This window comes from Nansenia antarctica (genome assembly GCF_963989245.1).
Source record: "Nansenia antarctica genome assembly, chromosome: 16".
Taxonomy (NCBI): Eukaryota; Metazoa; Chordata; class Actinopteri; order Argentiniformes; family Microstomatidae; genus Nansenia; species Nansenia antarctica.
In genome coordinates, this window is record NC_137686.1 from 1,200,357 (window position 1) to 1,468,212 (window position 267,856).

A 267,856-nucleotide genomic window follows, 5' to 3' on the forward strand; every position below is an offset into this window, starting at 1 on the left:
ATACCACGTACTTTATTAACCATCCAGTTCCACCATTCATTCCACTCTGCCCGCTTTCCCACTGCGCATGCTCTGCCCTGTATCCCCAACTCATTCCCATTGGTCTACAGCATAAGCGTCACACCATATATTAACATAACACCACATCTCCCCTTTCTAGAGACAAAGGGTAGACTGCCTTTGCCTCGTCAGACCTTAGAGGATTATTCTGCCTCTTTTGTTGTAAAGGTCTGTCCCTGTGTAAATCCTGAACATACGTTACTATAGCGGTTTGATCCATAAATCTCAAAACTAACAGGGCTACTAAAAGTGCTCAAACTAGACCCCATCCAACGTAACATGGAATAACTTTTCCTTAAATACAACAGTAACATTACCCATATACTCCTTTTTTTTTTTTTTTTTTTTTTTTAGGGTAAACACTTATACAAACACTTGTCCACATTTCTCAGTTACATGTCAAACCTCCTAGGTTTAACCACTGCTCTCCCCCCCCTTGTTCTGAGCGTGGGAGTCTCTGCAGGTGGGGCCTGTGTTCCGACTGCAGGTGACATGGGAGCCTGCCCAGGGGTCGGGTCTGGGGCCGGCTCCGGGGCTTGTTGCTGCGGCGGGGAGCCCCTGTCTTGTGTAGGTGTGTTTAGGGGTATCAGATGCTGTCGGTTGCGTCTCACCACCCCCTGGGGCAGGCCCACCAGGTAGGACCTCGGAGTAGAGTGGTTTCGGAGCACAGTTCCCGACGTCTTAGCATCCGTGACCCATACCTGCTCTCCCGAAGACAGGTCACAGAGGGGTCTTGCACGGTGTCGCCGGTTGTAGTTTACCGCATCCGACCTCCCTTTCACCTCCTCTTTCTGCGCGAACGCGTCGCTGTCCGGCAGTGTAGGGACCAGTCGAGAGGGCAGCACTGGCACCGTGGTGCGCAGACGTCGGCCCATGAGGAGCTGGGCCGGGCTGTACCCACTCTGAAGGGGTGTGGCTCGGTAGGCGAGTAGAGCCAGGTAGGGGTCGCTCGCTTTTTTCAGGAGGTTTTTCATAGTCTGGACTGCCCTTTCTGCTTCACCATTACTCTGTGGAAACCTTGGGCTGCTGGTGATGTGTCTGAACCCGTACGCAGCAGCAAAGGAGGTGAAGGCTTGACCAGAAAACTGAGGCCCATTATCTGACATCAGGACCTCCGGGATGCCATGGCGGGCAAACATGGACTTCAGATGTACAATAATGTCAGTGGACCTGGTGTGAGACAATTGGGCAATCTCAACATACCTGGAGAAGTAATCGACGACGAGTAGGTATGTGTCTTTTCCCAGGACGAACAGGTCGGCCCCCAACTTCTGCCATGGTCTTTCAGGGCACTCTGACGGCATGAGAGGTTCTCTGGGATTCTGTCGCTCCTGAATGCATGCCCTGCAATTGAGCACCATTTCATTTACCTGTTGGCTGAGTCCAGGCCACCACACAGACTGGCGGGCACGCTCCTTGCACTTCACAACACCTTGGTGTCCTTCGTGTAGTCTGGCCAGCACGTCGTTCCTCATTACTGAAGGTATCACCAGTCGTGTGCCTTTCAGCAGTAGACCGTCTTCCACTGTGAGCGTAGCTTGCTCCCGCCAGTAGCTCTTCAGCACAGGTTCCTGGCTTGCGTGGTCAGGCCATCCCTCTGTGCACAGCATCATAACACGTGAGCAGACACTGTCAGCATTTAGCTCCTTCCTCAGGTTTTCCATATATGAGGCACCAACGGGTAGATTGTCCATTACACAGTCCACATATATATTGGTGCTCTCCATTAGCTCCTCTTCTGATGTAGACCTGGATCTTGTCACTGGGGAGCGCGACAGCGTGTCTGCTGTCCAGAGTGATTTTCCTGGCACGTGCACGATAGAATATGAGTAGCGCATCAACCGCATCCTGAAACGCTGGATTCTTGGCGGCAGAAGATCCAGGGCTTGGCCTCCCAGTAAGCTGAGAAGGGGTTTATGGTCGGTCTCCAGGCAGAAGTGTTTTCCTATGAGGAAATCCTGGAACCGTTCGCAGGCCCATGTGAGGCCCAGGGCCTCCTTCTCGATCTGTGCGTATCGTTGTTCTGTGGGAGTGAGGGACCGAGACGCGTAAGCCACAGGCTTCCATTCAACCCCCCACCTCTGGAGCAGAACACCTCCCAAGCCGAACGACGATGCGTCGGCTGACACTTTGGTGTCTCTCTTTTGATCATAGACCGCCAGCACTGGAGGAGAGGACAGGGCTTCCTTCAGTGTTCTGAATGCTGTCACCTGGGCCACGTCCCAGGCCCAGCTGTTTCTTTTCGAGAGAAGGTCACGGAGCGGCTTGTCCTTTTCTGCTAACTGGGGAATGAATTTTCCCAGTTGATTGACCATTCCAAGAAAGCTTCGCAGCTCGCTGACGTTTGCGGGCTCCTTCATCTCCATGATGGCCTCCGTCTTCCTCGGATCTGGGCGGACCCCTGTAGCCGTGACGATCTGGCCCAGGAAGACCACCTCACTCTTTGAGAGTTCACATTTGTCCATATTCAGGGTGATGTGGGCCCTTTCCACCCTTTGCAGTACTGCGTGGAGTCGAGTATCGTGCTCTTCCTGATCCCGCCCCCACACCAGCAGGTCATCGATGTGGCATATCACACCTTCCAGCCCCTCGGTTACCTCCGCCATCATGCACTGAAAATGTTCAGGTGCTGAGGCAATTCCGAAAGGAAGGCGGTTGAAATGAAACCTTCCGAATGGGGTGATGAACGTAGTGTACTTGGCTGATTCTGCTGCAAGTGGAACCTGCCAAAACCCCATGTTTGCGTCCAGTTTACTGAAAACCTTTGCTCCGGCAAGCATCCCGAGGCTCTGCTCTATCGACGGCAGAATGTACTTCTCCCTGCATACAAACTCGTTCAAGCCGGTCAGATCCACACATAGACGCACTGATTTACCGTCCTTTTTGGGGACGACCACCATGGCGGCGCACCAGTCGGTTGGCTCTTCCACGCGGCTGATGACACCCAGGTTCTCCATGCGCTGGAGCTCATCTCTGACTTTCCCCATCATAGGCAGCGGAATCCTCCTGGGGGTTTTCAAGGAAAATGGCACAGCACCCGGTTTGAGTTTTATGGTGTATGCTTGTTGTACCTCACCCAGGCCACTGCACAGCTTGGGGTAGGTCGTCTTGAGGGTCTCCATGTCTATGCTGTTGACACGGAGGAGTAAGCCCAGGGCTACGATGGCTGGCCTCCCAAGCAAAGGCGTGCTCAGGTTATTCACCACATAGACCTTCTCCGTGGTCTGCATGCCTCCTCTCCCCAGCTGCAGCTTAGTGAACCCTGCCACGTCCAGCGGCATTCGTCCTGGACCAAACAAAGGTTTCTCTGCTTTGTGGAGAATGGGTGGCTGTGTGTTAGAAAACATGTTAGCAAAAACAGCCTGTGACACAACAGTGACATCGGCTCCAGTATCGAGCTTGAAGGTGACCTGTTTTCCCATCACTTCTATTTCTACAATCCATGGATCAGCCTCTGACGTCACAGAACCAAGGAACCAGCCCTCCACCTCTTCTTCAATACCGTGCACAGCTTTACCTGCAAGGCACACACGCTTGTAGTGACCCATTTTTCCACAGGAGTGACACTTCACCTCGTTGGCAGGACACTCCAGCTTGGGGTGTGGCGCGCCACCACATTTGTAGCACTGGGAGCTGCTCTGGCTGCTGTGTGCCTTTGCTCCAAAGCTCTTATACATGTTAGGTTTGGGCTTTTCCTTTGGCCTCCCTTTAAACACTCTGTCTACAGAGCTGACGTCCATCTGCACTGCACTACTGCTGCTGTCACTCCTCAGTGTGCTTTGCTGCTTTTTGATCTCCTCTGATTGTCTCGCCATGTTGATAGCTTTTTCTAAGTCCAAGTCTTTTTCCATTTGCATGCGTTCTGAGAGCCGCAAGTCTGCCAGCCCTACCACTAACCTATCCCTGATCAGTTCATCATGCAATTGTCCATAATTGCAGTGCTCTGCCAATGCATACAAGGCAGTGACAAATGCATCCACGGTCTCATTTGCTTCCTGTTTGCGCATGTTAAATCGCGCACGTTCGTACACAATGTTCTTTTTCACTACAAAGAAGGATTGAAAGCCATCCCTCACTTTACTGTACAGATGCAGGTCTCCCTCGCTGAGTTTCAAACCCCTCAAAACATCGTCGGCCTCATCTCCCATACAATAAATCAAAGTGTTCACCTGATTGTCATCAGAGCTGGCGGCTAGATTGCTTGCCTGTCGGAACCTCTCAAATCTCCGTATCCACTTTGTCCACTCGAGCGGCTTAGAAAAATCAAAAGGCTCCGGCGGCTGAATGTTGAACGTCGCATTTGTAGTAGCCATTCTGCTAGCTTCCTCTTCCTCTTGCGGCACGTTGTCGTTAGCCAGCTGCTCGCCTTCTTGTCCGCTAGCCAGCTCGCCGTCACTGTTAGCCAGCTCCTCTTCAGCATGTAACGTGGAATCGCTCATACAGCCTGTCGATTAGGCACATCTCTGTACTGATTTAGTTCAACAGCACTTCTGACACCATGTCGTGTTTTGTAAGTAAACGCGTGAGACAACTGTTAACTATATACCACGTACTTTATTAACCATCCAGTTCCACCATTCATTCCACTCTGCCCGCTTTCCCACTGCGCATGCTCTGCCCTGTATCCCCAACTCATTCCCATTGGTCTACAGCATAAGCGTCACACCATATATTAACATAACACCACAACGTACTCAGGCCAGGTAGAATAAACAATGCTAGAGCAATAGATGCAAACCCAAATACTCTACAACTCCTCCCCTTCTAGATAACAACAACATTAACACCATAGCATTTACTAGGTTGAACATAACTAACAATACCCTTGCTTTAAACGGATAACTAAACACACTAGTGTCTTATTCAGAGAGATAGTTTGTCTGGAGGTCTGTGGGTGCGTGTTGGATAACGTCTCTCCTCCGGGGGTGTGACCCCCGGGCTCGCACCACCAGCAGGGAGACCCAGGCGTGGGGTCAGGGGCCGACCAGGGCTAGGCAGACACCCCGTTACACGGTCGGAGGTCGGCAGGCCCAGGCTCTCCTGAGCAGTGTTGGAGGTAGGCAGGCTCAGGCTCTCCTGAGCAGCGGTGATACGTGCAGCAGGATCCACCACCTCTTCTGCAGTGCGTACCTCTGACCTCCGTAGTTGGTCAAGGTGGCGTCGCCAGACAGTGTCAGGAGCTACTTCTACAGTGTAGGACAAGGGCCCTTGTCTTTCTTTGATTATGCCGGGCACCCACTTGTGTTCTCCACGGTAATCCCTGGCCAGCACAGTCTGTCCAATCTCTAGTTGACGTGTTTCCCTGTCGTGCGCCCTTAGACCCTGTCTGATCTGCCGATCCATTACAGTCCGCCGCAGATTTGGCTTAAGCAAGTCCAGTCTTGAGCGTAACCCACGTCCCAGGAACAGCATGGCGGGTGTCCGGTTGGTAGTAGCGTGAGTGGCGTTACGGTAGGCAAACAGGACATTGGCCAGCTTCTGACGTAGAGAGAGAGAGGCATCTGCCATAGCTCGCAGACCTTGTTTTAGGGTTTGTACGAACCTCTCGGCGAGCCCGTTGGTAGCCGGATGATAGGGGGCTGATGTTATGTGGCGAATTCCATTGAGCTTCAGGAACATCTGGAATTCATTAGCCGTGAATTGAGGACCATTGTCACTCACCAACTGTTCGGGGATACCAGTTCTTGCAAAGAGGCTTCTCAACACGTCGATCGTGTGGGCTGTTGTCGTGGAGCTCATGGTGAACACTTCTGGCCACTTTGAACATGCATCGACCACCACTAGGAATGTTGTCCCCATGAATGGACCGGCGAAATCGGGTCTAGTGGATAGTGAGTTGGACTTGTGATCGGAAGGTTGTGAGTTCAAATCACGCCTGAAGCCACACCACTACTAGTGTGCCCTTGGGTAAGGCACTTAGCCCTCAGTTACTCCAGGGGGAATGTCCCTGTAATTCGTAATTGTAAGTCGCTTTGGATAAAAGCGTCTGCTAAATGGCAAAATTAATTAAATTTAAAAAATAAAAATCAATGTGGATACGTTGCCATGGGGATGCAGGCCATTCCCAGGCATGGAGAGGTGCAACTGTCGGCTCATTCTGTACACGCTGGCAGCCAGAGCAATGCATGGCGAGCTGTTCTATCTGTTGGTCAATCCCCGGCCACCAGACGTAGCTCCTGGCGAGTGCTTTCATCTTCACCACTCCCAGATGGCCACTGTGTAGCTCTTCCAGCACCCTGGACCTGAGCTTGGTGGGGATGACGATCCTCATTCCCCACATAAGGCATCCAGAGTCAATGGTGAGCTCGTCCCTACGTCGGTAATAGGGAGTGAGGGGAGACCCTTCGTGGGTTGTCCAGCCAGTCTGCGTTGCTCTGTACACTTGTGAGAGAGTTGCATCTTTCCGGGTCTCTCTCTCAATCATTTCCGCCGTCACCGGGAGGCTTTCGAGTTGCATGAGTGTGAACATCTCCACCGGTTCCTTGTCCCCCTTTGTCGTTGTTGCTGTGTCAAGTGGCAGCCGGGACAACCCGTCTGCGTTGGCGTGTTGCAGTGTTCTCTTGAATTCGATCTTGTACCGGTGCCCTCCTAGGAACAGGGCCCAGCGTTGCATCCGTGCTGCAGCTGTCACGGGAATCGCCTTCTGGGGGTTGAATATCGAGACCAGCGGTTGATGGTCAGTCACCAGGATGAACTCCCTGCCGTACAGGTACTGGTTAAACCGTTTTACGCCCCAGACCAGGCCCAACGCCTCCTTGTCTATTTGAGAGTAATTCTTCTCGGCCGGGGCCAGGGAGCGTGAGGCGAATGCTATTGGTCTTTCGGTCCCATCCCGCATCACATGTGACATAACGGCTCCTATACCATACGGCGAAGCGTCGCATGCTAACTTCACAGGCAAGGAGGGGTCGTAGTGTGTGAGTACTCTCTCCGATGTCACAAGCTTCTTCACTTCCTGGAAGGCCTGTTCACATTCTGTGGTCCATTTCCATTTCCGTTCTGCCTGAAGTAGTTGGTTCAACGGGTAGAGCACCGTGGACAGGTTAGGCATGAACCGGTTGTAGTAGTTGATGAATCCGAGAAACGACCTCAGCTGCTGTACATCCTGTGGCTGAGGAGCCTCCATGACGGCCTCGATTTTCTCTTTGCATCTATGCAAGCCCTGTGCATCGATGGTGTGGCCACAGTATGTGATACATGATTTAAAAAACTCACACTTGTCACGTCTGGCCCGGAGTCCGTAGTCTTGAAGTCTCTGTAAGACCTTCTGGAGGTTCTCCAGGTGTTCGTTATCGTTGGCCCCCGTCACAATGATATCATCTAAGTAGCACTGTGTGCCTGGAATCCCTTTTAACACCTGATCCATGGCTCGCTGCCATATGGCCGGGGCAGAGGCCACTCCGAAGACCAGCCTGTTGTATCGGTACAGGCCTTTCAAAGTGTTTATCGTCAGGAACATCTTTGAGTCTTCTTCTATCTCCATCTGTAGATAGGCTTCAGCCAGGTCCACCTTGGTGAACCGTTTTCCACCGGCCAGGTTTGCGAAGATGTCCTCAATCCTGGGTAATGGATATTGTTCTGCTTGTAGCACAGGATTGATGGTGATCTTGAAGTCTCCACACAGCCTCACTGCCCTGACTTCTTTGCTACTGGGACAACGGATGTGGCCCATGGACTCCAGTCTACCTTGGACAGGATCCCATCAGCTTCCAGGCGGTCCAGCTCAGCTTCCACTTTCTGTCGTATGGCGTATGGAACTGGGCGTGCTTTGTGGAAACGTGGGTTGGCTCCGTCTTGGAGAATGATTTTTCCCTTGATGTGTTTTAACGTCCCGATGCCGTCTTGGAATACAGGCGCTGCGGCATCCAAGACTTTCTCCAGTTTCACCTCTGTGGACTTGTGAGTGGGGTTTGGCGCCACCTGCAGGCTCTTAATGGATTTCCAGTCCAGCTGCAGCTTCCTCAGCCAGTCTCGCCCCCACAACGCTGGTCCTCCTCTTCTTACGACGTACAAGTCCAAAATGCGTTGTTGACCATTGTGTTGTACATCCACAGGCAGTACTCCGAGGGGCTTGATTTTCTCTCCAGTGTATGTTTTTAGGAGGATAGATGATGGGTTCAGCTTCTGGTCTCCAAAGTACTTCACAAAGTCAATGTGTGCCATCACTGACACTGCAGAGCCGGTATCCAGTTCCATTTGTACTTGTTTGCCATTCACCTGTGGTGCAAGCCAGATAGCTTCCCTGCCGCCTCCTTTGACATGGTAAACATCCAAGCTATTGGTATGTTCACTCTCCTCGTCTGACTCGTCGTCTGCAGCCTCCTCCATGTTGTGCACTTTCCTGTTCTTTTGCACACTCCACTGTGTCTTTTTTTCATTTTTGTTCACTCTTGATTTTCCAGAGCGACACACCCTCTGGATATGTCCAGTTTTGTTACATAGTCTGCAGACTTCGTCTTTAAACCTACACTGTGATGGGGAATGTGAGCCCCTCCCACACCTGTAACACAGTTCTTGCTCTCTTGTTTGTGTGACGGTTGCCATTTTGTTTACATTTACTGCCTTTACTCCTGTCTGCAGTTCAACAGCATCCCTGGCTGCTGTTTCCATTGAGACTGCGATTTCCACTGCCCTTTTGAACGTGAGGCCGGCCTCTAATAGCAGTCTCTTCTGTATGGCCTCACCAAGAATGCCACATACCAAACGGTCTCTCAACGCATCATTCAGTCCATTTGCAAATTCACAATGTTCAGTGAGTCTCTTCAGCTCAGCCACGTAACTGACTATGGATTCACCCTCATGTTGATTTCGTCTATGGAATCTGAAACGTTCAGCAATTAGTAGTGGTTTTGGGGATAAATGTTCTTTCATTACCTCCACCAGTTGCTGGAATGTTTTTACGGAAGGCTTTTCTGGGGCAGTTAAGCTGCGCAACAGGCCATATGATTTCCCCCCCATTGCACTCAGCAACACTGCAACATGTTTGTCATCCTCAATGTCATTTGCCTTGAAATACTGTGAAATGCGTTCCGTATATTCGACCCAGTCATCCGTCGCGCCGTCAAACGGGTCAATTGATCCAATTCTAGCCATCTTGCCACGCTGTATAACTGGACTTTCACTTTCACTACTTTGATTGATTGATTGAAAACTTTATTAGAAGATTTGCAGAAGTAGGTACATGAAAGTACATATTACATACACGGTCAACTAACAGGATAAAAACCCAAGAAAGCCACTGGCTTATTTCAATTGGGGTCCTTGATGTATTTTACTCACGTCGGAGTCTCCGTTTGTTGTTCCCGCGAAACAAGTTCGGTCATATCAGAGACAGGGTTCACTTTCCAACCACCTCGTCGCCACTGTTGTGTATCTACTGTGGTTAGTAGGCTACTCAAATAAACACGGAGAAACGGACTGTAGTTTACTAGCTTCTTTACTTGGAGTAATGACAACGTTACATTGCATGTCACGTCCTACATAGGAATGCTGGGAGGTACGTCCAACAGGTACGTAATAACGTAGTGACGTAACGTACTCAGGCCAGGTAGAATAAACAATGCTAATGCTAGAGCAATAGATGCAAACCCAAATACTCTAGTCTACACGAATCACAAAATGTCATGTACAATTGAGACGATTAAGGTTAGAGAGGGTATTATGTATTTAATGTTCACTCCAATCACACATTATGTAAATGACATGAAGATATACATCATACCACAGAAGATGGAACTAACCATCTTTCAAATAATTATATATTTGTTTCATCTGGCTCCGAGATAGCAGATTCAGACAATACAAAGTGAGTAACATGGTTGATAATACAGAGGGGGTCAAGAGACATCAGGAGTACACAATGGTCATGCAAGAAGGAAAGGTGCGAACAAAATTCTTTAAGCTGCAAGAATTTAAATATGTTTTACTATTGTTTAACAGACAGTCATCTACTTGGCTGTAATTAAGGTGTAAAATATCCATTAAAACACAACTCAGTAAGCGAAACCAATATTCTGGTATTATTCGAATTAATTGCCCTTGTTCAGCTACTAAGTGATATGAATTTCACCTATCTTCGATAGACAGTAATCAAAGTAACTAACTAAGGGGCTTTGTACACATGAGTTGAGTTTTCTTAAAACATTACCACGTTAAGTCTTTATCACCTCTGACATAAAGGGATACTTAAATCAAAAATATACAGTACCAGTCAAAAGACACACTTACCCATTCAATTGAACAAGACCAACACCATGTGTATATGGTGTAGAGTGTATATACATGTGTATGGTGTGTAGAGTGTGTATATATATATACATGTGTATATGGTGTGTAGAGTGTATACATATACATGTGTATATGGTGTGTAGAGTGTATACATATACATGTGTATATGGTGTAGAGTGTATACATATACATGTGTATATGGTGTGTAGAGTGTATACATATACATGTGTATATGGTGTAGAGTGTATACATATACATGTGTATGGTGTGTAGAGTGTATATACTGTATATACATGTGTATGGTGTGTAGAGTGTATATACTGTATATACATGTGTATATGGTGTGTAGAGTGTATATACTGTATATACATGTGTATATGGTGTAGAGTGTATACATATACATGTGTATATGGTGTAGAGTGTATACATATACATGTGTATATGGTGTAGAGTGTATACATATACATGTGTATATGGTGTAGAGTGTATACATATACATGTGTATGGTGTGTAGAGTGTATATACTGTATATACATGTGTATATGGTGTAGAGTGTATATACTGTATATACATGTGTGTATGGTGTGTAGAGTGTATACATATACATGTATATGGTGTGTAGAGTGTATATATATACATGTATATGGTGTAGAGTGTATATACTGTATATACATGTGTATGGTGTGTAGAGTGATCTCTACTCCTCGTATCTCTGGATATGACCCATATTATTTCATGTACAGTACCAGTCAACAGGAAGTGTGTCCAAACGTTGGACTGGTACTGTATGTTCCAGTATATTCAAGTTAATGTAATCATCAGTACACTGTTGATATGGTCCCAAAATAGAATTACTTTTTGCATACAAACATCATAGATATCATAATATCCTAATGTGTAAAATGCATCATCATCTACATTTTCAAGGAACTAAATATAAGCCTGTCAATAACATATTTACAGCATGAGGCTTGTACAGTAGGCACAACATTATATTTTGGGACCATACTTAGGGTGAACCAATTATGAATATACTTGAAAATGATTTTCAGACTACATTATCTCTTTAATAAAACACATCAACGTAAGATGAACGCATGTATCATACTCTGGATGTAAACCAGTCCTATAAGAGTATCCAGTAGGCAGCAGTTGCTATAGGCCGTTATATTGAAACCTTTTTTTCCTAGGAGGTAAATGAATTGTGATGGCAAGTTTATAAGACATCTCTATTAGCTCGAGAGACAACAATGGGCCACATAATCAAAACATAAGACGACGTAACAAAACATCAGTTGTGGCATCACTGTACAACATAGATCCATCCATTATTTCTTTGTTACCAATTCCACCCCCAACAATTCAGATCATCATTACATTCAAGCAGGTAGTTTAGTTTAGTTCAAGCTTAATCTATCTTGCCTGCTCTATGACCAGACTTGAAGGTGAATACCCTGATCATTTAAAACGGACAATTTAGATATTCGAATCAATGCACTTATTGCTCATAACAAAACAACACTGATGTACCATGTTTTTCCACACACTTCTGAAATGTTCACCATGTCCATTCAAGAAGTCACCTGACGGATGATATTTGGCTCATTGTGGGTAGCTTCACCCAGACAGGGTAGCACACCCTAGAATACATAATACATAATGTGATAGAGTCAGTGCCAGTAAGGTAGAGGGTCATAGAAGGTCATTGGCGCAGCTTTTACCTCAAAAGCTTTGTGCTTTGCATCAAGTCACCTAATAACACAGCAGAGTAATAAAGCTCTGAGTGTTTCCGCCATTATTTATATGATCGGCGTCAGTCACATTCTTAAAAACAGATCTGTTTTCTCTCTTTCTCTCGTAGATTATTACATAACAAAAAGTAATGGAAGGAATAATAGTGTCAAGTAATAGAATAAACACATATGACATGAACTTAGCAGACGAGAAATTAGACTGACACACAGATAAAAAAATAAAAAATGTGTACATAGGAAGATGGTTAAATATATAGTTTATTATATTTAATCATTTACACATCACAAACTGACTGTGTTATTTGAGTCTTCTTACATGTACTGGAATTCCAATAACAATAGTATATAATAATGCAAGTATACAATGCATTTCATAGTTATAAATTAACTGAATAGAATGGCGAGAGGATGTTTTGAAGCAATTTCTCCTGTCTAACAACATCTACTCAGTATTCAGTCCTGGAAATCCATGGAAACTGGAAGACACTTGAGGTCCACTTGGATGTCAACACAAATTAAGGGGCAATCCATATGCTATAGGCCTTCATGTGCTAGTATAGACAGTCACCTGTCCTTTCTTAGACCCCCCATCCAAATGTAATGTCCAAGTGCCTTATGCTGCAACAGCAGACACTGTTAAATGCTTTTACATCCTACAAATGAATAAACACATGAGCGATATATATAATTTCTTCATGGCATCATATCTGTTATTTACACATTTTATTCAAGATTAAGAACATTGCCTTGAAAACGTTTGTCGTTCACACATTTCCCATAGAAAACAGATTACTATCACATGGGATTTGTGCTAATGGGTGGTTCATAATGGTTAAGCCATGGTCATGGAACAAAAGTATTTCATCAACACCCTCATATGTTAAATCAAAGGTTGGGTGCATCTTATGGTTTGTTTATCTATTCTGATGAGTGGAGAAAAGAGGGAGGGGCCAACACTTATTTTCCTGTGACAGTCAGTGTCTGATAGCAATACTATCTCCCAAAAATGGGAACCCACATTGTACAAACATTTAGTCATTAAGGTGGATTTTTCAGCACTAAACTGATAGAAAACATTGAATGGAGCACTATTTTTCACTATGGGAATTTTTTTTCTGTTCTTTCCATTTTTTCTACTAAATGAAATCCATTGAAAATTGTGATTGTTCATTTGTGCACACGTTAAGACTATTTTCTTATCTTCATTAAATAACTTGGCATGTAAACGATAAACGACATTCATTAATCTTCTTGGGATATTTAAGAACCTTTCGTAAATGCATGTGTACATTCTTTTAAATCAATGAGATGATTAAGAATCTCAGAATAATTTCAATACAAAGGCAACAAATAAACAGCAGCTGTTCTGTATCATTGACAGATTCGAGCCAGGTCAGCAAACCCATGGTAATTTCATAGCTCTGTAATCCTTTTAAACACTTTTACTTTACTAGGCTGATTCAAACGTTGGCCGATCATCAGATTTAAGAGAATGCCACAGAATGGAACATAAATAAATAGTGTTGAGTTGATGCCTTGATATGGCAGTTAAACCTGAGTTCTGTTTTGGAAGTGGTTTATTCTTACGATAGTATTCTATTTCTATTCAGGCATTGAAGTCTACTGTTCGTTGAGTACTCACTTGTTGTTTTTGTAATTACATAAATTATTTCACAGTTTTCTGTCAAACCCCACATTTCCCACCCACACCACCCCCCTGCTTTATGACGTCAACAAGCAAACTCCTCAAAGTTGCCTAGAGTCGGGTGACGAGGTAACATGTTCGGCGTGAATCCGAGACTGTCCGAGTGACTCCGGAGGGTGTCACAGGTGCTCTAGAAGACCAAGGAGGGAAGAGGAGTTCAACCATATTAAGGGAGGGGTGATGAGGGAGGGAAGAGGAGGTCAACCATATTAAGTGGAGGGGTGGTTGAGGAGACCAAACCAAGAACCACAGGAAAAATGGAAAGAGGAGTGACAATAATAGAAACAAGTGGGACAATAAATAAGACAAAACCAGGAAAAAGTGAGGAAAGCCCAGAAAAGGAAAAGAGATGGCACAATATAAGAACACAACGAGATGAACCATCATCAATGATCAGACAAGAAGGAGGACGGCAGTAATAATAATGAGAATAACGTGAAGAAACATAATGAAATTGGTAGTGCAAGGGACAGTCAGATCAGTTAAGTTTCACAGGGTGCAGGCAGAGAGAATAAAGAATATGAGGGAAAGATAGGAAGGATATGGAATGAATGAAGGAGGGAAAGAGAAAAACAACAACATATTTTTAGTTACTGTCTCGTTATTGGTTTCTTGACTCCTGTACAGTCATTGACTTCCAAATCCATCCACATACTGTATGTCTAGTGCACCTGCGGTTGTTTCAGTAAATATTGCTTATATGTGGGTGAAAGCGTCAGCCATAGATGTCGTTACACTTGGTAGCTATTCCAGCACACAAAGTACAATTTTATTTTGGTGCAAACTCATTGCATGCAGACCTGTGATGACATCACAAAGGAATGCATCTAGTGATGTTATTGGGCACAGGTTTCAATACAATGCCCTGTAAAATAGAACTGTGCTGCCAAAAAGCAAATAGATCACTTGTGGATCAGCTTTTGTTGTACTATTTACAACAAACGATGTATATTTTATTATCAGGAAACTGCATTTATCCTAGGGGAAGGAAAGCATATTCATTATTCAATGAAAACAATCAAATAGAAGCATGCCGTCTGCATATAGTACCAACTTTCAACAGATCCAAATATCCACATAGCAAAATTAGCTACATTGTTTTCATCTCTACAGAGCAAAATGCATTCTGTTGGCTAGGAATGTTTTATATCTCCCAACTACGTTTTGATGAAGCGTAGGCTACAAAATCACCCTCCAAACCAGCTTATGTTGAGAATCTTGTTAACCAGAAAAGAAATGATGTATGAAATGGTTCCCAGAATGTCTGAAAAAGAAGGACAGTATGGGAGGGAGGATCTATTATCAATGGGATCGCTACCTGGGGGCATGATTAGGCGTGACACCAGGGCTGGTTGGGTTCTCTGGAAACTCCTGGAATAGACATGATGAAAAGAAAAGATGAGGGTGACTGAAATGAAATAAAATACAATGCAGAGCTGATAATTAAATATCAAAACAAGTGCCTCCAAGTATGTCTCCAAGTATGTGCACAACAGCATAGGCTACAGCTCTATGTGATTGTAGAAGAGAATGCTGAACACTTTACCTTGCCATTAGATATCAATGAAAGTTTCATATTTTGAGAAAGTTGGAATTCTCTGCCCATTTAGTTTTCATAGTGACCCAACAAAAATATACATTAATATAAATATATTTAAAAAATGTGTTATCTATTTGCTATTCTATTCTATTAGTTATATATTAACAGTTTATATATTTATATATATATATATATATATATTTCTTGTCAGCCCAGCATTGATACAGAGCCTTATAGGTACCCTAATAGCAAACATAGATGTATTTCCTCATGAGGTGGAATCCATAATCAAGATCCACACTCCTGATTCGAATCATCGCACATTTCCCATTGCAAGGTTTACACGAATGTCAGTTATACGTGCGGATCTCGAGTTACGACTCCATGCTAGACTATTCCAGGAAGTCAATCTGAAGTTGCTATAGTTAGTCTGAATCTTCTATAGTTGATATCTATGAGATTTTACAAAGGAATGACAATCAATGGTGGCCAGACAAGAAATGAACTACAAAAAACCCTCCCATGATGATGTAGTCCTATAGAACAATCCCACCCATGAGTGTTACACTCCAGGTCAAGGTCATATACTGACAGTGTTCTCAGCTAGCACTTTGTGCTTCCTTGTTAAAGATATCGAGAGGTGAATGAATTATCAGGAAAGGATCAGGGAACATGAGAGTGCAAGGTATTAGGGGTGGTAATCAGTATGTTTGAATGCCAAGAAAGGTTTTCAATAATGAATGATTACATGACATGGGTGGAAAACAATGTGTGTAAAACACAGCATCACATCAAACGTATCAAGTTAAAGTTTCATGTCCTCATGTAGTCTCCCTCCTTAAGACATATTTATCAAAACCCTAAAGAAAAGTAAGCCTGAGGAAGGACTGTTGTGATGGCTATTCCAAATCGTATGTTTCTATTCTATTCCTTCCATTCACTATAAAATACTGAAGGCAACAGGTAAGAAAAATGATCAGATGTTTTGATCACAGTGTGTCAGTGTTTCTCTGCATATGTCCAGATTTAACTGTTCGAATACGATTACACAGCTATCAAACGGAGAGTGTTCAGATTTGGATACTCACATCACTGAGGACAACGTTTTAGTGCCTTCTATCCTCTTTAACGACGTAGAAGGCTTTGATCCATTTCTGACATCACATACATTATATTGGTATTTTAAATTGGTCAAATAAAATTATGTTCACAGTTCTGGCAGTTGTTTTGGTAGCCATGATATCTTTTCTGCCATGATATCTTTTCTCTAACCTTCCACATACGTTTATGAGCCCCAGACTGAAGCAACCGTGCAGTACATGCAAATAACCCATGCAGAGACAGAAACCCATGGCTTTTTCAGTGCCTTGGAGCCAAACGTGTACTACGGGAAAGTGCACCATACTCTGTGTGTGTGTGGGTGTCTGTGTGTGTGTGTGTGTGTGTGTGTGTGTGTCTGTGTGTGTGTGTGTGTGTGTGTGTGTGGGTGTGTGTGTGTGTGTGTGGGTGTCTGTGTGTGTGTGTGTGTGTGTGTGGGTGTGTGTGTGTGTGTGTGTGTGTGTGTGTGTGTGTGTGTGTGTGTGGGTGTCTGTGTGTGTGTGTGTGTGTGTGTGTGTGTGTGTGTGTGTGTGTGGGTGTGTGTGTGGGTGTCTGTGTGTCTGTGTGTGTGTGTGTGTGTGTGTGGGTGTGGGTGTGTGTGTGTGTGTGTGGGTGTGTGTGTGGGTGTCTGTGTGTCTGTGTGGGTGTGGGTGTGTGTGTACTACGGGAAAGTGCACCACACTCTGATTTACTTTGCTTATCGGCCATTGGCCATGAAAAAGGAATGAGTTTCTGACACATCTCATCACAATTCATCTACACACCAGTGCATTGTGGGAGATTCAAATTACCAGATTGTCGCTCTGACAACGCCGTGGTCGTCTCTTGCGTATGAAGTAACCCAACACTTTATCCTTAAATACCTAGATGCAAGAAGATCACATTTACATCTCAGGAAACCCCTTCAATGCAAAGAGACCCACAAAACAATGCAAAACTAAATGTTAGGAACCCCACATTCTCTGAAGGAGATGAGGGAGGCCCTTCACCATAATACACAGACTTGTGTACCTTTTTGCGGAAGACCCCTATACAATAACGCCTGGTACAGGCTGGTGTTGCTCACAAGAGATAGCCCCACCTATCACCCGTCTCAATAATGGGATGCAGCACGATTTCATCCAGTGAACCATTGTTCATCGACTCGAGACTGCGAGAGTGGCAAAGAGGGGAGCTGTCTCCTTCTTGTCCTTCAGAGAACCTGGTTCACATTCGTAACCTGTGGTTCTCTTTCAGACGACTCGGTTCGACGCCTCACTATGGGATCATGCAAAACGTCCTAGAAACAGTGTAGAGCTCAATACGTTGATGTGGGCTGAAAACGTCCCGACCACATGCTGCTCACAGATCCCTGAAGTGCAACTGTCTGACGTCACGACCCGTCGTCCGAGGACCCTCTGGGTGAGCCCTGGAGTCAGGAGGATAGGTCTCTCCAACACACAGAGATGAGCTCTCACCGTTGCCAGTGGTGAGACGGACGCAGGTGGAGTTCTAACACCCAATAGTGGAAGTCTCACGCGTGGGAAAGCTTTAGTTAGAATAACGGAAGATAGCTAGCAGGGGTTCAAAGCACAGGCCTTCTGGTATTACAAACACAGTATTAGCTCAGAGTTAACACCTGCTCACGGGGCGAAAATCATCGAACTTGGCTTGCCAAAATTCTTCGATCAACTTCTTTGGAATGTTGAGCTGAACTGCAGGATTCCAGTAGAGGCAAGCGGATTCTCACTAGAAAGTTATGTTGTAGCTAGCTACAAGAACACAACAATACTACAGTAGCTTATGCTTCGACAGTCAGCGAGTGAAGAGTGGAAAGGACGAAATGGCGCACTTGCCCTTTATTGGGAAGGGTGATGGGTGGGACTATCTCGGACAATTGTCACTGGCCTGTACCAGGCGTTAGTGAATTGGGGTCTTCAGCGAAAGGTACACAAGAGTGCATGTCCAATAGTGAGGGGTCATCGAACTGAGTCGAATGATAGAGAACAATGCAAAACATCCATTCAGAAAACCAAAAGATTAAGGACTCATCATACATTAGATAGATAGATTACTTCATAACAATGTTTTAGAAGCCAAAGAAGGACATTTCACATTCAACATACCACATAAGAACACATTTTAAAGGACACAAATACATGTATTTTATTTTCTAATTGATTATCAATCGGGCGATGTGTGTGAATGATTGAAGTTATATTATGAAGGACTTTGACTCTGGAGGTGCTCTTGAGCCACAAAGGGTCCCCTACTGTAAATAGTCTGAAATAATGTCCATAAATGATCTTGTTGTTTGTATGACTAAAACAAAGGACTTCATGATGCAAGAAATTGATTGATATTAAATAGTGGGCCTATAATAACCATACACTCCACACTCAAGCAAACATGTGTAGTGAATCTATAAACAAATATGAATGCCACCACTTTACCTCATATAAGTAGTCAAATATTTCTAGTATGGTTAACACACTTGCTCCAATGAACAGACCCATCTGACCACCAATGTCACCTAAAAAGATACAGACAGGTAAAATAGCACAGCACAAACTACTGTCACTTTCATTTGGTATCTCTTACAGCCAGAGGAGCACACCTGTCAGAAACTATCCATCTAGGCTTGGCTTTTCATCTGACTCCCCTGAGCACTATTTTCAAGTGAATTAAATTATGAAAATACATTCGGAAATACAATTCGTTTCACAGGTTCAAAGAATTGGCCTCCAAAGCAGGCTTGATCACACAATGTGACATGTATTGCCTGCTCAGAGTTTGATGTTAAGGTCATAAGTTTAAGTAAGTTTAAGTAATGTTCCTGTCTTGTAAAAACATATAATGAAATGTAAATTGAATGTCAGGACTCTCTTACCAAGCAGACCCGCAATTTCATATGCCTTCTTCTGCTCAATCTTCTCATAATTCAAAGCTTCAAAGAAGATGTCCATGACTAATATGTTATCTCTAGTGAAAAGAAAGTCAAAAGAATCTTAAATACAAGAGATTTTAATACCAACATGAACTGTCAAATAGCATCATTCATCTATTTTGAGTGTTCATTTCATTCTCTTAATATTAAAGGTTAACAAAGGAGTCCATGGTCATATTAAGCTAATATGCTTTTTATTTTTTCACTGCTTGTTTTTAAGTCACTCTCCCTGAATGACTGAATAACTATAGTGTTTGTGTACTGTACTTACCCAATGTATTGCTCAGTTTTGTTGAATTTCTTAGCCAGGTATTTGGCAGAGGCCTTACTGGGTATTTTCACCATGGACAGCTCCTTGCCATAGCGAGTCATGTTGCAGGGAGTCTCACACACACAGTAATCATTGTCTTTCTCTACCAAAAAGTCTGTGGATGATGACATCGGTGGTTCAGGTGTTATCATTTTTGCAACATAACTGAGACAGTCTACTGAGACTACTATACAGACAACACAATCATTTCTATTCATACAGGTCACACTATATCATTACATTTCCACGAAAGCAAAAAAAGACTCTCTGATAGAGAACAGGATTATATTATTTGGTTATATTCTTCATCAAAGATAACACTTTAACATGTTGGAGGAAATCAACTAGTGCCATTTCTATTTTCGTGTATAGTAAACTACACTGCAGCATAAGTTAAAAAGAAAAGGAAATATTAAAAAAAGAGATATAAAGAGTTTTGGTTCACTGCAACCCAGAACCTGCAAGAATGACCGTTGCTCACAGAAGCTCTAATTTCTGGGTTTTGAACGCTTCTGTATATATATATATATATATATATATATACAGTATACTGTATATATATATAACTGCATTGTTGTATGTATCTATTGATCAGTGATACTTGCTTCATATTCCTATATACGTTTTATGTAAATACTTAGAACGGGATAATGCACATTGTCTTACCTAACGCAGGGTCTGCACATTCTTTGTACTGCTCGGGTGTGCATACCGTTGAGGTCCCTGTTGAAAAAGAAAAGCAGATGAAAGGGATAGGACAAAAAAACATTCTAACCCAGTAACATTAGCATTTTAATTCAATTGAATGGGGAAGTGTGTCCAAACTTTTGACTGGTACTGTATACTGTGTATCAAAAATAATAATATTACTGTATACAGTGTTTACAGTAAAAAAAAAGATTACTGTATATGTTTTCATATACACTATCAAGTGACTATCCGTAACGCCATATTTACCCTCCCCCCACCCAAAAAAGCCACATTTTGTTAATATGTTTTGATGGTAGAACCAAGACATGTGTGTACCGGGCATGTGGACCATCCTGCAGTTACAATTCTCCACCAGGTAGCGAGTCTCACAGTCGATGCGACAGGCTGTGATGCTGTACGTGGAGAAGAACTCGGAGTCGATGGGAGTGGACTTGCAGTCTCCCCATGGTGGAGGGAGATACTGAAGCTGAGACAGAGGCAGAGTAGAGGTTTTCCCCCTCAGTATCGGCACACAGGACACACGGTCAATAAGAGATACAAGTCAAACCAAGCCTAGCAGCAAGCCAACACCAAAGAGGGCACAAGCAGACAAAACCCAACAGAAAAGTTTCAAACACAATACAGGCACAAGAATCAAATAAAGGTATGTTTTGTAGATGCTCTTCAAATGGAATATCACAATCAGATTTAGAGGACAGTGTTACTCATAAACAGGGCCCGGGGGAAAGCGCAAGCAGACACCATGCAGAAAAACGACTGATGCAGGTCTAGTCCTGAGGAGGAAGCAGAGCACCATGGGGAAATGGAGACAGAGTCAATAGAATCAGTATAAGTAACTTCAGATAGGACACCACAATTAATGGATGGTTGTTTTTTAAGACCATCCCAGAGAATGTGCAACTGTATATGTATGTTGAGATTTCCGGTGTGATTAAAGGAGCAATCTGGTATTGGTGCATAGCCACTGTTTATTTAAGAATATAACTTACAAATGGGTCAGAATATTAGTTCAACTACTGTTGTACTCCATCGGAAACCAAAATATACGCTTGTTTTACTCCATTGTTTGTAAACAAACTGTATAGCTTCCAAACATGTGTAAAACTATATTTTGAATAATATGAATAGATGGTCAGACCTTGCATCCATAGCATCCATACTGTAGCTCTACCTATGAAATTGAGAGTGGTTACATTTCTCCAGCTCCATCCCTCAACCGAAAATCAGGAAAATTCCAGTTGGCATCTAAAGTCCTAGCTGCACTAAACTTCTACAGTCGACTTCACCAAAAAACCTTTACCTCATGCAAACTCTCTATTAAAAAAAAAAAAGCTAAATAGTTTATGAAACTATGCTTGAGGATGTTCAACCTCTCTAACTTATTCATACTTGTACTGTTTAAAAATCTGTTTCTGCTTTTTGAGTTTGTAAACTGAGTGGTGGGTGTTGGTATTTGTAACTGCCACTGATTTATTGGAATGTTATGTTAACAAACCTGCAAGCCAAAAAGGAGCAGGCAGCTATCACATCATTCAAATAACTGGTTGTAGTTATGCCCCGGGATGACATGGGACACAGTGATAGGATGGCATGGGACACAGTGATAGGATGGCATGGGACACAGTGATAGGATGGCATGGGACACAGTGATAGGATGGCATGGGACACAGTGATAGGATGGGACATCATGGGCATGGTTAATAGATGCGGCTGAAATGGGTTAACTGATTAGCGGGATAGCGATGGGATTGGCTGCTTTATCCTTATAAACCCCTGTGGTTTAGGTGAGGGGGGAGAGGAGGGTTAGATAGAGAATGCCTCTCTGTCTGACCGCTATTTTGTTTGGTATTAACTGACTGTTTCGGCAAAGAGTGTTTCCTATTGAGAGATCCCTGTTTCAGTGAGCAAACAGTGTGTCTGCATGTGTGTGTGTGTGTGTGCTAGCTGGCTGCATTCGACTACGAGATGAGCAGCTACACCAAGGAGGCAAGCTGCGCTACTGGTGAGGTGGTGAAGCCGTGCTGACCGGGGCTGATCCAGGGAGCTGACGACTAGAGACTCTCTCCAGGGTGCCATGGGAGATGGAGCCGTCAACGACATCAACGGGCTGTGCTCCAGGAGGGGCTGTGCAGGTCCTGTGTCCAGGCAACCAGAGACTTCCGGGCTTTTTAATTTTATTTGTGGGGTATCGCTGGAAGTGATACTGGGAAGTCTTCTGTGGTGGGGATGTGCCCTCATGTGGAAGTAGAGGTAAGCGGAGTAAAAATACCATGAATGTTGGATACTGGATAACCATGTAACCATGATCAGTGTCAGTTTTTTTCAGAAATGCGAATTGCCCGGGGGGCAGACCAAGGAATACTTGGTATGAATGTGATCCTTCTCAGGATGTCACAGGATTCAACTCCACCTTAAGTGCAGAGTCTAGGAAGGATTGGCATAGGGCCTTTGCGGTCTGTTGGTCTGAAGGGATGATCGGCACAGCACGTCTGGTGAAAAGGGACCGGAATAGGATTCCAGCCAGCTGTGAAAAACTGTTGTGGGCTAGGGTGGTTTGGGTCCAGTCCTTCAAAGGATTATTTCGCCCTGGTGGACGACTGTGGTGAGGGGGCTGAGTGGCAGGTTGCTTGGTCAGTAGTGAGGGTGCAAGAGTGTCAGGCTCCCATTACAACTGCTGAACCTGTAACCCTACGCACTGGAATTGCCTAGATGTCGCCCACTGGCCACAGTGACCCCATCTGTGGGGAAAAGGACTTGGTGTTGCATGAGCAGGGGCCAGGGGAAGTTGAGGTCGACATCCAGACTTTTCAGCTGAAACCTGAAGGTCACCCTCCTGTAAATCTCCTGCCGATAGAAGGCCTAACTCCAGAGCAACAACAGAAGCTGGAGGGGCTCCTATGTCACTGGACCAGTGTGTTCTCAGCCCATGAGGAAGACTACACCAGCACGGACGCCATTCTACACCATATCCATACGGGGACTGCCCCACCAAGTTGTGAGCGCTACCAGTCTGTCCTTCCAACCCTGTACCAGGAGCTCCTGCAACTGAACTCAGAAGTCATCTCAAAGAGCCCTGGGCCGCCCCTGTTGTCCTGGTGAAGACAAAGGATGGGACTTGGAGGTTATGCGTTGACTACTGCTGGCTCAATGCAGTCAACCACAAAGAGGCCTTCCTTCTCCCTCGGATCGAGGAGTCCCTGATAAGCCTAAAAAGAGCAGTGTGGTATTCAACCCTCGACCTTGCCTCTGGGTATTGTTAGGTGAAGGTCAACCCCCAGGACAAGGAGAAGACTGCGTTTGCGACACTTTTTGAGTTCACCAGGATGCCGTTCGGGCTCTGTAATGCCCCTTTCAGAGGTTCATGCAGAAGTGCCTTATTTAGATGACGTCATACATACCTACAGCATATTGAACAGGTGTTCCAGCGGCTTGCTAAGTATGGACTTAAGTTGCAGTCCTAGAAATGTAAATTCCTACAGAAGGAGGTGGTCTACCTGGGGCATGTGGTGAGTGAAGCTGGGGTTGCCACTGACCCAGAGCGCGTAGGTACGCTCCTTCCATGGCTGGGTTTATTCCCTTTCCTCTTCTCCAGGATTGACTCCCCTCTCCACGGCTTGCTGACTTGCTGAAATGTAATTTTGCTACTTTCACGTAGCAATAATACGTGAAACAACGTCCAACAACCAGTGCAAAAAAGTTCTCCATTTGCAGATTTGCGTTTGAAGCAAAGTGCAGGCCATTATTTTTTATGAACGTCTCAGGCATTCCAAGATAAGTCTTCTTCTGCATACATGCACTGCAGAAAACCCTAACCCTTCCAGACTTTTGGCACTATCATAACACTATTCTCATATTTGGCACTATAATAACACTACTATCATATTTGGCACTATAATAACACTATTCTCATTACACTTTGCTCAAGACTGCTGTTTGAGATTAAATGACCACAATAAGTTTCCGTAGAATTCCTTAAAGGTCGCATTTACATTTTACCACCAGCACATTTAGGTTTCTAATTGGGGACATTATTTATAGTAACTGATGGTAATAGCTGCTACTAATTTCAGAAAAAAAACAATTTAGCCAATGTTTTGTATTGGGCATGGAGGCTCTGAAATGGATTTGATCATTCAGCAACAACTGCTGAAAGAGGTGATACTCAGAACCTTAAACCCTGGTCACAAAACAAACAACACAAAAACATCAAAGTCCTTGGCTGCTGTGTGTATGTGTGTGTGTGTGTGTGTGTCTGTGTGTGTGTGTTCCCAGGTCCTTGGCTGCTGTTCTTGCCACAATGAGATTTGTTGAACTTCATTGTCAATCATCTTTTCAAAATCAGCGCTGACCTTCTCGAACAACTACCAGTCATGCAGTGGCTTGAAATGGCAAACTTGATCAGTATTGTGTTGATGGCCGGCCTACAGCCTCTCACTACATGGTCCATGTAGGAATTAAAACCATGGAGGGGGATAATTAAAAGGGAGGGGGGGGTAATTCTAACATGTCCTCTTGATGGAGAGAGCTTTACCCTGAGTGGGTCATAAAACCAAATGAAACAGAATGGCCATTAGGGTTACATCATCCACTTTTAGAGTATCCCAACGAATGAAACATTGAAATGCAAAGCTAAAATTAAAAATTAACAAAGGATAATTGTATGGTAATATCAGGATGTTCATATTCATACTGAGTGCCACATACGTACAACAGCTTAAATGTTGACTCAAGTGGAGGTGTTAGCTGGAATGGAGAGCATTATTATGCTGTCATAGGAGGGGTAGTTATGAGACAGGACAGAGATGTCTAGGAAGGGATAGTGGTTGATATGTGGTCACTACAGCCACATAGAGCGGATGGATACATTCCAGAATGACTGATAGGGCTTTCACACCGGCAAAGAACCGTGCCGGTTCGCGTTCGCGTTCGGAAACCTCCGAACGTTGGCGCTGTCTGGCGAAAGAGCCCGCGTTCATACACTGGTATGAGTGAGTTTGGGGGGTGTGTGTGTGGGGGGGGGGGGGCTTGTGGCATGCAGCAAACCCTGACAGACATACGCTACCCGCTGCTCTTCGGTGGAAACGAACGTTTGGAAGCCAGGGGCCCAGCTGATGGGGAAAAGGAGGCTCTGACTGAGTGTGAACCTGTACCTTGACGCCGGCCTCATAGGACTCATCTGGGGGGGGGGGGGGGGTGAACACAGCAGCAGCGATGCATACGGAAAGTATGCATCTGTCAAAAAGTGTTTGACCCCTCTCCTATCCAGCCAGCCAACCTGTGTCCAAATTACTGAGCCCCACAACAGCAGCTTAACCCCCCCGCCATGAAGACCCAGAACTGAAGGCTGAAGCTCAATATGGGGTGCTGTAATTCAGTCATCTGATCGCTTAAAGGGACACAAAACCTTTTTTCTTTACCTCAACATCATTATCCAGATTACCTTTCAAATGTAGGTATTGCTATGAGGAATTTACCCTGAGTGACGTATTTGGGGGTAATATTATTTTTAAACTACAAGGAGCTTTAAGAGTGAAGTTATAATTTCTGAATAAGCTACTGTCTGGTTTGTTTACATCCATAAGCACCATGCTAGTGCATACATCTATCACTTCTGTTTACTGACGTAACATCTTAGCTTATCTCCGTGGCCGGCTGGGAGCCACAAAGCACCATGGATGTTGTAGGATTCAAACATTTATAGAATCCCAATTTATCAGAATCATCATTCAGAATAGTCTTCCAGTGTTTCAAAAGCATTATTAAAGCATGTGGAGTTAAGAAATTAACCATTCAATTTGTATTCACTTGAGATCGGAGTATGACAGATGCTTCCCATTAAGGCTTAAATGGCAGCATAATTAATTCAACACTTTTTAGGTGGTAAACATGTCTTACTGCAGTCGTTGATGTGGGTCTTCACATCTGGATAATAAATAATAGTTAATGAATGAATGAATGGTCTTTATTGTCATTGCTATAGTACAGGTACCAAACAACGAAATTTGGTAGGCAATGTACCTTGTTTAATAGTAATTTGCCTAATGCTAATAGAAATAACTCTGAGAATGAGTCATGGACTGACATCCCTAGTCATATAAATGTCAATTTACATCAGGCATTTTAAACACTTCAATTTAAATTCAACAACACTTCAACTGAATTCACAAACAGGACATAACATTGCTTCATATTTAGTGGGATTATATGACAACCTGAGGGCAGATATGTTGACTCCAAGGTGACATTTAAATGTAGTCCTTGTGGTCCTTATGAATCTGGTCTTAAAGGAACTTTACCTGAATATATCTACCGCCGAAAAGCTACAGAAGTCCATCAAATGGGGATTTGTTTTGGTAAATGGACTGCACTTATATTATCCAAAGCGCTTTACAACGGCCTCTCATTCAGCCATTCACACACACACACATTCACACACCAATGGCGGCCAAGCTACCATGCAAGGCACCGACCTGCTCAATGGGAGCAATTTGGGGTTCAGTGTCTTGCCCAAGGACACTTCGACATGTGGCCAGCCGGGGCTCAACCCGCCGATCTGCCGACCTTGCGATTAGGGCTGTCCCAAACGACTATTTTTCTAACGATTAATCTAGCGATTATTTTTTAGATTGGCCGATTACTCTAACGACTAATTTAACGATTAGTCTAACGATTATTATTTTTACTGTTCGAATAATATATCACTTAATTTCCCCCAAAATAATGGCTGTATTGTCTCTCTCTGTTTAACAGTGTCTTTATAAAGCACTCTGGGTAATAGCTGCTGCTCTTATAAAACAAAGCAGCGTGTGACATGCACATTACTCAGACGGCCGCCCCTTTAAATGATCAGCTGATGTATGGGGGCTGTCTGTGGGCCTGCAATTAAACACAGACACCTTTAATTCGGCGACCTGCTACTACTACTACTGTAACTGCCTCTGTCAAACAGCCCCAGACACAGGCCCAATCACTGCTATGTTTAGCCAACTTGAATGCCAACATGGCCATCAGGGTTTTTCCTGGCTCAAAATTAGGCGGAGGTGGTACCAGTGGTGTTTGACATCGGGGGGGGACCCATGAAGCAGGGCTGTCTGGGGGTCCTTAAACATCAAACACTTAATTTCTTGCATTCTGGTGAATTGATATGCACCAATTTGTGCCCTTTCTGCATCAATTTATGGTGGAAATGTCATTATTTATGTAAAGGAAAACACAATATTCAGGCACCAGATGACCATTCAAAATATAATGTAATATAATGCAATATAAGGCTCTCAGGCATTCTGTACTTTCAAATATGTATTCTCCTTGAGCAGTCAACATCAACTATCAGCTATTTCGCTAGCAAACACGAAAGCTAACTTATTTGCGAAACAGCGCCCCCGCCACCACGTCGGCGCAGTGCCGCTATTGCAGTTAGTTTGATTTTATTTTATTTGCGACGCACCGACGCACATTACGCAAGTCGACGTATTGACGTAGTCGATTACGTCGACTAGTCGTCCCAGCCCTACTTGCCCTTTGTAGTGCGCTGCCTCCATAACCCCATGTTAGTCTGTTTAATATGGACAGAAGGGGTTCATAACCTCATGTTAAAGATTTGAAAGAAATCTTCAACATCAAAGTCTTCGTTGAATAGCAATGTCAGATTGTAATTCATAAGTACTTTGGTATCACAATTACAATTTCATTTTGATATTTATTCCTAATCCTAATGATTTCCTCATCTTCAAAGGAATTAAAAGGAGGGAAACCCCGTCCCTAACCCTAACCCTGTCCCTAACCCTAACCCTAACCCTAACCCTAACCCTAACCCTAACCCTAACCCTAACCCTGTCCAGATTACACTGAACTGAGCACCTGATTCTCTGCCAAAAAATTTGCAAATGGTGAATAAAATGATCATTATCAAATATCATTATAATTTGCAACATCAGTGACACTTTATTGTTGTCCTTCACAATATATATATATAGAAATATCACTATTTCTGAAGATAACAGTTATATTTTACCATATTGTCACTGTTACCAGTTGTATTAGGATTTCAGAACCTGCCATGTTATTTCAATACAGTTGATTCGATTTTCTATTATGGAGTGGGTGGTACTTTTGTTTCCTTCAAATGAGTATCATATAATGACTCCCTTTTACTAGGCATTATGCTTTCAGTTGGATCAATATAGGCATTATGGACCTATGCTACCCTGTCAATGAAGTCTGGTGCATTATTGCAAGCACACTGAAGATAATTATTTCAGATGTATAAGATTTATCAGATTATATCTTGTCAAAGGCTTACTATGGTTCTGTGCATTTAAGAGAAGCAAACCAAATCTTCTTCTATTCTTCAAATCTTCTTGTATTTCTGTACATATTGTTTGTATGCTTGACTGGACAGTTTTCAGAGCATTCCCTGCTACATTATGCCAATGTCCCCCCAGCCAAGGGAACTGCCAGCTCCAAATGTGGAAAACTAAGCCTACAGTCAGTCCGGGACATTATTGCAAGAACACTGAAGACAATAATGTATCTCCCCTTCACTGGTTACAAGGAAAGGACACGGCTACGAGGGCTGTTCATGGACCAGAGGATTTGTCTGTTTGAATTGGGATTGTCATTGATATCAGCTGGAATGCTACTCGGCTCCGTTTGATTGTTGTGGCGCTAGTCCATCCCATGATGAAGGTGAGTACATTGACAGGACAGTGAAACAGATTACTCATGGTTCTGGGAAATGAAAGGCCATTGTGAACACTGAGAGCAGACTTCACAGGATGTTTGAGTTGGTGTAAAAATGACACTTCATGAAAGATCTGCCTTTTTTCCACCAGCATTTTGAGATCATATGACATCTGAAATAATATATTCACAACAGGTAAACCTTCAGAAAACCCTTAGATTCAATGTACCAGATATGCTCCATCATCTGTAATGTCTTTACACTGAGTGGGGTTAATTTAGCCCAGAAAGCTCAGAAGCAGGGTAATTGTGGCTGAATACTCCACTTGGGTGCCCAATTTGATGACACTTCAATCAGGGCCGGTAGTTAATTAAGATAAATGATTTCTTTGGTTGTCTTGGTTGTAAGTTCTTTTCTTACCACTACTAACAGCAATGTTTTTTTTTTATCTTGTCAAATGATTGCTATGGTTCTGTGCATTTAAGAGAAGCAAACCAAATCTTCTTCATGGTATTTCTCTACATATTGTTTGTATGCTTGACTGGACCGTTTTCAGAGCATTCCCTGCTACATTATGCCAATGTCCCCCCAGCCAAGGGAACTGCCAGCTCCAAATGTGGAAAACTAAGCATAAGTCTAAGTCTGTCTCCACATTGTTAGTGTAAACACTGTTATAGATAATGTATGCTTGGTACAGTTGATCGTTCTGTCCTTGCATCCCTTTTGAATATATACTGGCTGCCATAGATAGTATTACCATACCATTCTTACTCCTATAGCTTTATTCCAAAACATTCCAAATGGTCAAGAATGTTTCTGACTATGTGTAACACTCGAGGATTTCATGCATAACGTAAAAAAAACAACAGAACTGATTTTGCTCCAGGCTCTGAGACAGAAGAACAGATGAACAAGGGAGGGGGGAAGGGTTAGGAGGTGACACACAAACAGGAAGGGAGGGGGGAGGGGTCTGGAGGTGACACACAAACAGGAAGGGAGGGGGGAAGGGTCTGGAGGTGACACACAAACAGGAAGGGAGGGGGGAGGGGTCTGGAGGTGACACACAAACAGGAAGGGAGGGGGGGAGGGGTCTGGAGGTGACACACAAACAGGAAGGGAGGGGGGAGGGGTCTGGAGGTGACACACAAACAGGAAGGGAGGGGGGGAGGGGTCTGGAGGTGACACACAAACAGGAAGGGAGGGGGGAGGGGTCTGGAGGTGACACACAAACAGGAAGGGAGGGGGGGAGGGGTCTGGAGGTGACACACAAACAGGAAGGGAGGGGGGGAGGGGTCTGGAGGTGACACACAAACAGGAAGGGAGGGGGGGAGGGGTCTGGAGGTGACACACAAACAGGAAGGGAGGGGGGGAGGGGTCTGGAGGTGACACACAAACAGGAAGGGAGGGGGGGAGGGGTCTGGAGGTGACACACAAACAGTCAAGGGAGGGGGGAGGGGTCTGGAGGTGACACACAAACAGCAAGGGAGGGGGGAAGGGGTCTGGAGGTGACACACAAACAGGAAGGGAGGGGGGGAGGGGTCTGGAGGTGACACACAAACAGGAAGGGAGGGGGGGAGGGGTCTGGAGGTGACACACAAACAGGAAGGGAGGGGGGAGGGGTCTGGAGGTGACACACAAACAGGAAGGGAGGGGGGAGGGGTCTGGAGGTGACACACAAACAGGAAGGGAGGGGGGGAGGGGTCTGGAGGTGACACACAAACAGGAAGGGAGGGGGGGAGGGGTCTGGAGGTGACACACAAACAGGAAGGGAGGGGGGGAGGGGTCTGGAGGTGACACACAAACAGGAAGGGAGGGGGGGAGGGGTCTGGAGGTGACACACAAACAGGAAGGGAGGGGGGGAGGGGTCTGGAGGTGACACACAAACAGGAAGGGAGGGGGGGAGGGGTCTGGAGGTGACACACAAACAGGAAGGGAGGGGGGGAGGGGTCTGGAGGTGACACACAAACAGGAAGGGAGGGGGGGAGGGGTCTGGAGGTGACACACAAACAGGAAGGGAGGGGGGGAGGGGTCTGGAGGTGACACACAAACAGGAAGGGAGGGGGGGAGGGGTCTGGAGGTGACACACAAACAGGAAGGGAGGGGGGGAGGGGTCTGGAGGTGACACACAAACAGGAAGGGAGGGGGGGAGGGGTCTGGAGGTGACACACAAACAGGAAGGGAGGGGGGGAGGGGTCTGGAGGTGACACACAAACAGGAAGGGAGGGGGGGAGGGGTCTGGAGGTGACACACAAACAGGAAGGGAGGGGGGGAGGGGTCTGGAGGTGACACACAAACAGGAAGGGAGGGGGGGAGGGGTCTGGAGGTGACACACAAACAGGAAGGGAGGGGGGGAGGGGTCTGGAGGTGACACACAAACAGGAAGGGAGGGGGGGAGGGGTCTGGAGGTGACACACAAACAGGAAGGGAGGGGGGGAGGGGTCTGGAGGTGACACACAAACAGGAAGGGAGGGGGGAGGGGTCTGGAGGTGACACACAAACAGGAAGGGAGGGGGGGAGGGGTCTGGAGGGGACACACAAACAGGAAGGGAGGGGGGGAGGGGTCTGGAGGGGACACACAAACAGGAAGGGAGGGGGGGAGGGGTCTGGAGGGGACACACAAACAGGAAGGGAGGGGGGGAGGGGTCTGGAGGGGACACACAAACAGGAAGGGAGGGGGGGAGGGGTCTGGAGGTGACACACAAACAGGAAGGGAGGGGGGAGGGGTCTGGAGGTGACACACAAACAGGAAGGGAGGGGGGGAAGGGTCTGGAGGTGACACACAAACAGCAAGGGAGGGGGGGAGGGGTCTGGAGGTGACACACAAACAGGAAGGGAGGGGGGGAGGGGTCTGGAGGTGACACACAAACAGTCAAAAGCAGGAAGCCAGAGGTCGAGGTTGGGAGGGAAGGTGTTGGTGCACGAGGCTGAGCATTAGGTACCAGTTGCTGCTGACATGACACAAAAGTTTGAAAACCAGGGGCCACACCAAATCCCAGCTGGTCAATGAACGGTGGCTCGTCCTGATGGTGGATCTGAACCTTGATGCCTGCTTCGTAGGAGGTCTCGTCTGTGGATACAGCAGGCCAGAGAAATGTAACAGCAGCTTGCCCACAGAACCTGCCGATCTCTTCCTCTTTCTCCGGGCCGGAGGGCGGAGGCGTTACTTGGTTATGAAGCATATGTGTTTACACTTGTTATGAAGTAGTATGTGTTTGTACTTTCTGTGGCTGCATTGTATCCGACGGTGGAAATACAGTGCATCTTTGAATTTGTGTCAGTTGGCTGGTGAGGTAATGCACGCTGCTGGTTAAACCTTGTGGACAGAAATGGTATTGCATTTGAAGGAATTGGGTAAGATTCGTGAATGCATTCAGATTAACAAGACTATAGCTGGATAAAAGACTAAGACTGGACACATGTTTATTAGAATTAGGGGAGACAATAATGTACATTAAATTGAGACTCGAGACTTTATGTTATAAAACACTAGTAATATTGATATATGTATGTACATATTATCTACTGGAATACATTTTTGTAGGCAGAAAGAATATTCCTGCACAGAATATATAACAGTAAACGATGAAGTCTACACAAAGCGTAAACAAATTGCTCGAGGGTCTGCATCCCATCAAAAAGCGAGAGACTGCTTTGTACAGCCCTGCTTAGAAAAATGTGTTTTTTCATTTGATTGGATATCACAAGTTAAAGAACATCAGGTAGTATGTTGTACCTGTCTAGTAAAGATGCAATTACTTAAAGAAAAATGTTGTAGTCAAATGTTGTTACACTCTCATAAAGAAAGATTCTACCTTGAACCCTAGAGGATTCTTCACTTGTCCTAGGAGGATACTGTACATGTGTTAATGCCATGTACTGTACTGTACTGTACTGTACTGCCATACTGTACGGTAGAACCACTTCTGCTGTCATGTAGAACCCCCTCTGGAAAGCCTTTCACATTGTTTACATTGACATTTTAATCATTTAGCAGACACTTTTATCCAAAGCGACTTACAATTAGAAATGACAGGGACAGTCTCCCTGGAGTAACTGAGGGCTAAGTGCCTTACTCAAGGGCACACTAGTGGTGGTGTTTCAGGCGGGATTTGACCTCACCAGTCCAACTCACTATCCACTAGGCCACCACTACCCTTAGAAAGCATTCTACATGGAACAAAAAAGGGTTCTTCAATGGGTTTCCCTACAGGGACAAGCCTTTTCTTTCTTGGTCATAAGGCAATTGCTTTGTAATTACACAGTAATGAAAGTTCAACGTAAATGGTACACCATTCAGCAGTTTTTGTACAAGTGGAAATAGGAATAGTACTTCCACCTGTGCAATAACCAAGAAAACAGAACTAACTTTACTTTGTCACTCCAAAGCTATTACAAAGCAATATCTTATCATGTAACAACCTATCAACACAAAGTTGTTAATACAATGATGACAGTACCCAGTACAGTAGACGTATTATACCAAAGTATTAGTACATTAGAACGTAATGTAGTGTAAAGTGTGACCCGGTAAGGTTTAAGCAAGCTATAGGATCTGTGTGGAAATATAGAGGGCACTCACCTGTTTCTCCCCAGACTGGTAAGTATTCGTCTTGCTGAATATCCAACATGATCTCCAGCCCATTTCCTGTGCCGCCCTTTAACGTGGTTAACAAAGGGTTGCCGTCCAATCCAGAGTTGAAGGTGTAGCACTTTCCATAGCGGGTGTATATCTGAAAGAAGAATAAGAATAAGAATAAGATCAATGCAATGGACTGGATGTGCACTTCCATAATAAACAGTACAGACACCCAATGTAGTACTTGCTCTATTGCCATATTAACAAATTATTCTATTATTCTATTATTTGAACAGTTAGGGGATTGCTGACTAAGCCTAACAGGATCCTCGTCTGATCCAGTTCCATTCTGGATTTCCCTGAAGCAAATGACAAACTTCTTCAGAACGTATTTTCCATTAAACGAAAAAGTTTGAGTTAATTCAAATGCAACACAGCCACCCGTCCCCTTCCACACCAGCCCGGCGCTGCTGCGACTGTCAGGCTGCTCAGAACTATTCTAACAAAGTCTCTTCTACTGTCTTGTACTTGTCTGCTACGCCCCCTTGAAAGGATGTGCTCGTGCCGATGCACCTCAATGGTATTCAACTAGATGTTTTGCCTGCAGCAAATACCTGGCTGGTTTTACTATCACAGAGAGCTTCTTATCTATACTGTACTGATCTTTCTGGATACTGAACCTGTCGTCTTCTTTTCAGTATGGTAACATCTTTTGCAAATCCCATATGGATGTTTCATGCATTTTCCCACTTTTATCAATTCTCTCTGTGACGGCAACTTTGCTATCATCTTCGACAACTGTACAGAAATAAGCCCTAGGTGCTTTCCATAATGCAGCGCGGTATCTGGGTTTACATAACTGACACACAGGAGCGGTGAGCTACAACCCTCACCTCAAGTAAGAGTTCATGTAGATCACGGCGATAAAGGCTTTACATTTCGGGTCGATTTTGCAGTGCAAGTGATTTCATTTCACAGGGTAGAAACGATTAGTCATGCTGTCCTCAATTTTCTTTTTCTTTTTGTCTATCAAGCATGAATGTGTGAATACAGTAATAACCCACGAGCACTGTCATCTCCTAAAGACACGACATGCGACATCAGGGATATACTTAGCCACAGAAACAGCTGTCACAACACCACTATTCAGCTGTCACAACACCCACTATTCAGCTGTCACAACACCACTATTCAGCTGTCACAACACCCACTATTCAGCTGTCACAACACCCACTATTCAGCTGTCACAACACCCACTATTCAGCTGTCACAACACCCACTATTCAGCTGTCACAACACCACTATTCAGCTGTCACAACACCACTATTCAGCTGTCACAACACCACTATTCAGCTGTCACAACACCACTATTCAGCTGTCACAACACCCACTATTCAGCTGTCACAACAGCCACTATTCAGCTGTCACAACACCCACTATTCAGCTGTCACAACACCCACTATTCAGCTGTCACAACACCACTATTCAGCTGTCACAACACCACTATTCAGCTGTCACAACACCCACTATTCAGCTGTCACAACACCACTATTCAGGACCCTCTGATGAGTCTCCCAGATGAGCCTTTTCTGAGTATCTGAGCATTTTCAACCTTCAAGCCTCAATTCAATTGAATGGGAAAGTGTGACTGGTACTGTGTATATATATATTCTAATATCCTACTATCCATAATTAATAACAATAATAATAATAATACTACATATTATTATAGTAATAATAATAATAATAATACAAAACAATATAATAAAAAACATGAGGGATATAGATTTCATTTTCAACATCCAATGTGGCAAGTTTTAGTGAGGATGATGGAGTAGATTCAGACAGGATAGCAAAGCTTCTCTCCAGAGATCAGAGTCAGTGTTCCATGTCCAGACTCAGACAGACTGGCATGGGCCTCAGAGTCAGTGTTCCATGTCCAGACTCAGACAGACTGGCATGGGCCTCAGAGTCAGACACACATGTCCAGACTCAGACAGACTGGCATGGGCCTCAGAGTCAGACACACATGTCCAGACTCAGACAGACTGGCATGGGCCTCAGAGTCAGACACACATGTCCAGACTCAGACAGACTGGCATGGGCCTCAGAGTCAGACACACATGTCCAGACTCAGACAGACTGGCATGGGCCTCAGAGTCAGACACACATGTCCAGACTCAGACAGACTGGCATGGGCCTCAGAGTCAGACACACATGTCCAGACTCAGACAGACTGGCATGGGCCTCAGAGTCAGACACACATGTCCAGACTCAGACAGACTGGCATGGGCCTCAGAGTCAGTGTTCCATGTCCAGACTCAGACAGACTGGCATGGGCCTCAGAGTCAGTGTTCCATGTCCAGACTCAGACAGACTGGCATGGGCCTCAGAGTCAGACACACATGTCCAGACTCAGACAGACTGGCATGGGCCTCAGAGTCAGTGTTCCATGTCCAGACTCAGACAGACTGGCATGGGCCTCAGAGTCAGTGTTCCATGTCCAGACTCAGACAGACTGGCATGGGCCTCAGAGTCAGACACACATGTCCAGACTCAGACAGACTGGCATGGGCCTCAGAGTCAGTGTTCCATGTCCAGACTCAGACAGACTGGCATGGGCCTCAGAGTCAGACACACATGTCCAGACTCAGACAGACTGGCATGGGCCTCAGAGTCAGACACACATGTCCAGACTCAGACAGACTGGCATGGGCCTCAGAGTCAGACACACATGTCCAGACTCAGACAGACTGGCATGGGCCTCAGAGTCAGACACACATGTCCAGACTCAGACAGACTGGCATGGGCCTCAGAGTCAGTGTTCCATGTCCAGACTCAGACAGACTGGCATGGGCCTCAGAGTCAGACACACATGTCCAGACTCAGACAGACTGGCATGGGCCTCAGAGTCAGACACACATGTCCAGACTCAGACAGACTGGCATGGGCCTCAGAGTCAGACACACATGTCCAGACTCAGACAGACTGGCATGGGCCTCAGAGTCAGACACACATGTCCAGACTCAGACAGACTGGCATGGGCCTCAGAGTCAGACACACATGTCCAGACTCAGACAGACTGGCATGGGCCTCAGAGTCAGTGTTCCATGTCCAGACTCAGACAGACTGGCATGGGCCTCAGAGTCAGACACACATGTCCAGACTCAGACAGACTGGCATGGGCCTCAGAGTCAGACACACATGTCCAGACTCAGACAGACTGGCATGGGCCTCAGAGTCAGACACACATGTCCAGACTCAGACAGACTGGCATGGGCCTCAGAGTCAGTGTTCCATGTCCAGACTCAGACAGACTGGCATGGGCCTCAGAGTCAGACACACATGTCCAGACTCAGACAGACTGGCATGGGCCTCAGAGTCAGACAGACTGGCATGGGCCTCAGAGTCAGACACACATGTCCAGACTCAGACAGACTGGCATGGGCCTCAGAGTCAGACACACATGTCCAGACTCAGACAGACTGGCATGGGCCTCAGAGTCAGTGTTCCATGTCCAGACTCAGACAGACTGGCATGGGCCTCAGACTCAGACAGACTGGCATGGGCCTCAGACTCAGACACACATGTCCAGACTCAGACAGACTGGCATGGGCCTCAGAGTCAGACACACATGTCCAGACTCAGACAGACTGGCATGGGCCTCAGAGTCAGTGTTCCATGTCCAGACTCAGACAGACTGGCATGGGCCTCAGAGTCAGTGTTCCATGTCCAGACTCAGACAGACTGGCATGGGCCTCAGAGTCAGACACACATGTCCAGACTCAGACAGACTGGCATGGGCCTCAGACTCAGACAGACTGGCATGGGCCTCAGAGTCAGACACACATGTCCAGACTCAGACAGACTGGCATGGGCCTCAGACTCGGCCAGACTGGCATGGGCCTCAGAGTCAGACAGACTGGCATGGGCCTCAGAGTCAGACAGACTGGCATGGGCCTCAGACTCAGACAGACTGGCATGGGCCTCAGACTCAGACAGACTGGCATGGGCCTCAGAGTCAGACAGACTGGCATGGGCCTCAGAGTCAGACAGACTGGCATGGGCCTCAGAGTCAGACAGACTGGCATGGGCCTCAGAGTCAGGCAGACTGGCATGGGCCTCAGAGTCAGACAGACTGGCATGGGCCTCAGAGTCAGACAGACTGGCATGGGCCTCAGACTCAGACAGACTGGCATGGGCCTCAGAGTCAGACAGACTGGCATGGGCCCCAGACTCAGACAGACTGGCATGGGCCTCAGAGTCAGACAGACTGGCATGGGCCCCAGACTCAGACAGACTGGCATGGGCCTCAGACTCAGACAGACTGGCATGGGCCTCAGAGTCAGACAGACTGGCATGGGCCTCAGACTCAGACAGACTGGCATGGGCCTCAGAGTCAGACAGACTGGCATGGGCCCCAGACTCAGACACACATGTCCAGACTCAGACAGACTGGCATGGGCCTCAGAGTCAGACAGACTGGCAAGGCTTCAGTTCCTCTCTCCTGCTGCCCATAATGAGGCCTTCGAGCGACTGGCCATGTCAACACCAAAATGATATTTATTTTCAACGATATATAACTGATACTTTAGAGTGAGTTTAATATAATGCCTGGGAAGCCTTATGTGGAATGGAATGGAATGGACTTTATTTGTCATTGCTACAGTACAGGTACCAAACAACGAAATTTAGGAGGGGTGGCTCCCCTGGTGTTAGGAAAGGGATTATTTTTTTTTTTTTGTTGAAAAAGCATAAAAGCATAAAATCACAAGAAGGTAAGGAGCTGGTTTACATCAATAAAGGCTATGTACACAATCCACTGCACTATACTGCACAGATAGTCAACTAGGGTTGTCATATTGCACAAAAGTATGTGAATGGCTCGAGGTCTTTTGAATGCCTCAAAATCAAGGAGCCAATCTGGAGAATCAAGTGAATCATTTTTGTCGAGCTGTGAAATGGCGGCACCAAAGACAAAAGTCCTCATTTAGATTGAATCTTGTTTCATTCGACAAACTTGAAATGACACACGATAGAAATCTCTGGGTCTGTCTGCCAGAGTTGTCTATTCTTATTTTTGCAACTACATATTGTTGAGAAATTGGCTAAGTCTACCTACCACTTGAATGTGACTAACAATGAAATCCATTTTATTTTCACTCATTATTTAACAGCAATATGTTTGAGGAGTGCTAATAGTTTTTAGGCAAAATGATTGAGAGGACTTCATTTAAATGGAGAAGCTAATTCACCTGTCTGAGTAACAAGCTATGGCATAGTTGCCCCGAGTCAATACATCCAAATGTTTAATCTAAGATGCTGAAACTTTAATTTGGACTTGTTTATAACGTTTGAATTATTGATGCGCTCCTTTTTCTTCCCTGACATTGGCACTCCCAAGAGTGCTTTGGAATAGCCGAAACAAAAAGCAATGTCTTTCAAGTGAAGTGAAAGTCTATGTATTTGGGCTGGTTTTACAGTACCACCGTATATAAAAAATAATCTAGCATCATCTATGATTAAAAAAAACAAAAAAACATTCATTTGTATGCTTAAAGGCGTAATGTTTAAAAGGGAGGACAAGATCATTCCCATATGACATGATATATGGGTAGCTGAAAACCTTAATTCCTGCTGAAGATCATTTAAACGCTGTTGCATGAAATATTAATACCGTGTGAAACAAAAGCACATCATCAATCCTCCCAAACACCTCTCTCTCTCTATGTGTACATACAGTGGTGAAGTTCTTGTAGGTGCAGTTTTCCCCACGGAACTTGCATTCTAGCAACATGTCTTCCAGTTGGTGACCCAGCCTGCCAATCATCTCAGTGGTGTTGACATCATAATGAGGGGCAGGGGTGTAATCCTTAAAGTCCAGCAGATTCAGGAGACTGTGCTTGTGGCTGTCCCTCAGCAGCGCCAGGCTCCTCTCCATGACGGTGTGGTTGTGGTACATCAGGTCCATCCAGTAACCGCTGTGGTAGAGGTCCTCTCTGGTCAGACTGGACACACGGAAGAGGTTATGGTTGCAGAAGGTGACCGCTGGGAAGTTCATTTTGTGAGCCCACACCATGTAGATCTTGGTGACAGCTGGGTAAGACATGAGATAGAAGATCCGGTTGGAGGACCAGGTGCCTAGGAGACCCACGCACACGAAGAAGGCCAGGAGCCAGAGGACCCGTTGGGGTTTTGTCTTGTCTGGGGAGAAGACAAACTTCAGCCCATGGACCTTTGTCTTTCTCATGAAAGCCACCGTGATCTCCTTCCATGTTGGTTTCAGCATGCTCCCTGTGCTCTGGCCAGTGGCCTCCAGGGCATCCTTCAGTTTCAGCATGCTCCCTGTGCTCTGGCCAGTGGCCTCCAGGGCATCCTTCAGTTTCAGCATGCTCCCTGTGCTCTGGCCAGTGGCCTCCAGGGCATCCTTCAGTTTCAGCATGCTCCCTGTGCTCTGGCCAGTGGCCTCCAGGGCATCCTTCAGTTTCGGTGACCCCGGTATGACTGATGCTGATGTCGGGGCAGTAACCATAATGACTTCTCCCTCAAGCAGCCGACTCACACCAAAGGCAGTCTTTTAATCAAGCTTGGACTTTTTCATTTTACATACGGTGGCTTCCTCTGATATCATGAGTTAAATCGGTATCACGATTCCAGACAAAACTGAAAAAAAGTGATCCAAATGCACACAATCCAATACTCCGTCTTGAGAAACATTTGAGGTGTAAATTACAACAGAGGAAATGTACTGTACTCTTCAGGGGGGTAAAACTGATTTACATCGTTATTTAATTTCAGAAAATCCATCGGAGTCCTCCCATCAACAGCAATCAACAAGCGTAACCGTCAACAGTCTCTCATCAATAGATGAATGTTTGTGATAATTGCAGGTATAATCGACAGCTTTAGTTCCAGATGTAATCAGCTACTTAGGAAATCCGTCCAGACATACCCCCCCTGTTGCTCAGACGCTCTTCCTCATCCACCTTAATCTGCGGATCGAGACAATGCTCACAGCTTTCAATAGTTTCCCTTTCTGCCTAGACAGCCCTTTCTCCCTCTTCCTCAGACAGCCCTTTCTCCCTCTTCCTCAGCTAGACAGCCCTTTCTGCCTCTTCCTCAGCTTAGACAGCCCTTTCTGCCTCTTCCTCAGCTTGAAGAGATGCTTTTTGTCTGTGGACTTGCAGGCAGCAGGAATATAGAGCAGGTTTACACCCCCCCCCCCCCCCCCCTCTCTCTCTGTAGTTGGGGAGTGGGAGAATGAGGTGGAGCCAGTGGTAAAATGGTTTTCCTAAAATGATGGTACAGATGGAAGGTGGGGAAGGAGATTTTCACCCCACACACCAAAATATGAATAATACTTAAAAATAACAATGTTACAAAAATCATTCATTCATTGAGTCACACCACATAGCCACATAGTATTCCAAGGCGCACTCTGCTTTTCTCTCAAATAAAAACTAGTGTTGGAAAAAAGCTGCTTTTCGGGGGATCAATATAACTGTATTATTGATAAACGAAGAGAACCAACTACTCGCCTATCATGAACTCAAAACACGCCCTCAGATTTAATAATAATAAATAATAATGCATTTTGTTTATGGGCGCCTTTCAATGCACTCAAGGACACCTTACAGAGCATAAGAGCAGAGCAGAGATTTCTCAGTGAAATGATCACTTAAGACACAATGAGGCCTGGGGACGTCCTGATCAACTGACAGGAAAGATGTTCATTTCAACATAGAGCTATGAGCTATATTAAGATGTTCATTTCAACATAGAGCTATGAGCTATATTAAGATGTTCATTTCAACATAGAGCTATGAGCTATATTAAGATGTTCATTTCAACATAGAGCTATGAGCTATATTAAGATGTTCATTTCAACATAGAGCTATGAGCTATATTAAGATGTTCATTTCAACATAGAGCTATGAGCTATATTAAGATGTTCATTTCAACATAGAGCTATGAGCTATATTAAGATGTTCATTTCAACATAGAGCTATGAGCTATATTAAGGCAGGGAGAAAATGTGTCCCAAGAGCATTCTATTTTTGTCGTTTTAGGACATAATCAGAACACTACTTTTGTAAGTACCTTTTCGATGTCATGGCAGGTTTTCTACACTTGAATAGAATAGACACAATACTCTAATAGTTAGAAAACTCTGACATGATTTGTTCCAGATGCTTCATTGAAGCTCATGTGATTAATAAACAATTAAACCTTATTATATTTTCAATGACTGTGACAAACTCACTGGTAGCACTTAACATTATTTGCACACAGTAAAACAAACTACTGCAAAGTGTAGCAAATGGTAGACTGGTAAATGGTTGTTGATATGTATATCAATATAACTGTATATATCCACTATATGCAGGAGAAACACTATATGCAGGGTTTATCACAAAAGCCTCATCATAATCAGTATGTAAACACAATGTTATGTACATAATCAACAATATATAACTTCACTATAACTATTGATTAATAACTATAAGGTTACAATAAAATGATGCTTGGATGTATGCCTGAACACACTTTTCTCTCCTAAATCCCCTTTTAACCAAGTATGTATTGTTCATTCCTGTGAGTATAATGTTGCTATACAGTGGCTGCAGGAATGTCAGAACATCCATTTAAATCTAAAATATGTCATCTCCGATATTCACAACAGGTAAGACTCATTCTTTAATCAATGCATTTCAATGGCCTCCCAAATCTCATTAAGCAAAAAGGCTGTGCCAATCCATAATTAAGCAATATCACACGAGAGGGAGTGTGTTATACTGAATATCAGCACGGCTGTGATTCGGTCGTAGGTACGAGGCCGCAGGCCGAGTACCGAAGACAATTAAAAACAGTTCTACAGCGCAACAGTTCTAAAGCGCAGTTTATTAGTTAACAGTAATAAGTGACAACAGATTATGATTTGTTTGTTTATTTAATCATTTATTTTGGCTCCGTCAACAAAAAATAGTTCCGCAACTGGACTGTTGCCTAGTAACCTGAACACAAACATCTGCAGGCTAGCTACTTTGATATTAACGGTTATTTTGGAGTGATACCTATAGTTAAAAGTCCCAGTGCTGTTATACTGTATATCAGCACTCATGGAATGCCTCTTGTCCAATCAAATTACTTGGTCAGAACTAACTGTTGTATAATCGTGAATATTAAACAGCTACAGTATGATACAAACTCTTCCTTGGGAAGTAACGTTTTGGTGAATTGTTTGAAGGCTCACAATAAATATTTGCAAGCTATAAAACCATAACTGACTTGAAGCATCGCCTTAATCCTCAGCTTTAATTACTTTTTCTCTCACACTTGAATGGCATTCTTAACAAAAGCCACTTCTTATCTGATCATAAAATGCCTGCTTTTGTCTCAGACAAGCTTTTAATCGTTGTTTCCTTCCATTCCTGCTACAAGAACAAATTAAACCTCAATCTTTAAGCCCAGATGTGAAATACATTCTCGCCTGCAATAAACGAGCTGAATATACATCAACAGAATGAAAATGTCAATAGAATGACTATATTATTAGAATGGAGGATTGATTTGATTGACCATTAGCTGTCTCTGTCTGACAAAGCTGTAATATGAAAGTAATATTAATATGATCCACTGTGATAATGCAATTCAATAAAGCTTGTTTTTTTTTCTTGTAGATCCATCTCCCAACACCAAGAGGATGACATGTCAAACCATGTGTTGATACACAAGTTGCAGGCCCATAACGCTCACAATACTTTAACCAGAATGCATATCAACATTTGTTTAACATGTCCATAGGAGGATCCCAATCATAAGCAAATCTAAAGTAAAAAATAAAATCCATGCAGTATTACTGTGAAGATCAGATTTGAATTGTATGTTGATAATGTGACAGTTGATAAAGTCAGGTGGCCAAGAACTTCTTAAGTCCCCATGGGTATTTGAGACAGATGGATGTATTAACACAGTTTGTTGGTCTTGGGTATTTCAGACAGACTGATGTATTAACACAGTGTGTTGGTCTTGGGTATTTGAGACAGATGGATGTATTAACACAGTTTGTTGGTCTTGGGTATTTCAGACAGACTGATGTATTAACACAGTGTGTTGGTCTTGGGTATTTCAGACAGACTGATGTATTAACACAGTGTGTTGGTTTTGCGCCAAAGGCCAAGTTGAAAATGAAAGGTTTCTAAAGGTCAGTCAAATGACTGCCATTGGAGTCAAACTGAATTTTATTTTAGACAATAAAATTGTGTACTAAGTCGGATTTAAACCCTATATGACGAGCCAGCCAGAAGCCAAGGAGACAAAGGTTGTGTAATTCATGAGCAACATCTTCAAATATGCACCTCAACCAACCTGCTGGTGAAGGGAGATACTATATATGGGCCGCAATTTGGGTGTGCAAAAATGGTATGGTATGGTAAGGTAATGCTGCTATTATTGATCGTTATGTACTACCTCATAATTATTTACCTCACTAGTGTTAATTGTACACTTTGTTCACTGAAATGACCTAACTAAGAGGCAGTCTCTGTCTGAGAGTGTGGAATGTGGAGAGACTATAACACATGACTCTGTCCTTGGACCAGCTGCATCTTATTTTGTTTGTGTTCTGCTATCTTGTCTTAGTGGAGACTGGCAGACAGAATCACATCATTCTGCTGACTGTTTCTCTGAGTTGATGGGTTCATCTCTCCGTATTGTAATATGATCAAATAAAGACATTTTGGGGGACAAAGCAAGTAAAACTCTTGCCTACCAAGCTTGTTCAGCTGCAACTTCTAGATTGGCCACTAAAATAAAAGTCACCCACTGGTGTTGTTCTCTCAGATACAAGAGATATAAACAAAACCTTTCTAAACTTCTATTTCGATCTGTACTCGCGACAGACCTCGTAAAAATATATGCTACCCAGTTCTTGATAAGAACACTTTCCGGCAGCCGACCCATCTCACTTCTTGAGATCCAAGAAGCCATAAGTCCCCAGGGCCTGACGGATATATACAGTGGAATTTTACAAAACATTTTCTCATCTTATATCCCTCCAATTAGAGCATGTATAATGAATTATTTTTGAATGGTCGGCTGCCAGATCCACTATACCAAACCTTTATCTCCCTGCTGCTTAAGAAAGAGAAGGACCCGCTTCTCTGTAGCAGCAGGAGAACAATCTCACTTCTTAATGTGGACACACATTTTAGCCAAAGTCCTTTATACTGGTCCTTTATCCTTTATAACCGTCTCCGACGAGTGATCCCAGACCTGATATCGACTCGCTTTTATCATTGAGCGGGCCGGCGCCTTGCGTGGGAGCTTGCTGTGAATGTGTGTGTGAATGTGTGTGTGAATGGGTGAATGAGAGGCCATTGTAAAGCGCTTTAGAATAAGGTGCTATATAAGTCAGTCTATTTATCTCATTTTCCAAACCTGGTTTGACATGGGAATCAGAACTGTTATATATGTACAGCAAAGGGACTTTGTCATGTTCAGACTTTACCTGGATCTCATCCATTTAGCTATTTCCAGATTAGACAGTTCTTCCAAAAGCAATCTCCAGAATTTCCAAACACTATTCATTCTGAAATGTATTCCATTCTCTCTTTGAACCCCAATGTAAAGAGCCTGAAGTATCTTGACTTTAAAGAATTTGGTGGAAATAGATCACGAGTAAAACTTCTGAGTTTAGACTATTTATTCAATCAAAAAGGTATTCCAGGTTACAGCCCTCCTCTCTGATGATGTAGATGTTCAATGGTGCTGGGTGGAGAGAAAGAGGTCTGGTGGGAAAGAAGAGATCCCATTGTCCTTTGTCACACATTAAATACCCTCAATGATATGGAAATACAAGTTTATGACAAGGCATCTACACAGGCCTTTCACATTACTTAGGGATGGTCAAGGTGTAAAAACAAAAACAAAAGGGTTACTGTCACTTCAGGTTAAAGGTCACAGGAAGATAGGCCATCTTGAAATGTGAGAGAACAAAGCCTTGACCATGTGGCTCTAAGGACAAAGGGATGACATTCTACAGGTCTATACATTATATACAGTTTATGTGTGTGTGTGTGTGTGTGTGTGTGTGTGTGTGTGTCAAAATATACCACAAGCCTAATTGTAATTATATACACTGAATTAGATTTCATTAAGCCTGAAACACTTAATAATCTTTGTCGCTTGGGGGTGAAGCTGACGGACGAGATGTGGGAGACTCCTCAATATGCACCAGACAGTCTTACACAATGTAAGATTGTACATTGCTTCATTACACCAACGCCAGACTAGCAAGATATGTCCTGACACAAGTGATGCATGTAACCGCTGTGGACAATCACCTGCTCACTTGGCCCACATGTTCTGGACCTGTCCCTGCCTATCTGACTTGGCCCACATGTTCTGGACTGTCTGACTTCTGGACAGACATTTTTAAATCCCGTAGGGATATATCTGGTGTGGACGTCCTACCTGATCTTCTTACGGCCCTGTTTGGTGCTCCTTCTGGGACAAATACTCCCCTTTATCTTAATAGAATTATGTTTTCTTTTACGTCTCTTCTAGCTAGACGCCTCATACTTCTCTAATGGAAACACGCATCACCACCCACCCACACTAGATGGATCAAGGACGTATTCAATTTCATCAAGCTAGAGAAGATTCGATTGTCCTTGAAAGGTTCACAGAGAAACTTTGAAAAAACCTGGACACCCTTTCTGGACGATGTAAAGACCTTGACAGTTGTTCTGGAGGAGGGGGTAACTAAAGCCATACAACATCAGAATGTTCTGCATGTATAGGCACGTAAACATGTACGTACACACACACACTTTGGGCCGGTTTCACAGACAAGGCTTAAGCCTAGTCCTGGATTAAATCACACTTTCAATGTAAAATCTCCATTGAAGATGCTTTTTAGTCCAGGATTAGGCTTAAGCCTTGTCTGTGAAACTGGCCCATGATGTTTTGGCTGCTCTGTTTTCTATCACTGTCTGCTATGTGGGAGGGAGGGACGGTTATTTGTTATGCTAAATCATTTCTTATATTATGCTAAATGATTGCAAAACCCAATAAAATGATTTATTTTTTTGTAATTTTATCACTACTAAATATCCCAGTGGGAGTTTTGAATACTGTTTCTGGCTGTTTACAAAATGATGATGTAGAGTACTGGTATGTAGGGCTCAAGGCAGTTGTTCTCATAGCTAGTTAGGGCTCAAGACAGTTGTTGGCTGCCACATGCCAATATTCTGCATTTATATTAATATAAACAAATAACACTTAAAAATCTTAATGCTTAAAAATAATAAAAATATGTTACGCAGTAAGCTATGCTTTTACCAGTCCCTGCAAAGTTTGCGAAGGACAATATGTACCATAAATGATGACATAAGCAAATAGGGCTATGTCAGTTATTGTTAGTCGAATCAATCTCAAAATTTGCTTTGAGACAGTGGCATAACATACATGTGTACCAAATTTTAGGTTGATCAGACAAAACGCTTGCCTGCCATTCACTCCTAAATAAAATAGGGTTTAAAACTGCAGTCACTTTTTATGTCCTGCAGAAATAAATCAGAATAGGCTTCACCATAAAATACATTTCATTTATTTATTTATTTAAAAAAAAACAAAAAACTTTTTATTGTCAATGGTCATTGACGTCGTTACATTCAACATATCACAATCAACTCAGTTCCTATGACCAAAGTCTTTTTTTCTTTTTTATATTACGGTAAGTAAAGTAAAGACAAAACAAAAACAAAAACAAACAAAGAAAAAAGAAAAGCAATAGCGAGTGAACTTTGGGAGCTTTCATCTTACATAAGAGAATAAACACAATGACATCACCCTCTCATGTTCTTTTAACAGTTCAACAGAAATCTGACCTTACAGGTTTAACATATCCCGTCCATTTCGTCCAGATCCGATATAATTTTTCTACCTGAATTCTAAGGGAGTATGACATATTTTCCATTATATACTGTATGAATTATATCTATCCAAGTATCCATTCATCCACTGTAGGTACGTCTGGCTTTAACCATTTTCTTGTGATAGCCTTTTTACTTGCTACCAGAAGTATCAATATACATTTTCTGTTGTTACTGTCCCAATTTTCTAATAAGATGTTTCCCAGGTATAAGGTGTCACATTTGAAGGGGATGTTAATTTCAAAAATAGCTTCCAGATTATTGTGTATCTCCCGCCAAAATGGGACTAGAATTCGGCATTCCCAGAATACATGGTAGTGATTGGCTTCATTCAGTCCACAGGATCTCCAACACGCTACACCCGTCCCCTGGTGTCGTTTTTGTAGGGGGGTGATAAAAAACCTTATAAGGTTTTTCCAACTAAATTCTCACCACGTATTTGAGCATGTTGTTTCCCATTGTAGTTTACATGATCTGTCCCAATCCTCCCCAGAAATAGTAAAATTGCCCTCTTTCTCCCATTTCTCTTGTATTGACTGTTGACTTGAGATTAATCTGGCAGAAGCCATTGTATAGTCTAGATACCACCTTGTTACATATCAATGATTTGCTTGCTGATATAAATACTTCCATAATTCCTGTTACCCCCTCTTCTGATACTCCCCCTAAATTCTGATTGAAATGATGTCGGACCTGGAGATACCTATAGAAATCATTTAGTTCCAAACCATGCTTTCTCTGTAGCGATTCAAAGCTCTTGAATGTCCCCTAGTAGTGGACAAAAGTTAAATAGTTCGAAAGGCCTTTTTCAACCCAGACTTTAAATCTAGCATCTATTTTGTTTGGAGGGAAGTCTGTGTCATATGCACACCATCTTAGCATTTTAAGTGAGTCTCTAATACCACAGTTTCACTGTCTCCTGCCAAATCTTCAAAGCCACGTTAATCCAGGGATTATTTTTATTTGTCATGTTGTTTATTAATTCACTATCTGCAACTATCGCTGCTATTTGAACCCCTTCTGTCATTGCACTCTCAATTTCCTTCCATCTGGCAGAGTATGATGGAGTACACCAACACACTACAGGCCTTAATTGAGCTGCGCAATAGTATTCTCGTAAGCAAGGAAGGCCAAATCCCCCGTTTTCTTTTCTTAACTGTAGAGTTTTGTATCTGATTCTGTGTTTTTTCCCTTGCCATAGATATCTAGATATTAATTTGTCCCATTCTATACATTTCTTAGCAGGTATCTCCACTGGAAGAGTCTGGAATAAATACAGTAACCTTGGTAGGATGTTCATCTTAACAGACTCCACCCTGGAGCTCAAACTCAAGAAGGGAATGAGACTCTACCGTAGTACATCTGATTTTAGTTTTACATTCAAAGGGCCATAATTAAGATCAGATAATTTTGAGACATCTTTTGGCAGGTTAACACCTAGGTATTTTATTGAATCTGCATCCCATTTCAGGTTATATTTCTCTCTAATATGATTGGGTGGGTCATAGTTAAGTGTAAGTACCTGGGTCTTCTGAATATTTAGTTTGTAACCTGAAAGTGTCCCATATTCCTCTAATAAACCCATCAATTTTGGGATTGTCTGTGTGGGCTGTGTTATATATACCAGGACATCATCCGCAAAAAGACCAAGTTTATGCTCACCAGCTGCCATGTCTATTCCCTTAATTTCAACATTTTGCCTTATCCATTGGCTCAAAGGCTAAATAGGAGTGGGGAGGCGGGACATCCCTGCCTGGATCCACGTTCCAGAGTGAAGGATCCCGATAGGTCACCATTACTTTTGATCCTTGCGGATGGGCTATCATATAATGCTTGGAAAGTTGCAATAATAGACTCATGAAAGCCGAATCTCAATAGTACCTTGTATAAAAAGGTCCACCTAACTGAATCGAAAGCTTTCTCTGCGTCCAAACTTACAAGAGCTGCCTCTATTCCGTGTTGTGTGATATGTCTGATAATGTGTAATTACCTTCTAATGTTGTCTTGTGTTTGCCTTTGTCTAATGAATCCTGTCTGATCTAAATGAATGAGTTTAGGTAGGATCTTATCTATTCTTCTGGAAAATATTGATGTAAACAGTCTATAATCGAGGTTGAGGACACTGATAGGGCGGTAGCTATTACATTCTAGTTTGTCTTTCCCTTCCTTCGGTATGACTGAAATTATTGCTTCCCTCCACGAGGGTGGAATTTCCCTTTTCTGTAGTACCCAATTAAATGCCCTCAGTAATGTTGGAGCTAATTGTTCTCTAAATGATCTGTACCATTCAGCAGTGAAACCATCTGAACCCGGGGATTTGTTTGCCTTCAGTCTCTAAATTTCTGATTGTAAATCCTCTATTGTTATTTCGGCTATCAAGTCTTTATTTTGTTCATTAGTGACAGAGGGTAAATCAAGAGAGGCTAGGAATGACTCAATCTGTAGGTTTCCACTTGTGGTTGGGAATATGTGTGGTGGCCTGGGAAAACCCGTCGGATGTCGCTGGCGTTCGTTTGTGGCAAAGAGCAAAAATAGATGGAAATCGCGATTTTGGCGATTTTGATATTATGTGGTATTCTAGTACTTTGAACTCCATACTACATTATGGTGAATAAACATTTTAAGAAAACAAAAGAGAAAGTACTTATTTTTATGTTTTTGTGGTGGGTAGTTTGCTAGAGAAACAACGTCACGTTGAACATGTCTCATTCTCAGTTAAGCAACGCACGCACACATGAGCGAAAGGAGAGACGATACTTCCACCTGTGTTATTGCCAGTTTACTGATGCTCACAATAAGCATAAAGTAATAAAATCTTAACTAGAAGACACACAAATGGATCTGTACCTCGCATACCGACGAGGCGAGCAGACTAACACCGCATCACAAGCAGACAAACGAGACCGGCCGATCTGCATAGGCTCCTCCCCCGACCCGGAGGAGAAAGGGGTAGTAATGACCTTTCACTTTTTTTTACATGATACATTAAAATGCTCATAACTTTTTAAAATAAAGGGCTATCTCAGTCATTCAACCAGTTATGAATAGCTGAGAACTTCTAATTTATGGAAATATTAAAAAATGAAAATGTCAAAATGCCACGATGTGAAGGGTTTTCCCAGGCCACCACACATAGAGGGCCCTATTATGCACTTCTTAACTTGCCGTCTTAAGTGTTAATTAAGACGCACCGCCAGGTTAAGACCTACCGCCACCCTTATTATGCGCTTCATACGCGCTACTGCTATTATGCAGGTGTCGATAGGCGCCCACACATAAGACGTAAAACTCCCGTGCATATATTGCTCATTGTGGGAGTGTTCATATGTTAATGAAGTGCACTAGGCGCCCCTGCTATTATGCGATCTGACTTTGCTCCTATCGCTAAGAAGTGGTTTGAAAAGTTCTTAAGTTTAGACTTCATGCACGTTTTGAAACACGAGCGCGCCTCCGCGGTTTGCGCATGCATGTGGGCACACATGAACACGCACATGGCTCCACGGCAAGACGTCAATTACGGTCACAGTATAAAGGCTTTATTTCAGAAGGGAGAGGCAGAGAAGCGCGCTGACCTCCTTCTCAGGACTTCCATAATAGCATAGCGCTAATGACTCAACGCAGCCGGTTCTTAAAGGGAATGGCACCTGGCACGCTGATTGGGTTGATTGAGAAGACGCCCAAAACACACCCATGACTAATTTCTTTGCTTAGCGCCGGGTTTTAGGCGCCCACTACAGCACGCATAATAGCAAAGTGGCCTTGACCACGCCTCCACGTCTTACGTTTAGATCTACCGCCTCGTCTTATTGATGAAGTGCATAATAGGGCCCATAGTGTTTTATAGAAACTCTGTTGAATTTTGTCTAGCTTACACTCTATTGCTCCAGATTCGGGGTTCCTTATTTTATAGATTGCATTATCTGCTTGTTGTTTTCTTAGTCTATATGATAGGAGTTTCAATGATTTCCCACCTACTTCATAGTATCTTTGTTTTGTAAATAATAGTTTTTTTGTATTTCCTGATTGCCTATTTCATTTATCTCGTTCCTTATGTCTTTCATTTCTTGTTTCACCCTGTTATCCACATTGTTACTGTGTTGTCTTTGTAGATGTTTTCATTTCATTTCCAGGTCATGCAGTCTTTGTTTGTATGTAAACGTTTTTTTATAAGTGAAGTAGTGGCGATGATGTTACCCCTCATTACTGCTTTAAGTGCATCCCAGAGCATATTCGGAGCCACTTCCCCGTTATCGTTTAATTCAAGATATGTTCTAATTTCAGTCTTCAAGGCCTCCCTCGTCTCTGGGTTATTCAGGATACTTGAATTCAGCCTCCATATTGTAGACCTTGGCTTTCTATTGAGACACACAGACATGTAAATAGGGCTATGGTCAGAGAGGGCAATCGGTCCTATGTCACATTGACTTATTCTATGTAGGTCTCTATTGTAAATAAAAAAATAATCTATCCTTGAGTATACGGCATGGGGGGGAGGAGTAGTGGGTGTAGTCCCGGCTGGATGGATACAATTCTCTCCAAACATCTATGATTCCCATTTCCTTCATTAATGCTTTTATCTTCCTACTTATAGGTTTTGACTCTGGATTACCGCTAGATGCATCCAATCTTGGGTTTAAACGAACATTAAAGTCCCCCCCACAGATTAAAATTCTCTGAGATTTTGTGGCCATTAAATCAAATATATGTCTATAAAACGTCCAATCACTACCAGGAGGAGCATATACATTCAGTAAACTCACTAGGGTTCCCTCTATTTTCCCTATTATCATTATAAATCTACCATCTTTATCTTTAAACTCTGATATGTGATTATAGTAGGGGTGCAACGGTTCAGTTGGCCCACGGTTCGGTATTTTGGGTCACGGTTTTCGGTACGGTTCGGTTCAGAAACAAATGCTACTATTTATTTACAAACAGTACTTTACTTTATTTTGCTTATACATATGGAACTTTAACATACACATGTATATGTAATGTATATAATGTTTATATAATGTATATATAATTGTATATAAACAAAAAATACTTTCAAATGTAAACAATAAACAATAAACACTTTAGAAAGTAAAAGTGCACTTTAGCCTTGACAGCTGGTAGCCCGTATACAAACAGGAGGAAAACAAATTCACACTACAAAAGTAACACTAAGTCTAACATATCTTGTTTAATTGTCAGAATATGGTGGGCTGTGGTGCTTTTGTGGAAGAAAGTGACTGCATGTCTGATCTTACCCAGGAGGCGGGACACCGGGGTTATTGCCACTGCCTTCTTGGCGGCGAGATTTACGACGTGCGCAAAGCAGCCGATCTGTGGCCCCAGTCCACCAGCTTCATGGATCGCATTTACGATATTTGCTGCGTTGTCTGTTGTAACGGGAATTGTTATGTTTCGCTTCTCCAATTTCCAGTCACTGCATTTGTTAGTTCCTCTGCCAGGTGCGCGCTGGTATGGCTTTCGTTTAGTGGACGAGTTTGCAGTACTGCGCTCTTCATCTCCCAATCCGGTGACATGTAGTGGACCGTGACAGTTTGATTGATTGATTGAAAACTTTATTAGAAGATTTGCAGAAGTAGGTACATGAAAGTACATAATACATACAAGGTCAACTAACAGGATAAAAACCCAAGAAAGCCACTGGCTTATTTCAATTGGGGTCCTTGATTCTCAATTCATCGTTATATACCTCTCCGTTGCCCGGGAGGTCCAACCATCCGTAGTCAGTGCAAAGTGTAAATACCGGGGATTATTTTGGTGCTGAATGATGTACGGGAGGGGACACTGTAACGGGGCTCGAGAGTTTTTTATCAGATTTCGAAAACCCAAATCTCCAACCACCGAAAAGGGCTGCAAATCCTTTGCAATGAACATCCCCACTGCATTGGTTATTTTTTTGTGTTTCTCTGAAGTGGTAGTGTACGTCTGTCCGAACGCATCAGAGAGAGACTGCTGTCTGCTCACTGATGCTACCTGACTGGCTTTCCTGCTCCCAGTCAGTGTTATCGTTGAGTGGTAGCGGCGAATATGCTGGTTCATGTTAGAGGTGCATCCATTAGCATATGGCACACGCTTTAAGCAGAGCTTGCAGACAGTAATGTTTCTGTCCACTGTTTTTTCCCCCTTATTGTCGTATTCAACGGGAAAAGCGAAATGACCCCACACCGCAGACTTGTAGGAATCCGGGGCTTCCTCAAACTGTTGCCTCTCAACTGGGTTCGCCATGTGTTCTAATCCGGTCGCCATCTTCACCTTTTTTTTCTCGAACAGTGTTTTTGTTTCTTCCCTGTGATTTGATATTAGGCAGCCAATTAGGCAGTAAGGATGTACAACTGCGTTCCAGACCTCTGACCAAAGGCCGCGTTCGATGCATTCACGTGGACGCTCCGGCGCTCTCAGAGCTAATTTACGAACGCGGCCAAATCGCAGCATAAACCGAAAACCGTCACGGTTCACTAGTGAATTGAGCCGTGGAACGCAAACCGTACCGTCCGTAAAAAAACCGAGAACCGTTGCACCCCTAGTTCATAGGTCACTGTATTTGATAACAGTATGACCACACCCCTCCTATGACCTGATTCGTATGAGGATGAATATACATATTTAAAACCCAATTTATTCAATTTGGCATGCTCTGTATTGGTAAGGTGGGATTCCTGTAGGTATGCTATTTGTATTCTATCTTTCTTTAATTTTGTTAGGATCTTCCTTCTTTTTATCGGGTTAAGTAAACCATTAACGTTAAAAGAAACTATTCTCATATCTTGCATTTAGGTTATAACATGTGATATTTCCATCATGTAAATGAAAAACTTCCCAGTCGCTATAGTAAACAGTTGTAAACAAACATTAATAATAACATTTAAAAAACAAGTAAAAGAAAAAAGTACTTGAGTTACTTCCAAGGTAGGGGTCACTACTACAACCCTCCACGAGCCTAAAACAATAGGCTCCAAGGGAAAACTCCTCTCCCATAGACAGAGAGGGCCCTTGGAGATAACAGTATGAGAAGGTTCCATCGTTCGTTCCTGTCCCAATTCTTATTTGTATTTTATTTATTCAACTAGGTAACTCCCGTTTTTTTTTACACTAACCAGCAAACAGTTTCAATAGTATGAGCTGAAATCACCCACCCAAAGTGTCCGTTTCATTCTGAGTAGATTAGTAGGGCAGTCGTTGCTTATAACTAATCATTTCACTCAGCTTTTACCGGACTCCCCGTTTGTGGGTGGTGGGTCTCTTCTGTAGCTTTGCAATTTCTCCTTGTAGCCTGCGTCTCCTCTGCCACGTCTCCCGGTCCGCCTGCCGCCTGTCTGCCATGTCAGCTGCCTCGGCTGCTCCATCAGCGTCTCCGGGGCTCCGATGGGCTTGATGGGGAGACCTCTGTTAGCCATGTCCTGCATCGCCTCTTCCACGGTCTCGTAGATCTTGGTCCCCTCGTCATATTTCACCTTTAACCGGGCTGGGAACATCGTTTGAAAGTGGATGTCTTTATCCTTCAGGATCCTCCGTACCTCTGCATATTCTTTTCGCTTTTGGAGAATGCGTGGGGCATAGTCATTATCCAGATTGACTCGCGTCCCCTGACAGGTGAATCCTTTCTTTTGCCATGCCATGCGGAGCGTCGTTTCTTTGGTTCTGAAGCTGAGGAAGTTTACCAAGATGGATCTTGGCTGTGCCTCCGCTGGTGGCTGTGGACCGAGGGCACGGTGGGCTCTCTCAATTTGTAGACTCGTGTTGGGTATGGCGAGGTTTTCTAGGAGTAGATTTTCCACGAATGTGATCATCGACGAGGAGTCCTTCTCTGCCCCCTCCGGAATACCATAGATTCGGATATTATCACGTCTGGAGCGGCCCTCTAGGTCGGTTAGCTTCTCTTCTGTCCTGGCCTGTAGCTTTAGCATTTCTGTCAGGATATCTTCCGTGTTCTGAATTCACAATCTTCTGTGTTCTCCTCAGCATTCACAATTCGCCCTTCTGCCTCCTCCAGTCTAACGTTTCTCTCGTTATTTCTTCTTTTATATCCTCGAGTTGGGTCTTATTGTCCCGTCGGAAATCTCTCAGTTCTCTCAGAATCAGACCCAAGTCTACTGTGTTTTCCGGGAGCATTGAATCGCCCTCGTGGTCATCATTGCTAGCATTGGGAGAGTTGCTACGACTTTTTTCGTTTGGAAACTGTTGCTGCAGTTGCTTCTTGTCCTTTTTCCTAGTAGTCATCTCTGCCCTCTTTCACTATTTATTTGGTAGTTTATTTTAAAATGAAATTCTAAGTTTGAGGGACTTTAATAACGTAATTGAACGGGAGAGCCTTCTTTATGCTGCCATCTTGTCTGTGTCTCAACCGGAAGCCCTCCATAAAATACATTTTCTAAGGTTTGGGTTCCTTATCCTGTCATAGATTTATGCATTCGATATAATTCTAATATATATTCTATATATATGAATTGCCGCTTGGCTATATTTTAGGATGATGTCATATTCAATAACACCCACACCTTTAAATGCAATGTAAACTCTCTCCACATCAGTGCTCTAAAACCATAAACTTCAAACAGTCATTAGAAAGACTGAAAGGGTTACGTACTGAGAGTCTGATTCAATGATGTAGTTTGGCTATTGTATCTATGTATCTATTGAGATTAAGCCCTGTAGAATACTAAAAGAATGTTAGACAGCTCAGTGATGTTATGGATATGTCAATCTTCTCCAGAAGGTCATAGGTTCAAGGTGAGGGAGTTGAGTTCATGGTATGAATGGATACTGTATACATAATGTGCATAATGTAAGTATCTCAATCATAATTCACATATTACACATACACATACACCACTGAAAGTCCCCAGTAAATGTGAAAGAGCGAGAACAAATGATTGTTGTTTTACCCATAGACAACATTGTCATAATGTGACTAGCAAATGCTACCATTAAGACACCTTTATTTTATTTTTTTAACTCACAGCCAACCATGTTACAATGTTGGATGTTGAGAGTAAAATGTTGACGTCTTATGAATTACGCTGGCTGTTTATTTGCTGTGTTATGCAATATTTTACCAAATGTACTGTGAAGCACTTTGTGACTCTGTCTTAATAAGTGCTATACAAATAAATAAAAGTAAAGTAAAAAGTAAAGTCTAGAAACCTTTCATTTTAAACCCACAGACTACTGTGTTACATGGTTGTAAAATGTCAACAATGCATGAACCACAACTGCAATAAGTATGTCTATGGGTGATTAGATGTTCAGGGAAATTAGAGAGCCCAAAAGAGTGTTTCTTGTTAATTCCTTTTAGAACCTTCAAGTGCTTTGTTTAAGGTAAACAATGTAATTACTTCTGCAATACCCACCTCAATTGAGTAAATGCTGACTGTTTCCCTCCTTATTGATTAACTGCATTGACTTTCCCTGCTCTCTACTTCTTTGGAAACCTGTCAGTATGCCAAAACATATTTAACTGGTAAGTAAATTGCTAAAGCCCATTTTCTTTATATAAGCCTTTTGGGGGCAGGTTCATAGGTCCATAGCTCTCCTTGGTCTCACAAATGTCCCTAATCAGCAGCTCAAAATAAAGTACAATTTACAGCTTCCATTAGGCCTAACACCAGAGATCTTATTATGCTCTGCATGATAATCAGTATTACCCTTGTTCAATATGGAACAGGGGTGGTCTTACTGGGGTGGTTTTACTGAGGTGGTCTTACTGAGATGGTCTTACTGGGATGATCTTGGTTTCTGGTCGGAAGTATTGAACGCATTTCACATTTACGATTGCCGGCCACGCCCATTTTCCGAGCAGGTTGCCGGGAGAGTTGATTGCACAATTGAAGAGAAGTGACTCTTAACACACCTCACACCCCAGGATTTTGTTATAGGAAAATGTTAAGATCCATCTGATAACCGGGCGTTTTCTGTCGTTTTCAGACATCCGAAAATCGTAAAATGTACCCCGCATTACTGAGATGGTCTTACTGGGGTGATCTTACTGGGGTGGTCTTACTGGGGTGGTCTTACTGGGGTGATCTTACTGGGGTGATCTTACTGGGGTGATCTTACTGGGGTGGTCTTACTGAGATGGTCTTACTGGGGTGGTCTTACTGAGATGGTCTTACTGGGATGATCTTACTGGGGTGATCTTATGCGGGGTACACACATAAGGAGTTTTTGGCCGGTTTTGGCACGATTTTGGGATGTCTGAAAACGACAGAAAATGAGAGAAAACGCCCGATTGTCAGATGGATCTTAACATTTTCCTATAACAAAATCCTGTGGTGTGAGGTGTGTTAAGAGTCAATTCTCTTCAATTGTGCAATCAACTCTCAACTCTCAACCTGCTCGGAAAATGGGCGTGGGGAACGACAGATTCCGGACTCTCTAGTCTCGTTCCCCAAGCCAGAAATCTCGCGTGAACCCATCCTTTTAATATTGCCTTTAAATTACAAAATAATTAAATTAAGATTATATAATGCTTAAAGCACTTTGAGCCGCAACGTTTGCAGGAAAAGCGCTATACAAATAAAGTTATTATTATCTAACGTAGTACCCTGACTGACCTGTACGAGACAACCGTGTGCGACAGGGCAAATAAAGTGCAGAAAAACGAAAAGAAGAAGTCAGCTCGCTTCTTGATTGGCGAGCAGGGTTGCCAGATGGGAATGACATTTTCCACCCTAACCACAGTCTAAAACCGCTAATTCCACCAAACAATCTGGCAACCCTATGATTTCTGGTCGGAAGTATTGAACGCATTTCACATTTACGATTGCCGGCCACGCCCATTTTCCGAGCAGGTTGCCGGGAGAGTTGATTGCACAATTGAAGAGAAGTGACTCTTAACACACCTCACACCCCAGGATTTTGTTATAGGAAAATGTTAAGATCCATCTGATAACCGGGCGTTTTCTGTCGTTTTCAGACATCCGAAAATCGTAAAATGTACCCCGCATTACTGAGATGGTCTTACTGGGGTGATCTTACTGGGGTGGTCTTACTGGGGTGGTCTTACTGGGGTGATCTTACTGGGGTGATCTTACTGGGGTGATCTTACTGGGGTGGTCTTACTGAGATGGTCTTACTGGGGTGGTCTTACTGAGATGGTCTTACTGGGATGATCTTACTGGGGTGATCTTATGCGGGGTACACACATAAGGAGTTTTTGGCCGGTTTTGGCACGATTTTTGGATGTCTGAAAACGACAGAAAACGAGAGAAAACGCCCGATTGTCAGATGGATCTTAACATTTTCCTATAACAAAATCCTGTGGTGTGAGGTGTGTTAAGAGTCAATTCTCTTCAATTGTGCAATCAACTCTCAACTCTCAACCTGCTCGGAAAATGGGCGTGGGGAACGACAGATTCCGGACTCTCTAGTCTCGTTCCCCAAGCCAGAAATCTCGCGTGAACCCATCCTTTTAATATTGCCTTTAAATTACAAAATAATTAAATTAAGATTATATAATGCTTAAAGCACTTTGAGCCGCAACGTTTGCAGGAAAAGCGCTATACAAATAAAGTTATTATTATCTAACGTAGTACCCTGACTGACCTGTACGAGACAACCATGTGCGACAGGGCAAATAAAGTGCAGAAAAACGAAAAGAAGAAGTCAGCTCGCTTCTTGATTGGCGAGCAGGGTTGCCAGATGGGAATGACATTTTCCACCCTAACCACAGTCTAAAACCGCTAATTCCACCAAACAATCTGGCAACCCTATGATTTCTGGTCGGAAGTATTGAACGCATTTCACATTTACGATTGCCGGCCACGCCCATTTTCCGAGCAGGTTGCCGGGAGAGTTGATTGCACAATTGAAGAGAAGTGACTCTTAACACACCTCACACCCCAGGATTTTGTTATAGGAAAATGTTAAGATCCATCTGATAACCGGGCGTTTTCTGTCGTTTTCAGACATCCGAAAATCGTAAAATGTACCCCGCATTACTGAGATGGTCTTACTGGGGTGATCTTACTGGGGTGGTCTTACTGGGGTGGTCTTACTGGGGTGATCTTACTGGGGTGATCTTACTGGGGTGATCTTACTGGGGTGGTCTTACTGAGATGGTCTTACTGGGGTGGTCTTACTGAGATGGTCTTACTGGGATGATCTTACTGGGGTGATCTTATGCGGGGTACACACATAAGGAGTTTTTGGCCGGTTTTGGCACGATTTTTGGATGTCTGAAAACGACAGAAAACGAGAGAAAACGCCCGATTGTCAGATGGATCTTAACATTTTCCTATAACAAAATCCTGTGGTGTGAGGTGTGTTAAGAGTCAATTCTCTTCAATTGTGCAATCAACTCTCAACTCTCAACCTGCTCGGAAAATGGGCGTGGGGAACGACAGATTCCGGACTCTCTAGTCTCGTTCCCCAAGCCAGAAATCTCGCGTGAACCCATCCTTTTAATATTGCCTTTAAATTACAAAATAATTAAATTAAGATTATATAATGCTTAAAGCACTTTGAGCCGCAACGTTTGCAGGAAAAGTGCTATACAAATAAAGTTATTATTATCTAACGTAGTACCCTGACTGACCTGTACGAGACAACCATGTGCGACAGGGCAAATAAAGTGCAGAAAAACGAAAAGAAGAAGTCAGCTCGCTTCTTGATTGGCGAGCAGGGTTGCCAGATGGGAATGACATTTTCCACCCTAACCACAGTCTAAAACCGCTAATTCCACCAAACAATCTGGCAACCCTATGATTTCTGGTCGGAAGTATTGAACGCATTTCACATTTACGATTGCCGGCCACGCCCATTTTCCGAGCAGGTTGCCAGGAGAGTTGATTGCACAATTGAAGAGAAGTGACTCTTAACACACCTCACACCCCAGGATTTTGTTATAGGAAAATGTTAAGATCCATCTGATAACCGGGCGTTTTCTGTTGTTTTCAGACATCCGAAAATCGCTGAAATCGCAGAAAATCCTTATGTGTGTACCCCGCTTTACTGAGATGGTCTTACTGGGATGATCTTACTGGGGTGGTCTTACTGAGATGGTCTTACTGAGATGGTCTTACTGGGGTGGTCTTACTGGGATGATCTTACTGGGGTGGTCTTACTGGGATGGTCTTACTGAGATGGTCTTACTGAGATGGTCTTACTGGGGTGATCTTACTGAGATGGTCTTACTGGGATGATCTTACTGAGATGGTCTTACTGAGATGGTCTTACTGAGATGGTCTTACTGGGGTGGTCTTACTGAGATGGTCTTACTGAGATGGTCTTACTGGGATGGTCTTGCTGGGGTGGTCTTACTGAGATGGTCTTACTGAGATGGTCTTACTGGGGTGGTCTTACTGGGGTGGTCTTACTGGGATGGTCTTACTGGGGTGGTCTTACTGAGATGGTCTTACTGAGATGGTCTTACTGGGGTGGTCTTACTGGGGTGGTCTTACTGGGGTGGTCTTACTGAGATGGTCTTACTGGGGTGGTCTTACTGGGATGGTCTTACTGAGATGATCTTACTGAGGTGGTCTTACTGGGGTGGTCTTACTGGGATGATCATACTGGGGTGGTCTTACTGAGATGGTCTTACTGAGATGGTCTAAAGCGGGGTACACACATACGGATTTTCTGCGATTTCAGCGATTTTCGGATGTCTGAAAACAACAGAAAACGCCCGGTTATCAGATGGATCTTAACATTTTCCTATAACAGAATCCTGGGGTGTGAGGTGTGTTAAGAGTCAATCTCTCCCGGCAACCTGCTCGGAAAATGGGCGTGGCCGGCAATCGTAAATGTGAAATGTGTTCAATACTTCCGACCAGAAACCATAGGGTTGCCAGATTGTTTGGTGGAATTAGCGGTTTTAAACTGTGGTTAGGGTGGAAAATGTCATTCCCATCTGGCAACCCTGCTCGCCAATCAAGAAGCGAGCTGACTTCGTCTTAATAATAATAACTTTATTTGTATAGCGCTTTTCCTGCAAACGTTGCGGCTCAAAGTGCTTTAATCATTATATAATCTTAATTTAATTATTTTGTAATTTAAAGGCAATATTAAAAGGATGGGTTCACGCGAGATTTCTGGCTTGGGGAACGAGACTCTAGACTAGAGAGTCTGGAATCTGTCGTTCCCCACGCCCATTTTCTGAGCAGGTTGAGAGTTGATTGACAATTGAAGAGAATTGACTCTTAACACACCTCACACCCCAGGATTTTGTTATAGGAAAATGTTAAGATCCATCTGATAACCGGGCGTTTTCTGTCGTTTTCAGACATCCGAAAATCGTGCCAAAACCGGCCAAAAACTCCTTATGTGTGTACCCCGCATTACTGAGATGGTCTTAAGCGGGGTACACACATACGGATTTTCTGCGATTTCAGCGATTTTCGGATGTCTGAAAACAACAGAAAACGCCCGGTTATCAGATGGATCTTAACATTTTCCTATAACAGAATCCTGGGGTGTGAGGTGTGTTAAGAGTCAATCTCTCCCGGCAACCTGCTCGGAAAATGGGCGTGGCCGGCAATCGTAAATGTGAAATGTGTTCAATACTTCCGACCAGAAACCATAGGGTTGCCAGATTGTTTGGTGGAATTAGCGGTTTTAGACTGTGGTTAGGGTGGAAAATGTCATTCCCATCTGGCAACCCTGCTCGCCAATCAAGAAGCGAGCTGACTTCGTCTTAATAATAATAACTTTATTTGTATAGCGCTTTTCCTGCAAACGTTGCGGCTCAAAGTGCTTTAATCATTATATAATCTTAATTTAATTATTTTGTAATTTAAAGGCAATATTAAAAGGATGGGTTCACGCGAGATTTCTGGCTTGGGGAACGAGACTCTAGACTAGAGAGTCTGGAATCTGTCGTTCCCCACGCCCATTTTCCGAGCAGGTTGAGAGTTGATTGACAATTGAAGAGAATTGACTCTTAACACACCTCACACCCCAGGATTTTGTTATAGGAAAATGTTAAGATCCATCTGATAACCGGGCGTTTTCTGTCGTTTTCAGACATTCGAAAATCGTGCCAAAACCGGCCAAAAACTCCTTATGTGTGTACCCCGCATTACTGAGATGGTCTTACTGAGATGATCTTACTGGGATGATCTTACTGGGGTGGTCTTACTGGGGTGGTCTTACTGGGGTGGTCTTACTGGGATGGTCTAACTGGGATGGTCTTACTGGGGTGGTCTTACTGGGATGATCTTACTGAGATGATCTTACTGGGATGATCTTACTGGGATGGTCTTACTGGGGTGGTCTTACTGGGATGGTCTCACTGGGGTGATCTTACTGGGGTGGTCTTACTGAGATGGTCTTACTGAGATGGTCTTACTGGGGTGGTCTTACTGGGGTGGTCTTACTGAGATGGTCTTACTGAGATGGTCTTACTGAGATGGTCTTACTGGGGTGGTCTTAAGCGGGGTACACACATACGGATTTTCTGCGATTTTCGGATGTCTGAAAACAACAGAAAACGCCCGGTTATCAGATGGATCTTAACATTTTCCTATAACAGAATCCTGGGGTGTGAGGTGTGTTAAGAGTCAATCTCTCCCGGCAACCTGCTCGGAAAATGGGCGTGGCCGGCAATCGTAAATGTGAAATGTGTTCAATACTTCCGACCAGAAATCATAGGGTTGCCAGATTGTTTGGTGGAATTAGCGGTTTTAGACTGTGGTTAGGGTGGAAAATGTCATTCCCATCTGGCAACCCTGCTCGCCAATCAAGAAGCGAGCTGACTTCTTCTTAATAATAATAACTTTATTTGTATAGCGCTTTTCCTGCAAACGTTGCGGCTCAAAGTGCTTTAATCATTATATAATCTTAATTTAATTATTTTGTAATTTAAAGGCAATATTAAAAGGATGGGTTCACGCGAGATTTCTGGCTTGGGGAACGAGACTAGAGAGTCCGGAATCTGTCGTTCCCCACGCCCATTTTCCGAGCAGGTTGAGAGTTGAGAGTTGATTGCACAATTGAAGAGAATTGACTCTTAACACACCTCACACCACAGGATTTTGTTATAGGAAAATGTTAAGATCCATCTGACAATCGGGCGTTTTCTCTCGTTTTCTGTCGTTTTCAGACATCCAAAAATCGTGCCAAAACCGGCCAAAAACTCCTTATGTGTGTACCCCGCATTACTGAGATGGTCTTACTGAGATGATCTTACTGGGGTGGTTTTACTGAGATGGTCTTACTGGGGTGGTTTTACTGAGATGGTCTTACTGGGGTGGTCTTACTGGGGTGGTCTTACTGAGATGGTCTTACTGGGGTGGTCTTACTGAGATGGTCTTACTGAGATGGTCTTACTGAGATGGTCTTACTGAGATGGTCTTACTGAGATGGTCTTACTGAGATGGTCTTACTGGGGTGGTCTTACTGGGGTGGTCTTACTGAGATGGTCTTACTGGGGTGGTCTTACTGAGATGGTCTTACTGAGATGGTCTTACTGAGATGGTCTTACTGAGATGGTCTTACTGAGATGGTCTTACTGGGATGGTCTTACTGAGATGGTCTTACTGAGATGGTCTTACTGAGATGGTCTTACTGAGATGATCTTACTGAGATGGTCTTACTGAGATGGTCTTACTGAGATGGTCTTACTGGGGTGGTCTTACTGAGATGGTCTTACTGAGATGGTCTTACTGAGATGGTCTTACTGAGATGGTCTTACTGAGATGGTCTTACTGAGATGGTCTTACTGGGGTGGTCTTACTGAGATGGTCTTACTGGGGTGATCTTACTGAGATGGTCTTACTGGGATGATCTTACTGAGATGGTCTTACTGAGATGGTCTTACTGAGATGGTCTTACTGGGGTGGTCTTACTGAGATGGTCTTACTGAGATGGTCTTACTGGGATGGTCTTGCTGGGGTGGTCTTACTGAGATGGTCTTACTGAGATGGTCTTACTGGGGTGGTCTTACTGGGGTGGTCTTACTGGGATGGTCTTACTGGGGTGGTCTTACTGAGATGGTCTTACTGAGATGGTCTTACTGGGGTGGTCTTACTGGGGTGGTCTTACTGGGGTGGTCTTACTGAGATGGTCTTACTGGGGTGGTCTTACTGGGATGGTCTTACTGAGATGATCTTACTGAGATGGTCTTACTGAGATGGTCTTACTGGGATGGTCTTACTGAGATGGTCTTACTGGGGTGGTCTTACTGAGATGGTCTTACTGAGATGGTCTTACTGAGATGATCTTACTGGGATGATCATACTGGGGTGGTCTTACTGAGATGGTCTTACTGAGATGGTCTAAAGCGGGGTACACACATACGGATTTTCTGCGATTTCAGCGATTTTCGGATGTCTGAAAACAACAGAAAACGCCCGGTTATCAGATGGATCTTAACATTTTCCTATAACAGAATCCTGGGGTGTGAGGTGTGTTAAGAGTCAATCTCTCCCGGCAACCTGCTCGGAAAATGGGCGTGGCCGGCAATCGTAAATGTGAAATGTGTTCAATACTTCCGACCAGAAACCATAGGGTTGCCAGATTGTTTGGTGGAATTAGCGGTTTTAAACTGTGGTTAGGGTGGAAAATGTCATTCCCATCTGGCAACCCTGCTCGCCAATCAAGAAGCGAGCTGACTTCGTCTTAATAATAATAACTTTATTTGTATAGCGCTTTTCCTGCAAACGTTGCGGCTCAAAGTGCTTTAATCATTATATAATCTTAATTTAATTATTTTGTAATTTAAAGGCAATATTAAAAGGATGGGTTCACGCGAGATTTCTGGCTTGGGGAACGAGACTCTAGACTAGAGAGTCTGGAATCTGTCGTTCCCCACGCCCATTTTCTGAGCAGGTTGAGAGTTGATTGACAATTGAAGAGAATTGACTCTTAACACACCTCACACCCCAGGATTTTGTTATAGGAAAATGTTAAGATCCATCTGATAACCGGGCGTTTTCTGTCGTTTTCAGACATCCGAAAATCGTGCCAAAACCGGCCAAAAACTCCTTATGTGTGTACCCCGCATTACTGAGATGGTCTTAAGCGGGGTACACACATACGGATTTTCTGCGATTTCAGCGATTTTCGGATGTCTGAAAACAACAGAAAACGCCCGGTTATCAGATGGATCTTAACATTTTCCTATAACAGAATCCTGGGGTGTGAGGTGTGTTAAGAGTCAATCTCTCCCGGCAACCTGCTCGGAAAATGGGCGTGGCCGGCAATCGTAAATGTGAAATGTGTTCAATACTTCCGACCAGAAACCATAGGGTTGCCAGAGTGTTTGGTGGAATTAGCGGTTTTAGACTGTGGTTAGGGTGGAAAATGTCATTCCCATCTGGCAACCCTGCTCGCCAATCAAGAAGCGAGCTGACTTCGTCTTAATAATAATAACTTTATTTGTATAGCGCTTTTCCTGCAAACGTTGCGGCTCAAAGTGCTTTAATCATTATATAATCTTAATTTAATTATTTTGTAATTTAAAGGCAATATTAAAAGGATGGGTTCACGCGAGATTTCTGGCTTGGGGAACGAGACTCTAGACTAGAGAGTCTGGAATCTGTCGTTCCCCACGCCCATTTTCCGAGCAGGTTGAGAGTTGATTGACAATTGAAGAGAATTGACTCTTAACACACCTCACACCCCAGGATTTTGTTATAGGAAAATGTTAAGATCCATCTGATAACCGGGCGTTTTCTGTCGTTTTCAGACATTCGAAAATCGTGCCAAAACCGGCCAAAAACTCCTTATGTGTGTACCCCGCATTACTGAGATGGTCTTACTGAGATGATCTTACTGGGATGATCTTACTGGGGTGGTCTTACTGGGGTGGTCTTACTGGGGTGGTCTTACTGGGATGGTCTAACTGGGATGGTCTTACTGGGGTGGTCTTACTGGGATGATCTTACTGAGATGATCTTACTGGGATGATCTTACTGGGATGGTCTTACTGGGGTGGTCTTACTGGGATGGTCTCACTGGGGTGATCTTACTGGGGTGGTCTTACTGAGATGGTCTTACTGAGATGGTCTTACTGGGGTGGTCTTACTGGGGTGGTCTTACTGAGATGGTCTTACTGAGATGGTCTTACTGAGATGGTCTTACTGGGGTGGTCTTAAGCGGGGTACACACATACGGATTTTCTGCGATTTTCGGATGTCTGAAAACAACAGAAAACGCCCGGTTATCAGATGGATCTTAACATTTTCCTATAACAGAATCCTGGGGTGTGAGGTGTGTTAAGAGTCAATCTCTCCCGGCAACCTGCTCGGAAAATGGGCGTGGCCGGCAATCGTAAATGTGAAATGTGTTCAATACTTCCGACCAGAAATCATAGGGTTGCCAGATTGTTTGGTGGAATTAGCGGTTTTAGACTGTGGTTAGGGTGGAAAATGTCATTCCCATCTGGCAACCCTGCTCGCCAATCAAGAAGCGAGCTGACTTCTTCTTAATAATAATAACTTTATTTGTATAGCGCTTTTCCTGCAAACGTTGCGGCTCAAAGTGCTTTAATCATTATATAATCTTAATTTAATTATTTTGTAATTTAAAGGCAATATTAAAAGGATGGGTTCACGCGAGATTTCTGGCTTGGGGAACGAGACTAGAGAGTCCGGAATCTGTCGTTCCCCACGCCCATTTTCCGAGCAGGTTGAGAGTTGAGAGTTGATTGCACAATTGAAGAGAATTGACTCTTAACACACCTCACACCACAGGATTTTGTTATAGGAAAATGTTAAGATCCATCTGACAATCGGGCGTTTTCTCTCGTTTTCTGTCGTTTTCAGACATCCAAAAATCGTGCCAAAACCGGCCAAAAACTCCTTATGTGTGTACCCCGCATTACTGAGATGGTCTTACTGAGATGATCTTACTGGGGTGGTTTTACTGAGATGGTCTTACTGGGGTGGTTTTACTGAGATGGTCTTACTGGGGTGGTCTTACTGGGGTGGTCTTACTGAGATGGTCTTACTGGGGTGGTCTTACTGAGATGGTCTTACTGGGGTGGTCTTACTGAGATGGTCTTACTGAGATGGTCTTACTGAGATGGTCTTACTGAGATGGTCTTACTGAGATGGTCTTACTGAGATGGTCTTACTGGGGTGGTCTTACTGGGGTGGTCTTACTGAGATGGTCTTACTGGGGTGGTCTTACTGAGATGGTCTTACTGAGATGGTCTTACTGAGATGGTCTTACTGAGATGGTCTTACTGAGATGGTCTTACTGGGATGGTCTTACTGAGATGGTCTTACTGAGATGGTCTTACTGAGATGGTCTTACTGAGATGATCTTACTGAGATGGTCTTACTGAGATGGTCTTACTGAGATGGTCTTACTGGGGTGGTCTTACTGAGATGGTCTTACTGAGATGGTCTTACTGAGATGGTCTTACTGAGATGGTCTTACTGAGATGGTCTTACTGAGATGGTCTTACTGGGGTGGTCTTACTGAGATGATCTTACTGGGGTGGTCTTACTGGGGTGGTCTTACTGGGGTGGTCTTACTGGGATGGTCTAACTGGGATGGTCTTACTGGGGTGGTCTTACTGGGATGATCTTACTGAGATGATCTTACTGGGATGATCTTACTGGGATGGTCTTACTGGGGTGGTCTTACTGGGATGGTCTCACTGGGGTGATCTTACTGGGGTGGTCTTACTGAGATGGTCTTACTGAGATGGTCTTACTGGGGTGGTCTTACTGGGGTGGTCTTACTGAGATGGTCTTACTGAGATGGTCTTACTGAGATGGTCTTACTGGGGTGGTCTTAAGCGGGGTACACACATACGGATTTTCTGCGATTTTCGGATGTCTGAAAACAACAGAAAACGCCCGGTTATCAGATGGATCTTAACATTTTCCTATAACAGAATCCTGGGGTGTGAGGTGTGTTAAGAGTCAATCTCTCCCGGCAACCTGCTCGGAAAATGGGCGTGGCCGGCAATCGTAAATGTGAAATGTGTTCAATACTTCCGACCAGAAATCATAGGGTTGCCAGATTGTTTGGTGGAATTAGCGGTTTTAGACTGTGGTTAGGGTGGAAAATGTCATTCCCATCTGGCAACCCTGCTCGCCAATCAAGAAGCGAGCTGACTTCTTCTTAATAATAATAACTTTATTTGTATAGCGCTTTTCCTGCAAACGTTGCGGCTCAAAGTGCTTTAATCATTATATAATCTTAATTTAATTATTTTGTAATTTAAAGGCAATATTAAAAGGATGGGTTCACGCGAGATTTCTGGCTTGGGGAACGAGACTAGAGAGTCCGGAATCTGTCGTTCCCCACGCCCATTTTCCGAGCAGGTTGAGAGTTGAGAGTTGATTGCACAATTGAAGAGAATTGACTCTTAACACACCTCACACCACAGGATTTTGTTATAGGAAAATGTTAAGATCCATCTGACAATCGGGCGTTTTCTCTCGTTTTCTGTCGTTTTCAGACATCCAAAAATCGTGCCAAAACCGGCCAAAAACTCCTTATGTGTGTACCCCGCATTACTGAGATGGTCTTACTGAGATGATCTTACTGGGGTGGTTTTACTGAGATGGTCTTACTGGGGTGGTTTTACTGAGATGGTCTTACTGGGGTGGTCTTACTGGGGTGGTCTTACTGAGATGGTCTTACTGGGGTGGTCTTACTGAGATGGTCTTACTGAGGTGGTCTTACTGAGATGGTCTTACTGAGATGGTCTTACTGAGATGGTCTTACTGAGATGGTCTTACTGAGATGGTCTTACTGGGGTGGTCTTACTGGGGTGGTCTTACTGAGATGGTCTTACTGGGGTGGTCTTACTGAGATGGTCTTACTGAGATGGTCTTACTGAGATGGTCTTACTGAGATGGTCTTACTGAGATGGTCTTACTGAGATGGTCTTACTGAGATGGTCTTACTGAGATGGTCTTACTGAGATGGTCTTACTGAGATGGTCTTACTGAGATGATCTTACTGGGATGGTCTTACTGAGATGATCTTACTGAGATGGTCTTACTGAGATGGTCTTACTGAGATGGTCTTACTGAGATGGTCTTACTGGGGTGGTCTTACTGAGATGGTCTTACTGAGATGGTCTTACTGAGATGGTCTTACTGAGATGGTCTTACTGAGATGGTCTTACTGGGGTGGTCTTACTGAGGTGGTCTTACTGGGATGATCTTACTGAGATGATCTTACTGAGATGGTCTTACTGAGATGGTCTTACTGAGATGGTCTTACTGGGGTGGTCTTACTGAGATGGTCTTACTGAGATGGTCTTACTGAGATGGTCTTACTGAGATGGTCTTACTGAGATGGTCTTACTGAGATGGTTTTACTGAGATGGTCTTACTGAGATGGTCTTACTGAGATGGTCTTACTGAGATGATCTTACTGGGATGGTCTTACTGAGATGATCTTACTGAGATGGTCTTACTGAGATGGTCTTACTGAGATGGTCTTACTGAGATGGTCTTACTGGGATGGTCTTACTGAGATGGTCTTACTGAGATGGTCTTACTGAGATGGTCTTACTGAGATGGTCTTACTGAGATGGTCTTACTGAGATGGTCTTACTGAGATGATCTTACTGAGATGGTCTTACTGAGATGGGCTTACTGAGATGGTCTTACTGAGATGGTCTTACTGAGATGGTCTTACTGAGATGGTCTTACTGAGATGGTCTTACTGAGATGGTCTTACTGAGATGGTCTTACTGAGATGGTCTTACTGAGATGGTCTTACTGAGATGGTCTTACTGAGATGGTCTTACTGAGATGGTCTTACTGGGGTGGTTTTACGCCTTCTGCTTTCCTTCCACTTTCCTCTCTATTTCTGTTCCTCTTATACATGTGAGCACAACCTGCTCTTGCCAATACTGTACATATTACTACTGTACATGTCACTACTGTACATGTCACTACTGTACATATCACTACTGTACATATCACTACTGTACATATCACTACTGTACATGTCACTACTGTACATATCACTACTGTACATATCACTACTGTACATATCACTACTGTACATGTCAATACTGCACATGTCAATACTGCACATGTCAATACTGCACATGTCACTACTGTACATATCACTACTGTACATATCACTACTGTACATATCACTACTGTACATATCACTACTGTACATGTCAATACTGTACATGTCAATACTGTACATGGTCACTACTGTACATGGTCACTACTGTACATGTCAATACTGTACATGTCAATACTGTACATGGTCACTACTATACATGTCAATACTGTACATGGCAATACTGTACATGTCAATACTGTACATGGTCACTACTGTACATGGTCAAGTAAGAGTTGAAATTAAAATTGGAAGTACAAATTTCCCTGAAATCCCATTTGTACATTTGTACAAGCCTTCTGCAATTTCAGCAGGTTTCCTCGTTACAAGAGCTGTTAGGTCAGTTTTGACCCCTCTCGCTTCACTTCACAGATGTTTTAAACATGGACATCAGTGAATATTTTGATATTGTGGAGCATCATTGAGATAAAAAAAAGATACAGCTTCTTTTATAGCTCAGCATAAAGTCTTTATTTTTGATAAGGCGCTTTGTGAAAGCCTACATTATGAATCATGAACTGTAACAAGGCTGTTTCTTAATCAACATGATTAAAAGCTCATTATATAAAACTGTGTGAAAGCAGATTTTTCCATTTTCTAAACAGATGCATGTATCGAAATAGCTTTGAGAGGTTCTGCACGTGCCTGTCAAAGTTTTTGTGTCAATTCCAAAAAAGGCGAAAGCTTATTATAAGAACTGGCCAGTACCAGTGCCAGTCCAGTGCTTCTGCAGTAACCTCTTGGTCAGAATTTCAGTGGAGAAAGCTGATTTGAGAGAAGTGCATCTGGCCTAATGATTATGGTAAGTAAAGCCCCTTTCACACATAGTTCCCTGTAAATCCTATGGAATCCCGACCCAGGTCTGCCAGGCATTTGCATCGTTCACACATGACCGAATTGCCCGACAATTACCGGGTTGCTCCCTTTCACACATGTCGGCGATTCCCTGGTTGAGCGATCTACTAGAACTGGGGCGGGACGGGCGCACGGCACCATATATATATCTGCCATATCATACCTCCCTTCAGTGGTGTAGTCTAGTTTTTTCTAGTGGGTATATTGTGATTTTTCCCTCCCAGCCTCATATCGTTCATTTCGGAAACACCATAAAAATAAGTCTGCACTCCTTGTCTAACGTTATATATATAACTTACATGTTATAAGGCTGATCTATGCATGATAGTGCTGCATTTTGACATATTTCATGTCACATCTCCCCCTTTGATGGTATATGACGCTATAGTCAGTCCCAATGGTCCAAAATTAAAGTGCTTCGTAACACAGACGATTTTATGAAAAAAATGGTGTGATGTAAGGATCTTGTATCTTCGCAAACAATAGCAGCATTTAAATAGTTTAGTTTATGTTCAACTGGAAAAGGTAGTGAGCACAGAATTCTGTGTTATGACTCTGCGAGTTCGTTAAAAATGCCTTTAAAAAAGCCTTTAATATAAATCTAATACAGTGAATACAATTCACAAATTATAAGTATTTAGTTATCCTAAAACTGTTTGTTATATTGAGTGGGTTCTTCAACACTTACAAAAAAACTATGTAACAGGGACTGATGAAAAGGTCCCCAAGTAGGGCAACGCCATTTTTCAGTTCTTTCCAGATTTGAAAGGATTGTAAGCAGATTGTAAGCTTTCAAATGATGTGTCATACATTGAAATCTATAACAAGTTGAAGAAGTTATGCATATTTGAATGGTGATACCCCCCAAATCAACAAACCGAGGAATTCAGCCTCAACGTTTTCACAGACACTTTTCACCAGCAGGTAATGGGTGGGAACAATAGCTAGTTAACTCCACCCCCAACCACTCCCCAAAAACAACCACTCCCCCATTACACTACCTGTCATTATCTACCTGTAATCTGTCAGTGAGGTTGTCAGCTAACCCTCAGGAAACAAACATACAGGGCTGACATGTTTAAATTGCTAAATAATAATAATAATAATTCAAGATTCATGCCAGAAATAATCCACTTAATGTTTATCCATAAATGAATGCTTGAAATACCATACAGATTTCACATACCATTTCAGTGTTTTCTCAAGACACTATTTGACTATTGTCAAAATCATAAATCATTTGTTTAGTATTTGCATTCGTAGCTGACAAGTGGGTGGTGTATGACTAGTCTAACACTTTTAAACTGCATTTACATTTGTAAAATACTTTTATTGGTGAGTCATTCATTCTGTTATGAGATCTTCTCAAAGGGAGTGCAACAATTATTCAGGAATATCCATTGGCCTGGGGCAGCACTTAATGACATTTCTGCTCTACAAAATTGGAACTGCTACTCTGTTATTGAAAACACATTTCTATGCCCTCAACATTTCAATAGTCATCCTCTAAAGACGATGAACTGCAATTTCTCTCTCCATCAAACATCAAGGCAATTTACATAATTTAAGGATGATTGTCACATAATTTACTTCCAACACATCTGTCCTGATGTGAAACACATAATCTACTGTCCTGATGTGAAACACATAATCTACTGTCTTAATCTACTGTCCTGATATTAATATATATTTTTATTTCAACTGCAACAGTGTTGTTGCCTCGGTGTGTAAGTTGCTATTGTTGTCTGCGCTTCAAGAGCAGCTCAAATGTGTTTCAGTGTCAGTGAAAGCCAGAATCCTTTCTCTAATCAGTTCCATCTCAGCCAAACCCCAAAGGACTCATTAAAGGAGCCTGGGAGCGGACAGCGGACTGTGTGGAGGAGAACGCTCCTTCAAGGTCCAGTGAGAACAGCAGACACTCAACACATCCCTGGCAGCAATTAGATACACCTCAGAATGACACACAGACAGATAGATGGGAGGTGACATGAAGAGATAATTAATGGTGTTTTCAATCGTGATAGCAATGAACAGGTGCCATGCTTCATTCTGTTACTATGGTTACTATAACAGGTGCCATGCTTCATTCTGTGTCATTAACAGGTGCCATGCTCCATTCTGTGATTAACAGGTGCCATGCTTCATTCTGTGTCAATTAACAGGTGCCATGCTTCATTCTGTGATTAACAGGTGCCATGCTTCATTCTGTGATTAACAGGTGCCATGCTTCATTCTGTGTCAATTAACAGGTGCCATGCTTCATTCTGTGTCAATGAACAGGTGCCATGCTTCATTCTGTGTCAATTAACAGGTGCCATGCTTCATTCTGTGTCAATAACAGGTGCCATGCTTCATTCTGTGGCAATGTATTTGCTGCTGCTTGCTACTGTTTGTATATTTGAAAATCAGAAGAAAAGTTATAAAAAATAAATAAATGAATAAAAAAGTAGAACGGACTAAATCTATATTAAAGATACAAATAAAACAGTATCTGTAGGTGTTGTACATTGGTCAAAGCACTTAAAAAACATTGTTATATTGATATATATATATATATATATATATATCGACTACAAGACTCTGGACAAAATAATGTCACGTCTTAAACCATCCACCTGTGCCCTTGATGTCCTGCCAACAAGCTTTTTAAAAAAACATTTAGCTGCGTGGCAGGTGAACTAATACAAATAATCAACACCTCCCTTTCATCAGGAGTTTTCCCTGAAACCCTGAAAACTGCAGTTATCAAGGCTTTACTAAAAAAAAAGACTGGCCTAGACCCATTTGTACTGAATAACTAAGCAATTATTTGAATGATCCTGACCCTGAATGATCTCTTTGATGGCTTTCAATCAGGCTTTCACCCCCTACATAGCACTGAAACGGCTCTTATTAAGGTCCTTAATGACATTCATATAAAATCTCAGTTTTAGTACTACTAGACCGTAGCGCTGCCTTTGACACTGTAGTCCACGACAAAAATAGATAGACTAAAAACCTGGGTAGGACTTTCAGGCACTGCCTTAAACTGGTTTAGATCCTACCTACAGGACAGAAGCTATTATGTCTCCATTGGCAACTTTGTGTCGGACCAAATTAAAATGACATGTGGGGTTCCCCAAGGATCAATCCATAGCTCCCTCCTATTCAATCTCTACATGCTTCCATTGGGACACATCATAAAAAAGAACAAAATTGCCTACCACAACTATGCGGATGACACTCAAATCTACATAGCCCTCTCACCAAACGACTATAGTCCTATTGACAATCTCTGTAATTGCATTGAACAAATAAACGCCTGGATGACACAAAACGTCCTCCAGCTAAACCTGTTAAACAGGACAAAACAGAGATAATTGTATTCGGTGAATCTGACAAAAGGTCGAAAGTCAGTGCAAAATGCCGCTGCTAGGGTCCTAACAAAAACAAATAAGTTTGAACACATTACACCAATCCTGAGATCTCTACATTGGCTACCTGTCTCTCAGAAAATGTAATTCAAAGTACTCCTAATTGTGTACAAATCACAAAATGGTCTTGGACCAAAATACATCTCCTCCCACCATATATTCCCCATATATAAGGCCTCTAAGGTCAGCTGAGACTAATCAACTAATCATTCCAAAAGTAAAAACAAAACACTGTGCAGCAGCTTTCAGTCACGCTGCTGCATGCTCCTGGAACAAAGTCCCTGAAGAAATCAAACAGGCCCAAACCCTAAAAATATTTAAATCTAAGCTAAAAACCTTCATGTTTTGCAGCAGTTATGATTAAACAAACACTTATATCAATGTATTTTATCCATAAACTATTCTTATTGAATGTTTATCTATTTACTTCTTATATTTGCTTTTATCTATTTACTTCTTATATTTGCTTTTATCTATTTACTTCTTATATTTGCTTTTATCAATTTACTTCTTATATTTGCTTTTATTCATTGTCTAGAATTTGTATTTTCTTACTATGCTCCTCTTGCTGTATTTTAATAATGTGTGTAAAGCACTTTGTATTGCCCCTGTTGTATGAAGTGTGCTATACAGATAAACCTGCCTTGCCCATTGATAATTAGTTTGATTTGATCAGTCCGATCATTCTCTGGTGGCAAGGTTACCTACATACCTTCAAATGTTCCTCAAATATTTTCTCCAACTATTGCAATTTAGGGAATCAAAGTATTGGTATTGGTATTCACCACCAACCCTTTTGTTGTAACAGTCACCCGTGTATCGCATGACTATGTATGGCCTCTTCTTTTGTGGAGGGTGACATCTTGTGGCCTGATTCTAAACGAGCCTAACCAAGCATGGCCCAAAGAGGGAGCACATCCACTTTGTATGCTACTGATGTATAACAAACACAAAGACAGCAAGAAAAGACTCACATCAAGAGGAGTTCATGCCGAATATTACTCATTTAAAATGGAGCTGAAGGAGCCCCGTATTGACCCCAAACTCTCTGGTAAAACAATATCAACCATGTTTCAAGGAGTGCCTCAGTATTCATTTGGATATGGTATGGATTTTATGATACATTGTAAGAAAAAGAAAAACGGTAGACATCCATTGCTGTTTTAAAAAAAAATCTACCAGAAGCTCAAGCAACCGCACAGCGAGCACACACACACACACACACACACACACACACACACACACACACACACACACACACACACACACACACATCCTCAGACAACTGAACTGACAAGCTTTTAAAAGCATAACTCCTGTCTAGTTATTCAGCAGCAAAGGAGCCTGCGAATTCAAGATGATCGTCTGCTCTCAAGACGGAGAGGGTTTGCAGGTAGAGGAAGACAGGACTCAGCATTACTGATTTGAAATCATTATTGCAGACATCTCTGCCAAAGTGTGTGTCTATTTCCCCCTGCAGGCTCAGTGGAGAGCAGAGGCGGTCTGTATCAATAAATAACAGATGCTGTTGCTTACACACACCCTCTTATTCCCTAGGCCCGACGCAGCCAACATCTATCTGAGGAAACATAACTGCTCTGTCACTCAAAGATTTGCTGCACAGCCCTGCAGTCACACTGATAGACTCTCTCACACACACACACACACACACACACACACAGCCCTGCAGTCACACTGATAGACTCTCTCACACACACACACACACACACACACACACACACACACACACACACACACAGCCCTGCAGTCACACTGATAGACTCTCTCACACACACACACACACACACACACACACACACACAGCCCTGCAGTCACACTGATAGACTCTCTCTCACACACACACACACACACACACACACACACACACACACAGCCCTGCAGTCACACTGATAGACTCTCTCTCACACACACACACACACACACACACACACACAGCCCTGCAGTCACACTGATAGACTCTCTCTCTCTCACACACACACACACACACACACACACACACACAGCCCTGCAGTCACACTGATAGACTCTCTCACACACACACACACACACATACACACACACACACACACACAGCCCTGCAGTCACACTGATAGACTCTCTCTCTCTCACACACACACACACACACACAGCCCTGCAGTCACACTGATAGACTCTCTCACACACACACACACACATACACACACACACAGCCCTGCAGTCACACTGATAGACTCTCTCACACACACACACACACACACACACACACACACACACACATACACACACACACACACACACACACACACACACACACACACAGCCCTGCAGTCACACTGATAGACTCTCACACACACACACACACACACACACACACAGCCCTGCAGTCACACTGATAGACTCTCTCTCACACACACACACACACACACACACACACACACACACAGCGCTGCAGTCACACTGATAGACTCTCTCACACACACACACACACACACACAGCCCTGCAGTCACACTGATAGACTCTCTCATACACACACACACACACACACACACACACACACACACACACACACACACAGCCCTGCAGTCACACTGATAGACTCACACACACACAAACACACACACACACACACACAGCCCTGCAGTCACACTGATAGACTCTCTCTCACACACACACACACACACACACACACACACAGCCCTGCAGTCACACTGATAGACTCTCACACACACACACACGCACACACACAGCCCTGCAGTCACACTGATATTCACACACACACACACACACACACACACACACACACACACACACACACACACACACACACACACACATACACACAGCCCTGCATTCACACTGACTCGCACGCACACACACACACACACACACACACACACACACACACACACACACACACACACACACACACTGATAGACTCACACACACATTTCCTTTCCAACACATCCGTTAGTTGGATCAAACACCTTCTATAGGTTTTTTTTCTTCTTCTTCAAACGTTGCTTCTGGTTGTTGAGTTAAAACTTTTAGGAATCGTTATTTCACCTTGTGAAAACTAGGGGTTACTAATGTAACCTAGGTTCTCTGAAGGGGATGAGGGAGTCCCCTCACTATGGGACACACTGTGTACCTATTCACTGAAGACCCTACACACACTGTGTACCTATTCACTGAAGACCCTACTGAGGCCTACTCCATCCCCCTGGACAGGCAGAGGAAGCTGGCACCCACGTAGCCAGCCTAGTGCACCGCCTAGAGAGGCTCAGGCATGTTCAGCCTAGAGAGGCTCAGGCATGTTCAGTCTAGAGAGGCTCAGGCATGTTCAGCCTAGAGAGGCTCAGGCATGTTCAGCCTAGAGAGGCTCAGGCATGTTCAGTCTAGAGAGGCTCAGGCATGTTCAGCCTAGAGAGGCTCAGGCATATTCAGCGGAGAATCTTAAATGAAATGGGTTGAGCGGTCTCCCTCATCTCCTTCAACGAACCTGTTCTCACTCAGTGGACTTGGTTGGACCCTCACTATGACCCCTCACTATGGCCCCTCACTATGACCCCTCACTATGACCCCTCACTATGACCCCTCACTATGACCCCTCACTATGACCCCTGACTATGACCCCTCACTATGGGACCCTCACTATGACCCCTCACTATGACCCCTCACTATGACCCCTCACTATGACCCCTCACTATGGGACCCTCACTATGACCCCTCACTATGGGACCCTCACTATGACCCCTCACTATGACCCCTCACTATGACCCCTCACTATGTCCCCTCACTATGACCCCTCACTATGACCCCTGACTATGACCCCTCACTATGACCCCTCACTATGACCCCTCACTATGACCCCTCACTATGACCCCTCACTATGACCCCTCACTATGACCCCTCACTATGGGACCCTCACTATGACCCCTCACTATGACCCCTGACTATGACCCCTCACTATGACCCCTCACTATGACCCCTGACTATGACCCCTCACTATGACCCCTCACTATGACCCCTCACTATGACCTCTCACTATGACCCCTCACTATGACCCCTCACTATGGGACCCTCACTATGACCCCTGACTATGACCCCTCACTATGACCCCTCACTATGACCCCTCACTATGGCCCCTCACTATGTCCCCTCACTATGGGACCCTCACTATGACCCCTCACTATGGGACCCTCACTATGACCCCTCACTATGACCCCTCACTATGACCCCTCACTATGACCCCTCACTATGACCCCTGACTATGACCCCTCACTATGACCCCTCACTATGACCCCTCACTATGACCCCTCACTATGGGACCCTCACTATGACCCCTCACTATGGGACCCTCACTATGACCCCTCACTATGACCCCTCACTATGGGATTTTGCCATACACCTTGATTGCCAGGTCAGAACAGAAACCTGTCTGGATACAAAGATGGAGTCATCTGGCGTTGCTTGTTCGCCGCTTCTCAGACGCTACACTACAGACATCTGTCTGGCTCTGGAGAGAGAAGTTAACCAGACAGATAAGATAGCCAGACTGTGTTTACCACCTCAAATTAATTAATTTATGCCCAGCCAAATCCATGTTTAGAGATAGCTAGCTAACATTACATTGATCATACTCAAGTAAGACTTTTCACTTTTCAAAAAATGCTGGTCGAGAGAGGACGCTGGCGTTGCTTGTTCACCGCTTCTCCGCCCGAAATCTAGGTGTGATTGCAGTATACAGAGTAGACTGTCCTACAAAGACACTTAGATTTAGATTTAGTCATCTAAAAATTAATTAGACCCCTATATTTTCTTTTATTTCTTTTTTTTGTTTCTTTTTATTTTACTACTCAATCTTTTCAGTTTGTAAAGCGTCTTTGAGTGTCTAGAAAAGCGCTATATAAGTCTAATGTATTATTATTATTATTATTATTATTATTATTATCGCTTCCCTAGGCAAGATTTCGGCAGACAAACTGATCACAGACCCTGAACGAGGCCGTCCGGGCCATGTAAACAAACAACGCATGTAGTGGACTGAGTGTGTTTATCTGTTATCATGTAGTGGACTGAGTGTGTTTATCTGCTCCAGAGAGAAGAAGGGCAGGTATGGAACAGGAGCAGTACAGCAGCTTGGCTCACTCTCAAACCTGGCCCAGGCCAGGGCAACACTGCAGTCTTGTTAGACAACATCTTGACGTCAACAGTCTATAGAGGTTTGAATCTGTATGTTTACCTCATAGTAATTTTTGATTTAAAATTCAAACTTTTGGAGTGTAGAGTAAAAACCCCAAAATGCTTCACTGTCCCATTACTTTCACTGGGGTTTGTAGCAATCGTCCACACACCACAGTGTAGCTTGCACTGCTACACTAAGCCGGCGGAAGATAATTATCCTGCCAATCTTTTAAACGCAGGCATTGGTATTTAGCAGTAGCTAACAAGAGCAGTTGTCGAGCATGTGAGCTAGCCAACCTAGCAAATACACGCCGTAACCAGCTAGGAATTGTGTCAAACTAGTAAGGACTCAAGTAGTCCAGGAACTACAAGCACCAAACCACTCCTGCAAACAGGATACTATTGGCGCTTTTCCACTACCGTGCCGTGCCGTACCGCGTGAGCCCGGTTTGTTTTGCTTTCTCCACTGCCAACCGAGCCAGGCCGAGCCGGGCCGAGCCGGGCTGATTAAGCTTCGGAAGGAGTAGCAAAAGGTACTTTTTGCCAGAAAATGCCATTTACTTTTTCTGTAATTAGTTATTAATAAAGATTTGAAAAATTATGATAACCATCGTATTATCTTAGTTTAATGTCATTTCAATGCATCATAGAACTTTTATTTACAACAAGCATAACCAAAAAAACGCTATTATGGTAGATTTCCGTGTTGCTCCCTTTCACACGTCGGCGATTCCCAGGTTGCGCAATCTAACTAGAACTACTAGATCTACTAGAACTGAAAGCGGCAAGTAACAGGCACGTAACATCCATATGCTGTATAAATAAATATATTTCACTACCAGCAAGACACCGGAGCACCCGTAGATTGTATGAGCCCCGGCGTCAGTCCAATGGAAGCGTCAAGCACAGCCTTTCCGTATAAATACATCGCTCCCTGTGTAACATTGGTACATGTTTTAAGGCTGATCTGTGCATGATAGTGCTGCATTTTGACATAATTCTTATCGCATTTCCCACTGTTGAGCTGTATAGCGGCACTTACCCGCTCGCTCCAGGTCTGTCGTGTATAATGGAGAAGCGTATCCTACAAAAAAGCGCCATATGTGTCCCATACTGAGAGGTCGACCCAAGTCGACTGAAAGATAACTATTTCACTCATAAGCACTTGATGGAACGTCAAAAATATGTCCTAATAACTGTATGACTGGAATAGGATGCACAGATTGAGTGACCTAGTCATGAATGTCTGTTAATAGGTGAACAACTATAATATTGATGAGTGCATATCATTACCCAATATCAATATATTTCATGAACGCTTGTGCGAAATGATGCAGAGAGTACTGCTGAATAGCAAATGACCCATGCAGTCCTGTATTTGAGAGTATTGGATAAATGTAAGCAATGTTAATAGCTCAATCTTGCCCTCTGATTGACTGGGTTGAAATGTTACCATTATTGTTCACACTTAACTACTCCTCTAAGATTTACAGGACTTTGGACATTTGGAATATTGACTCAGCAATATGAGCCACGAAACAGCCGGCGACTACTCGTGGAGATAACTAACATTGAGCATCACATTTCATTCTCCAGCCTTTTCCTCACATGGCTATCACGTCGCTTTGCCATGCAAGCATCAGTGCTCAGTGACGGAACCACTAACAAGCTTCCCACTGCTGTCAGAACTGCAGAATCACTCTCCAGTCTAACCCATCTCTTCAGGCTACACCTTAACTGTCCCTCCTGAGACTTCTACTACCCCCTGTACTGTTCTTCCTTCTTCTAGCACAACGACTGCCAATGGCCCCAGGCCTGATCATAGATATTTTTTTCCTGCTATGACTGGTGATGGATAGATGAATCACTTACTTAGTCAAATGTATTTGTTGTAAGTCGCTTTGGATAAAGGCATCTGCTAAATACCAGAAATGTACATGTAAACATGTCAAATGAAAGGTCTTGTTTGGTTGAAGTGGAAACATCTGAAGTCATTCCAATATCCTGTTGTAACGTCATATCGCTGAGTCTAACCACAAGCATCTTTATCCATATACCAGTCTCAAGGTGAAAACGATAGGGATTTCCAATCCAGGCTTTAATAATTCAAAAGGCTACTGTAGCTTTTTGCGAAATCAGAGATGCTGTTCTGATTCTTTTCAGGGCTGGAAACAACAAAGACTGCACATTGTGCCCTTTAAACATCAAATATATTTCATTACCTCATTAAAATGTAAACCACAGGAATGTGCATCAGTGGGCATAATACCTCATCCGTCAAAACTGGAAGGTAAGGTCAAAAACGATGTCTCATCTCCGTCTTCCCCCACTACAATGATATGTGCTTCCAGGGGGAATCTCAATTTACTTGAAAGTAGACACATAATACAGGGAAGGTGCCAGAGATGCAGCCTTATTGGCTGAGAGAGCTGGCTATAGATCCCAGAGGCCATCAGTGGAAAGCCAAAGCCAAATATTGACATCAGAGGGTAACTCTAGATCAACTCTAATCTGATATCAAACAACAGTATAAGGATGGCTCTAGTGGTTCCCAGCAATTATAATCTCCATAGCGTGATTCCTTCCTACCTTTAACATGGTAGATATTGAGTATTGGACAATTAGGCATTATAACATGAGATAGGACTACCATTTGATAAGATCAGGGAACACTTCCATTTGTTTTGGATGGAATAATGAATGGGTCTAATGTCTCAACCTTAACAAGTTAATTAATTTAAGGAGTTCTGTCAACTGGCACCTCCAGAGAGTCAGCCTCCGTCTACGCCAACAGCGCAACTCAGCTAAAACACACCATGATAGGGTACCAGAGTCATGCATCCCTTAACTGCTTTGTCTTCAGGGATATTGATCTGACTGTCAATATTGCACTTACAGTAACTGTAGTACGCTTGTTGGCCTTCCTGACATAGAATAATGGGACAAATGCATTTAATATTTCACTGCCTGGCCCCTTGCCTCTACTCGGCTGCCAGGGTCTTGTGGTTTGATTGTGGTTTCCGTTTTCACACAATCTCTCCCTCCCTTCCACTGTGGTTCTAATTCCAAACTCCTTCACACTGTTCTCCCCTTTATCTCCTTAATAATGTCTGTGAGCTCCCAGCAGGCTGAGTCCCCCTGGAAGCAGCCCTGTCCCTCCTCCTCTGGCTCCCTGAGACTAGTACAGCCTCCCTCTTTCATTCTATTTTGCTCTCTAATTTTAATTTTAATTTTAATTTTGCCATTTAGCAGACGCTTTTATCCAAAGTGACTTACAATTACGAATTACAGGGACATTCCCCCTGGAGTAACTGAGGGCTAAGTGCCTTACCCAAGGGCACACTAGTAGTGGTGTGGCTTCAGGCGGGATTTGAACTCACAACCTTCCGATCCCAAGTCCAACTCACTATCCACTAGACCACCACTACCCCCCTATCAAAGTGAATGCCATGCCTCCCACTCATGGTATTGTATGGTGTCAATCATACAATACCATGAGTATATATACATATACTTATATATATATATATGTATATATATATATATATATACATACTCTCTCACCATCTTTTCTTCCTGCTCCTCTCTCTCTCTCTCCCGCTCTCTCTCTCCCTCTCCCCCTCCATCCAATTGGACTCAGAGAGTCATTCCTGTTTCTCGTTCTCATTCCTGACCCTTACGTTCCATCTCTTTCAACTCCGAACCTCTCTCTTCTCTCATCTCATCTCATGGTTGGAGGTTGAGCTGAACGCCGATGCCTTTGGGTATTAATGAGGCTATCGGTCACACTCCAGCTCAGACAGACACCATACAATACCATGAGTGGGAGGCATGGCATTCACTTTGATAATTAAATAAGGGCTTGGCTATGAACACGTACTTTGGCAACCTGCTCTGTTAAGGCTTTGGAGACTCATGCAACACTTCCGCCCAATTCTGAGCGACACGTTTTAATAAGCCTACCTGTATAGCAGAAGAGGAAGAAAAATGTAATATTGGTGCAAATCCACAGAAAAGCCTATAGTATAAGACATACAGTACACTATGATTAACCATGACCTTAAAGGAGACCTATTATGCTGTTTTTCCACAAGTTAATGTTGGTCTCTGGTGTCCCAAAACATGTTAGGCCTACTAAAGTTTTTTTCAGAAAATACCACTCAGATTTTAATCTAAAGGCATTGTAGCATGCCTCTGTTTCAGTCCTTTTCTTGACGGGCTTTCACGGGTCGAGAAATCATCAGTGGTTCTCTGCAGATTCACTGTTAGGGCTTTCACACCGGCAGTTCCGAACGCCGGTTCGCGTTCGCGTTCGGAAACCTCCGAACGTTGGCGCTGTCTGGCGAACGATACACTGGTATGAACGATACACTGGTATGAACGATACACTGGTATGAACGATACACTGGTATGAACGATACACTGGTATGAACGATACACTGGTATGAACGATACACTGTATGAACGATACACTGGTATGAACGATACACTGGTATGAACGATACACTGTATGAACGCGGGCTCGTTCGCCAGACAGCGCCAACGTTCGGAGGTTGTGAAAGCCCTATGTGTGGCTGCGTGGTGAAAAAACGCGAGAAATGCGAGTTTGAAAATGTAAGGATACTGAGTGGTAGAATGCACATATCTAGATAAAGTCATGAAAGAAATGTCCTGAAATTTGATTGAGTGCAAAGATATAACAACTATTTTACTCACAGGGTCAAATGACCCCATCCATGGCTGTTCTAGTGTTAATACAACGGATGTCAATACGCGTCTACTCCACTCTACCACGGTGTCACCTAAGGCTGAGACGCCAATCTGTATGGCTTGTTGAATTGCATGTTTTCTGAAATACGCAGCCCAGAAAAAACGGAGCAAGGAAGCAATTTACCATGAGAGGAAGGGGGTTGTGGACTCATTTACCACTGGTACAGGGTTGTGGACTCATTTACCACTGGTACACATAGGTGAAAGTGGGCCGGAACGGTCCGGTGCTGCGTTCCGGCAAGACTTTCTGTGCCGGAACGCCGTTGGGGGAAGAGATGCAGCTGCCTGTCAATCAAAATCCGATTGCTGCAGAGTGCAGAAGCAATCACGATTCACGATCCATAATTTCCAACAAGGAAACACATGGCTGATGTTATGTTTCGTTGCGTCTATTTTAATACCTTTGAAAAGGACACGTTAACCTGCTTTACAGTAGACCCGACGCAACGCGACGTGGTTGGGTGGGCAGCACTGGGCACTGAGACAGTCCGACCGGGATTACAGTCGCGCCGTATGGAAGCATATAGTGGACTTTATTCAAATGTTAATGCAATTTGAGATTGCATTTGTATGTTCCACTTTTGCATGCATTCTTTCAGACAATATTCAAATTCAAAAGCAATTCTAATGATTTGCATTTTCATTTTCATGTACCTGATGTGCACATTCGCTGTTAATATTAAAATGATAATGCAAAGCCATTTGACATTTAATTTTCAAAGTCTGCTTTGTAGCTGACAAAATTCAAAAGTTCATTCTAATGTGAAAATTACTATGCAATCCCAAAATAGCATATTAATTTGCCACTTTTGCCTGCGTTATTTGAGTCAATATTCAAATTGTAATGCAATAATGTGATACGCAATTGCATTTACATGTTCTAGTAAACACATCCGCTTTGTAGCTGACAAAATTAAAATGTTCATTCTAATGTGAAAATGACTATGCAATCCCAAAATAGCATATTCATTTGCCACTTTTGCCTGCGTTATTTGAGTCAATATTCAAATTGTAATGCAATAATGTGATTAGCAATTGCATTTATATGTTCTAGGAAACACATCCGCTCATTAGAATTGCATTTGAATTTGAATATTGTCTGAAAGAATGCATGCAAAAGTGGAACATGCAAATGCAATCTCAAATTGCATTAACATTTGAATTTAGTCCACTATATGCTTCCATAAGCAAGCCGTGTTGCCAGATTGGGCTACTTTTGGTCACACTGGACGGGTGGATTCGACAGCTTTTAGACTGGTTGGGCTGGAAATTGTCAATTCCATCTGGCAACCCTGGTAGCAAAATATGTGCATACGTATCTGGTAGCCTACTGGTACTTTCAAATCGCATCGTATTATTATTATTATTATTATTATTATTAATAATAATAATAATAATTACAATTTACAATACAAATACAACAATTGGGGGTCCCTCAAAGAAAAATTGGGCGCACTGCGCGCGCACAACATCAACCTCCAAGGCTTGATTCTGACCCAGGAAAAACCCTGGTATGTACTGTATAACATGATAGCCATCTATGCACTGTATATAAGATGATGACCAAGGGTCTTTCTGCTGCTGACCAAGGGGTTGAGTTCACTTGATGAGGCCCAATTTTGTTTTAGACTCTGTAGGCTACTGTATTTGTTTATTAAGACTTAAGATATATTATCTGAATTTCTCTTGTTTTATTAAATGTTCCAATTATTTTCATTTCTTGTGCTGGTTTAAAATGGCAGGAAACTAGCACAAATAATTGTGTGGGAGAGAGGGGCCGCCGCTACCAAAACGTGCACAGTTTTGGGTCGCTCCACCACCAAAAACTCTCACTCCAAACTTTTGGTGAAACATGGCAGCCCTAAAGTGTTTCTAATTTCGACACCAACACCACGATGTGTGTGTTCAGGGATGCATGAAGCTGGGGGCAGGAGGAGAACAATATGAAACGATGAAGGTTGGGGTAGTAGCCTATAGTTCCTGTAAGAAACTCAAACCACTTTCACCCCTGCTGGTACAGGATTGTGGAAAACCCTGTACAGTGGTAAATGACAGCCACCACATAATATAAAAAATAAATACACAGTTGTAACATTAAATTCATGTATTTACAATCATTAATCGTTTCAGAATACATACAGTATATCCTTCCACCACAGAATATAGTCCCATAAACAAGATCAACCATTGTAGGTCAGCACAGGTGTTCTTAATCAGATTGATTGGGTTGATACTGGAAATGCGGTCTGAACAGTGGGTTGTTGAGATATTTACCACTATTGCTAGCCAATCAGAATCCAGTATCCAAACATGCTGTTGTAGAAATTGCTTTATTTCACAGTTTCTGTGTTAGTAGGGTCACCAGAAACCCAATGTATAGCACATGTCAGGGTTTCCGTTAACCGGTAATTACCGGTCTTTGTCCGATAAAATCTGTTGAAGTCCGACATATTTAAACCTCTTCGGTCATATTGTCCGGTGAAAATAACCGCTAAACCCAGTAGCCCATTCGGCGGTAACCCGCCCCATCTGGCAACCCTGTCTCTCAACGGCGCAAGTAGTTTAGTCAGTTAATTTAGTTTGATCTAGTCTAAATAAACCACTGCAGTGACCGGAGTCAAGGTTACTGTTCTGCGTGTTTTGGACGTGCTAGAGCACAGTGAATGACCACCGAGGGCCGTGAGATGCGGCTAGTAAAGGACGCTAGCCATCTCAACCCCGTTCATTGATTGAGCCTGCCGTGCCCGTTCCAGCCCTGAGTCGGGAGAAGTACTACGGGAGTAGTGCGCTACTATCGACAACCTGGGCTACTGGTACCATTAATTAGGATTGATTAGATTAGGTTGACAATACCACACTACATTTGAGTTTAGGGATATCAATGTTATATATTTGTATATGTTTTATCTTTATGTATTAAATGTTATAATTGTTCCACATTTGAGACCTGTCTTCCCCCCACTCAGTTATTCAGTCGGTGTCCATCATTTTAGTTCAATTTAGTCTATCTATAGTGTTAGAGTTTAATTTGTGCCACTAAGGTGAAATAGTCCACGGGTGTGTATCCCCCCGATACATCCTCCCCATTCTCATACTCCAGAGTCCGAGTAAGTATGATTTGACAGGCAGCTAGACTTAATGCCTTCCCAATCAGCGAGACGTGGTTATAGAAATTACGTTGTTTTATTGATAAAAAGGATAAAACTGGAAAGAGAATATAAAAAACTTACATTACTGTCGTGAAACTATTTAACACACTTCAGTTAACGTAATGTGGAGTCCGTTCATTGATCGATCGATGCAGTCCGTTCAAATGAAAAAGTTCAAATCAAAAGCTAAACTAGGCATACTTAAAATTACCAATTACATACTCAAATCCCATTAATGCAATTGAAATAAACATCTTAAAGTAGCCTACAGTCGTAATTCAAAGTAGCAAAGGTGACTAGGCTGCCAGTGTGGCGCGCGTGCAGCCCTGGACATATTATGCCATAGTAGCGCATGCGAATCATGAAAGCTTATATTATTATATAGTTCGCGATCTAATCGTATCGGATGAGAAATAGACATTAAACGGCATATATAGGCTACACAACAGCTAATCACCGCGACAAACAGCTATATTATATTTGAATATGATGACCGGAATATCTCACGTTTGTCCGGTAAATTGAAATCTTCCCGGACACGTTGACCGGCACAATTTTTTTCGAACGGAAACCCTGGCACATGTATAGCAGTTTTTCATAATATGGGATGTTTAAAGCAGTTCACTCAATGAATCACATCATTAAGAGTGTGTTCTCACTAGAACATTTGCTTCACTTGGAATCGGAGTTTAGGATAAAATTCGCTTTCTCTGCGTCGTTTGGAGCTGTGAGAACACGCATTCGAAGTCGCTCCCGGAGCATACAGCCGACGGATGCTCCGCTTGAAAAGGGTGGTTTCACTCCGATTAGAAACAACGCATCGAGGCTGTCCATAGGAAAACAACAGCGCATGCGTGTTGATCTGGATAAGAGCGGGACAAACTGGCAATTTTATTTTTTTACTTTTTTTATGACCAATCTGACCGTCTGTTGCTTCGATTGCGTATGTTACTTCGTTTACATAAAGGGCTGTGAGAACGCAAATCAGAGAAATAATTTATGCAACAATGTTGCAAACTCATCCACTTGCTCCGGGACTTGATTCGGACTTTCATGTGAGAACATGACCTAAGATTTATTAGATTAAGATGATTCAAGGACATACTGTATTATTGTATCCGATAATTGCTACTTGTCCAAGAGGAGACACTATTGATCAAAAGTAGGCAACATTTTATTCTACAATTCATTGACCTACAATCTGACCGACATTATTTCTCCTCCAGTGAATTCCAGCACCCCAAACAATTATTCCGTCACTGATTGCAGAGGGAGTAATTACACTTGGTGCACTGATATAATTTTTTACGATTTCCCAAAATAATTGCACCAGTGTCTAGCTCATTAGCTGAAACATCTGCCATTTCCCAACTGCTGTAGTCATGCTGTGTTTGTTAGCTCCCATATTTCCTCACATACACACCTCCTTTCCCACTGTCATGGCAGCAGGGGGCGCATTGTCGGCCCACAGGACAGACACACCTTGGTATTACGAGCATTGGATTTCTGTAGTTACATGTGTATAGGCAGTTTGTTATAAACATGATCAATAACGCCAAAAACCAATGAAAACCAACAGATCAGTATAACTTGAATAACATTCTGAATTGTTTCTCCATTCCCAATTTAAGTAAAGTGTTAATTTTGAGGTGTAATAAAGCCTATCAAAAGCATCCATAGATGTAATACAAGCAAAGTTATATTACATAAAAGGTCATGCTGCGTAGCGTAGAGTTTACAGGTGGCTGGTTAGTGGAGTTCACTCTATGGGCTTATCCCTAATAATAATAATAATAATAATAATAACAACACATCAAATTGGTATAGTACAGTGGTTTTCTAAGAGCCTACTACCCTACCTACACTTTTACATGCCATGGACCAAAAGCAGCACTGTGCTGCCTTTTTTGTTGATCTGTCCAAGACTCTGTCGACCATGAGCTGATGCTGGGCAGACTCAGTGATGTTGGTATGGGTGACATGGCTATAGAGTGGTTCAGTGATGTTGGTATGGGTGACATGGCTATAGAGTGGTTCAGTGATGTTGGTATGGGTGACATGGCTATAGAGTGGTTCAGTGATGTTGGTATGGGTGACATGGCTATAGAGTGGTTCAGTGATGTTGGTATGGGTGACATGGCTATAGAGTGGTTCAGTGATGTTGGTATGGGTGACATGGCTATAGAGTGGTTCAGTGATGTTGGTATGGGTGACATGGCTATAGAGTGGTTCAGTGATGTTGGTATGGGTGACATGGCTATAGAGTGGTTCAGTGATGTTGGTATGGGTGACATGGCTATAGAGTGGTTCAGTGATGTTGGTATGGGTGACATGGCTATAGAGTGGTTCAGTGATGTTGGTATGGGTGACATGGCTATAGAGTGGTTCAGTGATGTTGGTATGGGTGACATGGCTATAGAGTGGTTCAGTGATGTTGGTATGGGTGACATGGCTATAGAGTGGTTCAGTGATGTTGGTATGGGTGACATGGCTATAGAGTGGTTCAGTGATGTTGGTATGGGTGACATGGCTATAGTGTGGTTCAAGAACTACCTTGCAGATAGAACCCAGTGTGTATATACAGATGGTCACACGTTAAGCTTCATGGTGATATCTAAAGGAGTCCCCCAAGACTCAAATCTAATCTAATTATTCAAAATATTGTATACACTGTAGTACTGTCTATGAAGGCTGGTGTCAGGCACCAAAATGAGGGACCACATCTCCCCTGTCCTCATCTCCCTTCACTGGCTCCCAGTGAAGAAGAGAGTGAAGTTCAAAATCTGCACCTTTGTCTTTAAAGCTCTCAACAGTCTCGCCCCACCCTACATCAAGGACCTCCTGGACCAGTCTACCTCCTCAAGGCCCAGACCCAGGCTCAGGTCCGACGCCCAACTCAGCCTGAGGTCCCACGTACCAACCTCAAGAGGAAGGGTGACCGTGCCTTTGCGGTGATAGCACCGACCCTGTGGAACGCGCTCCCTTCTGCCATCAAGTTTGCCCCCACTCTGGACTCCTGTAGAGCCAAGTTAAAAACCCACCTCTTCCTAAATGATATTCCCTAAGTCTACTCCCTATTTGTTGTGAATTGTATGCCTGAGATTTACGTTTAAGTCGTCTGTGTCTGATTGCTTTCTGTGTTCCTTGTCTTTGTCTTTATCTGTTCCTTTACCCGGGCTGCGCCCCGGGCCGATGTCAAAGTTGGATGGGGGGCGCATTATAAATAAAATTAACATAACAACATAACAAGTAGTGTAATATGGAATTAGAGTTGACCAGAATGTTGCTTTTTACCCCAGTTACATAATAACACAATATGCTCAGCTCAACTACAATGCAATTATAAAGACATTATTGTGTAACAACCAGGGTATAGAGACATTATATACATGCTTGCTGCCTCCTCTACACTTCGCTGCCTAGACTCTGTGTATCATAGTTGTCTACGTTTCATATCCAACTCATTATCCCGTACATATCACTGTGTACTTTATGACCTGGTCTCCTGGCCTTCATTAAGCCTAAGGAGACAGCATCACTGGTATGTCTTTATTTACAAAGCCATACTGGGCAAACTCCACTCATATCTATGTATTCTCATGTCACTTACCAACAGCTGTTAGGATTTTCGCTCCACTAGATGGTTGTTGCTCTACCAGGTACCCAGGATTCGCTTGGAACTTGGCAGAGCAGCTTTCTCTTATTTTGTCATGAATAACCTCCAGAACACACTATATCTTAATAAGCCTGTCTCCCTGGGAGACTTCAAAGCGCTGATTGGAGATTCTGACAGAAGAGTGCAATTGCTATTCTTAAAATCTGTTATCTCTGTTAATGTCTGTTATTTATTATGTTTTATTCTCCAATTGTCTAAGCTTGTACCTCTACTGGTGTGCTTTCTTGACCAGGTCTCCCTAGAAAAACGTTAACGTTAATCTCAAGGGACCTCCTGGTTAAATAAAGGTTAAAGGAAAAAAAAAAACATACCTCGTGGCCTGCTTCTTTGAGGTGCCTGGCCACTGGGGGCTTATCATCACGATTTCTGATATTGCTTTTGTGTTCCTCACTATTTATTCTCTCTTGGTTTTACCAACATAGCAGAACACGCACAAACATTTCAACACCACTGATTTTGTTTAACATGTTATTCTTCCGTAAAACCTTAAACCCTTAAACCTTTTTCCAGTATGGAACAAATCTAAAGGGTATTTCCAGTCTGGGCTTTTTACTTCTTAAATGAGCCCTTTTAACTTAGCGCCTGAAGAAGTTGTCAATCTACTTGAGCATGCCATTCCCTTTTTACAGCAACGATCTGACACATTTATGAAAGTTGGATTTGTAGCCAACTATGAGACATGGACAGGGGTGAAAAATAAATGCAAAAATAGACAGTTACTGATTATATTTTTTTTTTTTTACAGATTAACATGTGTGATAGCCTATAGAATAACAACATGCCAACTTACTTTCACTGATCCATAGAATGCTGTGCAAGAGGCAACCAACAAATGCAAGGAAAATGTTGCACTTGGACAACTAATTAAATCTGTGACTGTAAAATGCAAGCTGTCTCGATTTTCTTATCACTCAATGCATGCTTAATGTTGTACTGTAAAAGCTTCAATCCCTGCACACTCTGGTGGATGCAATCAGAAGTACACCAGGGCACGCACAGAGGAGTTTTTACCTCCATCTCTGATCATTTCCCGGCTATTTGAGTAGAGCTGCAGCTCCATGTATGGCGGTACGCAGGGCTTAAAGGGTTTATGATAGCATCATTAAACCTTAAAAGTTATCCTTTGTTTATAGTGGACCATCCCCTCTCATGTTTCATACATTGAATGTGTGAGACATTAACTGGATGAACATCGTAATAACTCCATGGTGGATATGTTGACATCGTGACGTGGAGGGTCATTTGAATTCTACGACATCTTATCTCCTGCAAGGACCCTGTCTGAGAGACAGACTGTCAGATCAACAGGAGGGTTGAGGAAGGTATTCTGGCAGGACCCGAGAGCTCCATGAATCTTTAATTAGGTTCCTCTATACTTAGGCCCTCTGAGCCTCTCCAATTTCTGACATCTAGCTGAAATTTGCCCTTCTGTCTTGGGGACGTAAAAACCAAGGTTAGTGTACTGACCATCGCCACATCCAAACCTGGCTCTTGCCTATTTCTGTCTGAGATAAATATATGAAGCTACAGTATATTCAATGTCATCTTGAAGCAAAGAAAAAAAATGGCTGACAGTTTGGGAGTGGAAAATCAACAGTGGTGCTCAAAACCTGTACAACGATCTAATAACTAAATGATCAGATCATTGTACAGATCTGGTCTAAACTGACATTTGGAAACTGAAACTTGATGCCTCCATTTCTCGAGTCTTCCCTCAATAAGTGTGTTTTGCAAAATGCATTGAACCCATAAGTGTCTACTTTGGCATACCGTAAAGGGTAGATTTACCCCAAATACATGTTCATGTGCATTTCTAGTCAATCCACGACGCATACTGTCTCGAACTATCATCATTTCGCATGCAGCTGCATCATAGCTATTGAAACACGAGGTCTGTGTTTACTTGCTAAAAAAAGTCTCATACCACGTTAAAATACGTCAGATGTGAGTTCTTGCGCTCCTTGCTCTACTCAGTGATTGCCAAAGGGCAGTGCGGGGCAAGCTCTTGTGCTGTTCAACAGAAGGACCTCGCATGGGAGGGAGAGAGGAATCTTGGGAGTTGAAGGACATTAATCAAATGGGCAATTTGGAACATCAGGACTGATGAGGGCATTCAAAGCGAGACATCTTGTTTTAAAACAACCTCCGAATCCAAATGTGAATGTGTCAACCATTGAATAATGAAAACAACAAATACCACTGGATTACAGGGTCAAATTCTGCTTTAAATAGCCCAAAATAAAATAAAAAATGTGAACCTTTGTCTCGCACACAACAGAATGCTAATGGCCATTGGGAAGCTACCAGGTAATTATGGTAAGGTATTTGCCTCTCAGTTTCACTTCTGGTTCTAAAGAGACATGACAACCCCATCTAGGTTCTAGGCTTTCATCACTCAAATCAATGGCCCATTTCATTGAAATACAATCCTTCCCCTGTCTCTGCACCAGGACGATTAAGTTCCATTCAAATTCTGCTGACATGATTGTATCTCCACAGGGGGTGGGGGCAGAACAACCTACACCCAGAGGAACACGACTGCATAGCATGGTGAAGCTTTTAGATTTGTTGCTGAAGACACTATACAGGTACACTGTATCTCAAAGTTTGATGTAATGAGAGAATACAAACAAAAGCTTTCATGACGATTAAATGATTTCCATTCTCTTTTCAAAGACATTTATTGCAACTGTGAATGGACTGGAAAACAGCTTATATTTGCTCCATAATGCATGATGCATTATCTCAGTAGAGACTTGGTGAGGCAATATGGCACCTTAGCAGCTTACATTTCACACAAGTTGCACTTTCGGAAATAGAGCTATTATTTTACCTGCGAGGGGAAAATGACTCACTAAAGAGTGAGGGTAAACATGCGTGGCAGATGATGAGAAACAATATGAAATTGGCACCACCCATAGGGACCGGCTTTGCCCCATAGGGATAGACATAAAGGCAGTGCCTTATCATCACTCTTCACAAACCATCCTCTCTGACATACTCTCCCACGCCAGGCTTTTATTTACCCAAGAGCTTCTTAAATATTCCTGAAGTACACTTGCCAGGAATGCTTGCCAACGGTGCTTAAATGAACAGTTCTGCTGATCTTCTTAGTTTGGCAGCTAGCCTACTCAAAGATGCAAAAGATGTGGACATGGAAACATATTTTGAATGTTTACCTTCAAATCGGTCACAATAATGACTCCTGACAGTCATAAACACCAATTCAATCTCACCATCTGTACATATTGAAAGGTAAGTGCTCAAAATTAAGCCATTTATTGGCCAAGACATTCACTATCATGTTTGCTTTCTTGCCAAGTGCTTTGACGTATCTTCAAAATCGTCTCTCTTAATCCAGCCCAGTATGCATTAATGCAAAATTATTCCCTCAAAGAAATCCCCAGTATACTCAACCCTCCAAGCAACAAACCGGTAGTTTAATTACCAAGATTACACATAATCACCCTCACCCGCAGACATCTGGGGTGCCAAAACAATATATTTTCGAAATATAGGTTTGTTAATGCTTTGTACATTAAAAGGGACACTTCACAGATGTTTAGGGTCATATTCATTATCTCCAGCACAGTACCGGTGTCTTATGAAACCCAGGACCTTCCCGAGGACATGACCCCCTATGATGTCATGGATGAGGACATGACCCCCTATGATGTCATGGATGCCAGCCAGGCATTGGTATGGGGCTGGAGACAATGAAAATGAGGTTAAAATCCACCACTTCCCACTAAGAGACCAAATGTTTTTTCTACGATTAAATCTTCAGCGTGCTGACTACTGATAGTGAGTATGTCAAGACATACATTCTTAAAACTCAATGACAGGAATGACATTACTTTCATTCAATATGAGTCATAACTCTGTGTCTGCCAATTTTGAACATCACATTTAGATACATACCATTGTTTGGTAATGTTATCGAGTTATTTCAGTATGGAACTCCACAGTAGATGGCAGTCCACTATAGATTTCACTGTAGTTCATTTTCCTTGAGTTGACACTGATACCCTCTGAGCCTACAGTAAGAGGACTACCCCATACTTACATACATACATCTGACCCTACAGTAAGAGAACTACCCCATACTTACATACATACATACATACATCTGACCCTACAGTAAGAGAACCATACTTACAGTGGTGAAGTTCTCCGCACCACACTCCCTGCCTCTGTACTTGCAGTCCAGCAGCATCTCGTCGATGTTGTGACTGGTCCGCTGCACAAACTCCAGCATGTTGAAGGTCTTGCTGGGGAAAAACTTGCTGTTGTCCACGGGCTGCCCCAGAGCGGCTATGAAGTCGTCAAAGTCGGCCTGCTCCACCCCGAGCATCCCCGCCATCCAGAAGATGTCGTTCCTCCGAACCTGGGACTTGCGGAAGCTGTTGTAGTTGCAGATGGTGATGGCAGGGAAGGGCATGACGGGGCTGTCCATCTCGTCCAGGATGGTCACGTGGGGGTACTGGTAGTACAAGATGATCATGCCGGCTACTTGGTACAGGAAGCAGGACAGGGAGCTGGAGAACGCCGCGGCCCAGAGCAGCCGCCGAATGGTCACCCCGCCGGGCAGGAAGATGTGGCTGAGGCCGTGGAGGGTGCAGTTGGCGCCGTAGACAGTGATGTCTGAGGGCGGGCGCGGCTCCTCCTCCTCTGGAGTACCCATCTTTCCCCCAAGTCAAGCGCAAAGGTTGGCAAAATCAAAGACAGAATGTCCCAACTCAAATAGCGAGAAGTTCCAACCCACCGCAACGTTTTCGCTATTTGACCTCCTGCTTTTCCAGCGAGGCACCGCTTAAGACTGTCGGCTGGTAGGGAGGTTCTCCAAAACTAAAATGGTCGAACCAGTAACGGTCCTGTTTCAGGAGGAAGGGGCGGGATGTCAGAAGCAGGACTGGGAAAAGGCAGTGCTGCTGACTCAGCCAATCCTCAGTAAGATCTCAGAGGGCACGGTGAAGCCAAGAGATTGGGTTTCAGTGGGATGTGAGACACGGTCCCCACAGTGGGCAGGGTAGGGCGTGATGCTCAATCAGAGGCACGGAGCCACAGCAACGATTCTCATTGAAACTAATAATGTTATAGGAGATTATTATCATTATCATTTTGCATAGGCAGAACGTGTCCATACATTTTAATTTCAATTTAAAAAGTTAGGCAATGTCTTTATCTCAATGACCTCTGCAACATGAGAACTGAGGGGCCCCAATGTATTTCGGCAAATAAATTGGCTGCCGGTCGAGAGAAGAGTTATTTAACTTAAATTGGGACTCACTCATACATTTGTGCACAAGGAAGTTCCCCAGTATTTATTTGATTATTTTGTCCAACCTCGTTGTCCCTAAATGTAGAACAGTCATGGGCAAAAACACATTTCTATTCACTGCCACTATAGAATGGAACAAACGTTCTATCCCCTTCAAGCTCCTCGAATCAGAGAGCAGTTTTTAAAAAGCAGTAAAGAAACAGCTTGCAACCAATATTTTAGAATAGAGTAGGGACCTTGCATCATGTGATTAGTTTGCTCCCAAAATTGTATTTTATTGTATGATATTGATATTAGAATGATATTGTAATAATGCGCCTGTAAACCCTGCATGACCTGCCCCTCCTCCCCCCTTCCTACACTCCAACTCCCTACCCTACCCTCAACCCCCCCCTCCCCCCACATGCACAAGCACAAGCACACAAGCACACACATACAACTCCAGAGGATCACAAAGGAAATAAATCCTAGGATTTTATTGTGTGCTCATTCCTCGACAGCCCATGTAAGTGTATGACATATGGCATTGATAATACCTTTTTATGTACATTTCATGATTGTCAAATAAAAATGAACTAACTAACTTATGCATGTCCCTTTCAATGTGTGACTGTGTATATGGAAATGTGAGGTGTTGTAGTCTTATTGGAATAAATGAAAATAAAAAACACACGACACTGCATATTTTCACACACAGCAACATGCATTCAGAGGTGGTATCACTAAATGTTCTGCACTCTGTATCAATGACCTTATTTTTTCATCTTTTTGTTTCTATAATAATTTCAGATTACAATCATTCACGATCTGTCTCACCTCCCATACCAATCACATCTTACAACTGCATGTCCTTTCCACTCCAAACAAAACATATTTCTCTGTCGATGCTTCTTCAAAATAAAAGAACAGTCCGCTAGAGCGTCTGCAGTAGAGCTGTCTGCAGTAGAGCTGTCTACACAGCCCAGACTTCCCCTGCAGCCTCTCCCCATATGTAATGCAACATACATCATTAATGAACCAACCAGCATACAGTAGGTCAAGGCTACCACTCCGATGTGACCCTCTCAACGAAACGTGTGTGTGTGTGTATGTGTGTGTGTGTGGGGGGGGGGGGACCACCAAAGGCCTAGGGCCGGGCCTGCAGCAGGTTTAGAAGCTGGCCACCGCTGTGGCGATGAGGACCCTGACGGCACTAGTGAGGTTTATTCAAGTCATTCACCTCTGCAGAACAACCACCAGGAGGCCTCATTGAGCATAATGGATATGCTTAAAGTGTGTTGTAGTGTGTTTCAGTGTGTTGTAGTGTGTTGTAGTGTGTTGTAGTGTGTTTCAGTGTGTTGTAGTGTGTGTCAGTGTGTTGTAGTGTATTTCAGTGTGTTGTAGTGTGTGTCAGTGTGTAGTAGTGTATTTCAGTGTGTTGTAGTGTGTGTCAGTGTGTTGTAGTGTATTTCAGTGTGTTGAATGAATGAATGAATGGTCTTTATTGTCATTAATACAGTACAGGTACCATACAACGAAATTTAGGAGGGGGGGCTCCCCTGGTGCTTGGAAAAAGACTAAAAACAAGAGGGCCAAGGGTAAAATAAAAAAGGGAAAAGAGCTGGTTTACATAAATAAAGGCTATGTACACTATCTACTATACTATACTACTATACTATACAATAAAACACTGTGCTGTATGCTATGCTATGCTATAAATATCCTAACTTTTCCTATATCTGAACCTTATGTACACAAGGGTTGTCCTATTGCACATAGTATTGTTGCACATTCATTTAAAGTGTCGCAGTTAGCAGGTTTGAAATGTTCACAGTTATATTTCAATATTGCACTTATGTTTACAATCTAGTAGCTGCCATCAAGTTGTCTAGATTGTCCAGGGCCTAGAACCTAGGTCTTTGCTGTGTTCAGGGCCTGAATGGCCCTAGGGTAGAAGCTGAGCTTCAGTCTATTGCGGACATGGTCCTGAACCGCCTGCCTGAGCGCAGCCGAACAAAGTGTTCGTTCCCAGGGTGGGATGGGTCCCTGGAGATCTTGGTGGCCTTCCTGAGGCAGCGTGTGTTGTACAGCTCTTCCAGAGAGGGGAGGGGGGCGCCGATGATCTTCTGGGCCGATCTCACGACTCTCTGTAGCGCTTTCCTCTCTGCGGCTGTGCAGCTGGAGAACCACACGCAAATGCAGTAGGTGAGGATGCTCTCCACTGTGCAGCGGTAGAAGGTCACAAGCAGCTCCTGTCTGAGGTGGTATTTCCTGAGGACTCTCAGGAAGTAGAGCCGCTGTTGTGCCTTCTTGATGATGGCTGCTGTGTTGGTCTTCCAGGACAGGTCATCCTGAATGTGCACCCCCAGGAATCGGAGAGTTGAGACTCTCTCCACGCTCCCTCCATCGACTAGCAGGGGCTGGACCTCAGATTTTTTCCTCTTGAAGTCCACGATGATTTCCTGGGTCTTTAACTGGTTTAGCAGCAGGTTGTTAACCTTGCACAGCTTGCCCAGCTGCTCCACCTCATCCCTGTACGCCGCCTCGTCCCCCCCCGAGATGCAGCCCACCACGGTGGTGTCGTCTGCAAACTTTATGATGGAGTTGCTGGGGTGGACAGGGGTGAAGTTGTAGGTGTAGAGGTTGTAGAGGATGGGGCTCAGCACGCAGCCCTGGGGGGACCCAGTGCTGAGTCTGAGGGCTGTGGAGGTGTGGGAGCCCACCCGCACTCTCTGGGGGCGGTCAGACAGGAAGTCCTTGATCCATGCGCAGATGGAGTGTGATAGTCCCAGGTCTAGTAGTTTGGTCACTAGCCTGTCTGGAAGGATAGTGTTGAAAGCAGAGCTGAAGTCCACAAAGAGCAGTCTCGCGTAGCTGTTCCCCCTCTCCAGGTGGGATAGAGTGGAGTGGAGAGTCGTCGCGATGGCGTCCTCTGTGGACCTGTGGGCTCTGTAGGCGAACTGGTATGGATCCAGGTTGGGCGGGAGGCATGTGACTATGTGGGCCCGGACGAGTTTCTCGAAGCACTTCATGATGATTGGTGTGAGTGCCACCGGGCGGTAGTCGTTTAGGCAGCTCACCGTGCTTTTCTTCGGGACTGGGATGATTGTTGAGGTTTTCAGGCATGGTGGGATGGTGGCCTGGGACAGGGACTGCTTGAAGATGTTGGTGAAAACCCCGGCCAGCTGGTCGGCGCAGTCCCTCAGCACCCGTCCCAGGACGCCGTCCGGCCCTGAGGCTTTTCTGGGGTCCACTGCCTTCAGCACGCGTCTCACTTCATGCTCTGTGAGGGTGAGGCTGCTGAGAGCTGGAGAGAGTGGTGTTTGTGTTGTGGTTACCTCCGTTCGCCCCTCGTCGAACCGGGCGTAGAAGGAGTTCAGCTCTTCCGCCAGCAGGGGGTCGCCCTCAGCGGCTGTGAGCCTGTTGGCTCTGAAGTTTGTCATGTGCTGAACCCCCTGCCACACCCGCCTGGAGTCGTTGTTCAGGAAGCATTCCTCAATCTTCTCTCTGTGGTCTGCCTTGGCCTCCCGGATGCCACGGTTTAGGTTAGCCCTGTTGGTGCTGTACAGCAGTGTGTCCTTCGCTGAGTATGCGTTGTCCCTCTCCTTGAGCAGTTTTTGGACCTTCCCAGTCATCCATGGCTTCGTGTTGGGGTAGACCCGGACCCGTTTGTCCACGGTGACTGAGTTGGTGCAGTTCACTATGTGGTTCAGAACCGACGACGTGAACTGTTCCAGGTCCTCATGCTCATATTCCTGCCATGAGGTGTCATTCAGGCAGATCTGCAGTGGAGCGGACCCTGCTGGCCAGGTTCTGACAGTCTTAGTGGTGATGGGAGCACTTTTCCTCATGGCAGTGTAGGCTGGGATCAGGAGGATGGACACGTGGTCAGACATGCCTAGATGAGCTAGCGGTCTGGCTTTGTAGGCAAGCTTGATGTTGGTGTATACCTTGTCCAGTGTTTTTTCTCCTCTTGTTGCACATCATGCTGATAAAACTTGGGTAGTACTACCTTCAGGTCAGCATGATTAAAGTCCCCCGCGATTATATGTACTGCTGTTGTAGTGTGTTTCAGTGTGTTTCAGTGTGTTTCAGTGTGTTAAAGTGTGTTTCTGTGTGTTGTAGTGTTTTTCAGTGTGTTGTAGTGTGTTTCAGTGTGTTAAAGTGTGTTTCTGTGTGTTGTAGTGTGTTTCTGTGTGTTGTAGTGTGTTTCTGTGTGTTATAGTGTGTTTCTGTGTGTTTCTGTGTGTTTCTGTGTGTTGTAGTGTGTTTCAGTGTGTTAAAGTGTGTTTCTGTGTGTTTCTGTGTGTTTCTGTGTGTTGTAGTGTGTTTCTGTTTGTTTACAAACATTTTAGTGATGACTTTGTTATTGTCTCGTCTGAGAAATTCCAAATGATGTCCTTGGATAAACCTTCATTTAGAATAAATCATGTCTTCATGGAACTTCATAAAATGATGTCGGACATGGGATATGTGTGTCCGCGAAATTGCATATTATTATGAACTCATAGCAATATATTCTTTTTCAGCTGATTCTGCACATTTCAGCAGTTGGCAACATGCATGCTCACAATGCAAAGAGCGCAGTTTGTATTTCACATGATTGAAATGGGAGCTTTCATGAATCAATCCAAAATATTTACATGCCATGTAATGACGCAATGACGAAAATAAAACAATTGATATTTTCACTGTTGGTTACTGCCCGTATCCAACAAGTAATTTGTAGTTGCCTACTTAACTGTCTGTATTTGACTATTCTTTTTCGCCCTTGTCTGTCATATCATGTACTGTATCATAGTTGGCTACAAATGAAGTACTTTCATATACAGTAGGTGTAATATAATCTCTGTAGCCTTGGACAGTTGTTTATATGTGTGACATTCATGATCTGTAGGCTACACATTTAGATTCAGCTTCCAGGTGTGTGTGTGTGTGTGTGTGTGTGTGTGTGTGTGTGATACAATTTGAATGATGAGCACAATCCAATACCAGTCCTCCCCTAAAACAGTAAAGTTCTTCATTTAACAAATTCCGTTCATAGAAGATTGACATGCAGACATTGATGTTACTGTAGTCTTTAATGTGACATACAGTATGTTAGAGAACTGAGGCTGCATCCCCCTTTCCCATGTGCCTGGCTGTTATCATTAAAAATGCTGAATGCATGGTGACTGTATTCATTCACAGACAGATCGACTGCGAACATTTCCAGCTGATTTTGCCTCATTTGTCATTTATTAGATATCAGCTTTGTAATAAAGTGTGCATGGATTTGGTAGAGCATATTGTGACGCTTAATGATAACAACCTATATAGGGGAGGCTGTGGCGCAAAGTATCGCTTTGCAATAAGGCGTCTGCTAAATGTCACAAATGTAAACTGCTAAATGTCACAAATGTCAAATGTAAATGTACATTTATGTTAGACCATCATCATAGGCATCTGTTCCTTGGGCAAGACACTGAACCCCAAAATTGCTCACAGTGAGCGGGCCGGCGCCTTGCATGGCAGCTTGCCGCCATTGGTGTGTGAATGTGTGTGTGAACAGGGTGAATGAGAGGCCGTTTTAAAGCGCTTTGGATAAAGTCCATTTACCATTTACCATATAAGACAACAGAAGATGACCTCCTTCCCCCCCTCCACGGTCATTCACTGTAACACGCCCATGTTGACCGACTCATCGCAGCAGAGATGTTCATCAGCGTCTTACGAGTCTCTCTGTCTTAACTCACTTCTTAATAAACTTATACTGTAGAAACTTGCTCTGCTAGTCAAGATATCACACTGGTCCTAAAGCCTATATGCCAATACTGTGTGTAGTGATGCACATTGGCATAGGCTCCTGCTAGGTTGTAATGCAGGTGTGAAGTAGTTGGGATTGATTATACTGACACATATATGCAACGCTCTCATGAGCAGGGCTGATTACGGGCTCAGGATGGACTCTGTGAATCAGCTGTAGGCCTCATGAGCAGGGCTGATGACGGGCTCAGGGTGCACTCTGTGAATCAGCTGTAGGCCTCATGAGCAGGGCTGATGACGGGCTCAGGATGGACTCTGTGAATCAGCTGTAGGCCTCATGAGCAGGGCTGGTGACGGGCTCAGGATGGACTCTGTGAATCAGCTGTAGGCCTCATGAGCAGGGCTGATGACGGGCTCAGGATGGGACTCTGTGAATCAGCTGTAGGCCTCATGAGCAGGGCTGATGACGGGCTCAGGATAGACTCTGTGAATCAGCTGTAGGCCTCATGAGCAGGGCTGATGACGGGCTCAGGATAGACTCTGTGAATCAGCTGTAGGCCTCATGAGCAGGGCTGATGACGGGCTCAGGATGGACTCTGTGAATCAGCTGTAGGCCTTGTGACCAGGGCTGATGACGGGCTCAGGATGGGTGCACTCTGTGAATCAGCTGTAGGCCTCATGAGCAGGGCCGATGACGGGCTCAGGATGCACTCAGGATGCACTCTGTGAATCAGCTGGAGACTAGAGATGCACCTGAATACAAACATGCGATGGAAACAGATCCAGACTGTTGTTGCTCGTTATTATTCGGGGACAAAATCCATGCTGGAAATCTCTGTGCGTCAGTCGTTATGTGTCTTCAAATGGATTCATATCATTGTGGATGGCCACAAGAAGAAAAGAAAATGCCCATTCTGTTTGCAACATAGGACCTTTATTTCACTAACTAGTCGTTTCATTTACGACACATTATTGAAAACTGATCGCTATTGACGAGAGCAGCGCACCTGGGTCTTTTGCCCTCATGCCTCCGCCCTTCTTTAGGTGGAAACAGTCCCTTCAGTTTGAGTGGATGGAGTACTGATAGTATAGTACTATAGATGGCCTGAAGCTACAGATCTCTTCTTTTACTATTTACCTTCGCTCCTTTAGGAAGTAAAGAAAATTATAAACTGGGATTCTTTTTTATTGTTTGACGTGCAAAATAGGCATGATTTTAGGCATGATGATACCAGTTTTTCCAATTGCTGCAATGTCGGTGTGCTTGTATTAAACACCGGCCTACTGTGGGTTTCTGCTCAGACAACAGTGGGGACTCCTCTCCCTACTGTTTCTTATCTACTACCCGCTGTACTGTTTCTCCTGAGACATCTACTACCCCCCTGTACTGTCCCTCCTGAGACATCTACTACCCTCCTGCACTGTTTCTCCTGAGACATCTACTACCCCCCGTACTGTTTCTCCTGAGACATCTACTACCCCCCTGTACTGTCCCTCCTGAGACATCTACTACCCCCCTGCACTGTTTCTCCTGAGACATCTACTACCCCCCGTACTGTTTCTCCTGAGACATCTACTACCCCCCTGCACTGTTTCTCCTGAGACATCTACTACCCCCCGTACTGTTTCTCCTGAGACATCTACTACCCTCCTGTACTGTCCCTTCTGAGACATCTACTACCCCCCGTACTGTTTCTCCTGAGACATCTACTACCCTCCTGTACTGTCCCTCCTGAGACATCTACTACCCCCCTGCACTGTCCCTCCTTAGACATCTACTACCCTCCTGTACTGTTTCTCCTGAGACATCTACTACCCCCTGTACTGTTTCTCCTGAGACATCTACTACCCCCTGTACTGTTTCTCCTGTGTCATTGAAAAACATTTAAATAATTATTCCTTCTTCTAGCATGACATCTGCCAATGGCCACAGGCCTGAGCATACATTACTTGTTCATGCTATGACTGGTGGATAGCCTTACTTAGTGAAATGTATTGATTGTAAGTCTCTTTGCAATAATCTGCTAAATGTAAAATGTTAAATGTAAATGTACATTTATGTTAGGCCATCATCATAGGCATCTGTTCCTATCCAAATGGATTGAGGCGGACAGGTGTTGTGGAATGTCTGCTAGCTTTACATCTGACACGGCTGAGTGTCACCTCCGGGCCATCAAATGGCTCCTCTGCACTCGTTCTGCAAGTAAAAAAAAGCATAAGAACCTGGTTTTGCACAATTGATCTAAATGGTACCTCAATAACCCTTGAGAACAGGCATTTAAGTGAATCAATTACTTGATTAGATATAACTAGGATATAACTTCAGCTAATGCTATGAATATTAAACTATGAATATTATCATTAAACATTCCTGTGAAATGTTTAGCAGTAAACTTCATATTCAAGGTGTCTCCAACTCCAGTCGTAGAGAGCTGCTGGGTGTGCAGGGATCCACTACACCGGAGCCGTGGCCCAGACTAAATGATGTGATGAAAAACAGAAAAATCATGCTGTAGACTCTTCTATTTTTGCTCAGTTCAATACAGAAAATCGGAGCCCATTATCTCTAGTTATATTTATCTCTGTTCATTGACCCTGTTATTCTCGTATTCAAGACTCTAGTGGCGCTTTTCCACTACCGTACCGTACCGTACGGTGTGAGCCCGGTTTGGTTTGCTTTCTCCACTGCCAACCGAGCCGTACCGAGCCGTAGTACCCCTACTGATTCTAGCTACCCTTCCTGACTAGGAGCGAAAGGTACTATCCGTGCTAGGCTGTGTGTGATGTGTGACGCTGCAGACCATTGATAGGTCAATGGAAATCGTCACAACATTGTCGTATGGCAGCCAGTCTAGGGCTGCGTTCGTAAATTCGCCCTGAGAGCGCCGGAGGGCACACTGGGCTCAACGTCATAAAGGGACCAAAAGTAATTTGATTGGACAAGAGGCATTCCATGACTTCTGATCAGATTTCCAGAGTGAATTTACGAACGCAGCCTAGGGCAAACCACTCTCTGACTCGTTTTTTTCATAACACGAAACTTGAAGTTGTAAAGTACCCACTCGATATAATAAACAACAGTTTAACGATCACTAAATACTTATCATTTGTGGATTGGATTCACTATTCTCGTTTGCCATAGGCTACTGGTAAGGGAGACTTTTGTAAATACTTTTGTTTTGTGACGTGTTCGTGTCTGGTTCAGAAGAAGAAATCAGTCCTTCGTCACTTACATCGTCGTCCTCGATGAAACTTTTAGGTGGATTGGTTACCCTAGATGGTCTTCGTGACATTTCACAATCACAAACATATATGTACAGAAACTCACTAAAGTATAAAACACCGCTAAAATATCGCTTCTCTTCAAATCACTCTCCAGCGCTTTGAGGTCAATGCATTTGTTTTTTTGGTGAACTACCGTAGTAACCCTAAATGGTTAGAGAGTGTAACTTCTATGCTTTCAGAAACTGTTGGAATGTTTTCGATTGCACATATAGTTAAAGAATTATGATCGTTTGAACGAACCCTGTAAAATCCTGTTGAGAAGTTATCGCAACATAGAAATAACTTCTATGTTATTTTATTTTATTACTTCTTATGTTTCTACTCGACGAATTTCGCCGAAAGGTGACAAGTTTGCACCACTGTTCTAATTCAGGCCAGTTTACAGCTTTGGTGGACGAGGGGAATTTGGTAATGGCGCTAAGTGAACCATATAGTAAGCCTAATACACTCCTTTTCTATTTGAAAAGCTAATGCTTGAGTTAGTTTTACACGCACTACAGGCACGTGCCGTGAGCTTTTAGATTGGGTAAGCATAAGATATAGAAATACACATAATTACACATACACGCTATCAGTGAACGCAGTTTCAAGAAAATGCAATTTTGATGCCCTAGAACCCGCTAATAAACTGTAGTGTCACTTTGTGATCAGATTACCAAAAACAAAAAAAACAGTTGCCAGTTTCGACTATATCAGGGGTGCTCATTGTTCAATCTTTTTTGAACCAAGATCTTTTCAAGTAGCCAGCCTGCTGAAATCTACAAGTCCAGTTTCAACATCGCAAACGCACACATGCACAACACAGACACACACCGTTTCCATCCTCCATAGTAAACTCACAACACACTTTCTTTTCACACTTTGTCACACAGGCACTTGACATCACATCACAAACCCTCCCTCTCTATCTCTCTCAAACACTTTTGGTCCAGAACCACTGGCACGGACAGCGACATTAGGCCTATCTCAGCGATTGATTAAGCAGCTCTCTCTCCAAACACTAAAATACGACTCTTAATGAAAACAAACAAATGGTTACATGCACTTTTATTTAAATATTTTCACTGTCCTTTTTTATTTTTTCGTTGGGTAAGCACTGCTTACTATGCTTATATGGACGACACGTCCTTGACGCACTGTGTTCAAGAGAATTTCAAACAGGAGACGGCTTCGACCAATCTTCTGTACCCTCTGCAAATATGCCGTGCACAACATGACTATGAGTAAAAGGAGTCCGACATTTTCATAGTCAGAAGGCAAATGATCCCATCCTAGGCATACCTCCACTGGCTAAGCAGAGACTACTTTTATTTGGAACCTATTTCACTTCCAATCAACCATAATGTTGTTAAAGGGATAGATCACCCAAATTACCAAATTAATTTAAGTTCAATATTTAACCAATAGTATGTGTGGCTTAAATAATGGTGAGAATAGCAGTGCTCATTGCTTATGTCATCAGAAGAGATACCGTGGTGAAGGCCAGGTTTTTCAATAACATGACCCATGTTGTTGAGGAACGGATAAACAATCCTTGACACAGTGGCTCTAGGCAGCCTTTTATCTGTATGTTGAGGTTTAGACGAGAGCAGCACACATTGGAATGCTATGGCAACAGGAGGCGTCAGGAGGGGGGGAGGAGATTATCTTTCTGATTTACGAGTGTTTAACATGTCCTCTTTTATGGGTTAAATCGTTGCACTTGCACCTGCACTACTGGGGCATTGTGGGAGCTGGACGGTATGCTACACTTTGTAATAAATCTATTACCTGCAAGAAAAGTGCAACCCATGTGAAACGTCTATCAATTGTGAGAAGACTGTGTACTGTGAGAGAGCTGCGACTTTACAGAGAATTGTTGGAACAAACACAACGCAAAGACTACGATACAGAGAGGTCATCATATCTCTTAAACACCAAAAGCCAACACCTTGTTAGGAGCCTATGAACGAGGACAGAGTTTAATCCACTCTTTGGATTTGTTTTATGTAGCCACTGCCATATTATATTATATAGTAACTTGTTTTTCTTACCAAAAAACAAATGGTAGCCAATGTAGCCTACTATTAAAATGCCATACCCAAATCATCTCAATCATCTAAATCATTGAGTCTCTTCTAATCTTGTTCCCAAACACTTCTACCCAATGTTCGGAAGGTCTGGTATGACTGCTTTCAGGGTGTGGGAACAAATAGCTTTAGAAGAAAATTCTATAGAACACAATTAGCTTTCCTTGCTATTGAGAAAACTCATTAGTAAAAAGGGCCTTAAGCAAGCCCATACAAAGGGTAGGCCTATGCACACCATGCTTACCAGAAATGTGACACTGGTTTCCCTGGAATATTATCTTTGCAATTATGAGCAAATGCCTCAGTCACCCAAGGGAGACATAATCCGCCCTCCTCCAAAGTAAATGAGTCTGTGGTGGCAAAAGTACATTCTGGTAATTAATAGGTGCAAGTCCCTAGGACTGTCAAATCGATCGGGCATGGGAAGTTTTTCACATTGTGGAAGTTAAGGTGCATGGTTAATACTCTGCCTCCTAACATCAGCATGGTTAATACTCTGCCTCCTAACATCAGTGATTCAGTACACCAGGCTCCTTTGCAGCCGGACAACAGTTTTTCTTTCCCCAGTCTACAGTAGAGGCTGGAGCTGCATGCCCGCGTGTGGAGATTACTGATCTCTCTGGAGACTGAAGGGCTCCTTCTCATCAGCCACTTTGTATCCTGGTCATGCTATGAGGAGAATGTCAGTGCTAGTATATGGGATCTGCCTGAGCACAGGCTATGAGTGGCTACAAGGAGGCCATTTCAGAATGCTGAAAGGTCATTTAAATACTGAATGGGCGTTGAGGGAAAGGCTCCAATCTGTCTGGTGCACAGATGCTAATTACCCTCTCACCTGTTTGGTAGAGGCATCTGCGTCTGGAGAAACACTCTTGGTCCTCGGTCATAATTTGAATTCTAATTACAAAATAAAAAAAGGGAGACCACGGTGACCTTTACTCATGTGCATTTTCTAATACTGACTTAAAAATAAATCATTTCACACCATTGAGTGTTATTGAGAAAATAAATGAAGAAATATGCAAATAAACTCATCAAAAGAAGAACGTGGGGCTAAAACAAGACGCTAAAGCAATTCTCAGGGAGTTAAAGACCCCTGCTTTGAGATACCTAAACATCTGCCATCATCTCCCTTTTCTCAGTTTGCCAGTACTCATGTGTGCATGTGAAGTTTTTTTTTTTTTTTTTTTTTTTTTCAGAACTCCATCCTGTCAGCGGGACGTCTACCTCTTGGGTTTGGATTGTAACAAATGTTACAACAAATGGCTCATTATTCCACTGCGTCCATTGAGCCTACACCATGTGTATAGTGTAGTGTGTATATGGATTTGCCTTGATAGGAGCGTGGTCTTCAGCCCCTCTGTGTTTGCACATTGTAGTAATGAGAGAATTCCCTCCTGGAGGTTTGATGTAATGCTTCAATTCCTGCTGAAAGTCATTCATCAGCCAGACACAGAAGACTTCATAAAGCTGCCACAGTAATCACGTCGGACACAAAAGGCAGAAAGGCTTCACTGAGAGTACTTCAAAGGGTTCTTCTAAAAAAGGACTTTCTGCCCATTCTGAAAACCCAATTAGCACTACACAGCATGTTAGAAGAAGAAAAAAAGAAAAGAAAAAAAAGGTGACTTTCCATTCCCTTAAGGACTTAATCTTGACAAAATGACAAGTGCAAAGTGCTCATGAACTCGACTCTTCCTTTAACATCAAGCTCCGATCAATGGCGTTTAAAGCAATGCTTTTATATTGACCAAGGGAATCTTTTCCAATTACATAGTCCTTTGGTTTGGTGGAACTGTCATCGGGCTATAGGCTTGACTTCACTAATTAGGCTCACTTCAGGCAGTAATAGCCACGTAAAAGGCATGAGGCCAGTAAACATCCTCTCATCTACAACCTGTGATGTCACCTCATGGGAATGCTCTGACAAATCTCATGTCCTCCATTCCTCAGAAAATGACAACAGTTACTCTTATCAAGTTCCTCACCCAGTTACAATACGGAGTAGTGCTGATCTATAAGCAACAGAGGCGGGCGGTCAGGGCCAGCAAATCAAAATCTGACTATATACGGTAATATATGAGTATATTATTATACTACTATATAATCAACAATTATATTTGTATAATTTAACATGTATCTTCATTAATGTTATGTATTATACAAAGTTGCTCCGATCTGGATTTTTGGGGCCGATACCGATCACTGATTTTTTTCCTCAAGATCTACCGATACCGATCTTTTTAAAAATACATAATGTAAGCAACCTGTTCCTAAATTAATTATGCGGGTTCCTGCAGGTTTCAACAAGTTACATTTAAGACCTTTATAAGAACACTTTTAATAGATTTTAAGACCTATTGAGCAACTATTGGTATTAGACTCACATTCATTATTATTATTTTTATTAGCAATGCTGGGTGATCTGTTCTGTTGCATATAGAACAATGATAATGTAAGTTAGCCTACTTTATCAATTCTTGATTCATTTCCATTGCTTCTCAACACAATACTAGATATAATAGCATAAATAACAGAATAAACTCACACACTTACTTACACTGCATAGCCTACATACTGAGATATGGCACACACACACACACACACACACACCTCTCACAGGTACACACACACACCTCTCACCCCACCTTTCACGTGGCAACATATCGGGGTTTTGGGCGCAGCTTAACCAATGGCACACAAGCAATAAGTGTGCAAGTTTTGTAAAGTACCCACTCAATATAATAAACAACAGTTTAACTATCACTAAATACTTTATGGATTGGATTCACCATTCTCGTTTGCCATAGACTACTGTTTGGTAAGGCTTTTGTAAATACCTTTGTTTTGGGACGTGTTCGTGTTTGGGGCTGTACGATCATCTAATGATGTAGTTATGTGTTTCTAGCATGTCGATGTTCTATCAGGTAAATTAGCTAGAACTAACCTCCATACCCTGGTTCAGAAGAAGAAATCAGTCCTTTGTCACTTACATCGTCGTCCTCTATGAAACTTTAAGGTCGATTGGTTACCCTAGATGGTCTTCATGACATTTCACAATCACAAACATATATGTACAGAAACTCACTAAAGTATAAAACACCGCTAAAATACCGCTTCTCTTGAAATCACTCTCCAGCTCCTATGACGCTTTGAGGTCAATGCATTTGTTTTTTTGGTGAACTACCATAATAACTCGAAATGGTTAGAGAGTGCAACTTATCTGCTTTCAGAAACTGTTGGATTTTCTTCGTTTGCACATATAGTTCAAGAATTACAATAGTTTGAACGAACCCTGTAAAATCCTGTTGAGAAGTTATCGCAAGATAAAAATAACGTTTTCCCACAATAGAATAACTTAAAAGATCGGCTTTTGCGATCGGCCATTTTTGCCGATCACCGATCGAGTCATTTGGAGTGAAATCGACCGATTTAAATCGGTGGCCGATAAATCGGAGCATCAGTCTATTAACGTCATTTCATTGCTACTCTCTCCCTCAGTTGCGCTGCTTCCATATAAAGGCGGCTCATAAATTAGAGCTTTTATCTACCTCTGCTGTCTCTGGGTGAAAAATCTAGCCTTGAAGCCTTCAGAATTTCAAGTGAATCCCCTTTGCTGTTGAGGCAAATGGGCACAATGTTGATTGTCATATTCTTTAACCAATCAGATTTCCAGTTTGCCATGTTGGGCGTATTCTTTGACACTCTTTAGCCTTCTAGCTGGCTTAGCCGTCTAGGAGCAGTGGTGTGCCGTCAGGGCCAGCAAGGCCTTCTCTGCTGGCCTAAACATCATCAGAATATACATTTTATTTAATATATTTTTTCCACAAATATGTATTAATGATTCCCCATAGTCTATTCTCTTCATTTCATAGCTTTCCTCTTGGTTGCGCTGCTTCCAGTCTCCAATTGAGATTTGGAGGGCTGGCCTTTATGTTAGAGCTTTTATCCAATCAAAATGTGTTGCTAGGGGGCTCCCAAATCTGCCCGCCTTCACAACAGACGGTGCAGGGAATTCGACCTGTAACTTAACGTTGGAACGAGAAAACCTGTGGCGTTCCTAGTAAACCTACGTAGATGCGAGCAAAATCAACAACGGCGCCTGCTGGAAGGCTCAATCTGATGTCAGCACCCAGCACGTCTTTTGATTGGATACGCACTATTGAGATGCGTAGCAAGGTAATTTGCGTATCTTTATACCATCTGCAATCAGCTACAATGGCGGAAGGGGGAGAAGAGGCAGATGTGGTGGCAGATCTTAAAACAACGCCATTTTCTAGAAGAACTTTCCAGGAAAAGATAGACATTATCAGAGAACGGCCAACCCCGACTCTTGCGAGCCTTTCTCAGCGGGGAAAAGGGTTTGTCCGGCACTTTCAGATCGCTAACTATGAGCGGTACCCCTGGCTCACAGGCTCCGAAAGGCACTGCAAATTGTACTGCTGGCAATGCCTGCTATTTGCAACAGATCGATCGGGTGTTTGGAGCCACACTGGTTTTGCAAACTTGAGTTGTCTAACCAAGGGAGCAACGAGACACCAAAGCACGGCTGGGCACTTACAAGCAACGGTGCTTTTGAACACCTTTGGGGACACTCGAGTGGATTTACAGCTCAACAGACTGTACAACAGAGTAATTGAAGTATTCCTGAGGAAAGAAAGGAGGATGGATTTTGTTTTCAAATGAAGTTGTTTTGGTGAGTACAAAGCATTTTATTTTTTATTTTATTTGTATATATTTTTGTCATTTTATTTCGTTATTTCATTTTATTTTCGTTTCAATATTAACGAATTAATATATAGGTAATTAAAATTCATTTTATTTTCGTTTCAATATTAACGAATTAATATATAGGTAATTAAAATGACAAATATAGGCTTATAAAATAAATGTTTGATGCGTCTGTTGCAGGTTGCAAGAGATGTGGAGATTACGTGGGTGGCGCACGTGAATCAGCTGTGCAGTAAAAGTACTCAAGGAGACTTGTTGAATTGTTTTGTCACGTTTCTTGACGATAAAAGTGCCTTTTATTTAAAAGTTTTGACAGTATCCAAGCGAAGCGATCTTAAAGATCACACTCTTCATTGTAAATGCGGATTTATTGATTAAAAATGCTTCGGAAATATTAATATAACTCTGTTGTACTTGTCTGATTATGTTAAGGTGATGCAACGCCCGGTTATACTGTGTTTCTGTCTAGTTTCTAGAGCCATGGCGTCATAATGATGGTATTAAGAGGTAGAATAATTCAGGTAGGACTGTGTCGGACATCACTGAAGGCCTAGGTGTGAAATGCACCGCCCGCCACTGTCTAGGAGCATACCTCAACATGTTCAGCCAAGGACCAAGGATCAAGGACCCCAATTGAAATAAGCCAGTGGCTGTCTTGGGTTTTTATCCTGTTAGTTGACCTTGTATGTAATATGTACTTTCATGTACCTACTTCTGCAAATCTTTTAATAAAGTTTTCAATCAATCAATCAAGCCCTAAAACGCATTAAAATGTATTGTAGCGATGGGGCTACACAGTTAGCATTGTGCCTTCCTGTTTACCAGCATACACTGTGTTCAAACCTCGAGAGTTATGTTGCATGCATTGTGTTCAGACTTTAAGTGTTATGTTATTAAGTTTAATATAACTTAATCTTATTAAGTTCTATGCACGTGTTATGCATGTTTGTTCAGTGTTGTTAAATTGTTAGTAATTGTGTCTTGCTGTAAGTGTTTTAGGGAATGAAGTCCCAAAACCATGGGTGACATTTTGCAGTTTGATAACCTCAGCATTAACTTTCAATGCTACTATCACTGTGAATACGGGATGGTTATGTTGAATGACAATAGCCCTGGTATAATGATGAGGCCATTTGATAGTGGTTTAATTTGCAGGAGGATATCACTGAAGGCCCAGATATACAATCCACGGGCCACCTCTGACAGGAGGATATCACTGAAGGCCCAGATATACAATCCACGGGCCACTTCTGACAAGCAGGTTATGAAGAGATGCCAGTCATTGATTTCAACCCTAATCTGAGGACCAAATCAGAGCTTTCCTAGCACTAACATTCCTGATTAAATTAACGGTCAAAGCCTCAATACTGCAAATGGGCAAATACTGCTGGGCTACAACTAACGCCTGGCAACCCTTCAGGTTCCAGAAACACTGCATTACACAACCGCTGGACTTTTCTCAATGAATCCAGAACAACATTGTAAAGCACATTGAAATCAAGTGAATAACACTATGCCAATCCAATATGATTGCTGTAATAAGGACCTGCCACTGGTCACTTCCCTAAAAATGTCAGTCTAGTGTTCTATTAACTAACTCTATTAACTCTTGCTCTGTCGTTGCTTTTCAAAATCTAAACTGAAGACCAGTTTGTAAAACCTCATCATTTTGGAGGTGTTCACTCTGTTCCAGAAAAAAACATTTTGGCCACAATTGAGGGCCCATGTGGTTTAGTTTAGTTGGCCCTCACACCAGCTCTCATTGTGTTGCGTGTGTACAGTGTATGTGGGCTGATTGTGTATGTTTGGCCCGACTCCTTAGCGAGACAGCGAAGGGAGAGGCCTCCACTCCTTCTCCGTTGGAGCTGCCTCCTTAACGAGCTCTCTTGTGTGCCTCTGAGCCATCCACGGCTTCACTGTACCTCCGCCAAGCACACGCTGACAGTATCTCGACAAACATCCGTCCTTTACCACCCCCCACACCCCCCGTAAGTACCGTCCTCATCATCCCACTCCTACGTCTCCAACAGGGACAGATTATATTACCATTCAAATATGTTACACTGCAAATGTAAGAGGATTTGCAATAACAGTGTTATTCGCTTGACATTTCATCCAGTGAAAAAGGCTGTGTGGTGAATTCATGGATGATGGTTGAGAGAGGATGGCTGTGAGTCATTAACCCAAAAAAATATTTTCTTCCCAAAACCTGAATTAATAGAATCTAGCAGCAGGGGGCAATGTGTATTTAGTGACAGAAACAGTCAGTTGGATTATTCCATTGTTTCTGACCTGATGAATAGAAAATGCATAAGGGGGTCCTCTTAAAGGGATCCTGAGATGACTGATGAATAACAACAAGACAATTTGCATATTTTGTCATATGGACATTATATTTAGACTCTTTGGCAGTCCTATCCTTGATTTAGATTAAGAACATTTAGACATTGATGGATATGGTGTTGCTTTCTTCGTAATTGCAATGCACACACCTCAAACATTACACACTGATGATGAAACGCCCAGAGTACTGTAGATGGACTTGGTCAGCCTAGGCTTTATTCATACAGTGATGAAATGCCCAGAGTACTGTAGATGGACTTGGTCAGCCTAGGCTTTATTCATACAGTGATGAAACGCCCAGAGTACTGCAGATGGACTTGGTCAGCCTAGGCTTTATTCATACAGTGATGAAACGCCCAGAGTACTGTAGATGGACTTGGTCAGCCTAGGCTTTATTCATACAGTGATGAAATGCCCAGAGTACTGTAGATGGACTTGGTCAGCCTAGGCTTTATTCATACAGTGATGAAACGCCCAGAGTACTGTAGACGGACTTGGTCAGCCTAGGCTTTATTCATACAGTGATGAAATGCCCAGAGTACTGTAGATGGACCTGGTCAGCCTAGGCTTTATTCATACAGTGATGAAATGCCCAGAGTACTGCAGATGGACTTGGTCAGCCTAGGCTTTATTCATACAGTGATGAAACGCCCAGAGTACTGTAGATGGACTTGGTCAGCCTAGGCTTTATTCATACAGTGATGAAATGCCCAGAGTACTGTAGATGGACTTGGTCAGCCTAGGCTTTATTCATACAGTGATGAAACGCCCAGAGTACTGTAGACGGACTTGGTCAGCCTAGGCTTTATTCATACACTGATGAAACGCCCAGAGTACTGTAGACGGACTTGGTCAGCCTAGGCTTTATTCATACAGTGATGACACGCCCAGAGTACTGTAGATGGACTGGGTCAGCCTAGGCTTTATTCATACAGTGATGAAACGCCCAGAGTACTGCAGATGGACTTGGTCAGCCTAGGCTTTATTCATACAGTGATGAAACGCCCAGAGTCCTGTAGATGGACTTGGTCAGCCTAGGCTTTATTCATACAGTGATGAAATGCCCAGAGTACTGTAGATGGACTTGGTCAGCCTAGGCTTTATTCATACAGTGATGAAACGCCCAGAGTACTGTAGATGGACTTGGTCAGCCTAGGCTTTATTCATACAGTGATGAAACGCCCAGAGTACTGTAGATGGACTTGGTCAGCCTAGGCTTTATTCATACAGTGATGAAACGCCCAGAGTACTGTAGATGGACTTGGTCAGCCTAGGCTTTATTCATACAGTGATGAAACGCCCAGAGTACTGTAGATGGACTTGGTCAGCCTAGGCTTTATTCATACAGTGATGAAATGCCCAGAGTACTGTAGATGGACCTGGTCAGCCTAGGCTTTATTCATACAGTGATGAAACGCCCAGAGTACTGTAGATGGACCTGGTCAGCCTAGGCTTTATTCATACAGTGATGATGAAACGCCCAGAGTCCTGTAGATGGACTTGGTCAGCCTAGGCTTTATTCATACAGTGATGAAACGCCCAGAGTACTGTAGATGGACCTGGTCAGCCTAGGCTTTATTCATACAGTGATGATGAAACGCCCAGAGTCCTGTAGATGGACTTGGTCAGCCTAGGCTTTATTCATACAGTGATGAAATGCCCAGAGTACTGTAGATGGACTTGGTCAGCCTAGGCTTTATTCATACAGTGATGACATGCCCAGAGTACTGTAGATGGACTTGGTCAGCCTAGGCTTTATTCATACAGTGATGAAACGCCCAGAGTACTGCAGATGGACTTGGTCAGCCTAGGCTTTATTCATACAGTGATGAAATGCCCAGAGTACTGTAGATGGACTTGGTCAGCCTAGGCTTTATTCATACAGTGATGAAACGCCCAGAGGACTGCAGATGGACTTGGTCAGCCTAGGCTTTATTCATACAGTGATGAAACGCCCAGAGTCCTGTAGATGGACTTGGTCAGCCTAGGCTTTATTCATACAGTGATGAAACGCCCAGAGTACTGTAGATGGACTTGGTCAGCCTAGGCTTTATTCATACAGTGATGACATGCCCAGAGTACTGTAGATGGACTTGGTCAGCCTAGGCTTTATTCATACAGTGATGAGATGCCCAGAGTACTGCAGATGGACGTGGTCAGCCTAGGCTTTATTCATACAGTGATGAGATGCCCAGAGTACTGCAGATGGACGTGGTCAGCCTAGGCTTTATTCATACAGTGATGAAACGCCCAGAGTACTGTAGATGGACTTGGTCAGCCTAGGCTTTATTCATACAGTGATGAAACGCCCAGAGTACTGCAGATGGACTTGGTCAGCCTAGGCTTTATTCATACAGTGATGAAATGCCCAGAGTACTGCAGATGGACTTGGTCAGCCTAGGCTTTATTCATACAGTGATGAAACGCCCAGAGTGCTGTAGATGGACTTGGTCAGCCTAGGCTTTATTCATACAGTGATGAAACGCCCAGAGTACTGTAGATGGACTTGGTCAGCCTAGGCTTTATTCATACAGTGATGACATGCCCAGAGTACTGTAGATGGACTTGGTCAGCCTAGGCTTTATTCATACAGTGATGAAACGCCCAGAGTACTGTAGATGGACTTGGTCAGCCTAGGCTTTATTCATACAGTGATGAAACGCCCAGAGTACTGCAGATGGACTTGGTCAGCCTAGGCTTTATTCATACAGTGATGAAACGCCCAGAGTACTGTAGATGGACTTGGTCAGCCTAGGCTTTATTCATACAGTGCTCTAGGACAAACACCCAAGTATTCCATCAGTGTGCAACTGTAGAGCTACAAATCATTCTGGTAGCCTTCATTAACAAGCTATCAATTCCAAGCATGGGATCTGCCCATGTCAGCAAAGACAAGTGAGTCATTTACAATGGAGGAAAAGCTGTTCCCACCACTGGGTGCTGGTAGGCAAACTGGTAGTAGTCGCTCTATGAGTAGAGGGCTGCAAGGGAATTTTCCTGGCTACATAGTGTACAGGTTTTTACTTTTGCCTGCTTGCGGCTCTGTCAGTATCTAAAGCGCATTGAGTTGCGTCTTGTGAGAAATGCGCTATACAAATAACATTTGATTTGATTTGATTTGATTCCTACTTGTACAATCGTAAGCAACAGAGTTGCAATTCGGTTCGAATTAACTGAATTCGAACCGAATTGACCCCAACTCTGCTCTCACCATTTCAATAAAGTTTGTTCATCTGAGTGATGCATACGCACTGAGACTGTATACCTACGATAGACACGAGCATGAGAGACTGTATACCTACGATAGACATGCATGAGAGGGAGGGAGTGGTGGCTACTCCTGCCTGCTCTCAAACCACCATGACCAATACCATGAACGATGGTAAACAAGCCTGTCCACTCTAGATAAATCCCCCGGGAAATATCTACGGCTGACAGAAAAGTAGCTGCCCTTTACTGGCCCCCACATAAACATCGACGGCAATTTGAAGGGTCTATCATCTCCTCTGATGTTCATGTCACTAGGGGAGAGAAATAGAGAGAGAGAGAGAGAGAGAGAGAGAGAGAGAGAGAGAGAGAGAGAGAGAGAGAGAGAGAGAGAGAGAGAGAGAGAGAGAGAGTAGAACGGAACAGAGCACTGGGCTCTAGAAACCCAGTACCACATTTGAATAATCCACTTAATTTCATCTCCCTCGAATATCAATTTACAGCTGCGATCATATCAGTCGATATCGTTGTGTGCGCATGTGCATGGTCATGCACGGTATGAATAGCCCCCTTTTAAAACGCACAGTGAATGTCACTCATTCCCATCCAAGCCTGTTCATGTTAATGATCAATTGGCCTTTTTCAAGGTCTTGTTGTCTTCACACAGATCCTGCGCTCGGGCTGCAGCTGTCGGTTGTCAGACCATCAGAGCAGAGACGTGGGATTAGCCGTACGTGGCGTCAATACAGATGGGTCGAATCTCAATAGTTTGATAGCGGATTCTTCCTCTCCTCTCATGTCATGCGCCTGCATTGCTCTAAAATGAGATTAGATTAGATCATCTTTAGACTACTGAGATGTACATACATGTACATATGTAACGGAGTAGAGAGTTCAGAGTTCAATTATAGCTAAAATAGAGCTAAACTGCGCCCTCTAGGGGTTTAATGACGTGGTATATCCAGGGTGTATCTTTGCATGAATCATTCTCAGCTGGATGGCTCACGTTCATTTATTCTGTAGAAAACAGTGCATCAAATTCTGGACACGGGACTTGCAGGGTCATCGAGCTACATTCGCATCAGTGGTTAAGAATGAACTGAAGGAGATCACGTTACGTCCCGTGCAATTGCACTGTCCAGCTGTATTTACACAGCATCCGGGTCACGGATACACCCCGGATATACCCCTACGGATACACCACGTCATTAAACCCCTAGAGGGCGCAGTCTAGCTCTATTTTAGCTATAATTGAACTCTGAACTCTCTACTCCGTTACACATAGGTGATGGAGCATTCCAAACCGTGGCTCCCAAACTTTGGAATGCTCTTCCCTTGGAATTTAGATCAGCGGTCTCGGTCGAAGCATTTCAAAAGACTGTCCTGTACAGACAGGCTTTTGGCTGAACCCCAAAAGCCTGTCTTTTTGTGTCTTGTTATTATTTGTTGTACACTTGTTATTTGTTTCTTGTTTTTTCATTTTCATTTGTTAAGCTATTTCTTTTAACCTGCTATTACTTTTGCTCTTTAATTATGTTTTTATAGCCTATATAAAGCACTTTGTGTGATAGGTGCTATTGTGGTGGGTTAACATAATTCACCCCCGGAACTAATAGTTGGGAGTATTGTTCCGTACGGAGGGTGGGTGGTACTCAGTTTTTAGTTCCTGTTTTAAGTGTGTGGTAGCAACTTGTTCATGTCTGTTAATAAACGTCTAGCTGTGACATTTGATACGCCGCCTCCGACTCCCGTCTCTCGGCACTACATTGGTGACCCCGACGTGATACAGCCCACATTTTCCGCCACCACTACCAAGCATGGGGTGGAGCACCACATAGAGACCAAGGGCGCCCCCATCTACGCTAGGGCCCGGCGGCTCAACCCCGACAGGCTAGCAGTCGCTAAGTCTGAGTTCGCCAACATGGAGCGCCTTGGTATCATCCGCCGCTCAGACAGCCCATGGGCCTCACCGCTACACATCGTGCCGAAACCAGACGGCGGATGGCGACCGTGTGGCGACTACCGCCGCCTCAACGACGCTACGACACCCGACCGCTACCCAGTCCCCCACATTCAGGACTTCTCTGCGCATCTGGCGGGTAAGCTGGTTTTCTCAAAGGTGGACCTAGTGCGTGGCTACCACCAAGTCTCCGTGCACCCTTCAGACATTCCCAAAACGGCGGTGATCACGCCGTTCGGGCTATTCGAATTCCTACGCATGCCGTTTGGACTTAAGAATGCGGCCCAGTCCTTTCAGCGGCTAATGGATTCGACGCTCAGGGAAATGCCATTCCTATTCGTCTATTTGGACGACATCCTCGTTGCCAGCTCCTCGGTGGAAGAGCATCTGGCACATCTCCGAGACCTCTTCACGAGGCTCAGCCAACATGGCCTGATCATTAACCCGGCGAAGTGTCTGTTCGGGTTACCCTCCATCCGATTCCTTGGGCATCTCATCAACAAAGATGGGGCCGCCCCCCTCCCATCGAAGGTGGAGGCCGTTTCCGCCTTCCCCCGCCCACACACAGCTCGAGCACTCCGAGAGTTTCTCGGAATGGTGACTTTTTATCACCGGTTCATCCACCGTGCAGCCCACACCATGCACCCGCTGTACGAGGCTATGAAGGACAAATCCCCCAACCAGGCCATCGACTGGACGGCCGAGAGGGAAGCCGCCTTCATTGCCACCAAGACCGCCCTAAGCCAGGCCGCCATGTTGGCCCACCCGTCACCCAAGGCCCCTATTGCCATCACCACCGATGCGTCCGACTACGCCGTCGGCGCGGTGCACGAACAATGGGTCGCAGGCGCCTGGCAGCCGCTCGCCTTTTTCAGCCGTCAGTTGACGCCCAGAGAGCGCAAATACAGCGCGTTCGACAGGGAGCTCCTTGGCCTCTTTTTGGCAGTCCGCCACTTCCGGTTCCTGCTGGAAGGCCGTGAGTTCACGGCGTTCGTGGATCACAAACCCCTCACGTTCTCCATGTCCAAGGTGGCCGAGCCTTGGTCTGCCCGCCAGCAGCGCCAGCTCTCGTACATATCTGAGTACACCACAGACATCCAACACATCGCTGGCAAGTCCAACGTGGTCGCGGACTGTCTCTCCAGAGCGGTCGTCGGGGCCGTTCAACTGGGTCTCGACTACCTCCGCATGAGTGCGGACCAGGCCTCCGATCACGGGGTCCAGACCCTCAAGAACGCGGACACAGGACTACGCTTGGAGGATGTCGCAGTCGGTGACTCAGGCGCAAAACTGCTGTGCGACTTCTCTACGGGCCAGCCGCGGCCGCTAGTCCCTGTGAACTGGCGCCGGCCCGTTTTTGAGGCTGTACACAACCTCTCCCACCCCGGCAGGAAACCATCCGTAAAATTGGTTTCTGAGAAGTTCGTATGGCAGGGACTCAAGAAGGAGGTAAGGGGCTGGGTCGACACGTGCGTGGCCTGTCAACGCGCCAAAGTACACCGCCATACCAGAGCCCCTTTTGAGCCCTTCACTGCTCCTGAGAGGAGGTTCGACCACGTCAACGTCGACCTTGTGGGACCACTGCCCGCCTCTCACGGCTTCACCTACCTTTTCACCATGGTGGACAGGACGACCCGCTGGCCCGAAGCCGTTCCCCTCTCCTCGACGGCGTCTTCCGACGTGGCCCGTGCGTTCATCGGCACGTGGGTCGCGCGCTTTGGGACCCCGTCTGACCTGTCCTCTGACCGTGGCTCGCAGTTTACCTCGGAACTGTGGAACGCTGTAGCTAGTGGTTTGGGGGTAAAGCTGCACCGCACTACTGCCTATCACCCCCAGGCTAACGGTTTGTGCGAGCGGTTCCACCGCTCAATGAAGGCGGCCCTACGCGCGAGTTTGACGGACGGCAACTGGGTGGACAAACTTCCGTGGGTCATGCTTGGCCTCAGATGTGCCCCCAAAGAGGACTTGCAGTCCTCGTCTGCCGAACTCGTGTACGGCCAAACCCTACGAGTCCCCGGGGATTTCATCCCGGATGCCACTGTCCCCTGGTCTGCAGCCAGGCAGCGCTCCTCCCTACTGGAAGCCGCTGAGGTGTTCGCACCCGTCCCCACTTCACAGCACGGTACCCCTGCTTTCCGGGTCCCCACCGAGCTGCGCTCGTCAGACTTTGTCTTCATTCGCCACGACGCCCACCGCGGCCCCCTACGCCCCCCTTACGATGGCCCGTTCAAGGTCCTACAACACGGGGACAAGACCCTGGTGGTGGACGTTGGTGGTAGACACGAGACGGTCTCCATTGATAGGATCAAGTCCACTCACGTGGACGTTTCCCGGCCATTGGAACTGGCTCAGCCCCCACGCCGTGGCCGCCCCCCCATGCCCCACCCCCCGCCCCCGGTCGCGGTGCCTTCAGCTGCCCCTGCCCCTGCCCCTGTCCCGGTTCCCCCTGCCCCGGCCCCGGCTGGCCCTGCCCCTGCCCCTGCCCCAGATGCCCCTGCGTCCCGCACCCGCCGGGGTCGGATCGTCGTCCCTCCCCGACACAGGGATTTTGACTATGGGTGAATTCTGGGGGGGCTTGTGTGGTGGGTTAACATAATTCACCCCCGGAACTAATAGTTGGGAGTATTGTTCCGTACGGAGGGTTAAGTGGGTGGTACTCAGTTTTTAGTTCCTGTTTTAAGTGTGTGGTAGCAACTTGTTCATGTCTGTTAATAAACGTCTAGCTGTGACATTTGATACGCCGCCTCCGACTCCCGTCTCTCGGCACTACACTATATAAATAAACTTTACTTACTTACTTACTTACTTCCATATGGACCCCTGGTGGGTCATCTTTAGACTATTGAGATGCACATACGGACCACTGCTGGGTCAGCTCTGACGGATGGGAGAGGATGTCTTTGGTTTCAGGGCTGCAGCTTTTTAATTAGTTAAGGATCGTTAGTCGGGAGGCTCTGGCTTGTGGCTCTGGGGGACGGGGGGTCGACGGGGTGCAGCACAGGGAAACCCCCCTTATCCATCTGTAGCTGTCTCAACACAGTCCACATGATGTATATGAAGATGAATTCAGTTTAGACGTGTCAGCTACACCAAACAATGTCATCACTCTATCTAGAACAACACCGTCCACCTCCAATCACCTCATCTTTGCACATGCTCAAGTTGAACGGGGCTGTTAAAAAATGTGGAGGAATACCGACTGGATTGGAGAACTTTTAGCCTGAAGTGATTTTATCCCGGATTTGTCATCAAATCCCACTCCTACGCTCGCAGCAAGGTGTGTGGGCTTGTAGTGTCGAGCTAGGGGTCTCAGTCGCTATGTAAAGTAGACGCATAAACAGTGTTCACATCTGAACTAGATGTGCCGGTGGAGGTAAAAATAGATTGGTGCCATGGGAAGCTCTCCGTTACTCCTCTTTCAATGGCTAATAGTCGTCATGATTACTCACCACCAGGAGGTGCTGGACGTTCGTAAGACCACATTTAAGTTGACTTTGCTCAGTATAAATTAACCTCAGAATCAGAGAAACGCTTTTATTGCATCCAAAAGTACACAGAAGTCAAATTCTTTGGCTTAGGTTCTTCAACATTGGCGTTGCAGCAAGATCACAAAATCACAATAATAGAGTTAAGTCAAACAAGTAAAGTAAGTCATAATACAGTAATAAAGTGATGGTAGTCGTACTACAGCGGAACCAGTCGTACTACAGTGGAATAAATAGTGCAAAAAAGTACAATACGATGAAATGCAATATGATACAGTACAAGTAGTCAACCAGTCAGGTAGTGTGCACGTTATGTGTGAGTGTGGTTCTTTTGTTTTCTTCCAGTGCATTCTCCAGGAGCCTGATTGCTTGAGGGAAACAGCTGTTTGACCTCCTCTGGGTTTTAGCTGTTTGACCTCCTCTGGGTTTTAGCTGTTTGACATCCTCTGGGTTTGAGCTGTTTGACATCCTCTGGGTTTTAGCTGTTTGACATCCTCTGGGTTTGAGCTGTTTGACATCCTCTGGGTTTTAGCTGTTTGACATCCTCTGGGTTTTAGCTGTTTGACCTCCTCTGGGTTTTAGCTGTTTGACATCCTCTGGGTTTTAGCTGTTTGACATCCTCTGGGTTTTAGCTGTTTGACATCCTCTGGGTTTTAGCTGTTTGACCTCCTCTGGGTTTTAGCTGTTTGACATCCTCTGGGTTTTAGCTGTTTGACCTCCTCTGGGTTTTAGCTGTTTGACATCCTCTGGGTTTTAGCTGTTTGACCTCCTCTGGGTTTGAGCTGTTTGACCTCCTCTGGGTTTTAGCTGTTTGACATCCTCTGGGTTTTAGCTGTTTGACCTCCTCTGGGTTTTAGCTGTTTGACATCCTCTGGGTTTGAGCTGTTTGACATCCTCTGGGTTTTAGCTGTTTGACCTCCTCTGGGTTTTAGCTGTTTGACATCCTCTGGGTTTTAGCTGTTTGACATCCTCTGGGTTTTAGCTGTTTGACATCCTCTGGGTTTTAGCCCCGAGGCTTCGCTACGGTTTCCCCCGACGGCAGGGAACCTGGGAAATTCAGAGTTTAGACCTTTCTCCCACTGTTACTGCATATGATCAAAACACCTACCCACACAGAAGTAATCTGCAACCTGCAAAAGCTCTCACTAAAAACTGCCAGTGGTGACATGTTGGAAAGCTTGTTGATTTAACATTAATAGCATATGAAAATGACTTTGTACTCCTATTCTGTACTGTAGGTATCATTCTGACAGCTTCATCTCTCACACGTAATGGGTGATGTGATTTTCTTCATATGTCCATAGACCTCCAGTAATCCCATGGGATGCAGGCAACCCAACCCAGCCCAGCCCAGCCCAGCCCAGCCCAGCCCAGCCCAGCCCAGCCCAGCCCAGCCCAGCCCAGCCCAGCCCAGCCCAGCCCAGCCCAGCCCAGCCCAGCCCAGCCCAGCCCAGCCCAGCCCAGCCCAGCCCAGCCCAGCCCAGCCCAGCCCAGCCCAGCCCAGCCCAGCCCAGCCCAGCCCAGCCCAGCCCAGCCCAGCCCAGCCCAGCCCAGCCCAGCCCAGCCCAGCCCAGCCGTTGGATACCTTTGGATTTCCCCCAAAATCAATAGAAAGAAAACAACACAACCATGTGCCAGAGGCAAAGCCCTCGTGGTATTGAACACATGTCTCCATTGTGATTGCTCTTGGAGATCAAACGAATCATAGCCAGGCATTTTCATCAAGGTGCAGCCATAGAGATAGAACAGTAGAGATAGAACATAGAGATAGAACATAGAGATAGAACATAGAGATAGAACAGTAGAGAGGTCTTGACAACGTAACTGGCAGCACATTGGGTCGGCCATCTTATCAAATGACCCTTCTAACCCAATGACTAGAGATTTAAGACTCTACTGCTCTTAAAGGTGCAATATGCAGGATTGCGCCCTCTTCTGACTGCAATGAGAATTGCATTGGTAATTCTGAATAGTGTCTCCCTCCTCTCTCCTTCACCTTGCTCCCAATGCAAACTACTTCTAACTGAAACAATAAATATCTCTTTTTCACATGTTTATACATGTTTTATCCACAAAGCTGTAATGTCTAACAGGACGTTTACTGGGAAAAATCATCAGAATACACATTACAAAGTTATCTTCACATGAAGGCTTTATAAATGTATGCACTGTATTACATGTAAGTAAATAAGTACAACTTTATTTATATAGCACTTTTCATACAAGAAATGCAGCTCAAAGTGCTTTATAACAGGAATAAGAACATAACGTGAATATAAATATATTATTTTTATATATAAAAACATATACAAGCATGGAATGAATATAAAAGCAAGGGAAAACAGTAAAAAGAAAAGGTAAAGATCTAACTTTCCATATCCCTTTCATCTGTGCAATCAACATGTGCAATCTTCTGAATGATAAATAATCTCCCTTATGCTCTCTCAGTCTCTTCACTAAATATCATTGCTTTATCCTATTCAGTTTCTTTTTTTTCAGACTGGAACAGGAAAACTCCCACAAACCCCTTGGAGTGCTGTCCCACCTCCCTTGGTGAAGTTAAAATAAAAGTGAGAGCTGTTTCTTGTCTTGTTGTGAAAGCAAGGTCTGCACGGTTCCATAGAGCGGCTGCTGGCCAGGCCTCACTGCTAAGGGCTGCTTAAAGCCCAGGCTATTTATAGTAACATGGCGATGGACGGGAGGTGATTCATGGCAGCACGGTGCAGCACCAAGGTAAAGGATTTACTAGGGTTGTTTCCAATGGGATTTATCTGCAGAGAGGAGAGGAGCCATTTTGCTGCGTCAGTCATATTAGATGTAAACGTGAACGCATGGGGGTGAGGAATATTGATACCGAAGAGAGCGGATGTGTGTGAGAGGCGATCTATAATGGTTATGAATCCTCAAGCCACTGTATTTCAGTGAGAGCGGGGTACAAATAATGTGTAATGTGAGGCTTGGAGGTTCCACAACTTAGCACCTGGATGCAACATGGGTTTGAACACTGGTTTGAACTGTTCCATATGTTGCCTATAATTGTCTCCCAAACATTTACATCACAACATAATGGTTGTGTTTGGGAAAGGCAGGCCGTCTGATATGCAGACTTGGAGGGGAGAAGCTGAAAGGCATCAAAGCAAATTAGTTTGATTTCTGTATAATTCTGCACAAAATCATTCCATTATTGGACCCTCTGATAAAAAGTCAAACATGGCCTATGTGTTCTTGATAAGATGCTAACCTCCAACATGGGAAAGAAAACTGCAGAATCACTCCCCATCTTCCGTCGGACACTGAAAATCCATCTCTTCGGGCTGCACCTTAATTGTCCCTTCTGAGACATCTACTAACCCCCTGTACTATGTCTCCAGAGACACCTGCCCCCCCCCCTGCACTGTTTCTCCTGAGACATCTACTACCCCCCTGCACTGTTTCTCCTGAGACATCTACTACCCCCCTGCACTGTTTCTCCTGAGACATCTACTAACCCCCTGTACCGTCCCTCCTGAGACATCTACTAACCCCCTGCACTGTTTCTCCTGAGACATCTACTACCCCCCTGCACTGTTTCTCCTGAGACATCTACTACCCCCCTGTACTGTTTCTCCTGAGACATCTACTACCGCCCTGTACTGTTTCTCCTGAGACATCTACTACCCCCCTGTACTGTCCCTCCTGAGACATCTACTACCCCCCTGTACTGTCCCTCCTGAGACATCTACTACCCCCCTGTACTGTCCCTCCTGAGATATCTACTACCCCCCTGCACTGTTTCTCCTGAGACATCTACTACCCCCTGTACTGTTTCTCCTGAGACATCTACTATCGTGGGAGATAGCTGTGTGATTATCCTAACGGAGACCTGGCTAAATGACACTATCTTGGACTCCGCGGTAGGCCTGGAAGGCAGGACCTTACACCGTGCGGACAGGACTTTGCTTAGTGGGAAGACCCGCGGAGGCGGCCTCATTATATCTACGAAGGACAGCTGGTGCTTAAACACGAAAACTGTAAGTAGCCACTGCTCCCCTGACCTAGAATACTTAGAGAGACTGTTAAATGCCGACCGACATACCTCCCGAGGGAATTCAACGCAGTGTACATAACATGTGTTTACATTGCGCCAAACGCGGATGGTAGCTTAGCATTGGCGCGGCTATATGACGTCATCAATGGTGAACAAAGCGCGGACCCACAGGCAGTCCATATTATCGCCGGAGACTTTAATCATGCTGACCTGAAGGTAGTACTACCCAAGTTCTATCAGCATGTTAAATGTGCAACAAGAGGAGAAAAAACACTGGATAAGGTATACACCAACATCAAGCTTGCTTACAAGGCTAGACCGCTAGCTCATCTAGGCATGTCTGACCATGTGTCAATCCTCCTGATCCCAGCCTACACTACCATGAGGAAAAGTGCTCCCATCACCACTAAGACTGTCAGAACCTGGCCAGCAGGGTCCGCTCCACTGCAGATCTGCCTAAATGACACCTCATGGCAGGAATATGAGCATGAGGACCTGGAACAGTTCACGTCGTCGGTTCTGAACCACATAGTGAACTGCACCAACTCAGTCACCGTGGACAAACGGGTCCGGGTCTACCCCAACACGAAGCCATGGATGACTGGGAAGGTCCAAAAACTGATCAATGAGAGGGACAACGCCTTCTTCGCAGGGAGGGGCACACTGCTGTACAGCACCACCAGGGCTAACCTAAAGCGCGGCATCCGGGAGGCCAAGGCAGACCACAGAGAGAAGATTGAGGAATGCTTCCTGAGCAACGACTCCAGGCGGGTGTGGCAGGGGGTTCAGCACATGACAAACTTCAGAGCCAACAGGCTCACAGCCGCAGAGGACGACCCCCTGCTGGCGGAAAAGCTGAACTCCTTCTACGCCCGGTTCGACGAGGGGCGAACGGAGGTAACCACAACACAAACACCACTCTCTCCAGCTCTCAGCAGCCTCACCCTCACAGAGCATGAAGTGAGACGCGTGCTGAAGGCGGTGGACCCCAGGAAAGCCTCAGGGCTGGATGGCGTCCTGGGACGGGTGCTGAGGGACTGCGCCGACCAGCTGGCCGGGGTTTTTACCAACATCTTCAACCAGTCCCTGTCCCAGGCCACCATCCCACCCTGCCTGAAAACCTCAACTATCATCCCAGTCCCGAAGAAAAGCACGGTGAGCTGCCTAAACGACTACCGCCCGGTGGCACTCACACCAATCATCATGAAGTGCTTCGAGAAACTAGTCCGGGCCCACATAGTCACACGCCTCCCGCCCAACCTGGATCCATACCAGTTCGCCTATAGAGCCCACAGGTCCACAGAGGACGCCATCGCGACGACTCTCCACTCCACTCTATCCCACCTGGAGAGGGGAAACAGCTACGCGAGACTGCTCTTTGTGGACTTCAGCTCTGCCTTCAACACCATCCTTCCAGACAGGCTAGTGACCAAACTACTAGACCTGGGACTATCACACTCTATATGTGCATGGATCAAGGACTTCCTGTCCGACCGCCCCCAGAGGGTGCGGGTGGGCTCCCACACCTCCACAGCCCTCAGACTCAGCACTGGGTCCCCCCAGGGCTGCGTGCTAAGCCCCATCCTCTACACCCTCTACACCTACGACTTCACCCCCGTCCACCCCAGCAACTCCATCGTAAAGTTTGCAGACGACACCACCGTGGTGGGCTGCATCTCGGGGGGGGGACGAGGCGGCGTACAGGGATGAGGTAGAGCAGCTGAGCAAGCTGTGCAAGGTTAACAACCTGCTGCTGAACCAGTCAAAGATCCAGGAAATCATCGTGGACTTCAGGAGGAAAAAATCTGAGGTCCAGCCTCTGCTCATCGACGGAGAGAGCGTGGAGAGAGTCTCAACCCTCCGATTCCTGGGGGTGCACATACAGGATGACCTGTCCTGGAAGAACAACACAGCAGCCATCATCAAGAAGGCACAACAGCGGCTCTTCTTCCTGAGAGTCCTCAGGAAGGACCACAACAAGCAGGAAATACTGGTGGCCTTCTACCGCTGCGCAGTGGAGAGCATCCTCACCTACTGCATCTGCAACTGGTTCTCCAGCTGCACAGCCGCAGAGAGAAATGCGCTACAGAGAGTCGTGAGAACAGCCCAGAAGATCACCGCCGCCCCCCTCCCCTCTCTGGAAGAGCTGTACAACACACGCTGCCTCAGGAAGGCCTCCAAGATCTCCAGAGACCCATCCCACCCTGGGTACGAACACTTTGCCCGGCTGCCCTCGAACAGGCGGTACAGGACCATGGCCGCAAGGACAAACAGACTGAAGCTCAGCTTCTACCCCAGGGCCATCCAGGCCCTGAACACAGCAAAGACCTAGGTTCTGGGCCCTGGACAGTCTGGACGGATTGATGGCAGCTGCTGGATTGAAAAATCAGGTGTAGTGCTGAGGCACAAATGTGTACATTTCAAGCCTGCAAACTGCGACACTTTAAATGAATGTGCAATAACACTATGGGCCGGTTTCGGAGACAAGGCTTAAGCCTAATCCTGGACTAAAAAGCATCTTCAATGGAGATTTTACATTGAAAGTGTGATTTAGTCCAGGACTAGGCTTACGCCTTGTCTGTGAAACCGGCCCTAGGTGCAATATGACAACCCTAGGGTACATAAGGTTGCAGAGAAATAGGAAATGTTAGAATAGGTATAGCATAGCATAGAGTACAGCACAGTGTTTTATCTGTACAGTATAGTATAGTGGATAGTGTACATAGCCTTTATTTATGTAAACCAGCTCCTTTCCATTCTTGTTTTTTTAGTTTTTTTTTTTCTTTCCTAGCACCAGGGGAGCCACCCCTCCCAAATTTTGTACGTTTGGTACCTGTACTATAGCAATGACAATAAAGACCATTCATTCATACTACCCCCCTGCACTGTTTCTCCTGAGACATCTACTACCCCCCTGCACTGTTTCTCCTGAGACATCTACTACCCCCCTGTACTGTTTCTCCTGAGACATCTACTACCCCCCTGTACTGTTTCTCCTGCGACATCTTCTACCCCCTGTACTGTTTCTCCAGTGTCATTAAAAAAATAAAAAAATAATATTGTCTTCCTTCTTCTAACATGTTGACTGCCAATGGCCCCAGGACTGAGCATAGATGATTGTAAGTCGCCTTGGGTAAGGCGTCTGCTAAATACCTCAAATGTAAAGAAAACAACAATACTAAATGCAATGGGGATCAGCTCATCGTCAACTTCCCTATATTTGTTGTTAATTTCCATTTCGTCCACATAGAGTCATTATTAATTCCATAACCTACTAATCCTCACAATAAAAGCTAAATTAGTATTACAAGTGCCACTTTCCCCTTGCTGATAATCCTCCCGAAGTCATTAGGCAGAATTCATCATTCATTCAATTGACACTTATCTTAATTAAACAATGTACATTCCTCTTTATTTTCAGAAACAAACTGATTTCCACCTTCTCATACTGTATCTGTAACGCTTCAAGGTTTAGCTATTCTATATCTCCCCAGCTAGCATCCATCCTTTGTTTCCATCCATAAGCACCGTGCTAGCACATACATCTAGAACTGTTTACTAACTAGCATGTTAGCTTAGACATGCTGCTGGCTGAGAGGTCAAAGCACTATGGATGTAGTAGCAAGTTCATCATCCCAACTATGACTTCCTGTTCCTTTAAAAGGCTATCTTCTTGTGTATGTAAAAGGCTATCTTCTTGTGTATTTGCTCAAATCTGTCTATACCAGACAATCTGTGAAAATGTTCCTATAATCTCTAAAATACCAAAAACTATCTGGAAGCACAAAGTTGCTATGTGTTGATGTTGTAATTATTAATTAATTACTCTGGTAAGAATATTTTATCAATATGTTGTTGCATAGTAATACTCACCCCTATGACTATGTAATTACTACATAACTGTGGATCATGGATGATACAATGTTACTAGAGTATTTACAGCATTACTACACATGTACAGTATGACAGCATAAAACGCTTGTCCATAACCAGCTTCCAGCATCAGAACACACAACAATTCTCCATCCATTGAAAAAGAAAATGTTGCTTACCTTAGAGACCAATTGCTCCAAGAAAGAATAAGCTGCCAGTAAGCATTATCATGTGTCACAGTTAATATAGTGTAGTGTAAAGGTCATTACAATAGTGGACACTAAAGGATTTGTTGGGACCACATTCAGGGCCAGCCACACAACCCACGTTGTGCAAAGCCACTTAGAGAAATTGAGCTTGAACAGTGTGCACATAAACCAACAGGCATTAATTGCTAATCTAGAAAAGAATCATCTTTAAGGTACTGAGCTTGGCATATTACGTTTTCCTGCACAATAACAGCAGTGAATACTTTCCTTTTCCTCATGATAATAGTAGAAGGAAGCACAAAGAAGCATCTTCAAGAACAAACAAAGGGAAACACATTTCAAATGTTCTTTCTCCAATCAACAGCAAAAATCAATAGCATTACGTGTTTTGCCCGAGGACATCCATTGAGTAAAATGTCTGGTGCTCTATTGTCAACAAACCCATCTTTGAGAAATCACTTTAAAAAATAGCAACGTGCCAGAGCAGGCACTGTGACCAAAGGCTTGATCTCCACAGAATGTTTTAATAACTTGGCCTCTACACAGCTATTAAAAGTACACACCAGAATTAGAATAGATATGAATGTAGGGCCTAATGTATTCAGCAAAAAATAATAAGCATGACATCATCTTTATTTAGACCTCATTAGAATCATTTATTTTCACCAATGGCACTGAAAATTGTTTCTTGAGCTCTTCCTAATTATAAACCTGGTCTCGTCTCAACGGTTCACGCAACACTCCTGATTGAAGGTGGAATGAAAAGCAGCTCATTTTCTGATACAACCTAACGTGACGACCACATTCAGCCCCTGACATTGAGGGAGAGTGCTGGCTTAATCGGTTAGAGGCTAATTAAATGTTGTTGGAATTAAACATTTAAAGTCTAGCGCTGGAAACATATTTCACTTGTAGTTCTGTTGGCCAGTACTGAACATAGCACGGATTTGAGGTGCGTCTACAGGAAAAAAAAGGACTGCTTCAATGAAGCAGAAACCTTAAGCCAGGCAGTGCTTTGCCTTTGAGCCTGGCTGCGGAGATAAACATATGGAATTTTCCTTCAGTACCTCACTCTCTCATTTAAATGCAAAGCCTCTCTGCAAAAGTGATTTCATGTACAAGCAGAAGTCAATACTAATGGATGGTGTGCACATTGCTTTTTCACTCTCATGAGGAAAAAAACATAGTTCAAAAGATTCTAGATTGACCATGAGAAACGTTCAGACATGGCGACTGTACAGCAACGCTAGGGCTGCGAGCTGCACGCCTATGCTGTACCGTGGAACAATTCTATAAAAAGATCAGATGGAACGTTAAAAAGTGAATATATTTGCTGTGTTGCTGTTAGCAACTGTGTTGTTTTATGAATGTGTGGTTAGATGTATCAGTGCCTAACATCATTTACAGTATCTGCATCTCAAAGGTTACAGGCCAAAGCGATATAATCATCTGCATCATCAGTTTGAGTCACAATCTGCTTTGAAAACAGGTTGTGTATTTACTGAAGAGGAGGATGACTCAGGTGTGATGCATCATATATGTCTATATTCTACATGTATCTCTCATATATGTCTATATTCTACATGTATCTCTCATATATGTCTATATTATACATGTATCTCATATATGTCTATATTCTACATGTATCTCTCATATATGTCTATATTCTACAGGGATCTCTCATATATGTCTATATTATACAGGTATCTCTCGATATGGAAATCAGGATGACACACTGTTAATACAAACGCAATTGAGAACATTCTTTATCACTTTATGAATCTATGTTTATTGTTAAGCTATTTGCTTAATGGTCTACCGCACCATTGATTGCACCAAATCCCTCCCATCCTGTGCTATCATGCTAGGCTAGCATCCTGGCATTGTGGGGCTCTACCTCACGTTCCTCGTGTTTTAACTGCTGAGTCACTGGTCATAGGACATGGAGGAGAACATACCGTGTGTATTCCCTACAGTTCAGCTTACATAACTGCAAACTCTGAGGAATGCCAACTTTCGAGTTTACATAGACTGCAATATCCCTGCCACAATATCAAATGGCCAATCAGTCTAGCCCAGTAGTCCCATTAAAGATCCATCCAGTCAATATTGAACATATTAAGATAAATATTATATATCTAAAAGTGTACATCAATGCACAACAATTTCGGTTAAAACATGATATATTTTGACTAGGGTTGTCTGTCCATTAAAATACATATACAAATATATATATATATATATACAAATATATATATATATACCATAGTCCATAGTACCAGTCAAAAGTTTGGACACACTTCCCCATTGAATTTAATTTAATTTACAATGAACCTTTTTTTTTCTCAATACATTTGAAATACATTGTAAGTAGAATCATTTATCCACCAGTCATAGCAGGAAAACGTAATCTATGCTCAGTCCTGGGGCCATTGACAGTCGTCCTGCTAGAAGAAGAAAGATAATAAGAAAAAATGCAGGACACGGTAGAAACAGTACAGGCAGGTAGTAGAAGTCTCAAGAGAAACATTACACAGGGGTAGTAGATGTCTCAAGAGAAACAGTACAGGAGGGTAGTAGATGTCTCAAGAGAAACAGTACAGGGGGGTAGTAGATGTCTCAGGAGAAACAGTGCAGGGGGGTAGTAGAAGTCTCAGGAGAGACAGTTACGGTGTAGCCTGAAGAGCTGGGTCTTCAGTCTCTTCTGGAGTCTGGAATTTGGGGAGTGATTCTGCAGTTCTGACAGCCATGGGAAGCTTGTTTCACCAGCGGGGAGCCAGTATAATGAAGAGACGTGACCGGGCAGCGCAACTGCCGCATCGGCGTGGAGGTGGTTGGGCCAGACGGCGTGGAGGTGGTTGGGCCAGACAGACATCAAATAATAAAAAAAAAAAGGAAAAAACAAAGAGAAAGAAAACAAAGTTGTCTGAAGTGTACAGAAACATCTTGTCTGCTGAAGGATGAGCAAATGCTTCCAATCTCATCATACAGCAACACAACGACTCAGACAGACAGACAGACCAGAGCAGCTAGGTGACTCAGACAGACAGACAGACAGACAGACAGACAGACAGACAGACAGACAGACAGACAGACAGAGCAGCTAGGTGACTCAGACAGACAGACAGACAGACAGACAGACAGAGCAGCTAGGTGACTCAGACAGACAGACAGACAGACAGACAGAGCAGCTAGGGAGCTCTTCAGGGCCTAAAGTGGAACATTCTCGAGTGGCCAAGTAGATCCAATTGAACGCATGCTTTACATTTGCTGAAGCAAACTTACAGCTAAAATACATCAAAACAAATGAACTGAAGATGGCTGCAGTAGCATATGGCAGGGTCAATGGGTCGCAGACATCAGGCAGTTATTTCATGCAAAGGATTGTCAACCAAATACTAAACATGGATGTGTAGTGACCACTCGTTAGCGAGTAGAGTATCAAGTTCCAGCCTTGTACAAAGCACTGTTATGTTTGTGTTTACTACATCACCCATGCTGCATAGCGGGTGATATGACGTAATATAAGTGGGACAGAGGGGAGTGAATGATGTTGTTGTCAGTACGCAAGAAGAGAGTGAAATAAAGCGCACATGATTATTTTTCTACCGGCAAAACGACTACATTGTCTTGTTATTGCCGTCACTCCTACAGATGCTTTATTTCCACATTATATGATTTGTAGCCCTGAAATTGGGGGAGTATGTTTAAAAGATGTACTTTCTAAATGGTGAAACCAATCTGAACAAATAAACATTGAATTAAACCTGAGAATCTCTACTTTGCCCCCATAGATTTGATTGACTGGTATATATACAGTATTTACACGTCTATTAACTGTCATTATTGCTTCACATTATTTTGTGCTCGTTTTCACTTATTAATGGCACTTTTATTGGGGCCGGCTAGGCATCGTAAGGTCGCTGGTTCGTTCCCCGCCTCAGGGGGGAGCTGCATGTGTCCTTGAGCAAGGCACTTGCTCCAGGGCCGCCGACTATGGCTGACCCCGTGCCTAGAGCAAAACATAAACAATTTCACCAATTGACTGACAAGTTGATTGCATGGCAAATAAAATAAATACAAATATAGAAAATGTTTTCCTTTATAAAAAAAAAGAAGAAGACCATGGATGGGGGGGTCATTGCTGTCCAGGGCCTAGCATATTCATTTACCTGAGTACGGTACATTTTTAGAGTAACCTTAAAAAATATTTTGCCAGGTATACCACATTGCAAACGATTGCACCCCTCTGAAGGGCACCATTTAAAGCTCAACAGGTAGCTAAATGTAATTCATACAATAGCCTGCATTTCCCATCATGCAGTTCATAATGTTGTCCCTTAACCTATCTCTGTTGGCACTTCCATATCTGTCAAGGAGACAGTTGGGCATCCCCTGACCCCCCCCCCCCCTCTGGAGCATCTCATCTCCCCTGACCCCCCCCCCCTTTGGAGCATCACTACATCTGTACAGCAGCTATTCCTCCGCCTCCATGCCATAAGACATGGACCAGCTTGTTAGTGGCTTAGAGGACATTTTGGACAGCTGGCCTACATTACTCCACTAACACAGATCCTGTGCAAGTCGGACAATGCTCGTGTGGTGCTCATTATCACCACGCAAAGGTAATAATTGCACCTTGTTCATTCCCATCAATCAAAGAGTCGCCCTGCAGGAGGCTGACAGCCACACATAACGGCTATTTCAGGAGATGGACATCTGTGAAATCTTCTATTGATATCCTCCGCTTTTTTAAAGTCCCATATGTTTACGTCTCAAACGTAGTGGGATGGATGTACATGAGGACAATACTAAATCAGCGGGGTGGATGACAGCAGCCAAACCAACATGTGGCCGTCTGCTACGCAGAAACCACCCAGACAACCTCAGAGAGCGTTCATGCGAAGGAAACAAGTGGAGAGACACTGAGCATGGAGCAAGGGCCCGACTGCTCACTGGATCAGATTCAGCAGGGGTGCCCCCACTCCATCAGCGCTGCATCAGCGCACACATCGCAAAGACAGGGGAGAGGCTCCATCAATCAAACACCAGCCATGGAGAGGCAGTGCTTTCTAACCCCCTTGGGGGGGAACTTTTGGAGACATTGTGAAACGGCAAAAAAAAAAAATCAACAAATGAGCCTCCATTTCCAGCTGTTATGGGGGAAGACACAAAGGAGATGGGTGAAAGCCTGTGGATGTGAATGGGACATGACGACAGTCATCCTGTAGTCATCCTGGCTCACAACTGGAGCAGGGGAATGGGGAAACAATAATGTGCCGTAATATAACTGGTAGAAAAGGAAGCAGCAGTCCATTTGTGTCCATCTGACAGTGTAGGTGCAGCAGCAGCCTGGTCAGGTTCCAGCAGGCTTCAGTGGACCGGGGGAATTAAGATGATTAATGTGGACCTGTCCCAGCGACAACCGGGCTTGATTAGGAGACTGTTCTGCTAAACAGAGATAACAGATTGAGCCGCCTGTTCGCTCAGCCACGGGGACGGCGATGTGGGACGTCTTTTGCAAATGGGAAAGAGCCCCTAATCCAGGGCTCTGAACTCACATTGTCACATCAGAACACAAATGACAAACTGATTCGTAGCCAAAATGATCAATCATAGCCAATCAGATCGAGGGGGCCATTCATTTCCTATTAGCTACGGGGAGTGTCGTGGAGTTGAGCTGTAACCATCACAGAGAAACATTCCAGCCCACTAGCAAAACCAATGGAGAGAAATATCAGTTTTGGCAACTCATCTTGATACCAAAAACTCTTAATATACCAACACGAGTTGCCAAATCTTAACCTTAGGCCCAGCTCACTGTCCACACATAACCTTAGGCCCAGCTCACTGTCCACACATAACCTTAGACCCAGCTCACTGTCCACACATAACCTTAGGCCCAGCTCACTGTCCACACATAACCTTAGGCCCAGCTCACTGTCCACACATAACCTTAGGCCCAGCTCACTGTCCACACATAACCTTAGGCCCAGCTCACTGTCCACACATAACCTTAGGCCCAGCTCACTGTCCACACATAACCTTAGACCCAGCTCACTGTCCACACATAACCTTAGACCCAGCTCACTGTCCACACATAACCTTAGACCCAGGTCACTGTCCACACATAACCTTAGGCCCAGCTCACTGTCCACACATAACCTTAGGCCCAGCTCACTGTCCACACATAATCTTAGACCCAGCTCACTGTCCACACATAACCTTAGACCCAGGTCACTGTCCACACATAACCTTAGGCCCAGCTCACTGTCCACACATAACCTTAGACCCAGCTCACTGTCCACACATAACCTTAGGCCCAGCTCACTGTCCACACATAACCTTAGACCCAGCTCACTGTCCACACATAACCTTAGGCCCAGCTCACTGTCCACACATAACCTTAGACCCAGCTCACTGTCCACACATAACCTTAGACCCAGCTCACTGTCCACACATAACCTTAGGCCGAGCTCACTGTCCACACATAACCTTAGACCCAGCTCACTGTCCACACATAACCTTAGACCCAGCTCACTGTCCACACATAACCTTAGACCCAGCTCACTGTCCACACATAACCTTAGACCCAGCTCACTGTCCACACATAACCTTAGGCCCAGCTCACTGTCCACACATAACCTTAGGCCCAGCTCACTGTCCACACATAACCTTAGACCCAGCTCACTGTCCACACATAACCTTAGGCCCAGCTCACTGTCCACACATAACCTTAGACCCAGCTCACTGTCCACACATAACCTCAGTTAAACAAGAAACATGACATAGGGCTACAGTATAGCAGGCTACATTCCTTAGTAGTCATATATATATATATATATATATATATATATATATATATATACGGTACTTTAGATTACTATAAGAAACAAGAATGTTGCCCTAAAAGGCAAATAAATGGTAAATATGTCAATTCCGATGCAGAGAGCTCTATCGTACAATTACACTGAAATCAACTATGATGCTTGGAGAATAAAAGATAGAAAGATACCTGAAAAGTCTTGAGGGAAAGAGTTTCATTTTGAATGCCAACCATTATTCTTTAACACATAGCAGCGCTTACCCGGCAGCACATTTGCATATGTGTCTCATTTGCATTTTCTTGCCAGAAAAGAAACAGTTTAAATTGACCACTTGTATGAATGAATGAATAACTGTAGATAATTAGGGAGGAATAGTTGTATTTGATAAAATGTCAGGTTTTGCAGTCAATAGTGATCACAACATACAATGACAACTTTAGTACCTGAGGCTTTGTTTGTATTCATTGATGGTATGCTGCTTTTGAGTGTTCTGTGTTTTTATTATGTACTTATGGTATTTCCCCTCTGGGGAAGTAATATCTTGTCCTTGTGACCTAAGCGTACACTGTTTCAACAGGAAGGGACACTTCTGTACCTTAGGGCCCCTGGAGCATAAACATGCTGTTTGTATAACTTGCTTCCGGTTCAAGCAAAAGACAAAAGTTGGTGTTTGACAGTACACTGTATCCCACTCCACCCCCCATCCCAAAGGAAAACCGACAAAAAAAAGTATGTTTTGTTTCTCATTTTCATTTTCACTAAGACCAACTGCTTCACTTTCATTCTATGGATGGAACAGAGCAAAACTTCTGATCCTGGCTTCAAAATACAGGTTTGGTTTGAATATACATGAGTTTTTGTGTGTGTGTGTGTGTGTGTGTGTGTGTGTGTGTGTGTGTGTGTGTGTAAATGGACTGACTGCACTTTACCATGGCCTCTCATTCACCCATTCACACACACATTCACACACTAATGGCGGCAAGCTACCATGCAAGGCGCCGGCCCGCTCATTCGGAGAAATTTGGGATTCAGTGTCTTACCCAAGGACACCTCGCCATATGGCCAGTCGGGGCTCAAACCGCCGACATATGCCGATCTTGCAACCATTAGACACCGGCTCTACCTCCTGCACCACAGCCGCCCCAAGGTTTGGTTTGAATATAGAGGTGTGTGTGTGTATGTGTGTGTGTGTGTGTGTGTGTGTGTGTGTGTGTGTGTATGTGTGTGTGTGTATGTGTGTGTGTGTGTGTGTGTGTGTGTATGTGTGTGTGTGTGTGTGTATGTGTGTGTGTGTGTATGTGTGTGTGTGTGTGTGTGTGTGTGTGTGTATGTGTGTGTGTGTGTGTGTGTGTGTGTGTGTGTGTGTGTATGTGCGTGTCTCACAGGTCTTGTCTCGAAGACAGAGTCTGGGAGTGTGACCTTTCCACATAGTTTATTCCCCAACTTCAAACAGTCGAAAGATCATGAAAATTCTGACGCTGATCAATTCTCACTTCTCAATTCGAGTCTCGTATGCTCCCTTGACTACTTGGCTTGGTTCTATCTCCTCAAGTCTAAAAATGAATTAGTTAACCTCTTGCACTGTGTGAAAGTTTTCAAAGGAACTTTTTTTTAGCAACGATTACAACTGAACTAAATGATTATTCAACAGTTTCGTTAATCATCCATCCCTATTCAAAAATCCAAACCCAGCTCCAATTATTATGGTAGACAATACACATTTGTAACATTTATAATCGGAGCTTATAAGACTAACTTTTCTCCCCAATGTGTACATGAAAGAGAGCATGCTCTGCTAACTCGGTAGACGGCTTTGATTCTTTTAATACATAAACCTGCCAAGGTGGATACGATTTAGTCTGCAATACGAGATATCAACCTGTCTGGCATTTAAAGTAAAATCACTTGGTAGCAGTTATGCACTTTCTTGCTAATTACTTATTATTCAAGGAAGTTGATAACTTCTTGGTAGCTGACAATTATGGATTTTGTCCCAAATATCCCATCAGTTATTCTTAGTTAATAGTCAGTTGTTAGGTAATATAAGGACTGTAAAACAGCCTCACCTATTTACCACTAATTCCATACCTTGTATCTGTGTGACTGCACTAATTGCTCAGACTTGGCTGAAATCCATATTCAAAAAATAATAATAAATGCAATTCGGGGAGTTGAAGAAGAGTGGCCTATTCCAATCAAGACATCATAGCTAAACAGCACCATTAAGCAGATAACAAACATTTAGCATTCGGTCCATGTATTAAATGTGTTCAGACATCTCAGTTACACAATTGCACCTCTGTGTAAATTGCCTGTGGATGTCACCCAGGTTATGAATAATGAACTGGGGAACCTGTATGCATTAATAATGAGAGCCTCCACAGCCTCCTCCTCTATACAGTACCTGCAGTTGGATTTAGCTGCAGGGATACAGTAAACAAACTAGGGGGTAGACCAAACATGACCCTTTCAACTTCAGCCTGACAGCCAGCTGAGTAGACTGTCTCTCATCGAACGTGGGACCATCTACAGTTCAAACTGAGCGTTCCTTGGGAACACAAAACTTTAGCCATGATAAAAGAGACATTAAGGGTGAATCCCAATTCACCACTCCGGCTCCGTTTTCACCCCTTCGCTCCGTTTTGCGCGTTCACGTGTAGCCGTAGTGGCGTCCCAATTCATTACTCATTTAGGGTTAGGGTTAGGCTTAGGGTTTTCCATGGCTCCGTTTGGAGAAAATCTTGACCCTCGTTCGATTCGGAGCCATGAGACTCCCTTCCAGAATGCATTGCGAAACATCTACAGAAATGTTCTTTTCGCTCTCGTAATACGGAAGCGAGCCTGAAATGTCATTTATTTTTTCTGGAATTACTTGTAATTAAAGACTTGAAAAATTATGATAACCATCGTATTATCTTAGTTTAATGTCATTTCAATGCATCATAGACCTTTTCTTTACAACAAGCATAACAAAAAAAGATCGCTATTGTGCCTATGCAGGAGAGCCCCATGAAAACGTCAAGCACAGCCTTCCCATAATATAATATATTATATAATAATATAAGGAGCGCGATTCACATCGAGATGTACATTCCTGTTTAGAAATAAAAGATTACCTTTGGCGTTTGACAGCGGATGATGATAGACATATTTAATGTGAAGTTATCTATCTAACGTTAGGCTGATGTGTGCATGATAGACGCGCATGACATATTTCCATATTTTATTTACAGCTATGGCACGTATTAAACCAAAACAACCCGCAATCCTATCCGAGCAGTTGTTATTATGTAATATTGTTGATGGGTTATATAATTTAATGTTATTTCAATGCATTATAGACCTTTTCTTTATAACAAGCATAACAAAATGCTTAACATAGAAAGTTTCACAGTCCAGCGCGCTCAGCCGGTTCTTTTGGTATAATAACAACTATAGCGTCATATACCACCAAGGGGGGGAAATTCGCGCCTATCATGCTGTCAAACACCACAGGTAATAATGTATTTCTAAATAAACATGATTGTACATCTCTGAAATGGAAATCGCGCTGTGCTTGACACTTCCAGCCTGTGACAAACGCGCCGATATGAGTGCTCCGGTCTTTCCTGCTGGCTCCGGTGTCCAATCTAATCCGAGCAGTTGTTATTATGTACTATTATATATGTAGTTAACTAATGCAGTGGACAGCGGCTGTTTCTCCAGCGTTCCTGTCACATCGGATTTCGTAACGTCATAAAATTAAATCTGTACGTCATGCATTTTTCCATGTTTCCCTTTGATGGCATATGACGCCGTAAATGTAACTGATAGCGTTCAAGTTCATTCAAGTTGTGAATGAATCGCGAGCGTCAATGCTTTTCTACGATACTACGTGTAATGTCACTTGGACATAGAATAATAAGACACTTGAGTCTGGGTTCAACAAAGGTATAACCAGTTTACTTCGGTTCTCTCGACACCTGTCAGTCACCTAGTGGTATATCATGAACTCTCTCTAAGGCGCATGCGCTGTCCTGACTATGAATTAACCGATTAATTAGACTACGGATGACGTATTAGGGTTGTCCCATGAAGGGTTGTCCCATTTCCCCCGGGGAACCACTACGGCTATGGCTCCAAAATGAGTGACTCCAAAACGAGTCGAAGTGGTAAAAAAGAGAATCGGGATTGGGCCTAAAACAAGCGGACAAGTGTTTGAATAGCTGTGGTGGTTGTGGAAGGCCCAGTCAATATCCCTCTCGGCTTTATGCTAAGCTACTGAATGCTGGATTGATTTATAGCCTCATTTTATCTACTGAATGGAATTCCAGGGTAACTACTCTGGGTTGCACCAAAATTGTATTGAAGGAAATGCTGGCAACAAGCCCTGAGAGAGATGACATGACTGCAAATCTTCCCTGAGTTGGTTCTCAAAATGTTGCCTGGATAGCAGCTGTCAGTTTGTGGAATAGGTCCCCCTGCAGCCATCGACGCCCCCCACCCCCACACACGCAAACACCAGCATCCGTTTCTACATCGAAAATGGTTCTACTGTACAAAAGATGGTTTGCCTATTCTATATTCTATATTCTATATTCTATATTCTATAGCACTTTGAGCTTCTGACACATTGGGATTAAATGGAGACAGGATGAAATAAAAAAGCACACCAACCTCCAATGCACCCTTTAGCTGTTTGGAATAGAATCCAAAACCAAATGTAGCCCCAGCCTGCTCAGCAGTTCTGTTTATACAAGAGTACAAGACAGTGTTGTTCTACCGAGAGAGAAGCCAATTCTGTGATGTCTTTCAAACTAACACAACAGTTTAAAAAACGTTCTATCAAAAATGCATCTGAGGACAGTGTACTTTGAACATAATTGTGTACAGAGACTTTTCTCTCCCGCTTATTCATTGAGTCCTGTCTCACCATTATTCAATTGAATTTCCTGAACATCCCACAGCAATTATTGCATGTGACAGAACAAACTTCCTGTAGTACTGTATGGGGACCTATTTTGTCCCTTACATTGAGAGCCCCATTTTCCGGAAGAAAAATGGTTGTGAGATCTATGGAGCCCTGTGGAGCTATGTGGAAGCCTGTGGAGGTCTGTGGGGGTCATTGTGACACAGTATCTAAGTCAGGGTAAGACCTACACAGTATCTAAGTCAGGGTAAAGCCCAATTTATACTTCTGCGTCGAATTTACGCGCGGCTATGCCGTAGCCTATGCAAGGGCTCTCCCAATTTATACTTCTGCGTTGGTCGGTCTGCGTCGCGTTGGTCGGTGTACTCATAGCGGCATAATAGCGATTTTTTTGTTATGCTGTCAATGAAATGACATTAAACTAAGATAATAAGATGGTTATCAAAATGTTTCTAATCTTTATTAATAAGTAATTACAGAAAAAGTAAATGACATTTCTGTCATGGCTTCCGCATTTACGAGAGAGTCGGAATGTGACGCTACCAAGCGGACCAATCACAGTTCTTATAGATAACATTAAATATGTCTATCTTCATCCGCTGTCAAATACCACAGGTAATAATTTATTTCTAAATAAACATGATTGTACATCTCGTAAATGTGAATCGCGCTCCTTATGGGAAGGCTGTGCTTGACGCTTCCATGGGGCGCTCCGTTGGAACGGTGTACTCATAGCGGCATAATAGCGATTTTTTTTGTTATGCTTGTTGTAAAGAAAATGTCTATAATGCATTGAAATGACATTAAACTAAGATAATAAGATGGTTATCATAATTTTTTTCAAATCTTTATTAATAAGTAATTACAGAAAAAGTAAATGACATTTCTGTCATGGCTTCCGCATTTAGGCCTACGAGAGAGTCGGAATCATCTCGGAATCATGTGCTACCAAGCGGACCAATCACAGTTCTTATAGTCTGCGTAAGTATGCCGCATAGTAACATTTTTGGAGAGGTGCGCGTGAGCCTACGACGTAGGCTACGGCGTAGATTTTACGCAGAAGTATAAATTGGGCTTAAGACCTACACAGTATCTAAGTCAGGGTAAGACCTACACAGTATCTAAGTCAGGGCACAAATGGGACAGGGCTTCAAGTCGACCGAGGGAAAGACCCTTGCGTACCTCCAATGAGGTCATTTCTGGATCCTGTTTGGCAAATGTTCTATTTTGTTACAATTCACGATTCAATTTTCTTTTGCTCGCCAAGACCTACTTTTAGAAATCTGCCAGATTTCAACTGGTTAGTCCTGATGACAACATCCGGTTGGGCGAGGAGCGGGACGATGGGTCACTGATTGAAATTGCCTCAAAAGACTTGAGTAAATAGAGCTGACATTCAACACACACTGACTTTACAGACCAGTGGCCATGATCTGACTGCAATCCATCACAACTACAGTACCAAACTGCATCATGGGTAGAAGTACAAAGTAAATTGAAAAAGAATAGTCTGTACTCTCACATTTCACACACTCTCTCACTCTGGGACCTCCACTCCCCCCCCCTGTCTCGCACGCATGCACGCACGGACACCCCCCCCCACACACACACCCACCCACACACACACACACACATACACACGTTTCACTGTAGGTATACACACATGCTTGGGTTGTGTCTGTGTATCTCTTCCTCGGTTCTCTCCTGCCGTCTGGGGCTATTTTTACCCCCCTCATCATTTCACCCACAGGAGCCCAGGTCATTACTGATGTTCCAGAGCCTCTGGCCAGGGTACTCTTATTGTCCACGTCTGTGTCTGACTAGAACAAATGAAAAGCCTCTGTGCTGCCCTGGTATCTGCTCACCCCATGTTCCTCTCTGTTCTGACCAGGTTTAAAAACCTTGCTGGTGCCCCGCAGAGGTGACCTGGGATGTCCCCCCCCCCCCCGGTTAGACATAGTGGAGATGAGATATGAATATGACACGAATATGGGAGTCTATCAAAAAATACACTACGTAACCAAAGGTACGTGGACACCCCTCCTTTTAATTAGCGGGTTCAGCTATTTCAACCACACCCGTTTCTAACAGGTACATAAAAGCGGGGGTAGTGGTGGTCTAGTGGATAGTGAGTTGGACTTGGGATCGGAAGGTTGTGAGTTCAAATCCCGCCTGAAGCCACACCACTACTAGTGTGCCCTTGGGTAAGGCACTTAGCCCTCAGTTACTCCAGGGGGAATGTCCCTGTAATTCGTAATTGTAAGTCGCTTTGGATAAAAGCGTCTGCTAAATGGCAAAATTTTAATTTTAATTTAATTTAAAAGCAAGCATACAGCCATGCAATCTCCATAGACATCGGCAGTAGAATGGGTCGTACTGAAGAGCTCATTGGCTTTCAACGTGGCACTGCCACTCATAGGATGCCACCTTTCATACATGTCAGTTTGTCATAGTTCTGCCATGCTAGAGCTTCCCCGGTCCACTGTAAGTGCTGTTACTGTGAAGGGAAAACGTCTAGGAGCAACAACAGCTCAGACGTGAGGCGGTCAGACCCTCACAAGCTCACAGAACGGGACCGCCGAGTCCTGAAGCGCGAAATCATCGGTTTGCGACACTCACTGCCGAGTTCCAAACTGCCTCTGGAAGCAACGTCAGCACAGGAACCTTTCGTCGAGAGCTTCATGAAATGGGTTTCCACGGCCGAGCAGCCGCACACAAGTCTAACATCACCATGTGCAATGACAAGCGTCGGCTGGAGTGGTGTAAAGCACACTGCCATTGGACTAGAGCAGTGGGAACGCCTTCTCTGGAGTGATGAATCATTCGCTGTAGGAATACATCATTCGCTCCACTTGCTGGCAGACTGACAGACTAACCTGGGTTTGGAGGATGTCAGGAGGCAGACCGAAGGCAGAGTGCCAACTGTAATGTTCGGTGGAGGAGGAATAATGGTCTGGGGCTGTTTTTCATGGTTTTGGCTAGGCCCCTCTGCCTTTAATGTCGTTGATCATAACTTGTTATTGAGGAAACTTAAGTGTTATGGCTTTACTCCAAAATGCCTCTGAAATGCAAGACATATACAGTGTGGGATTCCGCAGGGTTCTTCACTTGGACCACTGCTCTTCTCGATTTTTTTTCAAATGATCTCCCACTTGCTTGTAAAAAAAGGTTGTATACTGTACATACTGTACACCCCACGAGACATGCCACCAGTGGGAACTATAGCAACAATTCCGAAAACCAAAACAAACATGCAGTGCAGTGCTGTATAGAGTTATGGTCCCTTCCAGGTCATCTCTCTAAAACCCAGAATAAAGTTAGTTTAAAAAAACAAGTGAAGCAACACCTCATGGCCATTTGCATTAGATCTTAGTGCTTTGCTGACTTAGTATTTTAATATTAATTTAAATATTTTTTTTGGGTTGTTTTGTGTGTGGATAGTTTCTTCTTTGTTATATGTTTTGTGATGGTTTATTTTGTATGTATACTGTATGTTTTGTGTGGACCCCAGGAAGAGTAGCTGTTGTTTAGCATCAGCTAATGGGGATCATAATAAAAGAAGGAATGAATTGGAACGCCGACTGCGAGCCAGGCCTTCTCGCCCAACATCAGTGATCGACCTCAGTAATGCTCTTGTGGCTGAATGGGAGTGAATCCCTGCAACCATGTTCCAAAATCTAGTGGAAAGCCTTCCCAGAAGCGTGGAAGCTGTTATAGCAGCAAAGGTGGAACCAACTCCATATTAATGCCCATGGTTTTGGAATTACATATTCAACAAGCACAGATGAGTTTGATGTTCGGGTGTCCAAATTATTTTGGCCATGTAGTGTATATCCAGTTGTTCAGAAGTAATCTGATCGGATTTCGGCTAACGGATAGGATCAAATCTTGAGGATGAGTTGTTTTAATTGGATTGGGATACCTTTGACCCAAAAACATCTGGATTATCCTGATCCCAGCAGAGGGGTGGATTCAGGGTCAAACATAACATTTCAGGGACAAGACTTGTTATTGACTAAAATTGGTAAAATAATACAACATATGTACCAGTGGCGGCTGGCCGATAGAGGGCGCTGGGGCGCCGCCCCCACCTTCACTTCCTAGTTGCGATTTGTAAAAGTTTTTTTTTTTAAATAAACATTGTTTATTCACAAAATGCGGCTGATATTCTGTCGGCGCCTATCAGCATTCATTAAAAATCCTCCAATACAATAAACATTTTATCTGTGTGTGTGTAACATTCACTGTTAAAATACATAGGGGGAGGAGTCGGGGCGCCGGCCGAATGCAAGTCTATGGCAGGCCAAATACTTTTGGCTTACACGTGAGCTGTAGCAGAGCTCCAATTGGCTGTCTCCTATTTCTCGGCCGGAGCGCAAAAATTGCGCCCTGAATATCCGGTTGTTAAGTCTGACGTCAAACGTGACGTTTTGCAATTTCCGGCTCCAAACCAGAAATACAACATTGTGCGCGCGACGCGAGAGAGTTTTTGCTGGGTGAGATGTCTTCAGATAGAAAGTAAGCAAGTTGAAACGTTAGCAAATATAATTGCTGAGTGTTCTGACAGAGAAAGTTGGTTCAAATTGGTCGTTATTATTGTGACTAGAAAGTGTCTGACTGACACTTGACAATGACTATAATTCCATTGTAAATAGTGTCAAAGAACTATCAAGCTAGCTAGCTAGCTCAGATGTGATGAGATGCGCTAGTTGCTGCACACATGCCAGCTAAAGAGCTAACTGGATGCACTTCATTATTTTACTTAAGTTAAGTTAAATTAGATATACAATCTTTCTTATTCTGCTAGAATTGGGCTTCATTGGTAATACCATAATGGCATATTTACAGTACATGGACAGTGGATTGAAGCATTTGAAATGTCTGTTTTGTATACCGGTAGTATAGTTGGACATGTTTTTTTTTTCCAGGTGAGAGAGTAATGTCAAAATGACATTATCTGACTGCATTGCCCACAGGAATCCAAAATTCAATTATAATTATGTTATAAATTGATATGGATCAATTTATACCTCTTATTAGATTATAAATACTCTGGTTGTTATGTTTGCCTTTTGGTTGACAGCAAAAGGGAGAGAGGAGGATAGAGAGGGAGAGAAGGAGAGAGAGCAGGATGGTGTCGGCACACCAGAGAGAGACAGCAAGAACCAGGTGAGAAAGTGGACAGGTAGTCAAGACCACATAAGTAAGTAGCCTTGAGAACCGATGGTTCTCGAGCCTAATGGCCCATAGGGAAGGAGCCTATCTCCTGTTTCCGTAGCGTGAGGCGGCTTAATGTACAAGTTAGTACACCCCCTGGACATGACGCTGGTATGTCGCAGGGTCTTACCCCCTGGGGGGGAGGGGGTCCATGCCACGGTCCATGCCACCCCCCCAAGGCAGCAAACCTAGGGGAAACACTGTTATTCTCATGCTAAAATCGACTGTAAATCCAGATTTTAAAGTTGATATTCTTCCCCGTGGAGCATGCCCCCATAACCTGTGCCACACCCAAAATGTTTAGCACCAGCCGCCACTGATATGTACCCTCCTATATTTCCGATCTTTTAATACAATACATTGCGCCTAGATCTCTTAGATCGTCTGACCAACGGCTTTTAATTGTCCCACGGTCCAGGCTCAAAACAAAGGGTGGCCGTGCGTTGTAGCTCCAACATTATGGAATCGCCTCCCCCTCACTGTCAGGTTAGCTGGGTCTGTACCACTTTTTAAAAAACTTTTAAAAACCCACTTATATAGGATGCCATTTTTCTAAGTTGTTTTCTCTTTTTACTTCTGATATGTGCATTGATGTGATAATTTGATCATTTGTTTTATTGCTTGTGTGAAGTGCTTGTTTCCTTTTTAATGAATTACGCTGGCTGTTTATTTGCTGTGTTGTGCAATATTCTACCAAATGTACTGTGAAGCACTTTGTGACTGCTGTCTTAATAAGTGCTATACAAATAAATAAAAGTTAAAGTTAAAGTTAAAGGTGTACAGAGATGTCATTATCTGTATCTGTATTTGTATCTGTTCAACCATCAAAATGATCTGTATCTGTATTCAGATAGAAGGCTGGAAGTGATCTGTATCTGTATTCAGATAGAAGGCTGGAAGTGATCTGTATCTGTATTCAGATAGAAGGCTGGAAGTGGATCTGTACCTGTATTCAGATAGAAGGCTGGAAGTGGAAGTCTCATTAAATCAGGTATTTTCTAACCTAATATTCATTGGCATTGCAATTTGTGTGCCTTCAAAGCATGATGTCATATTGGCATCATTCATTCTGTACGTTTCATCTCTCTCTCTCTATTCCACATCATCATTCTGTACGTTTCATCTCTCTCTCTCTATTCCACATCATCATACTGTACGTTTCATCTCTCTCTCTCTATTCCACATCATCATACTGTACGTTTCATCTCTCTCTCTCTCTATTCCACATCATCATACTGTACTTTTCATCTCTCTCTATTCCACATCATCATTCTGTACGTTTCATCTCTCTCTATTCCACATCATCATACTGTACTTTTCATCTCTCTCTCTCTCTTTTAATATTTAGATTTTTAACTCAACTCAAGTTTTATGAACTGTCTGAATCCCATCAGCACCATCACCCGCCCTTTAACTGGAGGACATCACCGCCCTTAACTGGAGGACATCACCCGCCCTTTAACTGGAGGACATCACCGCCCTTTAACTGGAGGACATCACCGCCCTTTAACTGGAGGACATCACCGCCCTTTAACTGGAGGACATCACCGCCCTTTAACTGGAGGACATCACCGCCCTTTAACTGGAGGACATCACCGCCCTTTAACTGGAGGACATCACCCGCCCTTTAACTGGAGGACATCACCGCCCTTTAACTGGAGGACATCACCGCCCTTTAACTGGAGGACATCACCGCCCTTTAACTGGAGGACATCACCGCCCTTTAACTGGAGGACATCACCGCCCTTTAACTGGAGGACATCACCGCCCTTTAACTGGAGGACATCACCGCCCTTTAACTGGAGGACATCACCGCCCTTTAACTGGAGGACATCACCCGCCCTTTAACTGGAGGACATCACCCGCCCTTTAACTGGAGGACATCACCGCCCTTTAACTGGAGGACATCACCGCCCTTTAACTGGAGGACATCACCCGCCCTTTAACTGGAGGACATCACCCGCCCTTTAACTGGAGGACATCACCGCCCTTTAACTGGAGGACATCACCGCCCTTTAACTGGAGGACATCACCCGCCCTTTAACTGGAGGACATCACCCGCCCTTTAACTGGAGGACATCACCGCCCTTTAACTGGAGGACATCACCGCCCTTTAACTGGAGGACATCACCCGCCCTTTAACTGGAGGACATCACCGCCCTTTAACTGGAGGACATCACCGCCCTTTAACTGGAGGACATCACCCGCCCTTTAACTGGAGGACATCACCCGCCCTTTAACTGGAGGACATCACCGCCCTTTAACTGGAGGACATCACCGCCCTTTAACTGGAGGACATCACCCGCCCTTTAACTGGAGGACATCACCCGCCCTTTAACTGGAGGACATCACCGCCCTTTAACTGGAGGACATCACCGCCCTTTAACTGGAGGACATCACCCGCCCTTTAACTGGAGGACATCACCGCCCTTTAACTGGAGGACATCACCGCCCTTTAACTGGAGGACATCACCCGCCCTTTAACTGGAGGACATCACCCGCCCTTTAACTGGAGGACATCACCGCCCTTTAACTGGAGGACATCACCGCCCTTTAACTGGAGGACATCACCCGCCCTTTAACTGGAGGACATCACCCGCCCTTTAACTGGAGGACATCACCGCCCTTTAACTGGAGGACATCACCGCCCTTTAACTGGAGGACATCACCCGCCCTTTAACTGGAGGACATCACCCGCCCTTTAACTGGAGGACATCACCGCCCTTTAACTGGAGGACATCACCGCCCTTTAACTGGAGGACATCACCCGCCCTTTAACTGGAGGACATCACCCGCCCTTTAACTGGAGGACATCACCGCCCTTTAACTGGAGGACATCACCGCCCTTTAACTGGAGGACATCACCCGCCCTTTAACTGGAGGACATCACCGCCCTTTAACTGGAGGACATCACCCGCCCTTTAACTGGAGGACATCACCCGCCCTTTAACTGGAGGACATCACCCGCCCTTTAACTGGAGGACATCACCCGCCCTTTAACTGGAGGACATCACCCGCCCTTTAACTGGAGGACATCACCCGCCCTTTAACTGGAGGACATCACCCGCCCTTTAACTGGAGGACATCACCCGCCCTTTAACTGGAGGACATCACCGCCCTTTACCTGGAGGACATTGAACAGAAACAACAACAACAAAAATCGAAAGATTCCGTTTTTCATTGGAAATAGAAACTATTTAGAGTAAAGATATCTAGAAAAATATCCTTAAGTTGAAGGGAAGATGACGCTGTGTTCGGTTTTCTTGATGTGTTAACGTTACTGCAGTTCTAGGGAAACGTGAATTACTACTACAACAGTAATTACTTAACAGTAACCCCCCCCCCCCAAAAAAAAACTATCTGGGGGACACTGACCAGTCCGTTTGAATTAGGAAAATGAAGCTTTAAATCAAAACAGTCTTTTAAAATGTTTCTCACCGAGCTCTTTTTGTAAGGCTATACCTCTCAAATCACTTGTTGCCCTCGTTTGTATCTGTCTGTTAATACTTAGTAGGGTGTGAAATAATTGGTAGGATGTTAGTGGACGCTAAGTCAAAATTCTAAATTCCATGAAACCTACATACATACACAGCATGTTACATCTTAAACGGATGAATATTGACTGAAATCCAAGGTAAAACATTGTGGAGGAAATGAACACATACAGCTAAACACTACAGGTTCTAAGCTTCATTTTGATGTTTAAGTTGCGGGCTCAAAGAAATCCAACGGCCACACCAGGCTTGTGTCTCTCTAGCCCCCCACATAACGCCTCCTCCTCTAGCCCCCCACATAACGCCTCCTCCTCCTCTAGCCCCCCACATAACGCCTCCTCCTCCTCTAGCCCCCCACATAACGCCTCCTCCTCCTCTAGCCCCCCACATAACGCCTCCTCCTCTAGCCCCCCACATAACGCCTCCTCCTCCTCTAGCCCCCCACATAACGCCTCCTCCTCCTCTAGCCCCCCACATAACGCCTCCTCCTCCTCTAGCCCCCCACATAACGCCTCCTCCTCCTCTAGCCCCCCCACATAACGCCTCCTCCTCCTCTAGCCCCCCACATAACGCCTCCTCCTCCTCTAGCCCCCCCACATAACGCCTCCTCCTCCTCTAGCCCCCCCACATAACGCCTCCTCCTCCTCTAGCCCCCCCACATAACGCCTCCTCCTCTAGCCCCCCACATAACGCCTCCTCCTCCTCTAGCCCCCCCACATAACGCCTCCTCCTCCTCTAGCCCCCCACATAACGCCTCCTCCTCCTCTCGCCCCCCACATAACGCCTCCTCCTCCTCTAGCCCCCCACATAACGCCTCCTCCTCTAGCCCCCCACATAACGCCTCCTCCTCCTCTAGCCCCCCCACATAACGCCTCCTCCTCCTCTAGCCCCCCACATAACGCCTCCTCCTCTCGCCCCCCACATAACGCCTCCTCCTCCTCTAGCCCCCCACATAACGCCTCCTCCTCCTCTAGCCCCCCACATAACGCCTCCTCCTCTAGCCCCCCACATAACGCCTCCTCCTCCTCTAGCCCCCCACATAACGCCTCCTCCTCTCGCCCCCCACATAACGCCTCCTCCTCCTCTAGCCCCCCACATAACGCCTCCTCCTCGCAGCTCTCTTGCGCTGACTCGGTGGGGGCGACTCCAGAATATAGCGATCACTTTTCAATAATGTGTAGTAGGCTAAATGAAACGACTAGTCCGTGAAGTCCTATGTTGCAAACAGAATGGGCATTTTTATCTTGTGGCCATCATCAATGATATGAATCGATTTAAAGAAACATAATGGCTGACGCACAGACATGTCAATCATGGCTTTTTATCTTAATAATAACAAGAAACTTCAGGTAGAATCTGTATCTGTTTCCATCGCATTACTTGTGCCTTCCTGAATAACGTATTTGTGTACATCCCTAATATGTATTATATTATATATGTAGTATATATACATTAATTTATATTTTGCATTTGATTTGTTTAACACTAGAACAGCCACGAGTGAGTAAAGAAAAATGTTATATCTTTGCACTCGATAACATTTCAGGACCCTCCTTTTATGACTTTTCCTAGATATGTGCGTTCTACCACCCAGTATCCTTACATTTTCTAAATCACATCAGGATAAGCTAATATAAAGCTATTATGCCGTTTTTCTGTGTAGGAAGCAGGCTAATTTACAAGCGTTCAACTAGTGGTTGTTGTGTGTAAATAGCAGCTTGAGCATTGTAAAGAGGTGGCTCTTATAGTAGGTACAGCATGGCTGTTAACCGTTACCTATTACACTGATGGTATCCTCTCCTACCAAAGCGGTGGTGGTGATGGACAGTACCTGCCATGTCAGTGCCTCTCTGTAATTCCTCTGAGAAAGGCTGAATAAGATGGCTATGTAGGCTAATTGGTCTTTTCAAACACACAACCATTAAACATAAATTAGCTGATGTGCTTTGGCTTGTGGTCAATTAAATCAATCACGCCCAATGTCTATAAATTCTATGTTCACTACACCAAAGAGGTGGATCCATGGATTCGAAAGGACCTAATTTCACAGTTTCAGAAACCCACGCACTGCTGGACGGTGTTGGGTGCCATTATGCCTTAATAGTAGGAAGTTTACTTCTGCTAAGGGTGGAGATGTGACAAAAAGAAAAGAAAAAAGGCATTTGGGCTGAAATCACAATCAGAATGTGAATGCTGCCATGTGGCCAGAAGAGGAAGTAACATGAAGAATCTGAAGGCCAGTGCAACAAAGGACCATGCTGAAGCAAAAACCACCCAAACAAGCTCTTTAGGAGAGGTGATTACACGGATGTGGTTCTTGGCATCATTGGAGGTGAAAACGTGCACGCTCTAGAGCACTGGTAATCCGGATTTAGTCATCTTGAAAAGTTTGTATCTGGATCAGGGTGATCCAGTCCAATGTTGCTTTGAAAAACCCGGGACAAAAATAAAATGGACTATCTGATCCTGGATAGCGATTTCCAAATCCAGATCATTCTTAAACTGTTTGAACAACTAGGCCCAGTTGTTATCAGAACAGACACTAGTTAATGAGTCCAACTCGTCAGAAGCACAACCCACTTAAGAGTAACGGCTGACTCTGACGGAAGGCAGGAACAGCAAAGATATACACTCACCGGCCACTTTATTAGGTACACCTTTTCAACTGCACGTTAACACAAATTATCTAATCAGCCAATCATGTGGCAGCAACTCAACGCATTTAGGCATGTAGACGTGGTCAAGACGATCTGCTGAAGTTCAAACCAAGCATCAGAATGGGAAAGAAAGGTGATTTAAGTGACTTTGAACGTGGCATGGGTGTTGTTTATTTATTTTATTTTCTAGGGACAGTGCACATTAATCAACAAATCAGTTTCCACATCATGGTGCCAGACAGGCTGTTTTGAGTATTTCAGAGAGCGCTGGTCTACTGGGACTTTCCTGCACAACCATCTCCAGGGGTAACAGAGTATGGTCAGAAAAAGAGTAAAGTGAGCGTCAGTTCTTTGGGCGAAAATGGTGGTGGTGGTGTAATGGTGTGGGATATTTACTTGCCACAAATCTTCAGCAACTGTGTGATATTATAATGTTAATATGGACCAAAATCTCTGAGGAATGTTTCCAGCACCTTGTTGAATCTATGCCACGAAGAATTAAGGCAGTTCTGAAGACAAAAGAGGGGTTCCATCCCGGTACTAGCAGGGTGTACCTAATAAAGTGGCAGGTGAGTGTATGTGATCTGTGTGTGCGTGCAGGGGCCTAGAGCAGAGCAGAGGATCAGCATGAAGCAGAGAGGTGAGAGGTGAGAACAAGGTTTTGGTCTATTCAATAGCCGGCTAGCCCTGCCATTTCTTACCATCAGATCACTCGGCATGGCCCGAATTTACGGTAGGATGTTAAACAAGTAGAGGTGATTAAAAAAAGATATCTAATTACTTAGAGGCTTTGTAATTAATTAATTGAAATTAATCGCATTTTAATCGCATATCAATATTTGACATGAGAAGCCACAGTTTTCAATTCAAATGGATTTGGTATACAAGTGAATCAATGAATAGCAGGGATTAAAGAAAAAAAAATCTCCTGATGGAAAAACATTTCAGGCCAAATCAGGGCTGGGGCGGGGTGGGGACTTTCCGCGTGCGCAAAGCGGGCGCACGATGTTCCGCGTGCACGCGCATTAAAACGCGCACGTGCGTTCAAAACAAAGAGGTAATTTTACCAAAAACTAGAGGGTGGCAAAAAAAAGTTTGAATAGCAGTTAAACCATTAAAGCCGAGCGGCAATGTTTTATATAGCAGGTGATCAATAAATCATAAAAAAATCCCAAAATCATATTGATTATTGAAATATAGCTTAATAATAAATCAATACTGAGGTGCAGCCAAAACAGATGTAGGCCTACTCAACAGCCAGAGAATAGCACAATTCCACACAAACCCAAAACACAACGACAGAGAGGGAGACAGACACCTTACACCGTTTTCAGAATACAGAATAGCCTACATTATTGCTGAAATAGGATAGTCGGCACTAGAACAATTTAAGATATTTTACAATTGAGGCTATACTCGTGAGTAAATAATATCTGACTCACCAGTAATGTAAAGGGCCTTTTTCCTGCTCTTCCTGGAGGCAAAGTCATCGACTGCGTTTACATGCACACCATATTCCGATTCCAATCAGTCAATATTCGGGTTAATGGTTAATTTGCTGGTTAATTTGGGTGTCTACTTTAACAGCTTCCTCTCTTGTTTTTGTTGCTGACATTTTCTTTTTTGGGCCCCGCTTTCGTATTTTCTTTGACCACTGGACATTTTTGTAGGCTGTGTTCGACTCTGCTAGACAAATGAGCTAGGTAACACTATGCGTTACACTAGACTTGACTAAACAGGAATTATGGGAATGGAAAACAGCTACGGACAAACAGAAAGGACAAAAGGCCAAGTGAACGTATACTATATTTTTCAATCACATTAATGCAAACAAAAAAAAACATGCTTTGGTGGTGGGCCCATTGGGTTAATCCGGGCCTGTACATAATATCAATGCTGTTTTCAATTCATGAAATAAAACTGATACTTTTTGCAAGGGTTGACTGACTTTGTCATACAAATAATCAACAATCTACATAACTTTTCAGTGCACGTTTTTATTGATGGTACATTGTGACAAGTGAACAAGCTTAGGACTTGAACTTGAATGAGCGCGTCCATGCTTCTAGCATTACTAGCTACCCGCAAATCAAGTTTCCGTGCTCATACGGTCTCCGATGGATCAGAGGTAGATCATCGCGTGAGAAATAAGGTTTGGTTTTGGGCTCTGTGTCTGTGCCATGCGTTATGCGCAAGTTACTGTCGCATAGTTGTAGCCAATAAAGGCCTATATGTAGGCTATATAGGCTATTATATATCATTTATATACCTAATACCAACATCAAAATAGATTGCATGCCTCTACAAATCATATTACACCAGGTAGCCAATAGACTCCGTCGTAACTTGGAATAAATTGACGGAAATCCGTTGTAGCAGTGGAGAACTTTAATCCCTGTGAATAGACCTAAGTTTAAAGCAGCAAAATCCTGTTTATTTTAGCTACACAGACCAACAGATCACACAATGTACCTAACCTGATGTTCCACTAACCCTCCCCACCCTCCCCTATACCACCCAAATATCCTTGGTCAAAATAATAAACAGACCAACAGTTTAACATAAAGTCACAAGTGCCATCTAAAATGGTAACAAATAAAAACAGTATCCTTCACAGTAACAACAAACCCATTGGTTTCAGGATACCTCTGAGCCTCTGAGCCTCTTCTGCTTCTTCTCTTTCAGCCAGCTGCTGAGACAAACTAGCCTGTTTACATGTTCACAGCTCAAGGCTGCCCTCTTTTATTGCATTATGTTGTCTGCAAGGGAGAAAAGTCTCTCACAAGGGACAGAAGTGGCAGGGCTGGCCCCAAAAAAAAGTTGAAAAAAGAAAAAGTCTGATTAAAATGCGTAAAAAAAGTTAATGCGTTATTTTTTCTGTAATTAATTAATAGAAATTAACGCATTAAAGTCCCAGCCCTAGAAAAAAGTTAGCTTTGGTTAAAGATTGAGTTTCAACATCCGATTTGAATACTCAAGTGACCATGCTCATCGTTAATGGCTATGCACTTTCTGTCTAAACAAGAATAAGTATGCTATTGGCTAGTTAAGTTTCCTGTCAACCAATGGGAGATTTGTGCGATGTGCCTGCTTTACTGAACTGCCCTCCTATGTCTTCCCCCACACTGTCTCCTTCACCTCAGGTGTTCAGCAGACCGCGTGCAGCTACAGCAGTCTCTGTTCATCTCAGCTCAAAGTGCATACTTTCCCGAAACTGGTCATATTGTACACAGTAAAAAGGTTAAAAAAACTAAAAATAGTGCGATTAAAATGCGTTAAAAAAGTGAATGCGTTATTTTTTCTGTAATTAATTAATAGAAATGAACGCATTAAAGTCCCAGCCCTAGAAAAAAGCCCTAAATAAATACTATTGATCTTTGATTTTGTGAGTCAGTGCTTTTGTGAGCCATGCATGCATTTGAAATAATAGGAATAGTGACAGACGTTTGCTAATATCAGTTGAGTTGCAGAACCTCTAACCTGCGCACAATGCACAGCCCCGTCATTGTAACCGTGCCCTTGGTTGTCCGATCACGAGTATCATCTGGATATTAGAATCGAGTCCTATAAACAAATGTGGATACGAGTAATGCAAATTCTATATCTCTACAGGGTCAAAACATTTTAATTGCTGCCACTCTTCCTGAATCCGTTTCAATTCATACCATAAGCATTTTCAACTCATTCATTAATAATAATAATAATAATAATAACTTAGATTTATATAGGCCTAGTGCCTTTCACGGGGATCCAAGGTCGCTTGACAGAGAAAAAGAAAGTAACAAAAACAGTCAGACAAACAGACAGGCAAACAAAAACAACAACAGAACTAGGAGCTAAAACAGGTGGGATTTGAGTGCCGTTTTAAAGGCATCCAGGGTGGGGATGTTGAGGGATTTGAGTGCCGTTTTAAAGGCATCCAGGGTGGGGATGTTGAGGGATTTGAGTGCCGTTTTAAAGGCGTCCAGGGTAGGGATGTTGAGGGATTTGAGTGCCGTTTTAAAGGCATCCAGGGTGGGGATGTTGAGGGATTTGAGTGCTGTTTTAAAGGCATCCAGGGTGGGGATGTTGAGGGATTTGAGTGCTGTTTTAAAGGCATCCAGGGTAGGGATGTTGAGGGATTTGAGTGCTGTTTTAAAGGCATCCAGGGTAGGGATCTTGAGGGATTTGAGTGCTGTTTTAAAGGCGTCCAGGGTGGGGATGTTGAGGGATTTGAGTGCTGTTTTAAAGGCGTCCAGGGTGGGGATGTTGAGGGATTTGAGTGCTGTTTTAAAGGCATCCAGGGTGGGGATGTTGAGGGATTTGAGTGCCGTTTTAAAGGCATCCAGGGTGGGGATGTTGAGGGATTTGAGTGCCGTTTTAAAGGCATCCAGGGTGGGGATGTTGAGGGATTTGAGTGCCGTTTTAAAGGCGTCCAGGGTAGGGATGTTGAGGGATTTGAGTGCCGTTTTAAAGGCATCCAGGGTGGGGATGTTGAGGGATTTGAGTGCTGTTTTAAAGGCGTCCAGGGTGGGGATGTTGAGGGATTTGAGTGCTGTTTTAAAGGCATCCAGGGTAGGGATGTTGAGGGATTTGAGTGCTGTTTTAAAGGCATCCAGGGTAGGGATGTTGAGGGATTTGAGTGCTGTTTTAAAGGCGTCCAGGGTGGGGATGTTGAGGGATTTGAGTGCTGTTTTAAAGGCGTCCAGGGTGGGGATGTTGAGGGATTTGAGTGCTGTTTTAAAGGCATCCAGGGTAGGGATGTTGAGGGATTTGAGTGCTGTTTTAAAGGCATCCAGGGTAGGGATGTTGAGGGATTTGAGTGCTGTTTTAAAGGCATCCAGGGTAGGGATGTTGAGGGATTTGAGTGCTGTTTTAAAGGCATCCAGGGTAGGGATGTTGAGGGATTTGAGTGCTGTTTTAAAGGCATCCAGGGTGGGGATGTTGAGGGATTTGAGTGCTGTTTTAAAGGCGTCCAGGGTGGGGATGTTGAGGGATTTGAGTGCTGTTTTAAAGGCGTCCAGGGTGGGGATGTTGAGGGATTTGAGTGCTGTTTTAAAGGCGTCCAGGGTGGGGATGTTGAGGGATTTGAGTGCTGTTTTAAAGGCGTCCAGGGTGGGGATGTTGAGGGATTTGAGTGATGTTTTAAAGGCGTCCAGGGTGGGGATGTTGAGGGATTTGAGTGCTGTTTTAAAGGCGTCCAGGGTAGGGATGTTGAGGGATTTGAGTGCTGTTTTAAAGGCGTCCAGGGTAGGGATGTTGAGGGATTTGAGTGCTGTTTTAAAGGCGTCCAGGGTGGGGATGTTGAGGGATTTGAGTGCTGTTTTAAAGGCATCCAGGGTGGGGATGTTGAGGGATTTGAGTGCCGTTTTAAAGGCGTCCAGGGTGGGGATGTTGAGGGATTTGAGTGCTGTTTTAAAGGCGTCCAGGGTGGGGATGTTGAGGGATTTGAGTGCTGTTTTAAAGGCGTCCAGGGTGGGGATGTTGAGGGATTTGAGTGCTGTTTTAAAGGCGTCCAGGGTGGGGATGTTGAGGGATTTGAGTGCTGTTTTAAAGGCATCCAGGGTGGGGATGTTGAGGGATTTGAGTGCTGTTTTAAAGGCGTCCAGGGTGGGGATGTTGAGGGATTTGAGTGCTTTTTTAAAGGCGTCCAGGGTGGGGATGTTGAGGGATTTGAGTGCTGTTTTAAAGGCGTCCAGGGTGGGGATGTTGAGGGATTTGAGTGCTGTTTTAAAGGCGTCCAGGGTAGGGATGTTGAGGGATTTGAGTGCTGTTTTAAAGGCGTCCAGGGTGGGGATGTTGAGGGATTTGAGTGCTGTTTTAAAGGCGTCCAGGGAAGGGATGTTGAGGGATTTGAGTGCTGTTTTAAAGGCGTCCAGGGTAGGGATGTTGAGGGATTTGAGTGCTGTTTTAAAGGCGTCCAGGGTGGGGATGTTGAGGGATTTGAGTGCTGTTTTAAAGGCGTCCAGGGTGGGGATGTTGAGGGATTTGAGTGCTGTTTTAAAGGCATCCAGGGTGGGGATGTTGAGGGATTTGAGTGCTGTTTTAAAGGCGTCCAGGGTGGGGATGTTGAGGGATTTGAGTGCTGTTTTAAAGGCGTCCAGGGTGGGGATGTTGAGGGATTTGAGTGCTGTTTTAAAGGCATCCAGGGTGGGGATGTTGAGGGATTTGAGTGCCGTTTTAAAGGCGTCCAGGGTGGGGATGTTGAGGGATTTGAGTGCTGTTTTAAAGGCGTCCAGGGTGGGGATGTTGAGGGATTTGAGTGCTGTTTTAAAGGCGTCCAGGGTGGGGATGTTGAGGGATTTGAGTGCTGTTTTAAAGGCATCCAGGGTGGGGATGTTGAGGGATTTGAGTGCTGTTTTAAAGGCGTCCAGGGTGGGGATGTTGAGGGATTTGAGTGCTGTTTTAAAGGCGTCCAGGGTGGGGATGTTGAGGGATTTGAGTGCTGTTTTAAAGGCGTCCAGGGTAGGGATGTTGAGGGATTTGAGTGCTGTTTTAAAGGCGTCCAGGGTGGGGATGTTGAGGGATTTGAGTGCTGTTTTAAAGGCGTCCAGGGTGGGGATGTTGCGGATCGCCACAGGAGAGAGTTCCAGAGGGTGGGGGGCTGCCACACTAAAAGCTCTGTCCCCGAAGGTTGGCAGGTTGGTGCGGGGGGGGGGGGGGGGGGGCAGAGTCTGAAGACCGCAGGTTCCAGGGAGGGGCATGGAGGGAGGAGGAGGTCAGATAAGTACTGTGGGGGTACGGGCATGGAGGGAGGAGGAGGTCAGATAAGTACTGTGGGGGTACGGGCATGGAGGGAGGAGGATAAGTACTGAGGGGGTACGGGCATGGAGGGAGGAGGATAAGTACTGTGGAGGTACGGGCATGGAGGGAGGAGGATAAGTACTGTGGGGGTACGGGCATGGAAGGAGGAGGTCAGATAAGTACTGTGGGGGTACGGGCATGGAGGGAGGAGGTCAGATAAGTACTGTGGGGGTACGGGCATGGAGGGAGGAGGTCAGATAAGTACTGAGGGGGTACGGGCATGGAGGGAGGAGGAGGTCAGATAAGTACTGAGGGGGTACGGGCATGGAGGGAGGAGGTCAGATAAGTACTGAGGGGGTACGGGCATGGAGGGAGGAGGAGGATAAGTACTGTGGGGGTACGGGCATGGAGGGAGGAGGAGGATAAGTACTGAGGGGGTACGGGCATGGAGGGAGGAGGAGGATTTTGGAGGAGTTGACCGGAAGCCAGTGGAGGTGGATGAGGGTGGGGGTGATGTGCTGCCACGGCTTTGATTCATTTCATTTCATTTCTTCTCTTGCGTTGACTTAAAGGTCACATATTATACTCTTTCTCAACACGTTTAATCTAAAGGCATTCTACCATGCCTCTGTTTCAGTCCTGTTCCTGACGGGCTGTTTCCGTGTGTTCAGCTTTAAATGCAAATGAGCTGCAGTGTCAGACTCATGTTATGAACTGAACGTGTTGAATGGCAGCAAGTAATGATCTACCATCTGACTTCTCAGAGGACGTTGTTTGGAATGGATTTGTATCAGTTCACAAGAAAACGTAGGCTATCTATTTAATTGTGAATTGTTACTGCTGAGCTGAATGTGTGTGTGTGTGTGTGTGTGTGTGTGTGTGTGTGTGTGTGTGTGCGTGCGTGCGTGCGTGCGTGCGTGCGTGCGTGCGTGCGTGCGTGTGATTAGGCTGCTTTACACTTTATTCAAGCTACTGTTTGTGTCAGAAATGCTTTGATGTTCTGAGCAAGTTAGCTGCTGGGTTCTAATCAGTTATGATCATGTTAGTGTTATCATGTTAGCGTTAGCTAGTGCTAAATGGCTAAGAAACACACAGCCCAATAATTTTTTCAATACATTTACCTTGTCTGCAGAGATACTCAGATACTCAGATATAATTCTAATGACACCTGTTTGTGACGTAGAAAACTGAGGCAAATCTGAATGATTTTTCGCATGATTTATGAAATAGGCAGCACACACAAAACTGACTGGGTTGTTTTATTTCGCAGTTTGTGTGTTAGTAGGCCCATCAGAGACCCACATGTATGTGCACAAGCACTGAAAAAGTGAGTTTTTCATAATATGGGACCTTTAATTGAAATTAAAATGGACACCCAACCCAGAAGAGTGATCACCTTCTAAGACATACAACATATGGTGCTTTTCCATTACAGCGCCAAAGCAGGCCAGCCCGGGCCGGCCGCTTCTTTTCCCCTTTTCCATATGTCGTTCCGGGTCGGGTCAGGTCGGCTCGCTTCTTTAGCTCCACATCGACCCCAGGGTCTAAATGTTCATATCCGGATCTTTTTGCCAGGCTGCGTGTGACGTGTGACGCTGCACACCGTTGATTGGTCAATGGAAATCGTCATCCCATGTCCCATCCCATAGATTTCTTCACTAACCGCCATCTTGAAATACCACATTCACTCTTGGAAAATGTCACTACAGTTTCTGTAATAGCTTATTAATAAAGATTCGAAAAATTATGCTGACCATCGTATTATCTTAGTTTAATGTCATTTCAATGAATCATAGAACTTTTATTTACAACAAGAACAACACAAAAATCGCTATTATGCACTGTCTTTGTCCGTGAATAACACCGGCTGTGGAGGTGGTACAAACACAATACTCCTTTGCTAACTTCACCATCGGTCTACGGTCATTTTGAGCCCTTAACTACCGCGCTGACACCCCGAGAAGTTATGCTTTTAACCGTAAACTCGATGAACCGCGAGTTCACCCGCTGCCGTCCAGCCATTTTCGCCTTTCACTCATGAGTCAAATGCCGGTTTTAACAGGGAATTCGCTCCGCGCTGTGTCCACGGTGATAGGAGTGGAGGATCGACTCCATTCAAAAACTTTTGGATTCCCTGGCTTCTCCTCTTTCCGGACACGTTTGAATTGTTATCCTAACCCCCGGTAAACCGAAGTTATTAACCCGCAAACGGCACCGTGTTTGTCCGTGAAACACGGCACACAATGATACTACAGTTCATAAAGCAGACAAGTGAAGGCAGTGGTTTTAAGGGTTCAAAAAACATGTCTTTATTATGTGTAGAACAACATATGTGTAGAACAAAATCCAATAGAAATGATTCAAACATGCAGACAATCAGGCAGTAGCCATCTCTATGCTGAACATAACAATGATGCTACAGTCAGTGAGGTAAAGTAGTAGCCATCTCCTTACGATAGCCCACATACGTTTCTTTCTCTTTTCAGCATTCCTCTTTCGAGTATCCTTCCTTCTGTCTTCGCTCTTCTGTCTTCTCTCTTTTCTCTCCAAAAAACCACGGTTAATAATATACCACATGCCGAGGGAAAGGCATAGGATAGTTGCAAGTTCCTCCATTCTGCTATTGTTGCTGTGTTGTGTCTCGTGAATGTTATGACACGTAACTCCGCCTACTATCGTCTACTCCTCCTACTAGCTCCGGGTCTGTGTGTATAATGGAAAACCAGAACTGTTCAAAAGCGGGCTATAGTGGGCTAAAGTGACCCGACCCGACCTGGGGTGGGCTGCTGATGGAAAAAGGCCAATAGACACAGGGCCAGCCGCTGGCAGAAACACTCTGAGGTTGTTTAGGTCTGCTAGAGGGGGTCACACTTGCACAAGCTACCACCCGTCAATTCAAACCCTGCTATCACCCCCCATCGCCAAAATGTGGGGGGGGGCACAGTCCAAATCTTGTTTAGGGCCACCAATGTCCTAGGGCCGGGCCTGCGTTGAAATAAAGCATCACTTCAGTTACTACTCCATCTAAACCCAGCTGAAGCAGGCTAATAGTGCCTGTGGCTTCCTTGAATATGTGTGTGTGTGTTTGTTTGTTTTTTGTTTGTTTGTTTTGGATTCACGGGAGGGTGTTGGCGGCTTGGCGCAGGAGGTAGAGCCGGCGTCTAAGGATCGCAATGTCGGCAGATCTGCGCTTCGAACCCAATCTGGCCCACATGTCGAGGTGTCCTTTGGCAAGACACTGAACCCCAAATTGCTCCCAGTGAGCGGGCCGGCCGGCGCCTTGCATGGTAGCTTGCCGCCATTGGTGTGTGAATGTGTGTGTGAATGGGTGAATGAGAGGCCATTGTAAAGCACTTTGGAATAAGGCTCTGTATAAGTCAGTCCATTTCTCATTTGTATTCACTGAGTGGGAGAGAAGCAGAACTCCCCATCGTGGCACAGGGCCGAGAGGAATTAGCTGAGTATGGCCCACATTTCTCTCCGCTGGCGCAGAGTCTCCCCGTAACGCAGAGCGGGGCTCGGGACACGCACGCGGACATGACTCATCACTTCTCCTCGGAATGAGGCTCGGCACTTTTATTGTACGGAGGCGAAAAACACTATCTGACATGGTTGTGGTGGAGCTTCACTGTGAGACAGAAAAACGCCTTGTAAACGGACAGGCAGCATCCTGTAGAGATGACTGTCACACGGCCCAGTTCCATTACGAAGTCAGAAATAATATAGCTAGTCTGATGCTGACAGGGTTTCTTTGAAGCCATTTAATCCAAACATATTGTGTGCCCACACTTGGATCAGTGTTCAGCACAGCAGCCTGCCTACGGTTCATAAAGATGGATGATCGACTCCCAAGGCTTCCTATTCCTACATTCTCTTTCCCATCTTCCCAAATAAATGCCATATCATCTGCAGTAATGCTGGCAGGTTAAGAAGTTCCTGCCGGTGTTTGGTGTTGTCTGCTATAAATCCCCGTTCAAAAGCATGACTCAAGAACTGTCTCATTTTTAATACCTTAATACCATTTTTAATACCTCTGTGCTTTAGTCTGTGACGGAGCATCAGCAGCAACAGTGTATATCAGGATGCTAGATTAATTAAATGAAGTGATCTGTGAGTAAGTTGTTTATAAACAGAAACATTTAGGGCCCCCCCCCCTGACTGCAGAAACAGCAGCTTGTTACTGCTATGCATAAGGCTAATGTACTGTAGTCTCATCACAGACAACGGGGGGGAGGGAATTACAACACTAATAACACTAAACGCATGCCTTTGACATGCAGTGGGGAGAGTGTGGCCAACCTGGTTGGGTAAAAACTGTTTGGTTTAGGCAAATGGTATGGCTGTTTAAATATCACCCATCATTTGTATTCAGCATCCGCACAACCCCAAAAGAGAGGCCACAAAATGGCAGGGGGGGAAGGCAGTGTGGAATTAGCTTGTGAGGCCCTGGTGCTTGAAGTTTGCTAAATCAATGAGACAAACATACGGGGTCTGAATGTCAGAGTTTACATTATACAAGATTGAAGACTTACATTTTGGTCACTGGCGACTGGTGTTAGGGAAAATTCCCATCTAAGAAGGTCAACTTCAACACTTCTCATATGGAATACACAAGTGTTCATGTCTCTGTGCCGCACTGGCCTCCAGTATCGAGTGCTTTTGATCGACTTAAATCTGAGTTGAAAAGAAAAAAAGCTGGGTAAACCCTAAATTCTGCTGAATTAGGATGCTTTCACACCTAGTTTGTTTGCTAAAGTTCGAATCAAAGTTTGCTTGGTTGTTACATTGTTTGTTTTTTTCATTTGGTCACGTTCGTTTCACAAAGCCCAACTGGCAAGGGCACCACAGTTCTACGAAATATAAATTGATGTCCTGATCCAGGATCGTTCGCCCATTGGCCAGAAATGTTGTGGGGGCTCAACAAACAAATGGCACACTCTATCAAATCCTACACTTCACAACAAGAAACAATGGAGCAGCACTGGCGTCGTACTTTCGTGTTCCTATCAGCAACAAAACAGAGCGACATAAACACTTGTTTAGACTGCATGCTCATGCATGCATCTACTCCTTCTACACTTGCATCATTCATCAGAGTAGACACCACCCAGTCCAAACCCACCACACACACACACACACACACACACACGCGCAGCTATCTACAGAGGGCTCAGGAGCAGGCAAGCCCTGATGTTGATAACATTCAGCACACCAGGCTAATTGCTGATAGTAGGAATAATTTTGATTGACTATATTGAAGGGCTGATTACTACACAAGTCCAAAGGTCATCATGAGAAAACAAAAAGAACAAAAACAAAAATATATTTTTTAATGTAAATTAAGTAGCATAATAAAATACCTACATATTCATTTATTAACTCACCACTGGTCATTGTATGAACTAGCGTAGATGATTGGGTCTGAGTCGGAGGGTATCTTAATGACTTGATAATATTGGGTGGGTTAGGCCTACTTGTTGTCCAAGTCATCATACAGTAGGAACCTGTCCTTCTCATCCCCTGAGTTGCCACTTCTCCATAGGACATCACGCACCTTGATATACTGTATATCAAGTATTTCTTTTTACCTTTAAGTGGCACTGCTTATCAGTTCGATGAAATACCCTGTCGCAGAACTAATTACTGAACAAGTTGAATGTAACACATGTTTATGTGTTTTCTCAAGTCATTCGTTTATGAAGTCGTCCATCCCTATTTCCAATAGGCTTTGGATGATTTTCATCATTTGAAATCGCTTTTTTGCATTTGGCTAGCTTTCACAGCTGCCTGCTACCTGCATTTTCTTTTTGCTAACATCAACAACATCTGTGAACAGACTTAAAATGCTATTGTTTTCAATGAATTCCTTTAATTGGTTAATGCTTTGATGCATAATCAACATTCATTCCATTATTTGCCCACTCATTTCTAAAATGAGTTCAAATAGTGTGCCCTAGCAAAAAAATAAAATAAAAAACAGGATTGCAAAACATTGCTGTGAAAGTCATCCATATGAGGTCTTGTCAAGGGTCAGCGTTAAGGTCTTGTCAGGGTCAGCATTGAGGTCTAGTGGAGGCAGTTCTGCCACATAAGGAGACCTGGCTGTCCTATGGGTGGGTGGTGGGTGGGACAGGGCTCTTGACAGAATACCAGGTGGTGGTACAGCAGGAGGCTCTTGGCAGGGGGGGGTGTAACAAGACTCGAGGGGAGGTGGTTGCGGAGCTGGCTGAGGGAGGCGAGTGTTTCTCACCCCCTGGTACAAGCTGAGGCTCCATTGTTCTGCCAAACACACGCCTGAAGCGCACAGGCCCTCCTCCAAGTCTCCTCCAAGTCTTGGAGGGAAAAAACAAACCAGTGTTATGAAACCTGGGTCTTGCGGCTTTCTAACAGCCCCAGACTTCTGCTACTTATTTTCATGTGTGAATAGCTGACGAGAAGCTGTTCCAGAACTATTTCAGAAACAAAATAATCTATCATCTCTGCTAGCACCCTCTTGGTGATGATCTAGTTACTATGGTGAGGAGCATCAGAAAGTTGGTAGGCTACAGAACATTCAGAAGAACATTACATCTATGCATGATGATGAACTGTGTTTCATTCAACAAGCCTCAACTTCCAAAACAATGTCCAGGGTCAATGTTGTTGTGGATGTGGAAATTGCTGATCACGGCTAGGTCTTCTGACTTCTACTGTTAGTTGGGAAATCAGAAATAAACTATCATAAACATATCCAAAACCTTAGTCTTGCCAACAACAACAGTTTGGAACATCATCCAAAAGAAGAAAAACACTGGTGAGCTCAGCAATCGCAAGTGGCCTGGTGAGCGAAGGAAGACTTGGATGACAGTGGATGACCAAAGAACGCTCACCATAATTAGAAAAACTCCAAAACGACTGTCCCACAGATCAGGAACACTCGTCAGGAGGTAGGTGTGAATGTGTCCGAGACGACCATCCATAGAAGAGACGACCATCCATAGAAGAGACTACCATCCATAGAAGAGACTACCATCCATAGAAGAGACTACCATTCATAGAAGAGACGACCATCCATAGAAGAGACTACCATCCATAGAAGAGACTACCATCCATAGAAGAGACTACCATCCATAGAAGAGACTACCATCCATAGAAGAGACGACCATCCATAGAAGAGACGACCATCCATAGAAGAGACTACCATCCATAGAAGAGACGACCATCCATAGAAGAGACGACCATCCATAGAAGAGACTACCATCCATAGAAGAGACTACCATCCATAGAAGAGACTACCATCCATAGAAGAGACTACCATCCATAGAAAAGACGACCATCCATAGAAGAGACTACCATCCATAGAAGAGACTACCATCCATAGAAGAGACTACCATCCATAGAAGAGACGACCATCCATAGAAGAGACGACCATCCATAGAAGAGACTACCATCCATAGAAGAGACTATCATCCATAGAAGAGACGACCATCCATAGAAGAGACTACCATCCATAGAAGAGACTACCATCCATAGAAGAGACTACCATCCATAGAAGAGACTACCATCCATAGAAGAGACTACCATCCATAGAAGAGACGACCATCCATAGAAGAGACTACCATCCATAGAAGAGACGACCATCCATAGAAGAGACTACCATCCATAGAAGAGACTACCATCCATAGAAGAGACTACCATCCATAGAAGAGACTACCATCCATAGAAGAGACTACCATCCATAGAAGAGACGACCATCCATAGAAGAGACGACCATCCATAGAAGAGACTACCATCCATAGAAGAGACTACCATCCATAGAAGAGACTACCATCCATAGAAGAGACGACCATCCATAGAAGAGACTACCATCCATAGAAGAGACGACCATCCATAGAAGAGACTACCATCCATAGAAGAGACTACCATCCATAGAAGAGACTACCATCCATAGAAGAGACTACCATCCATAGAAGAGACTACCATCCATAGAAGAGACTACCATCCATAGAAGAGACGACCATCCATAGAAGAGACTACCATCCATAGAAGAGACTACCATCCATAGAAGAGACGACCATCCATAGAAGAGACTACCATCCATAGAAGAGACTACCATCCATAGAAGAGACGACCATCCATAGAAGAGACTACCATCCATAGAAGAGACTACCATCCATAGAAGAGACGACCATCCATAGAAGAGACTACCATCCATAGAAGAGACTACCATCCATAGAAGAGACTACCATCCATAGAAGAGACGACCATCCATAGAAGAGACGACCATCCATAGAAGAGACTACCATCCATAGAAGAGACTACCATCCATAGAAGAGACGACCATCCATAGAAGAGACGACCATCCATAGAAGAGACGACCATCCATAGAAGAGACTACCATCCATAGAAGAGACTACCATCCATAGAAGAGACTACCATCCATAGAAGAGACGATCATCCATAGAAGAGACTACCATCCATAGAAGAGACGACCATCCATAGAAGAGACTACCATCCATAGAAGAGACTACCATCCATAGAAGAGACGACCATCCATAGAAGAGACTACCATCCATAGAAGAGACTACCATCCATAGAAGAGACTACCATCCATAGAAGAGACGACCATCCATAGAAGAGACGACCATCCATAGAAGAGACTACCATCCATAGAAGAGACGACCATCCATAGAAGAGACTACCATCCATAGAAGAGACTACCATCCATAGAAGAGACGACCATCCATAGAAGAGACTACCATCCATAGAAGAGACTACCATCCATAGAAGAGACGACCATCCATAGAAGAGACTACCATCCATAGAAGAGACGACCATCCATAGAAGAGACGACCATCCATAGAAGAGACTACCATCCATAGAAGAGACGACCATCCATAGAAGAGACTACCATCCATAGAAGAGACTACCATCCATAGAAGAGACGACCATCCATAGAAGAGACTACCATCCATAGAAGAGACTACCATCCATAGAAGAGACGACCATCCATAGAAGAGACGACCATCCATAGAAGAGACGACCATCCATAGAAGAGACTACCATCCATAGAAGAGACGACCATCCATAGAAGAGACTACCATCCATAGAAGAGACTACCATCCATAGAAGAGACTACCATCCATAGAAGAGACGACCATCCATAGAAGAGACGACCATCCATAGAAGAGACGACCATCCATAGAAGAGACTACCATCCATAGAAGAGACTACCATCCATAGAAGAGACGACCATCCATAGAAGAGACTACCATCCATAGAAGAGACGACCATCCATAGAAGAGACTACCATCCATAGAAGAGACGACCATCCATAGAAGAGACTACCATCCATAGAAGAGACTACCATCCATAGAAGAGACGACCATCCATAGAAGAGACTACCATCCATAGAAGAGACTACCATCCATAGAAGAGACGACCATCCATAGAAGAGACTACCATCCATAGAAGAGACTACCATCCATAGAAGAGACGACCATCCATAGAAGAGACTACCATCCATAGAAGAGACTACCATCCATAGAAGAGACGACCATCCATAGAAGAGACTACCATCCATAGAAGAGACGACCATCCATAGAAGAGACGACCATCCATAGAAGAGACTACCATCCATAGAAGAGACTACCATCCATAGAAGAGACGACCATCCATAGAAGAGACGACCATCCATAGAAGAGACGACCATCCATAGAAGAGACGACCATCCATAGAAGAGACGACCATCCATAGAAGAGACGACCATCCATAGAAGAGACGACCATCCATAGAAGAGACGACCATCCATAGAAGAGACGACCATCCATAGAAGAGACGACCATCCATAGAAGAGACGACCATCCATAGAAGAGACGACCATCCATAGAAGAGACTACCATCCATAGAAGAGACTACCATCCATAGAAGAGACGACCATCCATAGAAGAGACTACCATCCATAGAAGAGACTACCATCCATAGAAGAGACGACCATCCATAGAAGAGACTACCATCCATAGAAGAGACTACCATCCATAGAAGAGACTACCATCCATAGAAGAGACGACCATCCATAGAAGAGACGACCATCCATAGAAGAGACTACCATCCATAGAAGAGACTACCATCCATAGAAGAGACGACCATCCATAGAAGAGACGACCATCCATAGAAGAGACTACCATCCATAGAAGAGACTACCATCCATAGAAGAGACGACCATCCATAGAAGAGACGACCATCCATAGAAGAGACGACCATCCATAGAAGAGACTACCATCCATAGAAGAGACTACCATCCATAGAAGAGACTACCATCCATAGAAGAGACGACCATCCATAGAAGAGACTACCATCCATAGAAGAGACGACCATCCATAGAAGAGACTACCATCCATAGAAGAGACTACCATCCATAGAAGAGACGACCATCCATAGAAGAGACTACCATCCATAGAAGAGACTACCATCCATAGAAGAGACGACCATCCATAGAAGAGACGACCATCCATAGAAGAGACGACCATCCATAGAAGAGACGACCATCCATAGAAGAGACTACCATCCATAGAAGAGACGACCATCCATAGAAGAGACGACCATCCATAGAAGAGACTACCATCCATAGAAGAGACTACCATCCATAGAAGAGACTACCATCCATAGAAGAGACGACCATCCATAGAAGAGATGACCATCCATAGAAGAGACTACCATCCATAGAAGAGACGACCATCCATAGAAGAGACTACCATCCATAGAAGAGACGACCATCCATAGAAGAGACGACCATCCATAGAAGAGACGACCATCCATAGAAGAGACTACCATCCATAGAAGAGACTACCATCCATAGAAGAGACTACCATCCATCCATAGACTACCATCGATCCATCCATAGACTACCATAGACTACCATAGACTACCATCCATCCATAGAAGAGACTACCATCCATAGAAGAGACTACCATCCATAGAAGAGACTACCATCCATAGAAGAGACTACCATCCATAGAAGACTTCACCATCAGAACTACAGAGGCTACACTGCCAGGTGTAAACCACTATGTAGCAACAGAAACCAGATTAAAGTTTGATAATAAAAAAAAGAGACCCTGCAGAGCTCTGGACAAAAACGTCTTGTGGACAGACAGACAAAGATGTACATGTCCCAGAGTGATGGCGGAGTATAAAGTGTCAAATGTGGACAGAAAAATGGAACTGCCCAAAATCCCTGGCACACCACCTCATCTGTGAACCATGCCAGAGGGGGTGTTATGGCTTGGGCATCGGGCTGTCACTGGAACTGGTTCACTTGTCGTCATTGATGATGTAACTGTTGACAGCAGCAGCAAAATGAATTCTGAGGTGTACAAGCAAGACAATGAACCCAAACATACTGCCATAGCAACTAGAGTTTTCTCAGGGTCAAAAAGTGGAACATTCTAGAGCAGCCAAGTCAGTCTCCAAATTTAAATCCAATTGAAAATGCATTGCAGTTGATGATGAAGGAACTTAAGGCAAAAATACCTAAAAGAAAATCAACAACTTAAGTTGTCTGCAGTACAGGCCTGGTAGAGCATCACCAGAGAATATACCCAGCATCTGGTGGGGGTCGATGGGTCCCAGATTTCAGGCAGTTATTTCATGCAAAAGAAAACACTGATACCATCGCAATGTTTAATGGAAATTACCACTGCACTTTGTCTGTGTTGATTATGTCAGTCCTAGAACAAGATTAACAATCTTCTATGAATTCCAATTCCAAAGCAACTGCCTTTGTCATCAGTTTACAACCAAGTCATTTGGACACATGATTTAGTTTCCTGATTGTGGATGATACAAGAGTGGGACCTTGACAAGCCTACCAAGATGCCTCAAGAACGTATGAAAATTGAAGTTAACAATAGACACAAGCTTAAGACAACTGTATTTATTGTAAGTCGCTTTGGATAAAGGCGTCTGCTAAATGCCAAAAAAAGTCATGTACATAAGTGGTCACTGTGGTTCACAGAAAAAAGAGGAAATTGGCCTGGTAAATGAGATGGGGCTGGTAGGTAGAGGGGCTTTGAGTGAAAATCCTCTTTAAAAAGAGCCTGGCCAAACACCGTCAGTGACAAGCCAGAATGAGGCAAGTCTTAAACAAGCCAATTAGGAGAGAGACCTGTCTGTCACAGCCAGAGAGAGCATTTCCCCTGCACAGCATGCTGGGATTCTGAAAGGAGCACAGATGATGAGAACAGCACCCCTGATAAACTGGCACTTTGCAGCAATAGCACAGGCCCCAAATTGGTCTTCCCTCTGTGTTATGTCTATGTAGGGTATATCGATTATACTATTATGTCCAGATCTATTTATCTGGGTACACTCGCACCACCCTCTGCTGAGACGCTGCTCATTGGAATCAAAGGAAGAATGCACCCTAACCAGTAGTCTTTATACTACTGGATATTGCAGGCTTTATTTAGCAGATGCACTTCCCCTGAGAGACTTCACGTCAGTGCATATATTTGGATGGCAGAATGGAAGAGAAGGTTTATGTTCATTTGACTGTTCCAATGACTACACCCACACAATCAACATCAGTACTACTGCAACTGATAATATTGCAATATAGAGGATATGCAATTCAGTAGACACTTTTATTCAAAGCAACTTACAGTGAGTGTGTGTTGTATTCATCCCCAGCAGGAATCAAACCTACAACCTAAATGTTACTAATGCCATGCTCTACTACTTAAGCCATGCAGGATAATAACACAAATACATCAGTTCAGTGAGAATGTGTTTACAAAACCCTAAGTTCATGACATTCTTAGTTAGAAATATCAATAAATTATCAAATAATTAAAGAAACTCATAGCCATAACCATAGAATACGACTAGCACACTATTTCTAATCACTTTGGCCATTGGAAGACAATTATCAGCTCTATAATGACTCAATTAGGATAGAAAATACTTTCAGTATCAGTCTTTGCCATTCCATTACTCTTAAAGTCCTGTATTAGCTTCTACTGGAGCAATTTAGATTAGCAAACCGCTACACACTGTGGGAAATGCATTGAGCAGATAAGACTCAACACATTACTGTTGTCCAAGAAGCCATAGGGTTAGAAAAGGCAAGGCACGGCAAATGTATTTGCATAGAACATATTCATACTTCAACTTAATGTAGACTCATACTGCTTTACATAAAACATGAGATAAAATAACAATGAATAAGTGAATAATAAAAATGGGTCCAATAAATGATCCAAAATTCTATTGATTTACAATGGTTGATTTACAAGTCTCCCTAATCTTAAATAAATAATGCTAATCTTTAGGGCACGGGTTGCAAATCAATCAAATCATCCTTTACTTTTGGATACACATGCACACAATGTTCTAACTACCAACAATGTTCTAACTACCCACAATGTTCTAACTACCAACAATGTTCTAACTACCAACAATGTTCTAACTACCAACAATGTTCTAAGTACCCACAATGTTCTAACTACCAACAATGTTCTAACTACCAACAATGTTCTAACTACCAACAATGTTCTAAGTACCCACAATGTTCTAACTACCAACAATGTTCTAACTACCCACAATGTTCTAACTACCAACAATGTTCTAAGTACCAACAATGTTCTAACTACCAACAATGTTCTAAGTACCAACAATGTTCTAACTACCCACAATGTTCTAAGTACCAACAATGTTCTAACTACCAACAATGTTCTAACTACCAACAATGTTCTAAGTACCAACAATGTTCTAAGTACCAACAATGTTCTAAGTACCAACAATGTTCTAACTACCAACAATGTTCTAAATACTTTATTTATTTTTTATTTTTTATTTAACCTTTATTTAACCAGATAAGTCAATTGAGAACCAATTCTCATTTACAATGACGATCTGGCCAACTGGCAGAACAGAGGCAAGTCTGTACACAAAACACAACACAGTATATACAATATAGAACACAACCCAATATATACAATATAAAACATGAATGCCATACACAAGTATCAAAAACATATATATCACAACACAATATGTAAAAGACAGCAGGGACCAGGGGGAAGTTAACTTAAAAGCAGGTGCAGTGATCCAAGACAACATCTAAAAGTGAGTGTTTAAAAGTGGGTAACGCGATTAGAGTGGTGAGTTTTAGTGTTAACTGCAACACATTCCAGTCAGTGGGGGCAGCAAACTGAAAAGAATGACGGCCAAAGGAGGTGCGGACTTTGGGGGGGACCAGAGTGATATATTTGTTGGAGCGGAGATTGCGTGTGCTGGATGAGAAGTTCAGTAGTAAGCAGAGGTAGGGGGGGGATTTGCCAATGATGGATTTATAGATGAACTGATACCAGTGGGTCAGTCGCCTGGTGTGGAGTGAGGCAAAACACTGCCCACCTTCAAAACCACTCTCAAAAAACATTTACAGGAGGCTGCAATCCGTAACTGGACCCTCTAAATCAAAAATCAGATTAAAAGACCCGAACTACACACTGTACATACTTTGTGTTTTGTCCCCCGCCCCCACCTGTGGTGTATGTCCCCACCTGTCCTACCCGCTGTACATACCTAATGTTTTGTTGTATTGTTCTTCCCATGATGGATGTATATTTATCTTGTAGATAGTACTAGTTATTTGTCTGTATTATCTTGTAGATAGTACTAGTTTTTTTTTGTCTGTCTTACATGTAACGATGAATTGAGAATCAAGGACCCCAATTGAAATAAGCCAGTGGCTTTCTTGGGTTTTTATCCTGTTAGTTGACCTTGTATGTAATATGTACTTTCATGTACCTACTTCTGCAAATCTTCTAATAAAGTTTTCAATCAATCAATCAATGGCCAGTTGACTTGGGAGTACAGGTCGCAGTGATGTGTATTGAAAGGGGCACCGGTGACAAAGCGGATGGCAGTGTGATGGATGACGTCCAGTTTATTGAGAAGGTTTTTGGGGGCAATCCTGTAAATGATATCTCCATAGTCCAGAATTGGCAGGATGGTCATTTTTACCAAAGTGTGTTTTGCAGAGTGGGTGAAGGAAGCTTTATTGCGGTACAGGAAACCAATTCTTGTTCTGACTTTGGTGAGTAGGTTATTGATGTGGGTTTGGAAGGAGAGTGAACTATCAAGCCAGATACCTAGATATTTGTATGTATTGACAAATTCTAGTACTGACCCATCCAGTGAGGTGATTTTTGGGGGACAGGAGGCTTGGGGTAGGGTCCGATTGAAGATCATGCATTTAGTTTTATTGGTGTTTAGGAGAAGATGGAGGTTGGAGAAGGCATATTGGATGCTGTTAAAGCTCTGTTGGTGGTCGGTCAATGCAGTTTTCAGAGAGGGGCCGGACGTGTAAAGAATGGTGTCGTCGGCGTACAGATGGATGTAAGAGTTGCCAGCCGCGTGAGCAATGTTATTTATAAAAATATTAAATAGTGTTGGACCCAGAATGGAGCCCTGGGGGACACCCATGGACAGGGACATTGGGTCAGACAGCAGGCCTTCAGCTCTCACAGACTGCACATGACCAGAGAAGTAGTTGCTGAACCATGCCAGGCATTCCTCTGCGAGTCCAACATCCTTGAGTCTGTCAAGCAGGATGCAGTGGTCCACGGAGTCGAAGGCCAGGTCAATAAACACAGCTACACAGTAGTGCTTGGAGTCAAAGGCGCATATGATGTCGTTTAGCACTTTAAGTGTTGCAGAGACACAACCGTAGCCAGATCTAAAGCCGGATTGTGTAGTGCTGAAAATAATGTAGGACTCCAGGTGGTGGGTGAGCTGATTGTTGACCAGTTTCTCTAAGACTTTGGAGAGGCAGGGTAGGATGGATATGGGCCTGTAACAGTTTAGGTCTAACTTGTCACCTCCCTTGAAGAGTGGGATGACAGCAGCAGATTTCCAGTCCATGGGGAATTCTGAGGTTTGCAGGGAGAGGTTGAACAGACAGGTGATGGGGGCTGAGACAATGTGAGCTGCTAATTTCAGATAGAAAGGGTCCAGATCATCCAGCCCATCTGATTTATAAGGGTCCAGTTTAAGCAACTCCCTAAGCACCTCACTCTCCTCTACTGGCTGGAAGGAGAAGCACGGAGTGCTTGGGGGGGACCAGTGCTAGGGGTTGAGGCAGCATGATTGACAGTGGGAGTGGGAGTGGGTGTAGCAGTTGCAAAAGCAAGTACCCACAATGTTCTAAGTACCCACAATGTTCTAACTACCAACAATGTTCTAAGTACCAACAATGTTCTAAGTACCAACAATGTTCTAAGTACCCACAATGTTCTAACTACCAACAATGTTCTAACTACCAACAATGTTCTAACTACCAACAATGTTCTAAGTACCAACAATGTTCTAAGTACCAACAATGTTCTAACTACCAACAATGTTCTAAGTACAAACAAAGCCATAGCGTCCTTGGGTTTTATGAAAGGCACTATACAAATCCAAGTTATTATTATTATTATTATTATTGAATGAATGAATCGTTTAATGACCACACGACCTAGGTCGGTGGAATTTGTTTTCGGTACAGCTCAATACAGTAGTGTCAAAAAACATACAGACATTGCACATAACTATCACATGGACATAAACACACATAACCACAAGACAAGAACATATATACAATTTACAATTTATAAAGTGCAGTGAGTCAGGTGTTGAGAGTCCTTATGGCAGAAGGGAAAAAACTGTTTTTGAAACGGGATGTTTTGGTGGCCAGGGATCGGTAGCGCCGTCCAGAGGGCAACAGTTGGAACAGGTGGTGAGCAGGGTGGGAGGGGTCAGAGATAATTGTATGTGCTCTATTTGTGGTGCGTTTGAGATATAGTGATTCAACTGATGGGAGAGGGGTGCCGATGATCTTGGATGATTTCCTTACTATTCGCTGAATTTTTCTTTTTGATTTACTGTAATTATTATTATTATTATTAAAGCCAAATACATTTTCAACTGAAAACATGAACAAGTCCAGCGTAGAATCCTAATGAACCATCCGTCAAGCGGCTGCCACGGCGTCACAAGAGACGTTCTGCCGTTACTCATCCACTGCTCGACACATCTGAGTGAGTTCAAAGTGGCCGTCATTAGCCCTGCTGAAACAGACTGTTGGCACGTCACCGTCAGAAGTTTTGAAATAGCACTCAGCCGTGCAGCAGATAATAAAGCATTGGACGAGACTATCTGCTTTCATTTCTATGCAGTCAGAGAGTGATCTCCCTCCGGCATGTTGGGGCGGCCTGACTCAGCAGAATGAGGGAGACATCGACTTGTCTACAGAGAGCCTTCCCACCATCCTCTGGTGGGGAGGGTTTATGGTTTAGGGTAGCCTGTGCTCGGAGCTTGTACGCCTTTCACCAACAGGGCTAGCGTGGCAGTTTCGACCTTAAATGACATTAACCTGTGCAGGATAGAATGTGGTTCCAATGGGACAAATGGCGAAATCTTGCACAATAGCTATTCCTTGAAAACAATATAACTTAACTTAACTTGCATTCACCTCTTCTTTCATTACTCTCTTTGATTGTACTCTTGGTTAGAACAGGGAATCAGGTAGGACAAAGATCAAGATTAACATAGCGTGTGATTATATCAGGGAAGCATGCATCACCAGCCATCAGAGACAACCATAAAGTCCAAACAGCTGTTTCTCAATAACAATAACTGCTCAATGCCACGTGTCTTCAAAAAGGAATGCACCCATGTGGCTGTGTGATGTAGTATGAGTCCAAACAGGCTCTATAATAAGACAGTGAGAGAAGTTCACTTGGGTATAGCTGAGCTAAACTACTCCTGAGGTACATTCATTAAATGACACATGATGCATTGGTTTAACTTTGAAGGCAAAGAGGCTACAGTGCTACAGCAGTGCTACGATTATCCTAGTAATCACTGTGTTCTCACGCAGCCAAATATTTATTTCAATAGCAATTCATTACTCAACAGCAAAACACTTTGATTTTATTGAAAATGGGGGTGATTAAGGATGGTCCGATGGAGCCTCCAGCCGTAATAGTTATGAAGACTATGATTTGGTGAACATATACCCCTTTTACCTTCATGATAGACTCAACCCAAGTTTAACATTACCAGTGAAACACACAATACAGTTTGCACACAGAGGAGGATTGCAGTTAGTGTACTCACATCCCTTTGGACATGGACATATTCAAAGCTGCCCTTAAAACCCACCTATTCACCATCACATTCAACCTGTAGTAGCTGTTTCACTGTTTCTTGTTTTGTGTGTTTGTCTCTCTGGCTCTGTTCTGTTTGTCCCTTTCCCTTGTAAAGCGACCTTGGGTTTGTGAAAGGCGCTATATACATTTAAGTTATTATTATTATTATTATTATTATTATTATTATTATTATTATTATTATCCTATAATAGACTAACTGTTATTCAAATAATTGTATTCCCAAAATTTACATTTTCGGATCAAATCAAAGACAGAGAAGCAGTCCCTGTGTACTGTTATGTTATGTTATGTTATGTTATGTTATGTTATGTTATGTTATGTTATGTGTACTGTTATGTTATGCCAAGGATGAAGCACGCATGTCCCTAATCCACAGCCACAGAATGGAGGGGGAGGAAGGAGGCACATACTGTTCTGTACCGGAGAGCAGAGACACATTTGGAGATAAGTGTAGCTACGGTAAAATGCTAAAGAGATGAGTCATCACTTCTCACCACACAGGTTAGAACAACATATTCCAGGCCAGCCATACAGCCATTATAACTGCAGACCACACAATTCTACTTGTACTAAGATATACTTAGTGTTTTAACCGCCGTTTAACTGACCCTGGTCCCAGCGGCTGAGATGGTTAGAACCAGGGTTCGAGTTATAAGCTGAACTCTGTGGGGGTCTCCAAAATAACAGTGCGAAATGTTCTCATGCACGCGCGAATCATGCCCACACAGCGATGGGACTTACAAGTTTTAATTAGCTATAGGCAGTAGCGGATTAAGGTGGTCAGTGGCCCTAGGCTACTCCTTTGTGTGAGGACCCCCCGCCCCCATACACAAGCCTCCCCCCTCCCCAAAATATACAACTCACGAGCACCCTGCACACACACACACCACTCATAATGCTTTACCATAAAACACTTAAACACTTTAATAACACAATAACACAACAGTGTTAATAATGCAAAGAATAAAAAAAAGGTTCAGTGCATTCAGTTCTGTCTCTATTGCTCTCCTCTCCCGTTGTCTCTCTGTTACTGTCCTGTTGTCTGTCTCTCTGTTGCTGTCCTGTTGTCTGTCTCTCTGTTGCTGTCCTGTTGTCCGTCTCTCTGTTGCTCCCCTCAGCTCTAAATGAAAGAAATGAATTAGCTAATTAGTTGGCATGTAAACATATAGTTAGGGTTGGGTACAGTTTGGGTTTTATTCGATACCGGTGACAAATCGATACTTTAAAAACGGTACCGGTACAGAAACATCATCCTCATCCTCAAATCCCAACATATCCTGACGCTACAGCTGCAGGCTACTCATTTCACCACATCAACAGCCCCACATGAAACAACAGCTATAAAAGCGATAGTCACACATGTATCTCGGCCAATAATTTTGTTATTTTTGCTATACAGAAGGAGCGAAAAATACATTAGGTTAGTACACTAGGTTAGTAAAAAGTAAAAGCCACCTTACCTTTACGGAGACAAGATAGACCAAAGTGGTCTGTTTTCAGTAGGCTGAGTGGTCTGTTTTCAGTAGGCTGAGTGGTCTGTTTTCAGTAGGCTGAGTGGTCTGTTTTCAGTAGGCTGAGTGGTCTGTTTTCAGTAGGCTGAGTGGTCTGTTTTCAGTAGGTAGCAGAGTCCTCAGTAGTAGCAGCAGTAGTAGTAACAGTAGTAGCAGCAGGGCTAACGTTAGGTGTCATAGCAGGTTTCTTTGATAAAAACCCGACATTTTCTAGGCTTGATGACCCGGTCGGCAGCAGTGGCCTTTTTTTGGGCGGCATGGTAGCTACTGTATGTATATACTCCTGTATAGCTAATGAATGAATGTTTGCTTCTCAATAATAGGCTAGGTGCACGATCTCACTACTTCCTGAAAGGCAACTGGTGTCTCACTCTATTGGTTTAATTGATTAATCAGCTGTGCACTGTGTGTTCCAACGGTTTACCGCACAGGAGATTAATGGTGCGCGTAGTTCTTTTGAAAAACGTGTTTATTTTACAATATTTATAATATAAATTAAATAATATTCATTACATTGACATTTTGATCAAATAATAGTTGTGGTAATGTATTATTAGCGACCCCCACATATTTTTGATTTTACTGCCTTCATGGGAGCTCAGAGAGCCTCAGACCATCTCTATGGGAGCTCAGCTCCCATTGGCTCCCACATAACTCGAACCCTGGCCACAACTCAATAACATCTACAACACCCGCTGTGTAAAGAAAGCTCAACACATCATTAAAGACACCAGCCACCCTGCCTATGCACTATTCACACTCCTCCCATCCCGAAAACGGAAAAATCAACTCACACACCACCCGCCTTAGAAATACTTTCTTCCCACAGGCAGTTAGGTTGCTGAACAGCTGAACTATGCGCACTGCACTTGACACTTTACACCCTGCACTAAGCACCTTGTACTGTATTGTTGTTTTGTTTGTATTGTGGACTATGTTGTTGTGTGTGATACTACAGAGAGAGACGAGGCTGAAGAATGTCATTGTATTAATACATATGACAATAAACTTGAACTTGGAACTATTATTATTATTATTATTATTATTATTAAACACAGACGTCACTATGGATAAAAGCATTTTATGTTTGTGATTTGTAATGGATTTTTCACGTCTATGGCAGTTCATAATTCTCTATACTGCATCTTGTAAAGGATTTTTAACATGTATTGTATGTATGCATGGTCTATCCATTTTCACACAGAGTGTAACAGTAGATTTCCATGGAGTAATTCCTGTGGGATAGTTGAGAGTCTGGCTGTCCTGTTTATGAACACAGAGCCCTGGTTGAGTTTCTTGTGTTCATGGACAGTGATGCAGACTCCTTATCAATGTTGTGACTATGTTGACAATATATCAAATGTACAATGGGAAAGTTGTGTGGCAGTCTTTGAAAGCTTCCCATTGTGAATTCGATTTGACTGTCCCAACTCGAGTTGTGAAAGATAATTTTCTTTAATAAACATTATACCTAGATTTAAAGCAAGTTCCTATCTTGAGTCTCATAATTAATCCACAACAGTTGGCGACGAGGATGGGATCCCAATAGCGCTACCTTGACCCGGACCCAGAGCGGTGAGGCTCGCTACCCTGTTCTCCTGAACGGCTCCTCAAACCTCACAGCAAACAGCTGCTGAGTGACGGGGAGACATCCGCTTTTGGCCCGGTTCTCTGTGTGTGACGGATCAGGAAATGGTTGGATTGGGGTGAGACTCTTTTGGTGGACTGTTAATATTAACTATTAGTATTGGTGAAAATTGTATTTTAAAGGGGAACCCTAAATTGCTAAACTGTAGCATTTAGATGTTGGTACCATAGAGCAGTCTTAAATATTTTGAAGGCACTCTTAAATGAATTCATGAAGTCAGGTCTTAGAAAAATAAAATAAAGCCCAGTCTTAAATATTTTAGAGTCAAATCTTTAATATTTTCAAGGCAAGTGGTAGTAAATATTTTTTGAAGGCAAAGGACTTTAACATTTGTGAAAAGATGGGAACCTATCACAGTCTCTCCGAAGTGGAGATGGTTGAGCTAGAGAGCGCAAACAATGTTTTCATGAGAACCCGGTATGGATCGGAGGTTTTTTCATCAGGTGTGGAAAGAATATGGTGATTTTTCATTGGAGGGGACACTTAGCATGGCTAAGTTAGAGATAGTCAAGGAATTATTGACTAAAGCACAAACTAAGGGTATGCTTAAAAAGAAAATAATTGGCCAAATTAATCCACAACAGATTCAACACACTGGAAGACTGACATTTTACGACATTTGTGTAGGTACCATATCATACTGTGGAAGTCTGGAACAGCTCTGACCTTGCATACAGACATGACTGTCAAGTGTCCATGCCATGACAACAGCCAAAGCACTGTGATAGGCTAACAGACACAAAGGCAAAGGCATATTTATTTGTCATACAACATAAATAGATAGATTAAAGAAAGAAAAAAAGTAAAGAAAAAAAAAGAGAATTAAAAAGTTCAAATCTAAAAGAAAATGAAATTAGTAAATTAAAAACCGAGCCTAAACTGTCAGCATTTAAAATACAGTCAATTAAAAGCCGAACAGAACATAACAGTCTTCAGCCTGTTCTTGAAAAATGCTAAAGATGGAGCTGACTTAGTGTTATGTGATAGTTTGTTCTCATGTGTTGTTGCATAGTGAGAGAATGCTGCCTCTCCACTTTTGGTGCTTTTGGTTAAAAGGCCAGCCTCAGAAGACCTTAGGGATCTAGAAGGTTCATAAGGCCTTAACATGTCAAAGATGTATTTTGGCCCTAAACCATTGAGTGATTTGTAGACGGAGCATGATTTAAAATTATGTGAGATACAGGGAGCCAGTGTAATGACCTAAGAAAAGGAGAAATGTCAAACGTCCTAGTTTTACTCAAGGCTCTTGCAGCAGCATTTTGAATAATAAAGTTGGACGGTAATTGTCTGTTTGGAGAGCCCCAAAAAAAGGCCACTGCAGTCTGACCTGCTAGATATAAAAGCATGGATGCGTTTCTCAAGATTACGCTTGGACATACAACCCGGAATTCTCGCTATATTTTTGAAATGATAATAAGCTGTTTTTGTTATTGACTTAATGTAGGCGTTAAAACTTAAGTCCAAATCTAAAATGACACCGATATTTCTAACCTGATCCAGACAAGGGAGCATACTTTCAATTCAAAGATGCGCCTTTGGAGAGGCTGAAGTCTTCTGTGAAGTCATTATTTCATATCCTCCAGTTTCAGAGCCATAATGAGTCTCGAGGGATAGCACAGTAATGAGGTTTTTTTCTCTAAACACAAAGGGAGATAGGAAAAGGCTCCTGTAATAAAATGGAACTTGTTACATTTGTCCTGATGTGAATTGATCACAGTCCAAAGTGGAGGCTTGCACATAATATCAACACCACCAAACACTATTCATGCATACATGACAAAAGACGAGGGGGAAATTCATAATAGGCACATATTTGAGATGAGAGCATTTGGCCGATCATGAAATGCCAGGTGTAACATTTTAAGATTTTAGTGAATGAAAGAGTCTGTAAATTAAATTAGCCCCCAACAATGAACTTAATTACGGTGTCTTTTGCCTACTAAATTAAGAGGCTTAAGTCATTGAATCCAGACACAGGTATTCAGTTAGCTGGGACTTTATCTAATCGAAATCAAAATTGATTGCCGTTTGGAATGATTGCCACTGGAATTAAATGAATACATTTAGCTGCAGTCTAATAATAGGATAGAGGATATATTTCATCACCAATAACAATACATTCTCAAATACATAGTGAAGAATGTACTTAAAATCACAAAAGTAACCGATATTATCTCATTTATAACAGACTATCGTTTTACTAAATTGGTGATACACTCCCATTGTAACCATTTTTATTTGATTTTGTAATATTCATATTTATATTTTTTTGTTATAAAAGTTGATGCCTTTCGCAGTCATGACACATTCAGTAGCAAACGGCATCATCAAGTAGTTTGTTAGTTATCAAGAGTAGACTTAACCCTCCTGTCGTGTTCGTTTCTCTTACTTTGGTGTTCCAGGTCAAATTTGACCGGTTTGTTTTAACTACTGTTACATTAACACAAAAACCATTAATCATCACCAAATTTTATTTAACACCCTTTTAAGCTGTAAACAATGTCTCAGACTAGCGTTTAACATGAATAACTGCAGTGAAGAATAGACAATGAAAATGTAGTGGTTGTGGATGTGTGGGTGTGTATGGGGATGTTTTCCATCTGATGGATGAACATAATCTAGGGTTACCCATTCATTTCCTATGGCGGTCATTTTTGACCGGGAACATCACAGGTGTTACAAAGTTGACTAAACCTCACAAAATTCAATGAACGTGGTGATCAGCAATTGTACATGTTCAAATGCCTAGTGTGGAGGATATCATAAGGCCTTGAGGCAATCAAATGTAAAACACAATATTTATGATTGATGAAAGTTGTAAATCAGTCAGATTTGACCCGAACACGACAGGAGGGTTACGTTGTCTATAACTTGTCTGTACTGTATCCTGTGTGTTTTTGTGAACCCCAGGAAGAGTAGCTGCTGCAGTAACAGCAGCTTAATGGAGAATCTAAACAAAATAAAGTAAACGACTTTTGATATCTTTTGAGTTACTTTATAACCTGCTAATATGTTCACAGTCTGTGAACATGATAGCACAAAGCTCTATTGGATTCTATTGGATTTCAAATGAGTATTCATCAAGAACCAATAACTCTAGAATTTCACATGAATTACTGCTGGGTACATGGGTGCAAACTTGTCACCTTTCTGCTAATTTAGCAATTTTTTACCTCAAAATAGGTCATCCACGTGAATCGTGTAGATCTGCAGAAAACAAAAACGGGGGGTCTATGTCTCATCCAAGTCACATAATGCGTGAGCTAACTAGTATTCCTGTCTGCTAAACTAGTTACGTTTAGCTTCAGGCAGCTAGGTACAATTCCAGACAGCGTGGAGAACACAGTAAAGGTAAACTGGGGCAGCGGTGGCGCAGGAGGTAGAGCAAAAATGATTGCAAGGTCGGCAGATTGCCGGTTCGAACCCCGGCTGGCCACAAGTCAAGGTGTCCTTGGGCAAGACACTGAACCCCAAATTGCTCCCAATGAGCGGGCTGGCGCCTTGCATGGCAGCTTGTGTGTGTGTGAATTGGTGAATGAGAGGAAGCTCTGTCAACTGAATTTTGGGGAAAATGTAATAAAACAAAAAAACAATGCATGTCCAATTGTCTGAACATGGGATACTTGAGAACAAATTACTCTCGAGAGGGACAAGATACTTAACATCAGAGACTCAACACCATCTGATTTATGTCCCAACTTTCTCACCTCATCTGTGGATTTATTACACATTCTGGTCAAATGTGCTCTGGCCCTTGGCCAAGCAGTGACACGGAGACGGAGAGGCAAGCATGCCCGTGCTTTGGTGCACTTCAGGAAGAGAGGATTACTCTCACCTTAAGGTATTGGTATTGTATTTTATATTGTTGGAAAGCCTGATTAGTCACCTTTACAACGAGGTACAACTTGTAAGGATCATGCATTCGTTGAGCAACACAGCTAAACGTGTGGGTAGCGGGCCGAAAATATTTGCCAAAATCCCCTATATTCTTCTGTTGGTATTCACTCTCGTTTTGAGTTGCTTGGTGGATTGGATGATTGCACTCTCCCACAGTAATAAGGAAAAAACAACACATATTGGCCATTTTTACACTTTATTCATTTTACACTGTCAGGGACCTCAGTAGCGTGTGGAAGATCCATACGCAGTCACAACAGCTTGGCACCTCCTCCTCATGCTGGTCATTCCTCAACCAGGATTTGCCGCAAGTCAGCCAACATGGTTCCGTTGGTCACTCTGGCACGTACAGCACACCCAAGCTGATCCCACAAGTGTTCAATTGGGTTGAGGTCTGGATTCAAGGCAGGCCATTCCACCCTCTCCACTCCCAAATTCCATAGGGCGATCCTGGCTCTGTGGGGGCGAGCGTTGTCCCACACGTTTAGCTGTGTTACTCATTCCACGAATGCATGATCCTTACAAGTTGTACCTCGTTGTAAAGGTGACTAATAAGGCTTTCCAACAATATAAAATACAATACCAATTGGTATTATTAAAGAGGAGGAAGAATCGACTGAATTAACATTTCCAAACTTATAAACAGTTAATCAAATGCCCGACCTGGTAGGAGAATACTATGGATCACTGTTACAGCACTATCGGCAGAGCTTATATATGCAGTTCCCCGCACGGCTCTGGGTCTATCTGACTACGCTCTTATTCATCTGATCCCAGCATACAGGCAGAAACTAAAACTTTCTAAACCTACTGTGCAGAGAACTAAGAATTTCAGGCAACAGAGAAGCAGTGGAGAAGCTGAATGACTGCCTGGCTATCTCAGAATGGAACATGTTTGAGACCACGTCCAACAGCCTGTACGAATACACAGATGCTGTGGTGTCATCCACCAGCTACTGTGAGGACACGCACCAGGGGGAGTTACAACAATGACCTGGAGCACAGCAAGACTCAAACAGCTTGGTTTGGAGAAAGAGAGGGCTTTCATGAGTGGAGACAAGGACAGGTTCAGACTGGCTAAGTAGGCCTTAAGGTGAACCACTTTTTCGTTTCATCCCATTCCCACCCATGTGGCACTAAGAATTAGTCACTCTAGTTGAAAGATCTATTGTTGTAGATATCGGAAAAGTTCTCCATCTACATTCCTGCAGTATTTTCGCAATTACTATTTAACTTCGGGACTAGATTTTTTCTCGAGAACTGATAATAATGGTCATTGCGTAATTATATGTGACGTGTGTGATGCGATTTCTGTCACGTGTGTTCCGCTCGACCAATAGCAGCCGCTTTGTTGCCAAGTTACAGACGACAACAAACAAAAAGCATGGCTGCTTCCGGGTACAGCTTGAATGCAGAAGAGGACGAACATGCACAAAAAACACCTTCTAAAGTTCGCAAAAAGGTTTCAAAACAATGCTATATGCATCTCACGTCTGTTCAGAAAGAAAGTGTACAATAATGTACACAGACGTACAAACATTGTTTAGAGATAGAGTTTGCCAATGCTCCCGGAGATGCTGATTTTCACCATACTTGCTATAGGCGTTTTAGCAAGACACTAGAATTCTTTTGAATATCCAAGAAAATGACTGTGTGGCCTTGGAGGTGCGATATCACGTCCTGTTACAGAGAGTACACCAGATTCTGTCCTGTTACAGAGAGTACACCAGATTCTGTCCTGTTACAGAGAGTACACCAGATTCTGTCCTGTTACAGAGAGTACACCAGATTCTTGACAAGATCAACAGCAACAGCTACTGGGACCTCAGAAGAAACGTGAGTTATCATGGCATGAGCAATTTATAATTCTTGCACATTTTAAAAGTAAAGCATTTACCACCTATTCTGTTTGTCTGTTGCAATCATGACTGCACAACCCTTGGCACATGCATGCATTAAATTGTTTTAAATGATTTTTCTCACAAAGATGTGATGGTGGTATAACACAATTGAGTGTGAATGTCTTTATTTACACCCATCTGTTATTTCATGTGTACATTGCAGACAGGACAGCAGACAGGACAGCAGACAGGACAGCAGACACTGTCAGCTGATAAGCTGATCGATAAGCTACCTCAGCCAGAAACATCTGAGTCAACTGAGGTAAGCCAGTCTGAAAGCCAAGTGGACAGTGGCGGTGAAACCACGCAAAGATCTGCTCCACAAACTACACATGGCACAAGGACACTTTATAAGATCTGCTCCACAAACTACACATGGCACAAGGACACTTTATAAGATCTGCTCCACAAACTACACATGGCACAAGGACACTTTATAAGATCTGCTCCACAAACTACACATGGCACAAGGACACTTTATAAGATCTGCTCCACAAACTACACATGGCACAAGGACACTTTATAAGATCTGCTCCACAAACTACACATGGCACAAGGACACTTTATAAGATCTGCTCCACAAACTACACATGGCACAAGGACACTTTATAAGATCTGCTCCACAAACTACACATGGCACAAGGACACTTTATAAGATCTGCTCCACAAACTACACATGGCACAAGGACACTTTATAATGCAGCATTGCTTATTAGAGACTCCTCCCATGGCCACCCACTTCAGATGATCTAAATGTTACTCATTTCATTTCATTTCAAGCCTTTATTTCAACTCGGGGACCACTGAGGGAGACCCTCATTTTCGGTGGGGCCGAGTGTACAGGATATACAAATACATTGCAACATAATAAATACATAAACATACATAGTGCAACAATAAGAGCAATAACAATAATAAATACACATTTCAAAATGGATCAATCAAAGCAGGTGCAAATAGATGTGCAATGGTCCATAGTCATCGCCTTTAATTGACCAATAGATGGCCTTAGAATAGAGTCTAACGTGCTTAAAAAAAGAAAAAAACTAAAAACAATTGCAATTATTGGAATACAGTTTTTGCATCAGGAGTTTAAAGGTAGAGGCAGAGGGGAGGACCTCCAACCGGAGTCTGTAGTACCTCTTGAACTGTACAATCTCAGTGGGCCATTGCCCCCGACAAGTTACGCCTTGTACCAACACTGCAAAAGGGCAAATTACCAAGCTGCTATAATGAGATATTCGTTGAAAGCTGTAATGTGTGCCCCTTCACCCGTTGGCAATGGGTGGCATGTCGAGGATGGGGAGTTAAAAGTGACCTGGATGACTACGAATCCGGCCCCTGATAGTGTGTTGCAGGTAGTCCATTGCGGTTGGAAACTAGGCAAAGGTGAGACAGGAAGATGTTCCTGTGTGTCTGCAAAACTGTCATGTACAGATCTGTGTTAATGCCAAAATTGTTCAAATGTGTCTAAGGAAACTGAGGATAGGTTACATGGGATAGTGACTCCGATGATAGTGGTGAGGATGATAAACGTACAGTGTTGCCTGGGAAGTGTGGTGGTGGATGAGGGTGTGACTGGGGTTGGGATGTATAAGGTGAGGGGATTAGGATTATACAGTAGGTGTAGTGTGATTTGTTTGTATTTTTTTACCTGCATTCTATTTTGTTTTTAAATGGAAAATAAAAAAGTTAATGTGTAACTTATTGATTTGTCAATTTTTTTTTGCATTATTCCAAATTAAGGGACTGGTGTGTAGTGTTTTGATTGATTAACCATCTTGATCAGAAGTGGGTCAATTCTTTTTTTCATTACACTAGCCACTGAACTGTTTTATGTGTACAACCTCAATTTTTAGAAAATTGTACCAGCATTTAATATTGCAAGTTGCGATTCACAAGGTAAAACGTTTTTGATGAAATGTTGCTGCATATCATGGTATAAATTCACATTCAAGTATACTAATGCACCAATACTTGACTCAGATGTTTAGGAACATGTGTAAATGTCAATTCCAGACAGATTTTGTTTTCCCAACACGAATTTTTCAAGCAAAAAAAGGCAGCCTTTGATTTGAGTTGTTTTGTCATTTTCATACATATACATTTATGGCTCCTGACAACAAACCCGAGCTTTTAACCCAATGTCCATGAAGGTGTTGAAGGTGTTGTCTATGGAGAAATGCATTCAGAACCATGAAGGTGTTGTCTATGGAGAAATGCATTCAGAACCATGAAGGTGTTGTCTATGGAGAAATGCATTCAGAACCATGAAGGTGTTGTCTATGGAGAAATGCATTCAGAACCATGAAGGTGTTGTCTATGGAGAAATGCATTCAGAACCATGAAGGTGTTGTCTATGGAGAAATGCATTCAGAACCATGAAGGTGTTGTCTATGGAGAAATGCATTCAGAACCATGAAGGTGTTGTCTATGGAGAAATGCATTCAGAACCATGAAGGTGTTGTCTATGGAGAAATGCATTCAGAACCATGAAGGTGTTGTCTATGGAGAAATGCATTCAGAACCATGAAGGTGTTGTCTATGGAGAAATGCATTCAGAACCATGAAGGTGTTGTCTATGGAGAAATGCATTCAGAACCATGAAGGTGTTGTCTATGGAGAAATGCATTCAGAACCATGAAGGTGTTGTCTATGGAGAAATGCATTCAGAACCATGAAGGTGTTGTCTATGGAGAAATGCATTCAGAACCATGAAGGTGTTGTCTATGGAGAAATGCATTCAGAACCATGAAGGTGTTGTCTATGGAGAAATGCATTCAGAACCATGAAGGTGTTGTCTATGGAGAAATGCATTCAGAACCATGAAGGTGTTGTCTATGGAGAAATGCATTCAGAACCATGAAGGTGTTGTCTATGGAGAAATGCATTCAGAACCATGAAGGTGTTGTCTATGGAGAAATGCATTCAGAACCATGAAGGTGTTGTCTATGGAGAAATGCATTCAGAACCATGAAGGTGTTGTCTATGGAGAAATGCATTCAGAACCATGAAGGTGTTGTCTATGGAGAAATGCATTCAGAACCATGAAGGTGTTGTCTATGGAGAAATGCATTCAGAACCATGAAGGTGTTGTCTATGGAGAAATGCATTCAGAACCATGAAGGTGTTGTCTATGGAGAAATGCATTCAGAACCATGAAGGTGTTGTCTATGGAGAAATGCATTCAGAACCATGAAGGTGTTGTCTATGGAGAAATGCATTCAGAACCATGAAGGTGTTGTCTATGGAGAAATGCATTCAGAACCATGAAGGTGTTGTCTATGGAGAAATGCATTCAGAACCATGAAGGTGTTGTCTATGGAGAAATGCATTCAGAACCATGAAGGTGTTGTCTATGGAGAAATGCATTCAGAACCATGAAGGTGTTGTCTATGGAGAAATGCATTCAGAACCATGAAGGTGTTGTCTATGGAGAAATGCATTCAGAACCATGAAGGTGTTGTCTATGGAGAAATGCATTCAGAACCATGAAGGTGTTGTCTATGGAGAAATGCATTCAGAACCATGAAGGTGTTGTCTATGGAGAAATGCATTCAGAACCATGAAGGTGTTGTCTATGGAGAAATGCATTCAGAACCATGAAGGTGTTGTCTATGGAGAAATGCATTCAGAACCATGAAGGTGTTGTCTATGGAGAAATGCATTCAGAACCATGAAGGTGTTGTCTATGGAGAAATGCATTCAGAACCATGAAGGTGTTGTCTATGGAGAAATGCATTCAGAACCATGAAGGTGTTGTCTATGGAGAAATGCATTCAGAACCATGAAGGTGTTGTCTATGGAGAAATGCATTCAGAACCATGAAGGTGTTGTCTATGGAGAAATGCATTCAGAACCATGAAGGTGTTGTCTATGGAGAAATGCATTCAGAACCATGAAGGTGTTGTCTATGGAGAAATGCATTCAGAACCATGAAGGTGTTGTCTATGGAGAAATGCATTCAGAACCATGAAGGTGTTGTCTATGGAGAAATGCATTCAGAACCATGAAGGTGTTGTCTATGGAGAAATGCATTCAGAATGGAGTGCCAAGACGTGGGAACGAAAATAATTTTCTAGCCACTTTACAGGGTTCAGCTTATGGCCCAAGGAGATTAAGGAAGCCAAACGACAGTACTCCAGGAAGCTGGAACAACAATTCGCAGCCAACGACTCCTCGTCAGTCTGGAAAGGCCTTTGTGAGATCACAGACTACAAAACCAAATCCCCCCACTCTATGGATGACTTGCAAATGACCTGAATTACTTTAACTATAGATTCGACAGACAATGGACTAGTCCTGACTCTGACCCACACACCCAGCCCCCCTCCACAGTTATCATGCCTCTTCCTCCCAGCCTAGACAGAGACACTACTACCCCCCCCTACACAATAGATCCAGACAGCCCCCTCCACCCCCATCACACCTCTCTCCATCCAGGAGAGAGACGTCAACAAACTGTTAAAGAAACTGAACCCGCAGCAGGACCAGATGCTGTCTCCCCCTCTACACTGAAGTACTGTGCAGACCAGCTGTGTCCAGTAATCATGGACATCTTCAACACCTTACTGGTACAATGCAAGATACCTGCCTGCTTCAAAACATCATCCCCGTTCCCAAAAAGCCGAGGTTCACCGGCCTAAATGACTACAGACCAGTTGCCCTGACCTCTGTGGTCATGAAGACCTTTGAGCGCCTCGTGCTGACCCACCTCAAGGTCATCATCAACCCCTTCCTCGACCCACTGCAGTTCGCCTACAGAGCCAACCAGTCTGACTCTCCCAGCACCAATGCCAGGATCCTGTTTGTTTGTTTCTGCATTCAATACCATCATCCCAACTCTTCTCTAGGACAAGCTGTCTCAGCTGAGCATGCCTGAGCCCACCTGTAGGTGGATCACTGACTTCCTGACAGACAGGAAGCAGCACGTGTGGCTGGGCAACAGAGCCCCAGACCATCAGTACTGGAGCCCCACAAGGCTGTGTGATCTCTCCTCTACTCTTCTCCCTCTGCACTAACAGTTGCACCTCTAGCCACCCTTCTGTCAAACTCCTAAGGTTCGCGGACGACACAACCCATATAGGATTAATCTCCAACAGGGATGAGTCCGCCTACAGAAAGGAAGTCTACAGCCTGGCTTCCTGGTGCAGCCAGAACAACCTGGAGCTCAACGCTCTAAAACCTGTAGAGATGGTAGTGGACTTCAGGAGGAGCCCAGCCCCAACCTTATCATGTGTGACTCCCCCAGTCAGCAGTGTGGAGTCATTCAGATTCATGTGTGACTCCCCAGTCAGCAGTGTGGAGTCATTCAGATTCTTATCATGTGTGACTCCCCAGTCAGCAGTGTGGAGTCATTCAGATTCATGTGTGACTCCCCAGTCAGCAGTGTGGAGTCATTCAGATTCATGTGTGACTCCCCAGTCAGCAGTGTGGAGTCATTCAGATTCATGTGTGACTCCCCAGTCAGCAGTGTGGAGTCATTCAGATTCTTATCATGTGTGACTCCCCAGTCAGCAGTGTGGAGTCATTCAGATTCTTATCATGTGTGACTCCCCAGTTAGCAGTGTGGAGTCATTCAGATTCCTGGGGACAATAACTTCACAGGTCACATCACCTCCACCACGCTGGCGTAGGATGTTCTTCATACGACAGCTGAAGAAATTCAATATGCCGCAGAAAGTGATGGTCGAGTTCTACCCGTCCATCACCGAGTCCATCCTCAGCTCATCGATCACCGTCTGGTTCGCTGCCAAGGACAGAGGCAAACTACAGCAGATTATTCGGTCAGCTGAGAAGATCATCGGCTGCAACCTGCCATCTCTCCTGGACCTGTTCCTCCCCACCCCGGTCACCACCTCTTCCAAAGACTTCCATCTGGAAAAAGATTCCATTTTGGAAACCTGGCCTGAACAGTTTCTTCCCCATGGCAGTGGACCTCACAAACAAGCCCCCTGCCTGTAATAGTTTTACATTTATACTTATTTACAGCCTATGTAATTATTGTCCTATTGCTCTTTTTGCCATTGTCTTTTGAATTATATTTGCTTATATATTGTTGTTTTTTATGTCCTATGCACCAACCTTACCAAGTCAATTTCCTGTATGTGCAAATACTGTACTTGGCAATAAAATTCATTCTGACAGAGAGGGGAATGAAACGAGCGGCATTGAGGTATTTCCAGACTGGACTGGGTAATCGTGATGAACCTCGAGTAACGCAGCTCTTCATAATGCCAGAGGAGCCATGCATCACAGAAGACACTGCCATGGCAACAGACTAGCCCCATGTTAGCAAGGGATGAGAGTCCAATTCAGAGCATGGTGAGAAGAAATATACACATTAACATTTCAGTTTAACAGCCAACATGCCAATACCATAATAGTTTGATGTATAACAATCAAAAATGTCATATAACAGTATGTTACATGTATGTGAGAGTACTTAAAAATGACAATGAAGGTGCAGAGTATGGGGTATGTACTGTATGTATTTGCTTTGCAGTAGTGGAGGGTGTTAAGTAGGATTGTAAATGTGCTTGGTTGTACATTCTTGGAATTCCTCTTCCTCTCTTCCCCCATTGATGATGCCAACCTGTTTTCTTGGTGATTTGTTTTGTTTAAGTATAATATGAAAATGGCACCAACAAATTACGGATTCATTTATGGACTGTTTTTCAGTTCACTGCTTGTCTCAACTGATTGGAGTTCATAAATAATGGATTGCTCTGAGTGATCAAATACATTACAATAAAATTCTACTGAGATTAGCGTGTGTGCGTGCATTTGTGTGTTTTTGGTCTCACTCATAGGCATCACTGATGATGCCACTCATGTTTGTTATTATTGAGTTGATACTGAATTAATTTGTTTTGTTGATGCAAATAAATGATGGCAATAAATTAATGGAGAACCATGCAGAATATTTATTACATTTTCCAACAGGCATTCCAGAGGCATTTTCTAGGAAATCAAACTAGAGAACTCAAATTCTATTTGCTACAATTTATTTCAATGAATAATTCTGATGTCAACAGTGGACATCAGCAAACATAACATGCACCCAAATCTGTTGGAAACACTGAAATGTTCACTGATTCATCCATTACTTTCAAAGTAAGATTGATGATATCTATCAGCAGCTCAAGCCCCCCCCCCCCCCCCACCCACACTGTCACACCCATCCTAAAGAAGCAGGGCCTGCACCCAGACAACCTCAGTCATTTCCGACCCATCTCCAACCTCCCCTTTCTTAGCAACATTCTAGAACTCTCCACTGGTCATCAATAACTCCCCTGTCACAATAATGGATGAATTCAAGTTTCTGGGCACTGCCATCTCCAACAAACTAAAATGGGATAACAACATCACCCATTTAGTTAAAAAAGGCCAGCAGAGTTCGTTCTGCCGCCGTCATAGAGAGCATCCTAACATCTTCCATCACTGTCTGGTACAACTCTGTGTCTGCCCGATCCAAGGCCAAGCTACAAAGAGTCGTACGGACAGCTGAGCGGATCATCGGCTGCCCCCTGCCTCCCATCACAGACCTCCATAGCTCCAGATCATTGAAGAGAGCACGCAAGATTGTGGCTGACCCCTCACATCCTTGTTTGAATGACTCCCTTCTGGACAGCGGTACAGGGCCATCAGGTCAAAAACACTTGAACAGTTTCTTCCTCAAAGCCACAGCCCTCCTCAATAACTCCTGATCATTGCACCTTGCACTTTACATGTTCTTGCACTTTTGCAAGTTGTACAGTATATTTATTCACTCACATTGGTACTGTATATATTGTCTTGAGTATTGTTGTATTGTCGTCTTGCTGTTGTATATACTGTAGCTTGTTCAGAATGGAGAATACCAGCCCCGCGGTGGCGCAGCGGTCTAAGCATTAGCCTCTAGTGCAAGCTGCCCACCGGGGACTGGGATCGAATCCCGGTCTCGCCAGACCCGGATATGGCCGGGGCCCACAGGGAGCGGCATATTGAGCGGCCGCTCCCAAGGGGGGTATAGGACTATTTCCGGACAAGGATCCGTCGCGCAACACCGCCCCCGTCTGGTGCTGGAATAACGGCTCGAGGAGCTAGTCTGCCTGGCTATCTCCTCTGGGGCTGCCGGCCACGGGGTCGTGCGGTGGATCCTACGCAATAGGCAGGGGATAATTGGATACTAGGTTGGGTGCAATTTGGATACCAAATTGGGTGAAAAAGGGATAAAATCAAAAAAAAAAAAAAGAAGAATGAAGAATACCAAGTCATGTTCCTAGTGCACTGCACATGGCAAATAAAGTTGAATTGAATTGAACATGCAGTTGCCTCTCAGCTCCAGAACCATAATGTCACACTATCAACTGTTTGAACCACTATAATCCAGATTCAGGGCCAAACACAGCAGTGAAACAGCTCTGGTCAAGGTGGTCAATGATCTCTTCTTAGCTGCTGATGATGGCAATATCAATATACTCATTCTCGTTGACCTTTCCACGGCTTTTGATACTATCTCACTCACCATCCTCCTGGATCGACTTGAGACGACCCTCAGCATCACTGGAACACCCCTTGGTTCAAATCATGCCAAACCCAGCTCTACCTCCACACCAAACCCTCTGCCGCCCTCCCTCATCTCCTGAAATGGATGGATGACCACCAATCTTCTCAAACTCAACAGCAATATAACGGAACTTCAGAGGATCAGTAACCTTGTCCTCACCATTGACCGCTGTTCCATCTGCCCCATCCTCACCTGCACTAAACCCTGGGAGCACATCACCCCCCTCCCTGCAACAACATGGCTCCCCATAAAATATAGAATCTCCTTCGAGATCCTCCTCCTCACCTTTAAGGCACTCCATGGCCTGGCACCTGCCTACCTAACTGACCTACTCCACCCCTACACCCCTGCATGTGGTCTCCGATCCTCCAATGCTGATCTCGTCATACCCCGCTTACTTGGCAACCGTGCCTTTTCTGTTGCTGCACCCAATCTGTGGAACACTCTTCTACCAGCCTTCCAATGCTCTGATACCCTCAATACATTCAAAACCAGACGCATGACGCATCTGTTCAGACTGGCCTTTGTACAGCATGGCTGTCCTGACTAACACTATCCCCCATAGCTGCCTGAGCTCTTACACCTAGATTTAATTGTTTTCTCTTTTTGAATATGATTTTCTCTTCTGTATCTCTATTCTGTTTCTTGTGGGGTTTTTGTTTATTGTCCTGCTCTTTTTTCTGTACAGTGTCCTTGAGTTTGAGAAAGGTGCTTTTAAATAAAATCTATTATGATGATGATGATTATTATTATGATTATTATCATTACTAGTATTATTATTACTATTATTATTGTTGTTGCTGTTACTATTATTGTTATTATTATTGTTACTATTATGATTGATAATAATAATATTGTTGTTGTTATTATTATTGTTACTGTTATTATTAGTATTAATAATAATAATAATAATAATAATAATAATAATAATAACAACAACAATAATAATACAATTACTATTATTATGATTATTATTAAATGCTCTATTAACCTCCCTGCACACAAACATTGAGTGTTGTGGTGATGATGTGTCTCACTTCATCTACCAGCTCTGCAGCTGCCACTCCACCATGCTCTTTGACTGCTGAGTGTGACTGCATTCTGCATTCAGTTTGAAAGCACCCTCACTGTCTCAACCCTCCACCCTCACTGTCTCAAACCTCCACCCTCACTGTCTCAAACCTCCACCCTCACTGTCTCAACCCTCCACCCTCACTGTCTCAACCCTCCACCCTCACTGTCTCAAACCTCCACCCTCACTGTCTCAAACCTCCACCCTCACTGTCTCAAACCTCCACCCTCACTGTCTCAACCCTCCACCCTCACTGTCTCAAACCTCCACTCTCACTGTCTCAACCCTCCACCCTCACTGTCTCAACCCTCCACCCTCACTGTCTCAAACCTCCACCCTCACTGTCTCAAACCTCCACCCTCACTGTCTCAAACCTCCACCCTCACTGTCTCAACCCTCCACCCTCACTGTCTCAAACCTCCACCCTCACTGTCTCAACCCTCCACCCTCACTGTCTCAACCCTCCACCCTCACTGTCTCAAACCTCCACCCTCACTGTCTCAAACCTCCACCCTCACTGTCTCAAACCTCCACCCTCACTGTCTCAACCCTCCACCCTCACTGTCTCAACCCTCCTCCACCCTCACTGTCTCAACCCTCCACCCTCACTGTCTCAACCCTCCACCCTCACTGTCTCAACCCTCCTCCACCCTCACTGTCTCAACCCTCCACCCTCACTGTCTCAACCCTCCACCCTCACTGTCTCAAACCTCCACTCTCACTGTCTCAACCCTCCACCCTCACTGTCTCAAACCTCCACCCTCACTGTCTCAAACCTCCACCCTCACTGTCTCAAACCTCCACCCTCACTGTCTCAACCCTCCACCCTCACTGTCTCAAACCTCCACCCTCACTGTCTCAACCCTCCACCCTCACTGTCTCAAACCTCCACCCTCACTGTCTCAAACCTCAACCCTCACTGTCTCAACCCTCCACCCTCACTGTCTCAAACCTCCACCCTCACTGTCTCAAACCTCCACTCCACTGAAGGACAGTGGGGCAGCAGAAACAATCAGGGTGAAAAGAAGAGAGAGGATTTCAGAATATAACAAACAAGTTATGCAACGGAAGCATATTTACCTGACTGAATGGTATTTTACTTAAAAAAATAAAAAAAAGAAGTAGTCAATTACCAAATAAAGCATTTTAAGACTACAATCGTATTGAACATGGTTCTTATGGGGTGAATCACAGTAAGCACCCAGAACACAGGAAGTACCTAGAACGACAGACAAGCTCTCATGTCTAGGAGATGAAAAGGCACGACAGACAAACAATGAAGACTTTCCAGTATACTTTGGAGGGAGAAGAATTAACATAAAAATGAGGAATTCTTGTCTTTTTTCCTCTCGAAACTAAGGCTCACGTTTCTGTCATGTAATATCAGATCCATGTTTGTTAGGATGTTTCTGTCATGTAATATCAGATCCATGTTTGTTAGGATGTTCGTGAGAACAAACATTTCCTCTGTTCCTCCTTGTCCTGAGATTGTAGAACGAGCTTTGTCAACATATGAACAAAACATTTGTCATAATTAAAAAAAATCTGAGCAGGCTTTTACAACTCTTTTCATCCTTTGGCTTCCACTGTATTTCCCAGTAGACCAGTCAGGGTCTTAAATATTCATGAAACACAAACAAAGCTTACAGCATCATATTCGTCAGCGTAAACAGACAGTGAACAGAACTGTGTCATATATGATGAGCATAGACAGCATGAGTCAGCTTTTTTTGTTGAAAAAGCCACAAACTTTCCACATAATTTCCAGGGGTCACCACATCATGGAGTATAACTGCTGAAAGAACAACATATAATTGCCCTAGTAGCCAAGGGTATAGGGGACTACAGCTTCTTTTACATAAAAATGTAAAAAGAAATGTAGGTAAAAAGAAAAGAAGAATGGCAGCACTTTATTGGGATAGGCTAGGATAGACGGGTCGACAGATACTGAAACTATGAACTGCAAGACTTTAGAACAAGTCCCGTAGGACACAAATCGCATTAGGCCTATACCTGTCCACATGAGGCCTATACCTGTCCACATGAGGCCTATACCTGTACACATTAGTACTCCAGCCTTGTGGTCTCCGATAGAGAGACCTAAGCCTGCAGCCCATGAATACTAATGGATTTGAGAGCTGCAGCATCATTTATGACTACGCACTGACAGACCCCCATCAAGCCAGCGGCAGGTGGATGAGTTCAGCTAGTAGCGCCCCCACGTGTGTAAGGTCTGGAGGACTTTTACTTGCTAGCGAACTCTAAACAGCCGCGCAAATGAGTTATGAGCTCGTCTGGGAACCACATTTTGTGTGGAATTAATAAACATTCAGTGTAGGAGGCAGAATCGATTTTCAGAGTGACATTCATTTGGGCACCCCTGTTTTTTTGTTGCTGTACTTTAATGGGAAAATCAGTCATGTACAATTGCTCTCAGAGATGCCTCATTTAAGACTCCTCTATGATAGTGTGTCCTTGCGAGGGTTGAAGATCCACGTGCGCAGTAGCGTTTATAGCGATAGCAGACATGAGACGCATCACGTCAATCAGCCAGTCTCACCCCCTCGAGACCTGCTGTCATCCAGAAAATAAGATGAAAGGCAAATCCCATCTTAGTGAAAGACTGAGCTTCAGCAGAACACAGCGATGAATACAGATTCTTTAGGCAGATGTGTGAGAAAACTCCTGGGCTGTACTAGAGGAACTTGTCACGACTGTCAAGATTTAAGCATTACGTCCACACTAGTAGATTAGGATAATAAACCTCTTGTCTAACTGTATGTCTATCAAATCATGAGAAACAATGTACATGCCCAGGCTATATCAGATCTAGGAATTAGACAACATTGCCCTCACACTGTTGGATAGTACTAAATGAAAAAAATATATATATATTTTTTTAAAGTTATTAAAAGCAGATGAGCCTTGTAATAAAAATGTAATTCATACATGTACTATGCCAAGTCTCATAGCTCTCACACTGATCTTGAAAAGAAATATATCTTGGCCATTGCAGCATTACTGTGAAATATTAAGGGGTGGGAAGTGGTTTTAAGCAATAAATATGTCCAATTGCAGCATTTTTAAGTACTTGATAGGATTAGGCATACTTGCAATTTATTGCGATGCTCAATGGGCTCTATGTCCCAGTGAAGATATGCGATCAAGATCCAAATAGATCAAGATCCTTCAATAAATGCCTGGTTACAGAGATGTATGAGTTTCAGCCAACTGCTGTGACTATCATGCAATGACAGCCATCGTCAGGGTAGTTGGCTGAAGCACACGCCACACGCCTTCAATAACACTTGAACAAAAACTTGAATTGAACTCCAAAAATGACATTTTAACTCAAAGAGAAAGGACACCAAAAGCCAAAATAGAATCGATTTGTGAACTTCAACCTTTAGTTGTAAAATGACAAGGCTCTCCAGTTCTGGCAAGCACACTACTTTTATAGCCCTTGTTTTTATCAGCAAACCGAATGGGGGAATATGTGTAGATGGAGAGAAAGCCTGACCTTACTGTGTCACACTGTGAGTGCAAGACTATTTGTTTGTTGTTTATTTGTTGTGTCATATAAAATATACAGCTACTTGGTAGCATGTGAGATTACAGATAAATTTTTTGAATTACTTAGAAATGTAAAGTGTGATTTTCTTTTCATACTATGAGGACACTTTGAATGCATCCCAAGCGTTATCACACCCCAAACGTAATGAGAGTCTCCCCTCATTTACTCAAGGTCAAAGCTCATCACTCCCACTATCCTTTGCATTGTAAATCTCTCACCACTCTGAGGGCATTTAAATAATTGAACATTTCCTGTGGTATTCCTCTAAATATTGGTATACTGCCACTGAATACAGTTTTCCTGTTTATGGAAAACTAATTGTCACCCATCAAATCTACTGACTTACAAGAGTAGGTAAAACGTGTTATTATAAATCTAGACTCCATGGGCCGGTTTTCCGCCCACAGATTAAGCCTAATCCTAGACTTAAGTATTAAATGGAGATGTCCTATTGAATGTGTGATTTAGTCCAGGACTAGGCTTCCTCTGTGTCTGGGAAACCTGCCCATCATGTTACGTCCCATTATGAACATCATTATGAACATCATTATGAACATCATTATGAACATCCTTATGAACATCCTTATGAACATCCTTATGAACATCATTATGAACATCATTATGAACATCCTTATGAACATCCTTATGAACATCCTTATGAACATCCTTATGAACATCCTTATGAACATCCTTATGAACATCCTTATGAACATCCTTATGAACATCCTTATGAACATCCTTATGAACATCATTATGAACATCCTTATGAACATCCTTATGAACATCATTATGAACACCATTATGAACATCATTATGAACATCCTTATGAACATCCTTATGAACATCCTTATGAACATCATTATGAACATCCTTATGAACATCCTTATGAACATCCTTATGAACATCCTTATGAACATCCTTATGAACATCATTATGAACATCATTATGAACATCATTATGAACATCCTTATGAACATCATTATGAACATCATTATGAACATCATTATGAACATCATTATGAACATCATTATGAACATCATTATGAACATCCTTATGAACATCATTATGAACATCATTATGAACATCATTATGAACATCATTATGAACATCCTTATGAACATCATTATGAACATCCTTATGAACATCATTATGAACATCATTATGAACACCATTATGAACATCCTTATGAACATCCTTATGAACATCATTATGAACATCATTATGAACATCATTATGAACATCATTATGAACATCATTATGAACATCCTTATGAACATCCTTATGAACATCATTATGAACATCATTATGAACATCATTATGAACATCATTATGAACATCATTATGAACATCATTATGAACATCCTTATGAACATCATTATGAACATCCTTATGAACATCCTTATGAACATCCTTATGAACATCATTATGAACATCATTATGAACATCATTATGAACATCATTATGAACATCCTTATGAACATCCTTATGAACATCCTTATGAACATCATTATGAACATCATTATGAACATCATTATGAACATCCTTATGAACATCCTTATGAACATCCTTATGAACATCATTATGAACATCATTATGAACATCATTATGAACATCCTTATGAACATCATTATGAACATCCTTATGAACATCCTTATGAACATCCTTATGAACATCCTTATGAACATCATTATGAACATCATTATGAACATCCTTATGAACATGGTCCCACTGCTTGTTCTTTGGTGTTGTTTATGCTGTTATAAACAGAGGAACAGACATACAGTAGAGACCAAATGTCCAAGGGCTGTTGTGATCAGATAAAACAGTGAACACACCGCTGTGTCCTTAGGCAGTGCTGGCATTCAGCCCACCACAGACAAATGCTTTTCTGCATGGGGAAGTATATAAATGTGACTGATCATTCGGTCCGCATGTCGGCAACCAATCAAAATGTTCCGATTTTTCTTTTGAAACACGGAACTACGTTTCAACGTTGTTGAGAATCACAACACAAACTCGCTTGTCAAGCCGAAATACTGCAACAACGCATTGGATTCGGTGAGTAATCCCCACTGCTACCTAGTTAACTAGAACACTACTTTTCATTGTTAGCAGGCTCACAAAACAAGCTGTATTAGTTGACTAGCAATGTGCCGTTGATTTTCAACAACGCGGAAATGTATTCACATTTTTCGAAAGAAAAGTCAGATCATTACATCGGATCCCGACATGAGGACAAAAGCATTAGAATGTGTCACAAATACAATATAGTGTAGTGGACACACTCCATCAAAACACCATACCCGATTGCTGAGGTATATTTGATACCACATTGGCGTTTTAATCTACGAGCAAATGTAACAGGGTTCATATTGGTTATTCCCCTTGCTTGTTAAATGATTGATGATTGGTTGGCGTAGCTTGCGAGTTGGGACGTGTGTGATGTGAAACTGTCCCAGTCTGTATGAGCGCAACCAACGGTAAGGTTCACATTGAAGAGCACTCTTCGTAAAACTGATTTATTCATTTGTAAATGTCTATAAGAAGATACCAATTTGATTAATAAAGTATTTCGGAAACGTGATGGTGTTATAAAACTGTATAGGTGATGATCACTGACTGTTAATCGACAAATTGAGTATTAAGCTAGCAACAGCAACAGTCACATATTTCTTACACAGTGAGTGACCGCACGTGGATGGCTTGGATGTATGACGTGAGCCTGCATGTTGTCTTGACCAACAGAAAACACTGACTGACTGGGAAACTGCTGTTTGAGAAGTCATTACACAACACAAGGATACGTCTGTTACACAAACATGGTGTAAGAATGAGTTTGCACGACCACTTGTGCAATGACTGAACGTGCGTCCACAAAGCTTAGCTCCTGTGGTGCCTACTATACCTCTCTACACCAGCTCTTTGACCTAGCAAGTGATTTCAATTAAGCATTACAATAACAATTACCCATGAATGATTTGCTTTTCAATGCCAAAAGGTTGTTGCTTGGCAACAGACATGTAAATGAAAATGTTTTCCATTTGACACCAAAATGAAACAGCAATTGAAGTAACAGTTAATGTGTAAAATCAATATGGATCTTTCACATTCATATCAATATGCTCAACTCAGCCACAGCCTGATCATATTGATATGAATGTGAAAAAGCCTCAAGGTCCACAGAAAGCCAAATGTGACAGTCTAACACAAGAAAAGAATCTCTGAATGAAGATAGAAGTAGCTTCACAACAACGGCACTTGAACTCACATACATGTGAATAGAATGTGAATAGAATATTATTAAATATATGAAAGTGTAGAGCATTCATATGCACCATATTACAGACTACCAAACAACTACAGTAAATTGTTTATAGTCCGATATGCAAGTTATCAATGGCATCAAAGCAAACCGAAAGCATGCCTTTTCACTTGTCTTGTCTTGCCAGCTGGATGAGAACCACACATTGTATCCTACTGGGATGTACTGACTGACACAACCCACATGGGCTCTGGGTCATTAGCATAAATGTGGCTCAGAAGGATTAACCATACACCGAGTACTAATATAGAGTTCAAAAACATTATGCAGGATTGACAATGTTAAACACATTATTTATAAACAGGAAAATAATTAAACATAACATTCTAAATAATGTAGAGATCTGCCACCTCTGGCCACGGCAACAACATAATGTAGAGATCTGCCACCTCTGGCCACAGCAACAACATAATGTAGAGATCTGCCACCTCTGGCCACGGCAACAACATAATGTAGAGATCTGCCACCTCTGGCCACGGCAACAACATAATGTAGAGATCTGCCACCTCTGGCCACGGCAACAACATAATGTAGAGATCTGCCACCTCTGGCCACCTGATCGCCACGGCAACAACATAATTAATACACTAAAAAAGAATATATATATATGGTTCCAAACAACAACATCCTCCATAATCATACAGCCCCCCGAAATGGTTGGAGTATCGGATATGAGCTGTTAATTAGCCCCATTTTAGAAAGGGATTTGGGGCTTTTCTGTTTCTATTCCCAGCTGAGGGGGTGAGCGGCGTGCATGACATACACCATGAGCCAACCAACGAGCCTCCTCAGAATGGACAGTACTTACTGCAGGTCACACTGAGAATTGAAGAGAAATTCAGAATCAGATTGAGAAATAAGCAGTGATAGAAGCTTGCTTTAGCTGATGTTTTCAGAAATCTGCTCCCAATGCGGAACTATTGAGTGGTGCTTCTCATTTCATTCATACAATGTCAAATTGATTATGGCATTTATTGTATTTCACCGGGACTCACAGGAGCAAATATCAGTTCAGCTTATGCTTAGAGGAATGTTTCTTCGAGCATCAGTGCAGCTAGGTGCAGTTTTAGACAGAGGAAGCACACATATCATACACTACTGTATAACAAAGTCAGTGGAAGTACTTATAGTACTTATAACAGTAGATGGTAACACTTTGCCCAAACCAGTACTTCACATTGCCAGCCTATTCCCTAAGTGTTGATATCCTATAAGAAACTGACCACTGGACTAATAGACAGTCTCTCATTTAACTCACCCCACCATTGCCCCTCAGGTGCATATCAAACAGATAGATTTAAAGCACTGAATTACATCAGTGTTAAGTAGCACTGTGATTAAAATTCAGGTTAATGCAAATGCAATCTACATGAAATATTAAACCGTTATCTTAGGCCCCCGGATTGGAAGCATCATAGTTCATTTCCCATTGAATTACACACATTCACATCCTCCTGTGTCTTCTTGACTATTACATGTTAAGTGCACAAAAAGTCTCATCCATTAATACCCCAGCTTTATTTGACTTAAAACACTTAAACATGATAAGGACACTACCTAACTAAGGAGCTTACTTGGGGGAAGATTTTTTTTTTATTATTCACACACACAGGATTAAAAGAAGTAGGTGTGTCATTTTGGGGGTGGCAGGGGATGGCAGTCATGGGGATGGCAGGTCCATTTCTCTAACATGTTGCAGTGCATCCATACATTGTCTACATGTGTTGCGTGCTCTGCCTCTCCATGGTGTTCTGTCTGTCATGGTGTTCTGCCTCTCATGGTGTTCTGTCTGTCATGGTGTTCTGCCTCTCCATGGTGTTCTGTCTGTCATGGTGTTCTGTCTGTCATGGTGTTCTGTCTGTCATGGTGTTCTGTCTGTCATGGTGTTCTGTCTGTCATGGTGTTCTGTCTCTCATGGTGTTCTGTCTGTCATGGTGTTCTGTCTGTCATGGTGTTCTGTCTGTCATGGTGTTCTGCCTCTCCATGGTGTTCTGTCTGTCATGGTGTTCTGTCTGTCATGGTGTTCTGCCTCTCATGGTGTTCTGTCTGTCATGGTGTTCTGTCTGTCATGGTGTTCTGTCTGTCATGGTGTTCTGTCTCTCATGGTGTTCTGTCTGTCATGGTGTTCTGCCTCTCATGGTGTTCTGTCTCTCATGGTGTTCTGTCTGTCATGGTGTTCTGTCTGTCATGGTGTTCTGTCTCTCATGGTGTTCTGCCTCTCATGGTGTTCTGTCTCTCATGGTGTTCTGTCTGTCATGGTGTTCTGTCTGCCATGGTGTTCTGTCTGTCATGGTGTTCTGTCTCTCATGGTGTTCTGTCTGCCATGGTGTTCTGTCTGTCATGGTGTTCTGTCTGCCATGGTGTTCTGTCTCTCATGGTGTTCTGCCTCTCCATGGTGTTCTGCCTCTCATGGTGTTCTGCCTCTCATGGTGTTCTGTCTGTCATGGTGTTCTGCCTCTCATGGTGTTCTGTCTGTCATGGTGTTCTGTCTGTCATGGTGTTCTGCCTCTCATGGTGTTCTGTCTGTCATGGTGTTCTGTCTGTCATGGTGTTCTGCCTCTCATGGTGTTCTGTCTCTCATGGTGTTCTGTCTCCTCTCCATGCTATAATTGCTTTGTCTTCTAACATTTCAACAGTGCATACAGTGCCTTCAGTAAGTAGTCACCCCCCTGGACTTTTTCCATGTTGTTGTGTTACAACCTGTTACAACCTGGCTGATAATGACAAATACCCCATAATGTCAAAGGGATTTTTAGTTTTTAGTTTTTAATGTTTACTAATTAATTTAAAATGAAACGCTGATATGTCTTGAGTTGTTAACTATTCACCCCCTTTGTTATGACACTCTTTGTGTCAGAAATGTGCTAAAATGCAAAAAATGTCTTCAACCAATCACTCACCAAAGTTGAAGAGTCCATCTGAGAGGATAATAGTTCATGTAATTGTGTTTTCTTACACAGTGAGTGACCGGTGAGTGTTATGTCATTTCTGAATGAATATTATTGTTTGTCTCTTAATTGCGTGGGAATACACACTGTGTGGATGAGGCCATCACTACCAACTCTGCAAGTTTCACAATCTTCCTGACAAACGCCCTACTCCCTGTAGGTGACAAGCATACACATAAGATGATGCAGCTACCACTATTCTTCACCCTAGGGATGATGCAAAAATTGCATTGCATGTGCTGGATTTACACTAAACGTAATGCTTTGTAATAAAACCAAATAAACACATGTCCAGACACTCATGTCATTAAGAAATTACCCCCCAACGTCTGTGTTCGTGTGGCACAATCGCAGGGGATAAGCAAAGTCTGTGTTTTTACTCTAATTTACTGACATTCCCCAGGATATGATGTCATGGCTCTGTGTAACATCCACTTCATGAACATCAAGCGCAACAGGCAGTTCTGGTTAGTTCTCATTGGTTAGTTCTCATTGGTTAGTTCTCATTGGTTAGTTCTCATTGGTTAGTTCTCATTGGTTAGTTCTCATTGGTTAGTTCTCATTGGTTAGTTCTCATTGGTTAGTTCTCGTTGGTTAGTTCTCGTTGGTTAGTTCTCGTTGGTTAGTTCTCGTTGGTTAGTTCTCGTTGGTTAGTTCTCATTGGTTAGTTCTCGTTGGTTAGTTCTCATTGGTTAGTTCTCATTGGTTAGTTCTCATTGGTTAGTTCTCATTGGTTAGTTCTCATTGGTTAGTTCTCATTGGTTAGTTCTCATTGGTTAGTTCTCATTGGTTAGTTCTCATTGGTTAGTTCTCATTGGTTAGTTCTCATTGGTTAGTTCTCATTGGTTAGTTCTCATTGGTTAGTTCTCATTGGTTAGTTCTCATTGGTTAGTTCTCGCCACAGAAAAAAGGGGCAGGAGAAAACAAACTCACTCCAAATCACTGACATGTCGATTGGCACAGGATAAGTATTATCACAGGACCTATGAGTTCACAGGATAAGTATTATCACAGGACCTATGAGTTCACAGGATCAGTATTATCACAGGACCTATGAGTTCACAGGATAAGTATTATCACAGGACCTATGAGTTCACAGGATAAGTATTATCACAGGACCTATGAGTTCACAGGATAAGTATTATCACAGGACCTATGAGTTCACAGGATAAGTATTATCACAGGACCTATGAGTTCACAGGATAAGTATTATCACAGGACCTATGAGTTCACAGGATAAGTATTATCACAGGACCTATGAGTTCACAGGATAAGTATTATCACAGGACCTATGAGTTCACAGGATAAGTATTATCACAGGACCTATGAGTTCACAGGATAAGTATTATCACAGGACCTATGAGTTCACAGGATAAGTATTATCACAGGACCTATGAGTTCACAGGATAAGTATTATCACAGGACCTATGAGTTCACAGGATAAGTATTATCACAGGACCTATGAGTTCAGTGAATCACAGGATAAGTATTATCACAGGACCTATGAGTTCAGTGAATTATGGTAGGTCATTTCTATATGGTGGAATTTTTACAGACATTTTTACGGACATGGCCGATTTGCGCAGGATTAAGAACATAGACGACCTCCGTAATGATTACAAATTACCAGAGGTCCCCAGATAATAACGAATCCTGTCCAAATAGGGCTCAAGACTACAACCTAGGAGAGTAATTGCCTCTGATTTGGGACACTTTTGTTGACCACGTTGATGACGTGGGTTTCAACCTTGCAAAAAGGCGGCCACAGGGAAGGAACGTCATCGGCCAGCGTGACATTGTCGAGGTTCCTGGCCAGCGAGGGGGGAACATCACCATGTGCGCCTCTATAAATCACTAAAGCCTGGTACACACACAAAGATTTTCTAAATCTTAACAGATTTTTTTATCTGAGAGAGACCCCACACATGAAGATAAAAACAGTTTTGATCGTATTGTGTGTGGTGTGCACACAAACATAAAGATCTGTCCTACGACATCTTGTAGGATAATCTTTAGAGCCAACCGATAACCGGGCGTTTGCTGTCCTTCCTGGTCGGAAGGGGGGAAATCAGGCCCAAACCGGCCAGATTATCTTTATGTGTGTACCAGGCTTAAGGCGTCCTCCTTCACCATCCCACCCTTGGCCCTTACAATAGTGCCCATCTCATCACTTTCCTGGACAAACTACACAATATCCTCACCTCAGCCGAGCAGATGGATAGCCCAGAGCAGCCCAGGTACGTTGTCATCAGGGACAATGTAAGTTTCAATAGGCCGGCTCTGGGGCCTCATTTATAAAGCTTTGCGTACCTACGCACCTTTGCAAAGCAAGAACAAGAAACACGTCACCAACATTCAGATTTATAAAACGGTGCGCACGCCAGTGGAATTTGCAAGTTCCACGCCTGCTTCCCTTTATGAATCACAATCAACTCTAATGTTGCACACGTGAACGAGCGTCTTGTCCCACCCCTTTTTTGTGTGTGACTTGCGTACGTAAGTTTCCCGCAAATTTGGGATTTATAAAAAAGGAACTGTGCGCACCTCTAAGCACACTGGCACCCATGCGTACGCATAGAAACTGGAGAAATGAGCAACTGCGACTCCGCTGGCAGAAGGATGAAAGAGGAGAAACGCTTTGAAATGGATACCATTTCCACCGACATAAGAAATATTGCCTCTCAAATAAATTTACTTTTTACATTAATATTCATTGCACGTAGCGCGAGGTTGACCACCGTCCGCATTGACTTCACAGTAATGTACGTCTTCATAAGGGTAACGTTCCCGATAAGTCCAATGATTGCAATATCCATACAGTGAAGAACATGAACAGGCCCACTGTAGACAATTGACTATCATCCCCAAGTACACCCCATCCCCATGTATACGGACTACGAAAACTTTAAGCGCACAGACACTTTATTACTGAACTAGTTGCATCACTAGTGTATCCTGTCTTAGCTGTAATATTGTCACCTTTATCTTGTATTATGCCTATTGCCTTATGTCTTGTGCTGCAATGTCAGGAACCGAAGCCTACGAATTTTACTCTCTTAATGTAACGTAACAATAAACTTGAAACATGCTTGGCTTTTCTACAATGCAGGTTAGATGACGAACTGCATTTCCTTGGGACAAACTAGGTACTTGTCAATGACAATAAGATTGAATCTAATCTAATTTAGTGTGCGTACGCAAGCTTTATAAATGAGGCCCAACTGGTTCATCAACCACCCATGTTTTTCCGTTCTTCATCTGCCAACATATTCTTTATTTCTCAACGCTATCGAGGAGTACCTTTCAGCTTGGCGTTGGAAGGTCTATGAATGCAGGCCCCATGAGCACATATCCCTCCTACAAGCAATGGAGGACGCATGGTGATATAGCTGCTGAAGCATATCAGAGATGGAGTCGTCATGCCAGGCGATCCTTTCCCTGCTGCTTGGCCAGGGAGAACATTGCCTGTGATGTGGATGAGGTCCTGTGGCCAGACAGAAACGAAAGGCAGGATGCAGCCTAATTTTTTTTTTTATTTACAGTATATAAAGAAGGCTTATTTTATTTTTGCTATTGTTTGTTCTGTATGAAGAACATTTTACTAATCCAACTGTGTTTGCTGAGATGTATACAGTATTTCAGAATAAAAAAAACATTCTATTCTTGTATTTGTGTGTTTTATATTTGATCTTTCCATAATAGTGTTTTCTGCTCATCATAGTGTTTCCCATTGAGCACATCAGTGTTCAATTGGTTCTTAGAAGTGTCTGTGTGTGTGTGTGTGTGTGTGTGTGTGTGTGTGTGTGTGTGTGTGTGTGTGTGTGTGTGTGTGTGTGTGTGTGTGTGTGTGTGTGTGTGTCATTTGAAGACAACACTTCATTTTGAGAAGACATAACATTGATTTGAATGCAGTGTTAGTGTAACCCTAACCCTTTTGCAAGAGATGTTTGTGTTTAGAGTTTTGAGAAAATGAGCCTTTGCTTTCAGAAAACGTGTGGAAGCCATTGAGAAAAACTAATTTAAAAAAAATATTTTCCACTTTGTCATTTGGGGTATTTTGTGCAAATCAGTGACACATAAACATAAATTAAATCTATCTTACAGTCAGGCTGTAACACAACAAAATGTGAATACTTACTGAAGGCACTGTATATCCAGGTGGCTCTGCAAACATTGCATCATTGTATCTAAAGGCTCCTCAAACCTTCCTATACCAGTGTGTCTGCCATTATACGCAACCACAACCACAACAGTAAAGCTAACAAACTTCAAATTTCTCTCACTAAAAAAGGTGGACCGGCAGATTTACAAGTATGACAAGAGAGAGTGAGAGAGGTGGAAGTGCAGAAGTAAAAAAAGTAGCTAAGTTACTGCAGGTAGAAGCAAACAGTTGCTGAAGGCAAGACAGACGAACCAATAACCACACATTCATCACAATGTATGTGAGTAATGTGCTTACTGTAGCTCATTGGCTAGTCGATAACAACTCCTGGGCAAAGTATCTTCATTTCAGCCACACTGCTAAGGCATCCTACACTGTAATATGTCTATTCCCCAAAACGTGATGACTTAGTGAACTCATAATGAATAAAGAGTAACCAAGCAGTCAGGTTCCATCCTGGATTTCTCATCTCGTGGGAGAGCTTTTACAAGGCCACTTGAGTAGCCTGAACCACAAGTATGTTTTTTTCTAACATAGTAGCCTGTTGTACAACTCAGCACAGCTAACAGCTAACAGTGTTCAAATATGAGATGTAACTGAACCAATCCTGATTCTGTATTTCCCTTCAACACGACAGATATATGGCTACCATGAAACAAATAAAACGTCCTGCACAACAAGTTTCAGATACATGACAGCAGCATCTCATAAACACAGCACCATCACCACAGCTTTGGGCTACATTCAAGAGTACAATCTTGACAATATATTAATATTAATTCACATTTCAGTGCACAGAAGAGGTAAATTATAACAACGCTATTTACTTCTGCCTTATGGGGATGAGAAATACATTAGCTCCAAGTGACGTAAGCCTTATTTGACCCTAAATGTTAACTGAGAACATTCTCATGTCCTATGGAAGAGTTGCAGATGATGCTCCTAGAGGCATTGACACATTTCAGAATCAACAGTTCCAATAGTTGGAATCCCCAAAATCCATTGAAAATGTAAATAATATGAATAGTTATGTCTGCAAAGGAATACAGCAACACGGACACAGAGTGTTGAGAAAAGACTGAATACTTTCAAAGTCAAAACTATCGCCACTCACCGTGCTGAAGTTCACTGGGTAACACTCCTCTCCCCGGAAGGTGCACTGCAGAAGCATGTCACTGATATCGTGGCCTGTGCGGTTGTAGAAGTCAGTCATGTTGAACAGCTTGGGCTTGAAGTTCTGGAAGTTGGCCTTATCCTTCAGGGCAGCTAAGACTTCTGGCTCTGCCAAGTGTGTGTTGGCGATCTGGTAGTTGGAGTTGAGGAGCGCCAGCAGCTCCCCCACATGGTAGAGATCGTTCTTGGTGATCTTGGAGAAGCGGAACTCGTTGAGGTTGCAAAAGGTCACCGCCGGGAAGGTGAGGTTGGGGGCCGCCACCTCGTCCAGCTTGGTGACGTGGGGATACTCAAAGTAGTATGACACTCGGTCCATGCACACCAGGAGGAGTAAGCCTAGCGAACCCATGAACGATAGTGTCCAGAGAAAGCGGCGAAAGGTCATGTGCCCATAGGCAAAGATGTGGCTCATGCCATGGAGGGTGGACGTGTTGGCGAAGCCTTGCAGATTGGAGGGCCGAATGCTCTCGATGCTTTCCTCCGAGTCCCCCTTCATGGCTGCCAGTGATGCTCAACACAGTGTCTCCAAACAAGAACTTCAGGTTAGAGTCTTGCTTAGCAACAGAATAAGTCTGAAACCAACTGCCGGCGGCTGGCTGCTCCTTTCCTATTCCTTCAAGAAGCGGCGTGCGTCAAAATCGAAAACGCAAAATCTTAAAATGGTTGTCAGCCTCTTTTACAATTTCTCTTTCATCACCGATTCACCTTCCAGTGGGTGTCAGCTGTTCCTGTAGCCCCAGATCCGCCCCCCGTTTCTTTCAGGCTCGTCTTCTATCTCCGTAGCGCTCTCTCGCTCTCTCCCGCTCAGCTGTCTATTGTAGCAGAACCAAACACAATGACAGCTCCTGAAACACCCACTTCCACCCAAAAAAGGCAATGCCTCCTGAATCCCAAGCAGTGTGGAAAAAAGGACAATGAAAAGAACAAACGTAGAAAATAATGGACGTGAAGAGAGAGGGGGGGAGAGATGATTGGGGGGGATTGCAATGAAAAGGACTGGTGTTGGGAGAGAGAGGGGCTAAGCCTCAGCAGTCAATGGGACCCTTCCTCCTCCAATCGGCAAGGACGCCTCTACATCGCTGTGATAATGGAATGCAGTGGATTTGTGAATGGAGAGGGGGATAAAGACCCTGATGGCTCACTGGTCCCCAACTGCCACCTTCCTTTTGTTGGTCTCTCACTCTCTTCTGTCTTCTCCCCAGATGAATATGAGGGGGTCCTAGACCTCCCGCCGACCCACCTCTGTTCTTGACAGCCAGCCTTTGCAGCCCTACACAGGATCTACTTCCTCGTTCGCTACGAAAACCACAATTAGTGGGGAAGCCCACCTCTTGATGCTTTACGGCCACCCCGCGTCAGCCTTTAGTCACTAAAGCCGCTTCGAGTCCACTAGCTTTCCCCCCGCTGATCTCAACATACAGATTTATATGCTGCCTTTCCTTTCCCTGTCCCTCGCTCCCTCTACCACCCACTCTCTCTCTCTCTCTCTCTCTCTCTCTCTCACTCACCCTCTCTCTCCCTTGCTCTTTAGTAGTCAGGATCCATCCTACTGCCGAACGGCTGCTTTGCCTGTGTGTCTTGTGCACACGGGGGGTGGGGGTCTCAGATTCTACGCTGCTGTAACTTCACTGTGTTATGGTTTTATAACGCTCTCTAACAGCCGGGTGTCTGTCATCTGCTATCAAGTGTTAGCTCTCACACAGTGTACAGTACAGGAATGCCACATGTTGCATGTTGATTTCCATGGATAATACATAACTACAACGATATGGTTTTCTTCCAATACGCCTTAGCATAGATGAGAGAGTGAAACAAATGATCCAAACACGAGTCTATTGATCGGTACTGTATTCCATTGATCATCTTCTAGTGAAAAGAGTCTAGGTAAGCTATATTTAGTCTCTTGTGATAGCAAAGCTTTGGTATTGACAGGGTTTATTCCCTAGAGATCTTTTCCTATGGCCAGGGAACAGCCCATGGTGGTGTCTCTCCGTTGGCTGTTGGACCGCAATGTGATTCAAGGGTTTTAAGGCTTCAGTAATTGGCTTGGACATTTCATTGGGGTCAAAAGTTCATCCAACCGAGATTCCTTTTTCATTTCACTTACAGGCAAACAAGATTATCAGTCATTGGCTACCCCGAGAAGCCTCATTATCATAACAATAGGTGAGTTACCAAGGATATGACCAAATCCCAGGAGGATTTAATCAATATCGTTTCCTGGTAACTAAGCACACGTAGCATAGCAACCATTACCCACTATAGCAATTGAGATAATACTAAAAATACCGTATCATCCATCAACTTCTGGGAGAAAGCTCTGTCAATGAATATTGCCGTCACAGAAATGCAATTTCAAAAACGCTCACCAAGGGAGACACAACATGAGGCCTGAAGTGATAAACAATTGCAGTTTACATCCACATTGTTCAGTTTATTCAGCTTTTTCCCCCAGAAAGCCTCAAGTTAAGAAAAGTTTGGTGGCTAAAATAGACGAGCGGTAAAAAGCCCCATGCAGCAGAAGTGAGTGTACAGCACACAGTAAATACAGGTTTGAAAGCATTAGGTCATTAGGTCTTGGTCACTCATGAGAGACCAACAGTGGTATGCAAACATATAATGTAATACTTCCTCCAGTTTCTCGAGCACAGTCATGTAATTCACCTTACACATTTAAAGCTCAAAAACTGCAACAGTTAAGTGGAACCTAGTGTCACTTGCCAAGGCCAAGAAGAACCATACATGTCTGACTTGCTGATTACCCATCATTATGGTCATGATTACACTGAGTAAATAACTGTCAGGGCTGATGATATAAGTGGCTTGAGTCATCAACCATTGTTCAGTCTTGACAGGGGTCCCATCTCTCATCCATATTAAATGTATTCGACAAGCAATAATTAGCCTCAAACAAGGATGAAGGGGCACATACTGATTGGCATTTCGCTAAAGGTGGCGCTAACAACGCTACAGTACCATTCCCACTGAGACCATCAAACTAGTTGTCTACATGTTGTCCCCCACACATCGTGTAGCTGCCCTCTAGAAAAGGAGAGTGATGGAGAAGCCTGTGAATTCAGGTTGAGCGGTATTACGGTAATACCGGAAATTGCGGCATTTAAAAATAGCAACTGTGTCAATACCAATACTGTCAATACCATCATAAAAAAATATCTGCTGCGCAATGTACGCATATAATGTGACGCATTCTAGTCTTTTGGTCCGCATATCAGCAACCAATGTGTTCCCAAAATGTTCGGTCTTTTCTTTTGAACTACGTTTCAACGTGCGATTGTCTTACAATGCTGCGGCCCTGTTGCGCACGAGGTCTTTTCTCTTGTTGCAATCACCTTCTTTGATCAATCATGCGTCTTACAGCTTTGAGTTGATTTCTCAAAATAATATTCCCAAATTCATAAGTACATGCCTACTGCATTAGGGGCCATGTCCACCAAACGCGCTTTTGCCACAAAAAGGGAGACACACGGCTACATGTTAATATGTTGATTTGCATTCTGCTGCTATTGCTACTATTTATGCTATCGCTGCCATTGTTGATTGTGTTGTTTTTATATCCTGCTTATTTTATTGATTTTGTATTCTGCTGCAATGCCAATGTCAAATGAACCTGAAGCCAAGAATTGTACTCTGTGTACCTGTACATTGATGTAATAAAAGACATTCTGATTCTGATTCTGTACTATATGAAACAGTGGCCTTCAAATTGGAAAGATATGTGACTTTTGTTGCTAGGCTACCTGATCCAGTGCTTTAGTTGGCAAAGTAGCTAGTAATGATTAGAGATTACGCTAACACAAACATTGTAGACAATTCTATGACAGTAACAGATTACAGTAGCAAGAGGGGGTAAAATGTTTTTCATACAACAAAGAGTGTATATTTATTTCAGAAACTGTAGTGGAAGACATCCTCACTTTCCACTGAAGTAACCACCATCTTGTGAAATGTTTGTTACTGAATACTTATGGGAAGTTGCAGTGTTAATACTATGTCTACATTTCCAACATGGATACTCTTACACATGACAAATCATCTCTGCTTCCCACTGGCAAGATTCACGTCACCTCCGTGTGATATTAGATATCTTCAACACCGAATTTCTCCCATATATCACTCATTTACATTTTAGGCCGAGAATTGATTGAGAATCAAGGACCCCAATTGAAATAAGCCAGTGGCTTTCTTGGGTTTTTATCCTGTTAGTTGACCTTGTATGTAATATGTACTTTCATGTACCTACTTCTGCAAATCTTCTAATAAAGTTTTCAATCAATCAATCAATCAAGGCATTTAGCAGACACCTGCGCGGATCCTCAGGCAGTGCACATCATCGCGGGGGATTTAAATCATGCTGACCTGAAGGTAGTACTACCAAAGTTCTATCAGCATGATAAATGTGCAACAAGAGGAGAAAAAACACTGGACAAGGTATACACCAACATCAAGCTTGCTTACAAGGCTAGACCGCTAGCTCATCTAGGCATGTCTGACCATGTGTCAATCCTCCTGATCCCAGCCTACACTCCCATGAGGAAAAGTGCTCCCATCACCACTAAGACTGTCAGAACCTGGCCAGCAGGGTCCGCTCCACTGCAGATCTGCCTGAATGACACCTCATGGCAGGAATATGAGCATGAGGACCTGGAACAGTTCACGTCGTCGGTTCTGAACCACATAGTGAACTGCACCAACTCAGCCACCGTGGACAAACGTGTCTGGGTCTACCCCAACACGAAGCCATGGATGACTGAGAAGGTCCGAAAACTGCTCAAGGAGAGGGACAACGCCTACTCAGCGAAGGACACACTGCTGTACAGCACCACCAGGGCTAACCTAAACCGTGGCATCCGGGAGGCCAAGGCAGACCACAGAGAGAAGATTGAGGAATGCTTCCTGAGCAACGACTCCAGGCGGGTGTGGCAGGGGGTTCAGCACATGACAAACTTCAGAGCCAACAGGCTCACAGCCGCGGAGGACGCCCCCCTGCTGGCGGAAAAGCTGAACTCCTTCTACGCCCGGTTCGACGAGGGGCGAACGGAGGTAACCACAACACAAACACCACTCTTGCCAGCTCTCAGCAGCCTCACCCTCACAGAGCATGAAGTGAGACGCGTGCTGAAGGCGGTGGACCCCAGAACAGCCTCAGGGCCGGATGGCGTCCTGGGACGGGTGCTGAGGGACTGCGCCGACCAGCTGGCCGGGGTTTTCACCAACATCTTCAACCAGTCCCTGTCCCAGGCCACCATCCCACCCTGCCTGAAAACCTCAACTATCATCCCAGTCCCGAAGAAAAGCACGGTGAGCTGCCTAAACGACTACCGCCCGGTGGCACTCACACCAATCATCATGAAGTGCTTCGAGAAACTGGTCCGGGCCCACATAGTCACACGCCTCCCGCCCAACCTGGATCCATACCAGTTCGCCTACAGAGCCCACAGGTCCACAGAGGACGCCATCGCGACGACTCTCCACTCCACTCTATCCCACCTGGAGAGGGGGAACAGCTACGCGAGACTGCTCTTTGTGGACTTCAGCTCTGCCTTCAACACCATCCTTCCAGACAGGCTAGTGACCAAACTACTAGCCCTGGGACTATCACACTCCATCTGTGCATGGATCAAGGACTTCCTGTCTGACCGCCCCCAGAGGTGCGGGTGGGCTCCCACACCTCCACAGCCCTCAGACTCAGCACTGGGTCCCCCCAGGGCTGCGTGCTAAGCCCCATCCTCTACAACCTCTACACCTACGACTTCACCCCCGTCCACCCCAGCAACTCCATCGTAAAGTTTGCAGACGACACCACCGTGGTGGGCTGCATCTCGGGGGGGGGGGGGAGGCGGCGTACAGGGATGAGGTGGAGCAGCTGGGCAAGCTGTGCAAGGTTAACAACCTGCTGCTGAACCAGTCAAAGACCCAGGAAATCATCGTGGACTTCAGGAGGAAAAAATCTGAGGTCCAGCCCCTGCTCGTCGATGGAGGGAGCGTGGAGAGAGTCTCAACCCTCCGATTCCTGGGGGTGCACATACAGGATGACCTGTCCTGAAAGACCAACACAGCAGCCATCATCAAGAAGGCACAACAGCGGCTCTACTTCCTGAGAGTCCTCAGGAAATACCACCTCAGACAGGAGCTGCTTGTGACCTTCTACCGCTGCACAGTGGAGAGCATCCTCACCTACTGCATCTGCGTGTGGTTCTCCAGCTGCACAGCCGCAGAGAGGACAGCGCTACAGAGAGTCGTGAGATCGGCCCAGAAGATCATCGGCGCCCCCCTCCCCTCTCTGGAAGAGCTGTACAACACACGCTGCCTCAGGAAGGCCTCCAAGATCTCCAGAGACCCATCACACCCTGGGAACGAACACTTTGTTCGGCTGCCCTCGGGCAGGCGGTTCAGGACCATGTCCGCAAGGACAAATAGACTGAAGCTCAGCTTCTACCCCAGGGCCATTCAGGCCCTGAACACAGCAACGACCTAGGTTCTAGGCCCTGGACAATCTAGACAATTTGATGGCAGCTACTAGATTGTAATCAAGTGCAATACTGAAACACAACTGTGAACATTTCAAACCTGCAAACTGCGACACTTTAAATGAATGTGCAATAATACTATGTGCAATATGACAACCCTTGGGTACATAAGGTTCAGAGATAGGAAATGTCAGGATATTTATAGCATAGCATAGAGTACAGAACAGTGTTTTATTTGTATAGTAGATAGTGTATATAGCCTTTATTTATGTAAACCAGCTCTTTTCCCTTCTGTACTATATCAATGACAATAAAGACCATTCATTCATTCATCTATTCACCAGTCATAGCGGGAAAAGTAATCTATGATCAGGCCTGGGGCCATTGGCAGTCATTGTGCTAGAAGAAGGATTTAAAAGATGTTTTTTTTTATTATTATTATGAAACTAGGGGAACAGTACAGGGGGTAGTAGAAGTCTCAGGAGGGACAGTTAAGGTGTAGCCTGAAGAGATGGAGGTCTTCAGTCTACAACGGAAGATGGGGAGTGACTCTGCAGTTCTGACAGCAGTGGGAAGCTCGTTCCACCAGCAGGGAGAGTATAGTGAAGAGACGTGACCAGGTAGTTGCAGCGATTGCTGCATCCAAGTAGAGGCAGTAGTTGAGCCAGTCGGCCAGCAGAGGTGGAAGAGCGGAGTGAACGGGCTGTGTTTGGAGGGTGACCACTGCTTGCAGGTGCTGTTACCTTCCCCGCCCGGTAGGCGAGCACCAGGGTCTTGAATCTGATGCGAGCTGCTATCGGGAGCCAGTGAAGGGTGCGAAGGAGGGGGGTAACATGAGAGAATTTGGGGAGGTTGAACACGTGCATTGCAGTAGTCAAGGTAGGAGATGACCAGTGACTGGACCAAGAGTTGAGCTGCTTCTCTGGTGAGGAATGGACTTATCCTTGTGATGTTGTAGGTAGGGGAAGAATCTGCAGGAGTGTGCCGTCACTGTGATATTCGCCACACAGGATAAGTGGTTGGATGAGTTCTCAACTGTGAGAGCCATTACTAAGTAGTAATTTGAGGCCAAATGTAAAGCACTACGCTGAATGCAATCTATGATAATTATTGCAAACCATCCTCAAATTATCTGTACTGCATGAGCACATCCACTTTCGTACCGGTGTAATCTGACATAATCAGCAATGCACTAAATGCAGTTTATCATATTTGTATTGATTTACATACATACACTAATTGTCATTACACATAGGCAATCCTGAAATGCAAATGCTTAACCTGTTTCTTTGCACTGACACGTGCATTCTATTTGCATTTAGGAAATACTGTAGTCCGCTGATTAACAGTAGACTGATAACTTAAGAGTACAAACTGATGAGATTCTTGCAGGCATGCATCTTAGAAATTGCATGGGGGAAACTGTGGACTTTTCACTAGTAATTGGCTTTCAAGTGGATGGTGGTATACACAGCATGCTGCAGTGAATATCAATAAGAAGAGATATATTGTAGGCACTCTCTCCTGAGTATACCGAAATGTTTCTGGTTATCTTGGCTTCTGGATGTTATGGTCCAACACCTGTCAATATCCACTCAAAGTGCTGTCCAACCACACTTCAAATACCATGCCGTGGTGCTAAACATGGAACTAGATGTGACAGAAGTCTGTTCCTACGCAACTGTACTGTCAATGTGAAAAACAAAATGTCCAGAATACTGTATCAAATCTTTCTTTTTAAGCACAAGATACAGTAGCACCAATATTGTTAAATTCGGTATTCAGTGAAACAGGTTGAGAGTGACTTATTATACCGCCTGCATAAACTGTGTATGGGCTGTGTATGGCTGCAGGGCTTGGTTGATTCAATTAAATGATTTATTTGACTTTGAACGTAAGTGGTGAGGGGTCATTGGGTCCAACCTAGATACAACAGATTACAGATGTCCTTTTGCTTTATCAGAACATATTCAATACACTGTAAGATCTGTCAACCTGCAGTCCATTAAGTATTTAGAGCATAAACATTCTGCATCAGGAAGAAACATGAAGACAAAGGACACCTTATTTAACACTACAATGTATGCAATCTTGAGCAGCAATTTACTTAAAAATTCTGGTCCTTCTCCATTGTTGTACAATTCCATTGCTGGCTATTCGATTAGAGAATGCCTCCAGCCTCTAAAAAGGTCTAAAGCTGAAAAATATCCACAAGACCTCACTCCAACATTTACAATGTCAGCTCTCTGCGTTTGCAAAGTCATTATTTTTAATTATAACCCCATCCTAATAAGCAGTCCATCTGTTCTGTCAAGAACAGCAACGTATGGCCATGGTGGTGGATTATTGGATTCCAATGTTTTACTGAAAGCATTGAGTAAGCAGTCGAAATACTCATACAGTTAGGTCCATATTTGGACTCTGACAGAACATTTGTTATTTTAGCTGTTTACCAAAACATATTCAAGTTACAGTTATATAATGAATATGGGCTTAAAGTGCAGTTCCTCCAAATTGGACGAAGGGTTTAGGAATTACAGTTCTTTAATATGTAGCTCCCTCTTTATCCAGGACCAGAAGTAATTGGACAATTGACTCAAAAGCTGTTTCATGGACATGTGTGGGCTATTCCGTTATTATTAGTGTGGCATATGCATTTGGAAGCTGTTGCTGTGAACGCACAACATGAGGTCAACTGAGCTCTCAATGCAAGTGAAACAGGCCATCCTTAGGCTGCAAAAACAAAAACAATCCACAGAGATAGCGGGAACATTAGGAGTGGCCAAATCAACAGTTTGGTACATTTTGAGAAAAAAAGAACACACTGGTGAGCTCATCACTACAAAAAGGTCTGAACGTCCATGGAAGACAACAGTGGTGGATGATTGCAGGATCCTTTACATGGTAAAGAAAACCCCTTCACAACATCCAGCCAAGTGAAGAACAGTCTCCAGGAGGTAGGCATATCATTATCTAAGTGTACCATAAAGAGAAGACTTCATGAGAGCAAATACAGAGGATTCACCACAAGGTGCAAACCATTCATAAGCCTCAAGAATAGAAAGGCCAGATTAGACTTTGCCAAAAAACATCTAAAAAAAACAGCCAAGTTGAAACTAAGATCAACCTGTACCAGAATGATGGGAAGAAAAAAGTATGGAGAAGGCTTGGAACAGCTCATGATCCGAAGCATACCACACATCATCTGTAAAACACGGTGGAGGCAGTGTGATGGAATGGGCATGCCTGGCTTCCAATGGCACTGGGTCACTAGTGTTTATTGATGATGTGACAGAATACAGAAGCTGACGGATTAATTATATACCGTCTGCTCAAATTTCCACCAAATTCAGCAAAGTTGATTGGACGGCGCTTCACAGTACAGATGGACAATGACCCAAAACATACTGCATATGCAACCCAGGAGTTCTTTAAGGCAAAGTAGTGGAATATTCTGCAATGGCCGAGTCAATCACCTGACCTCAACCAGATCGAGCATGCATTTCACTTGCTGAAGACAAAACTAAAGGCAGAAAGACTCACGAACAAACAACAACTGAAGACTGCTGCAGTAAAGGCCAAGCACCAGGAAACCCTGCATTTGGTGATGTCCATGGGTTCCAGAATTGAGGCCAAAATTATAGAAATTGTGTCACTGTCCAAATATTTCTGGACCTAACTGTAGGTCAAAGAGCATGATTTCCCCTATATAATAATAACAATAATAATAATAATAGGTGTAACTGTACAAGCTACTGTAAAAACAACAGCCTACAGGCAGATGTGAAGTACCAATATACAGTACTGTAAGCAAAACAGAACACAAATCTGAAGCAATAATGAGTATGTATGTAATGAAATATTTGCAAAATAGTCTATACACAAGTCATTTGCTAAAGATAAAGTGTGCACAACATCGATTCTTCTTTCAGTGGCTATGTGCTTTATGCAAATCCATCAGTAAAGTGTACAGACAAATGTGTCAGCTCTTACGCTCCACCATGCCAACCGCATTCAAAACAACTATTGATCTGTTGCCTGTTGAGGTTGTCTCCTGGCTCATAAAAAGCAAATCAATTTACTCACAAAAGTTTTACGAATGTCTGTAATCCCTGTGTGGGGACATTGTGCCCTCATCAATAAATCACACATACTGTAATCTACATACAGTTAGAGCAAAAATGATGGCTTGAGTAAAACAAATGTAATAAGCCTACAATTAGAAATACAAGTGTGATGAAGGATCCAGTGTGTTCTTGGCAGGCTGGGTGTGTGTTGCGAGGGCTTCTTCTATTCACATGTCATCACTTTGATCATGCAAATAACTGTTAGTCTGTCTGTCTACCGATGTTGCTGATATCGCCATTAACTTGGTAAGCCATTCTTAACTGTAAGGTAAATTGAATAAACCCGCCAGACACACCCCCACACACGGAAGAGTATGTTTGTCCCACCCATTATCATTATCATTATCATTACACATTGTCTGCCCATTTCCCTTATTGTGATTAACATCACTGGCCTTTACGCAGAGACACATGCTGTAGCCTACATACACACACAGGAGGAGATATCATGGGATGCTCATTGAAAACAAGGTCTCAATAGACTGGGAGAAGAACTGTGTTTCAACATAAGGTGGTCTCTTCAGTCAGAGTGCGTGCTGGCTTCTCCTCACCTGTAGTCTCATGTAGGTCAGACCTCCACACTGGGGTGTTCTCACACTCCATTTGGAGGTCTGGAGAATCTTAGATTAGACAACTGGCTTGGACCTGGAAAGAGCGATGGGAGAATGTGGTCACAATCTTTTCTTTTTTTTTTGTTACTTTATTACCACGAACAGGCAATTAACATTACAGAACAAACTCATCTTGAGATTGGACTTCATTCCACATACATGTTCATATAAATGAAATAACACTGCATATGGACTGTGTACACAGATAATACACATCTACACAAATATGTTCAAATCAAGACTAAAAACCCATCTTTTTAATATTGCCTTTAAATGACTAAATATAATTTATAATATAATTAAATTATGATTATATAATGATTGGAGCACTTTGAGCTGCAACATTTGTAGGAAAAGCGCTACACAAATAAAGTTATTATATACATACTGTATGTAATATGTTACAGTACACGGTACATACGGTCCATGTGGGAAAACTAGGGTTAGGGTTAGGTGCTAGGGTGCTAGGGTTGGGGGTAGGGTTGGGGTTAGGGTTAGACATGCCAGACATGCCATGTACCAAGTCAGCTTTTTATGCTGCCATGTGCACGGAAATGCCAACATAAACCGTTTCCCCACATGTACCGTAACATAGTTTAGTTGTAACGAGTAAGCTATCCATAACTGTAAGTTAAGTTACGATTCACCACGTTGATGGGAAGAGCTATGATGAGGGAGTGTAAATGGACCATGGTGTTAATAGCGCCTCAGGATGTGGAACATGGAAATGTTGGCTATCAAAAAAGCTGTGGTCGTCATGAAAACGCTTCCTTCTATGTATCATTTTGAAATAGGTAACAATGCTATTATGTTAAAAAGAGTCATTTAGGAAGAGTCAGACAAAGGCGGAGGGCATAAGTTTCACAATGGCAGAATCAGCCCATTTTCTTATAGTGTCACATTGCGTCGTTTGGGACTGGTGTTAATGACGGTATGGTCATCAGAACGCCTTGGTATAGCACGAATCTGTCATCTGCTGCAGTATTCACTTCAGGTGTTTTGTCATATGCACCAGTCAACACAGTTAATTTCCCTTCAGTTTCAATAAGAAACCTGGAGGCCTACAGGCGTATATATAGCCATATAGCCATATGACAGATATGCGTGCTTCCATTGTTGTCATGCTTCCATATTCTGTTATTATGCTTCCATATTCTCAACCAATCATACTGTAGTTCAGCCTACATCTTCAACCAATCATACTGTAGTTCAGCCTACATCTTCGCTTTGGCAAACGCCTGATCCCTGCAGCCATTGTTGCCTTAAATAATAGACCCCGCTGAGTGTGTGTACTTGTGTATCTTGTATCTGTCATGTGTAGTACTGTCTGCTGTTGTCTGTGTTATACTGTGTTGTATGTATATATATGTATACTGTACAGTGGTGTGAAAATGTGTTTCCCCCTGGGGACAATAAATCCAATGTAATCTAATCTCCCATTGGTTAGAATATGCCAGGTCAGTTAGGTCAATAGGTCAGTTGAGTAAAACACTTTGTGCCCCTCAAAATAGCCGAAATCTGGCTTAGCGTTAGCGTCAGAGGACCGATTAGCTTCCCTGGAAGCGGGGCCTGGGGAGAGATGTTGTAAAAGAGTCAAACGGCTTACATTTCAGAGCACAGCCATCAGAGATGCATCAGAGCACAGGCATCAAGAGACTGACATGGCCCTATAATGGCCAAAAGTATGGCATGCCAGAATAGAGGAGAAAGAGACTATTTGGCTTGTAGTAAGACAGAGGCTCAGGTTGAAAAGGGCTCTACAACCTTATTCCAAGTCCTACCAGCAATCTATCCTTTTCTTGTTTCTTTTCTGGCATACTAATAATGCTTGGATTAGACAACTATTGTCCATGCAAATATGACTCAGAAAAAAAGGCTAAATAATAAAAGGTTGATTTGACATCATTATTACCACTTTCAGAATTCTAATAGATTGATACATGTGAATTTCAGAATCATGGCCATCAACTGCAGGAGACAATCTAGGCATGGATACATAGCAGACAAATGCCGCTATATTAATCCTTAGCAACAGTAGTCAGGGAAGGCGATGAATGGTGTTATCTGTGATATGGCACAAACAGTCTGACAGCGTTTTTTTTGTTTTTTTCTCACAAAGCTCTCTTCAAGATGTATTGAAAAATGTTAACTATTTAGGGGTTTGATTCTGGACTCATTGAGGGAAGAATATTTTGCAGCCCAACATTCTCAATCGATAATGGGAGAAAGCGATGTCATTAATCTCACTGCTTACTCTAGTAGTGCATGTATTAAAACTTGGCAAACTATCTAAAAACCTTTAAATGAGACACCACCCAGACTAAAACAATGTGGTGCATTTGGACATTTTACATTTTTATTGTACCGTATGTTTAAAGGTTACTAATGTAGTAGAATGCACAGCAATCAGTTGAGACAAATCGAGCGCTAATAACAAATGAAAACTTTGGCTAGGGTTCAATCCATTGCAGAGAGCAGAATGCTGCTATTGCTTTTCAGAAGTTTGTGAATGCTTTGCTAAGCATAGTGAACCAGACAAAGGCAGTTGACAGGAGATTTAGATTGAATCTTGGCCATGTTCCCGACATCATAATAAAGTACTGCGTGTCTGAGTATGGCAAACACCCACAGGTAGAGTAAATATTCAGTTCATCTCCAGAGTGAGATGGACGCATTAAATTAACTTAAAGGAAATTGTCACTGATTGTCACCATGACTCAACAGCAAGTTATTAGTGGTCTTAGTGGAGCACCATCACTATTCTTCTATTGCTAATCAGTGAAAGATCCATCTGTATGCTCTATATGTTTTGTTCTAATTTAGATTTTTTGGGGTTTGTTTTGTCTGTTTTGTTATGTTGCTTGTCATGTCTTGTGTGGTTCATCTGTCCTGTTGTTATTTATTTATTTTTATGTGTTGTCTAATTGTCTTGTTATTTTATTGTTGTTGCATAGGACCCTCTCGAAAACGAGATAGCATATCTCAAGGGGTTATTCCTAATAAAGCAATTTCTTATATAAGAACAAGAAGCTGAGGCTACTACTTGCATGGGCCCAACGAAATTGGACAATAGAAGATTGGAAAAAACATCCTTGCCTTTATGACCACAGTGTACCCATCTGCTAATGGCTACTTCCAGCAGGATAATGCGCCATCTCACAAAGCTCACATCATATCAAACTGGTTTCTTGAACATTCCCTATTCAATTCAATTCAACTTTAATTTAACAATTCAACGCCATGTGCAGTGCACTAGGAACATGACTTGGTATTCTCCATGCTGAACAAGCTACAGTACATACAACAACAAGACAACACAACAATACTCAAGACAATATATACAGTACCAATATGAGTGAATAAATATACTGTACAACATCTCCCTTTATAAATCACAATCAAGTCTACATTTTGAGCACAGCACTCACTCATATGACAGATGATTGGCTAAAAGATATTGATCAACAGAATATTGTAGGTGCAGTACTAGACTTCATTGCTGCCTTTGATGTCATTGATCATAACTTGCTATTAAGGAAACTCAAGTGATGGCTTTACTCCATCTGCCTCAGCAGGGATAGAAAGCTGCCTGACTAATAGAACACAGAAGGTTCTCTTTACCGGAAGCCTCTCAAATGCAGGACATGTACAGTGTGGGATTCTGCGCGCTCTCTCTCTCTCTCTCTCTCTCTCTCTCTCTCTCTCTCTCTCTCTCTCTCTCTCTCTCTCTCTCTCTCTCTCTCTCTCTCTCTCTCTCTCTCTCTCTCTCTCTCTCTCTCTCTCTCTCTCTCTCTCTCTCTCTCTCTCTCTCTCTCTCTCTCTCTCTCTCTCTCTCTCTCTCTCTCTCTCTCTCTCTCTCTCTCTCTCTCTCTCTCTCTCTCTCTCTCTCTCTCTCTCTCTCTCTCTCTCTCTCTCTCTCTCTCTCTCTCTCTCTCTCTCTCTCTCTCTCTCTCTCTCTCTCTCTCTCTCTCTCTCACCCCCCCCCCCCCCGTTTCTCCTCAAGATTCGGAGCAACCGATAAAGCGCTGGCTCTCCTTCTGTCTACAACTTGCTCTAAATAAAAACGAAAATAAAACTATAAATGAATTAACCACGTTACTATTATTTAGGAAATGCGAATAGATAAGTAGGCTAATAAAGTAACATAAATAGATAATACGTTGTCCTAGGTAGTCTATTTCTTATTTTCACATGCAATTTAATTAACAAATAACAGGTGCTGAGGTAATTACGTACTCTTGCTCTGTAAAAAAAAAAAAAAAACAACCTGACTGCTTATAACTGTTTCACTTTTCGAACCACTCATTAAGGATGGATGACAACAGAGACTGAACCCAGAACACATTTATAATGAAGTGAAATGAAGCATGATATTATTGACGGCCATTATCAAAGGCAAACTCAATGTACAAAGAAATGTCTGGCAGTAGCAGGCTGGCAGTAGCAAGCTGGCAGTAGCAAGCTGGCAGTAGCAAGCTGGCAGTAGCAGGCTGGCAGTAGCAGGCTGGCAATCGCCACTGATTTCCCAAAACGATTCGATTCACGATTCGATTCCGATTCGATTTAGTTACAATATCAATTTTCCTTGAATATGAAGAGATTCTCAGAACTAATGCTATATAAATGGTTCAAGGAACCCTATAACATGTAGCATTGTACGGTACATTTTGCTAAATCAGACACTACAAAAAGTGCTTTTTAATGTGCTTTACTGCAGCCAGTGTAAATAAAGGGGCTACAAACATAGCCTAAAATAGCTTATTTGCATAATATATATATATATATACTCAGGGTTCGAGTTATGTGGGAGCCAATGGGAGCTGAGCTCCCATAGAGATGGTCTGAGGCTCTCTGAGCTCCCATGAAGGCAGTAAAATCAAAAATCTGTGGGGGTCACTAATAATACATTACCACAACTATTATTTGATCAAAATGTTAATGTAATGAATATTATTTCATTTATATTATAAATATTGTAAAATAAACACGTTTTCCAAAAGAACTACGCGCACCATTAATCTCCTGTGAATGACAGTATGCCTTTGACTGCCTGCACTTCACCACCAAGACACCATGGGGCGCAGTAGAATATTGTGCAACAGCAAAAGGTTGATTAATCAGCTGTGCGGTAAACCGTTGGAACACACAGTGCACAGCTGATTAATCAATTAAACCAATAGAGTGAGACACCAGTTGCCTTTCAGGAAGTAGTGAGATCGTGCACCTAGCCTATTATTGAGAAGCAAACATTCATTCATTAGCTATACAGGAGTATATACATACAGTAGCTACCATGCCGCCCAAAAAAAGGCCACTGCTGCCGACCGGGTCATCAAGCCTAGAACATTTCGTGTTTTTATCAAAGAAACCTGCTATGACACCTAACGTTAGCCCTGCTGCTACTACTATTACTGCTACTACTGCTGCTACTACTGAGGACTCTGCTACCAGGCCTGAACGCGCAACACCCACACCCAGTTCAGATGAGGGGCAGAATGAAGAGGTAGGGGAGGCAACGCCACAGAACTGGGGAGAAGATCAGTGGAGATCCTGGAAAAAAAGAAACCCCTGGCTATTTGCAAATGAGGATGGGGTTGGATGCCTTGCCTGTAAAGAGGCAAAGACTCTTTTACTTTCAGAGAAAAAGTGGGGAGTGCATTTGGCGGATGCCTGGATCAATGGGACAGTAAGTAGCCCCGTTCAAAAGCAGTTGCGGAAAAAGATGTATATACACCGCGACAGTCATGCTCATAAACGTGCTGTTGAAATAGCAGAGCTTAAACAAAAGGAAGTGCTTCCTAAGAAAGTAGCAGCACTCACTTCCATTATGTACAAGGAGACAGCAAGTTCGTTCAGGGCAGCCTATACTGTGGCTAAAGAAAGGATGCCATATACAAAACTGAATCCAATCATGAAGCTTAATGAGATGAATGGCGCGATAGTCGGCCCTACTCACCGATCAGATCATTAATGTGCACAGATTGTAGAGCACATTGCACAGGAGATGAAAAAGAAATTCATTTCTAATGTCAAATCACTTATTTATTTGTTTATTTATTAGTTATTGTGTTATTAAAGTGTTTAAGTGTTTTATGGTAAAGCATTATGAGTGGTGTGTGTGTGCAGGGTGCTCGTGAGTTGTATATTTTGGGGAGGGGGAGGCTTGTGTATGGGGGCGGGGGGTCCTCACACAAAGGAGTAGCCTAGGGCCACTGACCACCTTAATCCGCTACTGCCTATAGCTAATTAAAACTTGTAAGTCCCATCGCTGTGTGGGCATGATTCGCGCGTGCATGAGAACATTTCGCACTGTTATTTTGGAGACCCCCACAGAGCTCAGCTTATAACTCGAACCCTGTATATACTGTATATATATATATATATATATATATATATATATATATATATATATATATATATACTAAATAAAAATGTGCAAAACTCAAACGAAAATAGTGTAATAGATGAGGGTATTTTGGGGAACAAAAAAATACATTGTAAACATTAATGTCCATGAAACTAAAGCCCTTCATTACTGCTTTCTCACTTTTTGGAGATTGGAAGATTTTATTCAGGAATAAACATAATTGGAAAATCAATGATTATTAAAATACTGTAGTATACAGTAACAATAAGTTCGTGGAAACACCACAAATCTACGGAACCACTTATTGAGGCATCACCCTGACGTGAAACATGGAAAAGCGGATCCGAAACAAGCCTCGCTGATAAAGTGGCAAGTGATTGTCAGGTACGAGTCCATTGCTCTGGATGTCCAGCTGTCACACGTTATGGCAACTCTCTCTGCTGGCTGGAGTGAAGTTGCGATGTCACGTTTCACCTGCACGGACATGTCTGGGACTATCACTTCACTCAACTGTTTGCGTGTCGGTAACACGTAGCGTGGTTCTAGTACACTGACGAGGCTTCAAAAGCCAGCATTTTCGACAACGCTGTACGGGCGTATATCCTTGCAAATAAAATTTGCTACAGCCTCGGTAATTTGTTGGGCATGCAGAGAATTTGATTGTAATTTGCAGCCAAACGTCTTTATCAGCGAGGCTTGTTTCGGATCCGCTTTTCCATGTTTCACGTCAGGGTGATGCCTCAATAAGTGGTTCCGTAGATTTGTGGTGTTTCCACTAAATTTAAACTCCACTGCGGCGCGCACAGCTTGCATATGGCTTTGCTTTTGTCCTGCTCATCTCTATCGTCATAATTTTTACATCCAAAATGCACCCAGACATCTGCCTTTAAGCCTGGTGGTGACTCGAGTGTCCCTGCCATCACCATGTTTTTAGATTTTACAGTGTTGAGACCTCTCGTTGCGTGAGATATGAGATATGATAAATTATTGTAGCGCGAGATCTGGCCACGAGATCTCGTTGCGGGTTGAAGCTGCAAGCAGGAAAATGCATGAAAGATCGATCTCGGGATCGATAATCGCTCATTCAATGAAGATCGATTCAGAATCGGGATTTTTTTTTTTTTTTAACCCAGTCCTAGCTGGCAGTAGCAGTAGCAGGCTGGCAGTAGCAGGCTGGCAGTAGCAGTAGCAGCTCAGCATCCAGCCGTAGCAGAAAGGCTTCAGTATGGAAGACGCAACAAAAAGAGCTGCAGCAGTTCCGCCACCACACGCTGCTGAGGTTGACTGAGGTTGACTGAGGTTGACTGAGGTTGACGCTGAGGTTGACTCAGCTGAGGTTGACGTTTGCGGTATAATTTAGGGGTAAGACTAAGAGCGTTGTAATTTGGATAATGTGCAAAGCACTTGTGACACCAGATGGTGTTTTGAATAACCAGTAGCCAAGGTTTTTCCGTTTTTTACATATTCTGAAATTTCAGATTGTAAGCTTTCAAATGATGTGTCATTGACATCGTAAAAAAAGTTGAAGATGATATACGTATTTGAATGTTGGTACACCTCGAATGGAGAATGGGAGAAACTCGCTCTGAATCAAAACACACAACAGCTGCTCACAACTAGCAGCTAAGAAAGCACATCGCTATGAACATCTAACTGCATGTTCATAACATCACAACATGCTGATATGAATGAATGGTCTTTATTGTCATTGCTATAGTACAGGTACCAAACAACGAAATTTGGGAGGGGTGGCTCCCCTGGTGCTTGGAAAGAAAAAAAAACACAAGAAGGGAAGGAGCTGGTTTACATAAATAAAGGCTATGTACACTATCCACTATACTATACTGTACAGATAGACGACTAGGGTTGTCATATTGCACATAGTGTTATTGCACATTCATTTGAAGTGTCGCAGTTTGCAGGCTAGAAATGTACATATTTGTGCCTCAGCACTACACCTGATTTTTTCAGTCCAGCAGCTGCCATCAATCCATCCAGACTGTCCAGGGCCCAGAACCTAGGTCTTTGCTGTGTTCAGGGCCTGGATGGCCCTGGGGTAGAAGCTGTGCTTCAGTCTGTTTGTCCTTGCGGCCATGGTCCTGTACCGCCTTTTCGAGGGCAGCCGGGTAAAGTGTTCGTACCCAGGGTGGGTTGGGTCTCTGGAGATCTTGGAGGCCTTCCTGAGACAGCGTGTGTTGTACAGCTCTTCCAGAGAGGGGAGGGGGGCGCCGGTGATCTTCTGGGCTGTTCTCACGACGCTCTGTAGGGCATTTCTCTCCGCGGTTGTGCAGCTGGAGAACCAGTTGCAGATGCCGTAGGTGAGGATGCTCTCCACTGCGCCGCGGTAGTAGGCCACCATTATCTCCTGCTTGATGTGTTCCTTCCTGAGGACTCTCAGGATGTAGAGCCGCTGTTGTGCCTTCTTGATGGTGGCTGTTGTGTTGTTCTTCCAGGACAGGTCATCCTGTATGTGCACCCCCAGGAATCGGAGGGCTGAGACTCTCTCCACGCTCTCTCCGTCGATGAGCAGGGGCTGGATCTCGGACTTTTTCCTCCTGAAGTCCACGATGATTTCCTGGGTCTTTGACTTGTTCAGCAGCAGGTTGTTAACCTTGCACAGCTTGCTCAGTTGCTCTACCTCATCCCTGTACGCCGCCTCGTCCCCCCCCGAGATGCAGCCCACCACGGTGGTGTCGTCTGCAAACTTTACGATGGAGTTGCTGGGGTGGACGGGGGTGAAGTCGTAGGTGTAGAGGTTGTAGAGGATGGGGCTTAGCACGCAGCCCTGGGGGGACCCAGTGCTGAGTCTGAGGGCTGTGGAGGTGTGGGAGCCCACCCGCACCCACTGGGGGCGGTCGGTCAGGAAGTCCTTGATCCATGCACATACACCGCGTTCCAAATTATTATGCAAATGATAGTTTTCTCAGATTTTCCTAAATAGTCGATGCAAATGACAATCAGTATAATTTTCAAGTCATCAACCGTTAGAGTATAATAAAAATAATAAAAATAAAAAACTCAAAATGCACTGTTCCAAATTATTATGCACAACAGAGTTTCAAAACATTTTATAGGTTGTAAAGAACTAAAAATGGTAATTTGATGAATTTAGGGTTAGGAGGTCATATTAGGAGGTCATATTTACTGAAATTTCAAACAAAAACATCTTAACAGATCAAGTTACATGTTAACATAGGACCCCTTCTTTGATATCACCTTCACAATTCTTGCATCCATTGAACTTGTGAGTTTTTGGACAGTTTCTGCTTGAATTTCTTTGCAGGATGCCAGAATAGCCTCCCAGAGCTGCTGTTTTGATGTGAACTGCCTCCCACCCTCATATATATTTTGCTTGAGGATGCTCCAAAGGTTCTCAATAGGGTTGAGGTCAGGGGAAAATGGGGGCCACACCATGAGTTTCTCTCCTTTTATGCCTATAGCAGCCAATGACACAGAGGTATTCTTTGCAGCATGCTAATGGGTGCTAAGCCCCATCCTCTACAACCTCTACACCTACGACTTCACCCCCGTCCACCCCAGCAACTCCATCGTAAAGTTTGCAGACGACACCACCGTGGTGGGCTGCATCTCGGGGGGGGACGAGGCGGCGTACAGGGATGAGGTAGAGCAGCTGAGCAAGCTGTGCAAGGTTAACAACCTGCTGCTGAACCAGACAAAGACCCAGGAAATCATCGTGGACTTCAGGAGGAAAAAATCTGAGGTCCAGCCCCTGCTCATCGACGGAGGGAGCGTGGAGAGTCTCAACCCTCCGATTCCTGGGGGTGCACATACAGGATGACCTGTCCTGGAAGAACAACACAGCAGCCATCATCAAGAAGGCACAACAGCGGCTCTTCTTCCTGAGAGTCCTCAGGAAAGACCACTTCAGACAGGAGATGCTGGTGGCCTTCTACCGCTGCGCAGTGGAGAGCATCCTCACCTACTGCATCTGCAACTGGTTCTCCAGCTGCACAGCCGCAGAGAGGAATGCGCTACAGAGAGTCGTGAGAACGGCCCAGAAGATCACCGGCGCCGCCCTCCCCTCTCTAAGAAGAGCTGTACAACACACGCTGCCTCAGGAAGGCCTCCAAGATCTCCAGAGACCCATCCCACCCTGGGTACGAACACTTTGCTCGGCTGCCCTCGAACAGGCGGTACAGGACCATGTACGCAAGGACAAACAGACTGAAGCTCAGCTTCTACCCCAGGGCCATCCAGGCCCTGAACACAGCAAAGACCTAGGTTCTGGGCCCTGGACAGTCTGGACGGATTGATGGCAGCTGCTGGATTGAAAATCAGGTGTAGTGCTGAGGCACAAATGTGTACATTTCAAGCCTGCAAACTGCGACACTTTAAATGAATGTGCAATAACACTATGTGCAATATGACAACCCTAGGGTACATAAGGTTGCAGAGAATAGGAAATGTTAGAATAGGTATAGCATAGCATAGAGTACAGCACAGTGTTTTATTTGTATAGTATAGTATAGTGGATAGGGTACATAGCCTTTATTTATGTAAACCAGCTCCTTTCCCTTCTTGTTTTTTCTTTAGTTTTTTTTCTTTTCCTAGCACCAGGGGAGCCCCCCCTCCCAAATTTCGTTGTTTGGTACCTGTACTATATCAATGACAATAAAGACCATTCATTCATTCATTCATTCATCTGTAGTCAAGAGACGGTTATTATTTTTTAACATCACATCTGACCAAACATGTCCTGCAGACCCTAGTATTATCACACTTAGATGACTGCCTGGTGGTCTGGTCAGGCACTACTAAAACACATCTAGGGTAGCTACTACGGGTTCAGAACAGAGCAGCTTGGCTTGCCCTGCAGTGCACAATGAGAGCTAATATGCTTAGCAACATGCATGACCGACTCTTCTGGCTAAAGTTCACAGGTTAAAAGCATCACTTCTTTCATTTGTAAAACACCCATACCCCAACAGACATGCCCCCAGTGGTAACTACACAATTCCAAAAACTAAAGCCTGGTACACACAAAGATTTACTAAATCTTAACAGATTTTTTTTCTGAGAGAGACCCCACACATGAAGAAAAAAAATCATGGATTGAACAGTTTTGATCGTATTGTGTGTGGTCTGCTCTGATATTCCCAATACAGCACACCACATACAAAGATTTGTCGTTACGACAGTCTAGAGTCTCGTCCCCCAAGCCAGAAATCTTGCGTGATCAGGGTAGTAGTACCCTGACTGACCTGTACGAGGCAGCCATGTGCGACAGGGCAAATAAAGTTCAGAGGAACGAAAAGAAGAAGTCAGCTCGCTTCTTGATTGGCTACCAGGGACACGGGAAGGGGGGTGCTGAGGGTGCTGCAGCACCCCCTAGCGGCAGGCAGAAGGAGCTCCTCCTGGCTGAATTTAAAAAATAAAAATATTATTCAAACAATAATTTAAAACAATATAATAACTATTGTTGCTTTTGGGAATAAAAATAAATGTGTTTTTTGTAATAAATGTAAAAATGTGTTTGTTAGTTTTAATGTTAGTGATCACTTGGTCATATCTTGCTAGGGACTTGACATCCGAGTTAGCTAACTAGGTGCAGGTGCAACTTGGCGCAAAAACGAATCTCTGAGTTCAGCCAGAACAATTGAAGTGGAGCTGGAAGAAGATGCTGATGCAGGGGCAGGGCCTTCTTCCACTTTGCCTACAGACCACCATCCTACCCCATCCAGTGTAGCAGCAGGACCTAGCAGGTCTGAGGCTTACGTTAGCCCTAGCCAACACAGACCAGGGGTCCCGCCACCGCCACCGCCACCCCCACCCCCACCCCCGTTTGACGAGCCGTGTCGACCAGACATACGTTTTCCTGGGAGGAAAATTGGAACAGAGACATTCGAGCGGTCATTTCAAAAGAGCTGGTTTACCAGGTGGAAATGGTTGCATTATGTCACTGAAAGAGACCCTGTTCTTTGCTTCTCTTGCAGTAAAGCTATAGAGAAGGGGTTAAGGCACCACGACAGAAAGACAAGTGCATTTACAGTAGGAGGCTTTTGTAAGTTTAGCCAACACGAGATGTCTGACATACATTCAGAATCGGTGAGATTGCTTGCTTCGCTTAACAACACTCCCATTAATGCTCTACTGTCGGACGTTGTTGAGAAAGAGCAACAGACGGCCAGAAACGTATTAGAACTGATATTCAGATCCATCAGATTCTTAGGCAGCGAAGGGCTTCCGTTAAGAGGCAATAACAATCGAGATGGAGTGCTGTCTGTAATAATGGTCAACATTATTTATTTACGATCGTCAGCCCCGACCATTTTCCGAGCAGATTGTCGGGAGAAATTGACTCTTAACACACTTCACACCACAGAATAATCTTGTAGGATAATCTTTAGAGACATCCGATAATCGGGCGTTTGCTGTCTTTGATCGGAAGCAGGGAAATCAGGCCAAAATCGGCCAGATTATCTTTATGTGTGTACCAGGCTTAAAACAATTTTGAAACAACGTGCAATGATGTATTCGGTTGTTAAGTCATGACGTGTTTCCGGGTCCAAAGTTGGCTGAGGCGCTCTCTTCGAAATGCCTCAGTAATAATAATAATTAATTATATTTATATAGCGCTTTTCCGAGGCTGAAAGACGCTGACAAATATGGGAAAACGGGAAAGTGCTGTGTCCCTTGTTGTATGAATAGATCCGAGTCTTTGACATCAGACTTAACAACCGAATAGAGCTATGGTTGAATGGAACACCCTACCAGGTCATATCTCTAAAACCCAGAATAAAGGGGGGAAAAGGAAAAAAAAGTGAAGCAACACATCATATGCATTTGATCCTAGCCAAGTAATTTTATTATATTTCTGTTATTTATTGTTGGATGGTTCTTCTTTGTTATGTGTTTTGTGATGCTCACTAAAAACTAAGGCTGTGAACATTGTGGACTTTTATTTTGTTTTTATTTTTGTTATTATGTAAGTTGATGTTTTTCTTCTTTGTTATATGTTTTGTGATGATTTCCTGTAGATGTTTTGTGTGGACCCCAGGAAGAGGAGCTGATGCTTTGCACCAGCTAATGGGGATCCTGATGAATCAAATCAAATCACATTGCTAATTTAAGGTAGTATTTTTGCAAGATGACGCTGTTATGGCTGGCGCAGCCCCAGTGAGTTGTGGTAGAGAAACAGGTCCTCTTCCAGGTGCTCATTGGCCAGGTCTGTTAAGCCCAATGCACACGGCGTGCGATTTTATCGCACAACAACATTCGATTCTCAATTCACACCAATTAATGAATAAATGTGAATGGAGAATCAAATTTTGTCGTGCGATAAAATCGCATTGCACGCCATGTGCATTGTCTCATTCAAAACAATGGAATTGAATTCGGTGGTGCGACAAAATTGGGGCAGTGTGCATTGGCCTTTAGAGAAAAAGGTCCTCTTCCAGTTTACGCTGCTCATTGGCCAGTTCTGTTAGATGCCATACCAGGCTATGCTCCAACAGGTAAATTGGTGATAGGCCTCTATATACAGTACAGTGCCCTGCGTAAGTAATGGGACAGTAACAGAATTATTTCTTCTTTTAGATCAAACGTTTAGGTTTGAGGTTTAAGAAGAGATTCTCAGCTTTTATTTGACGTATCTTCGGTTTCAGCATTTAGAAATGACAAAAAAATATATACATAGTCTCCATATTTTGTGCGGGCATAAGAGAGCTGTCAATGTCTAGTATTGATACTAGGCTTTGCATTTGCCTTTGGAGGCTGCAAGAAGAAATATATCTGAAACATTGCCAAAATCAACAGTTCAAATCAAATCAAATTGTATTTGTCAGATACATCATATACAGCCATTACATGACATAGTGAAATGCTTTAGGATCTTACTCCACGCTCAACAACAGTCGACAACAATCATACAATACAACATATTAGTAATTTGCCTGCCTGTGCGTTTCCGCATCAATTTTTTTAAGCACTCAATGGAATGGCCCCTCTCTACCTCTCTGAGCTTCTGCACCGCCACACCCCCTCCAGACCCCTTAGGTCAGCAGACCAGCTGCTGCTGGTGGTGCCTAGAACCAGGCTGAAAACCAGGGGAGACAGAGCTTTTGCGGCCGCTGCACCCAAGCTCTGGAACAGCCTCCCCCTCCATGTACGGGCCGCTCAGAGCCTGCAGGTTTTTAAATCCCTCCTAAAAACCCACCTGTTTTCCCTGGCCTTCCCCCCCACTTAGCCATCGTTAGGTCCCTGGCTTTTATTGTTTTATAGTTTGTCCTTTTATCTTCTCTCCTTTTAATTGTTATCATATCTTGTATTGTGTTTTTATTTAGTATTCCTGCACTTTACCTGTTTTACATTTGTGCTCCTTATTCGCTCCCCGCCTGTGAAGCACTTTGGTTCAGTTGCTGCTGCATGTAAATGTGCTATATAAATAAAGTTGGCTTGACTTGACTTATTTATTTTAAATGACACTAGTGCTATAATGTCAGATGTAATAATAATGTCAGATGCAATAATAATGTCAGATGTGATAATAATGTCAGATGTGATAATGATGTCAGATGTAATAATAATGTCAGATAATAATAATGTCAGATAATAATAATGTCAGATGTGCAATAATAAATAATAATGTCAGATGTGTGGATGTATGTCAATAATAATGTTTGGAACAAACGCAAAGAAGCTGGTAGGCCGCAGAAGACTTGGATTACTGAAGAATGCTCACCATAATGATGGAAAACCACAAAACAACTGTCCCACAGATCAGCAAGGTAACCAAGGTAACCACTAGTCCTCAAAAAGCATAGTTGTCTAGTTAGCTAACTAGAGGAGAAAAACATGGAGGATTTGGGCATGTATGGATGTGAAACATGGAGGATTTGGGCATGTATGGATGTGAAACATGGAGGATTTGGGCATGTATAGATGTGAAACATGGAGGATTTGGGCATGTATGGATGTGAAACATGGAGGATTTGGGCATGTATGGATGTGAAACATGGAGGATTTGGGCATGTATGGATGTGAAACATGGAGGATTTGGGCATGTATGGATGTGAAACATGGAGGATTTGGGCATGTATGGATGTGAAACATGGAGGATTTGGGCATGTATGGATGTGAAACATGGAGGATTTGGGCATGTATGGATGTGAAACATGGAGGATTTGGGCATGTATGGATGTGAAACATGGAGGATTTGGGCATGTATAGATGTGAAACATGGAGGATTTGGGCATGTATGGATGTGAAACATGGAGGATTTGGGCATGTATGGATGTGAAACATGGAGGATTTGGGCATGTATGGATGTGAAACATGGAGGATTTGGGCATGTATGGATGTGAAACATGGAGGATTTGGGCATGTATGGATGTGAAACATGGAGGATTTGGGCATGTATGGATGTGAAACATGGAGGATTTGGGCATGTATGGATGGCGGCTTCATCATAAAGTAAAACAATGACCCAAAACATACAGGCCCAAAAAGTGGAAGTTCTTGACTGGCCGAGTCAATCTGCAGATTTAAAGATTCCAAAAATACCTAAAAACAAACAGGAACTGAAGATGGCTGCAGTACAGGCCTGTCTGAGCATCACTGGGCAGAAGATACCCAGTATCTGGTGGGGACGTTGGGTCACAGACTTCAGTATCTGGTGGGACGTTGGGTCACAGACTTCAGGCAGAAGATACCCAGTATCTGGTGGGACGTTGGGTCACAGACTTCAGGCAGAAGATACCCAGTATCTGGTGGGGACGTTGGGTCACAGACTAGCAGAAGATACCCAGTATCTGGTGGGACGTTGGGTCACAGACTAGCAGAAGATACCCAGTATCTGGTGGGACGTTGGGTCACAGACTAGCAGAAGATACCCAGTATCTGGTGGGGACGTTGGGCGATTCCAAAAATACCTAAAAACAAACAGGAACTGAAGATGGCTGCAGTACAGGCCTGTCTGAGCATCACTGAGCAGAAGATACCCAGTATCTGGTGGGACGTTGGGCAGAAGATACCCAGTATCTGGTGGGACGTTGGGCAGAAGATACCCAGTATCTGGTGGGACGTTGGGCAGAAGATACCCAGTATCTGGTGGGACGTTGGGTCACAGACTTCAGGCAGAAGATACCCAGTATCTGGTGGGGACGTTGGGTCACAGACTTCAGGCAGTTATTGCATGCAAATACAAAACATAAGTGCTTGATTTGGATTTGAATCTGCCCCATTACCTTTGGTGGGACTATGTATAAAAAACATGTTGTCATTTCTAAATGTTGAAAACCAATACAGAAAAAACAAATAAAAGCTGGGAATCTATAACTTTACCTTTATAGTAATTGTTTGATTTCAAATCCAAGCTTTTGGAGTAAAGAGTCAAAAGAAGTACAGAAAATATTATTATTATTATTATTATTATCAACTGTTACAAAATATATTTTCAATGTATGGCCTTGATTTTTCTTGATTATACACAAAAACAAATCATGGATAATTAAAAAGGACCACAGCCCATGTTCTTGTACTAAACCTTGTGACATTATAAAGGGGAGATTTATGAAACCATGAAAGTCATGGAATCACTCAATCATATTTGACGATCATCCTGAATGCTTTGGATATAACGGCATCTAATTAAATGCGTTACAATCCCAGTGAAATGTAGCACAACAAAAGGAAGCCTTACAGAAGCCTACCCTGTTCAATGCCTGCAATTACATTGATTTCATCAACAGAAAAAATGTGTCTGATTCTCTGAAAGAGCCTGGTGATTTGATATTGTAGCATAGATAACACACGTCAAACCTAACAAACACGTTATCACAATATACAAAACAGATGGTGTAGCCTACTATGCTTAGATCTACCCCCTACTCCCCTATTTTGTATTACAACTAGGGTTGCAAATTTCCCGTAAATTTGGGAAACTTTCAGATAATTTCCCAAGTTTCCCTATGGTTTTCAATATGGAAACTGGAAATGATCGGGAAGTTTCCCAAACTTACGGGAATTTTGCAACCCTAATCATAACCCAATAACAGTTCATAATTTCTTGACCTCTCTGGCACAACATCATAGAATAATTTTGTCAATATCAATCCGTTTTGTCTCGTTTCTCAAATGTTGACATTAGCTTGTTGTTTTAGGTCTCAGCAAACCACAGATGCTTGTGGTCCATCACAGCGTCGCTCCTGCTCACTACAACCCACATCACTCCAGTCCTCCAAAACCTCCGCTGGCTCCCAGTCTGATTTAGGATTCAGTTGAAGATTCTCCTTAAAGCCCTCAACAACATGGCACCTTCCTACCTCTCTGACCTCCTCCAGTACACCTACCCACAGTCTCCTTAAAGCCCTCAACAACATGGCACCTTCCTACCTCTCTGACCTCCTCCAGTACACCTACCCACAGTCTCCTTAAAGCCCTCAACAACATGGCACCTTCCTACCTCTCTGACCTCCTCCAGTACACCTACCCACAGTCTCCGGTCAGCTGACCTCCTCTAGTACATCTATAACAACTCCCCCTCCTACTTATGGGAAACGGTTGTGTTATCACAAAAAAAAGTATAAACAGAACAACCACAAAGGGTCTTCAAGGATGTCATGTCTATGATTGCCACGCCCCTCAGGCGAGTTCATTCTATAATAAAGCGTGCCCAAGTTAAGACCGCAGGTTCGATGTGTCATCCCCAGTTATTAACTATTGATTAGATTCTGCAAGGTCTAGTAGAGATTCAACATTGGCGACGAGGAGAAACATGTATTTGTAATTACAAGAATCAAGTTTAGCTAGTTAGTATGGAGAAAACCGGGATTCAACATTTCGCATGCTACACAGAGCCAGCCACGCTAGGTCCGAGATGGAAGCGTTGGCTAACGTCGTTCGAGCTATATGCGGACGGAAAAGGGCTCATCTTGGATGACGATTCACCTAATACTACAAAGCAAAGGAGACGTGCACTATTACTACATCTAGCTGGACCAGACGTTCAGGATGTTTTTTCAACTTTACCGGACAACGGTGATGCAACGGACTACATGAAGACGGTCAAGGCTTTGAACGCATACTTCGTGCCCCAAGTCAACACAGCGCTAGCAAGGTACGCGTTTCAAAAGATGCACCAGAAACCAGGTGAGACAGTGCAGCAATTTGCTACACGCCTGAGACAAGCTGTGAGAGACTGTGGATATGGGGGAGATTCTGATAACCAGATAAGGGATGCAATTCTAAGCAAAGGAACATCAGAGTATCTGCGTAGGAAGCTTTTGGAAGAGGGTCGTGGATTGACATTAGCAGTTACAATGGAAATAGCTGCTCGTTGTGAGAGCATCGAGGAGCAAATGGCGGACATGTCATGCACAACGACCAGAGCTACTTCGGAGACTGTTAACCGAGTTGATCACAACGAAAAAAAGGGATGGCAAAACTGGAACGAGAAAGGTAAACCGAACAGAGACGATAGAAGTGATGGAAAGTGTTACAGATGTGGAAATTCTGAACACATTGGCCGAGATCCAAAATGCCCCGCACGCGGCGTGACATGCCACAAGTGTCAGGGTAAAGATCATTTTGCAAGAAGAGGAAGACTTTGCATTTGCCATTAATGACAATCACATGTCAGAGAGACTAGATTTCTGTGTGGGGGGAGTGAATATGAAAATGCTCATTGACTCTGGCGCAACAATCAATGTGATGGGAGAAAATGTGTGGGAAAATGTGAAAGCAGAACACATTAAGTGTCATTCCTATGTCCCTAAGACAGAGAGGAAATTGTACTCATATTGTTCCAGTGAACCATTAACTGTCAAGGGTGCATTTACATGTAATGTGTCAATAGGAAACAAAACTGTACATGCAGAATTGGAGAATTTAGACATTATTGAACCAGTGAATGGGCCCACCCCGTGGGTGAATCCGGTCGTAATTGTCCCAAAACCTGGAAACGATGTCCGACTCTGCCTGGATATGAGACGGGCCAACAAAGCCATAGTGAGGGAACGCTTCCCAATCCCCACTGTGGATGAGCTACTCCAAGGGATGAATGGCTCGACCATATTCAGCAAGTTAGACTTGAAGTGGGGCTACCACCAACTCGAACTGACTCCTGAATCGCGTGAGATCACAACGGTTCGCTGTGCACAACGGCGTGTACAGGTACAAAAGACTGTTGTTCGGTGTGTCATCTGCTAGCGAGCAATACCAGCACGAGATAGCCAATACCTTGGCTGGAATTGAAGGGGTTGAAAACATATCCGATGACGTGATCATACATGCACGTGACCAAGCCATGCACGACAAACGACTGCACGCCGTTATGGCGAGACTCAGAGAAGCAGGATTGACACTAAATCCAGAGAAGTGTCAGTTCAACATGGACAGACTAATTTTCATGGGAATTCTGTTGTCAGAGAAGGGCATTGGTCCAACAGAAGAGAGGGTGCGAGCTGTGACAGAAGCACGGGAGCCAGAGAGCGACACGGAGGTGCGTAGTTTCCTGGGGCTGGTCGGATACAGCAGCAGATTTATCCCTCAGTTTGCTACAATGTCAGACGCCTGACAAGGAAGGACACGCCATTCATATTCGGGCCAGACCAGAAGCAAGCATTCAGTGCTCTTAAAACAGCGCTCGCCAGAGCGACCACCCTTGCTTATTTCGACAAGGACGCGCCGACGCAGGTAATAGCTGATGCAAGCCCTGTAGGATTAGGTGCAGTCCTGGTGCAGAACCAGAAAGGAATCAACGTTCCTGTGTGCTACGTGAGCCGCAGCCTGACAGACTGTGAACGGAGATACTCGCAGACAGAGCGAGGCACTAGGTCTAGTTTGGGCCTGCGAGAGACTTCATCCATACCTGTATGGGAGACAGTTTGATCTAGTCACAGATCACAAACCACTATAAGTGATCTATGGTCGCCCCGCGGTGGTGTAGCGGTCTAAGCACTGGCCACTAGTGCAAGCTGCCCACCGGGGACTGGGATCGAATCCCAGCTCGCCAGATCCGGATATGGCTGGGGCACACACGGGGAGCGGCATATTGGGCGGCCGCTCCCGAGGGCGGTATAGGAGTATTTCCGGACAAGGATCCGTCGCGCAACACCGCCCCCTGGGTGCCGGAATAACGGTGCTGGGCTCGAGGAGCCAGTCAGCTAGTCTGCCTGGCGGCCTCCTCTGGGACTGCCGACCACGGGGTCGTGCGGCGGATCCTTCGCAATAGGCAGGGGATAATTGGATGCTAGGTTGGGTTCAATTGGCTACCAAATTGGGTGAAAAAGGGGATAAAATCTGAAAAACACATTAAAAAAAAGTTGAAAAAAAGAAGTGATCTATGGTCCCCGTTCCAAACCCTGTGCGCGGATAGAACGATGGGTTCTTAGGCTACAGCCCTACGAATTCAAAATTGTCCACATAGCAGGGAAGAGCAACATCGCTGATTCGCTATCAAGACTCCTGTCAAGCAGTGTGAAACAGGCCAAGCACAAGCATGGAGCTGATGAGTATGTGAGGTTTGTGGCGGTGAACGCAACACCGAGAGCACTCACCACCCGAGAAGTGGAGGAGGCATCCGCCGCTGACCCTGAGCTTCAGGACGTACGCGAAGCCATAGCGACTGGACACTTTGAAAAGTGCAAACCATATGCTGTCGTTGCAGGCGAGCTATGCACAGTAGGATACCTTGTTCTGAGAGGCACACGCATAGTGTTGCCACAGGCCTTGCGGACGCGGGCACTTGCACTAGCCCACGAAGGACATCTGGGTATAGTGGGAACAAAGCAGCATCTCAGGACTAAAGTGTGGTGGCCTGGCATGGATAGAGTGTGGTGGCCTGGCATGGATAGGGCAGCTGAGAGCCACGGATGTCAAATAGTGGCTAGACCTGCCCACCTGAACCGCTGAGACCCACACCGCTACCTGATGGACCCTGGCGGGATGTCGCCATTGACCTACTGGGGCCTCTCCCGTCCAACCACTCCATTTTAGTGGTAGTAGACTATTTCAGCCGGTATTATGAATATGACGTCATGACCACAACCACATCAGAAAAGGTCATAGACAGTCTGGAGTCAATATTCAGTCGACATGGACTGCCAGTCACAATCAAGACTGACAATAGACCCCAGTTCAGATCTGAACAATTTAGACTGTACTGTGAGGAAAACGGCATCACACACATCAAAACCACACCGAAATACGCTCAGGCCAACGGAGAAGTTGAGCGTCAGAACGCGTCACTGATGAAGAGGATTCGGATTGCTCAATCAGAGGGACTGGATTGGAAAAAGGAACTGAGAAATATGTGACAATCTACAGGAGCATCATCCATCCCTCCACAGGTAAAAGCCCTGCCGAACTGCTTTTCAACTGAAAGATGAGAGGAAAGCTACCGGAACTGATTGAAGTGAACACAGATCAAGAAGTGTGTGACCGTGACGCTGAGCAGAAGGCAAAGAGTAAGCTGTATGCTGATACACGCAAGAGGAGCACAGCAGTCAGAGGTCAGTGTCGGTGACACTGTTCTCCTGAAACAGGACAAAACTGACAAGTTCTCTACCACATTCAACGCGACACCACACAAGATCATAAGTAGGGCCGGAAACAAAGTGGTAGTGGAATCGCCAACAGGAGCACGGTATTTGAGGAACACCACTTTTGTTAAGAGATACGAAGGAAAAGGACTGAAACAAGGGACATTCCAAGAAGAGGAGGACACACAGGAAACTGAGGACACAGAAATCAGAGAGGCAACAGAAGAACACACACACGCCACTGATAATCAGAGTCCACAAGCCGAACATAACTATGACACACAAATACAGACAGGCGTGCCAGACAGGCCGCAAAGGATCAAGCGAACACCCAGTAGACTGTCTGACTATGTTTTGAAGTGAAGAGGATTCTCAATGTGTAAAAAAAAAAAAAGAGAGAGTTGTACAATGTTTTTAATTCTGATTTGAAAATACTGTAATGATACACTGATTTTGAATTTACAGGAAATAATTTGGAAAATACAGTGATTTATAATAATAAGAAAAAAATGTTACCTGATGTTATACCAGCTGACCATTAAGAAGTGTCAAGGGATATTTTGATAATTACTGAAATATGATTTAGAATGCAATTTAGCTACATTAAGGTTAGTATAATCATTAGCTGTGTTTGTTGGTTAGTAAGAGTTTAATGCCAAGAAAAGGGGGGATGTCATGTCTATGATTGCCACGCCCCTCAGGCGAGTTCATTCTATAATAAAGCGTGCCCGAGTTAAGACCGCAGGTTCGATGTGTCGTCCCCAGTTATTAACTATTGATTAGATTCTGCAAGGTCTAGTAGAGATTCAACAAAGTACAGTATGTACGATATACAAAAAAGGCAAGACAGACCCCGTAACGTCAATGTAAATAATATATGTATTAAACCATCTCTAGGGTTTCAAGCACACACAATAAACAACAAATGAAATACAAAGGAATAACAAATTCACTTCACTCCAACAATAATAATAATAAATGGAATTTCTCAAGAATCATAAAGTAGGTGCTTCAAAGTGCTTACAGGAGTTTAGGATGTTTCTTTTTTCTACAGTCAACCAATTAAACAAAACAAAGGTCCCAAACAAAGTCCCAAGTTCACTCCTGTCAATGACTCGTTCAAGTCCGTTCCCTGAATCCCCCGAGGCAAAAAAGCACAATCCCCAATAGTCAGTTCATTGAGACAAACGCTCGTCAGCGTTCTCAAACAACCCCGCAAATGGATTGGCTCACCTGATTGAAGTGGTCCGTGGGAAGCGGAGCGGTAGATTCAAACAAAAAAGAATCCTTGGAAAAAGTATATCCCACAGCGTGAGTACCTCTCTCCAACGCGATGCGAACGTCTTATAGATGTACTGGCTCTCTCTTTAGTTCCCAAGCTTACAGCAACACATTCATATATCTAGTCGAACGGGACTGTCTAGAACCAACACTTCTAGCTCGTCCTCTCTCTCTCCTGGTGAATCTCCACCTTCATTAATACCAAGTCTCTTCACCTGCGCCAGAGCGCTTTGACAGTTCCTTTAAAGAGACAGTACCCCAAAACAAGAAGACATATCACAACACTAGGAAAATAATAACAGAAAAACACTTTATATATATATATATTAATAACCATTTAGGGTAGGCTCTTAGTGTACAACAACAACACAGTACATCAATGTGTCTTTGTCACACACCTACCCACAGTCTCTGGTCAGCTGATGCCAACTTCCTTCCACCAATCACCAGGGCTCAGTTGTTCAAAACGTTTAATCTGGATCAGAAAAAAATCCTGATTATTTCCTCTGATCAAGGATCAGATCGAGCTGGCTGATTTCCCCTATACAACTCAAAATCAGCCAGATAGATCTGATCCTGGATAAAAAGGACCTACCTGGACTAAACATCATACCTGGACTAGACATCATACCTGGACTAGACATCATACCTGGACTAGACATCATACCTGGACTAGACATCATACCTGGACTAGACATCATACCTGGACTAGACATCATACCTGGACTAGACATCATACCTGGACTAGACATCATACCTGGACTAAACATCATTGTCATGGTTTCTTAGGTTTTCATTTTAGAGACATCTAGTGGACATGTTATGACATTACATTTGTTACTGCCTTTATTCAGTTTCGGTTTTGTTTAGTCACATGACGTGAGCACACTGTTCAGACGTGATAGTAGCTCGTAGCAGCAGCTAGCTGAGAGAAAGAGCTCCGGAGAATCTCTTTGTTTACATTCTTGCCCTGGAAAAGGCTTTGCTTTTTTTAAAAATAACCAAACGACCACTCATGTTTCTGAGGATTTAGTAAAGAACTGAACTTTACTCCAGCGTCTGAGGATTCATTGATGTGTCAGTGTGTGTTCGCTATCTGTTGAAGTTGCACCCTGGTTACGCGCAGTGGGAACAGAATAGTAAAAAAGCAACCACTCAGCGGGCGGATCGACTCAAGGAGAGAGATCTTCAGCGCAAGCACTGCTCCCCATCATCCTTGCTCACGCCAAGCACACAGCAATATTCATGATGGAAGAGTTGAGCAATGCTGAGACAAGGTCAGTGGCCTCTAGCACATCTAGGTCTTTTAAATCAACAGCCAGTAGGGCAGCTGTCAATGCACGTGTCAAAGTGGAAGTAGCACGCACACGTGCTGGCTATGCAAAAATGGAATCAGAGATTATGATCGAAAAAGCCCAAATGGAAGCAAAATTAAAGAACTTGCTGCATGAGAAAGAAGTGGCAGAAGCCATCGCTGAAGCTAATGTTCTTGAAGCAGCAGCGGAGGAAGAAAACAACGGTATCGAAGCTGTCATTCATGCCACTGTTGACCGCACACGCCAGTACGTAGAACAACAGTCACAGCTACCACTATCTGCCGAAGATGTTAAGGACTCTATAGCCAATCTGGAACCGATAGTCTATAGGCTGAGATCCTCCTCACCACCCAGACAGCGTCTGACTGTTTCATACGAGAGACAGCACTCCTCCACCGTGAAGCATGAGCACAGTTCTCCATCACTGCGACCTAGTAGGCCAAAGACATCAGAGCAGCTCACACCCAGCAGGCCCAAGGGTTCACCATACAAACCAACAGGAAGCGGTGACACAACCGACATCAGTGATGTGGCTCGGTACCTAGCACGCAGAGACCTCGTAACCTCCGGTCTCACCAAGTTCGATGATCACCCAGAAAATTACTGGGCATGGAAGTCGTCCTTCAAGAACGACATTGACGGACTACTACTCAGTGCTAATGAAGAGATGGACCTCATGATTAAGTGGTTAGGGAGTGAATCTGCAAAGCACGTGAAACGAATAAGAGCAGTACATGTAGGTCATTCATCTCAAGGTCTATGCAAAGCTTGGGAACGCTTAGAAGAGTGCTTCGGGTCTCCAGAGGTAATTGAAAAGTCCCTCTTCGACAGGCTGGAGAACTTCCCAAAGATCAGCAATAAAGATCCTGTGAAGCTGAGAGAGCTAAGTGACCTTCTCCAAGAGTTGGAAGCAGCCATGTTCGAAGGTTACCTGCCTGGTTTGAGCTATCTGGACACTTCACGCGGCATTTTGCCCATCGTAGACAAGTTGCCCTACAACATCCAAGAGAAATGGATATCACAGGGTTCCAGATACAAAGCTGAGCGACAGGTAGTTTTTCCCCCATTCACATTCTTCTGCGAGTTCATCACCAAAGAGGCACGAGCTCGCAATGACCCAAGCTTCAGGCTATCGATGAGTAACACAGCCCAGATGAAGTCAGAGCAGCCATTCAAGAGACAAAGTAAGAGCATGGTCTCTGCACATAAGACAGATGTCTCTCACGAGAAAGACACACGAGACGGTTCAGGCCGAACAGCAGTGGACATAAAAAAACTATGCCCTCTCCATAAGAAGCCACACCCCCTAACACGCTGCAGAGGTTTCAGAAGCAAGCCCCTCGAGGAGCGCAAGGCCTTCCTCAAAGACAACGGTGTCTGCTTCAGATGTTGTTCCACAACTACTCATTTAGCCAAGAACTGCACCACAGCCATCAAGTGCATGGAGTGTGAGAGTAACAGCCACACCACGGCTCTTCATCCAGGACCTCCGCCTTCAGCCCCATCTGAGGATGGCGGGGAGGGAGAAGGAGGATCAGACCAATCTGCAGTCACCTCAAATTGCACAGAAGTCTGTGGAGAGGGTCGAAGAGGCAGATCTTGCTCGAAGATTTGCCTGGTGAATATATTCCCAGAAGCACACCCAGAGAGAGCAACAAGAGCATACGTTGTGCTGGATGACCAAAGCAACAGGTCGCTTGCACGGTCTGAATTCTTTGATATGTTCCACATCAAGGGGTCAGATTCAGCATTCACACTTTGTACATGTGCAGGTACAACTCAGATGACAGGAAGGAGAGCCACAGGCTTTGTGGTGGAATCTGTGGATGGAGCTACAACAGTGACACTACCTACACTAATAGAGTGTAACAACATTCCCACCGAAAGAGCTGAGATACCTACGCCAGAAGCAGCGTTGCATCATTCCCACCTCAAGCCCATAGCATATGGTATACCACCTTTGGATTCTAAAGCACAGATCCTTCTCTTGCTAGGCCGAGACATCCTTAGAGTTCATAAAGTGCGGGAGCAACGGAACGGTCCACATGACGCCCCCTACGCACAACGACTCGACCTGGGATGGGTCATCATAGGAGAAGTCTGCCTAGAGGCAGCCCACAAGCCTTCAGACATCCAAAGCTACCGCACCAATGTGCTTGAGAACCAACGCCCTTCATTCTTCAGCCCATGTCCGAACAGGATCCAGGTGAAGGAGCAATATGTTCAGAAGCCAGCACATCAGATTGCCCCAGCGCAAGGCACCCACAGTATCCGTGAATGCAACTTAGGGAGCACCATCTTCAACACGTCCGGGGATGACAACAAGATTGGACTCTCTATTGAAGACAGACTGTTCTTAAAGGTCATGGACAAAGAAATGTATATGGATGACTGCAACAGCTGGGTGGCACCATTGCCATTCAGAACACCACGTCAGCAACTCCCTCACAGCCGAGGCCAGGCCCTCACACGACTTACCTCTCTTCAAAACACACTGGAGAAAAGGCCCGAGATGAAGAGGCACTTCATCGCGTTCATGCAGAACATCTTCGACCGTGATCATGCTGAGCTGGCTCCTACATTGGAGAACGGACAAGAATGTTGGTACTTACCTATCTTCGGGGTTTATCACCCTCAGAAGCCAGGCCAGATTCGAGTCGTCTTCGATTCCAGTGCAAAATGGAAAGGTGTGTCACTGAACGATGTTCTCCTTTCTGGTCCGGACTTAAATAACAGCCTCTTAGGAGTACTGGTGCGATTCAGACGAGAACCGATCGCTGTCACTGTGGACATAGAACAAATGTTTCACAGCTTCGTTGTGAAAGAAGACCACAGGAACTTTCTCCGCTTTCTGTGGTACGAGGACAACGATCCTAGGAACGACATATGTGAGTACCGCATGAAGGTTCCCGTATTCGGGAACAGTCCCTCTCCTGCGGTGGCAATCTATGGTCTCAGACGTGCTGCAGCTCATGGTGAAGAAGAATTTGGGTCTGACGCCAAACAGTTCATTGAAAGAGAGTTCTACGTTGACGACGGACTCCTGTCAAGGCCCACAGCACGTGAAGCCATCGACCTACTGAAGCGGACACAGGAGATGCTTGCTGTGTCGAACCTGCGACTTCACAAAGTTGCTTCCAACAGCCAGGAGGTTATGGAAGCATTCTCTGCTGAGGACCGAGCAAAGGGACTCAAAGACCTAAACTTGGATGTCGATCCCACTCCTATTCAATGGAGCCTTGGAGTGAGTTGGGATCTGAAGAAAGATGTCTTCACGTTTCAAGTAGCAGAATCCACAAAGCCTTTCACACGTAGGGGTGTTCTAGCTACTGTCAACGGCCTCTTCGATCCACTTGGATTCGTTGCACCAGTTACCATACAGGGAAAGATCCTGTTACGAGAGCTCACAAACGAAGCCTCCGACTGGGACTCTCCTCTTCCTCCAGAAAGGGAAGATGAGTGGAACGCTTGGAGAAGCTCTCTTCAAGACCTCAGGCAGTTGGAGATCCCAAGAACCTATTCTGCTTCTACAATCTCAACAGCCATAAGAAAGGAGCTACACGTGTTCTCAGACGCTTCAGTGAAGGCTATTGCAGCAGTCGCCTATCTCCAAGTAATTGATGTTGAGCAAAAATGTCAAGTAGGATTTGTCCTTGGAAAAGCTAAGTTAACTCCACAGTCGGCTCACACTATCCCAAGATTGGAGTTGGGAGCTGCCGTGTTGGGTGTGGAAGTAGCTGAGCTAGTCACAAGCGAGCTAGATATAGCTCTGGATGCTGTCAAGTTCTATACAGATAGCCAAGTTGTCCTAGGATACATTAGCAACCAGACAAGAAGGTTCTATGTATATGTGAGCAACAGAGTGCAGCGTATACGGCGGTCTTCTGAACCAACCCAGTGGCACTACATCTCCACAAGCCATAACCCAGCTGACCTTGGCACACGTTCTGTGCCTGCAGCTATGCTAGGTGAGACAACCTGGCTTAGAGGACCAACGTTTCTGCTACAAGTAGAGGAACCATCATCACCTGAAGTCTTTGACCTCATCAACCCGGACTCAGACATAGAGGTGCGGGCACACATCACCAGCCCAACGACAGAACACACCTTGTATCTCACAGATTCGAGCGTTTTTCCTCATGGAAGCGACTTGTGAGAGCAACAAGTTCACTCATCCACATCGTGGAATCCTGTAAGGCTACCAGCAAAGATCAGGATCAAACTTGCAGTTCATGGCATCACTGTAAGCAGCCTCGCACAGCTGAAGAACTGACAAAAGCTGAACTCGTCATCATCAAATGCGTGCAAGGAGAGGCTTACAAGGACGAACTTGCGTGCATAGCAAGTGGAAAGGACATCTCAAGAAGTAGTCCTCTGAAGAAACTCAATCCCTATTGCGACGAAGAAGGCCTCCTGAGAATAGGGGGACGGCTCAGACATTCAGATCTCGCCTACAAGGAAAAACACCCTCTTGTTATTCCGGGACGGAAACACATCGCAAAGCTACTTGTGGAACACCATCACCAAAGGGTGATGCACCAAGGCCGAGTCTTTACCGAAGGCGCTGTCCGCACTGCAGGGTACTGGATCATGGGAGCAAGACGACATCAAAGGCATCCTTCACGACTGTGTAACCTGCAAGAAGCTCAGAGGCAGAGTGACGGAACAGAGGATGGCCGACCTACCTGTTGAACACCTGAGTACTGAACCCCCATTCACCTACGTGGGACTGGACGTCTTCGGCCCCTGGCATGTAAGCACAAGACGCACAAGAGGAGGACAGGCAAACAGTAAAAGATGGGCTGTTCTTTTCACATGTCTAAGTACGCGCGCTGTCCACATCGAATTGATTGAGTCAATGGACACATCATGCTTTATCAATTTGCTACGCAGGTTCTTTAGTCTAAGAGGACCTGCCAAACAGATTAGATCAGATTGTGGAACAAATTTCACAGGCGCATGCCGAGAGCTGAACATTCTGCTGACCGACCCCAACATGCCTAGCATTCGAAAGTACCTGGGAGAAGAGGGCTGCTCATGGGTCTTCAACCCACCTCATTCATCCCACATGGGAGGCTCCTGGGAAAGGATGATAGGGATATCAAGGCGCATACTTGACTCCATGCTGCTCAAGGCTTGCCCTTCTCGCCTGACTCATGAAGTTCTCTCCACCCTGATGGCAGAGGTTACAGCCATAATCAACGCCAGACCTCTCACCCCCATCTCAATGGATCCAGACTCTCCTTTTCTTCTAACACCAGCTATGCTTCTTACGCAGAAGATGTGCACTCCACTTCCTCCTCCGGGAAATTTCAGTGACACGGACCTCCACAGACAGCAGTGGAAACAGGTTCAGCACCTTGCAAATACTTTCTGGAGCCGATGGAGACATGAATACCTCACAACACTACAGAGTCGCAGCAAGTGGCAAGAGGAACGTCCGAACCTCAAAGTAGGGGATTTGGTCCTTCTCAAAGATGCTCAAGCTAAGCGCAACGACTGGCCCGTAGGACTAGTCAGCCAGACATTCCCTGACAAGGACAGGAAGATCAGAAGAATCGAAGTGAAGATCACCAAACATGGGACGGCTAAAACGTTCTTGAGACCAATATCTGAGACAGTGCTTCTCATGTCGCCAAAGGACTGAGTATCCCTGAGTTAGTTCATAGTGGTATTTCCTCCATACCAGACGGGGAGTGTCATGGTTTCTTAGGTTTTCATTTTAGAGACATCTAGTGGACATTTTATGACATTACATTTGTTACTGCCTTTATTCAGTTTCGGTTTTGTTTAGTCACATGACGTGAGCACACTGTTCAGACGTGATAGTAGCTCGTAGCAGCAGCTAGCTGAGAGAAAGAGCTCCGGAGAATCTCTTTGTTTACATTCTTGCCCTGGAAAAGGCTTTGCTTTTTTTTAAAATAACCAAACGACCACTCATGTTTCTGAGGATTTAGTAAAGAACTGAACTTTACTCCAGCGTCTGAGGATTCATTGATGTGTCAGTGTGTGTTCGCTATCTGTTGAAGTTGCGCCCTGGTTACGCGCAGTGGGAACAGAATAATCATACCTGGACTAAACATCATACCTGGACTAGACATCATACCTGGGCCCTATTCCACGAAGCTCGATAAAGTTCTAAGCCTCGATAAAGTTCTTAGCCTCGAAAATGTTAGCTTGCGTTCGGTGCCATCAATGTGGCTCAAATAATTCGCTGCTTGGTTGAGCTCCTTCTGAGTCAGATCTAATTAGCCTGGTCGCGAGCAGGCTAAAACACAGGCTATGGTAAGACGCGCGTCAAAAAAGCCTCACAGGCGGAAACTAAACCCCGAACGACAGTTCCTCCCTAGGAAATATTAGTTCCCACTTCACACGAGATAGATAGATAGATTGGTTGACTGTGTGATAGATAGATAATTTGATAATTTGAAAGTGTGATCGATAACTTGATATTTTGATTGTGTGATAGATAACTTGATATTTTGAAAGTGTGATAGATAGATAGATCGATGGATACATAAATTAAAAAGTGTAAAAAATAAAATAAAATGAATAGGTATGTCTATCAACTTGCATTGCTGTCATCACAGCGGTCTGGCTGGCGTAGTGGTTAAGGCAGTCGGCCGGCGTCTATGCGCATGAGCGCATGAGCGGAAGTTGAACAGGTGTGTTTGGACTGAGAAAAAGTTTGAGCGTGTCTTTGAAAAAAACTAACGAACATTATAATAAACATCTTTATTTAAGCGAGTTAAGGATTTTGAGTACCCCGACAGCTTCGTGCTGATCGGGGGCTTCTAAGGACGGACGACATGGCAACGAACAACGCGAATGGAATGGACGACGATAAAAGCAACTCGGACAAACGGTATGACGCAAGTTTAACGGTGGAAGTGCGACTGGAGCAAGGAAGTAATATAACCATGATGGAAATGTTACGAGGCATAAAGGAGGTGTGTGGAAATGTGGAGGGCTGTCGGGATAAAGGAGACAGGAAATATGAGATCACGCTGGCATCGAGGAGAGGGAAGGACAAGCTGGTGGATGGTTTCATGATAAAAGACGTGAGAATAATGGGAAAGGACTTGGTGGTGGATGAAATGGTGGTCTCGTTTTTGCATCTCCCGGTATATCTGAAGGACGACGTGATCAGGTACAGGCTGGAGTCGTGGGGGGTGAAGGCGGTGTCACCTATCAAAAGAAAGACGTGGCCGGGAACGGACATTGCAGACGGGACGAGATACATGAAGGTGAAGTTCACCGAAGAGGTGAGGTCTTTGCCCTATTCTACCAAGTTTGAGACCCTGGTTGGAGTGGATCACTTTAGGGTGATTCATGATAAGCAAGTGAGGGTATGTAGGCTATGTATCAAACCAGGACATGTAATCCGAGAATGCCCGGAGTTCGTATGCTACAAATGCAATAAACAAGGACATTATGCACGTGAATGCATGGGAAGGAGATATGATGGAGGAGAGAGAGTGAGCAGTGATGAGGAGGAGGAGGAGGAGGAGAAGGAGGAGGAGAAGGAGGAGGAGGAGGAGGAGGAGGAGGAGGTGGTGGAGGAGGAGGAGGAGGGGGACGAAGAAGAGGAGATGGAGGGAGAGGAGGAGGAGGTGGTGGAGGAGGAAGTGGTGGAGACACAAGGAGAAGGTGGGGAAAGGAGCCATGAAGACGTGACGGAGGGAGGAGGACAAGCTGAGGTGGTGGAGGAGACCCAGATGGAGCCGGAAGTGGAGAGAGGAGCGGAGGGGCCTGGTCCGGTGGAAATGGAGGGTAAAGAGAGAGAGGAGATTGGAGCCAGCCTAGACAACGCAGTAAGGGATGGAGAGATGGATGAGGCAGGGCCTTCAACAGAGGGCGTGGGGAAAAGAAAAGGTTCCGATGAAGGACTATATGCGGATGTACAGAGGGTGAGGACAAGATCAGGAAGGGGTGCAAAAGGTGCACAAGGGAAGAAGACTAAGGTAGGAAAATGACATGGCGGTGTACATGATCTTTTTCTTTGTAATCTTGACGATGGTCAGGGTTGTTGCTGTCAACACAAATGGACTCAGGGATAGGAAGAAGATGGAGCTTGTGTTGGCAGCATACAGAGAGGAGATTATATGCCTCCAGGAGACGCATTGGACAGAGGATATAATGGAAGATGTAAGAAGGAGGTGGAATGGACAAGTTTATGTGAGTAATGGAACTGTGTATGCTTGTGGGGTGGCTATTTTGGTAAAGAATGGGGTAGTGAAAAATGTAAGGAATATAATGAATGACAATGAGGGAAGAGTGGTAGGAGTGGGGTTCGAATATCAAGGGATAGAGTATGCACTATATTGTATATATGCACCAAATGTGGACAAATATAGGAAAGTTTTTTTTGAATCTTTGAAAGAGAAATGTGTTGGGAATTGTATTATGGTTGGGGATTATAATGTGGTGGTGGACAGGTTAGATGTAACAAGGGGGGTGAAATTTAGGAATGATCCGTCACGCCCAGTATTATTAGAAATGATGCGCACAAGAGGAATGGTGGATATATGGAGGGAGGGGCACCCTGATGCACAGGTTTTTTCAAGGAGACAAATGGTGATGGGGGTTTTGAGACAATCAAGGATCGATTTATGTTTAGTGAAGAGGGAGGTGAGGCACCTGGTTGGAAGGGTTGAGTATCGGTTTATGGCCTTTAGCGACCACGATGCTCAGTCTTTCCAGCTAGGTGCGAGGAACGTAGGGGGAAGAGGAGGGACATGGTGCTTTAATGCAAGTTTACTGAAAGATATACGTTTTGGGGTGATAGTAAGAGAGTGTGTGAGTGTTGCTATGGAAGACCAGATGTATGAGAGTGATGTGTGTGTGTGGTGGGAAGGGATGAAGGATAAATTAAAAGCTGTAATAATAGCATTCGCAAAACTGAGAGGGAAAGAGAGGGTGAGGGAGGAAAGAGATTTGCAGAAAAGGTTAGCAATAGAACAGGAGAGAGTTGATAATATTCCAGGGCATGATTTAGCAGAGTATTTGAGAGTGAGGGAAGATTTGAGGGAGCTAGAGAAGAGAAAGTGTGAAGGTGCTTTAGTAAGGAGTAGGGCAAGGTATGTGGTTGAGGGAGAAAGGAGTACAGCATTCTTTTTAGGTTTAGAGAAGAGACAGAAAGAGAAAGGGAAAATTAAGGAATTAGAGAATGATAAAGGTGAAATAATAACAGACTTAGTGGGAATAATGGATACTGTGCAGTCATTTTATACAGACCTATATACATCTGGGGGTGTGAATGAGGAATGTATGAATAAAGTATTAGAAGCAGTGGAAGCTAGGGTGACAGAAGAAGAAGGGAAAATGTGTGATGCAGACCTAAGGGTGGAGGAGGTTAAGACAGCCATCATGGGGTTAAACCCAAATAAGAGTCCGGGTTCGGATGGGTTGACGGCTGAATTTTATAAAGCTTTTGTTGACATCCTGGCCCCTATATTGTGCAGAGTGTATACGTGTATGGGGAATAAAAGGGTTGTTCCGGACTCTATGGGTTTGGGGGTGCTCACGTTATTGTATAAGGGTAAAGGGGACAGGAACAAATTACAGAATTATAGAGCATTATCATTACTTAATTGTGATTATAAAACCATAGCAAAAGTATTAGCAAATAGATTGAATAAAGTAATGAAAAACATGATTGCACCTACCCAGGCCTATGGAGTCCCAGGGAGGGATGTGGCAGAGAATATGTGCACATTAAGGGATGTTGTGAAGGACATGAGGGAGGAAGGGGGTTTATTGTTATCTTTGGATTTAAATAAGGCTTTTGACAGGGTGGAACATGTTTTTTTATTGAAAACAATGGAACATTTTGGGATTGGGACTGTTATGAGGGATTGGATTGAACTATTATATAAGAATGCAAGAAGTAAAGTAAAGATAGATGGATTATTGACTGACTCCTTCCCTTTGGGGAGATCAATAAGACAAGGGTGTCCACTGTCAGCATTGCTATATAGCATATCTGTGGAGCCATTGGCAGCGTATATTAAGCAGGAGAAAGAAATTAAGGGAATAAATATGCCGGGGGGAGGAGTTAGCATAATCCATCAATATGCAGATGACACGACATGTACTGTCAGGGATGTAAATAGTGTGAACAAAATAATGGGGTGTGTAAACATATATGGAAAGGCTTCTGGTGCAAAAGTGAATGTTGACAAGTCTGAAATGTTGTGTATAGGGGGAGTGAATACAGACAATTGTGTTTTTGATTTGAAAATTGTAAAGGGGATGATAAAAGTGTTGGGGATATATCTTGGAGAGGATGACAGGGAGGCTGTTGATTACACATGGACAGGGGTTTTGAATAAAATAAGAACAACATTGAATTATTGGAAGCAAAGGAACATGAAACTGAAGGGAAAAGTTGTAATTGTTAATGCACTGTTAATGTCAAAATATGTTTATGTATTAGGAGTATTGAATGTACCAGAGTGGGTTCTAAAAGAAACCAGGATGTTAGTGTCAGATTTTTTGTGGAGAGGAAAGGGGGTTAAAATAGCGTATGATGTATTAGTACCAGATTATGATAAAGGAGGGTTGAAACTGGTAGATTTGGAAGTAAAGATGAGGGCAATGAGAGTCAGAACAGTCAAAAGGTTTTTGTATGGGGAGGAAGGACATGGATGGAAAGGATACTTTAGGGAATGGGTACATAGATGTGGGGGGGGGGGGGGGATTATGGGTTGTTGATGTGCTTTAAAGTACGGATGTATGATAGGGTGCCGGAATTCTATAAAGAGGTGTTTAAAGCCTGGGGTAGTTTTTTGCCTCAGGTAGGATATGAGTGTGAGAAGAGAGGGGAGATACTAAATGTTCCAGTTTTATTGAACCCTGTAATAAGAAGAGAGGGGAAAATGTTAGAATCTAGGAGTTTCTGGAGGGCAGGACTGATTAGAGTAAGGGATTTTAGGTATGAGGTAGTGCCAGGGTTCCTATCAGAGCAGGCAATTATAGAAGTTGTTAGGGAAACAGATGAGGAGACGAGAAGGGGAGAAATAGTGAGCATGTATAATAAAATAAAGCAGAGTATACCAGGGGAGTGGGTGAGTAGGTTAGATAGGGAGTTAAAAGGGAAGGAGCAAACAGAGTTACCTAAGTTAAGACTAGGGAAAGGGGAAACAGTGCGGGACTTCTCAGCGGTTAAGGTGAAGGAGTGCTACTGGGCACTGTTGGAGAGCAGAGTGAAGGAGCCTGCGGCAGAGAAGGTGTGGAGGCAGGTGTTCCCAGGATTGGAGGTGAAGAACATATGGAGGAATTTATTTTTAAAATATAATAGTTTAGAATGTACTCATTTTGATTTTATGCTTAGGCATAACAGGGTTTATACTAAGGTGGTGTTGCATCAGGTAGACAGAACAGTTTCGAGGGAGTGTGATGTGTGTGGGATACAGGATGAGAACTTAATGCACATGCTTTTTGAATGTAGAGAAATGAAGGGATTCGAAGAAAGGTTGAAAGGACTAGTGAAGAAGCATTGGGGGGTGGAGGTGGTGGGGATGCAGGAGTGGAGGAGGATGGTGGTTTTTGGGGTGGAGGGAAAGAGGAGGGGAGTGAATATATGGTGTTTAAATTATGTATTATCACAGGCTAGGTATGCAATTTATTTGAGGAGAAATTTAGCAAGATTTGAGGGAAAGTGGATAACGGTGTGGAAAGTCTTTGAGGGATTGGTCAGGAAGAATGTGGGACTGATGCACAAGACAGGGCAAAAAGATTTTGAGAAGTTGTTTATTAGGGATTGTGGGTTTATAAGGGTGGGGGTGGATGGAGGGTTGGAGTTTGATTTAGATTTTTGAAGATGTTTTTTTTGTTGCATTCATTTGTTATTGATTTATGTTAAAGGGTTATTTTGGTTATGAAGGACTGACGGAATAATAGATGGATGCATCTCATACCAAAATGGTATGGGTGTGTTTTGTTTTTATTTATTGGTTTTTAATTTATTTTATTTGAATTAGAATACAATGAAGGCTATAAAATGAACATGTATGAATATGTATAGCTATGATTGTATTTAAAAGAATATTTTTATAATAAAAGATAAAAAAAAAAAAAAAAAAAAAGGCAGTCGGTTGGGGTTCCAAAGGTTGCGAGTTCGAGACTTGACTAAGTGTTTTTTTTTTTTTTTTTTTTTACATTTAACCGAAGATTTCATGCAAAGGCTTCCAACACCATTGTAATCGTGTCAGTTCTTGTAAATTAGCCTGCACCATAATTTTATAGCCTACATACTTTTTTAGATGAGATTTTAGATTAGATTCAGACAACGAAATGCAGTAAAAAGTGCGTCTGAAGAGGGATTTGAACCACCGATATAAAATGACGAATAAATCCTGTGGCAGCGGTCGATACCACTAGGCCATTGTGGCGATATGACAGTTTGTAGCCTGCTGCGGATATCACCACAGTAGTAATATTCATTTATTAAAATATGAACATATAACAATAACTGGGGCTAGTATGACCTACGCATTTAATCTGTCAGCAATTTCTTGCCAAACCATTTCCCTCGCCTTGTTAATTGCGGCAGTATTGCACTATTTTACATCTTATTTTTCCGTCTTCATAAAAATCAATAATTCGGAATGCTGCGCAAATGTAGTACCCCTGCAGAGTGGAGTATCTTCATTTCGACAGATCGACACTTCAGGGCTTTTTATGTTTGCGTGCACGCGCCCATATCGAAGATTTGTAAGCCTGTCTTCTGTGAACACTGATGACACAAGGCTGATCCTCGTTCGAGGAATCACCTGAGGCTTGAATTCCAATCTCGAGTTGCCTGAGCGCCGCATTTATTTATATCGCAGCTATACTGATCCACCTTTAGTGGAATGGGGCCCTGGACTAAACATCATACCTGGGGGACCTGGTTTTCTCTGTTGCAGCCTCCGCTCTTTGGAACACTCTCCTTCAAACGATCCCTCAGAAAACTCAAAACATCTCTTTAAACTTGCTTTTAACTATTTGTATTGTTGTTTTTGCTGACTGTGCTTTTGTTTTTTTCCTCTCGTGTTCTCTACATTTCAGCGTCTTTGAGCCCTGGAAAAGCGCTATATAAATACAATGAATTATTATTACAGTTTTTCCCAATTGCTAAAACACAAAAGCCAACTCTCTAAACCAAATGACCAGTTCTCTAAACACATTTAATAAAACTAGCTCCCATTTGCCAAAACCATAAACCCATTTCACATGAAGACACAATTCACAAAACACAATCCTCCTTTTCTCATAAATCTAAACACATTTTGTCTTGCTAAAACACAAGTTGCAAATTCTCAAATTAAAGCTCATGTGATGCAAAATGCTTGCCACAGTCAGCAAAATTTGAACACACCTGGCTTCATTCATTAAACATAACGACTCAAAATGTAAGACACTTGTTGCAAACGATTGTGGTGTGTGTGTGTGTGTGTGTGTGTGTGTGTGTGTGTGTGTGTGTGTGTGGTATAGTTCCATAAATAAATAAAAAAACATCACACCCTGAACATTGTTTTCAGTGAGTATTGTTGTGTGTAATGGATCCTCTGTAGTGTTTGCATTGAGTTGTGATACAGTACAGTAGTGTACATGTTCAGACAGCAAAGTAGCATTGGCGCGACTATACGACGTCATTAGTAGCCAACAAAGTACTGATCCACAGGCTATCCACATCATAGCGGGGGACTTTAATCATGTCGACCTGAAGGCAGTACTACCCAAGTTCTACCAGCATGTAAAATGTGCAACGAGAGGAGAAAAAACACTGGATAAGGTATACACCAACATCAAACGTGCTTACAAGGCTAGTCCGCTAGCTCATCTAGGCATGTCTGACCATGTGTCAATCCTCCTGATTCCTGCATACACCACAATGGGGAAAAGTGCTCCCACCACCACTAAGACTGTCAGAACCTGGCCAGAAGGGTCCGCTCCACTGCAGATCTGCCTAAATGACACCCTATGGCAGGAATATGAGCATGAGGACCTGGAACAGTACACGTCGTCGGTTCTGAACCACATAGTGAACTGCACCAACTCAGTCACCGTGGACAAACGGGTCCGGGTCTACCCCAACACGAAGCCATGGATGACTGGGAAGGTCCAAAAACTGTTAAATGAGAGGGACAACGCCTTCATCGCAGGGAGGGGCACACTGCTGTACAGCTCCACCAGGGCCAACCTAAAGCGCGGCATCAAAGCGGCCAAGGCAGAGCACAGAGAGAAGATTGAGGAATGCCTCCTGAGCAACGACTCCAGGCGGATGTGGCAGGGGGTTCAGCAGATGACAAACTTCAGAGCCAACAGGCTCACAGCCGCAGAGGACGACCCCCTGCTGGCGGGAAAGCTGAACACCTTCTACGCCGGGTTCGACGAGGGGCGAACGGAGGTAACCACAACACAGACACCACTCTCTCCAGCTCTCAGCAGCCTCACCCTCACAGAGCACGAGGTGAGACGCGTACTGAAGGCGGTGGACCCCAGGAAAGCCTCGGGGCCGGATGGCGTCCTGGGACGGGTGCTGAGAGACTGCGCCGACCAGCTGGCCGGGGTTTTCACCAACATCTTTAACCAGTCCCTGTCCCAGGCCACCGTCCCACCCTGCCTGAAAACCTCAACTATCATTCCAGTCCCGAAGAAAAGCACGGTGAGCTGCCTAAACGACTACCGCCCGGTGGCACTCACACCAATCATCATGAAGTGCTTCGAGAAACTAGTCCGGGCCCACATACTCACACGCCTCCCGCCCAACCTGGATCCATACCAGTTCGCCTACAGAGCCCACAGGTCCACAGAGGACGCCATAGCGACGACTCTCCACGCCACTCTATCCCACCTGGAGAGGGGAAACAGCTACGCGAGACTGCTCTTCGTGGACTTCAGCTCCGCCTTTAACACCATCCTTCCAGACAGGCTAGTGACCAAACTACTAGACCTGGGTCTATCACACTCTATATGTGCGTGGATCAAGGACTTCCTGACCGACCGCCCCCAGAGGGTGCGGGTGGGCCCCCACACCTCCACAGCCCTCAGCCTCAGCACTGGGTCACCCCAGGGCTGCGTGCTAAGCCCCATCCTCTACAACCTCTACACCCACGACTTCACCCCCATCCACCCCAGCAACTACATCGTAAAGTTTGCAGACGACACCACCGTGGTGGGATGTATCTCGGGGGGGGACGAGGCGGCGTACAGGGATGAGGTAGAGCAATTGAGCAAGCTGTGCAAGGTTAACAACCTGCTGCTAAACAAGTCAAAGACCCAGGAATTCATCGTAGACTTCAGGAGGAAAAAGTCCGAGATCCTGCCCCTGCTCATCGACGGAGAGAGCGTGGAGATAGTCTCAAACCTCCGATTCCTGGGACACAACATGCGGGATGACCTGGCCTGGAAGGACAACACTAAAGGCACCATCAAGAGGGCACAACAGCGGCTATACACCCTGAGATGCCTCAAGAAACAACACAGCAAGCAGGAGATGCTGGTGGCCTTCTACCACGGCGCAGTGGAGAGTATCCTCACCTTCGGCATCTCCAACTGGTACCACAGCTGCACGGCAGTGGAGAGAAGCGATCTACAGAGAGTCGTGAGAACAGCACAGAGGATCACCGGCGCCCCCCTCCCCTCTCTGGAGGAGCTGTACAAAACACGCTGTCTCAGGAGGGCCTCCAAGATCTCCAAGGACCCGACCCACCCTGGGCACGAACACTTTGTCAAGCTGCCCTCGAACAGGAGGTACAGGACCCCGGCCGCTAAGACAAACAGACTGAAGGACAGCTTCTACCACAGGGCCGTCAAGGCCCTGAACACAGAAAAGGCCTAAGTTCTGGGCCCAGGACAGTCCGGACGGATTGTATGGCAGCTAGTGCTGAGGCACAAACATGTACATTTTCAAGCCTGCAAACTGTGACACTTTAAAATAATGTGAAAAAATACTTTCTGTGAAATATGACAACCCTAGTTGACTATCTGTGCAGTATAGTACAGTGGATTGTGTACATAGCCTCTATTGATGTAAACCAGCTCCTTACCTTCTTGTGATTTTTATGCATCTATGCTTTTTTCCAAAATGTGTTTCTTTTTCCTTTCCTAAACACCAGGGGAGCCTCCCCTCCTAAATTTCGTTGTTTGGTACCTGTACTGTAGCAATGACAAATAAAGTCTATCTATCTATGTTACGGTACATGTGGGAATACGGTACATGTGGGAAAACTAGGGTTAGGGTTAGGTGCTAGGGTGCTAGGGTTAAGGTTAGGGTTAGGATTAGGGGTAGGGTTAGGGTTAAGGTTAGGGTTAGGGTTAGACATGCCAGCATGTACCAAGTCACCCTAGCACCTAACCCTAGTTTTCCCACATGTACCGTATTCCCACATGTACCGTAACATACATACTGTATTTTCTGTAGATTTACATACTGTTCATATGAAACACACAAATCTATGAATGCCCAATACTCTACAGTGATATATTCTGAGAACAGATACTGTAAAGTTTCTAAAAATGTGCTTTGGCAGTTGTGAAAAAAAAAGAACATTCTCACACACTGAACATTGTGTTTTCAGTTGTTTTGTTGTAGTCTGTAATGATGGGTATAGTGTTTACATTTTTGCAGGCTTTGAGCAGCTGTTTTGGTGTGAAAGTTTGAGTTTTGAAGAGAGAAGGTGTGGTTTTGTTGGACTAACTGCTTTATTTACTATAGGACTAACTGCTTTATTTACTATAGGACTAACTGCTTTATTTACTATAGGACTAACTGCTTTATTTACTATAGGACTAACTGCTTTATTTACTATAGGACGAACTGCTTTATTTACTATAGGACTAACACTGCTTTATTTACTATAGGACTAACTGCTTTATTTACTATAGGACTAACTGCTTTATTTACTATAGGACTAACACTGCTTTATTTACTATAGGACTAACTGCTTTATTTACTATAGGACTAACTGCTTTATTTACTATAGGACTAACTGCTTTATTTACTATAGGACTAACTGCTTTATTTACTATAGGACTAACTGCTTTATTTACTATAGGACTAACACTGCTGTATTTACTATAGGACTAACTGCTTTATTTACTATAGGACTAACTGCTTTATTTACTATAGGACTAACTGTTTTATTTACTATAGGACTAACTGCTTTATTTACTATAGGACTAACTGCTTTATTTACTATAGGACTAACTGCTTTATTTACTATAGGACTAACTGCTGTATTTACTATAGGACTAACACTGCTTTATTTACTATAGGACTAACACTGCTTTATTTACTATAGGACAACACTGCTTTATTTACTATAGGACTAACTGCTTTATTTACTATAGGACAACACTGCTTTATTTACTATAGGACTAACTGCTTTATTTACTATAGGACTAACTGCTGTATTTACTATAGGACTAACACTGCTGTATTTACTATAGGACTAACTGCTTTATTTACTATAGGACTAACTGCTTTATTTACTATAGGACTAACTGCTTTATTTACTATAGGACTAACTGCTTTATTTACTATAGGACTAACTGCTTTATTTACTATAGGACTAACACTGCTTTATTTACTATAGGACTAACTGCTTTATTTACTATAGGACTAACTGCTTTATTTACTATAGGACTAACACTGTTTTATTTACTATAGGACTAACACTGCTTTATTTACTATAGGACTAACTGCTTTATTTACTATAGGACTAACTGCTTTATTTACTATAGGACTAACACTGCTTTATTTACTATAGGACTAACTGCTTTATTTACTATAGGACTAACTGTTGTATTTACTATAGGACTAACTGCTGTATTTACTATAGGACTAACACTGCTTTATTTACTATAGGACTAACTGCTTTATTTACTATAGGACTAACTGCTGTATTTACTATAGGACTAACACTGCTTTATTTACTATAGGACTAACACTGCTTTATTTACTATAGGACAACACCGCTTTATTTACTATAGGACTAACTGCTTTATTTACTATAGGACAACACTGCTTTATTTACTATAGGACTAACTGCTTTATTTACTATAGGATTAACTGCTTTATTTACTATAGGACTAACTGCTTTATTTACTATAGGACTAACTGCTTTATTTACTATAGGACTAACTGCTTTATTTACTATAGGACTAACTGCTTTATTTACTATAGGACTAACTGCTTTATTTACTATAGGACTAACTGCTTTATTTACTATAGGACTAACTGCATTATTTACTATAGGACTAACACTGCTGTATTTACTATAGGACTAACTGCTTTATTTACTATAGAACTAACTGCTTTATTTACTATAGGACTAACTGCTTTATTTACTATAGGACTAACACTGCTTTATTTACTATAGGACTAACTGCTTTATTTACTATAGGACTAACTGTTGTATTTACTATAGGACTAACTGCTGTATTTACTATAGGACTAACACTGCTTTATTTACTATAGGACTAACTGCTTTATTTACTATAGGACTAACTGCTGTATTTACTATATGACTAACTGCTTTATTTACTATAGGACTAACTGCTTTATTTACTATAGGACTAACACTGCTTTATTTACTATAGGACTAACTGCTTTATTTACTA

General features: G+C 43.8%; 1 protein-coding gene across 1 annotated transcript; it reads right to left on the minus strand.

Moving 5' to 3' along the window:
* Positions 1 to 13,797: 13,797 nt before the first annotated feature.
* asic1c (acid-sensing (proton-gated) ion channel 1c) lies at positions 13,798 to 214,050 on the minus strand (the record flags this gene model as incomplete). The annotated part of the gene is made up of 11 exons (XM_080546257.1): positions 13,798 to 13,876; positions 15,065 to 15,117; positions 17,176 to 17,247; positions 18,817 to 18,896; positions 19,254 to 19,345; positions 19,582 to 19,735; positions 20,287 to 20,343; positions 20,647 to 20,797; positions 31,954 to 32,081; positions 33,594 to 33,744; positions 213,496 to 214,050. The coding sequence occupies 11 exons, from the start codon at positions 214,048 to 214,050 to the stop codon at positions 13,798 to 13,800; spliced, it is 1,572 nt and encodes a 523-aa protein (XP_080402383.1).
* Positions 214,051 to 267,856: the final 53,806 nt, after the last annotated feature.